Here is a 288358-nt window from a genome sequence, read left to right on the forward strand (position 1 = left end):
CGAAAGATACCTCATTTGACATTTTTCATTCGAGTGCGTATGTACTATCAGATTTCCCTGAATAATTTTCGCGAATTACACTCAAACCTGTTTTTGTGCGGTCTTTTTTTGTGCGATTTGTTTTGTGCGCGGTATATGAATTTTAATCAAATTGGTATACTGCACAAAAATAATTGCACAAAACACATTGCACAGATAAAAAAAAAAAAATCGCACAAAAAAAAAGACCGCACAAAAACAGGTTCGAGTGGTTTTTGTATTAGTACTTAAGTACAGTATGCAAATTTTCTTTTCCAGCCTTCTGTCCATACACGTTGTTCTCTTGAAACTTATTTCAGTGTTGCCAGATCTCGACGCTTCTGCTTTTGAAGTTGCCAGATGTTTTTCCCTTATTTCATACTTGCTTTATTCAGTCACCGGTTTTTAGGCATTGAACTGCGCCTCCGACTGTTGGGACAATCCACACCGTTACAAGTATACTTTAAGACTCTCTCTCATTTTTGGCTACATAGATTAGAAATTTTCAGTTAATAGTGCTTAGTGATGACGAAGAAACATATTAATATAAATTAAACAATGTTATCACTTCTTAAGAAAATTTTAATAAAGATATTTATCTTATTTATGATAATATAATAGCATGTTTCTTAATTTTTGGAACCTAATCCCTCTTTTCGTACTAGTTCTTTGTTTCGTATAACACGGCAATTTTTTGGAACATAACTCCTGTGTTATACAGGGGTTACCTGTATATACCTAGAAAACCCATGATCTGTAGTCCTCCATGAAGGACTGCTTCTGATTATAATTCATATTAATCTTCCTGTTGTCAAAGCAAATTCTAAGGAGAGTTAGCAAATCATGCATCTATTGCACTTTATAACAATGATGATGACCACTGGGTAATCCTAATTACAAACAATGGTTGACCTTTGAACATCAATCCAATGTATTCCCGTCTCCTGACTCAAACATACTGGTAATTGATCAGTTTTCATCTTACCAATGACTCGCCACCTGATTCAAATGGCATTGTGAAGACAATTAAAATGTTTATATATAGCAATCACTTACCAAATTTCAAACTAACAGGAAACGGTTAAAGAACTGCTTTTAAAGTTGTCCCTAACTTACGTAAGCAACTTCCTTATTTATTTATGAGAAACAGTAGGATAATCCCATAGAAGCTCTATTAATTAAAAAGGTCTAGGAAAGCAGTTGCTTTCTTTATTTATGCACATCAATGTAAAAAACTTTATTGGAGAAAAGTAGTTTTATAGTTATTTTCTGTTATAATCATATTTCAAAAGAAACTGAGTCAGGAAAAAAATAAAATCACAAAATAGTGTTTCTTTATATTAGAAAGTCATCATCAGATGAAATTTTGTTCATGGATTTGTTTAATTATGTTTCCATAAATATGTAAATTAAAGTTAATAATTTAAATATATACAGGGTTTGACTGACAGGGTTTTTAAATTTTTAATTGATTTAAACGTTATATAATCATAATAAAAAGCGATTTCAACTAAGGTAGATTGTGCTATTTAACATATTTGAAATATTGCAGTATGATTTTACTATGTGGATAATATTGTTGATTCATCTTTTGAAAAATCTTTTATCAAATTATATACTGTATTTTATTCTTCAATGTGGGATTACAATATTTATCAAAAAGACAATAACTGCACTATTGCATTAATTAAAAACACATTAACAGTAACTAAAATTGTTTGTAAATAAAAATTGTATAAGAATCAACAACAAATACTATTGCTACACTTAAGATGGTTGCTTTATAGTTAGTGATTTAATTCACATTGAATATTCAAGCAAATAGATTAACATAGATTATTACATATAGTATTTTTTTACAACTATATAGATAAATTGAAAAAACAAACTAAATACAAAATAATTGGCTTTATTAATGTCTCTTAATATTTAAGATGTTAGTTACAATTTCAATAAAACATTTTATCACAATTCCTTTGTGATAGTCAAAATAATTTAATTTCATATTTTCAGTTATGAAAATTGGTATCTAACAAATTCAAAAATATCTAAATAAATATTTAAATACTAAATATTAGAAAAAGGCATATTATATTAGAATTTAGTAATACTGAAATTCAAATTTATTAGAAAACTTAAAATACTATATTGTTATTAATGTTGATAAAAAATTGGACAAATGAATACTGTTAGTATATGATGCATGTAAGAAATATAAAATTTTTCTACAATAAAGTTGTAAAATCTCTGTATGAAAAGATTTTAACACACATTTTGAAGGACAGCAGTGTGTTCAATTTCTTTACATTTATTGATCTCAAACTACATAAATAAATAAATAGCTCATTACCATAAATTTATTTATGGTAATGAACTAGCAACGTATGAAGGTGACGAGATTACAGTTTGTGGTGTACTGACTGTTGGTAAAGATGAATAAAAAATGGCATGAGCTGACACAGAAGGTGGACTGCCAACAATGACTGGCTGAGGGGAAAGCATCTGTGTATTCACGGATCCTGAAAAGATTTAATATAAATATTTAACTACAAGTTTAAATAATAAGCTTAAATAATTTAAATTTCAAAAAGATTATATAAGTAATTGAAACAGGTAGTAAGCAGAGAAATTTTTCAGGAGATCAGACACAAATCTACTCCCCTACTTATCCTCCCTAATGAGAATGTAATATACAAAAAAAACTGTTATACAGGAAATCATTAGTTTGAATTTGGAAAATTTGAAGTCTTGTTAGTTCATACTGTATTTTTGTCCTGGCAGCAGGTATAGAGATTTAAGTGTTAAGAAATTTGGTTAGTTCAAAATATGGCTACTTTAAAATTTAAAGTGAAAATTAACAGAGACATATCACAGTTCAGACAACTCGTTCTTTTATAGTATGGAGGCACTTTGATCTAAACGAACAATGGACCAACAACTCCTCTAATCTGGTCAATGTGGCTTTGCTTTTACAGTAACGCATTTTTGGATGTCACATGGACTTCCCTTTCTCTCTTATCTCATAAAGTACAGCTGGTTTTTGGGATTGCAAGATTGGGCTACAAGTAGATTGAGATATTTGTAGAGTTCTAGGTTACTAGATTTGGACAACTTACTACCTTTTGGGCCACTTAAAAAATTATTTGGGCTACATTTTGAGGAATTCTGCTTTACATTTTATAAAATCTCTCTGGTACCCTGCAAGGTTCTCAGATGTGCTGTTTACTTGCAGTTAATAATTAATTATAATAATATAAATAAAGTAATAATACTAATTATAAGAAAAAGTTTGTCATTTAGTAATAAAGTAGTTAAAAGTTTTCAGTACTTCATAACATGTATATTTAGAAAACATGGTTTTATTTTGCCTATAGTCCCTCAACCAACATTAAGAAGAGTATTGTGCAATGATAGAGACTCTTTCATGTTGAATGAGAAATCGGGAGTTTACGAGATTCCATTAAAACATGCATTATCAGGGGAAGAAATTATCTACATAGAAGCAACCACCAGAATGCTATGCTCCCACATCTTTGAATGCCAGGAAGATATTAAAAACAGCAGACCAACAATGGAATTAGCTAAAAAAGTGCTAAATCAGGATTATCTACTGCTCTAGGGCCATACCAAATTGCTCAAACATTGCGACAATAGAAGAGAGGTATTCATATGGGAGAACCTTTACATATCTACTTTAACACTGTGCAATGCACAGACATCCACCACAGCTACAGGATTTCTAATATCATTATTTAAACAATCTATGTTATAATTTTCCATTCTCAGTTATACTGCAGCCAAACATGGCACCATTATTTGTGTTTTAAGTATTTTGGGGTTATTACGTCATCACAGCATGTTTCTACAAATATCATAATTATTGCAATTTTAATAAGTATTCTGAATTCCATCTACACCTTACGTAATTTTAAATAGTCCGTTAAAAAGCTAATTGTTCAAAAATTTATAGTATTCGATTTTTGCCTGAAGATGACAGCTGTAAGCTGTTGAAAGTACTTGCGAGTACATGTGAATTTTTACAAATCATTGCCTGTAATGCCTCAACACTGATGTGTTAATCATTTAGTCTAACACTTTATCCCCATTCTTATTTTCCTTTTTGAAAGAGATAGTTTATTTTTATGTCACAGGAGATTATATATATATATATAATGATTGATTAAAATATATTTAATATATATATTTTTTAATTGATCTCCCATGATGTGAATTACTTGAAGTGCTTGTACTTGAATTATTAAGAGAATAAAAGTTACAGAAACTTTTGCATCAACCCAATACTTTAAACTGTAGCAAAGACTCAGTCTCCACTTTTAACACATTATCAAACACAATATACCATTAAAATTTCTTTGAGTAATATCTTCTCTTCTTTGATCATAACATTCTGACATAGGTACAGGAACTGAAGGACAAGGGGTACCAATAGCATAACCAATGCTACTATTACATGGTGTCCAAGCAGGATAAGGTGATGGAGTTGTTACATGCATCATTGATGTCATTCGAAAATACTAAAGTGTAAAAATATTTTAGAGTACTTATACAATAAAATACTATGTTAACATCCAGAAAAATTCAATTCATAAAATAAATAATCTATCTAAATTATACTTACATCACATCCAAGGTTATAGAAAAACGCACAGTTGGAAGGTCTAGAAAACAAATTTACATTTTATTAATAAAGTGACAGTTTTGAGCAAACAACCTAAATTTTAGAAATATAATTTTCAAATTGTGAATAAATACTAACTTAAATAATATAATTTAAAATATTGTTGGAATGCAATTGAGTTATAGGATTGAATTAGCAGAAACTATCTTCTAACCAGTCACATATCAACCAACATGGCATCATAGTTGCCAAGCTAGTGGTACAGATGCTGCATTAACAATTATACTTGTTTGGAAATTTTGCATGGAATGTTTAATCAGGGAAAACACACACAAACACTATGTATATATTATCATTAAATACGTCTCTAGAGATACCAGATAATCCAGACAAAAGGATGAAAATGTGATTTCATCACTTGTACACCGATCAGTTTACATATTAAATGACAAAATCTTGTACATTTGGAACAAAATAATTGCTAAACAAACATAGGGCAGACTATGCATTATACACAAAAGCTGCAAGTAAGTTGTTCCTACTTAAAGCTGTATAACATGAAGTTGATTGAAAAAAAGGAAACACTAAAAATGGTGTGTATATATATATATATTGAGTTTTTATCAACAACTCAAAATGCATATGTAATAATGTGAATAAACAAGTCCCAGAAGATATCCAGTATCAAATGAATACAGACCATTTTAAATTCATTACCAAAATTTTCAAGAAATGTCTAAGTGAAGAAAACCAGTTCCTATTTCACAATTTTTTTCAATGAATTACATGAGGATCATAGCCTAAACATTATTGCTAATAGGAAACACACTATGCCAAAGACCAGACAAAGATTATATAAATGTAAAAATGAAGGCAACATTAATAAAGCTGGAAGATGTAAAATATGCCATAATGAAATCTGATCAGTTTTAATAATGTATTAATGGGATTATTGACAACATTCTTAGCCAACATTTTAACTTTCATTACTTTTAGATACCAAAAAAAAATTACAATTCTGCTGTTTTGCTTTACTACTTTACAGAATAATGAAAAGCATGTTAAAAATGACATTTGTTCAATTAAAACAAAAACAGTAATGTAATTTTCTTCACATAACTAACAAGAGTGACAAAAGGTGGAAACTGACCAGAAAAATCCTATTGAAATCTCATTCATACATCAAACAAACTGATCAAATTTCACTGCTGTACATTGTACTAGCCATTCTCAAAATAGTTGAATTTCTGTTTAATTAATTTGAAGAGTAATTTTAATCTATTACTTTAAATAGTAATATTAAACTTTACTGAATATTGTGAAGTTTGGAAGAAATCAAAGTCGATATAAAATAGAAGATCCCAATGCATAACTCAAGATGATTACAAGATTCAAAATACTTCTCAGTAACTAGTCACTAGAGAACTTTCACTCAAATATAATAAAATTAAATTTAGAAAAGGAAAAAAAACTAGCTAATAACACATGTCAAATATTAGGAATAAATTAAATTTCAAATGTGGAATTATTTATTGTGACATTGTCACAATGCTGGGCTGCAATTTTTTAAATTTATTGAATATAAAATAGATGATCTCCATCTCAAATTAGTAGTGTCTTGCCCCTGTATATCATACTTTTCCTGTCGGTAATAGTGTCATGCTGGTCATCTAACTCCTTTCAGAAATTTTTGAATTAAAATAATGTAACTTCCAGTCCAAATTGAAAGTTTGTATAGATAATTGGGGCCTCCTGCCCCAAGCTTTTCATATCCAGTCTCAAATTTCATCTACAGTAGAGTCCCATACAACGCGCAAATAAAGCAAGCAATAACCTTCGAATTTTGTCGATCAGAGGTATACATTTTTTTTTCAACTTACAGGCCAAGGTTTAAGCTTTCATAAATCGTGTGATGATGCAGGTTTTGATAACACGATTTCCTATAAAGTATAACGAATCCCCCACGTTGTATGAGACTGTACTGTATCTAATTGCATTCTCAAAATTAAGGAAGGGCATTGGAAATTTATAGGGTCTACAATTTTTTCAAATTGCAACCCAATAAATTTTAAATATTTTTTGACTGTTGAAATCATTAGACATTTTTAAAGAAAGTAGATTAATATACATCTACATTATTGGTGCATTATTTATAACAATTCCATTCACTATATTTTTTTAATTAATTACCTGCTAATGGAAGGTCACTACCAGTAGGATCTTGTGATCGCCAGGCATTAAGATTAACAGAAAAAGATTCACTGTATGGAAACAGCATACCAGAATATACAGGACAAGGATAAACTGTTATAGGTTGACTTACAGCAGAAATAGAAGAATGAAGAGGTTGGGTTGGAGGAGAAGCAGGTGTTAATACTTGCTCAGAAGACTGCAAAAAAGGTTGATTAGAAGATAACGAGCAGTCAGATGGACTTGTAGAATGATTACACTGATTAATTTCAGAGTGGTTTTTATTAATTTCAGAAGGATTAGAATTAGGTTGAAAGTATGTAGTAGAAACATAATTAACTTGATTATTACTGTTGGTTGATTCTTCTACAGGTAAGTCATTTGTTTCACATTGATTCTGAAAGCATTAGGTTTAAATCTAATGTAATTAAAAAAAAATTTCTTTTAATACTTTTATACATACCTTTGTATTAGGATACTGCACTACTTTAACTGGTGCTTAGGAAAATAAATATTTTTCATTAAAAAATATATTTACATATAACTATTTGGAAAAATTTCTAATCAATCTTTATATAGCAAATTTTAATAATTTTACATAGCATACTATTGTTTTTCTTGTAATTTACTAACCTAACATAGAAAGAATAAGAAGATATATTTGTAAACATGGGAAACATACAGCAAAACTTTACATTAATAATCTAAAACAACTGAATGTGTTTATCATCAGTTTGCTCACCAAACTAGAAAATCTAGCAGTAAAATGTTAAATTTAAGCAATGCTTGATAAAAACATTTTTAATCCCTTTCAGCCATTACTTTAGATTTACATTAACTATATATAACAATGCATGAAATAAACTTTACGAATTCATATTAAATGGAACATACATGGCCACAACCAATTGGAAAGCATGTGTTACAGTCTATTCCCAAAGCCAATAAGATTTTATATATATATATATATATATAATTTCTTTTATATACTAATTTATATATACAAATAAATTTTATTATTATAATAAATTACAACAATTTTCATGCAGACAATGCACTGAATTCTTTGTAATTGAGGGATCTGCTGTTTTTATTATTTATTTATTTATTAGCTTTGTCTCTTCCTTCTCTCAAGATATTTTAAGTGTGCTATCTCACGTATTATGTGTTATTTGCACTTCTAGGTGCACTTGCACTTGATTATTTGTATAGGCTGCTAAGGATGTTGTAAGTTCTTTTCTAATTGATTCTGTGTGTTCTTTTTTTTTTTTTGCATATTTAGAAAATATTAAGTGGCCTCCAATGTATTCTAATTTCTTTCAATTTCAGTTATCAGTCAGTGAAATAAAATACATTCCTGGCATATTTTGGGAATCCTTGGAATTCCTTAGTAATGTATATATATGTTTCTTTTATGCACTATTTTTCAGTTACTAATCTTAGCTATTTCTCTATGGACAGGAATAAATTGTTTTACATAGTTAACTGCTTTGAAATATTTCTCCTAGTTTTTGCTTTTGTTCCTGATCAGTGATTGTAGTCGATGAATTAAGCCCTTGATAAATTTCGTGGAGGTAACCATTCTGCACTGCAATTCATTTAATGTGGTTTAATTTCTTCTTCCTGTCTTCTGTAGCTGTATGCTACATATTTTTGTTGTAAATATAAGTTTAGTTTAGTATCTTTTTTTTCTATTCTTTGTCTCATCTCCTTCTAGAACTTTCTTGCTTTGTCTTTCTGGTTCATTATCCCTTGGGTGGGATTACCAATTCCAAGAAAGGTGTACGTAAACAAAAGGTGAGGCAAGGCCCTGGGGCCGATGAACAAAGGGAAGAGACACTTTTGGTCGGAACTCTCAATGAGGATAGACAGAGAGAAGGAAGGCACCAGATAGCTAGTACGACAATTGGAGACCACTAGGTTTCGAAAAAGAGACTTGGACTCGAATTCCGAAGAATAAGGGCAGAATTAGGGTAGCCACCCGATCGAATTTTAGACGATTGAAGGTTACGTTCACCCCAAGGAAGCTAGTGAAAGAAATTGAAAGGAGTGCCGACAGATAACACGAGGAGCAACATCCCAAGAAAAGCATCAAACTAGTATCTCACCCACGTCTTTGAAAAAACAGGAAAGTTCCGGGTATTTCTACCTTTTTTCTTTTTCTATTTTCCATCTTCTCTTCTTTCCTTAGTTATAATTAGCATAAGAATTAGTTTGTAAGTTTCGGCCCACGTATAGTTGTCGTGCTCATTGATCTTTTGAACTAAAAGCAATTATATAACACGGATACTATTGTGGAAGACTAACAGTTTTTAATGCTTTGTAGACGCCGTAGCCTATAAAGACAGGTCGGCGCCGAAGATCATTTTTAATTGTGTTGTATGTCGTCTAATAGTGTTTTGTTCGTTAATTTTAGAAGTTTTTTTGACTTCAAGTTGCAAGTTGCATGGTGGTTCCTGATCGGAATAAAGGGAAGAAAATAAAGAAATAAGGACTCGAACTTATGTTTGTATAACCTTTGTAATTCAAATTTGAATTTAACTTTAATTCCCGAGTTTTGTACGAAAAGATCTTTTGTTTGTTAGGATAGATTGTAACGTGTGTGTATAGAAATCACTTGTAGTTTTGGGATCCAAAAAACCTGTTTAGAGTGAAAATAAATTACTTTGTTACGAGAGTAAAATCTAGTTATTTATTTGTACTATCCCTCTTGCTGGACCTCGTACTTGTCGCCCTAAATTTCACACCTCCATGCTGAAGAATGCTTGAAAGATTTTTAAAATAACCAACACCTAAATGTGATTTCCAGCAAACAAATAACAATCTTACTGCTCAAATGTTTTCAGCTATTATTTAAAGGCCCACATCAGGAATGAATACAAACAATTCTATCATTCGAATCTCACCCTATTCCAATTTTTTAAACATTTAAAATGACATTTGATAATGATGGTGATGCATCATTTACAACACAAAATTAAATAAATTTTTTTAAGGTATAATAATAATAATAATAATTTTATTTTGTATCATCATCACCATCACATTCTGTGGCAATCTAAATATTTCGACGATTGAACAAGTCAAAACAGGCTTTAGTATATTTTAAACAAATATCGTTAGTTAACCCAGTATGTAAATGCAATTTTGATTATATGGAGAACTAAATGTGATATAGGGAAAGTGTTAAAAATTTTTAACAACAACTACAGACTAACACTAGAATTAAATCAGGAAAGTTACACACAAGTTAATTACTTGGACATCAAGATTCAAATGACAAATAGAAATATAACCATGATGATTTACCAAAAACCCACATACATTCCCCTCTTTATACCTGCTAACTCAGAGGACCCTTGGCCTTTTAAGTTAGCCGCAATCCAAGCCCTAGTTACAAAGGCTTACTCGCATTGCTCTGAGACATCCAATACCAACGACGAACTTGAATGCATTAAAAAGCATGGCTTCCACCCAAGGGTGGAAACCATACTTTTAACTATTATTGATCTGTTACTGTTATTATACTATTATTGATTTGTTAATCAACACACTCACTTCCACACAGCAATCTAAGTTAGCTAACACCAGCATGAGGGTTAACAAAGTCAGAGTGTAATCATGTAGTTATATAATATGAATCGTCCCTACATCAAATTTACAATAGGATTTCTAGTGATTTAAATTTGTGCATAACTTGGATGAAGAAAGGGTTGTAAGATTAAAGATTGCAGATAACTTCCATGCAAGGGGGAAGGAATCTACATCTCAGAAGTATATAGCAGCATTTTTTGTGCTGGAAATTGGTTTTGTTTATTAAGTATACCCAGTTTGAGTAGTTGATTATAATGGATATTGAATTAATCCATTTGTTTAAAATTATCTTTTGTTTTTATGCCTGCATACTTTGACTTAATAATACTCTATGTATAATATTGCCTATTATATTAATACTGCAGGATATTTCTTTAGCAATTGTGCCTTAAACTTTATGAGATGAAGAAAGGTTATATTATTGGAATCAGCACATTGAAACCATTCTGGTTTACGTATTTTTGTCCAAATCTCAGAAAAAAAGAACTTTTTACAAATATCACCTATAATCTATTCCTGAAAGCAGTTTTTTTTAGTAAATTGTAAAATTTACTGTAAATATTTATACTGAACTTATGGAAATTGTGTAAATCTAAGAAATTAAAGATTCTAAAAAGCAATATTTCTATTTTTACTTAAATAAATTTAGATGATATACATACAAGGTATTTGTATTTGTGAATAAGTTGGTGGTGATCCATTCCAAAATGGTGTTATAGATGAATCTGATAAAGAAGTCTATAAAAATATACAAAATTAAGTAATTAATATATAAAAACTAATGGTGCTTAAAACAGAATTTTTACCAATTGTAATGTTGATATTCCGGGTACTATAGCAGTGGCTCCATTTACAAACTTTGTTGATGATCTAGGAGAAATTGAATTTTCTTCTTGAGAAAGGCAATAATTTCTGAAGTATAAATTTAATGTTATATAGAGAAGCTATGGCTAAATATTAAAGTATTAATAAAAAAATAGATCATCTTAAATATAACTGAAGCAATTTAAATACATAAATATAATTAAACCAACCCCACAGGAGTACTACTGGAAGACAATCGGTAAGCAGTTGTTGGTGTTCCCTGTAAAGCAAATGTCGGTGTTGTTGAGAGTTTAATGTGCGAAGTAGAAGTATAAGAATAAGGTAAAATTACAGGAACTTCCTGAAAAAATGTGTGTAACTATAATTGAAAATATTCATATGAATAAAGCACAATTAACTAACCTTTGTATTATCTTTTCTGGATAATTTTTGTTTATTCTTCAATTTTCCTAATAAATACAAAGAACTCATTAAATTGGATCAGAATTTTAAAGAAATCAAAATCTATGAACATTTTTGATAAATCAGAATTTTGTAGCAAAGTACATTTCATTTTTCTATTAATGTTTAATTTTCTTTTCAATTAATAAGGAAAAACTCTGATGATATCAATAAAACAAATAAAGGCATCTCAAAACCAATGTTTCAATTAAAACTTATATATCAATTTTTATTGCCATTAATGTTTCCATGTTACATTAAAAATGTTTGTGATTATTAAAAAATTTTTCTAGTAGAAATGTCAACATAACCATACATATCCAAAAAAGTTACAAAATTAGAACACACTTGTAAAGGTCGCTTTTAGCGTCCTGAATCGAAAAGCCGCACGACAGGATAATTAGTCCCACCTGGAGCTGGGGCCATAAACGGCCGGAAGGATCAAAGGAGTAGCGTCTCCGCTTAAGGGTCATGTGTTGGCCACGTGCCGGCCGGCTTGGGAAAAAAATGTAAATAAAGCACGGACGCAAATGTAAGCTACTTCGGCGGGAAATAGGGCGGACGTCTTTGAAAGCTCTAAGAAAGGGAAGGAACTGATTGGTCGCAGGAGGTAGTAGCAGGATCCCTTAAATTGGTAGGGTGGCGAGCAAAACGGGGAGAAAGGGCAAGAGACTGGATACGTGGTGATCTCTGACACTAGGTAAGCCTTTGAGGTGTATAGAGAGAGCGTTCTCCTCTTGGAAAGTCCTCCGGAAAAAGGTTAGTGTAGAGACGGACGGCCACGCGGTTGAGCCATCTCCGGAAAAGCGACTTGAGTTCCCCAGACAGACAAGCCGACGTGCGGCATCACAGCTTTGTTACAGTAGCGTATGTAATGTTGTTGAACATTATACAGACTGTGTAAATATTTGTAGTGTAAATAAACTGTATATAACTACTTGTTGAGTGTGGAGGTGTAGCTTTCCTCGAACCATCTAACGGACACTCTCGAGTCGTAAGGAACAACTCAAGACGGAACATTCGTAAAGATCTTGACGGATAATAAGGATCTTCACTACACTGGTCAAAATAATTGAGAGCTAACACAATACTAGAAATCTTATACTGTTTTTGTTCCTAAGGCTGTGAATCCAGGTTTTGCCATCTACGCATCCGACCCAGAATCCGAGTAATTTCCACGAGATGCAGCTCTTACATAACAAATATAAACACTGTCTTTAAACATCTGGAACAAGTGAAAATTTACAAGGCCCCCAGCCATAACTCAGCCATAAACTATCACAACGTTGACTCCTTCCCCCATGGCCTGGAAGTCTTAATATGAAATCTAAAACCTCATCTTTCGTCTCAGTCATACACCCCTTCCCCTACACACATGTTCAACAATCACCAGTGTTCTCTCAACAGTTTGTTGCCTGATGATACCCATTTGACATAGGCAAAAACATTTGCACTTTGTTTAAAATTTTGATGCTAGTTTATTAGTTAATACTCTAATATATAATGAGATATTTCCGTTTATAAATGGAAATATAACATAGTTAATAACTAAATTTAGATTAAATTAGTTAACTTTTAAAAATAAGGCTAATATAGCCTTAATTTTTAAGTTTAACGGTTAGAAAATGTAAGAAACTTGTATGTTACAACTAACAATTTTTATATAAATATTGTATTATGCCTGAAGTAATGGGAAACTAATCCTATATGTAATAAAAGCTAGTTGATTGATCAATCTTGTTCAAAACTTAGCTAGAGTTTTAGGATTTTGTTGTGCATTTGATTTTAAAGTTTTATGCTGTTGCTGTTACTGTACCTGTAAAAATAAAAAAAGTTGACATCATGGAAGACATTACAATAGCACAGAGAAATAATCAATAGAGTTAAAGAGCATGTTAGGGACATGAGTAAAAAAGATTATAGTTTCACTGTGCAGTAAGTCCTGGTTAAGAACATTCATATGTTGTAGAACAAAATCAAGATATTAAAATCATCAGGACTAGGAGAAGCTAACTGAATAAGTCCATTTGGATATACAGAAGACATTTCAACTATAATCTAACATAACTGTAGAGATTCAGATTATCTTTGAATTTCTTTCATATTAATACCACTACACCTGCAGCAATTTTTAAAAGTGATCAATGATAGCCCTTAAGGATTATTCCTACAATTAGACCAGAAGAGTAAAACTGTGCCTTATGTCTTTTCCTGCCCTTCCTTCGCCATGTGGTGGGTCTCACTCGGTGGAGAGGAGTTGTTTAAGTCAGGTATGTAACCAAGGGTAAGAGATTTATTGGAGGGTGTGTCTCGGGGAGAAGATAGGATGGAAGTGGAGAGAGGAGGAAGGAGGAGAAGCGAAGTAGTGGTGGTGTGTGAAAGTGCATGTGGAAATAATCGGGAAGCCAGAAAGTAAAGACTGTGCAACCAGGTCAGCGGGAAGATTTTGTTTTTCGAACTGTTTCCTGTCTGATGAGAAGAAAAAGAGGTACACTTTAAACTCATTGTTGGTATGTTTTATGTCTACGTGTTATGGGAATTCTGTAGCATATTATTTGTCGGAAGAATTATGTGTTAACACTATTCAGTAGATTGGATTGTTGGGCTCCGTACATTCCTGTGTGTTTCCCTGGATGTATTGTATGTTCCAAGGAAAAATTAAAGCGTTATCTTGTTAATTTGGATAGTTGTCTTTGTCTAGTCCCTACTGAGATAAACGTATTCCCTCTTCTAAGCATCTGCTCTATCAAGCATGCTTGTTATCAATTTGTCCCATCAAAGAAATCACTAAAATTCTCTATGTCGACTCATTAGTATTTTCTATAATCTCACAAAACAATGGTAAACTTTTTGGACATTTCCATTTTTTTGCAAATATGGTAAAATTTGGACCAAGGAATACAGGAAAAAATTGTTGTCAACCCATTTTAATTCCACATAACTCTGTGGATCCTCTCCACATCAGATTGGCAGCCTTTAGGTCCTTGATAAGAAGGGCATATACACATTGTACCAGCATAAGTGACACCGTAACAGAACTGAATTCTCTCAAAGATCGCAGAACAACAGGGCTATCCAATATAAATGATTCAAAAGTTCATTGCAACTTTTCAAACAGCAAAACCTCAGAATGCATCAGGGGTCCAGAAACAGAATGGTTTTAAATTATATCCCTTTTTTAAGAGAAATACATAAGAAAGTGGCCAGAGCTAATAATCAAGGTTGTATATCGACAACCCAATGATATTCAGAATTTTAAGGAGCAACAAAAAAAAAAACTATATAATTATAATTTGGCCACAGGGATTTATTCCATACCATTAATTGACCAATGTTTCAAATCAAAACTGGTCTACGTGGGTGCCACTACATGCAACTTACAGCAATGGCTCAAAGAACATAAGTATACAATTGATAAGAATCTCGATAACACGACACTGGCAGCTTACGCACATCATCAAAACATTCAGGTGCAATGGGAACAGGCATTGATCATCAAACCAACATCAAATATAAATACTATGAGATATCTGAAAAGATTTGAAATTTTTAAAGCACCAAAAAAAAAAAAAAACTGGTTGCATCAACCATAGACACACTGACAGCTTGGCTACCACATGGCAGTCTTTTTATGAAAGTTAATATTAAAAAACGTTTATTCGTCTATTTTTACTTTTTATTGTTTATTTTATTTCTGTAGTTATTTTATTATTTGCAACTACGATTTCATTTATTTATGTATTTATTTTAGAATTCTGGTTATCGTTTATTTTTAAATTTACGATCTATTTTCACATTCTATTTTATTGTAACTAAGAAACGTTTTTGATTGTTTAAACTGATCAAAAACGTTTTATTAGTAAATTTATTTGCTGGATTTTTAAAGGTGTGTTTTTCTTATTAACACCACTTCTACAAACACAAGACCTCACTTAATTTACTTCATTACATTATTATTGAGAAAAGATACAAGTACATTTGTAATCATTTACAATTATTATCATCAAATTGTCTTTATAAACAGTAAAATTGATTTATGAGGAAGAAAATGTTAGTCTTGTTAAGCTTCTTGGAGATTGTGGTATAACTGGGTAAACCTGTAGAACTGATTACGTGAACAAAAACAGACAAATTGTGTAATCTTTTGTGCAAACCTAAGTTCAATTCTAGAAAGGAGAGAGTAAAACAAGATCACTGTGACTAATAGTGTGGGCTCCAGAAGTGGGCTGGAACCACACTAAAAATAAAAAAAAATTTTTTTTGGTAGAAAAGTTTTTTATAAAACCATTTAAGAAAAGGGTATAAACTTTGTGCCCATATAAGGACATGTTTGATGAAATTGTTAGAAAAGAGGGTCTCAGGTTAAAACCATAGATGAATGTAAGTCCTAAGATCAAACGTCTTTGATAGGGATCGAATTGTCAGTCGGTGTTGACTCATCTTGCAATCTGGGTTCTGATCTTGTTTCATTTTGTAATGAGAGAGAACCAATTGGAGAGTCAGCATCAACCTATTGGAATGCTTGGTCTGGGGAAAACTTATAAAATGGGCATTTTCAAGGACGCAGAGAGCTGCTCCCCGTCTTCCTATTGTGTGGCACCATACGCTGAAAAAGAAATCACCTTTACATCTCGGTACTGAACTGGATTGCACCTCAACCTTGTTACAGACTTTCTCCTTACAATGCCCCAGGGCCAGCAACCTTCTGAAAGGGATCTGAAAGAACAGTTCTAGTGGGATTCACCCTTTGAGGGAAGAAACAAATTAGAAGACCTGACTTTGTCTACTGTCAACTGTTGTAGCTGTAAGCTTATTCTTTTGGTTATAATAAACCAGGTTACAATTTGTAACTGTGGAGTTTGTCTCTGTGCCAAATGCTCCCACTCACACTTTGGAGTGACTTGGACATTCCGATGTCACACGCAGTTCAGTGAATTCACAATAGCTCAGAGAGGTTGACACCAGCACCACTAGTCTTTTATTACATAACAGAAAAACTTTACAAAATTGCCATGACAGTATGATGTACACATCGACATTACAAAATGATTGAAGTTGTTGAAGTTTAACAGGATATGCTGAAACTTGCAAACAATCAAAGTAGAATATTATTAACCAAATTATATCTTGATTACATCAACTAACCTGTGGTAAAATTAGTTTTGTTATACATTTTCACTTAATGTCACAGCTTCTAAGAACCTATTGACAAAATTAAATGAAGACTTGCTGTTGTCTGCTCAAAACTACTCAAACAACTGTTTGTATTTTAAGCTCCATCGCAGTAAATGATTATTGTAATAAGCAAAACTAAACACACTGATCTTATTTCACGAGTTTTGAAATTTCAACTTACCTTGAAATGATGATCTTAAATGTTCTCCCAACATTCTATATGGTTTTGATCCAATACCTTGCCAAGGTAATACTATAACAATAATAAACAAAAATTGTGATATCTTCACAATGCCAGGCTGAAATTTTTTAATTTATTTAATTTAAAATGTATCCTCTCAATCTCAAATTAGTCATGTCTTGCTCCTGTACATCACACTTTTCCTGATAACAACAGACATGCCTGTCATCTAACTCCTTTCAGGGGAAAATTTTTGAAACATGACTTCTGGTCTAAACAGGAAGTCCATGTACAGTTAATAAGGACCTCCTGCTCTTAAGCTTTCCACATCTGGGCTCGACTTTCATCTAAGGCAAAGACTCCATTAGTATAAAAACCTTTGCCATGATTAATTTTAATCATGTCACCTATTTGTGTTTGGATTGTAATGGGGATCCAACTTCCACTATCAAAGTTTTTACGGCAATGGTACTGCACAATTGTTGAAAGTAAACACTTCTTTGTGTATAAACTGATCAAAATAAAGCATTGTAGCTTTGATTGTTCATAACTGTCAGTGTGCTCAAAACATTTTAAATGGATCAGATACAAGCTAACATGATGTTTCAGCTTTTTGCAGGACATTTTTTTTACTTTCTCCACTCAAGAAATGAAAGAAACTCAAACATCATTTTTGGATGAGTCCTCTCTTTTGTATTAGAAGTTCCTTAGGTTATTACAATACACTTATGTATGAATTTCATTTTAAAGATCAGGATTATTATTATTATGAGTAAGTAATAAATCCAGATTATTCAAAATGTTAAAATGGATAAAAGTTAATATCCAATATGCAAAATGCACATTGGATATTAATGAATTAAAATTTACAATATTGTAAAGAAAAAAATTATCTGAAATATCCCAAGTGATTAAACCCAGATTCTTATGAAGTTAAATGGGAAAATTATTATTATAAGTAAAAACTGTTTTTATACAATTTTATATTATCCATGTGATACATCTTTAAAAATAATGGTTATATTCTTCGACTTTACTATAATTACAAATATAGTAAAAATAATATCTTTACTTTCATATATTAACCTTTCATCATTATATTATTAAGATACTATACTGCCTGATAAAATATTACACTTAGCATGTTATGCTTAGCTTTATTACATACTCACCAAAATTAAAGAATTTTCCTACGGCCATCCATATCAGTTGTTTTAGGCATCAATTCTTATAATCAGGATGCCTCGTCATGGATACTTTGAATGTTTTTGATAGATCTTTCCAGATCTATTCTGTGCCTTTTTGAAGTAGCCATAAGAGAGCATGCATAAAAGCTCATTTCCTACCAATTTTTCCACAATGTTCATATTTATGTAAAATTCCACTTCTGATTGATACAGTTTTATGGACATATTTGTGTTGAAAGTTGGACAATGTTCAACTTGTTTTATGCCCTATTTCAGTGTAAAATATCATGGCCACATGATTAAAAGTAATTATGGCAAGGGTTTTTATGCTAGTGGAGCCTTGGTGTAACACCATTTGAGATTAATAAAGGATAGACAAACAACAGACAGACCTATAAATTCCCACTGTTGTCTATCTACAATGTTTTCAAACTGCAGCCCAATTATGAATAAAATATAAGGTAAATTATCATTTTCAAAATAATTTAGTTATTTCTTACTTGCATACCTTTATATGCTGGAATTGGAAGGGCTTCCAAATTTTCATATGGTACGGTACATCTACATAAAAAAATTATTTGCTTGATTAATATTAATAAATTTAACTTAATAATGAAATATTACCATCAAATTTTGTGTCTGTAAAATGTTATTTCTCACAAAAACAAAAAATAAATCATCATTTTTAAATTTCTGAAATTTATAAATTCAAATTTAGTAATATTCTTTGTTTAGCCTTCCAGATTTATGAAAATAATTGCTTGCTTAAATCAGCTTACCATGTATGTAGAAATAAAATTTTATTCATTGCAATATAACATATTGAAAAATAATTACAAAATCAGAAAAAAAATGTTTATCATTGTCTAGCAAAGGTTCAAAAAAATTTGAGGTTGGTTGAAGATGTCCTTATTTTGGGGTCACACAATATGGTAATCACTCATTTAGCCAAAATGGGATACATTTCGGATAAACTATTCTGCTATTTTATGACTGCAAAAGCTATGCATTTAACTTTGAATATTTTGTTGTAACATGCTAAACAAAACTGATAAACCAAGTTCAGATTTATCAGTTACTAAATATCAACAATTTATATATTTACTATATATTTAACTCCAAAAAAAAAACATACAATAATTAATAGAAAGTAGCAGCAACTCAATTTTACTAGTTTGTTTATTTTTCAATACTTCAGTATTAAAAAATTAGTTCTTACTTTTCACCAAGTTCTTCTACAAAAACAGTGACTGGACCTTGATTAGAATCCATCTCTTGAATATGAGCATGAAAAGGTTCTGTTTGGTCTTTTTCAATGCGAACCTAGAAATTAACATTTTAAATTAGAGTTTATATTTAAATTTCAATGCTAATATAAGTTTCAACAAGAATGCTTTATAAATGGATTTATATCTCAAAGTACTGAAAAAAATTTTAATTTTTTTGAATTCAAATTTCAGTATAATTTTCTGGAATACCACAAAGTTATTTATATTGATAAATAAAATGTTTAAATACAATTATAATAGATTATAGGTGCTAGCAATAAATTACATCTGCATTTTGTTTAAAATTTTTAATCCCCCTCCTGTCCAAGTTTGTCTAAGTTTCTGTAATCCCCTTCCCCTCTTCAGACTGTGAGGCTTGTCAATGGGATGGATATTGGGACTTAAAAATCCCACTCCACTGACACCATTGTGAGGCTGGTTAATTAGGTGTGTTAATTAGTACAGTCGAGAGGTCACGACTATTGTATGAGAGTGTAAAAGACCCCCTAAGACAGGTTTCCATTATATTTTAATAAACAGGTTAACAAAAGTTTTCAGGTTAACAGCTCAAGGAGCAAGAAACAAATCCAAATGTTCTGGTCATTTTTCTTTGGTTTTACGAGGACAACTTTAAGATTGATGGTCCCAGCTGGGGCATGGCTTCGAGGGAGATTCTGGATTAAACAGGGCAACACAGCACAGAAGAGGGAAGTTTATTCCAACAATGTCGGGAAATCTTCCGTTGATCTTCTATGGAATCACAAAAGTTTGAGATGAGAAAACTACAAACCAAAAACGTTGCATCCTTGAATCCCACATCTTTATGTTTCTGCCTTTTGATTGGCCTCCCCTCATCACCTGGTGACAATTCGAAACCTTACGGAGGACATGAGAGGGGTCAACTTTGCAACTAAACACAATTCCTCTCTAACTACATTTCCCTCGATTTGTCTTTTTCACACAATTCATCTTTTGTTTTTCGTTTCATATAAAAAAAACTTTCTTTGTTCAAACAAAATCTTACTTTATTCTTTTTCTGAAAGCTAAGATCTTTATTATCTCATTTGATTGCCAACATTCAGATCACAAAATCAATTTCTGTCCGGCTCTCACAAGATGTCCAACAGAAATCAATCCCCTCTTAAAATCTTTATGGATGCGAGAACTAGGGCTAGCATAAATTTGACGATTTCAATCTTATTTTTTTCAGTCAAAAAAATAAAGGGGAAAAGTATTCAATCTCACAAATGCAGTCAAGGAACTTCACAAAATTTTCCCATGGACAGTGCTTCTTCCATGAGTGACACATCTTCCGAAAATATACTCATTGAGGAAAATGGGGGGGGGGGAAATATCGCAGATTGGAGCAACCATCAATGTTACCAAAAGAGGTCATTAGAACAGCAGGAGAAGGACCCTGAATAAAAGGCAAGAGGACAGATGACAGCAGAGTTCGCCTGCCTAAAATTGTGTGTGTTAACCTCATTGCTGTAATTGATGACTGCTCTTCCTGAAATCCCGTCAATTTTTCCACTGAACTTTCATCACTCCCTTTGACAACCAAGTACCTGAACATTACCAATGAAACAAGACCCTTCTTGACCTGGACCAAGCCTTCTCTTCTTGAGATGTCATAATCATCACAACTAACCATCCAGGTAGTTATCAACTCACGTCCGAAATTCTAAACACACACACTCAGTTTGGCAGCATGTTTGTAGGAATAGACACTTCCACTAATTCTATGCCTTGTATAATAGTGCTAACTTTAAACAAATAAATAGTTGTTATTTGATGTTTAAATGTGTACTGGAGTTCTTTATTTCCTGTATGCTGTCTCAACTCATTCTTCCATCCTGAATCCAACCATTCACATATGTGACCGCTTGCATGGGACTTGCATACTAATGTAATGGTCACAGTAGTGTCAGTCCTGACTAGTGCATTGCCGACGTAAGAGTCATGTCAATGATAGATACAATAAATATAAACAAAACATACAAGAAATTCTGAAATACAGTCAAACTTCTATATAACAAATTCACTAAATCCTGGAAAAAAAAATTTGCTATTCTATAGCAAATTTTTTTTCATTTCAATTGTTGATACTACCTTCCTCCTCTTCTCTTAAGCTTTATTGCTTCCACTCTTCTTGGATGCCATGGCTAATAGGTAAGATATATATATATTATATGTGGTGTCTATAATGGCTGGGCTGGGTGTTAAGAAGCATATGCAGAATGCAGTTTAAGAAAGAATACGAAGAGCTTCTTATGACACATAATGACGTACATTTTAATATGATACAGAAAACATTACAAAACAAAGAACACTAAACAAATCATCTTGATACTAATTATTAAATGGATATTAATTGTCTTGAAGCAGATACATCGTTCGTGCTACGTCGTTGCTTCTTTTTTTCTCTAACTCTAATGGTTCATCTTTTTTCCGCCTGCACACGACATCAGACTTGACCAAGTCATGTCAGCATGGGGGATGGGCACCATATATACACATACACACAGTTTTACCCCAAACTTACGCAATAGGTGGGACCGAGCGATAATTGTGTAAGTCAGGGTATAATTTCGCATATAAATACATACAAATTATTTTTAATTGGGGCCAGAGACTAAAGAAAACGATAATTTAGAAAAAAATGTTTAATAAAATCTTAGATAATACATATGTATAACAAATTATATTATTAAAATCATAAACCGAAGTTATTTTGATGTAGAAGGCTTCATAAAATCTAACAAATTCGTCTGACAGCTCAAAGATTTTTCTTCTCCCGCAAAATTTCCTCTTAGCATGCTAATAATTTTTTATTTCTCGTTTTTGTAGAAGAAATGCACTCTTTGTTGGAGTCTATATTTTCTAAAATTTGTAACCCCTTTTCAATTGAACTGAGGCCTTCTGTCAAGTTTTCACAGCTTCGAGAATTTTTTCTTTACCTTTTATAATTGTTCTGATCGTCGATTCTGGCAGATCAAACTTCTTTGCCAATTCACAAATTTTCATTTTTGTATCGAAGTCTTTAATAATGTTAACTTTACATTCCAAAGATAAAGTTTTTCTTTTCTTGTTTGATGCAGAAGAATCAGTTCTTCTTCGTTTGGATGACATAGTAGAGTCTCTAAAGTCTCTGTAGATATAACAAACAGAAATAAATAACAAAATAAATTGTAGCTATGTGTTGATTCCGCGCAACATGTCCAAACATGTAAGCTGAACAATAGTGTGGGGGGAGTGAGTAATCAAGAGTTGAGTGGTGCTCAAACAAAAAAACGAATTGACGAGATTTGAAAATCGCGTAACTCCGGGTTCGTGTAAGTTGGGGTAGCATAAGTCGAGGTATTACTGTATAACCAAAAACAGTAAAAAATGCACTGAGAAACCATAAGCAAATGCAAAAGATGCTTTCATAGTGAGTGTAGTGTGCAATTGAGTGTACAACATAATATTTATGCAGCTGAAGCATTTTTGCACTGCATGCACAGTTTGAATATAGATGCATTATTCAAGCTCCAGATTGAATCTCTACTCTGGAATGTTTGAAATTAAAATCAAAGTACAAAGTACCACTGTACTTTATTATGTTTACTGAGTCACATTTAGAATATTAATTCATTCTAATGAAATCATTATTTGCCTAACAAAAATATTAACACAGTGAAATTCAGTTAATCCAGCATTGTCGGGACCAACGTAGCGCTGGTTTATCAAATATGCTGCCTTATCAGACAGAAGAAATTTTTCTGATGTTTTTGTACAATTTCTGATATCTTTGCATGTAAAACTGTACAAATCCACCAGTACATCTCAGACATTTAGAGCAAGTTGAAATTCATAAGGCCACTGAAAAATATACTGCTATTAACTTTGTGATGTAGATTCCTTCCCCCAGTGTGGAAGTCATTCTACAAATTATAAACTTCCTATCCTCTTCCCCTCCTCTGTCTCTTACCTCACCTTCTGTCTTCACACATGTAAGGCAATCCTCCATTGTTTCAACAGCTGTGAGGTCATTTAGCCTGATGATGTGTGTTCAACACGGGTAAAAATGTCGGCTCTATCCCCTTTTTTTCTACTGGTTATTTGGTTTCAATGACATTTTTATATCTAGTTTACCCAGTTGCAAGTGGTTGTGTAAAGTTTTATTTTTTTAGTTGTAGTTTAACATGCTATAACCCTGGGGTTTCTGGTCTAATTCGTTGATAACCCCTCAAGATATGCTCTGAATGCTGGCTTATCAGTTTGCTGGCATACAAGATGCAGAGTTAATGGAGTTTCACTGTATATATAAAAACAAAAAAAGTTCCACACACAATGATAATTAAAAAACATTAAAAATTAGAATGTAACAACTTACCAAACATTTTACCCCTGGAGCAAAATCAGGTATAATCATTTGTTCACATCTCATTTGTTCTAATAATTAGGAATAAAAACCTTGAATTTAAACTATATTTCATAATTTTTTTTTATTATATCAGGTTGTAAAGGTAAAAGTTAGAGATTTTGATTTTTTCTAGAAACAACTAGAAAAAATGTTCTAGAATATTCAATGTAGGTTTATAAGTAGAATAACCAAAGGGCATTTCATCACATATCATTGGAAATAGAAGCAGCAATGTCTGACAATATGAAACTTTCAAAAGAACACATTCCTATGCTGTCACTATCACTTCAAAAGTGGCACAACACATGAAGGCACACAATCTTATCTGCAAAATGCTTGTTCACCTGTGATCAGCATAACAAAAGCCAACCAACTATTGCAAATGTCAAGGGCTGATAGTAAAGAAGGAGGCAATCTGCATTTGTTTGACGTAATGGAGCCGTTACCATCATCATCACTGTTGTGAAAGAACTGTACTATAAACAACTAGATTATTTGAACACCAAGATCAAAGAACTTTGTCCAAAAAACTGAGTCAGATACTGCCATGACAACATGGCAGCACACTGAGCAAAGATAACCTTAGAGAAGCTGGCCAGTCTACGCTGTGAGATTCTCACATCTACCTTACAGCCCCAACTTGCCATCTAATGACTAGCACCTACTTCGCACCCTGCAAAACCATATTGTCAATATAAGTCTAATGATGATACCCAACACTTGAAACTTTCTTCAAAAGAAAACCTGTTATTCTATGCTCATGGGATTGAAAGTTTGGGGTAAAGATAGAAATTAATATTAATAGTGATTACCTACCAGGCTGAACAGTAGTCGTTAATTGTCAATAAAATTTTTTGTCAAAATATCTAGATTTTAAAACCTTTTACAACCTGATATTTAAAACTGCTTTATAATAATAATATGCACAAAGTACAAAAACAATACCATAATTTTGTGCAGATAACCCATGATGGCATACACTCCACAGAAACTCGTTAAATCAAAAATAAAGCCTTCATATAACCTGCATTTTCAGGCCATTGAAAGCAAAATAATTACTGTATTTTTACAGACTGACTGGCATGCACAACTGGGAGAGATCAATATACCATTTAAACTAATGTGGCTACACACCATATTTCTAATGTATATTTTATATTACTTTAAAATTGTAAATTTATATTCCCTGTTCCCCTTCTATCTTTCCTATTGCCTATTCTTTCTGGAATGTTCTTGTTTAACCCTCCTTCTTTGGTATGTGGACGACTAATCCCTTAGAACAATACAGTGGAATGTGACCCTGATGGTGAGAAGGGTAGCATGTGGGCCATTCTGGAGCAGGAATCTGAACAGGTCAGACGATGAAATTGGGTTCTCCAGTGCATTTTGGCCTTGCATGGTAGAGATAAGAACTTTGAGAAAAGAGAGAGAATAACCTTTGGCCCTTCAAACTGATTATAAAAGTAGTGAGAGAAGCAAAATCATCCGTCATCCCAGGAAAGAATCTCTTCCCATCATACCAATGCAGCTAGAACATCGCAACATATTTTGGGTACCTTCTTTTCTATATCCTATTCTCATTCTTCCTTTTTTCAATTAATCGTCTTCTTAAACTAGTCATAAGTAGTTGCAAGCACCTAGCTGTAAGTTTTGTATAATTTTAGACTATTAGACTATCGATTCAGGTAAAGATCGTCACTCAAAGTTAATGTCAGGAATCGGTCTTGTATCATCTTTTGTCTGGTTATTGGAGTGTATCAATTCGTGGGAGAGGTATTAGTTGATATCCTCAAAGAATCCTGTATTGCATTGAGTGAATAATAAATTTGATTTTTATGTTATTCCTTTGTCTACTTATTTTGCTCATTCATCTCACACTGCAATAATAAAAAAATACTCTAATATTTAGCCTGCTATATATTTCATCTTGCTCTTGACCTATATCCTACAACTGTGCATACATGAAGAATGCAGTTGTTGCGGTTTGTTTACAGGTTAAACAAACAGTTAGTGGTTAATTGAAATTAACAGTAGGGATGATGTGGGGCTGCACTGACAATCTTCTGTAAAAGTATAAAGTTTTACTAAACTGACTTTGAAGACAACCTACCAATTTCCAATTACAAACAAATCCAATGCCAATCCTTGAAACTTGAGATAATTTAGAGTTGAAAATTTGTACAATACAATAAAATAAATGCTTTTTCAACAAGCCATAAGTATTTTACATCATTAGGAAGAAGTCAAAGACAATCATACTTTTTGATACTGTTGATATTTTCACAATTTTAGAATAAAATTTGTCATCTGAGATACCATGCAACCTAATTCTTGTGTTTTTTCATATGCTCTCTGGAGGGATGTATAACCTTAACAGACACACTGGCATTTATTCTGGGATAAACAGGCATACTAATTTTTACCATAAAAGAAATATCTGATTTTATGATCTCCCCAGATTGACCAGCATGCTGATTTATCTGCAAAAATAAGGTATTGTTATGTTGTATAGACGTTATCATATCAAGCATTAAAATATTACTTTTTGTTTCATTTCTGTTATCAAATCATTGTAGATATAACTACACAACCAAGTCCAAATATTCTATGATTATATTAATTTCATGATTATTTGGGCTATAGTTTGCCTAACTATAAATCAATGTAGTATCAGTTTAGGGCAAGAAAAACTCTCCATTAAATTGCCATCATCATTTGATATTAATGTTACTTAATGTCAATGTTGTTGTAACAGCAATGTATAACATTTGTAGCATCTGCTATTTATTAATGATTATCTGATACATTTTGAAAACTAAAATTTTTAGTTAGTTAAAACTGTTGATTAGAAAAAAAAACCATTTAAAATCAATTAAGTAATATTTAAAATAAATTACTTCTACATAATAAAATCTCTTAAAAAACAAATGTCAAGCAATGGGATCGGTTATTGTATACGTTAAAAACAATAATCTTTAAAAAATTGTAAATTTTCTAAAAATAAACGAGTTTTAAAAAAACAACTCTTTTTTTATCCGATTTCGAAATGAGCGAAGAACTGAGATGGACACCTTAAAAATTAACAAATATTTCTTACTTTATTGTTCATTATCCATACGTTATTATATTCCATACGGTCATTATCCATACGTGGATAATTTGGATAATAACATATGGACAATGAACAATAAAGTAAGAAATATTTGTTAATTTTTAAGGTGTCCATCTCAGTTCTTTGCTCATTTCGAAATCGGATAAAAAAAAGAGTTGTTTTTTTAAAACTCGTTTATTTTTAGAAAATTTATAATTTTTTTAAAGATTATTGTTTTTAACGTAATAAAATCTCATATCTTTAATTAATCCAACAATACTTTGTAAATTTAGTAGACCTAAATATCATATTTGTCTATTCCCGACGTAATTAGTCAACACCTCTTCTGAATGACAAAGACCAAGAAGATGAGGATAGCATCCAATATATTTTATTAAAATCCTTAATGTATGTTCATTTTGAACTTTAGCCTTTCTTCAGAATAAGTTTCAGATAACATATGTTTTACAATTTTTATATTCATATTACAAAAAGTTTTTTTTAAAACATGTTAAAATACACCCAAACATTTTGTTTTTTAAAAATCAGTGTTAATGTTTACTTGTATCATATCCCAGGTTTTCTCAGTGGGATTGGTATTGACCCATTAGGGCAGAGGTGGCAAACCTGTGGCACGTAAGAGAAATCATCTGGTACGTGACGTATTATATGATTTTTGTCTTTTTCAATCATCCTTTCTGTTTATCACCTGATCATTTTTTTTTCAATCAGATTTTTTACATTTATTCGAATTAAAGCGTATTCGTTTAATTTCTTTAAATATTATTCGAAGTTTAAAACTTTGGCACACATTAACATCTTTAAAGCTAAGTATGCTTACAATATGGCACGCAGACTCAAAAAGGTTCGCCATTCCTGCATTAGGGGATCAATAAAACTTTGCAAATACTGGACAAAAAAAATTCATTTAAATATATTAAAAATTATACAGAATTTTTGCTCTTAAATAAATGTAGGAAGATGTCTTAAAAATTATGTAAGAGGCTATGACATATTTACCTGTATATATATATATATATATATATATATATATAATACCTGTATATCGTATTTACTTGCATATAAGACGAAGTTTTCATTCATTTTTCACTGCTTCAAAAATCTAGGTTGTCCTATACACACGAGTGAAGGATTCTTAGTGTTGTGGCCAACCTGGCAACACTCAACGTGTCACCACAGTCTTTGTTTCCCTCTTGAGTTCATTTTTACCACGTGCGTTGTACTAGTGCCAGTGTGGTTGTTCGTACTGAGAGATAGTAATGCCCGCAAACAAACGTTATAAGAGGGATACATAAAACAGATGTATGTACAAACAATCTCTTCGAACCAGTACTTTTAGTACAGATCCCAACTTTACAGATATTAATATTACTAATTAACAAAAGGGTGGTCTATTGTCCTCATAAGAATATAGGTAACGTGCATGCGTGCATACAGTATCAACCCGACTGACTTACAACTAAGCTTATACCTATCTTAAACCTAAGAAAAAAGAAAAGGAAGAAACAGACTTAGGGAAGTATGTCAGATAGACAGAGGAAGATAGAAAATACCCAGGTCTTCTTAAGTGTAGGTACCAATGTGAAAGGTGTCTCTTTAATATTGTGCTTTTGGATGCTTCCCTCCTTCAAAACAAAAAAAAATGGTGCCTCATAGATCTCCAGTCATACTCACTGTCTTTACGACTCTTCTCTTTGTTCTTTTCGACCTCTACGATCTTCCTCGGCTTCGCAGTTCCCTTTGTCTGGTTTGGAGCACTGCATTGTCCTGTCGTTCACTCTGAGATCTTGAACAAGAATGACTCTTCCATTGGCAGTTTTGCCTCCGGTCCTTGCCTTCCTTTTGTTTCCCCCCGAAAATTTGGAGAAACGATAATTCCCCTACCCTTTTGTTCTACCAAGAGTTCTGAGAAGGGGTAATCCCTCCTTAAGGCAATGAGATTTAAGACACAAGCTTCTAGAAGAAAGTTATGACTGTAGTATAAAGAGACAAAGACGTTACCTTAACAAAAGGTTTTATTTGTGTCTAAAACGCACGACTGTTACAATTCAAATGCAGCGAGAAACAGTGCTGCCAGTCCAAGAGACTAGCTACTGTGGGAGAAGTGTTGCCACACTGTGACCCTACTACATTCTCCCCCACTTACATTACGTAATATAGTCCTTCAAATAACCGGGCTGACGGCGCTGCCTTGCAGGACGAGGCGACCCGATTACTTCTGTTGGGGTTGAGAAAATATCTTTTTCTTCGACTTGGGAAGGATACGAATCGCTCTCGCAAGGTGGAAGGGGCGTTGCCTGAACATCAGAGCTAGCTTGATCAGGAATCTGAGCTGAAATATTAGGAAAGACAGTGTCATCTTTCGAGGATTCAGGCAAAGGTTCACCTCTAGGCGCTATGTGCCTTAGGGACACTGTTGATGTCCGCCCATCTGGGTACTGAATGTGAGCATACTTAGGATTAACCTCCAATAACTGAACTTCCTCTACTAGAGGGGTATATTTATTGGTGCGGTTATGTGAACGTAGCAGGACAGGTCCCGGTGATAGCAACCAAGTGGGAAGGCCAATACCTGTTCCTGTCTTCCGGGGGTGTCTGAAAAATCTTTCATGCGGCGTAGAATTTGTAGCAGTGCATAGGAGAGATCAAACAGCATGTAATGCATTGCCTACTACATCTTCCCACTGATCAATACTTCGATTAGTCGAGCGAAGAGCTAAGGAAATTGTCTTCCAAATAATACCATTGTAACGCTCGACGAGACCATTACCCTGAAGATTATAAGGTGTGGAGAAACTAGAAGCAACATCAATAGAGGTGAGGAAGGAATGAAGTTCACGAGATAAGAATGCAGCTCCTCTATCTGAATGTATATGTGAGGACCCAAACGGGGGTCGACTAGAGGGGATGAAATTGGAGATTTCTATTGTTTAATGAAAGTTTTTTTTCTGTATTAGAACAATGAAAGCTGCGAATTCGAGAAACGCGCACCGCGAAAGGAATCAAGTTCTGTCGCGACAATGACCTCTCCTGCGCCCTCCATCGGGTTTCGAATTGGCACCAGGTGACAATGAGAGACCAATGGAGAGGCGATTTGGGGGAGAAGGATTATAAAACCATCGTTTCAAGGACAAAAAGGAGTTCTTGGTTGGTCTTGTTTGGATACGTGAGTTTCCTCTCTTGCCGTGTGTGTTCACGAAATATTTGGGATACGAACCTTTCGGACTTTGTGGAGGCATTATCAACTGTGGTGTTTCCTAGCAATCTCCCGATTCGTCGGTTCATCCAGGGATCGCCATCGAGCCGTGTTCTACGCCCCGGGGCATACGGATTGTTCACCGACACATTGAACTGCCAGCAACGAAGACACAGAATTCTCGAACTTTATTGAACTTTATTCTCCGCGATTCGGATTGTGAATCTCTTCACACAAGAAAGATTCGTAAGGATCATTATATTTTTATTAAACGGTTTTCGATGGTAACCAGTCTCAGTGAGTCATCCACCCTCACATGACCGTCTGACCGCTCGACGCCGAAACATTCTTTCTCTCCCATCGGCTAACCTTACATATATATGATGGGACTCCAAAGATTTGAACAACAGCTGATGAAGGCACTTAATAACAGTACTACTGCTGACGTCTGGACAGGGGAACACAAATGGAAATCTTGAATATTCATCTATTATTGTCAGAAGGTAACGGTTCCTCGACTTGGAAGGAAGAGGACCTTTAAAGTCGATGTCTAAACGTTCAAAGGGGGACGTGGCTTTAATAAGGTGGTTTGAAGGAGCAAGAAATTTTGGTTTTAATTCGGCACAGATAGGACAAGAAGCAGTTAATTTCTTTATTTCCTCCAAAGAAAATGGTAAGTTCCTACTACGCACCCAATGATAAAAACGAGTTACTCCTGGATGGCAGAGAGAGTTGTGGAGAACAGAGAGTCTCTTCAAATCAGGAAGAGCACAGCAAATTCTTGATAGAGCATCAGCAACGGTATTTCGACTACCAGGACGGTAAATAATATCAAACTTGTAACACGACAGTTCCAATCTCCATCTTAGAATCTTATCATTTTTAATTTTACTATTAGATTTAGAATGAAACATGAAAACTACCGAACGTTGGTCAGTAATTAATATAAAATGACGTCCAATTAAGAAATGTCTCCACTTCTTTAATGCCTCAACTATAGCATATGCTTCCTTCTCTATGCTAGTGTGTTTTCTCTCACTACCATTCAAGGATCGTGAGAAGAAAGCCACAGGTTTACCTTCCTGAGACAGCGTAGCACCAATAGCGAAATCAGAAGCATCTGTTTCGACAACAAAGGGCACATTGTCAGTAACAGGAGTCAGGGTAGAACGAGATATTTCAGCTTTCAAATCTGAAAAGATCATGGCAGCCTCAGTTGGGAGTGGAAATGACTTACTCTGGGCTATAGGTTGAATTTTCTCACTAAATCCCTTTATCCACAGGGCATAATGGGCCAGCATTCCTACTGTTCGGCAGAGAGATGTAATATCTGTAGGTAGAGGTAATTGTAGCAAGGGCTTTAGACGCTCGGGATCTGGACGTATAGCTCCCCCTTCAATTAGGTAACCTAGTATACAAATAGATCTAGAAGAGAATGAACATTTCGCTTCATTGAGTGTTAAGTTATACTTAAGAGCCATGTCCATAAAACGAGTGAGATTACGATCATGTTCTTCCTGAGTTCTTCCGCAGACAGTAACATCGTCCAAATAAGCAAATGTGTCGACTAAACCTTCTTTAGTAATCAACTGAGAAATAGAACGTTGAAATCCAGCAACACCATTTGTGAGACCAAAACTAATCACCTTAAACTGCCACAATTTGTTACAAGCTTCAAATGCCGTATAATGTCTATCTTCTTTCGGAATGGGAATTTGATGGTAGGCTCTACGTAAATCTATCGTACTGAAAACTTTATAAGAGGCTATTTTTTGAATCAAGTCATCAATTCTAGGGAGAGGGAATGCATCCAACTCAGTATACTTATTAATAGTGCGAGAGTAGTCTATAACTAACCTTTTCTTTGGACCAGGTACAATCACCACCTGAGCCCTCCATGGTGAATTGCTTTCCTCAATTATACCCTCAGCCGTCAACCTCTTAATTTCTGCGTCAATGAAATCCTGATCTGGTTTAGAGAACCGCCTAGATTTAGTAGCGATAGGCCTTATGTCTTTAGACAAATGTTTGAAGAGATGGGCCGGTGGCACGTTTGCGAGCACTGCAGAACAGATCAACAATGATGTATGAGAGCCACCAAATTTGAAGGACACATCAGTATGCAAAGCCAGGAAATCATGCCCTAAAATTACATCAGCACATAAACCAGATAAAGCCGACAGCGAAACGTTCGGATAAGTATGGCCCTTTAAGTTAATAGAAACTATGCATCGACCCCTCACAGTCGAACTTAAAGCAGTTGTAGCCATAGAAACTTGAGCGGAATGTGGAATAATTTGGAGGCGATGACACAATGCAAAATTATAATCTATGAAACTTTTGGAACCGCCAGTATCAACCAGGGCCCGAGCTAAGATGTTGTTTAACTGTATATTAACCGTAGCTCTAGACAAAGGACTATGAGCAACAGTTGCCAAGGTTACAGCAGCCGCAGTCGGCTTACTCCCTTTGCTTTTACAGACTCTAGAAAAGTGTCCCCTTTTTCCGCATCTGTTGCAATCTTCGTTTCTGGCAGGGCATCTGTTGCGAAGGTGCTTCATGTAGCCACAATAAGGACACCTACGCTCAGTAGCGGCCAACACGTGTGAGGGTAAGGCATTAACTTCGGTATTATTTAAATTCTCTTCCGCCAACTCCTTTTCATTGGAGATATGGATAGCACTTACTGTACTAGTATTAGAGACAAAACTTTCAGACTGAACACAGGCGGATTCTAAAGCACGGGCTTGAGATAAGGCATCTACGAGTTTTAAAGTATGGCTTTCTAAAAGGCGCTGTCGTATCTGAGGCGATAACAATCCTGCAATAAAAGCGTCACGTACATATTCACTTTTATACTCTTCCGCCGAAACAGAGGTAAAGTTGCAGTCCTGACTTAATGTCCTAAGATTCTGATAGTACTGGTCAATGGACTCACCGGGTTGTTGGCGACGATTAATTAGGCAATGACGAACGAAAATTACATTTATAGGCTTCTCATATAAGGCAGTCAAAGTCTTAATGGCATCCTGAAATCCAGAGCACTCTGATATATAAGTGTAGACTAAGGGACCAACGAAATTAACAAGAAGACTGAACTTCCTCACATCGTCCATTTCTGTTGATGATACGAAGTTCTCGAATGTTCTGTACCAATGGGACCACTGTTAAGAGGAACCACTAACATTCGGATCGACATTAAAATGTTCAGGTTTAAGTAGGCTATCCATCTAAGTAGTTATAGACACGAATAAATTGTAGTATAAAGAGACAAAGACGTTACCTTAACAAAAGGTTTTATTCGTGTCTAAAACGCACGACTGTTACAATTCAAATGCAGCGAGAAACAGTGCTGCCAGTCCAAGAGACTAGCTACTGTGGGAGAAGTGTTGCCATACTGTGACACTACTACAATGACAAAAGGGAAGAATCGAATATAAAGATGATAAGATATAACTAAAATACATATAACAATATGGCGGATGGCCACACCTGTCCTTGTACTGCAGTTCCAAATAAAATTATTTTATTTTTTTTAAGATCTATGATTATTTGGTCTAAAACACAAAGCATTTTTGCAATAATTTCTGTTAACTGTGTATAGTTCATGCTCCATTATAGGTCTACAGTCTATTTATGGTAAGTTGGCACCTACCATAAACATTAAGACACACCCCCTTTGTCTACTTGGTTTAATTCTACATCCATCAATTAAAACTACATTGCATCTCATTCATCCACAGAAAATAGTTCTTCCTTATTTATAAAATCATTAGTGAAATATAGGTCACTTAGCAATAATTATAAATGTAGTTATTTCATATTAGTTAAATTGTTATTTTTAATGAATATTAGCATATTCTGAATTATTAAAAATAAACTTTTTCTAGTCATGCACATTAAAATGTATAAGGCAAACAACCATGTTTGCCTTATGCACGATGAATGGAAAACAAATATTATCAAATGTGCATTTGATAATATTTTATTTGTGATTAAACAAAATAAAATTAGAATTGTATTAATAAATTTAATTTTCTTTATTTTGATTCCTAAAGTCACACCTCATCCTATATGCGAGATTGTCTTATACATGAGTACATATGGTAACCTTGATAATATATAGTATATAATATTGAAGGAAATCAAAAAAATTTTCTTAGAAGGGGCAATGCATGAAAAAGGTTAAGAACCTGACATATCATGTATGATATCATTCATAGTTTGTACAATTTCATGGTTATTGATTAAAATTATTAAACTATTATATGACTTCCAAAGGAGGAAAAAAAGTTCAGTTATTTTTAATTACTATTCATTAATAAACCTTGCAATCTGTTATAAAAAATAGAAGTTTGTTAAATTTGTTCCATAATGAATTTCTCAAATTTTATATTAATAAACTAGAAGAAAAGTTTGTGAGGTGCACGAATACCGTACACAAAGAAACTGGAATTTTTAAAATCAAAATCTTTAATTCGCATAACAGGATACAGGAATTTTTGTGGGATGCCAGCAAAAAAAAATTTCTTTTCCCGACAGGTATATATATTAGTATAGTTACCGACACTATGGCGAGAATACCAACATATGTTAAATCTCGTGACGATTCCTTTCTTTTTTTACAAAATAAGCAGTCTACTAAGAATAATTAAAATATATGTATATCTTACAACTAAACTTATAACTAATTATAATTAATGTAGGACGATAGATAAATGTAGAAGAATAAAGTAAAGAATAGAATGAAAGAGAAAGGGGTACCCAAATATTTCGGCGTTATTACGGTGCGATATACACACATATATATATATATATATATTGGATGGATCTCTACTTAATCACAAATAATGTTAATTTCTTCTCTAAAACGTAAATTCCTTGACAGATGTGGACAAAAAAATACTCTCGAACGTTTTTTCGATCGAGATTTTCCTTCTTTCTCTCGTACCTCTTTGTCATCTCCACGTGGTCCCAAAAACGTGGTGGAGAGCTACCTTTGGTGGATCTTTCCTTGTCCAGTTCTAGCCAAAGAATGACCACTTGGTCCCCGTTCTACCCTGACGGCCACATACCGTCCCACTGTCCTTAAGAGACCACCTGCTGTTGCGCCGTTAAGCACCAGTTGGGAGAAAATTCCAGGAAGGGAAGATAATAGTAATAGGAAGAAGAAATAAAGAAAAATATATATTCTAATATAAAATAGAATACAACTGTACAGTACAATAATAGCATTTAGCCACAAGTTAAACAAAAATTAACTATTGTTACACAATCAAAATTAAAGATAAAATATAAATAAACAAAGCTTACTGGAATTATTTATCCGATAAATGACAACCTTTTTTTACGTTCCAGCAATATTCTATTTCGTAAAAACGTTTTCAACTGCCTTCAGCAGCCATCTTCAGTTAACCAGTACAAAAGAACTTAGAACTCTAAAAATACGCACGTGGAGTTCTAAACGTATGAAAATTAAATGAAATTCGAATGCGCTCATGCAGATCGTTGGTAATGCGCGTACACGGTAAAAAATGGCGTTTCTTAAGATGTTCCGTCGGTAACGTGCTTACACGCTAAAAAACATCAAAACACGCCGTTTTTAGCGTGTAAGCGCGTTACCGACGATCTGCATGAGCGCATTCGAATTTCATTTAATTTTCATACGTTTAGAACTCCACGTGCGTATTTTTAGAGTTCTAAGTTCTTTTGTACTGGTTAACTGAAGATGGCTGCTGAAGGCAGTTGAAAACGTTTTTACGAAATAGAATATTGCTGGAACGTAAAAAAAGGTTGTCATTTATCAAATAAAGATAAAATATTTCAATAATATATTTTATTGCTATTACATTATTAGAAATTCTCTCAAATTTATAATTTTACTTAACTAAAACAGCTTTTTTAAAAATAGCAGAATGTTTCAGAATTTAAATAGGTCAATTGATACTATAATAGGGGATTGGTCTAATCTACTTTATGTTTCGTGATGTAACAGTGATGATTAACAATGAATCAACAACATTGACATTGACATTCACATTAGATAATTATGGTTAATTAATAGAGAAAGTTTTTCTTGTGCCAAAACAATTATTCAGACTTACTAATTAATATAAAATAATTTTCTAAAAACACAGGCAGTTAGACTGCTATCTTTAATAATTACAATAAAGTTAATTTAATTCTAAATAATAAAATCAAAATTAAAAATGATATTTTTACGTTTTAAATTCTAATGTAAAAAATCCATTTTACATGACTTAAAACTAACATTATTTGATATTTTAAATTTTATACAACTTTTTTAAAACCACAATGAAATGTGAAGACACTTCATTTGTGATTTTAAAAAAATTATACAGAAAGAATCTAAATAAAGTTTCAAATAATGAAAAATATTAAATAACTTAATCCCAGCACCAGTTAGCAAACTACTCGCTGGTCACCCCCCTAATTTATAGAACACCTGCAATCAAACTGTCCCAATTATGTAAACTAAGTAAAAAAAAATACATTTTTTAATTTTTTTATTTTTAATTACTTATTCAGGAGAAAGGAAATTAAAAACTGAAAAAAATTAAACAGAAAATTTTAATATTGATAAACTTATTTTCTGTTTAACTTCAAAAGATTACAACATTTTGAACAAACTATTTCATCAAGAGGTTTTCTTGTTTTAATATATTAATTTTGTAATGCATCAAATTATTTTTAGAATTTTCTCACTGATGGAGTTTAATATTTGTTGAAACCATTAACAACTTATTCTTTTGTTTTAACTCATGACAAACTTATAAAAAAACGAAATTTATTTTCTTTGTATCTCAATCTCCAGTTAATTACATTAATAAAGTGTGATAGCTTTTTCTTTTAAGTTATTAAATATTCTGAGATGAAAACACACCTTTTCTCACTTCATTCCATAAATCATATTCCACATTTCTGTATATTTCTGGATCAAGTGCTTTTGCAACTTTATAAGGAAATGGAGGTATTCCTTGTGCAAGAGCCTTTCTTATTTCAGTACTTGCATCTTCCTAAATATTAAATATTTTAATAATTTTAAAATTTTGTAAGTATTAAAAATAAATTACATCATTAAATCTTTAATAACTTTAACATATTAATAAAACTGATCCAATTTCTATTTTTATTACTAGTTAATACAACTTAGAACATTTCAACCTTCCTAAAATATGCAAACAATATTCTCACTAACAAATTTTCTTGCAATATAACTTATTGAACTAAATAACCAATAAAGTTTATGGAATATAAACTTCATTGACCTAATAGAAATATTGTTTTTTTCTGTTCCGAGAATTTCTATTAAATAACTGGATGATAATCTTTTTGTTGTATATTAAATAACAGTGTTTTTCTCAAAAAGTAAAAATATTCTTTTTTTTTTTTAAAAATCTTTCTTCTATAATTAATAGTTTGAACAAATACAGTCAAACCTGTTTTTATGCGGTGGATAGGGACCGCATAAAAAAGTCTCACATAGAAAATAACTCAAAACCGTACGAAATAGAATTTATTGACAACAGATGTCAGCACTTGACTGCATCGTCTCATCAATCGTCTGTTTTACATATTTTTGTCCAGGTGGTGTTTTGTTGACTTAAAAAATAAATTATTTCATTTGTCGCGTATTTGTGCAATAATATTACTATAATAAGTTTATTTAGCTATAATAAGTCAACGTGAAACATGACAAATCGCACGAGACTAGTCGCCGACTATACTGCACAAATAAAAAAAAATCGCATAAAAAAAAATCGCACAAAAACAGGTTTGACTGTATATTGACTTTACATCAAAAATTTCAAATAGGAAAATAATTCATTAATAGCAGCAGAACTACAGCATCCCAAAAAAAATAGAATCATGAAATAATGTCAATTTTTCATGTAATTATATAATAAAATCATAGTAATTATACATATATTATTACACAAGTTAATTTTTTTTAATCAAAATCAGCACTGATCAAAACATTATATGGAAAAAAACAAAGTGGTTGTGTACAATGTACTGTCTTGTGACAGCACTCTTAAATAATAGTGTCATCTCCTACTCAGAACAGTCCTACAGATCAGCCATTCCATCTCATGACACAGTTAAATGCTTGAAATGGCACAGCAGTGCAGTGCCATTTGTGTAGCAATGCTGTGTTACTGTAAACATATGGCCTCATGGCAAAAATCAGTTACTGGGTCTAGTATCAGAGTGGCAACAAATTTTGGCCCAAAAATATGAAATCAAGGCCCATTTTATATATATAGTTGATTCCGCTTGATAAAACAGCATTGAGACCAGAGCTTTTTGGGACTAAAAACAGCAGGGCTACTAAATGAACATCCCAATAAATTATGATATAATGAGTTATGTTAAAGAGTTATGTTAAAGAGCTACGTCAATGTGTGTTCTCACCAATAAAACAAACATCTGAGTGCAATAAAACCATTCTAATGATGAGAAGATATTTCTGTACAAAAAAAATCATTGCAATACAATCTAGAAAATGGGAAGATTCTCTTACTAATCTTTAATTTCACATGCATTGTCCTTATGCTGTGTTGTACAGAATGATTACCAGATTTATTGTAGGAATCTGTCTAGTGTGACGTGACATCTTTTGATTGACTGCACCAAAAGAAAATCTGCACAGATAACCAGTGTGGACATAACACTGTCTTCATTGCCTTCCAGTATGATGTAGCACCGTAGTCCATTAATGAATTTTCTGGCAGTGTGGCTTGTTACTGGCTCAGGCTCAGGAATGTCATGTTATATTTGTCACTTTCTTAGTCTTCTGAGATCTTTCGATGTTTTGCCATGATTTCTGCCACAATACTGTCTTTCAGATCTTCACTTTCTTCGTGGCATTCATGATTGTTGCCAACTCTTAAAAACTAATTGTATTGATAGATTTGTTTCACTTCTACATTAACATCACTCTCATTGTTGTTTGCATTGTCGAGTCTGAGTGCATGAAACCACAGTGACCAAAGCAGTTTTGAATTGTCTTGCTGCTTATCTTCTGCCAACTGTCACTTAGAAACTGGATTGCTTGTAAAACATTGACCTTTGCTTACTTTGATGGCAGTCGAAGATGACATTAGTAGATCTTCAATTGCTTAGAGAATAAAATTTACCAGTTATCTACAGAATCTTCAAGTTCTTTATGATCACAATGTCCATTGGGGCTGCATCAAAGAAGTGGTCTGGGGAGGCAAAAAAATTCAATCTGGATGTTTTCCAGTCAATCACAACAAGGACAGTTGTCCAACAGCAAGATGACTTTTTTTTCAGCTTTGTTCTAGCTCTTGATCCCACATTTTAAGCCATTCCTTAAAATGTTCAGAATTCATCCATGCATTTTTGTTTGAACAGTAAACCACCGTGGTCCATTCAAAGAACTTTAAAACATTGGGACTTTGCACTTTTCTAATGACCAATAACTTTCGTTTGTCACCACCTGACAAGTTCAAGCAGCACAGCAGTTATATGATCCATTGCTTTCTTGGAACAGATAAAGCAATGTGTTTGTAGCACAACAAGCCATCTGGCACAGCATGATAATAAAGTCCAGTCTCATCTGCATTGTAGATGTCATCTGGAAAAAATGTCTCCAGAAGTTTGGGCAATTTGATATTTTTTTCATTCATCTGCATTTGCAACGTTGGCACTTCTCACCATGAGTTTTCTTAAATTTGATTTCATGTTTCAATTTCCATCGAGACAACCAACCATTTGTAGCTTTGAAATCATGGTGATTCAGCTTCTTAGCAAGGACCTCTGCTTGACATTTGAGCATTGGAACACCTTTCACCAGTTACAGCAGCAAACCATTGAGAGCAACGTTGACTTCTGGATCCTTGTCCTCACATTTCTGTTTAATTCCTTGGCTTCCTTTGCAGGATGTCCAGTCTTCTCGAAGTTTGTCTTCATGCTTCATCAAGTGTGAGATTGTGTTTCTGGACACACCTGTCATCTCCACCAGTTGCTGGTAGCTGGTGCAAGGAGTTTCTTTTCTGATTTGATCTAGTAGATCAATTTTCTTAGAAAGCATTAATTCAATCTGTGGCATCATGAATTGAACACCGAAGAACTGAAGGACAAGTACTCAATCTGCCCTCCAGACTGTTAATGGCCAGAAAGACAAAAGTGGGGTGGGGACGTGAGGTAGGGAATGAAGAATTTCCAAGAATTTCTGTCTCATCATTTTGTATGGCTGCAGTACACACCTTGTTGAAACATGTGGTCAAGTCAATCTAACACAATTCAGTGAGAAAGGGAAAGACAAGAACTGCACTCTTGAAAGGTTTCTTCTTTCTTAATCACAATTGACAGCTGATAAAGGAAACAAGACTGAGGTCACATATGGAAAAGCACAAAATATCCAAATTTGTGTCTTGTTTATTTTTCAAGAAAAATACTGTGCAACAGGGCACTAAAAGCAGGGCTAGTAGGTGAAGTAAATTATGCTTGGGTTATAGGATCTGATTCTGTTCTTGAATGTTTTGTCATAATATGTGGCATGTCCTACTAACTGACCAGGCTAATAACTGGAATAGACTGTATATATGAAATGGGCCTAAATATATATGGGACACATGCACATATCAGCTGGATGACTGAGGAAGTTAATGTGTCAGTTTTCTACTTTGGGGACCCAGGATCAGATCCAGACAGTACTAAGTATATAATAATTAAAAACACTGTCTTTTGGCAGTGTTTTCAATGATTATGTACTTTGTACTGTACACATTTATAAAAAGTCTTCTTCAGGAAATATAGAACATACTTAAAATGCAGGTATGATGTAAATGATGCATATTCCAAATAAAATTTGTAATTTAAATCTGTATTCTTAAGATCAAATGTAAAAATTTTATCATCATACAATGTTGTAATAAGAGATGCAATTATTTTTGTTAATTTAAAGGTAAAGTTTTTGTTTCAAAATATTTTTTACCAAACAAACAATGTCAACAAGGCATTATAGAGCTTTTAAAACTTTAAAGAGCAAGACTCATGGTTCTGAGAGTTCAAATGTAGGTTTAAACAAGGAACAATGTCTAAGTACTAGCATAGCTTTTTTGTTAATTTTAATATTAAAATACTTTAATGCTGAAAGATTCTTTTTAATGATTATAAGTGCTAAGTATTAGTCAAATATGGGCACTATCATATCAGTCTTCAGGTCAAAGCTAATGATGCATATTGTGGCAAGCTGAATATTGATTCACATGGGCTACACCACAGTGATTTAAGGCCTGAATTAGAATAAGACATTTAAAATTTAATGCAATAAATGAATAGATAATGCTTGTATTTTGATTATTAATTTATTTTTCTTGAGTGAAACAATATATTGAAGTAAGAAGTGGCCACCAGGCAAATGGTCTTTTGCAATTTTCTGGTAGGCCAGAAAATTGCACCAGTGACTTGGTCAGAACAGAGGTGTAGAGTACTGAGATGTTTTAACATTAACATTGAAAAAACAAAAATTTTGAATCTTTAGTTTATATATATATATATATATATATATATAATTATAATTTATTTATTAATTATAATTTATTTTAAATAAATTGTTACATATAATAATAATAATGGTTACTCAGTACCCTCTCAAATTAGACCACCAAAACCAACCACTGATCATTAATCAAACACAATGTTAACAAATTAAAACTATTGAATAGCAAATTTGATCTCCCTACCTTTGGACATTTAAATATGTACATTTTAGAATTTGAAAAAGCCTGTATGTATTTTTTATCATATTGTAAAATATTAATAATTTAATCAGGTATTTTTCACATAAATTTAAAACTAATTTTTGGATATGTTATTTAATATTACAAATTCACAACAACAGTTAATTATAATGGTTATACTGTTGAGATTTATTTTTAGGCTGCATGGGAACCCAATAAGGTACATAACTGTTGTTTTACATTTATATCTTTCTCAATTCTTATTACAAATTATATTAACTGCGACAAATGTATAATGCCTTAATCTATCCTAAAATTAAGACAGTGGACATAACAGGCAGATGAAATGAAGACTGTTAATATGGGAAGACGTCTGGTATCCCTCTCTCATTGGAGATAAATACTGCTATTGGAAACAGTTTTGACCTGGCAATCTTCCACATTCTCCTCCTCATTGAAAGTAATTTCCTTTGTACTTCTACATATCAAGAAAAATTGTCCCATATTTTCTTATCCACCTGCATATATCCTTTTTCTCCACCCTTCCCCGATTTATTGCTCCTCTAGGCAACATACCATCAAGACAAAAGAGAAAGATCAAAGAAAGTAAAAATCCATATAAAAAGGAATATATATATATTTCTACAATATACTGTCAAACAATTAACTATAACTAATCATTTAAATATAATTCATGGCAGTTGACTGTCATACTGTATGACTTCTTAGTTTTAAATTTACATAAACTACATTAAAAATTTTTACTAATCTAATACAAAAACAGATTAATACAAACAGGTGATTAAATATTGCATTGTAATTGAAAAGTCTGATCAAAAATGTTATCTTCAGGGCCAGATTTTATGGGGAGAGCATCCTAGAATGTGTCCAGGAGAAAAAAAAAGAAAGAAAAAACAAGAAATAAAAATGATTCAGGAGATGAAATATAGACTATATTTATAATTATTATATGAAATCAAAATAGAGAACACCATAGTAGAATAGGCACAGGCATTAGTTGCTGCAAGGGTTCCAACAAATCTATTCTTGGTTATCTTTAGTTTATGATATAATCAAATAATGATAATGATATCATATTGAGTATCAATCATTTCAGAAGTTGCTACATTCTAATAAATCCATTTTGACATTGATTACTGTTTATTTGCATTGCCAACAATAACATACTATTAAATAAAAGCATTTCGCATTTGATTAACATTCGAATATTTCTAAGGGTTACAAGATAAAAATAATTTGCTACCACATATACACAATAGAATCATCTTAATGTAATCACTTTTGTACAGTACTTGCCTATAGTGATAATGCACATCCATATGCTGAGGGTAATATGAAAAAAGTAAAAAAAAAAGTACACTTATCCAAATAAAGTAACAATCCAAATACTGATCACAATAAACAAAGTTTTATAAGTGTATTTTAACTTGTTTTAGGACCTGTTAATTTTAACAACATTAAATGACCATCCGTGATCCATGGATGGTCATTTATCAAGATCCATGATTACAATATAGTCTAATGTCCAATGTAGTAAATATCAAATATAAAAAAAATGATAAAAAGAAAAATTACATACTAGCAAACAACAGTATTTAAAATAATGCACTAGTAGTTCAATTTGTATGTATTTTTATGTAGTTTATCAATAATTAGTATCTTAATACTTTAAAATTTTTAAATGAAAATACTTTAATTATTCTAAAAGTTAAAGTTAAATTTATAAAAACCTTTTCATCTTCATTTGTTTCTCCCAATTCTTCTTTTGATATGGAATTTGAACTATAAAATTAAACAGAAAAACCATCAATAAAATACACATTATGTTGATTATGTCATTTAATACATTTAAATAAATAATGGTGATATTTTTTAAATTTTATTTTTAGTTTTTATTCTGTATTCAAAGCAACTATATACAGTCTCTCTCTAAAAGAATCATTGTATTTCAAATGATCATTCTATGATGATTTTATAAACTTTCTAAATTCATAAAAAAAATTTTCTAAATAAAAATTTCCTCTCTATATTTAACTTTGTTTTTTGTTTAAAATGCTTTTGTATACAACAAATTCTGTCTTACTTATGTTTTAAGTTTAATTTGTGCTAAACTGAACTATTTGTTCAGTTTAGCACAAATATTAAAAAGACAAGATGGATGTAAGCAAGACGTCTGATTTATGTCACCAGTTCCTTTTTACAAATTTTTATAATTTTAATTGGAAATGTTTGTGTGTTTTTAAAAGGACTTTTTAATAACCTTCCGGCGACAAGTAACCTAAAAAGGAAGGTCAGTTGCCGAAAAGTGTTGTGTCTTGGAGCACACAAAATAAATGGTGATCCCTTCTGGGCAATTTTGTCTTTATTTTAATTGTACAAATATTAGACTCAAATCATACCTATACTCTATATATAAATTAAAAATAAATATATAAATATAAATTTAAAACTAATTTTTATAATTTTACAAGTATTTATAATTAAATATCTATATATTTAATAAATCAATTTTAAAATTTTATGTATATTATCATTATTATTTCTGTGACAAAATACAAACACTAAATAAATACTAATGTCTAATAGATTAGATTAAGACAGAAAATTATGGCAATCTAATCGTGTCTGTGTAATCAATTTCAATAAAATTCTCCAAATTAAACAACTAAGTAATTAAAGTAAATGTAATGTGTCTTGACAACAATTCTTCTATTTACCTTTCTCTGTGAGATTCTCTGTTTAAAATATTGTTTCTTCTTTGCTTAGAATATGCTTTATCATGTAGCATTTTCTCAACTGCCAAATCAACTTCATCTCCCAATTTAAAAACAAATTTATACAACACTTCATACACCAGAGCTTAATAAAAAAAAAAATTCAATTATTACTTTAAAATATACAAAAAAATTGTAATCATTTATTTTATATTAATAGAGCCATTCCCCAATGTACACTACATAAATTCAACTTTATAATTGTTTGCTAGCCAGTGGAAACTTAAAACCACAAACATATTTTACATCCCATAGGAGATAAGTATAGTACAATAGTAAACATATTTAGATGGCATAACTCCATAAGCTGAGTGTCTTAAAATATATACAATATTTAGTATGCTGTATCTTTTCCTGTATATAAGATAAAAATTGAAAAAATGATTCTACTTATATGGTCATCAAATGCTTTTTTTGTTTCAATCAAATTCAGTGCACATAGTTGTGAGTGCTACATAAACATTTAAGGAAATTCTGAATTAAAATTTGACTTGCATAAGTACCATTTAGTATATCACCTAGGAATTGACTATGTATAATTTATTATTATTATTTTTATATATTAAATTAAATAATTCTAAATATAAATTATAAATTTAAATGTATCCACATGTAACAAGCCATTTTTTAAATTCCTACTATTAGTTCACTCTCTCCCTACATGATATATATATATATATATATATATATATATATATATATATATTGTTCAAATTTTCAATCGTTAATAAAATACTTTTTATTTATCCACTCAAGTTCAAATACATTTTTTTAAACTTGTAGTGGATGACACTTGATGTTAATACAGTTTTTTCAAATATTAATTCATTAAATTAAATTTAAACTGTGACGCCCGTCAGCAATATGCCGATTCGGACCGATAGAGGGCACGAGGAGAAAAAAAGCGAACTTTGTAATTATTTAATAAAAAGTAACTAAAATAAAATTTTTCTTTGTTGACCTAAGTAGGAATTTACTTTAAAAAATTTATTTTTATATTACTTGTTATGTATAATTTTTCTACCACCAACCAAAGCCGAAATCATCGGGCTGGAAACGGCTATATTAATTATAAATTACAAGATAATTTGCTATTAGAGTGTGGCGTTAGGCGCCATCTCTAGCTAAATTTAATAATTATAATTTCATTAAATAATTTAGACCGAACTAGAAGAAAAGAATCGGTCCGAAGCGGGACTCGAACCCGCAACTCCTGCTTACCGTGCAGACACGTTACCAGTTACGCTACCTGGACCTTCGGTCCAATCTTTCCTTCCAGTATATCCAAGCATAAACTACGACCATCACAACACCGGCTGGGGACACATCAAGTGCCCACGTCCTCCCAAAGGCACTTAACTGGCCATCGCAAGCCCGGCAAGGCATATATATACAAATAATCAACAGCAGCCAACCTGTAACATATAAAGCTACCACCAACCAAAGCCGAAATCATCGGGCTGGAAACTGCTGTATTAATTATAAATTACAAGATAATTTGCTATTAGCTTATGCTATTGTTTTCTAGAGCAGTCATAAGCTTACAACTAGCCATTTTAATACACAGTATATAACAAAAATTATGTAAATAAATTAATAAGTTTTTGAAATTTCATTTTACATAGTATTTCCAAACTCAAAAGTTTGGGAAGTCTTCCACCTAAACACTTAATAAAAACAAATATTTCTTTTAGCCCCAAAGCTTTTCATATGTGGTTTCATTGAAATGTCTAATAATAATTTTTACAAAACTAATTTGTATGTAATTTTCAATGAAACCATATATGAAAAGCTTCGGGGCTAAAAGAACAATCAACTGTATACAAACTTCTGATCTGGACTTTCAAAATTTTTACATTATATAGAACAATAAATTTTGTATAGAACTGATCTTACAATAAACAGATCAAAAATTTATCACTTGATCCTCTTAAGGCAGGAGGAGTTCTTAACCCGTTTTTATTCCATGGATCCCTTTTCCAGTGAGGTGAAGATCATAGACTTCTCCTTTGAATAATGTTTTTAAATGTTTACAGCAAATAATGCAAATAAAAATACAAAAAGAAACCAGTTTTATTTTAATATATGTATTTCTATATAAAATCATGATATAGTAACATATGGGTTTCTTGTGATAGAGCAGTGGGTCTAATAACTAACAAAATTTCAAAGTACTAATAAGCATAAATAATTTTCAGATATACAATTAACGTGGTATGAAAATGTCTGTCACTTCTATTGTTGAAGATGATCTAGCTAATACTAGCATTTTTGTAAGTGAAATGATGCTTGATTAGAGAACAGTAAAAATTAAAATAATTTGATTCTTACCATTCTAAGCCTGCAGACACCTGACAACTTTCTAGATTTCTTAATTAAGAACAATTGCTCTACAGTGTATGATATTCAAGGGATCTCACATTTTAAAAATTTAAATAACTTATATTTTGATTCATTCTAAAAGTAATTTTTTAAATTAAAATATGAAAAAATATTGTAGCTTGACATTATGACAATGTCACAATTTGTCTTGTTGAAATGCCTATTCTAATATTCTGCTTTTAACGTTTCAGAATCTGGTCACTTTACACCACTGGTTCTCAAACTTATTTCGACCACCGCCCACTTTGAGATTAAAAAAAATCCTAGTGCCTCCATATTTTTTAACTTGCCTTTTTACGATACCATCTGTTGCATATCTTAAAAACAGTTGCAAATATAATGTTTAAACATGCATTATTATATGGATAGGATAGATAGGGTGTGATCTATATCCTATTTCTGAGATCAAAGAATGTTTCAATGAGAGGAAATAAAACTCATACTTAATCATATTTAGAAGTATTTTTATTAACATTAAAAGAAGGCTTTGAATTTAAAACTTATCTAATGTGAAGGATGAATCTGATGTATTTCGACCAGTTTGTTAATATCAGGGTCGAATTCACTTAAAATCAGCCGTAAGTCGTTGCGTTCGGTAACTTGCAGCCGATTTCTGTTTTTAGTTAGCAACGTTGCTACAGCACTAAATCCACGTTCACACAAATACGACGATGGAAATGCTATCAGAAATCGTTGAACAACTGACCATAACTCAGGGTACAGTTGAGAGATTTGCTTCTGCAGCCAAAATTCTTGGTAGCCATTCTTGAACTTTCATTTTTAGCATATTTATGCAATAATGTTACTATAATAAGTTCATTCATACCATAATATAATGTAGTGTGTTCGTAACAAGAGGTACACGATCCCGCGAGCGAAATGGTACAAAATAAAACTTAATACAAAGTAGTTTTATTCTCTCTGAACAGGTTCTTTACATAGGATCCCAACTTTACAACTTCCAGAATTTAATATATATAGGCATTAAATGTTTGTCCTCAAAAACAGTTATCTTGCACACACGCGACAATCTGACGAGGACCGTATTCACTTACACTAACTTATACTAACTTAAAACTAAAAGAAATTGGAAGAATAGAAGAAATAAGGAAAGATAAGAAAAGTAGTAGAAATACCCGGGTTTCTTTGCGATGTGTCTTTTGGTGGGGAACAACTTCGGATCTCTCTCTTTTGTTACGTTTGTAGCCCTTTTCCTTATAGATCTTTCGTCTATAATCTTTTTCTTTCAGACTGAGTCGTCTTTCCTCGATGATCTCTCTCTGCACTTTATCCTCTTAGATCACCCTTCTCCCTTTCTGGAGCACTCCTTTTCAGCTCCTACCTCTTCGGGATTCCAACCCAGACTGGCACTCTTTCTGTCTGTTTTGCTTCAGGGCCTCACTCCCTCTTTTGTTCTTACTATTGAGGGAAAGATAATCCTCCCCCAAGGGCAAAGAGTTAGACAAAGAGAGTTCTAGGAAGAGTTAGACAAAGGAACAAAGAAAATCTAAGACTAATTCAATATAAAATATACAATATCATGGCCGACGGCCACAATAAGTCAACGTGTTAGAAATATTCAGGTTGTGATCTTCAATAAAAATTAAAAAATATATAGATTATCAGCATTTTATATATATTATAGTCAGATTTTTATAGATAGAATTTGTCTGCCATCACCCCTCTAGATTTCCTTAATGCTTCCCTAATTTCCTTTGAGCCTTCTACTGCCCCCCTGAAAGCCTCCAGTACCCACAAGGGGGCGTTATCGTCCACTTTGAGAAACGCTGCTTTAGACTAACTTACGTCTTTCCCTCTTCTGTTCTTTCATTACTGGTGTTACAAAAACAAATCATTCACATCTTTGAGAAAGTGAAATTAGTACAGCATTTAAACATTTTCAATCATTTTAAAATGCCCTGCCTCAAGATAAAAACTTGCAATTTAAAAATAAGAACAAAAGCTGTCCTCGAACAGTTTATTTCAAAATTTTAATGCTTTAGAATCCCAATCATTTGACTGCACATGTTGGACTTCCACATAGATTAAAAATAAATCGACAAAGATGATATAATCTATGTGGAAGTCCAACATGTGCAGTCAAATAATTGGGATGTGGTTGTTCGTATCTAGAGATTTGTATGTACACAAACAGACGTTATAAATAGGAACACAAAAACTTATAATACAATTAAATATTCCTTTAATTCTCTCGGAACACAGTTCTTTTCTTTATTATTTACAATTGATCCCAACTTCAGTAGCCTCACTGGGGAAGGGGTTGCCACTTATTCGTGTAGAAGCAATAATACACACGCGCGTAACATGAAAACTTTACAACCGACTTAAAAACTAAACTTATAACTACCTTAAAACTAATGTAATAGGGAAACGGATAGACTCAGGAAAGATAGAAATAGACAGAAAGTACCCGGGTTCACAATCGATCGATACACTCGGGGAAGTACCCTTCCACAATGGTGGTCTTTCCTCCTCCTCCTTATTTGGCTGTTTGTCCCCTATGTTCTCCTATTCTCTCAGCGCTCTCTGGCCCTTGTGCCTATTTTTCTCTGGCCTTGACGATCCTGCAGCCTTTCTTTCTCTCTTTCGAGTCTCGAACGCTGCCTTGCACCTCCGTTCCTCTCGAGGTCTAGCCAAAAAGTGCCCGTTCTTCTGCCATTTAGCCCTCGGGGCTTCTTTTCTTTTGTTCTCACTCCCCAAATTCGTGGCAGTCTTAATACCCTCTTCTTTGTTTATCCCTTGGTTCTTAGAAGGAGTAATCCTCCCCCTCCAGCGATAACGGTTGATATACGAATTGTTGAGACAAAGGAACGAATATAAGAAAGTAGAAATGAAGGAAGAAGAAAGAAAGGAAAAATATACATATATGTACATGTATTTCAAACTATAAAAGAAAAACAAAAAAACAAAAAAAAAAAAAAAAACACAATATGGCTGACAGCCACAGAGATTCTAAAACATTAAAATTTTGAAGTGAAAACTGTTCGAGGACAGCTTTTGTTCTTATTTTTAAATTACAAGTTTTTATCTTGAGGCAGGGCATTTTAAAATGACTGAAAATGTTTGATAAAGTGAAATTGGCACTGTATTTAAAGGTGTGAATGGTCATGTTTTTGTAGTTTATGACAAATGCAGTTTTACTGAATAGTTTATACTGGTGGTTTAACTTATTATTAAGTAGGTACATACATACATACATACAAGAAAGACACTGGCCGTACACAAGGTGTTTAGCTGGCAGAAAAGAGGGTAAGAGAAAGGTGAGGAGGAGGAGGGAGAGGAGATAAACAGTAGAGAAAGGTAGGATCCCTCCAAACAACTATGTTTGATGTTGGTGTGCAGTTTTTAGGCTACAAGGCCTTAGTCCCCTGAAGGGTCTAAAAGAAAACCTGAGTGTAGCAAACACCAATAACTGAGTGCCGCCACAAATAGCAAGTGTAGAAGTTAGTGCCAAGTGGTTGTTAGTAGGAAGATTTATGATTTTTGTGAAACCGTGTTGTATTATTCTTCGAAGTATCAAACACAAATTCGTGTTAATAACAACCACTTGGCTTTTTTCCACCTTTATTTAGTTGATACGGTACACGTTTCGGGCCTTATGCCCCTCATCAGTCAACTAAAAAATATAAAATAATGTATACAGCGTTTTTACCGACAAGTTATATAAACATTTAAACGTATATAACATACCAGTTCTTCCCCCAGTATGGCACTTGTACACGGTAAGTTTGGACATTACAAACTCGAGGATAAAAGTTATAAAATTCTTTTACATCTGTTTTGAGTTAAAAAGTACAACTATTTAGTATAACAATAAATTTACATTAACTGTGAATAAAACTGGGACAAGTTCTTACTTTGTTGTTCTCTTGTACTTCTTAGTAGATGGTTAATACACAGTACATTTTCAAAGGTCGTTCGAGCACTTTTGGCTCGTTTATGTTGAGACAGAATCCAGAAAATTTTTTAAACGACAAATTTGTAGACCAACTTTTAAATGTCGCAACCTAACAACGTTCAACAGGGGAAAGTTCAGACTAAAACTTATACCCAAAGTTGGTCTACAAATTTGTCTTTTAAAAAATTTTCTGGATTCTGTCTCAACATAAACGAGCCAAAAGTGCTCGAACGACCTTTGAAAATGTACTGTGTATTAACCATCTACTAAGAAGTACAAGAGAACAACAAAGTAAGAACTTGTCCCAGTTTTATTCACAGTTAATGTAAATTTATTGTTATACTAAATAGTTGTACTTTTTAACTCAAAACAGATGTAAAAGAATTTTATAACTTTTATCCTCGAGTTTGTAATGTCCAAACTTACCGTGTACAAGTGCCATACTGGGGGAAGAACTGGTATGTTATATACGTTTAAATGTTTATATAACTTGTCGGTAAAAACGCTGTATACATTATTTTATATTTTTTAGTTGACTGATGAGGGGCATAAGGCCCGAAACGTGTACCGTATCAACTAAATAAAGGTGGAAAAAAGCCAAGTGGTTGTTATTAACACGAATTTGTGTTTGATACTTCGAGGAAGATTTATATCTACTTAATACTAATAAAACTAAGTGCGATCGCAAATCTTAATACTATGTAACAGCTAGACAGACAGCAACATAGGATCCACAGACAAATACAAAAGCAAAGTCAAAATTATTGTACAATCAACATTTTAACAGATTTTATGACTGTGTATACCAGAATTTTTAAGAAATTCCAGATACATAGTATCATATTTAAAATGTATATCAATAAAATTAAAAATAGGACTAGTAAGTTAGAAATCAAGAAATAGAAATCGAACAATTATAAAAATGTTTTTGCATAACAGTTATCCTAATAAAAATACTTGAAAAATGGTTAAACTTGATAGACAGTAATGTTAACAAAAATAGAGTTTTGATAAAAATAAAAATGTATAAATTTAATACGCATACCAAAGATGTTTGAAAGAATTAAAAACCTTTTTAAAAGAAAAAGTAAACTTAATACCAGAAAAAATGATTTAATTAAAAGATATTTATACCATAGGTCTGGCAAAAAACTATCATCATGGAAAAAAGAGAAACAGTTTATTCATTTAATTGTAATTGCAAACCAGCCAAAACTTATATTGGAGAAACATACAGAAAACTTGGAATAAGAATAAAACCATATACATGCTATACAAAGTAATTATGCAAATTCTGCTGTAGCAGAACATTGCAATAATAATCAATGTGAAATAATTGCAAATACAATAAAAATAAAGAAAAAGGAATCTAATAATTATAAAAGACAATTATTTGAACATTATAAATATGAGAAAAAGAAACAATAATCTACCAATCATGCATAATCCACTAATCATGGAATGCCATAATAGACGCATTCAAATAATAAAAAAATACAAATAGAAGAAAACAGTATGAGACTGTTAATTTATTAATTTAATCTGAGCAACTATTAGAGTAAGTCCTTTTAAACAAATGTTAAATCTGTATATTCATAAATATTTAATCTTTACTTATTCTTATTTAATACAGAAAAATGATATTGTATAATTCTTCAACATAATAATATTTCAATTTCTTCGAAATATTATTGTGTTGTACTGTAAGTTTTTTGAAGATTTTTATTGTCGGGTAATTTTTGTATTTCTTAAATTTTAACATCTTATTTATTTGTTTGTTATTTTAGTGCCGTAGTAATACTGCTGATGAGGGGTATGTTAGCCCAAAACCCATGTAACATGTGTACAGGAAAAAATTACTACAGGTGATATAATAAAGGAATTGTTTTTTTATGAATCAGATCTCATCTGTGTGTCAATATCAAAAACACCAGTATAAGGTCCTAATAATAAGTTGTGTCCGAGTAGACAATGATAAATCAGAATTAACCTTTCTACAGTGGGTTAGTCAGATATGGAGCTACCACAATGTAGTGGAGAATAAAGGTGGGAAATTTTTTAAGAGTTTTCCCATGCATTTTTCTCGTCTTTCACATCTTTTAAAAAAAATTTTTTAAAACAGTTATGTCTAGTAAAGAAAAATCTTTTTGTCATCATATAATTCCTTTATGTGAATTTTTTACGGTAATTTTTGGCTAGTTTTTGGCGATGTGTGCAAAATTTCTTTGTGGATATAGACATCATTCACCACTGCCACATGATCGCCCTTGACAGATATATTTGTCGATCACTGCAGAGTGGTTAAGGACTATAAGGCAACAATATTACAATATTTGGATATGTATAATGTTTATACCAACAACATAATACAACAAAAAAATTGTGATTATTTTGATCATGTCTGCACACACATCTTCAAATATTGGCAATACTTCAACTAACAAGTTTTTTTTTCATTCCAATGAGGTTCAATTGAAGTTCTTCCAATGTGTTTGCAGATGCCATGCCAGCATCTTCATTGGTATTTCTTTCTGGACATTGAATAAAGTCTCTATGAGTTCAACTGTTGCTAATTGTGTCAGGTGCCATTTCATCCCATGTTCTGAATCAAAGAATATCTGAGAAAAAAGAATAATTGGTTGGTCACTTTTGATCAACTCTATAGTGTTTAACTTGATCTTGAAATACATGATGCCAGGTTCAGGAAAACGAGGCTGGATGGATGACTTTAAATACTGGACAGGACTAGATACTGAAGAAATTATTCATAAGACTCACAATAGAGATTCATGGTATTTGCTGGCCACCAACCTCCCCTAGGAGAAGGCACAGGCAGAAGAAGTTATATAACCAGTTATGCGAGTCTAACAAAGAATACACAAAGATTACACTGTCTTGACTCACAGGTCAGTGCTGGAAAGGAGAATGTGAAATGAGGTCACCATCCCTGAGGGGTCAACAGCACCACCAACCTTTTATTACATAATGGAAGAACTATAAGGCAACAATATTACAATATTTGGATATGTATAATGTTTATACCAACAACATAATACAACAAACGGATTTGCTGAGCAGAGTGAAGAGCAAATGACATGAACAAGACTGGATTAAGTTAACTTTGTACCTGATTCTAATGTATACCCCAATTTGAGACCAAGGGGAGGGAATAGTGTGCATTAGAATTGAGGAAAAAAACAGTAATATACATCAGAATATTCATTGTTAGAATAAAGATTTATTATTTTTGTTTCACTTTTTACTCATGTTTTATAGTTTAGTTTAAATTGGTAATAAGAGCAATAGAAAACCACACTGTATTGATAGCTAACAGTAAAAAAAAGTGCACACTGAGAGTTGCATGCAGATTACTTCTTTATAATTTTGCTAACAAAACTATCTTACCCTATTACATATAAATTTTGAAATTTTGTGATAAAAAAACAATACATTGATATGTAACATATTAATGTTACATCATTATTGTATATTGTTTTTGAAAAAATTGGATAAATTATATAACAAGTTAAAAACATTTCTTAAAACATTTCATAGCCATTACATGTCATCAAATATATTGAATTTATTAAATAAGGAAAGGCTTAAACTTAAATTTTTTTGCTAAAGAAAATGTTTTAATTAAACTTGTATTAAGATGTATAACTTAAAAGTTATGGCAATTAATAAAAAAATTATTATGAATATTCATAAAAAAGAACTTACACTGACAAATAGCAGCAGACTCCAAAAAACATTTTGGATACACACAATCATAATGGTTACCATGACTATAACACAATGTAATCTGAAATTAATTATAAGAACAGGAATATAATCTACTATCATTATTACAAAATCAGTATAAAGCTTTTTTTTTTAATAAATAATAATTTATTATTATTAAACAAATTATAAATAAAAATCAAGCAACTTATTTCTTGATTATAATTATTAATTTAATTATATACTGCTATGGATATTATGTATAAAGGAACTTTGACCAATAAAAGCATTTTTTTTCTGTTTTTCAAGATTGAAGGTGTATATGATGGAGTGGAGCCATCACCACAATGCATTAAAACTGACAACCAAATATATAATTTAATTTGTATATTTATTGAATTTCAGGGTGGGGAGGACAAAGTGGATGGAATCATCCTCTAAGTCTTAAGATATTTTAATGATGATTCAGATATGCCCTCAAAGTTTCAGTCTTCTTAATCTTAAATGGGTAAAGTTTGAGTTGCAAGATTTGAAGATAATAGTTAGTTAAATAAAAGCATTAATAAAAAAAACCTTAATTAATCTTTACAATATGACCATACTTTGATTACATTTTTGTTATTATATATTGAATTCCACATACAATCAACCAGTTTTTATCATCATCAAAATTAAATTTTGGCACTAAAAACAAGGATGGCACCAAATCAAACTTTTTAAAACTATTTTGGAGTATTATGAGTTAAATTGGAAAAATCGATGAGAAAAAGAATTGGTAGATATTTCTTCATGACTTTAAGCAACAGAATTAAAAGTACAGTACTGTATACTCATTCTACAGATTGAGTAAAAGTACTTTAGCTACAGTGCAATGAGTATACAGTACCGTACTTTTAATTCTGTTGCTTAAAGTCATGAAGAAATATCTACCAATTCTTTTTCTCACCAGTTTTTCCAATTTAACTTATGCTCTGCAACCTTTTCTCATTCATGGCACACCTAGGTACCAGTACTTCCCAGAATTTTGCAGCATGCCACAATGAAATAATACAGCAGTTACAAAGTACATACTAAAAATGACTGATTTACTGATTTTTTTAAATTTGTGATTATAAACTAATTTCAAATATTTTTATATTATCAATTTTCTTATTTCAATTTTATTTCTTAACAACCTGGAAACCATTCTTGGCAAATTATCACAGTTGTAACATGTGACTAGGGTCATGTGATCACAGGTGGATGCAACAGACATCTACTTGTCACTTCACAAAAATTGAGATGGCAACTGTGCAACTCAGTTTTACATGTGCAAATATTGTGAAATATGATTGAAAAGATGTGATAGTTTGAAGCTTTTACAATTCCTTCTATTGCAATCATCAGTGGCAATAAACAATAATTCAAAGAGGACAATGTTTGCCTAACATCTTCAGGTACTCCTCACTTTACAACCAAGTTCTGTTCAGATGACTACATTGTTAAGTGAATTGGTTGATAAGCAAGGAGCTTGCATCAGGAATATGGGATTGTTGTAAAATTATACAAATTATGCAACAAACTTCAAATTTATTCATTAAAAGGCTATTATAATACGCGCAAGCCTATTATAGTATGCTTATTGCGCATGTCACCATTCACCACGGATCGACACTCAAGCTGAGAAAGAGGACTCCCCGAAATGCAGGTCGAAACTCAATTGGTCGTAAGTGCGAGTGGTCATTAAGCAGATAGGTCGTAAAGTGAGGAGTACCTGTGTTTATATCATATTCAAATGCCCACCATAAACTGTTCTTTTCCTCCTCTTGGAGGCATTGTGCCACAGCACACTGGCTGCAGAGCTCTGGTCTGTCAATTGCAACACTCAACAATTTTACGGGAATTTGCTGAAATTTTTCATGTTGTTCGTAGATTGTATTAGGGTAGGTATGGGTTCATCTTTTTCAATGCTGTTTTTCTCTTCTAAATCCAAACCAGCAGGGCTGATTATTTTGATCATGTCTGCACACACATCTTCAAATATTGGCAATACTTCAACTAACAAGTTTTTTTTTCATTCCAATGAGGTTCAATTGAAGTTCTTCCAATGTGTTTGCAGATGCCATGCCAGCATCTTCATTGGTATTTCTTTCTGGACATTGAATAAAGTCTCTATGAGTTCAACTGTTGCTAATTGTGTCAGGTGCCATTTCATCCCATGTTCTGAATCAAAGAATATCTGAGAAAAAAGAATAATTGGTTGGTCACTTTTGATCAACTCTATAGTGTTTAACTTGATCTTGAAATACATGATGCCAGGTTCAGGAAAACGAGGCTGGATGGATGACCTTAAATACTGGACAGGACTAGATACTGAAGAAATTATTCATAAGACTCACAATAGAGATTCATGGTATTTGCTGGCCACCAACCTCCCCTAGGAGAAGGCACAGGCAGAAGAAGTTATATAACCAGTTATGCGAGTCTAACAAAGAATACACAAAGATTACACTGTCTTGACTCACAGGTCAGTGCTGGAAAGGAGAATGTGAAATGAGGTCACCATCCCTGAGGGGTCAACAGCACCACCAACCTTTTATTACGTAATGGAAGAACGTTTACAAAACATTGCGACACAATGCGTTGTACATAACGATGTCGTATGACATTTGACAATAATTTCAATCATTGATTCGAACAAGTAAAACTAGGTCACCACCAAGAGGCTCCCCGAGGGGTCAACAGTGCCAACAAACTTGTATTTATGTAACAGAAAAAAAATATTTAAAAACATCACCACAACACAGTGTGTTGTATGTATCAATGTCATATAATATTTAACAATAACTTCAATTGTTGATTCCAACATTTAGGCTCAAGTGAGCAATACTACTCTCATAAGCTTCTACAACTCTCAATTCACTTCCACAGTTTCACTGCATCATACTTAAGACCATGTTGCTGTTTAATTTTTTGGACCATTATTTTTCAAATATATCCCCTCCTAGGATGGTAATTATTTGATATTGAGTGGTGTTGATGTTGGAATCAATGATCGCGATGTTTTGTAGATGTTCTGACATAATAAAAGGTTGGTGGTGTTGTTGACCCCTCGGGGAAGGTGACCTCATTTCACTCTCCCCTTTCCAGCGCTGACCTTCCGTGAGTCAAGACTGTGTGCACTCTTTGTTCTTTTGTTACATAACCGGTTATGCTAGTCCAACTGCCTTTTTGCAAAAATAACTTTTGAGCAAATTCCTTTTCTGAGTTACTGGGCGTGCTCCCACTTTAAATGCTTTATCCGCTTCACATTCTTCATTTGATGAGGTCTTCTTGAGTGTTCTTCGATTAATTTATTATGTACTAACTCCTGAGTTATATCATCTTCTGGACGAGTCTATAGTGCTGTTATTAAAGCTATAGCTGTCTGGCAAGCTACTAAGTAATAATGCTATCTTTAATTTCTCAGCTAGAGTTTCTCCCAGTGCCATAAGATGATCAACCATTTCCTCCATGTTGGCCAAGTATATCTCCATGTTGCTGTTTTCTTCTAGTTTTAAATTGCAAATTTTCTTCAATAGGTAAACTTTATTTGATAGTGTAGACTTAACATGGTGTTTCCTTATGGCTTCCCAAGTTCCTTTAGCTGTAGTTTCCTTTCTTACTAATGGCAGTCGATTGTCTTCCATCAGGAGGCCTATCATGGTGCACGCCTTTCCGTTCTTTGTTAACCAAGATGAGTCAGGATCCGAGGGTATTTCCTTTTGTATTACGTCCCATAACTTGTCTTTTATCAACAGTAATTCCATGTTATATTTCCAAATGTGATAATTGTTGTTGTTCAATTTAGTGATGGCAACGTAAGTTTTATCCGCCATTGTGAAGTCTCTTGTTCTCACCGAATATTCTTCTTACGTAAATCTATTTAGTTTATATTATTCCTTGAATTTACTTTTATCTTTTCCTTATGCTTAATTATTTGTTGCCGTAACTGGGCCCATAACCTGTTAGACTTGGTGCTTATCAGAAAGATTGGTAAAAAGGCAGTTGGACTAGCGTAACCAGTTAGTGATGAACAACACCCAGTAAAGGAATCGTATGTATTGTATCTGTAAATCTTCGTCCGATGGCGATAATTATAATTAATTAATTCTTGAAGACAAAGTCCTTCCCAAATTAAGGGATCACCATTTATTGTGTTCCGGACATTACATTTTTGGCGACTGACCTTTCCTTTCAGGCTACTAGCCGCCAAGCATTCCTTTAAAAACACAAACATATAGCTAATTAAAAATATAAACATTTTTAACAAACAGTTACTAGTGATGTACGGACATCATCTATTCTCCATCATACCTTCTTGGGGTTGTTTCGGCTTTTATCTACAACGAAATAGGCGCTGGTAAAATGTAGATGAGGAAAGCTGCCCCCTGGTGACAATACTTCAAAATTATGTCTGTAAATCTTCGTCCGATGGCGATAATTATAATTAATTAATTCTTGAAGACAAAGTCCTTCCCAAATTAAGGGATCACCATTTATTGTGTTCCGGACATTATTAAAAATGTTTATATTTTTAATTAGCTATATGTTTGTGTTTTTAAAGGAATGCTTGGCGGCTAGTAGCCTAAAAGGAAAGGTCAGTCGCCAAAAATGTAATGTCCGGAACACAATAAATGGTGATCCCTTAATTTGGGAAGGAATCATATGTGTGTTTTAAGACAGGAACACAAAACAAGATTCATCAATGGCACATAGACTCGGGAGCTTCGTCACATGTGTTGTGAGAAGTATTTATTCACAACCATTAATAGTAAACATATAGAGAGAGTAATACTAGCTAATGGTCAAGCCCTATACACTGAAGGTAAAGGCAATGTAATGATAACCTGCATGGATGAAAATAACAAACAACATCAAATATATATGAAAGACACGCTATATGTGCCACAACTTAAAGGAAATTTAATCTCAGTCAGAAGACTAACGACACTAGAGTTTACCATAAAATTTGAAGGGAACATTTGCTCTATCCAGAAAAACGGAGTAACAGTAGCATCGGCAACAGCAAACATGTTTGTATGAGCTTGATAAATCACATAAAGCGCTTACAGTGGTTAATGATATGAAGGAATGAATCCATTTATGGCATAGAAGATTAGGGCACCATGACATGAACTCCATAATTTTGATGCAGAATAAACAATTGGCTACAGGAATAAATATTCAGAAATGTCGCATATTCAAACCTTGTGAATATTGCATCGAGGCCAAGATGACTACTAAAAGTTTTCCAAGGAAATTGGAAACCAAAACCTATCAATTACTTAAATTAATACACACTGATGTATGCGGACCAATGCAAACAGCAACACCAAGAGGCAACAAATACATTTTAACCATGATAGATGATTACAGTAGGTACACTGAAATATATCTTCTTAAACATAAAAGTGAAGTACCCAATAAAATAAAGGAATATGTTGAATATGTTAAATATGTACAAACAAAATTTGAAAGAACTCCTCAACGAATCAGATCGGACAGAGGAGGTGAATTTTCAAGTACCAACTTAAAGATGTTCTTTAAAAATGAAAGCATTCTATGGGAAACTACGGCACCTTATTCCCTGCAACAAAATGGAGTAGCAGAAAGGAAGAATAGATATCTGACAGAAATGACAAGATGCATGTTAATTGATGCTCGATTACCGAACAAATACTGGGGAGAAGCGGTGAATAGTGCAAATTACCTACAGAATAGATTAATTACTAAAGCGAGCAAAACAACTCCATACGAAAAATGGCATGGAAAGAAGCCAAACCTCTCACATATAAGAATTTTTGGATGCTCAGCCTATATTATTAAACCTAAAGATCGAAAGAAACTAGAACCTAAAGCCACAAAACTAATTTTTGTAGAATACGAGAGAGCGTCGAAAGCTTATCGATTAATTGACACAAAAACTGATAAGATAACAATAAGCAGAAATGTTCACTTTCTGGAAAACGTCAAGCACAGAGACTCCGAAATCAATATACACGATGATAATGAAAATTCAAAACAAGTTACAACAGTTGATAATACGAATTTAAAAGAAGAATGCAACACGAAAACAAGGGAACAAGAAATGGAAGAATCTGGCATACATTTAAGGAGATCGGAAAGAACTACTAAGGGAGTACCTCCTATAAGGTTAATTGAAACAATAAATTTATCAGTGACAGAGGATGCAGTAGAACTGAGAGAATATAGCGAGGCAATCGCAGGCAAACATTCCAAAGAATGGAGCGAAGCCATGAATCAGGAAATAGCAGCCATTAAAAATAACGGCACATGGAAAATTACAAAATTACCTCCAGGTAAAACTGCAGTAGGAAGCAGATGGGTATATAAAATTAAGAGAGACGAAAACAATAAACTTAACTGTTTTAAGGCTCGTTTAGTCGCTCAAGGATATGCACAAAAGTATGGCTTCGACTACAATGACATATATGCCCCGATGATCAAAACTGCCACCCTTCAAACACTCCTAACTATAGCCGGAATTAAGAACATAAAAGTTAAGCATTATGACATCGAAATGGCTTATTTAAATGGAGACTTATCACATGAGGTATACATGAAACAACCTGAAGGATATGAAGAAGGATCACCGGACATGGTTTGCAAATTATTGAAAAATATATATGGCTTGAAACAAGAAGAAAATGAATGGAATAAAAAATTCAATGCAACATTGCTATCTAAGGGATTTAGAAGAAGCATGGCCGATCCCTGTCTTTACACCAGAGGCCATAAAAGATGTTTGTATTTAGCAATTCATGTAGATGACGTAATAGCAATGGCCACAGATGAACATACGTTAACCTAATTTGAAACTGAAATGAAAGATATGTTCAAAATCAAGAATTTAGGTGACTTAAAATATTATCTGGGAATACAATTTGAAAGAGACGAGAACGGAATATTTTCACTCCACCACGAAAGATATATCAAAAATAAATTGCGAGAATTTAACTTATCCGATTCAAGACCATCTAATATTCCTATGGATACAGGATACTTAAGTAGAAATGAAATGCCTGATACAGTCAAAAACAACAATGTATACAGAAGGGCTACTGGATCTTTATTATATCTAGAGACTAACTCGCGTCCAGATATTGTGATAAGTACATTGATATTAGCGAGAAAAGTAACAAAACCTTTGGGAAGTGATTGGGTGGAAGTAAAAAAAAATCTTTCGTTATCTGAATTCGACAAAAAGAAGAAACTTAAATTAGAAAATATCGACAGAGAATTAGAACTTAAATGTTATGTAGACGCCGACTGGGGAGGCGATCGTATAGACTGCAAATCGAACACAGGATATTTGCTCTTGCTAAAAGGAAGTCCTATCCATTGGGTCAGTAAAAAGCAACAGTGTGTAGCACTTTCGTCCACCGAAGCAGAGTATGTAGCCTTGGCAGAAGCTACTCAAGAAACTGTATGGATAAAATGACTTCTAGAAGAAATAAATCTACCGATCACAACACTTATCAAAATATTCGAGGACAATCAAAGTTGTATACGACTTTTAGAATTAGGAAAAGCACAACAATGCACGAAACATATCGACACAAAATACCATTTTGTACGCGATTTAAAGAATTTGGGAGAAATTACTGTAATTTATTGTCCGAGTGAACGGATGACAGCTGCCTTGTTAACAAAGCCGCTAGATGCAAATAAGGTTAATAAATTTACTCGCAATATCGAATTGTATTAACAATCAATCGTTGAGGGGGTGTGTTGGAATCAACGATCGCGATGTTTTGTAGATGTTCTAACGTAATAAAAGGTTGGTGGCATTGTTGACCCCTCGGGGAAGGTGACCTCATTTCACTCCCCTTTCCAGTGCTGACCTTCCGTGAGTCAAGACTGTGTGTAATCTTTGTGCACTTTTTGTTCTTTTGTTACATTGTGGCCGTCAGCCATATTTTATTTATATGTATATATATAGTTCATAAGTTGTAAATACACATATATTTTCTATCTTCCTTCTTCCTTCATTTCCATTCTCTTATTTCCGTTCCTTTATTTTTTGTCTAAACAATCTAACCGTTATCGCTGGAGGGCAGGATTACCCCTTCTAAGAACTAAGGGGGAGTGTGAACAAAAGAAAAGAGGAAGCCCTGAGGACTAAAGGGTAGAAGAACGACCACTTTTTGGCTGGACCTCGGAGGGAACAGACGTCGTAAGCAGTGCTCCAGATTCGAGAGAGAGTGGAAGAAAGGAGACTGCGGCCGAGAGAGAGGACCTGCCAAGACCAGAGAAAGGAAGAGGTACGAGGGTCTATAGGACACTGGGAGAATTGGAGATCCTAGACATCGAACTGCTGGTTCAGTAGAGACAGAAAGGAGATCACGATTGTGAGAACACAAATCATTAAGGATATTGACTAAACCACTTGGACCCTGGGTACTGTGAAGATCGCGAATGTGGTACACAAAGAAACTGGTATAAATATTTACAACAGGATCTTTTATTCGCGTATATAGATACAGGAAGGGTTGTGGGATGCCAGCTATAATATCTCTATCTCCAACACAGGTAGTATTAGTACGGAACCCGACAAAAATATAATGATATAAGCCTCAGGTCTCGTGACGACTATTCCGATACATAGATAATTATTTTACAAAGGGCGATTACAAACGTATATAGACCTTAATTCTAAACTTATAATTAATTACAACTAATGAAGAATGATAGAAGAATTTATGACAATAAAATAACTGATAGGAGAAGAAAAAAAAAAGAATGGGTACCCAACTATTTTGGTGCTAATGCAATGAGGTGCACATAACGGTACATATAACGGTGTAGATGACGAATCTCTTCTTAATCACGAGAAAAAAAAACAGTCAACACTTTCACTACACATAAAGTTCTCTTTGTCTTCACCCACGTGGTCTCGAAGACGTATTCGGGAGCTTTCTCGTTCTCGTCTTTCCTCCTTCAGCTCTGACTCAAAAGTGACTCTTTGTCTTGGTTCTACCCCTCAGGGCTGCGTACAGTCCTATTGTCCATAATGGGGTCAATTATTGTTAAGCCGTTAAGCACCGGTCAGGGAAGGGTTCCAGGAAGTAAAGATAATATGAATAGGAAAGAGAAGGAAAAATATATTCTAAGTTAAAATAAAATATAACTATATATTATACAAATGGCATTTAGCCACATATGCCCCCCACGAAACAGTCAGTTACCGTAGTGTAACCTCCGGTAATCGACTTTTTTGTTACGAAGATGGTAACTGTGGGTGGGGCCAGGCTTGTCACTACCTCCCTTACAAAGGTGTTGATAATCGTCCAAAGTTGTATCTTCAGATTGTTCTTTTTGCTGGTGATCTTGAACTGGAGCGGTTGGAGTATACCGGAGGTAGGCCAAAGGAACATCGTAGTCCTCTGTCTCACTATCCTCTACGTCACTAACAAGAGGGGTTGTCTTGTCATTTCTTTTCAAATTATGTGACTTTACAGGAAAAAAACATGGTTTCAACCTGTCCGAATGGACAGCAAACTTTTCACGGCGCGCGTTACCCTCTAGTTCAACTGTGACGGGTCCTAAGATACGAGAAATTCTAAAAGGTCCCAAGTATTTGGGAGAGAACTTTCCATGTTTCTTTGTAGTGCTTTTTCTCAACAACCATACCCTCTGTCCTGCTGCCCAGGTGCTATAACTACGGCCATAATTTATGCGTTCTCTATTAAGGGAATTCTTTTGCTTGCCATACGCGAAAGCGTTGTCACGTATAATATTCAAACGGTCAATCCATTTGTTTTTCTGGTTTTCATCCCCATTGATCATAGTATCATTACTAGGGAAGGTCCAAGGTAACCGGGGGTCGTAGCCATATAAGAGGAAGGACGGAGCCTCTCTAGTGGAAGCGTGAGTTGTATTATTATAGGCAAAGGTCGCAGGGTTAACGAATAAGTCCCAATCCTTATTGTTGCCGCCCGATATGCGGGAGATGACGCTACAAATGGACTTGTTGAACCTCTCACACACCGAATTTGAGCATGGACGATAAGCAGTCGTCATGTTATGCTTGGTGTGCAAAAGCTCACAAGTCTCACGGAAAATCCTAGAAGTGAAATTACTGCCCCTATCGGATATGATGACCTCTGGGCAACCGTAACGGCACACAATGTGATTGAATATAGCGTCACTAATAGATTGGGCTGATTGATCCTTTATAGGGACCACCTCTGCGTACCTAGTAAATATGTCGATGATAGTGAAGAGGTACCTATTCCCCTGTGGAGTCACACGAAGGGGGCCAACGATATCAATGGCTACTTTTTGGAAGGGAAACTCTGCCGTTTCAGTCTGTTGAAAAGGGGCACGATGCCGATGCAAATTAAATTTTTGACAGGTTATACACTCTTGAATAAAATGGCGGACTAAAGTGCGAACATTACGGATATAATAATGGCGATCAATTAGGTTGGCAGTTCGCTCTACACCAAAATGACCTGCGACATCCGAGTTATGAAAGGCCTTAATAACTTCGCTAACCATATTAGGGCCGACACAAGGTCGCCTCCAATGACGTAACCTGTATTGATCAGGCTTAACGTGAACCAATACGTTGCCTTCTAACTGAAATTCAGGTTGGATGCCATCGAAAGAATCCACGGGTTCGAGTGTACAAATTTTTTTTAGATTCTCCTTCATTTTAGAGAAAAACTTATCCTGATCCTGAGACTCGACGACCCTCTCCCAGAAACTACGATCCTTAGCGCTCACATTACAATCTTGTGTATATCCAAACTCTCCAATGGGAATCTCAGGGCGCGAAAGCCAGTCAGCAACCGGGTTTAAATTTCCCTTGATATGACATATATTATAACTATAATCAGATAATTCGATTGACCAACGCATCAATCTCTTGTTGTGATTTTGCATTGTTTTGATATAAGTTAACGGCTTGTGGTCGGAATAAATATTTACTTCATGGCCTAGGATGATTGGTTTAAAATGTCGTAGGGCTAGTATAATGGACAGACACTCCTTTTCAATTGTCGAATATCTGAGCTCTGCCCCATGAAACTTTTTGCCGAAGTAACCGATCGGGGCAAATTTTTTTATTCTCATCTGTCCCAGAACAGCGCCAGCACATAGCTCCGAGGCGTCGGTATATATATGGAAGGGTTCAGAGAAATCAGGGTGAACAAGAACAGGGGGTTGAGTTAATAAAAGTTTGAATTTTTGAAAGCTATTGTCACAATGATCATCCCATTTGAACTTTATACCCTTCTTAGTTAAATTGGTAAGGGGTGTTGCGATCTCTGCGAAATTTGGAATGAAGGCGCGGAAAAACCCAACCATCCCCAGGAAACTCCTAACTCCCTTTACATTTACAGGTGGGTTGACATTAAGAATGGCACTTACATTTTTTTTGTCAGGGAGGATGCCGTCACGTCTAATTATGTGACCTAAGTACGAGACCTCTTCTAATATGAATTTGCTTTTACTGGGGTGTAATTTCAAATTAGCGCAGTCCAAGATGCTTAATATCTTATCAATAAGGGTAAGGTGTTCTTCAATAGTTTTTGAAAAAAGGACGACGTCATCTTGAAAGACGAAGCAATTTATTCCAATAAATTGGCCGAGGAGCTTAGTCATAACATACTGAAAATACCGGCCGCTGTTTTTTGCTCCCTGGGGTAAACGGCACATTTGATACTTTCCCCAGGGAGTGGAAAAAGCAAATATAGGCCTCGCAGAGGGGTGAAGGGGGATCTGAAAGTAACCAGATTTTAGGTCGAGGACAGAGAAGTATTGGTTGCCATGAAGCTTGCTAAGAATTTCATCCACTCTGGACAGGGGAAATTCCTGGGGGCGAGTTACTTCATTGATACGTCTCAAATCTAGAGTCATACGCAATTCCCCGTTATCTTTCTCCACGACATGGATTGGGGAGTTCCATTCTGAAGTGCTTTCCTCAATGATCCCTGCTTCGACATAAGAGGATATTAACCTTTTGAGCTCCTTTAAATAGCATTCTGGGATCCTATATTGACGGACGTTTATGGGGACTGGGGTCTCGATAATGGGTAGATGTTCAAAATCTTTCGTGCCTTTTAACTCAGATATATCGGAAGCGAAGCAGTGGGGATGTTTCTTAAATATGTCAATAATTTTGGTTCTAACATCTTCGGTAAGCCCTTCTAAATTTGGTAATTTAACAGATACAGAGTTGGAACAGTTCAGTGAGTTACTAGAGGTGTTTAATCGTTGGGAGGACTCCTTCCTAAAAGCATCGTTAACCCTTTCCAGTAGTTCAGGGAGTTTAGATATAATGTCAACCCCCAATATGCCTTCATACTCCAAGTTCTCAGGAAACCTTATATAAGCGATATCTATAGGGCAAGTAATACACAAGAATTTTATTTTAGTATGAAGGAGGTATTCGCAACTATTCACCGCACCGCTAATACCCCTAACCCCGAAATTAGCGCTCTCAATGCTCAGGCCCTCTAATATTCTTCTAGGAATGGCCTCAACTATAGTCAGATCACATAAAGAATTTTCGGCACCAGTATCGACTAAGAACCTTACCTTCCTTCCGAGACTGGAGCCCTCAATTATGGGTAAACCCTTTTTGGAAATTATGACATCAGGGGTCAGATTAATTTCGGAATAGAGAGTATGGTCCTGACCTTCACCATACTCCTTGTTCAGTTTAAATAAATTACGCTTATTTCGGGTAGGACAATTCCGGGCGATATGGTCATGTTCACCACATATGAAGCAAGCACGGCGCTCGCTACGATTAGTATTTCCTTTTTGCGTTTGAATTAATCGGTTTACAGAATCAGCTAACAACTTAACTTCCTCTTCCAGGTTCCTTATACGATCTATTTCGTGCCCTTTTTCCTCTCCCGGTATATCTTCTTCACTACCTTGATTGTTAGGAGGATGTTGGGAAGCGATGTTGATGTTCCTCTTGTCAGCTGAATTACTACACTCAGCCTCGATCTGCTCCTCGTTTTCTGCGAAGTCAAACGCTTCCTCTAATGTTTTAGGATTGCGCCTCAAAACATTGGGTTTGATTCGATTACTCAGTCCTTTCACGAATCTTTCCAAGATAACATTGTCCCTCAAAGTTGCCATATTGTTATTTACTTTAATTGTCCTGGAGAACAACGTTTTAACGCGAATTACATAGTCCGTAACTGACTCGTTAACACCTTGTCTAATGCTCATAATTTGATCGATTACATTCCTTTCTTTAGGGGCCTTCCTTTCGAAACATTTTACAAGATCGCGTTTAATATCGTTAAATGAACCTGGGTATTGTTCGAGGAGGCAAAAAAATGTATTTAGGGGTTCCCCTTTCAGTTTTGCCTGGAGGACAGCTATCTTAACGTCGTCGTTCCACTCGGCCAGACGTGATATGTTTTCCACTGTCTGAAAGAATTGTTGGATGTTAACGGAGTCATTCTGGGAGTTCGAGAACGTGGGGATCATCCCCAGAAACCCAGTAACCACAAGAGGAGGATTGGATGTGGTCATATTGTTTGATGTAGTTGTCTCGACAGGACAGTTGGTCGCCATAATACCACAGACCTTTTTACAATAGCAAAAAATAATACAAAGTCACAGATCGGGCTACTGACCGAATAAATCACCGTCAGGATAGAGATAAGTTCACAGTCGAATTGGACCATTAATACTGGCATCCTGTCGCGGACGCCATTGTGAAGATCGCGAATGTGGTATACAAAGAAACTGGTATAAATATTTACAACAGGATCTTTTATTCGCGTATATAGATACAGGAAGGGTTGTGGGATGCCAGCTATAATATCTCTATCTCTAACACAGGTAGTATTAGTACGGAACCCGACAAAAATATAATGATATAAGCCTCAGGTCTCGTGACGACTATTCCGATACATAGATAATTATTTTACAAAGGGCGATTACAAACGTATATAGACCTTAATTCTAAACTTATAATTAATTACAACTAATGAAGAATGATAGAAGAATTTATGACAATAAAATAACTGATAGGAGAAGAAAAAAAAAAGGAATGGGTACCCAACTATTTTGGTGCTAATGCAATGAGGTGCACATAACGGTACATATAACGGTGTAGATGACGAATCTCTTCTTAATCACGAGAAAAAAAAACAGTCAACACTTTCACTACACATAAAGTTCTCTTTGTCTTCACCCACGTGGTCTCGAAGACGTATTCGGGAGCTTTCTCGTTCTCGTCTTTCCTCCTTCAGCTCTGACTCAAAAGTGACTCTTTGTCTTGGTTCTACCCCTCAGGGCTGCGTACAGTCCTATTGTCCATAATGGGGTCAATTATTGTTAAGCCGTTAAGCACCGGTCAGGGAAGGGTTCCAGGAAGTAAAGATAATATGAATAGGAAAGAGAAGGAAAAATATATTCTAAGTTAAAATAAAATATAACTATATATTATACAAATGGCATTTAGCCACAGTACTTTCTATCTGCCTTTCCATCTTTTCTTTACTTTCCTAGGTCTATCTGTTTCCTTTCCTTATTAGTTTTAAGATAGCTATAAGGTTAGTTTTAAATTAGTCATTAAGTTTAGTTTTTAAGTCGGGTATAGAAGTTATGTTACGCGCACGTGTATCATCGCTTGTACGCGAATAAGTGGCGACCCCCCTTTCCCCAGCGGGAATACTCACATTGGGATCTTATTGTAAATACAAAAGAAAAGAACAGTGTTCCGGGAGTAATAAAGGATTATTTAATTGTGTACAGAAGTCGTTTTTTGTTCATATTTGTAACGTTTATTCGCGGACTTACAATTCTCTCGGTACGAACAACCACAACATAACCGGTTACACTAGTCCAACTGCCTTTTTACCAATCTTTCCAATAAACGCCAAGTCTAACAGTTGAAACAAGTTTTCTAATTGACCCAAGTTAATCTGCCATTGCTAAAGTTGTCATACGTTTGAGGCCTTTACACAAAGAACCTTATAACAAAATTGTGCATGTGTGTTTTTACGATGACAATAATATCCTTAAATAATAAAACATTTTTCTTTATAAATACATTTTTTAAATATTCACTAATTTTTAAAAGCATATTATCTCTTTGCTATGTAATTTTTGAAAACCCATGTTCACACTAGAATAAATTTCTTTAGGAACAGTTCAATCTGTATTTGTGTATATGGAGGCTTTACACCTGCATCTTGTTGGTTCTTCCTCTCCTTTAGTAGAGGGTTCCCAAAGTAGTGGAGAAAACTGCAAGAAAAGGAGAGAAAGCCTTTATGACAGATATGGTTTTCAGCATCTGTCAAATTTGTTCTAGCAATTTTCTGCAATATATATGCAAGCAGAGGTTATCTAGATAAAATTAATTACAGTACATGGGAAAGAAGATATTTGATATGAGTGAGTTCCAATGAAGCAAATTTGAGTTTTAAAGATAAAGTAATGAACAGAACTCCAAATTGAAAAAATAAATATCCTACATTAAAATAGTTTATTATTAAAAAACTAAAAAACAAATTCAGATTTTAACTTACAAAATCAGAAAAACCATTATTTGTTGATTTACATGGAGGTTTTCCAACTTCCTGATATATTAAAAAATCTCTCCTAAATAAGAAAGAATACATTAGTATTTATAAAATTGATTTTATTAAAAGCTAGAATTATCATTACCTATATATATGAGAGAGAGCATTTATTTCTACATGTCCTGCACATTCCTAAATTATAATTATATATTGTATATTTAAGTTTTATGTAAAATCTAATTATTTATTTAGACCTACCTTAGGATTCTTTAAATTTTCTAAATATTGATCAAAAGGACCATAAATAAACTGCAAAAAGTCAAATCATTGTTAATAAATTTTGTTGTTTAAAATCTTATCTGATGTATTTTATATACAGTATGTAGTACATTTATATTGCCTTTTTACATTATTTAATGTGTATAAAAAAAGTGATAAAATGTGTGATTTTACAATTAAAAATATATTATTAAAAATTTCACAGAACAAAATATTTATGTATATACTTATTGTTTTCAAAAATCTTCCCTAGTAGCTCAATCTAATGCCTTAGTTTTATAACATTATTTAGTTAGTTTTAAAGAATTTGCTGAAGGTTTTAAATAATAATGTGAAAAAAATAAAAATAAAAAAAGCATAAGTAGTCTGTTGTCTTATTTTTGATATTGGTACAGTACAATAATTATATTTTTTTAGTTCAAAAAATGTTTATTTGTTATTGACAACAAACAGAATTGATACAACTAAAAGTTCTTGAATTTATCATTCAAGAACTTTTAAGTCAGAATTAAATTATTCTATTTAATTCTGACTTAAACTACTTAGACCAAAAGATCGAAATCCCTTCCAGGACTCCGGCCGTGGACTTTTCTTATTTTGACCATTTTCTGACTTGTACTCTTTTTCCCTGGCAGCCTAGATATATATACTATTATAAATCTTTAAAAAACTGTTTATTCTTTCAGATATTTCTCAGTTGAGTGAATTTTTTTTTAGTAGATTGCTGTCTTTTAAAATGTCATAAAATTTTTCACAAGAATTTGTTAAATTATATTTTACACACAATATGGCTTTTACAGTCTCGACACTTAATTGTAATTTATCAGAAGTCCACACTTTATTTATGGTAGGAAAAACATATTCAGTTGCAGCATTAGTTCCTGGTAAGGCCTGTGCTTATTCTACAATTTTCAATGCATTACTGTTTGGAACATAGAAATATTTCATCAATTTGAAACAAACTAACCATTTGCTCTCTGTTGAGACTTTTGCCAATGCCCAAGATTTAACCTTTTGCTTATCAATATATTTTATTAATAATGATACCTCATTAAAAATATCATTTTCAGAAACATTACTATCTGGAAAATGTTGACTAATGTGATCAAAGGATTTTTGCACATCTTCCCAATTAAGTTCTTGTTTTAATATAACTCAATGAAAATGTACAATTTTATTGTAAATCCACTCTTCTAAATAATCTAAGCAGTTACTATAGGACTTTTTGATGTGATTCATGAAATCTGCAGGATTTATTCCACCTTGTTCTCCTAACTGACATACTATTATGGATGGTTAATGGAAGAAATTATTTTCTAACTGCTCTTGATACTGAAATTTTAAGACAAGATGCGACAGAGGAGAGCTCTGTGCCATGTAACATGCAATGAACAAAATGTTCGCTTGTTTGGGACAACCTGTGATCACACGCTGTTCCATTGCTGCAGCTGTGTATCCCAAACCATTTTCTGTTGGTCTTTGCAACGAACACAAAGGGTTTTGTCAGCGCAGCATTATTTCCGATATTTGTGCACACCTTGGTACTGATACATGTGATACAAAATGATCTTTACAGATCTTAAATATAAGTTTATGACACACAATTGACAAAAATTTAATCTTTCCAAAACTCAGCACTTTTTTAAAAATGCAGTGGGACGTGAGACAAATTGTTAAGAATCGAGACTGTCCCACTGAAAGCAGGACAGTCTCGATTCTTAACAATTTGTCGATTCTTTCAATGTCATAAATCCAATTTAATGTAAGGTGACCAGTGTCTGGTCACCTTACATTAAATTGGATTTATATGACTTTTGTATTACCACTGGCATGTTTTGACAATTGAATTGTTGATGACCTGGTCATTGGCAAGGGGTAGATACAATAAAATTGCTGACCATAAGGTAAATTACTTCCAAATATGTACTGTACAACCCACTTCCAAACAGTTTGGGTATTTTGTTAGGATTTTTGAGTATCATGAACAATTAACTTTATAAAATCTTGACATTTTAGTTGTCTTACTGTTATTTCTGAGAATAAATTAAAACTTAGTTATAATACTCAAATAATGAGTTTATTTTTTAACTTTGGTATAAAAATCATTAAATCTTTTTTTTTTGAGTAAGGCTAATGCCTCCATATCTTGGCACCCCTAGATGATTGCCTAGGTTCAACTAATGGTAAAAGTAGCATTTATAGTCATTATCAGTTTGAAATGTTTGAAATTATTATTTAAATTACATTAACAGAATTTAAAAAATTATTTTTATGAAATAAGCATTAGAATAAAAACAATTACAATCAAAATTCAATATTGAATCAAATAATTTTTTTCAATTTTTGGATAAACATAAAAAAAGTTAACAGTTTAAATTCAATTAAAATCTAAAGGTTACATTAAGAATTTCAGATTAGTGTTTTAACTTACATCTTCATATATTTTACGATTTTTATCCAAATACTGTACACAGATTTTCCTCACTTCAAAATGGCAACTCTGAGTGTGAAAAACCTAAAAAGAAAAATTTTTCTGAACTTTGCAATTGATATATCACAATTTATATAATTACTGATTAGTGATCACACAGTAGATAAACTATAATAGCACTTACAATTGAACCAGGAACATATTTAAGAATAAATGAAAATAGTGGTCTAAAACTCATTTAACTTCAATAAATAAACACACACTGGTCTAAAGACCACGTGATTTAGTTCATCAACAACCATTTGTTAATCAAAGTGGACTTCTCACGATTGGGAAAGTCAATGTGTAGAATCCAAGCACCAGGGCTTGATGTCAGAGGGACCTGGATCTAGAGGAACCCTTGTGCAGGCCTACAGGAGAAAGGGCACTTTTTTGCTTTGTGAGCAAGAAAAAAAAATGAGGAAAGAAATAGATCCCAAAAAGTGGCAAGGTGTTATTATGAGGTTTGTTGCAAAATGTATGTAGATTGACAAATGAAAAATGTAACAATAACTAAGTGACAGTATGATCAAACCAGTGTGGGTAATGTCACCCTCCACATCTTAACAGTCGTAACGAACCCCAGGTGGTAAGAGTTATTACTTCCTGGAACGGGACTGGACTCACCCCGTGGGACCTTTTGGACAGTCAGTTGCCTTTTGTTAGCCACATCGTCGAGTCATTTAACTGTTACGTGAGCAGAAAATAAACTTAGTTTTTATTACTGTTCGTCTCATTCGTTTTAATCGTGCGCAGCAACAAAAAGCAAAAGTAGTAGCAGCAAAAACACTACACCAGGTATTTTATTTCACATATATTAACAGGTTCTTTTGGATTCCAACTCTGCAGTAATTTCTTACAACATGACACCAAACAATAATTCAGGGTACAATGACAAATATACAGTGACCAAAAACTATAACTAATAGTACTTACGTACTAACTTAAGAAATAGTATAAAAAGCCACGTCCCCAAGGACACGTTGTCTTTTTCCAGGGTGTGAAAGAAGATCTTTCAGTAGGAAAAGAAAGACACAGTTCTTAGTCGTTCTGAGGTATAACAAAGTCTTTCCACCAAAGAGACTGTTTTCCCTCAGTGAAAATCAATGGCCACTTCCTACCAAACACTGATTGCCTTCCCTGAGATTAACCCTGACATTGCCTTTCCCTGAGGTTACATTGGTCTCTTCACTTGGAGAAAGCTCAACAAACCAGACTGATTCTGCCTACTGCCAAAACCACTGAATTCTCCAACAATAGATCCCTGCATCACATAGGACATCATCCAAATAGGACAGCAGAAAACTGAGCTCTTATACACATTCCCTTCAGGAGCATCATCGATTGGACTCTCTTCAGAACAAATGGATGTTATATAGATTACTCCTGGTGAAATTTTGGGACTGAGTGTATATCTGAACTGAGGGCACAGAGACAAGTTCAATGGTACCCTACTTTCAAACCAGAAACGAAAAATAAAGTTATCATATTTAGGATTTCTTGCCTTTAAAATGGCATAGAATGCATTGTGAGAGTTTTTCACTAGGTGGCACTTTCTGATTCTTTATGCATATTGTCCCTATTAAAAAAGTATTTCTTTATCTTTTGGTGTATTAGTCACTGATGAGAATTGTTCGATGCGGATGAAGAAAATCCAGCCGGAATATCAATACCCTTTCTTTTATTTACGGATATATACAGTAATGTGTAATACAGTATAATTACAACTTGACGTCGATCGAGGTTGGAGGTTGTTCGTGTTGATTGCCTGTTCAAAACATCCGCTTTCAGTAGTTGCTGGTCAGGAAGTGAGTGACCAGTTCAAAGTTCACTTTTTCCTCTTTTCTGCGCCCTCTATCGGTCCGAATCGACACATTGCCGACGGGCGCCACAATCTCATCATGTTTAGTGATAATCAAACTTTAACAACTTACATCATGATTGGGAGTTGCATTGCTCTCTCTGCTAAGCCTATTGCATGTTTAACAGGCAGTCCAACAAGCTGGCCATATATTTTAAAGACACATTGGCAAAGACTAAAGAAAACTGCCCACGTAAAAGGCCAAGAAAACAGACTGTACACTCACCTTCAACAGAGGCAGATGTTGATCCATGGGCACATTGATCGTCTGCATTTGGAGTAAGTTCTTTTCACATGCCCCGCACTCCTCGACCTCGGGGCCTAAGGCCCCTCAGCCATCGACATGCTTGCAGTCGGCTAGAACTGCACACCGCTTTTGCGGCTTGTCCAAAAAACTTAACCTACCCCTACAGGAGGTGACCGTCCCTAGCTAGGCTAATAGAAAACCTTTTATTTCACCTCAATCGATATTCAAGGCTGCAAGTCCACATGTGGTTGGATTAAGTTAAATACACTACCATGGAAAACTCTAAAATGTTATAGAATGCATTGTGAAAGGAAAGAAATTGTAAATATGATAACTTATTTTTTCTCTCTGGTCCAAAAGCAGGGTACAATTGAACTAGTCTTGGTCCCCTCAGTTCAGATATACAGTAAGGCCCCGCTTAACGTGGGGCATGCGTTCCTAGACGACAAAGCGCTAAGCGAAATAGCATTAAATGAGACCATTTTAACAGAGTAAATAGGGATAGGGGAACACACAACCAAAAAATAAGCAAATTTTACTATAATTTTAAGTTATTTTTATATAAACTTTTGCATAATAACATATGTTAAATAACACAAACATATAGGCACAGAAATGTAATTTTTTGCAAAATAAAGTTAAGAGCTCACACCAAGTTTAACTGGGTTCTGGTAGAAAATTCCACTGAGTTCGGCGTTAAACTAGTTCCTTTTTTTAACACTAGCACTTTCGACGAGTTTATAATCGTCGTCTTCAGGTGAAAAGAATGATTTTCAATTAAACCACGCATGCACCGCTCGCACCGTAGATTTAAGAATTCGAACATGTCAACATCTTTTTGCATGTTCCTAACGGAATTACCGGATGCCTGTTTTGAATTCAAAAATTCTGTTCTCTTTAGAACATTCTGCACGTTTGTTTTTAAAATCATTCTTTTCACCTGAAGACGACGATTATAAACTCGTCGAAAGTGCTAGTGTTAAAAAAAGGAACTAGTTTAACGCCGAACTCAGTGGAATTTTCTACCAGAACCCAATGTAATTTTTTGTGACAAAAGGTCCTGGCTCTTCTGAAATTCTCATTTTTTGTGATGAAGTCATGTAGTTTCATTGGCCGCTTTCTTTTTCTTTCCTTAAGCAAATGTCAGTAGCACGAGATTGCATCCAAAACACCTCATTTTGCTTTCGCATTCTATCAAAATCTGGATCATTCAGTACAATTTGATCAATAATTTCGGTTATTGTTGTCAAATTTTTACTAAGGAAATCCGTAGATAAATTTTTTGGGTTCTTTGTCTTCAGAATCTCTATTTTCCAGTTCAACACGAATTCCTTGTTTTACCAGTTCTTGAAGGTCGTCGTTGGTAAGGCTCTTACCAGAAACCTGCAGTAACTCCCCAATATCCTGCTTGTCTACATCTCCTGTATTGATTAAGTTGACAATTTTGTCAACCTAATGATGCAGCAATAGGCTCTTCGATGAGAATTCTTGGATACCTTCTGCCATAACTTCTTCCAAACTCTGTTCATGCATTTATCAGTTAATTCTTGCCAAGCAAAGTCGACATTTCTTATGGCATCCATGATGTTATATTTTTTCCAAAATTGCACAAAACAAACATAGATTTAAGGGAAGTACAGTGCTACGACAAATTGCCATCTTTCGCTGATTGGTTCGTGTTTGGGAATAATTGTATTATATACAAATCGATGAAATACTGCGTTAATTTGAATCAGTGTATATTTTGAGCGTTTTTTAGGCATCAAGCAGACCGTGTTATATTGAATCAGCGTTAAGTGGGGTCTTACTTTACTCCCGGTGGAATTTCGGGACTTTGAGTATAATCTATACAACAGCCGAACAGATAATTATAAATGATTCTGATTTTAAATAAATGCAATTGTCTTTGTGAATATGTAAATTTGTGTCAGCCACCACTATCTGCATAAGGCTCCATCCTCTCACATCATCCTGACAGAAATTTAAGAGCATTGACTAACTAGCAAAATAAAAATTTTTCTCCATTTTTTGAAAATCAAAAATCTTTAGTGCTCTAATAAAAAAAATCCGATTCTACGTAAAAATTTCAACCTTTGCATTAAAATGTTAGAGAGATGACAACCTTAATTAAATTTTTAAAACACTTCCAGAAAAATTATAAATTTGAGAAACCTAATAATCTAATAGAGATTAAAATTGTTTTTTTCGAAGTACGGTACTTTCCTTTCAAACCCCTCACGATTACCCTTCTCACCCTGAACTTCAGGTGTCAATGAACTAGTCCTAAAACTTTTAAAAAATTAAAAATAATTGTAATTTAATTGTCAGAGTCGATAGACATACTAGTCCAGGGGTGGCCAACAGTTTTTGCCCCCGGGCCGAATTGGAAAGAAAAATTTTTTCACGGACCGAATGAAATATTAAAATTAAATCATGTTAAATACAAAAAACCTGACCCGGGCGGCAGGTCAGGTTTGTTCGAACAGAAGTTCCTGACGCATGCGCAATGTCATTTTACAATGCGAAGAATCAAGTAAAAAAAAAGGGTCGACGGCAGGTGGCGCTGTGCGTCACACGTCAGCATAAACAGAGTGACATGGCGGAATGGCAGATGAGTTTCAGTGAGTATGGGGTCTTTCGTTCTTCAAATAGTGTAAATTTATAACAGACGAATACAAAAGTTGTAAATCTCTACAATGGAATTTTTTTAAAAAAATGAAGTAGTATCTCAAATCATCCATTCGACCAATTATTGGAAAGTTAAGTAACTAATATTGAAAAATTAATCGCAGGCCGCATAAACCCATTACGCGGGCCGTATGTTGACTATCCCTATAAAAGTCTCTGAGCTACCAATAGCGCTAATGCTACAGAAGTGGCGTAATAAATATTTCTGCCACTTAGAGAGCTGCAATCGCTTTGCGGCGCAAGTTTGGCTTGAGCATAGGAGGCGTCAGCTATAAACGTTTGAAATTCTTTTAATATACAAAATTTTCTTGTTTTTAACCAGATATTGTTGCTTTTCTCTTTTTTAAAGGACTGCTTATAAATACTATTTTAATTTGGTTTTGAATATTAATTCGATGGTGGATAGATCGCGCTTTTTACACATACTTCTTTCAAAATTTTACCTATTAGCTAATCTGATTCAAAGCAAAATTTATAAAATGAGCTATTTCCATTCCACTAAAAAACTTAAAACACACTTTAGTTTTTGGAAGCAGCTGTTGTTTTCAAATCAGCTTTCTGATTTCCGGAAATGAAAATATTCTGGTAGAGATATGAAATTAACTATCAATTCCATGCACCTTTCTTTTTACTTTTACAGGACGAATTTAAAAATTATTTTGGGACTAACTGTGAAAGACTAAGTATTTTTGTATTCACAATACTCATTTGTATACAAATATTTTTATAATATTGAGATAAGGAAGAGTAAAGAGAGTGTTTATAATGTATATGTATTAATCATAAAAAGTTACATAGTCTTACTTAATCATGCAGTTTATTTATATGTACACATATAGACAAACTGCATGATTACACGCTAATTGTTTAGCTTTACGAAACTAGCTATGTCGTATCCAGTTGTATTATTAAAGCCTCACACTTAGGCGAACAGACTTCTGCGCCAACGCCGAAGAAGAAAAAATCCGCCTGCATTATAAGTTATGGACGTGCGCACAGTAAGCAGCCGAGTGGCAGAAGCAGAGTTGCACGGGAGGAAACCCATGCTTCTCGTCTTCCACCTCGAACCAACAAAATTACTGACTGAGATGTCCAGCTGTTAAAAAGGCCACGTTTTTTTTATGCAGCGCTCGAGAAGAGCTTTACAGCGAACACACTGTAACCAGTTTTTAAATGCAGCGCTGCAATGTAGTGAACCGTTTCTAAATGTTTGCTGCAAGAAATCGCTGTAGCAAAGATAAAGCAGCTTTTACGTCAGCCGCGTTTCTTTATGCAGCGAGAGTGTAGCGAAAATGACGTCACAAGCAGCTATCGCTACACATCGCTGCATCATAGTTTAGAAACACTTTCTGCTAGAGCTAAACATGGATGCCGTAATCTATCCTTTAATTCCACAGTTACAGCCAAAAGTAGCGTTTTAGATAAAGAACTACAATATTTAAATAAAGAGAGATAAAGAATTGAGCATCTCCCTTTCCGAAAATGTGAACGAAGTAAAGAAATAGAAGACGTATAATTATATTTAAAATATAGTATTTTCTTATTCTTTAGATAAATTTTATAAAATGACTCTGAAAGTTAATTCTTTTTAATCTTTACATACTATTTTTATCAACAGTCACTTCGACTTTTTTATTTTTACAGCAGAATATCATATTATACACACAAGCGTCCATTTTGTTTTACACGTGTAGCGGACATAAAAGTTGCTTTATCTTTGCTGCAGCGACCTCTTGCAGCAAACGTTTAGAAACGGTTCGCTTCATTGCAGCGCTGCATTTAGAAACGGGTTTCAGTGTTTGCTGTAAAGCGTTTCTCGAGCGCTGCATGAAGAAACGCGGCCGTCCGCTAAACGTGTAAAGCAAAATGGACGCTTGTGTGTAAATACGATATTATGCTGTAAAAATAAAAAAGTCGAAGTGACTGTTGATAAAAATAGTATGTAAAGGTTAAGAATTAAATTTTATAAAATGACTGAAAGTTATATTTAAAATATAGTATTTTCTTTAGATAATTAAATATTGCAGTGAACTAGTTTTAAATTCGTTGTCATTGATAATTCTATATCACCTTTTTTAAAATTATTATTTTATATATTCGAAATGATTTTTTTATAGAAAATTAAATATTCCACTTTTAAATCATATCTAACTAATAAATTTAAACAGTATATACTGTATTACTTTATTATTTGTTTTTACGTTTTATTTTATTTATGAAAACATTTTTAAAATTTAAATACTATCTTAACAAGAAATAAAATGCGAGATAACAATCGAAATAAATTTTTTTTTCTACGAAAAAAGTATCGTCTGCTTACAAAATAGCGAAACTGAGCATGCGCGAAGTGACGTATTTGCTTTACCAGACGATACTGAGTAAGTTCAAACTTTTATATTTATTTATTCGGAAAATAATAAATGTAGCCGTTGTGATAAATGGGCACACTGTTCTTGTGCCAATATTGAAGAATACGACAGTTTAACCATTTTAATTCGTCCTTCTTGTATATAAAAATAATATGCCCATCTTACCCCATGGGTTGGGCAAGATGGTGTATTTACATATAATTTTAAAATATTAAATTTTCTTGTTTAAAAACAAGAAAATTTAATATTTTAATTTAAAAAAAAAATCTAAAAAATTTTTAAAAACGATTTTCAAAAATTAAATTTTGTATTATATATTACACCAAATGTTGTAGTTGCTGAGAATAAAAACATTATTGTTCTCATTAAAGTGGTTGCCATGTTACGACTTTTCAAACAACGTCCTCATCCTGCCCCACCTTTCCCTAATTACTTTTCATTTTTAAGTAACTTAATACGTCCTGCAACCTCCAAAATAATAATAATAATAATGCTGTGTAAAATGTGTATAAAAAAATTACTTTTGAGTTACGTAGAAAATTTCACAAAGAAAAAGTTTATTAGTTTGTTGGAAACTACTTAATTCAAAGGCATTTTTGTTGTAAGTTAAAAATTTGAAGAGAAAAATGAACTCAGATCAAACTTCTAAGTTAGATGGTAATTTTTGTTATTTAAATAAAACATAATACAAAATATTATTGTAAATTTTTATAATAGTATTTTAAAAAGCAAAAATGGTCAATACTCCGATCACTCAATTTAATTTTTATTTTAGTAATGAAAAGTCCTGCTACCGAGAATGCCCTTTTTGATTCAATGGATGTGGGTGGAATCGCCTTTAATGCATTTAAGAGAAAACGGATGTTGTGTTTTTTCACCTGTAGCCTGGTAGATTTCTAGTTCGTTTTCGAGATGTGTTGCAGTACTTCTTTTGCTGTCTAGTATTTTTCATTTGTCTACTTCGGCTACTTTAACAGCGGCATCAAGCTTATAGCCCGATAATTCGACAGTTCGTTTAGCTTTAATAATCAGGTTTATGAAGAAAAACTTCGTACTTGTTTAAGTTATGGCAACGCAACACTTGGGCGATCTGCCTAGAGGGAATGCCTTCCGGGAGGTTTTTAAGGGAAACTGACCCCCCCATTTATGTGAAGAAAACCCGGAAAACCACGCGGCCAGCGCGTCCGAGCGAAGCGGGAACCCACGACCGAACTCCCAGTGTTCAAGGTACGAAGACAGATTAGTTACTAGTAGGCTCAGTTGCATACTTCGTACTCGTTTGTATCATTGTCCAATTTGCACAACCTAGAATAATGCAGTTATTGAAGCTACTGGGAATGGTTAAAAATTAAGACAGCATAAGCACAATTATTCCAGATATTACAGCTTCTGACAAGTAAGGAATTTTCAGTCCTGTCACAAATAGGCTACATATTGATTATTGACAGTCTGGAACATGCCATAATAAGCAAAAATTTAAAAAAGACTAATAAGCATGTTTAAAATTAAACTGTCAGAATACATTTGTATTTATTATGGGTTAATAATTATACTTTCTATTTGCAAAATTTTCTCAACTTTAACACGAAATAAGAAAAAAGTGATTTTTTATAAGAAATTTGCGGGATAAAGAATTTCCCGGGTTAAAAAACAGCCGGGATTCCGTTGGAGAAACCCTACACAACAAAATGTAGAATTTAATCGTGCGCGTGATGTCTTTTCGAAATCACGGAAGAGTTTTGAATAAAAAAAAAATTTGCGGAACACCGAAATCACTAAGGTTATAAAATAATAATAATAATAAGCACGAACATATCTTTTTATTAAAAATTATAGATTACTGATTATATAACAGTAAAAAATATATTGTTTCTTTGTTTTAAAATTAATGTTATTATTTTATAAAATCGGTAAATAAAGTATCTTATAAAAATGGAAGTTTTTAAAATCAATTTTAATGCGATACCTGTGCAAAATTTTCCGTGGCTTCGTAGAGAGGGCTGGGTTAACAGCTTGGACAAAAGTCCTCAACACTTTATAAATGAAATTTTCTGAAATAACTATGATCTGTTGACAAGGTAATCAATTGTATTTCTTGTAAGTAAAATTCACAACTCGATGTATCAATTGTGTCAAATGCATTTCGTACCTAGTCATAATTTTCTATATTTCAGGAAGGAAAGGAACTTGCAATCTTTTCTTCCAACAGTGCTAAATGTTCTGTTTTAAAGGGAAATAATTCCCTCGATATTATTATTATGGAGCGAAGGAAACATATCTACTGCATTTTTTTGTCTGCTTTGTAAACTGCACACTTCGAACTTTACAACGCTAACGTTTCTTAAATTATAGTTTCCTGTTGTTGGATTGGACGGAAAGTTTAGCGTATTTTTAAAAGTTGTCGTTACTTTAAAAGAAATTTTATTTAAAACAACACAAAAGTTGATATTCATTAATTTTCCACTCGAATATGATATCCTCTTATTCATTAAAATAAAATATTTTAAAATAATTTATTTTATAGAATTTTCTTAAAAAGAAGATTAACGTAGATGTGCTATTTATTTATAACAGTTGTGAAATTTAACACTTTGTTGCTAATGTGAGATTATATTCTTTATTAGACGGGTGTTTTAACAATTTTACTTCAGATTTTGTTTGAATAAAATAAATTCGAAATGTCTTTTAATAAAAAGCATATTGGGCATTTATGAGTTTCGGAAAGGATATAACACCGTACAAACAGTAAATAATATTCGTAATGTGCACGAAACAGTCCGGCGCTTTCGTACTTTCTCGAAGCACTTGAAACAAGTTCGCGGAACATTAACGTTCCGAGGAACACCGCACACCGGTTAAGAACTATTGAATTATTATATTAAAACTTAATAGCACAACGTTTTTAAATATTAAAATTATTCTTTTGCTGTAAGTTCCGCTCCACCCGCCCTACACTTAACTTTACTACACAACGCGCATACTAGACTCTCCACCCGCACAAACTCTTATTTTATCGTTACGCAGATCATTGCCGTTATCTAGCAGTTATCGTATACATCTATACACCTGTTGATTCTGCTGAAAACAGTCCAACGCTCATTGTCGAGAAAGAATGTATTGGCAAGCGCCAAATCCGACAGAGGGCGCTCAAGATGGCTGCCGAAACAGGTAAGAAACCGACCATGTGTTTGTTCAATGCTGAGCCTAGGGTTTCTTATTTCCCGGTCTTTTGCTTGTCCCGGGATTCCGGGATAAAAGTGAACTGTTTCCCGGGATCCCGGGAAATCCCGGGATATAATAAATTATTTTTAAAATATAAAAAATATCTTGAAATCGAATGATAAATTACTTTAAAAAATGAAAAATAATGATAAGTGTTCTACAACCTCCAAAATCGTATTAATAATGATGTGTAAAATATGTATTAAAAATACCTTTGAATTACGTAGAAAATTCACAAATAAAAAAAAATTTGTTAAAGTTTGTTCGAAACTGCTTATAACAAAAATTGCCTACGAATTGAGTTAAAAATTTAAAGAAAAAAACTGAACTTTGATCAAACTTCTAACTTAGAAAATGATATTTTTTATTTAAATAAAACATAATACAAATATTACTGTAAATTTTTATAATGAGATTTTAAGAAACAAAGATGGTCGATACTCCGATCACTCAATCTGGTTCTTAATTTGGTAATAAAAAGTCCTGCTGCCGAGAATGCCCTTTCTGATTCAATCGATGTGGGTGGAATCGTTTTTAACGCATTTAACAGAAGACAGATGTTGTGTGTTTTTTCACCTGTAGCCTCAAAGATTTCTATTTCGTTCTCGAGACGCGTTTCAGTACTGCTTTTGTTGTCCACTTTTCTTGATCTGTCTATCTCAGCTTCTTTGATAGCAGCATCAAGCTTTTCAGCTAAAGTCATTGCAGATGAGCTTGCGACATCTGGTAGTTGATCTGTATCACCGGAAGTAGAATCAGTAGATACTTCAAAAAGACGATCTAACATCTGTTTTGCTGATAAAATTAACATAGTCTTGGTTGGTAAGGCTGGCAAACTTTTTTCACTTGGGAAAGTTGAAACTTTTCCATAATTCTTTCCACTATTGAGATATTGTATGAGGCCAGTCAGTTTTACATTTCTTCTCTCTGCTATGCGTCGAATAAACGACTCTTTTAGTCTTCTTGAAAAAGGCGTGTTTAGTTGATTTAACTCATTTATAATAAAAGAAAAAATACCTTCCGATGAAAGTAAAGTCGATCCTCTGTTGCCAAGCTTTTCTGCTCCAGCTTTTAATGGCTGCAGTGATGCCACGATGTCACGAATTACAGTAACTTCTTGTTTGTCAAGATCAAAATTGTCCGTATCTTTATTACAGTCAATGATTGCTTTCGATATGGATGATCTTATTTTAATAAATCGCTCTAACATGGCTAAAAGGCTATTCCATCGGGTTTTGGAATCCAGAAATAAGTGCAAATTTTTCCCATGTTCCTGTTCAACGTATTTTTGTAAGATGTTATTCTTTAAAAGTGATTTGCGAAAAAATTTTGCTATTTTTCTAACCTTATTAATGATTTGAGAACAGACGATTTCATTACCTAGTGTGTCATGTAATTCAAATGAATATACAGTGGTACCTCGACATACGAGTTTAATTCGTTCCGTAACCTTGCTCGTATCTCAAATTGCTCGTATCTCAAAGCAATTTTCCCTATTGAAATTAATTGAAATGCCATTAATCCGTTCCAGCTCCCAAAACACCACCTCAGTTGTTTTTGTTAAGTGTTTTTGAATAAGAAAAATGTATTTACAAGAAGAAACATTTGTTTATAAATAACAAATACATATTCTATAAAAACATAATAAAAGAAAAAGTGAAGTGCTTACAGAAGCGCTTAATTTTTGTCACTGGTCTTCGCTTTTTTCGTCACGCTTTGCTCATTTTCACTTGCAGATCGTTTAAAAAAACTGTCCAAGGAGGTTTGTTTCTTCCTCCCTTTCAGGATATTGCGGAAATGAGTTAGGCAAGTTTCGTTGAACAACTCCGATGCACGACCAGTTGCAACTTTTTCGGGGTGATTTTTATCCACGAACTCCACAACTTTCTCCCACATTTCCAAGATCTCCTTTATATCTCTTGTAGAGATAACCTCCTCCATCTCTGGCTTCTCTTCAGAACTAATTTTTCGTTGAACCACCGTATGCTGCTGCGAATGTAGATCGTGTAACTCCTCGGTTGTCAGCTCCTGAGACTGTTCCTCGACGAGTTCGTTCACATCTCTCTTATCCACCTCCAGACCCATAGATTTTCCCAGAGAAACAATCTCCTCTACCACTGACACTTCGGGTTCCAATCCTTCGAAGGCTCTTTCAGCTACAGCCTCAGGTCACAGCTTCTTCCATGCAGAGGTTAAGGTCCTCGTTGTAACACCCAGCCAGGCCTGATCAATAATTCTTAGGCATATCACGATGTTAAAGTGGTCCTTCCAGAACTCTCGAAGGGTAAGGTTTGTGTTCTCCGTCACCTCAAAGCAGCGCCGAAAAATGTGCTTGGTGTACAACTTCTTAAAATTAGAAATCACCTGCTGATCCATGGGCTGCAGGATAGGAATGGTGTTGGGTGGTAGGTAGAGAACCTTTATAAACTTGAACTCTTCGAGTAAATCATCTTCGAGATTTGGTGGATGAGCAGGGGCATTGTCGAGGACGAGAAGGGCTTGCATGGGTAGGTTGTTTTCCTGTAGATATTTTTTAACAAAGGCCAAACACCAGGTTTATCCACTCCACAAAGAATTTCCTGGTGACCTACGCCTTCGGATTTGCCCTCCACATAACTTGCAGTTTTTCTTTTAAAATCTTATGTGACTTAAAGGCTCTGGGATTTTCCGAATGGTATACTAGCAGAGGCTTAATTTTGCAGTCGCCACTCGCATTGGCGCAAAGTGCTAGAGTTAATCCATCCTTCATGGGTTTGTGACCTGGCATCGTCTTCTCCTCTGCCGTTATGTAAGTCCTATTTGGCATCCTTTTCCAGAAAAGCCCTGTCTCGTCACAGTTAAAGACTTGCTGGGGGATGTATCCTTTGGCTTCTATCAGTTCGGAAAACGTTTTGATTTAAACCTCAGCTGCCTTCACATCCGAACTTGCTCCCTCACCATGCTTGACGACGGAGTGAATGCCGGTCCTTTTCCTAAAGTTGTCAAACCAGCCCTGACTGGCTTTAAACGAGTCCTCCGATTCCTCGTTTGTGGAAGTGTGTGGGATCTGCTTCAGCAAATCACCGTAAATCGCTCGTGCCTTCTCACGTATGATGCTTTGTGTTAAGGTTCTCCTTGAAGCTGCTTCTCTGTCACCCACACCATCAGTAGTTTCTCCATCTTTTCATGGAGAGACGTCCGGAGCTTAGAAATTATTGTAACGCCCTTAGCTGGCATTATACGCTTTATCAACTCCTTCTGTTTAAGCACATTGATGTGCTACGCCCGTACATCCTCGCCAAGTCAATTACTTGCACACCTTGCTCATGTTTTTCTATGATTTCACGCTTTAATTCAATAGACATCATCATCTTCTTCGGACCCATGGTTATAAAAATAAATGTGATAATGTTTTGTAAATGTACAAAAAGCGTAAAACGCGAACCCAATTTATCAAAAATTCTTCGAAAACGAGGGAAACAAGCACACAGACTGAGGTCTAGTCTGAGGTGGGAGAAACCGTTAGACGCTGCACACGACCCCAACATGCGGCGCGCATGTTGGGGTCGTGTGCAGTGGTGTAGTGTGCGATTCCTCGTATCTCAAATCTTGCTCTCATCTCAAAGCAAAATATCGCTCGCTCGGCGGCTCGTATCTCAAAACACTCGTATATTAGGGCACTCGTATGTCGAGGTACCACTGTATCTATATCGAAAGGATCTTCAGCCAAACGCTCACACAAAACACTTTCAGAATCAATACTATTAAAGTCTTCTTCATCTTTCTCAATATCGTCATTGCGCTCTTCATCTTCAGTTTGAATTTCTTCAGAAAGAGGGACTGCTACTGAAGTGGTTGACTTTTGGTACAAAACATCACATACCGCTAAATGAATTCCGTGTGCATAACATAACTGATGCTCACATTCAATTAACCTTCCAAATTTCACCATTACAGCTGCACCATCAGTAACACAAGCCACCACGTGTTTTTCTAAAGATATGTGAAATTCTTTTAACTTTTCTTTGATTACTTGGACAGCAGTTTCTGCAGGTAGAACATTGGAAATCTTCACCATTCCTAAGTTCCAAAATGTTCCGTCACTTTTGTGTATGTTTATATTTAAATACCGGCGATTGTTTAGTGAAGTATATTCATCCAAGGATAAACTAAACCTTGATCCTCCATTTATTTGGCTATCAATTTCAGAACATAATCGTTGTTTGATTTGTTTGTAATGCGAATGGATGAGATCCATTACATCTGATGGATTTTTTGGTAAAGTGTATCCTCTGTCTGTCAATGATTTTCTGATGAACTCACTTTTTGTAATAGAGTTGATAGAGATGCCATCTAAAGTCGCATGTTTTGTTACTATTTCTTCACACGTTTCTTTTTTAATAAAAAGCGATGGTAAGGTTTGTTGAGAGGCTAATCGCTTACTGCTAGTTTCTCCAGTTTCCTCGGCTGTACGCTTAGTACTAGTGACAGATAATTTGTCAATATTATGCTTGTTACGCAGATGTCTGATAAGGCCGCTTGTTGAAAAACCTTTACACTTTATCTGTGTTTTACATTCATTACAGGTTGCAAATTCTTGTTTCAAATCCTTAACGAAATATTTCCAAACAAATGATTCTGACATTCTTGATTAAAGGGATTGGTTACGAACAAAATAAATTATAAATTATAACGTAGTATAAATGTAGATAATAGGCGATTACAGGAAAATCCTTGAGTTAACTCGCAGCTCACAAATTCACAAAAGGAAGTGTGACATATGCACAATTTATAAATAATTTTAATTTCAGTTATTCACATCAGATTTGTTAAATTTTACAGGATTGTATTATCTTTCAACTTTAGGGGAGTAAAGCTTTTTTTATTTTCTCCCGCGAAAGTAATAGATTCTACTAGTCCCCCACTTTGAACGACAACAAAGTGCTAATCGTTTTATTACTTTGTTTTCAAAAACTCCCTTATCTGTCAGTAGTGAGTTAAATGACTAACAAATTGTTTTTGCACTCGGGGGAATGTTTTCTTTTAAATTTAACAACTAGTATTGACAGTAATGAAGTCTATAATTTTGTTTTTAATAATTAAAAAAATATTGATAAAATAGCCAAATAAATGTTCGGGTCACAATTACTAAATGGTATTGCTACGTAATAAACATAGATTTTAATTGTTGCAAAATTGAAAGTATTAAATTTGTAAATAGCGTCCCAACTGAATAAAGTAATGAATAATCTGCCAAGTATTGAATAATGTCACCGTAGTGTGTCTGTAAAAAAGCAAAGTAAACTACAACACGGTTTCATCAGAATCAAAAGTATTAAATTTCTTATCGTGTTATGATCGCGAGACAGCACAGCGATAACACCGAGCGAGAAAATCGCGTTGTCAAAAAAGCTGCAATAACTTATTTGAAATTAATTGGGATTTGGCCGGTCATTGAAACCAGGAGAAAAAGATAGAATGTGTAGTATTATGGTAAAGGTTAAACGTTCCACATTGTTATTTTATTCAATTGCAATTGTACTCATAATAATCGCGAGAATACAGAGCTCTCACTCTGCCAGATAATTCACTGCAGGTGGTAGTAAGGAATTGTTTTTCGCAAAATTTCTGTAAATATATATATATATTACAGAATATATATAATTATATTAAAATATATTATCTATATATATATATATATATTTACAAATTTTAAACCTCTGTTGGAATCACTTCAGAACGTATCAATTGAGGATTACTACAAAGCCCGCAGTTCAACAATTATTTATTTTTGAGACATATAAACAAAAAAAAACTAATAAGCAGGCTTAAATTAATAAATATAAATGCATTCCGGCATTCTGACAGTTTATGAGTTAATTATACTTTCTATTTGTAAAATTTCTTCAATCTTAACACAAAATAAGAAAAAAGTGAACTTTTAAAAAAATTGCGGGATTTCCCGGGATGAGAAAAATTTCCCGGGGTAAAAAAACAGCCGGGATCCCGGATCGTTCAGAAACCCTAGCTGAGCCGATTCAGTCTCCATCAGTGATGACTACTGCGATGACCAAATGGAGAACAAATCATTGAATTTATGTCAAATTCTAGACTGTATCGGCGACAGGAAACGTTGTCTTGTAGAAGGTGAAGCCGTTTTGGATGCTGGACACATCATATTTTGTGGATTAAACTCTAACAACAACACCGAAAGTTCATATTGTTGCTTTAGTGTTGCAATCTCAGATATTGTGTTTTCATACATCTCAATTACGGGGAGAATGCACGTGCAAAGCGGGGCTGTCTGGTTTTCGTAAACATGTGATAGCCGAGCATAATACTAAAATGAAAACAAAAAACGTAAATTAACTTACATTTTCAATTAAGAATATTTTTATTCTTAATTGAAAATTTCAGGAGATTTTTGACGAAAAGCACGAGTTATTAAGCTTTAAAGTGGGTGAACAAAATCATATTCCCACGTACACGTAGAAAAAACTTCGAATTTTTGCATTTCTCGACGTTTCAAGGTCCTGAATCCAAAAATGTAAAAATCTTGGATTTATTAATTGATTTAAATAGTGCTAAGGAGGAGATAGATATCTTGGAGTTATTTTTTTGACGTAAAATTCACCAGACTGTTCCTTCCCACTTTTGCATAAACGCAACCAGAGAGAAACAAAATCTCCTGTAGATGCGTGAACTTAATTCGCTTGGTTTTCTCCATAAATTCAGCCTTATCAGAGCAGCTATGGACCATGCCCATAGAATAAAAATATTTTAAAAATGTCAATGGAACATGTAACACTTCACGAGATATATCCCCCAAAATCGGTCGATTTGAAATGTGAACACACTCAAAAACTATTTCTAAAAACAATGCTAACAACCAACTGTTTTCCACTTTACTAAATAAGACTGAAAGCTCGTAAACACGAGAAACGCTACTGTACCGACTACTCCCTGAGCGCCGCGCACTCCGTTAAAATCGTACTTACACTAGAAGCAAATGGCGCGAAAGCAAAGAGAAAACGAAACTAATTTCATTCATATTGCAAGCTGTGGTAAATGTGATCGTGAGTTGTAATTTCGAACTTCTCTTCAAGCCTTTTTAAGCCTATAACTCCCTTACAGCCATTTTATACAAAATAGGTCTTTTCTGAATTTCTAAAAACTTATGCCGTTTTCCCAGCTTGTCTCATTCGTCTTCCTCCTGCTGAGAATCGACAATTATATTTCTCACCAAGATTCACACTTAAACCATCGGTTCCTTTCACGTATAGGAGTAAAAAGAAAACAGCTTGATTCACAGCTACAATTGTACACCTAAATGAAAACGATTAGTTCATTCTCAATTTCATTCACGAATATTTGAATACCTCGTGGGTATTAAACGAATATAGCAAATATAATAACTTACGAAACCTATTTTTAAGAACTAAAATTTACGAATTGCGTGTTAATTTTACTCCAAACGAATTTATTACAAGATTTAAACAACATTCAAAATTTCTGCCAAATTGATTCTTTATATTAGAATTACGAATAAATATTCATACGATTCTAAAATCAAGAACGAATTTCTTAACCAATTTCAATTCCTCCACGTAATTACGAACACTCCGTATCAGACTCGATTTTATGCAAATGAGTTAGCCAAAATGACGTAACAGTACTTAATTATTAATCGATTCGCCACTTTAACAAAACGTAACAATTAAAAATGTTCTTTATTTAATTCTCAATTTAAACAATTTTCAAATCAATTTCAATACGGTAAGAATTCAAACATTTAAATTCGTATTTATCCACTTAAAATGACTTAAACTCGAGATTTAAATACATTTTTAAGAATTTTAAAATTGTATTAAGATTAGACCGCTTTTAATTATTAATGTGATGTAAAATAATAATAATGTTTCCTACCTGCTCGGAAACAGCTCTAAAGAGACAAGATCCATCTCTTGCTACTTGCTTTCTAAAATATCCCAAACTGTCCAAATATTCATCCATTTTCAGACTTAAAACTTAAATTATTTTCTGTACTTTGAAGATGACAAGCTAGATTAATCTAGTGCGCATGCTCCGTTTAAACTTTCCTTATTGGTTAACCAAAACAACAATTACCAGATTTGAATATTTAAAAATTTGTATTGTTTTTTCTCGTTACGTTTATACAATTGGAGTGTATTGTTTTAAATGCCTTTACTATTGAAAAACTTGCGACAGATTGTGTATATAAATAAGTATCTGATTATTATTAAAGTTGATGTCTTTGTTGATTAATATATATTTAGAAGTTCCAGTCTTTTGTGGATGACCGAATTATCGATAAGCATTAAAATTTAAAGATCGACGAACGTAATTCGAATCCTACAACGTGATTTTTTTGTGATTTAATATTATTTATCGTTACATGGGCAATTTTATTTTATTCGGTGTTAATATAATCCTGAAAGGATTTGATGATATCTCGAGTTGATCATAAAATGTCGGCAATTGAAGGTTTAATATATGGTCTAGAAATTTATTAATTAGAAGTATTATGTCATAATAATTTCGTGAGAAAATGTATCGGGATATATTTGCATAAGCAATGAGGTATGATTTCCAGAGTCGTTCAGACTCAAGAGAGGGGAGTTAGATATTTTTTCCGGTTCCGGAGAAAACTTACGGGCCGTTTAGTTTCCACCCTCTATAAATTAATATCATTTTTACTAGAAAAAAAGTTTTCAAGACTGCTATTCATTAATAAGGAAACATTCTCGTATTTCAGTTGTTCGAGAGAGCAGTAGTGGCCAAGTGGATAAAAAAACTGAACTCTAGTAGTTGGTCGTTGGTACGCGCCTCGGATTTTCTTTACTTTTGTAACACCAAAATAGAGGTTGGTTTCCCATAGAAAATCCTTCCGGGAGACATTCCCCTTGGCAGATCGCCTGTGTCACGTTGCCGTACCAATGAATGACACACACACTTGAGTTGAACACATGAAGGAGATATAGCTTTTAGTCTTGACCAAATAGTTATTGCATCCAACCATGTTGGATGCGCCATCTGATGAAAATCCCATACAATTCGTAAGGCTCTGGCCACATCTCTTGATTTCTTCATCAATCAGATTGAACAGGTTTTCACCTGTAGCTTCTTGAACTGGGATTAACCCTAAAAATTCAGTTACAATTTCCTTTCTCCTATCACTAAGAAATCGTATTAACACAGACAAATGATTTTGGGTAGAAATGTCAATCGACTTATCGACGATGACAGCATATTTCTTATTTTTTAAATCGGCAAAAAGCTGTTTTTAACGTAGACGAAATCACATTTTTTTATCAAGCAAGCACACTTACTTCGGTGCAATTTTATATGTTACAATATACTTCCAAGCCCATGTGCTTTCATTATTTCAGTTATGTGGTCAACAGAACGTAGAGCATAATGGCCACTGTTGCCACGTCTACCGAATTTTCGGTAGATCTACTGATTTTGGGTCCGGTCTGCCGATCTATCGATTGAAGCACCAACCGAATCTACCGAAAAGTTGACGATAATTCGTAAAAGAAATTTTTTATTTTCCATGTATCTAAAAATTATCAATAAAACATTTCTTTGTACAGTACCTTCGTTTCTTATATATTGTAAAAGACTTTATTGCAATACAAAGTTATTTCTGCTGATCTGTTTAGCGCCCTCTACTATGTAGTAACATAATCACTGGTTACATAATAATAGAAATCGCCAGAAATGTATTCTTTTTAAACGCGCAATATTTAAAAGAAGATTTTTTTTAATGATAACCGTGAACGAATTAAAAGACGAGATAAAATTAACGAGAATATTTATTAACTTACATACGTCCGACTTGGATTCTACACAAAAAACATCTGCTATCGGGAACAATTGACGAAATAAAAGTATACATTTATCAGATAATAAACCATTTACTTTTTAATAATAAACAACGCTTTTAGCCCACGACTATAAATTGGATAGAGTTAGATAACCTAAATAAATAGGACTTAACAATTGGAGGGCTTATCACGCCAAGGCCGACAGAAAGAAGGACTAGATCTTTAATAAAAAAGTTAGTCTTTAATAATCATATTCAAATTTAGGTAAGTATGCATTTCGGGTACAGGACCCCTCATCAGCTTACAAACACATGACACAAACATAATTCAATTGTTAAGTCCTATTTATTTAGGTTATCTAACTCTATCCAATTTACTTTTTGTATATACAACTGACAAGATTATGTTTCAAGTTATAAACAAGCGGTCTTTCGATGGTCGGACATAAAAAAAAAAAAAATAAACAGATAGCACCTAACTAAAGCGCGGTTTACAATAACGAATATGATTAATCTTAACAGAACCAGACAAAACTCTGTAAATCTCCGAAAAATTTCAGCACCCGAGGCTATAAATACGAGCAGTACAGATTATTTTGACGTCATTCTATAATTCGTTGAGTAAACTGTTGCAAGAGTTGGTGTGAATAATTAAAAAAATATTAGAAATCCAAAAATGAGTGATCAAGAGTACGATAGTGGTGAAGGCTCTAGTACAGGCCTGGCCAACCCAAATTATTTCGCGGGCCACTTCAATCACGTGTAATATTACGGTGAGCCACAATTTAGGCAAACATGCTTTTAAAAAAGTAAAACAAATACAAAATGAATAAGATTTTATTGTTATACCAAGAGTTCGTACTTGTACTTGCGCATTATAACGATGACACATGCAAATTTTCATTTATTTAATTGTTTTGGTATACACATAACGGGAAACAAAAGTTTTAATAAATATATAATATCGCTTAGCGGGCCACACAATTTAACGTGACGGGCCGCGGGTTGGCCAGGCCTGCTCTAGTACTACCGATGTTACTAAAAAAAAGAAATATGAACAATTCTACAAACACAAGTGGGAAGCTCTGTCAGAGTTCAAAGGGTGGTTAACCCAAAGTAAAAAAGGGCAACAATTTGCACTTTGCAAGCCTTGTGGTAAAGACATAAAAATTTCAAGTGGAAAAGACGCTTTATTTAAATACAGTGTTAGAAATTTCATTTAAAAAAAAAGTGGAGACAATCTCAAGAAAACAAGTCTCAATGATGAAAACTTTTGCTATATCCAGATCAAGGCAAAAACAATCGGAGGCAATAATTAAAGAAGGTACTGTACGTTTTTGTGACAGTTTAAATATATAAAAATAAAACTAGTCGATTCATTACTGTTTTATATTTAGTATTATTAATGTTATTTGTTATTCAGGGGAAATACGCCTTTCAGCATTCGTAGCAGAGCACAACCTGCCTTTCTTGGTCATGGAGCATCTGCCGAAATTAATTATGAACATTTGTCTCGACTCAAAAATTGCTCAAGGATTGGCATGCAGCAGAACCAAAACAACAGCTATTGTGAAGTACGTTACTGGTAACAAGGGTTTTCTTCAGGTTTGTGAAGATTTACGAAATAAGAAATTTTTCCTTATCGTGGATTAATCAACGGATCGAAGCGCAATAAAACAATTATGCTTAGTTGTAAGGTATTTAAAAGATGACGTTATTCAAGATAGTTTTTTTGGTCTTGTTAAATTAAGCGCTTCTAAACCTTATATAATCACATTTCTGAAATGTTTAACCACAATAATATTCCCTACAAAAACAATTTGATAGGGTTTGCATCCGATGGAGCTAATGTTATGATGGGAAGTCACCATTCTTTGATGACACTATTAAAAAATGAATGTACCTAATTTATATATTATAAAATGTATATGCCATTCGTTTCACTACATGCATCATATGCCTGTCACAAATTACCTAGGTATGTCGAAGATCTCTGCCGCGATATTTACAATTATTTTAATTCTAGCCCAAAAAGAGTTTGCGAATTCAGCCAATTTCAACAATTTTGCAATATTAAGACCCACAAAATTCTACATTCATCGCAAACCAGATGGCTTTCAGTTCATGGTGTGGTAATTCGAATCTTAGAACAGTACGCTGCTCTAAAACTGTATTTTACTGATGCTGTCAACAGTAACGATGTCCTTGCTGCAAATAATATACTGCAGAAATTGAATAATCCCGTTTCAAAATTATTTCTAGAATTTTTGGATTTTTGGATTGGCCATCATCTTAACCTGACGATGGCCCATAGAGCGGGCTGAAAACGTTTGTTTAGCCTAATAAACGAACTTTTCTCGGTAATAAGGTGTGTCGGTTTTATAATATTAATAATTTAAATGTAGAAATGCAATCAGAGTCTCCAAAATTGCATGTTTTGTATGATAATGTTTGCCTCTTTTGAAAACAATTTATGATTGCTCCCTTCAAAGAAATTATATAACAACCACTCCAATCGAAAATATTGATTTTAAAAATCCAAGAATTATTTAGCTATAGAAAACATGTATTTTGGAGCAAAAGTCATCGCTTCAATGACGTAACTGAATTTTAAGATGAACATTAAATTTTTTCGACTATGTTGTTTGAATGTTTACATTGAAGGCTGCACCCAAATTACTGTTAGATTTCCTCTTAAAACAACTCTATAAAAAAATTTAGTTTTTTGGACCCAACCGTTGTTAAAAGTGGGACTGTACATACAATTACAGATGTTGCTTTATTTCCTCAGCTCATAACTGATCGCGAGCTTCAAAGTTTAGATTCCGAATGGAGACTACAGTATTAAGAAATAATCAAGAAATACAGTCGTTTAGCAATGATGTTCAAGTTTTTTGGCGAAATATTAAAACTACTACTCTGGGCGATGAAACACTTGTTTTTCCAGTGTTGTCTCGTTTTGTTGAGAATATCTTCAGCTAATGCGGAAAGACTATTTTCGTCAATAAATCTGTTACAAACGAAACAAAGAAATAAGCTGAGCTCTGAAACAATAACTGGCTTACTTCCTACTAAATAATTAATTGGAAAAAATTACTATTATGATTTTCTTGTGACAGATAATTTAATTTCAAAAAGTAAGAAATAGAGTGTTAAATCTTCCGTTTCTATGTTGTAAACAGCATAGAAACGGAAGATATTGAATAATAATCATCATTATTATTAATATCCGAAAAATAAAAGGTAATTTTTTGTTAGAAAAATGAGACAAAATGTACCTGCTTAATTAGTAAATTATTATTTTTTTACGTAAGTGTTTTGTGTTAGATTTTTATTTTTTATTGTTTTATAGTTTATAATAAAGTAAATGACAAAAAAAACACGTTATTGTTTATCTTTCTGCCACAAAAAATCGATATACCGAAAACTGCCTAAGGAATCTACCGATGGCAAGCAAATCGGCGTGGCAACAGTGACTTCAGTTAAGTTTCGAATGCGAAGCGTGCGTCTGGTGCTTTTATTTTAGTGCGCGGTCAACCGTGAAACAATTGTTTTTTTTTAAATTTCTAATGCGAAATGGATAAATTTGTGAAAAAACAAACTGAGCCATCTACATCCAGTGAGTCGGTTGGTAAAAAGACAAGGTTGCAGTGACGTGCCGTGACATTTGATGATAGGGAAGCTGTGTTTCTGTGAGAAGCCGGCTTCCAGAGGCAATCAGTTAATTGCGCGTCAGTGATGATCTTGGTTCCATTCGTATTATTTGTTCGATAAGCCAGTAAAAACTGTAGACTTCTCTAAATATATTTTTTATATCACAATTACATTCTGAATCGCTAGGAACGATATAAGGGCTAAAATTATAAATAAAATAATAAAAACTTACTTGGTAAAATAGAATGTGCGGTGGATATACATACCTGGTACAAAATATTCTTCAATTGTATGAATATACTTTTAAAGAAAATTATAATTAAATATCCCTTTGTAAAGAAACGTACATAAAAGTAATATAAAATCTTTACTTTTTAAATCTTAAAACAATCCACTTAGTCAAATAGCACCCTCCAAGTGACTAATGGATGGAATCAGAGACGGTCCTGGTAAGTGCATATACGCGGGCTGCCAAATCCCGAGGGTGCCGATACCGGTCAATGTCAAATGCCTCTTTTGTCGCATCACTAGTATACCTCGAAGGACGCGACGGGGTTGTTGTACATTTTAAACGTTTCTCGCCATAGCTATAGAAATCTAAATACTGTATGTTAAACTTAATAGATTGTCCGTCGTTTGTTTTCTAACTAATTCGTTTTAGGACCAGGGTCCACGGAAATTTCCAAAATTTACAACTTTTCGGTCACTCTCATTAAACTGGAAAAATTTCTGTCTTTATTATCTAATATTACGAAGAAATCAGTCCCCACTATACTCGGCTAGAGATTGGTTTGGTTAAACTTTTGTTTAAGTAAAATTCCGGCTCCTTCGGCAGAGTTTTATTTGTGTCCCCAATTCCCTAATCTCTTAATTATTTAACTACTTCTTAAGTAGAAATAAGTCGAAACCGGTTACTTTGTATTTGAATATTTGTAGTCTTGGGAAAAAGTGGAAAGACAATTTTTATGACAACGATACATAAATCGTAAATTTAAGGAAAATAAATTCTAGAGCTTTTTTTGTACCTTAAGCATCTTTCATTAAATTTAGTTGTAAATGATGCTGCAATATTTTTTAATATTGTACAAGAATTGTACACGTTCTTTTTCTACATACCCTTATAGACGGGACATACGAAATCGTAATATCATTGGTTTAACATTGAAATCCGTAAGTAATATAAGATGGGAGAGCAGAATAAAAATATCAAATATTTTAATGGATTTTTTAAAAAACTCCTGTCAACTATACAGAATTATCATAAAAACATCATATCAGTAAATTCTTATCGGTTGGGTTGTTATAAATGTACTCGTGATTCACATAATCGTGCGAGGGTGGCCAAATATCTAACAGGCAGGCGGCTAACAGCCTAGGACCGGTCCTGGATAGAATTGGAAGCGTTATATGTGTGTAGCTTCCACCAGCTAAACCGGGTGAGGTTGGTGCTCTATAAAGCGCATGCGCGAATGAGTATAGTCTGGCTGTTTGGAAGCTGACAATACAGCGCTTCCATTCCGCCACTAATATTCGAATATACAATAGCAATCTTATCGTTTTTTTCACATGTAGTATAAAATTTGTAATAAGATACATAATTTGGTTATAATAAAATATTAATTTTAATTATATGAAAATAATCGCACAATATGTATTTATTTTTGAGAAAATACAAGGGAAGTGGCGCATCCATCGCTTCCAATGACGGCACGCCACTGGTATCGGGCATTAACGCTATTGTTTAGTCAATTATGTTATATTTATATTCGCGTATATTTTAATATTTTTTACGATATTTTAAAATGATTTACGAAACGTTTTATTGAAACTTTATCGTATTTAAGAATTATTTATCTATTTCTAGAAGACGAGTAACTAATATATAATTTATTTTATATATAAAGCAAAGAATGAGCATTTCTCGTTATATACAAAAGATAACATTTAAAATCATGTTAATTTTAAAAATATTGACAAAAACAATAGCAACAAAACTTCACAAACACAAAACCCCCAATAATATATTTGAATTGTTCCACAACTGGAAGAAACTAGACCATATGTCCCCACTAAAGTATGTTCTTAGGGTACTATTCAGTCTACAAATACGTAGTAAAAACAAAATTTTAGTGCTTAAAGAGTTAAAAAGATCGATTGCAAATAAGATAATTTATAACTTACATCTAAATACCAACAATCGGGCTATTTACGGCTATTACATAAATTATAAACCAGTTTGGCACTAGAGGTAGACGTTAAGCGCCATCTCATATTAACTTTAATAATTATAATTTAATTAATTAATTTAAATAATTTAGACCTACTGGAAGAAAAAATCGTAGTGACAGCGGGCCGATATAGAGCAGGGTGCGCGATCCTTGCTATAATGCGGTTTGCGCGCCAATTTTCGTACGTGCGTTAATCAAGCCGAATAGTTTGGCCATTCAGCCACGCTCCTGGCCGAATATACTATTCGTTACATCACTAGTATTTACCTTCATCTCATCAAAGTGAAGAACTAACTTTTTCCTCTTCTGAAAGTTCAAAGCCTTTAATTTTCATGTTGTTTATAATATCATTTAATATGCCTTGACAAAGATTTAGTTCTGCAGCCCATCGTTGAAGTGTCGAAACTGCAGGTAACGGGATATTCATTTGATTTCTAAAGTATAAATGATATTATGCTTAAATATATCAAAGTAAATGCCAAATTCGTATCTTCTTTCTTCCATCTAATTTTCTTTCCAGCAGATTAGATATTTGTGTTTCTGTAAAGGTACCTTTCAATATTGATACGGCAATCTTTTTTATTTTTTTTTTCAATTTTTCATGTTCTTTTTGGATGACGAGTTTTACTATTCCAAAATTTCAGATTTTTTTGGATCGCTTGCAGTCTTATCTCGATATGTTTAATCTCATTTTTAAGATAAAATTTTCATGTTTTAATTTAAAATTAAGATCATCTAAAGTTTTACAATCATTACATTTAAGAGATTCTTCTGATTTATCACGTTTATTTACATCTAAAAGTTTTTCTATTTCTTTTTAATAAACGATTCTTTCTTTCATTTGACTGATTAATATTTTCATTTTCTATATTTACTACCGGTAGTGAAGTTTTCTTTAGTTTAGGACTTGCCAATAAACCTAATAACTCAGCTTTTAAATTTCTCTCAAAATCATTTTCTGTGAAATGACCAGAGCGAACAAAACAAGAATCAGCATTCAATTTGTCTTTACTTTTGCAATTATGGACGCATTTTCTTATTATTGGATCTTTAGGAAATCTAAAATAACCAACTTTCCTGTTTAATAACTTTGTGTTATGATCGCTGTTATTACAAGTTCCAACAGCACATGATGCTACTGGCATCCAAAAATAAAATTATTATTATTTAGCTATTTTATTTTATTATTTTTTAATTTTCCCAAATAAATCGAATCAAGATATAATATTCTGAAGTGGAAAAAAGCAGGTTCAATTCAAGCTCCGAATGACGCGTGTGGGACCTTGACAGGGCATGTAGAGCATTTCTATACAATTTATGTAAATATGCATATTTTAAGAAAGTTATATTAATTAATAATAAACAATATTTCTTTTTTTACATCTCAAGTTATTTTAAAAGTGTTATCGGCCAGCTTATTATTTGTGGTCGTCAGTAAATCCCAATCCTAAAAAAATAATAAATAAAAAAAAGTCATTAGTATGCAAGAAAAAAAAGGATCTGTTTTCGTTTAAACAGAATGGGAAAACATTTAATCAGAAACACTGATGACACTACTCTCTTATTCCGATAGTTTTTTTTTCATTCTGTAATAAATTTTACATTTTAGGATTCATTTTTTAAATGTTTACTTATGTGAGATGCACGCAAACTGGCTATAAATGTATCTCAGGTGATGACTTCTCATCACCTGAGATACATTTATAGCCAGTTTGCGAGCATCTCACATAAAGTCTGTCCAGCAAGTCCTAATTTGTATCTCTTCTTGATGTTTTCCTCTTTAGTAGTTCTCTAAACTGTCTATTATGTTCGTTTCTCGCCTCTTGGGTTTCTTCGGAGTATTGCCCAATTCCGAGCTTTGTCATACACTCGTACAGTACAGCATAAAGTACGATCTCGTAAGATATATTTCTATAGAATAAAGGATAATGATCTCGAGACTAATTTCAAAAACAGGTAACTCTTATATGTGGGGGGGGGGGTTAAAAACTGGAAATTTTTTTCGAATGGCGGATATTTTCCTGGATGTGCGGGAAATCCGTTGTCCACGATATAACGGATTCTATTATATATTGCAGCAGTCAGTCAATTATAAATTTAAGCATATTTAAATAATTAATTAATTTAGTGTAAAATTTCGAAAGTATTTCGAGTTAAAATATTTACTTAAGTCTTTAGACGTGATGATGGTACTCTGAATAAGTTACCCTGACGTTAATGATACTTTATTAAACAGCATTAAATCGACTACTATGACATACGCAATGATAACTAATTTTGTCTTAACATCATTTTCGAATGGAAACTTAATGGTAGAGAAAAGGCGGATTTGAAGGGACAATGAAAAACCCTCCTCGCTCACAGCCAATCATAGGTGGAGGGAACATAATCTTTACTAGGAGGATTTTAATTTTAATCAGTGTAACTTTAAAATTCAATACGTACTATATTCCAAATTACAACACAATCTCTAAAATCAGTATGTCTAGTCATTTGTGTAATTGTATTGTATGTATGCATCCGACACACGCGGATTTTACACAAGTTTTGCCACTTCTGTCAGCAATTTTAAATTGTTATCGCCATTTCTTTAAAACTCGCAAATTGCGAAAACGACGATCGACGGCCGTAACATGCATCTAGGATGTATTGACATTTAGATATTCTAAACGGACGTAAAAAAATTGAAACTACCACACCTCAGATAAAATATTCGTAAAAGATCGTGTTTACCAAAAGAAAAACACAGGCTAACAAAAGTTGTTTCGTAAATATCCTGACGAACGGGTCAGGGTTTATTCGACGTTGAATGTTCACATTTAAAAAATTCGACCGCTCCACAATAGTGCGTGAAGGTGTGCTTCTGTCACGTTTAACAATAGTAGCGGGAGGGAAGTAACCTAGAAAGAACTCCGTTTACAAGTTTTTAAAATACGTTTTCCGAACATGTCGCTAGACGAATCTTTGGGTCGAACACATTCGGTATCGAGTGTTTTCTAAGAGGTGTCTCCTTTCTCTGGTTACGCCACGAATTTTTGTTGCTCTCTCGTATTCCATACGAAAGCCTATATCCCAGGATACGAAGTGAACAAAGTGTAACGAAACGTAATTCGCGATTCGCCAAAATCGGTACGGATGCATTTTTCCGTGCCAACGAAATGGGTTCTCAATATCGTCTCATGGAAGAGAGGTATCTGTCGGTTCCGTAGTTATTTCCCAGATTCGAATGCATCATGTTCATGCCCCCTCCTCCGGTGTTAGCGGCGGACGATCCAGTGTTGTACATATTGGACTGGGGCTGCTGGGTCATCATCTGCTGGTTGTTCATCCCCATTCCCATTCTCTGGTTTCTGTTATCATTGGAACCCATACTAGACCACCTATCTCCTACCGTTTCGTTCCCCCTTCCCCAACTCATTCGCGAGTTGTCCATCTTGTTTCTATTGTCCGAATTCCAATCGGATCCGTTGTTGCCCAAGCCCGAATTTTCCATGTTGTAAGATTTGTTCATGTTGTCGTCCATCCCGTACGATTTTCCCATATTCCTGTCGTTCTGTCCAGAAACCCACATGTCTCCTCTCTCAAATGATCTTCCCACTGTGTTGAAAGTGTTCATCTCGTTCATCATGTTTTTGTTGCCATTATCTGAGAAACGGTTGTCGTGGCCCCTTTGATTTACCCGCTCGCGTGATCTCGATCTCCACTCGTCGTGCACCATACCCCGGCGTCCCGATGATGCATCTCTGTCTCTATTGGAAGGTCCTGAATTTCGGTGTTCCCGAGATGAGAAATCGTTTCTGCTATTGTTCTGAAATCTGTCGTTTCTGTCATCGTGATCCCTGGACTCATAGCGCATAACATTGAAATCAGTCTTGGGAGGACTGGTATCTGTCTTATGTGATTCAAACCGATCATTTCTTCTTTCGTACAAAGCACTGTGTTCAAACATAGGTCTCTCTCTCTTTTCAAAATCATTTCTAAATAAAAGAAATTAAGGGTAAATTTCTATGTTAAATTTTTAGTTAGACATTCAGTGTCAATTTTACCTGCTGTCCATAGCAAAGGAAGAAGTTTCATATCGAGGTCTTTTTCTGTCATCCCAAAATTGATCATCCGAAGTGTTCCTCGAAAGGTGATCATATCCACGCTTCATGGAGCGAGTATCATCCAAAGCACTAAGAAATTTAAAAGAAAAACTTTTGGAAAAAATATCGAAATGATTGTGTTGCAGGAACACGAAAGATACTCTTACGAGAGTTCTCTCTGACGACGAAGAGCTTCCCTCTCCTTTTCTATCTTCTCACGTTCCAACCTCTGTTTCACTCGTTCTAATCTCAGTATCTCAATCCTTTCTCTTTCCAATTTTTCACGTTCTAATCTGAAATCAACAAAGTGTATTTCAACCAGTTTTTTCTTGAGAATTTTTCTAAAAAGTAACATCAATAAACTGATAACTAATATTTTAGTTCAAAGACGTAATCGTAATTTCCAGTTTGTCCCAACTTCTTCATCCAGTAAACTTAATTCCTATAGTTCTTTTACTACATTCGTTGGGCTCATTTCACAAAACTCAACGAATGTAGTAAAAGAACTACAGGAATTAAGTTTACTGTATGAAGTTGAGACAATTATGGATTATGAAAATCTATACCCATCTATAAAAATAGAATCCTGCTATGAAGCATCAATGGAATTTATGCTCCACAAAAAGCTAGAAATTGCTGCATTTACAAAAAATATAATAGAATTAGCCAAATTGATATTCTATGAATCCCCCTTCAGTTTTGATAAACAAGCTTACAGACAAAAGAAAGGAGTACCTATGGGAAACTCGATGTCAGGATTATTGTGTAAACTGGTCCTATGCAACTTGGAGAAGAGTATTATCAATGGGTTCAGGATGGATATTGTAGTTTACAAAAGGTATATGGACAATGTGTGCACATTATTTGTAAAAACGACAAGAAATTACAAGAGTTTGTACAGATAATCAACAATAGCAACAACAATGGATTAAAATTTAAACTAGAGCAAAAAAGTCATAAATGGATACATTTTTTAGATATAGACATCCAATCGAAAGGAGATGGTATAACAACAGGTATCTACATAAAACCAACACATAGTCCACTATACATTCCGACTAACTCGAATGACCCCCACAGATACAAACTGTCCGCCTTTCATGCACTCATTAGACAAGCATATTCATATTGCTCTAATGTGGTGGACAGGATCAAAAGAAATTAATAGAATCAAAGAAACAGCTTCAAAGTTGGGATATTTAGAGTACAATAGAAGGACTAATTAAAAGATATGGAAAAAGAATATAATAAGAACCCAAAGAAATCAGTTTAAAAATCTCTAAGTTCACTTATAATCCAAACATCAAGAACATCATGAAACAAGTGTCGAACAAAAAACACTCAAAAATAGTTTTCAAAAGAGAGCCTAATTTATACAGTATTTTAAGAAATGATAGAGACATGATTAAAAACGAATAAAAAATGGGCATATATAAAATTTCATTTGAAAATCAGGAATTAGGAATTAAGAAGGACTATACTGGGGTCACAAGAAGGAATTTAGCTATCAGACATAAGGAGCACAAATATCCTCTGCTTAAATCCAATATAAAAAAGTCCTCTGCTTGTGCCATACAGGATATCGTGTTGCAGTGCCCTTTATTAATGTAAAACACGAATATTATCCTGTCTGGCACAAGCAGAGCACTCTGGTTAAATGGAATGAAGCGATTATCCTCAGGGCTATGCATTCCCCATCATTAGCAATGCACAAAGAAAAAATTGAAATCTATATAAGTAAATTAAAGGATTAACACCAGGGATGCAGATGGACTAGCTTCTGAATGGAAATTTTACATAAAAGAAAAACTAAAACAAAATTTTTAGCCCACACTTGCCTTTGCACTTAGAGGTGTTTTTTGTGTATTTATTTCATTATTATTTTTATTTTATTATATTATTTGCATCGTTATTGTATTAGTTCATTTAGTATATTTATTTGTTAATTTATCTACTATTTCATTTTAAATTTAAATGTAAAAGTGTTTGAACGTTCTGTCGTTTAAATGTTAAGTTAAAATACATTCGAATTTAGGTTGCATCTAAAGATGGCCCATCATATTGGGTCAAAAACGTTAATGTTTGTTTAATAAACATTTCTCAGCATCAGGTGTTGTTGATTCATTAACTAATTCTTGACTATTAGGTAGTGTTTAATATTTACTATTAGAATGATGTTCCTGAAAGTGAGTCATGAAAATCTGAAAGTACTTGGAAACTGAAATAGTAATGTCGATATACAGGGTGGGCCAGCGAAAACGAAACGGCAGAGTGTTCGTGTTCGTCCAAGCAAATCACTCGGACAGGCCGATTTTATTCTCGAGAGGACATCTTTTGCAATAAAGTTTTTGCGATTCTGAATACAACAGACAACAAAAAATTTAAAAAAAACTCATTTATTTTGTATTAACTAAACAAACATTTATTTCAAAAAAAAATGTTTGTTTAGTTAATACTCAGATTCGCAAAAACTTTATTGCATAAGATGTCCCCTCGAGAATAAAATCGACCTGTCCTTGCTTGGACGAACACGAACACTTTGCCGTTTCGTTTTCGCTGGCCCACCCTGTATATTTCAAATAACCAATTAATAGATATTTGATCAAGTGTATTTTTCTTTTGAAATAATAGTATGGAAATCTTTTAAATGAAATTTTATAAAATGTGCATATTGACAATGAAAACAAAAATTTCTGGATTAACTGTATTTTTTTTACTTTTAAAAATTCTTTATTTGTACTGTATATTATAGATCTATTTAAAACTAAATGTATTTTACAAATTATACACATTTCTGCAAAATCTATGAAAGAATGAATATTTAAATATTTTAACAACATGTATTTATGTTAGAAAAAAGACTTACTCAAATTTCTTATTTATGTAATGACTATATTCTTTCAAATTTCAGATACTCATGCTCTTTAAATGCATAACGAGAATTAATAATTCAATTAATAATAATAATGAATAATAATAATAATAATAATAATAACTCTCCCGTGGTCACCACCTGGTCGTGGTGGGAGAGCCCAGTAATTTTACTGATCCATAGGGCAATGCAGGCTGGAGCATAAGCTCCTGGTAGGGACACCCATGCCAGTAAGGTCTATGGGGAGAAATGAAGCTAAGAGTGACCACGCCCACATTCTGTGGAGATATTCATCATGGTAATAACTAGATCAAAGTGTGATACCGGCTCGGACGTCGCCCGGGTTAACAAGGTCCGCGTTCGTGGGTTAGGCAGAGGCTCACGTTCGAAAAATAGGTCCACAGTCTCCCTTGGTTACCGGTGGCGAAAGCAGCACCGGCCCAAGCATGGCTACTGCAATGCCCTCAACAGATGTGAGGAACCAACCCAGCCTTGGTGTTTCTGTGGCAATGCATCCACAGACCACAAAGGCTGGAAAACCACGCCAACGGATGAAATGGACAGTAGAAATGAACGAGTTTATCATCCGTACTTACTACACCATCACAAAACTTGAAACAAACATGACAGCATACAGACAACAGCTACACCATAGATTCACGCAACAGTATCCTCATCTCACTGTCACCGAACAAAGGGTTGTTGATCAAAAAAGAACAATTATACACAACAACCTTATTCCACAAACAACACTTGAACTTATCAAACAACAGGTTGCTGATCAAATACATCAACAGACAGAAACATCTAACATTAATGAAGATCATGTAACCTGTCAGGATAATCCAGCAACAAGCATTGATAATAACACACATACAACAATTACCACTAATGATACTACAGACACTTCCTCATCCATCACTGATAACATAGACTTGGATTTAGTTAATACGCTCTCACTTATATTTCAGGAAACACTCACTAAATATACAGGTACAGATCCCACACAACGACCACGAATACCAAAAATCAACACGTCAAAGAAAGTAGGAAAAACACTAAATTATGTAAACACTCACTTACTACCACACTACATTCATTCAATTTCTACACTCGCAGACATTCATACATTAGTTTATGCTGGGGCAGTCACAGTAGTGACACACCATGGACTGAAAGTACAATCACAGACAAATACACAGAAAACACAATTCTATCACAAGCCTGCCTGGCAGAGAAGAATAGAAACACAAATAAATGACATTAGACAGCAATTAGGCAGGCTGACACAATACACTAAAAACAACATAACACCCAAATTAAGGAAACAGCTCAAAAACATTTTCAAGAAAATAAAAACACACACAAAACATGAACATCACAACACACGCATTACAGAATACATTGATACACTAAAACAAAAACTTGCTGCCAAAGCACGTAGACTCAAACGATACAAAACATGTACACTACGAAAACAACAAAATAAATTATTTACAAACAATGAAAAACTCTTTTACAGACAAATTAATAACAAAGCAAACACTGATACACAGCACAGTGGCACACCAACAGAAGAAGAACTCACAACATATTGGTCTTCTCTTTGGTCCAGTGCTGTCACGCACAATGCTGATGCAGGCTGGATCGAGGAGGAGAACAGAAACTTGCACAACATACCAACTATGCCCTGTGTTGAAATAAACATACATGATTTCCAATACACTGTTAACAGAACACACAACTGGAAGACACCTGGTGTAGACAACATTCACAATTTCTGGTACAAAAAGTTTACATCACTGCACCAGGAACTAGCTAAACATCTAACACACATCATCATCAATCCACAAGACATGCCAAATTTTCTTACTCAGGGCATCACCTACATGAAACCTAAAAACAACAATACCACAGACCCCACACAATACAGACCAATTACATGTCTTCCAACACTCTACAAATTATTGACATCCTGTATTGCAAACAAAATATACAAACATGTTGAAGAACACGACATTCTAACAGAACAACAAAAAGGTTGCCGTAGAAACCACAGGGGATGCAAAGAACAGTTACTCATAGATTCAGTCATTCTACGGCAAGCACACAGACAACACAGAAACATACACATGGCATATATAGACTACAGAAAAGCATTCGACAGTGTTCCACACAGTTGGCTGCTACATATCCTACACATGTACAAAATACATCCATCACTCATTGCATTCTTTCAAAACACTATGCAGCACTGGAGAACAACACTACATCTCAGGGCCCATAACACTTCCATACAAACAAACCAAATTTTTATTAGGCGAGGAATTTTTCAAGGAGATTCCTTGAGTCCTCTCTGGTTCTGCTTAGCCCTGAATCCATTATCCAACATGTTAAACAACACGCAATATGGTTACAATATCAGACACAAAAAAACAACACAGTTTACACTGTCACATCTCATGTACATGGATGACATAAAACTTTATGCATCCACACAAAAACAACTTCATCAACTCCTACAAATCACACATTCATACACCAAGGACATACAAATGGAATTTGGCCTAGATAAATGCAAAACAGTTCACATAGAAAAAGGAATCCTGAAGAAAGAAGATTTTGCACTTGGAAATGGAGACATTATTGAATCCATGGAAGAGGGCGAGTTCTACAAGTATTTAGGATTCCAACAGGCCAAACTAACAGAACATACACAAATAAAGCAAAGATTAATTAAAGAATACCAAAGTAGGTTAAATGCTATTCTCAGAACACAATTAAATGCAAAACACACAGTTAAAGCAATAAACACATATGTCATCCCAGTACTCACATATTCTTTTGGAGTTATACATTGGACTCACACTGATCTTGAGCAACTCCAAAGGAAAACAAGAACAACACTTACTAAGCATAAACAACATCATCCTAAATCCGCCACAGAAAGATTAACCCTTCCACGTAAAGATGGCGGACGTGGCCTGATTGACATAGTTAACCTTCACTACAAACAAATACAGTCACTGCGAGAGTTTTTCTACAAAAAACAAGAAACATCACAATTACATAAAGCAGTAACTCTAGCAGACTCAAATAACACACCATTAAACTTACACTCACATCATACGGACACAACACAACATATAAAAAGCATAGACACCATTAAGCAATCATGGGCTCGAAAGGCACTCCATGGCAGGCATCCTTACGATCTGGCCCAGGATTTTGTTGACAAAACTGCGTCAAACAGCTGGTTAGCTCGGGGATGCCTCTTTGGGGAGACGGAAGGATTCATGATTGCCATACAGGATCAGGTCATAAATACTAAAAACTACAGAAAACACATACTCAAAGATGCAACACTCACAAATGACACATGCAGAAAATGTCACATCATGCCAGAAACTATACAACACATCACCTCTGGTTGCAAGCTCTTGGCACAGACAGATTATTTACACAGACATAACCAAGTAGCAAATATAATACACCAAGAGCTTGCAAAGAAACACAAATTAGCAGACATCCACGAACCATACTACAAATACATTCCGCAGACAGTATTGGAAAACAACACGCACAAAATGTACTACGACAGAGCCATAATCACAGATAAAACAATTTACCACAACAGACCAGACATCACACTCATTGACAAACACAATAAAATCACATACATTATAGACATATCCATTCCAAACACTCACAATATACAAAACGCATGCACTGAAAAAATTAGCAAGTACACAGAACTCACCCAGGAAATAAGGCATCTGTGGAGAATGGATAGGGTGCTTATTGTACCTGTAGTTCTTTCCTCTACAGGTGTCATACCACACACACTACACAAAAGCCTGGGCACATTACAATTGAATAGAAACACATACATCACTCTACAGAAGGCCACTATATTGAATACATGTCATATTGTGAGAAAATTCCTGAATACAGACACACACACTGATACACTTCTTTAATTTCTGTTTTGGTTACTATGCCTTGACTTTGGTCCGGCATAGTACTTAGCCACCGGTGTTAACCGAGTATATCTAACTTAACCCAACATAATAATAATAATAATAATAACAACAACCAAAATCTTAATTTTTTCTTTTTTTTTTGCAATTCCTAAAAACCAAACACGAGTTTATATTAACAAGATATTTAAATCTAAATTTCACTAGTTTCTAGTCAATGCATTAATATATATAAACCTTAATTTCTCTCTCTCTCTTTCTAATCGTAATGTTTCTTCTCTATGCTTTCGTTCTAAACTTCTATTTCTTAAACGTTCTGCAGATCTTTTTTCCATTTCTCTGAACTCTCTCTCTCTTTGACGACGACGTTGAAGTATTCGTTCTTCCTAAGATAAACAAACAAATGATTTACAATATTCTATTATTACAATCATACGTTTAGTCATAAATAATTCTAATTGTTATAATATCACCATATAAGTATGCCAATTAAAACATTGAAAAATTAAATTCTTTTCAATGTATTAAAATATAAAAAGTAACAACAAAAAATGTTAAAATGTAAGTTATAAATCAAAATAATTTAGTTGATTATTATGCTTTATCATCAATTTTAATTTTTATTGTGGTATTTTTTTTCACTTCAATTATACAAAAATCGAATATACAGAAAATTTTTAAACCTGCCACCAACTCTAATCAATATAAGTGATAGAAGTATAGGGTGTACTATAGATTGCACTTTAAGGAATTTTAGGACTGAGTACATATTTGAACTGAGGAGGCTGAGATGAGTTCAATGGTACCTACTTTTGGACCGAAGACAAAAAATAAAAGATCATCATACTTTTTAAATGCTATCATGCAGACGGCACCGTAGTTGCTAGTATCGCCATCTTGCGGTAAAGTCTGCAAACCATGACGTTGGACTACAGTCATCTCTCGGAGGAATAGGTTAGGTTTGTTGGACAAGCCACAATAGTGGCGCGTAGTACTAGCCGACTGCGAGGGTGTGCGAAAAGGACTTAACTCAAACTGCAAACGATCAATGTGCTCGTGGATCAACATCTGCCTCTGTTGAAGGTACAGTATATATGGGTGACTTGCTGGACTGCCTATTAAACACACGATAGGCTTAGTGGAGAGAGTGACACAACTCCCGATCATTGCACAAATGCTGGAAAAAAGTATGATAACTTTCTTATTTTTCGCCTCTGATCGAAAAATAGGGTATCGTTGAACTCATCTCAGTCCTGAGTTCAAATATGTACTCGAAGTCCCGAAATTCCGTAGAGGTGCAATCTATAGGATCCCCAAAGAATATTTAAACTTACAAATTATTACCAGTTATAAATTATAATCTGATAGTTTTTTTTTGTTTTCAATTGTTTATTCAGTAGATTAGTGTTTGTAGTATTTTATAATTGATGGTATTTCACTTTTTATTTTTATAAATTTTAAATAAAAATTTTCCCACAATATACATCATAGTGTAGAATTTGTTTACTTTGCCTAAAATTTATGGTTGATAAATTTTTAGTATTTCTTATTTATTCTTAATGCTATGGAAATGTAAAAATGACAGTATTACTATAATACTTTTAACAAATTGCTTGACAGGCTTAATGCATTAAATTAATAAACATTGTGAAAAAGCTGAATATCTGTTAATAACTTTTTGAAAGATTATCTGGCAACTAAATCTAATATTTATAGTTATATTTATTTATTATGTTCCTTTTGAACAATTTAACTCTTTTTTGATATTATAGTTTAATCATTACATTTAAAACTGTAAGACATATCCAACAAAACTTTGAAACACATTAACAATTTTAAATAAAATCAATGATGAAAAAGCTTAATTATTTTCTTTTATGTTTATTTACCAGTACCAGTTATACTATATATCTCACTGGCCTGATGACTGAGGTAATTAGAGCATCAGCCTACCTAGGATCAAAAATAAGATATCCAGGCAGATAAAAAAAGAAAATGAATGTTTTGGGATGGGATGGTCTGTCCTGGATACAATAGCTCCAGTTCCTCACCACTCAGTTGCCCCAATGGATCTGGCTAAACTCATTATGAGCATAAAAAAATTCTCTTGGTTCCCATAGGGCAGAAAAAAATATATGTATAACAGCAAAACCCTTGCTAATTTGCATTACTATTTTGCATTGTGTATTTCTTAAAACAATGAATCTGTCAATTCTAATCCAGGCTTTAACAACTATTATCTTACTTTTAAATGTGTCAAAATGTGATTAGCTTCTTTTTTTAAAGTTCAAATTAGTAAATATTAGCAATGACAATAATGATGCTACTAGTTTCACATGTAAAATTTCATCAAACCATTAAATTTGTTAATTTTAAATGAACAATACAATTTTATTTTAAATAAAGGGTACTTTTCAGACCATACAATATGCATTTGATTAAACACCTCACCAATTCAGACTTTCACTAATTTGGACTAGGGTTTCCCTCAATTAGTCCAAGGTTCTATTGTATATTTACAGCATAACTATAAAATGAAAAATGAGATTTTATAGAAACATAAGTCTGTCATAATGAATAATAAAAAAACTAGCAAAGATAATACAGTAAAACCTTGGTTTATGAACTTAATTTGTTCCTAAAAGCTGTTTGGAAACCGACTTGTTCTCAAACCAAAACAATTTTCCCATAAGTAACAATGTAAATTGGATTAATCCATTTCCGACCCCAAAACAAAACCATTTTTTACCTTTTTAACCATATTTCATGTGTAAAAACAAAAACAAATACAATGTAATATTATATAACAATATACCAAACTGAATAACAAATAAAATTTATAAATAAGAAAGACAATTTCATTCATCCTTATCCATGCTGAGAAATCTTGATGAGTGGAGGATGGAGCGGAAGTGAATGGGAAGGGATGCTATTTCTTGGAATGGGAGTACCACTCCATAACATCTGGGAACTGCACTTTAGGAGTTTTTTCTTTTACACCTTTTGAATTTTCTGCTTCTCACTAGCAAATTCTGCCTGGGACTCATCAGGTCTCTTTTTCACTAAAAATTTATCTAATGAAATTTGCTTTTGTCTACATTTTACAATGTTACAGATGTGAAACATAGCATTGTCACTGAAAAGGTTAATGACATGGCTTGCTACTACCTTATCACAGTGATACCTTTCAACAAAACTTTGCACTTTACCCCATTTTGCACACATCATTAATAAGAGCACTAGGCATATCCTCCCTTTTCTCCTCTTCCCCCAAGGGCAGCTCCCTCATGCATATCCTTCTGCTATACCTTTTGAAAGAGTTCAAGTTCATAGGTAGACAATTTGGTACCATGTTCCTTCACCGGCTCTTCGTGAGCATTGCCATCTTCCAGACCCATGCTTTTGCTCAGAGATACAATGCCATTGACAACTCTAGCAGGTTCTGTCTTGAATTTTGCAAATCTCTCTCTGCAACACAATCAGCTAGAGGTTCCTCATACTGAGTTCAAGGTCCTGCAAGTCACTTGCTGCCAGTCCTTGACAGTAAAACCTAAGCAATTGAAGATATCGAAGTGGTTCTTCCAAAAGTCTTGGAAGAGTTAACTCCATCTCAGAGGTAACCTCAAAGCACCTTTGGCTTAATACTTTTTAAAGTTAGATATGATGCATTGATCCATTGGCTGAATCAGTGGAGTTGTATCAGGAGGCAGAAACTTCAAGTGAAATCTTCCAGTAACTCTGCCTCCATGACCAGGGGTTGGCAGGAGCAAAGTCCATCAAAAGCAGGCACTTCAGTGGCAAGTTATTTTCAATAAGATATTTCCTTACACTAGGAGCAAAAACTTCATGGACCCATTCCAAGAAAAACTGTCTGGTCACCCAGGCCTTATCGTTAGCTCTCCAAATGGCAGAACAACTTGCTTTTCATAACGTCATTTCTCTTAAATACATGGGGTTCTCCAAATGATACAAAAGCAATGGTTTTGCCTTAAAATTGCCACAAAGTGAAAAAATTAGCCTGTCCTTCATTGGCTTGTACCCAGACAAAACTTTTTCCTCTTGAGTTGTATGTTCTGTTTGGCATTTTTTAACTGAAACAATCCAGTTTCAAAAAAATTAAATATCCAGTTTCATCCTTGGCTTGTACCCAGACAAAACTTTTTCCTCTTGGGTTGTATGTTCTGTTTGGCATTTTTTAACTGAAACAATCCAGTTTCAAAAAAATTAAAAATCCAGTTTCATCACATTTAAATACTTGCTGGGGGATAAAACCCTCAGCAGTGCACAAAATTCTTTCACAAACTTTTCTGCATCTTTTTGTTCACACTTGAAGCTTCTCAATGTCAAACCATACTATGTATGCCACTTTGCTTCTTAAACTTCTCAAACCATCCTCGACTATCATTAAACACATCAGTCTCAGAACTTGAACTTGGGGTTTTCTTGAACAAATTTTAGTGCAAAAGCCTTTCTTGTTTTCCCACAAATGATAGTCTCTGAAATACTGTCGCCAGGCAACTGCTTTTCGTTGATCCAAATCAAGAGCAACTTTTCCATATCTTTTAAAGCCTGTGATCTTTGCTTGGTGATCATAGCCACTCCTTTGGCAACATTAGCATCCTTTATTGCTTCCTTGTTCTTGAGAATGGTAATGAGATTGATAACTTTCCTAAGTCAAACTGCAAAGCCAGATCTGAAACACAAATGCCATTTTCATGCTTCTACACGATCTCTTTCTTCACCTCTGTTGTTATTTTCACTCTTTTCCTGTTTGCCTTTATGTTTACACTAGCTTTCTTAGGTCCCAAAGTGGCTTATGAATTTAAAAAAAAAACAAGAAATAATGCAAAGTGTAATAAAAATCACCAAAGTCAAAGAGCAGTTTGCTGCAAAGTGATGCCATGCTGCTGGATCCATAGATTAGAAACACACAGTTGGACAACTTTGAGAAAATCATGTGACTAAAGATATTCAGTGCACCATCTGCTAAAGCATGACGTGAAAATAATCATATGATTTACATTTTCTGTTTAACGTGAGCAACATCATTAATTTCAATTTCAATTTACAATAGCGTAAGATTTCCTTTGTTTCTAGTACTGTGGTTTATTTATTTTTCATTTTTAAATTAAATTATAGAGTTAAAAGTATAATTTATAGAAGCAATAATTTATTATTGTTCACTTTTCCAGAAAATTCAGAACAGTTATTAGTATTTTTGTATGATAATTAATTTTTTTTTCTTGTTTACAGATATCCATGTATTTCTAAAAGATGCTTATTAAAAGCCCTTGCATTTAATTAATACTGTTAAATATAATGCTGAACATCAATTATTTACTAATGAAAAATAATTTTTTTTAAATATATTTAATAATAAATGTTTTTTGTTATTTAATTTGCGTTCAGCACCTTTAAATACGAATTACTGGATGTCATTTACATTAATAAAAACCGCATTAATGTCAATTAATGCAGTTTTTATTAATTAATTTGATTTCATTTAAATTAAATTGTGATGTGTCCCAAAAAACAGCAGTAGTATCTTACCTGCATGCACATTAAAATCTAATTTGAATAACAATGTTATCAATGATTTGTGTTATGTCGTCTAATGACGAAAGGCAATCTAGAACCTTGACACCACTACTAAATCGGTAGTCCTGTTGTTAATTGGTCAAGCTATCAACTTTCTTGAACATAGAAAGTATAGGAAGTCGACCATTAGCAACTGGTTCTGCCAAATAGTTTGTTTGGAAACTGAGTTATCATACAGCAATCAGATCAAATATGGTGCTCAAAATTTTGTTTGTAAACAGAGACGTTCATAACCCGAGGTTTACTGTATTAGTTATCTTTATTTAAATATCAAATTTATGTCTAACTATATCTTAATTATAAGTATATTCAATATTATTTACTTAACTGCAGAACAAAATAATTAAAAGAATCTAAAGACTTGCTACATTAATGTGTAACAAATCAATATGTACAAAAAACAAAAATAATTAAAATAACTTAAATATAAATATGGACAAAATAATAAATGCAAAAATTAAGAAAACTCATTCTATTTCAGATTACTTTTGATTGTGTTCTATGAGAAGAACCAGAATTCATTTTGTTCTTAATTTTGTTTAGTTACATTTATTTTGGAGATTTTGTTTAGTTTAGAGTTACTCCACTCTCCCTGCCAGAAAAAACGCAAAGCTGACCATTTTCTATCTATCTCTTTGAATACCATAAGTTATATGAAACCAACTTTCAGAAAGAAACCAAACTAACTTTGAGACAAGCCAAAAAAGGTATCATAAATCCTCTTTATTTCCTGATAAAATAATTATTATGGAATTATCAGAACTAGTGTTACTGTCAGCTGGAAACATAAAAAGTAAGGTCTACCAGGATATGTAAATGATGTACACAACTGATGGCAATAATTGTACTATTTACCCTAGCATACCTTATTAGCAGAGGCAGAAGTAATTGAATCAGAAATAATTTTAGTATGATAATATGTATCATTTTGAAAACTGCCAAACAGTTTATATTAAGGTAACTATTAAAGAATATATTTACCTTTATTTTTTGAAATGTAAGGAAGCTTGGTTTTGAATAACTGCGACTTATAGATCTTCTTTCTCCAAAACTCCCATGTCTTCTATGACGAAGACCAATAGATTGACTTCTTGAACTAACTCTCGATCTACTTGATCTACGTCCGCGACTTCGTGATCTGCCCCTCACTCTATCTCTTGATTTCTCTCTTCCTTTAACTTCAACTTTCTCTTTAGATTCAGTTTCTTTTTCTAAATAAAAAAATTATTTAAATAATGATTTCTGACAAACTTATATATTTAAAACAATATTATGTATCTCAAACTAACAGGATCTTATGAGGTTTTATTGAGCAAATGGAGAAGTGTTTTCAAGAAAACCGACACTGAGAAATCCTCAATGACTTATAAGCAAATTTTACAAGCTCCATTTATCCAATGTTTCATAGCTTGGTGTTATCGTTTCTTTCATGTTTGGGAGGGGTGGATTGAATCAAGATGGTAAAATTTCTCCCTCCAAATAAGTATGGAAGCTTTACATACATTAAATAATTAAAATCACAAGAGCTTACACATTTTGTCTATTTATCTACTAATAAAAATGTGTATTTTTTTTTTTTAAACCTCTTGCCTTGAAAATTCTTTTTTCTTTCTCCCCCTAGAACTGCTGTCTACCACAAATACATTTACAGATCTTTATTTCTAAACTTAAAAACATAAAAAACAAAAGAATGTTTTAATAATAATTGGAAACAGATGTACCAGAACATGAAACAGGATGATATTTGTCAGAAAAACATCAAAAACTATAAAAATTATATGACATCTCACACATCAAATAAATGCTGTTTTTCACATTTACAAGATTCTTTTATAACCTCAACACCAAAACATACTTCATTAACATTCATAAAATCTTCATGCCTATTTGGAGAGAATAAAAAGTCTTTTGTCACAATTTGATCTCATAACCTCACAAATGTGAACAAAAAATGATAACACCAAGCCACAAAGCTTTCAATAAATAAAGCTAATAAAACTTGCTTGTAAGTCATTAAGAATATCTTAATGTCAGTTTTCTCAAAAACGCTTGAGAAGTGCATTTTCTTCCTTTGCTTAATAAAGGGTTTATATCAAGATTTATCCACACACACACAATATTATGTGGATCCACAACAGACATCTTGTAAGGTCTCCCCATAAGTCAAAAATTTGTTTTTAACTTCACAGAAATTTCATTTTAAATAACAAAAGTATAAAACCTATTATAATTTGAATAAATATTCTAAAAACAAAACAGTAAATTTATTTTTTCATATTCTTTAAAAACGATTATTTATAAAAAATAAAATACAATGGCATAAATATAAATTGTCCACTTCTCTTTAAAGTAATCTTCTTGAAGTACAGTGTAAATGATTTGCCTTATAAATTTGTATAATTTTATTTTTATTTTTTTCTATCTGCTATTATCAAAATATGCAAAACAATTTAAATAATAGTAAAGTTCAGGCAAAAATTAAATTTTTGGAGAAATCTTTGTTTGTCTTAACAAAACAACATTGCAAAAGACAACTTCAGTAAATGAACTAACAAGTTATGCAATCCAGACCTGTCTGATCCTTTGCTTCCAGACACATTTAATTTAGATATTTATAAAATTAGATATAAAAGAGAAGTTTACATATGTACTGCTGAACTAACAAAGATTACTACACCTATGCTCCCCATCAATTTTGATGAATTTTAGTATAAAAGTAGTGTTTGATATGATAATTCATCCCAAATCTCTTCATTTTATGGGCTATAATGAGTGAGTTATTAAGGTATAACACGTAAAGGCTTTCAGTTTAAAAACTGTTGCTTAGAGGTTATGTGCCACGACACACCATCTACGACTTCTATCAATAAATCATTTATTAAGGACTTGTATTCATTGATATAAATATTCAAATAAGGTTAATTTAAAAATCATATTTTGTCTATAAGAATGTGACTAGTAACTTAATCTGGGAGGGTATAATTTTTGCTACAACATGATGAAATGTGCACAAGCATGGGATAGTTAAATTAACCCATGTTGCTCACATTATGACAACAAAGAGTATTGCTTGCATGGCATTTCAAAGATGTCACACAACTAAACTATTATAGTCAAATTGTCACATTTGCATCAAAAACTATGATTACATTTTCAATTTCCACATTTTATCAACTATACAGCAATATAAAATACTTGTGTATTGAAAAAAAAAATGCAGTAAAATAAACACACCAAATTTCAACTTGCAGTAAATTATATCAAATTTCACTGATTGACATTGGATTTTTTGTAATCAGAGATTTATAGATTTTCTTTCACAATCAGGGTGGTAATTTGCCTGACCTACCCTATTGGTAGGTCAGGCAAATTACCGGTTGGTCAAATTATAATATTTTTGGAAAAATTTGAATTTATTTGATTATGATCATGTCTAGTTATAAATATAAATTAATAAAAATTGTCCAGAATAAGTAATCCATATATAATCAAAGAATACAGTATATTAAATTTCTCATAGCAACAGATTGGTTGATAATGATAAATTGAAACAACATTAAAGAATTACAGTATTTGTATTTGGTTAGGTTGAAGTATTTTGTTGTTCATAATTGAATAATTAAAGTTCTTTTCGATATGAATTCAGTTTAGTCAGTTTTAAATTTAAAATTTTTTTGTTTTTATTTAACAATAAGTTTTTTTTTCTTTTTTATTATTTTTAATATGAAATTAGTTGAAGGATCACTATGCTAAATTTTACAGAAATTTTATTAGTAAAAAATTAAGAAGTTACTTTACCTTTATTTTCAGTTTCTTTTGATACATTTTCATTTTCTTTCTTTTCTTTTAAATCTTCTTTCTTTTCTTTAGAATCTTTTTTAATTTCTTTTTTAATTTCCTCCTTTTTTTCTTTCACATCATCTTTCTTTTCTTTAGTCTGCACTTCTTTTTCTACTTCTGTAAGTGGTTGAAAATTTGAATTTGAAATCATTAAATATAAATTAATTAATGAATTTCCTATTTCATAAGACAGCCTTAATTTAGCAATTATTTCAGATATAAATTTTTTTTGAGGAACTTAAGACAAAATTCTAATTCAGAGTCCAGAAACAAAGTATAGTTAAGATGATCGTTATTAACTTTCTTAATTGAAGTTCTTGAACATTAACAAATGAGAGAACATCAAGAAGTTAGTTACACTCGCACAAAAAAATAAACACATGGCAAATACTAATATTTATTTGAATGTATAATTTAAGAGTTAATTTTCTGCATAATCACTAAGTTTATTTAAACACACAAGTGTTTAAATAAACTTGAGTATGGCATGAGTTTTTCTCTTCCATATCTAAAAAACTTCTCTGAAATGATATATATTGCCATTTTGCAAGATCCTTTTCCATGGAGCCACCCACATGAAAATCATAAGGTACAAGATCTGGACTGTACAGGAGATGTTTCTATAGCACTCACTTGAATTTTCCATTAGGGCCTTTCTGACACTGTAATGCAAAAATACAACCTTTTGATAGTTTTTCAGGTTAGCAATCTTTGGCTGCATTCAGCAGAGTCAACAGTTCCAGAGCTGTTGAGTATTTCTCTGCAGAACAACCTCCTGTAGCACCGTTTAGGAACGTGTTTGATATCTTGACATTGTATTCAGTAGTGTCTTTTATTTACACTACCTATCACTAACCGAAACTGACCAAAGATGACTGCTTTTTGTTCCAACACATATGTCACTCATTGTTCAGCAGATGTAACTATGTAACAGCTATTGATTGAATCACCTTTGCTCAGTTACAACTGTTGACTCTGTTGAACACAACCAGGCCTCGGAGTGCTATTTCCCCTTTGAAAAAGTGAGAAAAGTGAGTTGAAATACAGAAAAAGTGAATAAAAAGTGAGTGCAATAGTGACAAAACAAAGTGAAAACACAGAAGGAAAACTCAGCAAAACAGCAGTAAAAATTGTTATTTCTTTTTATTCTGTTATGGTTAAACACATTTTAAAAATTTCTGTATATACTGTAATATAGTAGCCACTCGTTATATCGCGTTTTTTTGGTCCCCTAAATTTTAAAAGCATTTGAGTCAATTAATTTTAAATTACCAATTACCACTGAATTTCTATTTGCAACGAAATACGAGAAAGAGCTAAATATGCAGAACAGGTGGATAGATCGATTGTCATTTGTTTCCTTTTGATATAAAAGTTGTTTATTTATTAGTTTTAAGTACAGTCTCCTCATTTACAAGTTTCTGTGAATTCGAAATTTCATACATTTATGTGAATTAACGGTATTGCGTCAATTCACATAAAGGTGTGAAATTTCGAATTCACCGCATAACGTGTAAGGAAAAGATCTCTCTGATTCTGAACGAAAACTTCTAAAATTTTTATACAGTAGTAACTTCATTTTGCTTTTTAGAGAATTTTTACTCTGTAATTTTATAAGTTTTGGTGTTCTATTATATATTCAATATTCATTTTTTTTAAATTTTCAATTACAGCATTTATAATTTTTATTGAAAAATATAAACTACACGAATTTCTAATAAGCGATTTATATAGTACTGTATAATAAAATCGCAATTGATGTTTTTATATCGACAGTATTTGTCTTTCAATGTCATTGTTAAAGAAACAATGCTAAATGGGCGTTCATGGTTTCGATGTTTACGTAAACGTCAATTACCGGTAATTCGATATAACCTACGAATAAAATTCAGGATTGAAAAACTAAGCTTATTTTATATCAGAAACACTTGCTGATGAAAGAACAGAGATTCCATAGCATGTATAATCTGTTTAGTAATAGCCCAGAATTTTTATTACTCGGTTATATCGCGTTTTTTTTTTCTGTTTCCCGATAATCAGTGGCTTCTGTATTTCCAGTAAACCATGAATACTTGAAAAGTCTTTGGCTTCTGTAAATAATCAGTCATGAAAGATGATGTTCTTTTATTAAGATTATTCTGCATGTTATCAACTTCCTTCTATTTCGCTTCCTCTTGCTTTTGAACACTTAACACTAATAAGCATCACATGTGCTGCTTGTACTTCATTCATGTTCTTGCTGTTAATAGCCTTCTCCAGTTTTTTTTGTTTGCTGCTTCTAACAAAACTTAGACTGTCGCATGTATTTCATTTTCTTCTACATTTTTCTGGTTTAAACTCAGTTGCCGTTCCATAATCTTCATGTTACGAACAGCTTTCTTTTGTTGTTCTTCAAAACATTTCTGTGCTCTTTTTTCCGTTTCTCTTATTCTTTTAACTTCTTTTCATTTTCCAATCGTTCTTGATAATTTCTATGCACCGAGGAAGCTAATTTCAGTCGTCCTTTGCAATAGGTACAAGGTGTGGGCTTTGGTCATACATGTTTAGTCCCTCATTAACAATCAAAAGTGAATTAAGCATTCTTTCCAACACTGATGCTCTATCAGGAGAAAGTGCCCGGCATAAAATTGATCCTCTCATTCATGGGAACGGGATTTTCGATGCTGATTTCACTAATTTGGCTATTCTCGGATATTTATCATTATCAGAAACTGTTTATTTTTTAATGCTTCGAGATGTGTAAATATTGATTTCCAAATAAAATAATAAATCTGAAATAAATATACTCCAAATAATATAAGTAAAATAATATTTTATTAATGATTTCATAAATAACAAAAAACTTTTTCCTGCAGATGAATAAAAACCAACATCGTTGCAAAGTTGTTAACCTTTGGGAAGCGTGTGAAAATCTTTCTCACAAGCAATTACGTGTTGTACTTTTTACAACACTTCGAATATTTTAATTTATTTGGTAAATTTTATATGTAAATATGAATTTACATTTTCGTTTACTTTTTTAGTCTCTCAATTAATGCACAATTATAATCGGCATAAGAGAAGATTAAAAAATGGATATTTCACAAGCAAAGTAATCACACATTTTATGAAAATAACACTTACTATATGGAATAATTATACTTGTAGTCAATTTAAACATACATTTATGGGAAGATGTAGATGTGATTTAACGTTAACAATATGCTATGAAATCATTAAAGTAATTTTATTAAACTCAAGTTTATGAAATTATTTAAAGATAAATCAAGTAAAAAAATATTTTTGTAAACGACAACTCCATAACCCGATTGTTAATTAAAACCAAATAATCTGCCAAATTATTGGGCTATAACCAGGATAACTAAATGGTCAGAAACGAAATCTTTTTTAGTGGTAGGAGGTTACGCTACTATCTCGTGTTAATTTTAATAATTATATATTTTGAATTTAAAAGCGGCAGCAGTGTTGTCAGCTTGAGAGATTAATCCCTCTGCGTAATGTGCTTTCCCCTGCAAAAGGACTTTAGTGATTTTCTTAGAAAACAGCCAAAACTGCAGGGATGCTTAGAATACTTATTTTTAAACTCTGTAGAAGGAAATGCAATTCGGATAAGGTAGATTTTGGCGAATAATGAAAATATGGCATGAGTACATAACTTTACTCAACACTGGCTTCTGAATTTGTAATGAGAGGGGTTTTTTAAGTGCATAAAAGATTTTTTTAAATACGTTAAATAAATTTTTGTTTTCTATAACCTAACGACACTGAGCGGGCAGTTGCAATTTTGAGTCTGCTCAGGGCCGCGTATTTTCTTCTAAAAAATTCTATTCTGATAGTCCGATAATTCGGCAATTCGTTTGGCTTTAAAATTATTTTTGGTTTGCCCCACATCTTAATTAAGCACGTGAAAATGACCAAAAAAGTGAGAAAAGTGAGAAAATGACCTGAAAAGTGAGAAAAGTGAGGATACTTCAGAAAAGTGAGTACAAGTGAGAAAAGTGAGCGACTCCGAGGCCTGCACAACCATTGTCTTTCTCAGTTTATTCAGTTTCATAATATGATACTGCATTAATCATAGTGCCCTTGGGCATGAATGTTGTGCCAATATGATTTTGAGGATTTTGTCTCAGACTGAATGTCATCAGTTTTATATATAAGAAATTATTTTTATGTTTTAAAATTATTTTCATTCTTGTTAAGATCCATTTCATCTTAAATGTATATAAGGAAATTTTAAAAATATGAAAATGCATATTTTACATAAACAATTTTTAAGTATTATTAGACCAAGATATAAATTTTTTACAATTTATATCTTAGTCTATTAGTACATAGAAATTATAATTATTAAGATAAATTATTTTTATACATACTTTTCTCAGGTGTTTTTTTGGCCTTTTTTAACTCAGTCTTAGGTGGAACTGGTTTCTGGGGAGCTTTTTTGGGTCCTGCAATTTTTGCTTCTGCTTTTCTAACTGCACTACTTGGTTCATGTTTGGTCTTAAATAAAAATAAATAAATATCATATAGTTAAAACATTTTAAAAGTAATCATTAAATTAAACAACAACTAACCCGTTATACATAAAGTAAGACACCAATCAATGCCGAATTATTGGGCTAGAAAACGGCTATAGCAATATTTAATAATATAAGATAATTTGTTAATAATTTAAGACAAATTATCTTATATTATTAAATATTGCTATAGCCGTTTTCTAGCCCAATAATTTGGCATTGGTTGGTGTAATCATTAAATTATTTGAAAACATTATATTGTAAAATAAAAGGTCATACTCTTTCTACAGATATCATTTTCCCATGCAATTCTGTACGATGTAAATGCTGTATACATTTTGCAGCTTCTTCGCTATTTGACATTGTAACAAATCCATAACATCGTGTTCCCAGAGCACGAGTATTTGTGACAATTTTTGCTCCAATGACCTGGAAAAATTACAATGAATAATAATCTTTCTTCTCACAAAAGCCTTAAGAAATATCAAATAAAATATTCAAGAAGTCTAAATATTTAGTAGGATAAAATGTTTTTTGAGCTAAATTCATTTTTTCAGTAGATCACAAAATATTGTTTTATGAAGTGATGAGACGAATTTAGTCTTGAAAAATGTTTTATTATATTAAAAATTTAGATTCTGTACTTGTTCTGAATATTTATTTGTTTAACAATAAATAATATATTACATACTACTTCAAAATTTTAGGAAATAGTTCTTAATATTTTAACAAAAATACTTCTCATAATAAAGACATAGTTATCAGATGTTTATAATTTTGCCTTCTAATTAAAATATAACATATAAATAACTCTATTCCACAACTGGTATTAACTCTTTAAAGATTGAGATTAGCTAAAATTGATTGATTCAAAAAGTACTTTACAACTTTGAAAGCAAATAAAACTTTAATCACAAGATTTACAGAATCAGTTGTAAAAAATTAATTTATAGCAAAATATGTGTAGTGTGTTTTGGTCTCAAATAATGCCATAGCACTAAATTCCATCAGTGAAAAGTGTGCTTTTAAAATGGCTACTTTCACTGAAACAAATCATGCTCACTGCATATTTTGGTTTGTGGACCCAAATCCTGACAACTTAATGAAACTTTTGCAACCAGTATCATATGAATCTTCTAAGTAGACCTACAATTTACTCTTGACTCTAAAATTGAAGAGCTTATTTCCAAAGTGATGTATCTTCATTCTTTATTTTTTTTTAGTTCATACCACCAACACATTGATAATATGCTTCTCTATAGTGCTACAATATTTCTTTCCTGAAACAGGTGTTTTTTCTGTTGAATAAGTATAAAAAAATTGGTTCTCTTTTCAAATGTGACGTTTTTATTTCCAAACTGTCGCATTTCCATAACAGACAATTAAAAAGTGTACATTGGTCACGTAACTATTTCACAGTAACGACTGCTTTCTGAAGTGCAAGTGTTATTGTGTTTGACTGTTTTCTTAATTTTTCTTTAATAATGGCCACATTTTCTGAAAAAGTTCAAAAAGTATTTAGTCAATATGCTACAAAAAGGTCACATCCTTATTTTGTAGAAATTTTTGTAAGAAAAATCCAGTCAAGAAAATTTACTTGTTTTGTGATGGATGCAATGCAGGAAACAAAAATTACACATTATTAGTAATGCTAAGTAAACTTTCAGATATACATAGTGTAATTTTTGAGATTACATATCCAGTGCAGGGTCACAGTTATTTACCCATAGATAAAGCCTTTGAAAGAGTGGAAAAAATGTTAAATACTTCACTGCTTCTTTTACCATAAGACTAAAATAAAATTTTTAAGCATATAGGACAAATACATTGGTAAAGACTGGCAACTTGGTAATGTTCTTGGTAAAGACTAGTAACTTGGTAATTGGAAAGTTGCAATTCATTTGCACATTAAGTCAAAAATGGATTTTAAACTATATGAAATGAAAGTAATCAGAATAAACTCTAAATATGTTTGTTGCAAACAGTACCATTCTGATAGATTGGGAATGTGCAAATATACAATCTTAAGGGTCAATTTACACACAACAGTGACATGCCGGCACAGTGCAGTAAGCATCGATAAATATCACACATAGCCAATCAGAGTTTCATGTATGACACTTGTATGATTGACAAAATACAGATCACGTATCCTAGATGAAACTCTGATTGGCTATGTGTGATAGTTATCGATGTTTATGCACCAAACGGTCACTGTGCCGGCACGTCACTGTTGTGTGTAAATCGACCCTAAAGAGGTAAAAAATGGTCATATCTATTAGTTGATTTGCTACCATTGGAGTTTAAAGTTAAGCTGAAAAAGATAATGATGTGAAAAAACTTTTAAACAAACTGGGAATAAGTGATAGGCATGATGCAATGACATTTTACAAAAAGTGTTTTCTTGTTTAGAAAGTAATTGATTTTAAACAAATATTGTGACAGAACAAGTACAATATGATTTTTATTAATTTTATGTAGTTGTTAACTTTTCTCTTTCTTCTGGAATTAGTATAGTTTTTTAAATACCATTAATATAAATTTAAGTTTAATTTAATTTTAGGTGGGATGTCTGTTGTATCACCAATGGCACTCACATTCAAATCAAAATGATTGTTCAAGGTAATTCATAGCAAAAAACATCAATTTTTACATCTCAATCAATTCTATAAGTCTTAATTTAAATTTTTCGAGTTTTCGAAATTGTAAAATCCTTTTTGAATCACCCTTATAGTTCTTTAACAAAACTGCTCCTAGTATTATATCAAAAAAATTTCTAATTGGAATAAATTGAATAAATGAATTTAATGGTAAATAAGCAAATGATTACTGGAATTTCAGGCTACTTTACCACTACTATTAATAATTAAATATTATGTAATTAGATACTAGAAGTAGGCATAATAATTATGTAATATTTAATTATTAATAATAATGATAAAGAAGCCCAAAAATCCAGCAATTGTTTTGGCTTTTAATGATAAATATCATAATTTTGTTTAGCTTATATTTATCATATCACCGTATATACTTATTTACAAATCTCAAATAAAGAATAAATAAATGTGTATAAAATTTTCTGTAAACTTAAAATAGCACTTTATATTAAAGTTTTGACATATAATTCTGTAATAATGCACATAGTTTAGATTATAAGAATGTCTAGAACAACGTATTCCACAACATTACACTGTTAATGTAATATTCTTTGGAAAGTTTCTAGAGTAAGATTCTTAGAGAAAGTGAAAATTTAAGGTTATTAAGAATTTTAAGTATAATTAACAAATTTTTAGATCTAACCTTGCCATGTTTATTGAATAAATTCTTCAAATCAGTAGCTCTTGTAGATGCAGATAAACCACTAACCCAGAGATTATGTGTACTAGCTAGTGCTCTCTTGACCTTTTCTCCTCCTGCTAAAATTTATTAAAAACATATTAAAGTAAGTAATAAAATGACATATATTAATTCTATAAAATAAAAATCAACAAAATTATTATGACATCACAATGCCAAGCTACAATTTTTAATCACATTTTTAATTTATTTAAAATATATGTCTCAACTTTAGTAATGTCTTGTCCCTGTACATCATACTTTTCCCGATAACAATAGAAATAGTCATCTAACTCTGTTCTGGAAAAAATTTTTTCATTGAAATCACATGATTTCCAGTCCAAACCAAAGTTCATATATATAGTTAATCAGGGACTACTGATCCCAAGCTTTTCATATCTGGTCTAGACTTTCACCTATCTAACTCTGTTTATAGTTGTTTAATTTAACATTAAAATGAAGTTTCCAATCATTCAAAATATTAAGCTAATAATTTTAATCAGACTTGTCATAATTTTATTAATGATATTTAATCTCTTATAATACAAGCAAAATAATGATTGTTGGCCTTCTTCAGGAAAACAATGGAAAAAAAACCATTCTATAAATAGAACGCCGCCGCATTGTAAATTTCAAAAGATTGTAAATGGCTGTGACGTATTTTATGAGTCTAGGTAGTGTTTCCAAGCCGTTGAAACAGGAATGACATCGGTGTTGATGCAGGTTCCACTCCTGCTAGCCTTGTAGATCTCCACCGCCTCTAAAATTTTAATATCTTGCCGGTCAAAGACCTTGTGAATTAGCTTGGCCTGGTCCCAACAGGGAGAAATTTGTTTATGCTTATTTGCTGGAAAATTAGTGCTTAGGTATATGTTCGAATCTATATGTACTGTTCCAGTTTTTTGAAGAAGTTATATTCAGTATAATGATTGTCGTCATTATATTTTTGATCAATAACAAAAACTAATCCATTTTCAGTTTTATCCTCAGAAATCATATAAACTTATTAACTCCTAATAAAAGTAATAGAATAAGAAACCAGACAAATATTTAATAATAAAGAAAATTTGTAAGAAAGTGCACATATCAAGAAAATGATGATAAAGTGACTAAATAACCTTGCTTTGCTTCAATAATGTTGATGCTACAAAAATTATGTTTGTTGCTAATATGATGCTGAAGAATTATGATAGTTAAAATTTCTATTTTATTATAAAATTTAAATCTGATATTGTTTTAGAAAATAAACTGTTCATTCTGCTGATTAAATTTGTTATTCTGAAATAAAATTTAAAATAATTCAAAAATGTTTAGGTGTTGATTTTATTTGATTTCTGAAAATAAGACTAATACAGTCAAATCTGTTTAAAATTCAACCAATATGTAGCAAAAACCTGTCATTAAGATATCTTCAGTCCCTTGAAATTTTTGCAAAGATTAATGTAAATTAACCTGCATATAGCAGAACCTGTCTAACGCAAAATGGAAAGGAAAAATCAGGCTGTTTAACAGAAAAATCTGTATCTTTATCTGATTTAACACAAATTTAACAAGAAGTTTACAAGCTCAGCATGTATAAATCATGGAAAAGTCAAAAAGTACACATACACAATAGCAAAATACGAGTATTGTATGACAATAATTTTATTGGGATTTGAACAGAAAGTTTTTGCATATTTTTATTAACAGTTGTTTTTACTTAATATAAATATGTGATGTAATTACTAGTTGTAAGATTGTATTCTTTGTTTTGAAGCTTACTTTAAACTTTTTTATGTCACATTTCGTTTGAATAAAATCAAGTCAAAATGTCTGCAGATAAAACGCATATCAGGCATATTATGCACGCCTTTTGAATTCTGTGAAGGATATCACGCTATACAAACAGTAAAAAATACTGTGTGTGGAGAAGATGCTTCTAAACTCTGAATGTGTCAAAATATGATTTTGAAAGTTTCATTCAAGAAATTTTGAACTAAAGAATACAAAATGTACAGGTCCCAAAAGCTGTTGAAGAGAAACTGCGGGAAGAAATTGTTAAAGATTGATGAATAACAACTTGTAAATTTGCAACAAATCTTAGTGCATCACAGACATGTATTGTTGAAACATTTCATCCACTTGAAATGGTTGTAAAACAAACTGAATTGAGTGTAATAACAACAAAAAATTCACTACTTTATATATGTAGTATCAATACAAATAGGTTTGAAAATAGGTCTGTTCTCTTCCAACCTTAAAAGTATTCATACAGTAATAAAACTGGTTATCACTTCATGCCGACTTTATAATTATCATAAACTACACTCACGTGTTGTGGTAACGCCACAACACATGAGTGTAGTTTATGATATTCATACAGTAATATAATCTATACAATAATAAAATTTTATTAAAGCAAATAGGACTATAATATATTGATCCTTTTATTGTTGTGTTTTACTACTTACGAAGTAATAATTTAAAGTATTCTAACCAATTTCAATTAATTCTCAAATATTTATTTGAGAAAAAGAATTTTTAGATTAAGATATAAAGTCATTGCCACTTGAGTTTGTATTTTTTATTATATCTATTCTATAACTTTTCTCTAAATAAAACATTTAAGAATTGATTTTAGTAATTTTGAATTAGTTATTGTAGCAATTTAAATATTAATATACTAAATTTATCCTTAATTTATTTAATAATTAAAAAAAATTAAAAATTACCTTTCTCATCCTTTCCAGCTGTTTTGGCATCTTTAGCAGTAATGCTATCAAAAAATTACTATAATAAGTGGTTTAATTAATAGTATAATTAAATTTTAACTGTGAATTATTAATACTGTAAAGAATCATTGTATTAAGAAATAAATAATTTTATTAAAACTCTACAAATTCTCATTTATAAGTTTTTTTTTAATAATTTATAAAATTTTTATTAATCAAATCTTGCTAAAAAAAATCATAATTTTTGTTTCATTGGTGTTATCAAGTAAGTAAACTTTAAACTAAAAAATATCCAATAATGGAAGTTTCTGTAAGCAAAATAGAGTTCAAAATATTGTAGATATATCTAGTATACTAATAAGTTATATATTTAAAATCAATATATAACTGTTTGTATAATAATAATCCTTTCCAGAAAAGTGTGTGTCTAGAAAATCCCATTATACAGACATGAGATTGACTAATACCAACTGCTTATATTGAAGATTAATTTTAGTCAATTGTAAAAGTTTACAGTAATTTAATTGTCTTTCTATACAGCAAACATAATGCTAGTAATAAATTGGTAATACCAAATAAAAGTATTAGTTAATTTTTAACATTAAATTTTTTAGTTAAAAAAATTATATAAATAATAACAATGAAACCCCAAAGAAATTTCAATAATACTCCTGATTTACTTTAAATGGAGTTTGAAATTATAAGAACAATTCAAATGGTTCTGAGTGTCAAAAATGTTTGAATCACTGTTTTTGCAATTTTAAACTCCAAGTAAAACAAGCTACTATTATTTTTATAGTTAAAAGTTGAGTAGACTATGTCAGCACTAACATACATTATGAATTCATAGTTTTTTAAAATCTTAATCTTTGTTTAAGTTTCATTTTTGTAAAATAAACAAAACACTTCTACTTCCATTTTTGAAGTTAGTAAATAGTTTTTATGAAATAGAATGTTTTCAGCAAAACCTAAAATAGAGGTGTTTTTCTTTATTAAAAGGGGGCTGCCAAGACAATGTTTTTCAGATTAAAGTTTTTTAAGTTTTATATAGGTCATTTGTTTAAAATGAATAAGCAGCAACTAATTGGGTAATTTCTTAAAATTATGTATATAATATATTGTATGGTTAATCTCATTTTATATCAATATTAGAACTAACTGATCATAAAACACACATTTGTAAATTTGTAATTTAATATAAAATTACATGGGATGAACTTTAAGTTTGCTAAGATTAATTTAAAAGGATTCCAAAATATGCATTTTGAACTTTCAGATACTGTTATCTGAAAATTTCCAAATAAATATGAAAAAAATCAAAACTTTTCTATAAAACTTATTATAGTATGTCTAATTGAAAATATCTCACAATAATAATAATGAATAAAAGAGCTTATTCTCATGATTTAAATAATATAAATTATTCATTCCATTTAAATGTATAAAGAACAAATGAAAATTGTTAAAGAAACCCAATTTATCAATATTATACTAAACCATTTCAAAGAAAACATTTTCCCTGTTGTATTTCTAATAATATATATGTGACTCGTTCCAATATTCGAACAAGTCACCTAAGCTACTGGTACTGGTCAAAAGCCTGATGAAGACCATGAGTATGGTCAAAAATGTTAGTTTTAACTAAAATTTCTTCTTACTGGGATATAAAAAAAGTTCTAGTGTGTTGATTATCCTCCCAATGATTATCCAAGAAGTGGTTTTATTTTATATAGGTAACTATTAAATTTTCCAGATTTGAAAAATACTAAGAAATGGGATCATTTTCTCTTAGTATCAAAGAAAATGAGCCTTATTTGTAATGACAATGCTAAATGACATTCAGTTCACACATGGACAATCAATCATTCAACATGTAAGATTCTTTCTATGTTGAGCAAGTAGAAAAATGGCATAAAACAAATATTTTCATGCCATGACTTTATGACTAAGTATACTTTTATTCAATATGAATGCCTAGAACAATTGTAAAAAGCTTTCCCTGAATCATCTCTTTCTTGTTCAATACTCTACAAGTTATCTGTTACATTTAAAATTTCAGCATAGCAGAACATCCCTGAAAGATAGTGTCCAGGCTACCTGTCAATAGCTTTCATCAAAGAAAACATTGTCAATTTGGTTAAATTAGCAAGAAACAATTTGCAAATGACTTACAAATAAATTGAGTTGACTGTAAGCATTCATGCACACAGGTTTGTGAAATTCTGTATATTCAGAAACTTCTTTCTGGATAGTTTGCCATCTCACAGAAACACTGAAGATGGCCCAGAGGAACAGTGTGAAGAAATGATACAGTACTTCAACAATGGAAATTCTTGGTTTATCCACAACATTGTGACTGAAGATGAAAATTGAATCTATCAGTATAATCCTACAACAAAATGCTAGCCAGCAGTCTTGATACTTCCAAATAAAGATCCTCCTGTCAAGATCAAGTGATCTAGGAGTGTGGATCAAAAAATGGTGGCCTCTTTCTTCTCTGCAGATAGACATGATAACAATTGTACTGGGAAAACAGTCATTGCACATTGACATACCATCAGATGGCTGCCCAAGTTCTTTCAAGTACCCTTATGGGGACGATCAAAATGTGGACTCCAAGGAATCTTGCTGCTCCAGGATAATGTATTCACTTGCACTGTGATACAAACAATGGTTTCCTGCAGAACTCTGGTGTCAAACCATTCAGTCGTTCATTATATAACCCAAATCCAGCTCCCATTTGTTTGTTTTTTTTTTTTTTGTTATTCTCAAACGTCATGGAAAAACTGCATTAATACTGTTTTTGAGAGTCTTAAGAGACTGCATAACATGACTATAAAGAGCATAACAAAAATTTTCCAAAAAACATGATACCAATGTTTTCATGACTTGTTTCAGTAGATGAATCTCTGTATTGATAATGGAGACTAATTTGAAAAGATATAAGCAGAATAGATAAATTATATTTATTTCTGAGAATCCAGAAAATTTAATAGTAACCTATGTATTTCTTTTCTAATTACATTTTTGAGGTGACAATTTTTCAAACTGTATATTATGCATAAATTTATAATGATAATAAAAAACTTATAAATGTATAGTTAAAATTTACTTCTTTTTATTTCCATATTAGTAACTGGATTGCATAGATTGATAATGCAGTCCAATTAAAAATACAAATTAATTAAAATTTTTATGTTAAATATACCTGAAAAAATAATAATTTAATAATATTGACATCTTAATGTTCTTTACAGTATTTTACTAATGTAATTCTATATTATATTAAAACCATAGTCTGTTTGATAATAGAAATTTGATAATACCTCTTCATTAAAATAAAACTTAAAAATTGATTATTCTAAAACAATTAATTTTCAATTTAAGGATACAATTAAAATTATTAAATCTTTTTTACTGTTTACAAATTATGGATTTTCTTCTTTGTTTCTTAATTGCCAAGAGTTAAAATTTGAAATGAAATAATAATTAAAGCAATAAAATATCAAAATTAATATACTATTATATACTATATAAAATCAAACAATTTATTTTTTACATTATAGAAGTATTTTCAGAGATAAAGTTTGCAATTAAAAAAAATTCTTATGGCTTTATTTTAAAACAATGCTAAAGAAATGGAATGAGCAAAACTTTTGTAATTACTCTGTATGTAATTTTTGTGAAATCAAACAAGATAATATAACTGCGGTATATTCAGTCAGAGAAGTTTTCACAATACTTCTTAAAATATTTATGAATATTATTTTAATAAAAAAAATAAGGTAAACTATATTTAATTTAATTGATTTAATGGTTTTTGTAGTGCCCACATTTCTAATTATACAATCCAATACTTATATTCTAGATACTTAACTGATAAAAATCTCAAGTTTTAAAAGTAAGGATATAATAATTTTATACTAAACAATAGCAATTTATTCTGGTAAATATTACAGTTTTTAACTTAAACTTGGATTTAAATGCACAAAAACTAAATTCATAAAACAATCTGTATCCTTAAAATTATTCCAGTTCAAACAATTTAACGAACAAATGCAAATAGATTTTACACAATACATCCAAATGTATTTATTCAGTCACAATTTTGTTTTAAAATTTATTAAATGCATTAAAATTTGAATTTTTTACTTCTTGTTTTAAATGTCAAATTTTATGTTCTTATATAAATGATGCTAAAATTCTAAGGATTCTAAGTTGCATTATTGCTATGTTCTAGAATTACATAAAGTTGAAAAATTGTGTTGAAATGAAATAAGCTTTTATTATTACTCTAATTTCTTTGAGGCGCTAAATACTTTTGCATTCAGTCACAGAGCTGCAAAAATGATAGTTTGAAGTCATTTAAATTTATCATTGATTTTTTCATCACATTGTGTTTAATGTTCTCTATATTAAATTATTTTGTTTTGAGAATTAGTTTAATTTCAGATAAAAAGACTTAATTTATGAGAGATAAATAAAGTGAATCCAAGAAACAATTTACTTCTATAATCATTTTACTAAAACTTCTAGATTATTATTATAGAATAGTTAAACACTATCACCTGATACATCTATTTTTTCCTTTTTTTTTTTTTGACTTTGAATGTCTTGATATCTTATATGACATTCTTTTGACCAATTAATCCAAAATTTGTATATAACAGTTTTTATTCATTGCTAGATTTCAAAAAATAAATTTCTCATAAATGCCTTCTTTGTTTTCAAAGTATGTCATCACATTGATTTAGACTTTTGAATGCAAAATATTTTTTTGAAGAGCCATTTGACCAATGTTCCATATTATGTTTCTTGTTTTTAAATCATATTGAAAACACCACATTTTATCAACTACAGAATCTGCACAGGTGATTCCACCTGTGTTTCCCTGAACAATTATGACATTTTTTCCCTGACTTATTACGGGCTATGTCTATTTATTAAAATATTCGACCAAGTTTATTTAAGCCCATTTTGTACACAATTATATAAATTTTTTTTTATTAAAAAACACTTTATTCATTTACAAAAAACAAAATAACCTTGTGTAAAATTGATTACATAATTAGCTCTGTCATTTTCTATGTCATATTAAAAATTTCATGATTTAATTTAATTTGTATATTTTATTTAAATAAGAAAAGCCTCTCATTGCAAAAAAGGAAGGATAAGATGTAAATGAATAAATTCTTGGTGGTTATCACATTCCAAGTCAATATCTTTAGTTCAGGCAGCAGTGCATTCAAAATATTCACATCAAAGTTGATGTGCTCAGTTTTCTTACACACACTATACAATCTACATTGTTTGGATTAGTCATTTTGGGCTTTCTGGTACCTTTTCAATTTTTATTTCCAATAATATATGTTTCTTACATTTCTATTCATATTTCCTTTGTAATTTCTTTGACATTAAAAAAAATTTTCTTCAACTGACACAGTTATCAGCTTATAACTTTACAAATTCTATTTTATCAGTTATTATTGCTAAATAATATTGTAGATCCTGCTATTCTGTACAAATCAATACCAATTTCAATGTCCTATCTCTTCACAATTCAAAGTTTCACTGCACTGCACTGCATCACCATTTTCAGTGTTCATGTGCAACCACTACCCCTCTCCCGCACAGCTGCACATCCCACTACCCATCATTTTAAATACAGACATAAACCTTCTATCCAAAAAAATTTAAACAGTTAGATTATCATTTATAGTCTAAAAGATATAAGTGTGACAAATCTTGCCATTTGTTTGGTTTCTCCAGTTTTTGTAGACTTCCCTACACTGAACTGAATTTAAAGACATGTTCAGATCAAAAAAGAGAGAGAGAAACAGACGGATTCAAAGTATTTGCAGATTCCCTGACTTTTCCTGCTAAAAATCTTATTTCCTGACTTTTCCGGTCTGTATGTGCACTGCAACTATTATAATCAAATCAAAGTGAAAAAAAATCACTATCAATAGTGCAATTTTCATTTTAAAAATCATGCGAGTTATTGCAAGCAACAGAAAATATTGGTATTGAACACTTGTTTCATCTATTTAAAGTTCATTTCACTTTTACCCAACAATATGAAATTTAATGTTTTCCCTCTGCTTCACAACAAAACTAATTTGCAGAACTATGAATAATGAAAAATTGCGAACTAGATGTATTTAAAAAAAAAAAAAACAACAAATGTTTTAGATGTCCAGCTCAAAACTCTACTAATGATTTCAACCTAGATTTCAATTCTTCAAGTTTAAACAGAACTGTGAACAAAATATGATGTGACTGAACTTTTTAAAAGAAAGCAATCAAACTGATTGGCTATTATAGACATACTTATTATTATAAGCATATATAAGTAAATTAATAATAATAGATTCATTCATGAACTTAACTGCCAAATCCTGAAACACAGCAATTTAAACTAAAAATAATTTTAAGCTATGAAGTAAAGCATAAGAATATGTGTAGCTACTTGTTTGAACTGTTGTAAACTACAAATTATTTAAGTTCAAAGAAATAACTTAGAAAAAAAACTTTTAAATTTTAGTGGCTATCACTAAACTGTCAGCATTCAAATTTGAAAGATTTGGACATAAAACTAAAAATCAGTTCATGTTGAATTATCTAAAATTAATATGAATATAATAAATATTTCATGAAACTCAGTATAAAGCGATCCATCAGAATATGGCCAATGTATGTTATATTTGCTTTTGTAGTTCTTAAAATTATTTTTTTTACAACAAAACTGCTAATGTTTAGTTTCCTGATGTTCATTTATCTAACTCCGTTCTTGAGGAAGGACAGACAGAACGATGACAATGGGAATTTATAGGTCTACAATTCTTTCAAATTGCAGCCCAATTATCTGAACAATAGAGAAAAATATTTTTTCTATATTTATGTAATCTCAAAGAAAAGATGAATATGAATAAGTACAATTTTTTGTATTAGTGATATTTGAGCTAATCTAATAGAATTTGTCATCTGAATTCATTTCTAAATTCAAGGATAATTATCACTAAAAACAAAATTATTATATATTTCCATGAAATAGTTAATTGTTATTCAATAAATTTGTAATTCCTTTATAACAAATATAACCACCACCAACTTCTCTCATTTCCTCCACTTGGTGATATAATGTTTAATGAATATCAAAAATTTTGGATGTTTATCATCATAAATTTAAAATTATTAGTAGAATAAATGCACATTTGAAAACAATATTTTGTGTATATAAATAAAATTTTATATTAAATTATTTTGTAAGATAGTTTAAAATATGTAAAGTGAAAACAGTTTTCTTTGACTGAATATTGAGTTTCATATATCACATTCACAGTAACAATCATAAAAGTGTTTATTTTGAAAAAAAAGTTAATTTAACATTGCACAAAAATTTTTATAAATCTCTTGGGTATCAAAAATATTCTTTCATCAAACAGACTATTTAATTAAAATTCTTTTAATTTAAAATTTTGAGTTTTATCATTGGAAAAACAAGCAGTTAAAAAACTAATAGTTGATAACATTTCAACATTCAGCCGTAAGACTGCAGTGCAAATCAAAAAATTTTGCCATTATAAAAACACACATGCACAATTAAATGCATTTATGTTTGTTAACCCTTTGACACAAAGTTCATCCAACTGCATTTTATTGTTTTCAAAAATTTATTTTAAACATAGAAAGAATAATGAATTTCAAAACATCATGAATACCAATTTTCTTAGCAGTTTGATTAAAGCATCTAAAATCTATATGTTATTTTTATTCCCATTTAAGTTTGCTGTTAATTTTTCAAGATCTTTCAGTTTATAATGAATATTTACTGAATAACAAAAATCTCTATAAACTAAAAGATAATGAAAATTAAAGCACTACTTGTAAATAACATTCTTAAATTTTACTCAAATGAAACATGAATAAAATGCAGTTCTTATAACATTTATTCACTCAAAGGGTTAATCTTCACAGCTAAAATCCATTTTGTGAATGTGCCTGATCTTCAATTCCTATGACTAACACAGAAACCTCACTGATAAAAAGCTAATCTGTGCCTGGAAACCTCACATCAGTGGGAACCAGGATCACAAAGATCTGAATGTATATACAAGTAATCTTACTGGTACTTGTTACCATATGGTGAACAAACCTCTTTGCCTTGGTTGTTGTGTTGACAGCTGGACGGCTAGTAGCAGTTGGTTTCACAGAAGAATCTGTAGAAACTTGTTTCGCACTTTCATCCTCTTTATTTTTCTTATCCTTTTCTGAAGTTTCCTGATCAGACTTTGCATCATCATCATCATCCCTTTCGGAAGTCTTCTCTTCGTTCGCCAACTGCTGATTATTGTTTCCTTTATCATCTATTTTTGATTCCTCATTTCCATTTTCCTCTCCAACCTTCTCATTTGAATCGCAATTCATTTTTTCTTGATCAGTTGATTTATCATCCATTTCCTTCTCTGTAGCTTCTTGAATTTTGTTGTCCGAACGCCCAAGGTCCTTAGCAATAGTTTTTGAAGTATTACTGCTTTTCTTCAAGTTGACATTGGAATTTGTAGACTGCAGTGTATCAGTCTCCAATTTGGAATCTGTCTCAGCATTATCTTCCCCAACATCAGCTTCTCCAGGTTTCTTTTCTTCATCAAATTTTGTATCTGGAGTTTTTATAGTTTCTCCACATTCTTTTTTCATGTTTGTACTTTTCTGCTTTTCAGTTTTCTCGCCTTTATTTTCTTCCACAGTTGTTTCTGTTTGTTAACAAAATTTTTAATTGGTCATATTATTGGGCATATTGAGTTTCATTTAGACCGGCTGAGTAAAGGAAGACATACATCTTCCCATTCATTAAAATACTTAAGGCACAGGCCTGAAACAAACCCGTTCTATTTAAAAAAAGCCCGAACAGAATATTGTGATAACACATCCAAATTTCAAGTAAAAAACCAAAACTATATTAAATATCTGTGAAAGAAAAACCAATACAGAAATTCATACTATCATAATATATTTAGATTTAAATAAAATAATTTATTAAGAACTTCCTGTAACTGTTATAACTATACTTCACAAATCACGAATAATCAATCCTATGCAAACTATATTGGAAATCATAAAAAAACAAATTTCCAAGATTTTGTTTCAATTATTTTTAATGATTATTTTTAAAAATTTCACTACCATTAGAAAACAAATTTCCATATCTGTTTTCAAAAACCAATCTGACAAATTAATACTTTAAACATATTGAATAAAACATTAGATTTTGTTTAAAAAATTAGTATGAAATATATTTGATATAACTGTTATATTGAAATTCACTTTATAGAAAATATAGATCATCAGAAAACTTCATTTTCTATAATCATTTCTGATATCTTTTACTTCTTAGGAATAAAAGTAAATATGTATATTTATAGTAATTTTATAGTAATTTCATAGCAACATATAAACACATTTATATGTGATCTCGAATTCCAAATCACCATGTATTTTTTATATAGTATTTGCCATGAGCATAACTGGTGAATACAAAAAGTGAGAAATTATTCAAACAAATTTTAGTAATTTCAAAACATTATAAAATAACAACATACTGAACCATGAAATAGAAGATTATTTAAATGTAGAGCTTTGCAAATACATACTTTATAAATGTTAATCTTATTATTCTAAACCCAAAACATAAGAGTAATATATTTATTCAAATAAATGAAATATAAATTTTCAGAATCCATGAATGTCAATTCGATAAATAAAATACAGTAAACCCCAGCTAACTCAGACGCTGCCAATTTGGACAATTTTTTCAAAAAATTGTACAGTAATTTATAATTTTCTTGACAATAAAAAACTGTAATTAACAAGTGTTCTTTATATCCAGAAGTCTTTGCAATACTGTGCATTATATTACTGTAGCTCTACACTGTGTACAGTATTGACATTAAACTCTAAGCTGATTTCCTGTAGTAATAAATTCAATAGTAACCTACAAAAGCATAGAAACTTTGTAAAACTTCTGTGTAGAACATAGCATAATAAATTTCTGTATTGTATATCCACCTTCTCATTTTCCTGGTCATCAGAGAAAACATCCTGCTGACTTGGACTTTCATAAACTTGGCTGACCTTTACCCTGTATTAGCCTGAGTTAACATGGATTTACTGTAATTCCATTTGATGACTAATATAGCAATGACAATTCATTTCTAATTGGAATGGTTGCTTTAGAAACTAATTATTATTATTAAGCATAGAAAACACACAATTTTTGATTAGAAAATAATTTTATTTTTCAATGTAGCCTCCTGATAGCTCAACACACTTATAACAAGTGATACTGCAAAGCAGCAATTTCCTCTTTATATGTCATGAATCCAATTCCTTGAAATAGCCATTTGCTGCAGTGATTACCTTGGAATCTGACAAAAATCTTTTCCCAAGCCATTCTTGAGGTCAAGGAACAACAACAACAAATAAAAAAATTACTACTAGCCAAATCAAACAATAATTAGAAACTGAATTCATAAATTTTGGCCATGGAAACTGTGGAAGTATGTGCTGATGCAACATCCTGATAGAAAGCATGGTCTTTTTTTTTCAGATGAGACTGTTTCTCTGATTTGTTGCCCTTCTGTTGCAATAAACCCCAAACACAGTTGCCATAATCCCTCCAGCTGACAAAACCATTTTTGCCTTCTTTATGGCAGAGAATCTGTGTTATCCATTGTTTGGACTGTTCTTTGGTTTCTTGAGTATATTGGCACTCAAGTTTTGTCCATGGTTATAAATCAGTTTATAAGTCCTTTGGATTACAACAAAAACATTCCAAAAGATTGTGAGAAACAATCACAAGATCCAGTTTTTGCTCTGGTGTGAGAAAATGTTTGATAGCATGGTATTGAAATGGAAAAATGTGTCTTAAGTAAGGAAAACTGGTGCAAAGATTAAAAAGTCCATTTGTTCATCTTGATAGTACAGTAGAGCGTCGTAAAGTGGAACCGATTGGGGACTGGGGTCCTTCCAGTTAATGATTTATTCCAGTTTCCGACTTTGTACGAAAAAATACATTAACCTGTCCGATGTTCAAATTTTTCTCCGTTGCGTATCGCTTCCTGTTGAATTTTTCTCCGTTGCGTGTCGCTTCGTGTTGAATTTTCGTCGATTTTAAGCCTAACGAAAATTTTTATAATAATCATTGAGGCTATCGTATCGTTAAAAATTATTTCTGCATTTTGTACAAACAAAATAAATATATTAAAGAATATAAAAAACATGAAAATTATACTTTAGAAGTAAATTTAGTATCAAAAACATTCGATTCAGCACGACACAGTCCAACTGAAAATCGTTCCACTTTCCGGCCATTCCACTTATCGACGCTCTACTGTACTTATCAACTTGTAGTAGGGCTTGATACTAAAAATGATAAAAATTTAATATTTAATTTTAATTCTATTATATCAAAAAAAAAAAAAAAAAAAAAAGGTTACTTTCAAATGAGATATGAAATTGAAGCTGATTTTAGTGGATGATGTTATCACTTTCTTGGTTGAACATAGATTGCTCAATGTAAATACTTTGTCAGCATCGTCAATTTTAATAAATCTGTAATAGGTATTTTCATTTTAATCACCAGTTCAGTATTTAAGAGAAGCACACAGTTCATCCATGCTGTCTGTAAACATACTAGTTGGCACACTATTTTCAATGCACTCATCTAGTCTACCTTACTCCCCTCAACATGGACTGCATCCAGTTAACATTATTCAAACTCACAAATTGAATAACATTTTAAAAATACTTTTAATGAGGATTTTCAACAAATGAAACTTAAATTAAATAGTTTTATTCAATTAAAAGTATTGTCTCATCTCAAATTGATCTGATTATTTTGATTATTATTATTATTCAAGAATTTGAATACTTTCAATTTAATTAAGAGTATTCAAAGTGGATTTTATCTAGCAGCTATCTAAATAAAACTAATCAGAATGAACCAAGAGTAGAATGAAACAATTTCAATAGTTCTATTTTTGATTGCCAGTTTCAGCATAATACTTTTAATGGTTATTTAAATAAAATGACTGCTTTTGGGATTGGTGGAACTTGCTTCAAACAACACTGTTCAAAAGAAACCATGAGAATTGAGACATTTGTCTCAATGTTTAACAAGCTGACAACTATCATCCTTGAAGAACTGGACTGGTTGCTATGAGAACCAGGTACTGACTGCCTCTTGAACCTTGTTGTCCAATGCAAATCAACATTCCTTGAGATGTTTCGAAGATGTCCAAAAACGAGCTCGTGTCTTCCACAGTGTTGTCAGGTAAACCTTGGAGAAATTACATCATGTCATAAAGTCTGAATGCCCTCAATCTGGTTTGATTTTAGTTCATGACAAAGCATAACTGCATACTGCCCCCTCCTCTACAGACACATTGCACCATTTCGGATAAGAAGCTCTGATTTTAGCCCTTATCACTTCCACATTTTTTTGACTTCTTAAAAAACATCTCAAGGGATGTCAATTCTTGATGGATGGTGAGGTTCAAGAGTCAGTGAGAATCGGATTCTCCAAGCAGCCACCAAAGGATGGTACTTTCTGACTTGTTATATGTTGGGATAAATGTCTCAATGTTTATGGAAACCTTTTGAATAAACACATTTATTACTGTTTCATAGCCGAGTTCTCAATTTCATTTGAATGTTTGTTATACCAACACTCATGATATTAACAGGTTTATTCAAATTTATGTACACTCTCTCTATTCTATATTTTATGTTGACCATAGAGGTGAAGATATTCTGCAGGATGTCTGATAAGTAACTAGTAAATTTTTTAATGATATAAAATCCTTAAATTTGAATCAAATTTGATGAAAACAGAATCAATAGCAAGAGTATTTTACGGGAGATAACATCAAATAATCAAATTTTCAACATATGCTTCTGCTATTTTCTGCAAAAGTGTAGGTACTACTTCTATGTCTACCTGCAGGAATGGAAGTAGAATATTTTGTACTATCTCCTGAATTATTTCCTCCAGTTGATTTACAGTATCTGGTTTAGTACAATACATTTCTTCTTTGATCCATCTCTGTAAGTCATCACAGGAAGTTAAATCTGGACTCCTAGCTGATATTTCATATAATCCTGTTCTGTAAATCCACTTTCCTGGGAATCTTTCATCAAGCCACTTGCACACTAGACAAAATGTGGTAGAACACTATCATGCATAAAGTGAAGATCTTCAATGTAGTTCTATTGTGAAGTGATGGACCACCACACCTTAATCTCCAGCATATCAAAGTAGTGTTCTGTTTTCATTGTATTTTGCAAAATAAAAGGTCCAAAATATGTCAATATAATACCAGCCTACACTGTTAAACTGAAGTCTAAGCTTTCTCAACTGAAATTTTTGGATCCTCTGTGAACAAATATTGACAGTTATGTCTGTGACAAAGCCACCAATATGAAACACTGCTTCATCACTAAAATATTCTGAAACAAGCAATTATCTATTGTGAAATCATCATAATGTTTTGCTGCAATTTTTAACCATATTTTTAATTTAAAATGAGCCTTGATTTTAGTAGTGTCTTGCCTCTGAACATCATACTTTTCCTGTTAATAATAGAATCATACCAGTTGTCTAGCTCTGTTTAAGGGAAAATATTTGAATTGAAATAACATGACTTCCGATGCAAACTGGAAGTCCATATATAGTTAACCGGGACCTCCTGCCCCTAAGCTTTCCATATCTGGTTTCAATTTTCATTTATCTAACACTGTTCTTGAGATTAAAGAAAGAGGGGCAGACAGATGGCCAACAGTGGGAATTTATAGGTCCACAATCCACAACTTTATCAAATTGCAGCCCAACATCTGGCCAATCTCCCTGCCAGCTGATCATCATCCCTCCAAACTCAATTTGTCAATTGCAGTCTTTGAAACTTTATTTCCAGATGCAAAACTGCAAGTTATTTTTCAGAATCCTGAAATGTATATGTCAGTCCAGTGTCATATGCTACCAACTGGATGGACTTACCAGGATCCTGCTGGAGATTTCCTTCATTTCCTCTACATTACTTAAAGTGTATGATGTTGATGATCTGCTTTGACCTTGGTTTGCTGGCAACTGAGCCAATGGTCATCAGTTTTGAATGGCAATTCTTGTTGGTTTCAACTTAGAAATGCATAATGTCCACTCAAGGATCTGCACTAGGATGGAGAATCTCCAAACTTCATAACATGCAGTAATTCTAGTGCAATCAAGCTTTGATCTGACATGGTTTTGTTAATGATGCTGCTCATGTTGTCAGATCCAGAAATACAGCTTCTGTTGTATTTGCCCAAATTATCCAGAAATAAGCTATCTGCTGATGTTTGTTTCTTTAAGACAGCTTCATATTTACAGACCTTACAAAATTTTTAAAATTACTAGTTACTTATCAGACACTACTTATTCATCATCCCTCTTCACAAATTGTGAAACCTTTAAAGTACACTGACTTGATAGGGTGATTTGTTTACATACAATTTTTTACTTAGCTATTAAAAAATTGGTATAGTAGACAGAACTTCAGAATTATGTTGATACAACTAATTGTTTTATTTGAAATTTACTTGAATTATGTTGCAGATAGAACAAACAATTATGCAAATAGTAGTACCATTACCTAAAATTCCAAAAACAGTCTGCAACAGTAAAGACTGCCTTCAAATACTTCAGCTGGAACATGTTGACATTCTTCAAGAATGACAGCTACCAGTGCATCTAAGTTGCAAAGTTTTTGTTGGTATACCATGAGATAGCTCTAGCAAAAGAAATCCACAGGCATGAATATGGGCTCCTTGCTGGCCACTTAGCATTTCCTCTGCATCTGGATCACACATCCAGGAAGCAATGTATCAAGTCATTCTTTTATGGTTACTTCAAAATGGGAAAATGTCCTATCCTGAATGTTTGCATCCTCCCAAGTACTTACAATAGTGTACATGAATGCCTTTAACATGTTCAGTAACATTCCAAATTCACTGTTTCTCCAATGCAGGGACAAGGTGAATGAAATCCCTGATTCCATATCACATGCACTATGATAGTCTTGACTGTAACGTTCAGTAACAAACTGTGTGGATCTTCATCACTGGGAGCCCAATAATGGCAGTTACGCTGATCTACAAACCTGCCCATGTAAAACATGGCTTTATTATACCAGGTGACTTTCTGGAGGGTAGCTGACTCATCCTCAATCCAATCAATTATGGATTCTGAAAATTTCATGTTGCAGTCTTTGCACAAAAAACTTTGAGTGTAATGTAGCTCCAAGGAAGCCATTTCATTCAGAAATCTTTGCACAGAGGGAAATGACTTATCATTTTCATATTGACACATCAATTTGCTGGACTTTTCTGCAACTCAGCTGCAATAATTTCATTTGCCTTTAGCATTCAAACTAATTTTGACAAGCTAACTCCCTTATGCTGATTAAATTATTGAATCATGTTTCCTTTCTACCTTTCTCTTTCCATCACAAACATTGTACTGTTATTTTTGAATGCCACACTTCCATACCAGCTGCATTATGACCTTAATTATAAGGTGACAATCTCAACAATACCATTTTGTCACACTTGATAAGAGGCCACTGCATGTTAAATCCACATGCTAAAACATTGTACATGTGCATCATATAATGCTAGTAAATGCTCTACACGATAAGTTGTCCTAGTGACCACATGGAGAAGACTTATCCTGCAGAAGCTGAATAACAAAAAAATTGTGCTTAAATATAAATCACCTGTAAATTGGTATTAAAAGCTAAGTGCAAAGTAATATTATATAATGTCTGTTGATTATTAAAAAGTTTTATGTCATTAATATACCTATATTAATATTACCCATATAACATGATTTTGTTGTTCTTAAAATAGTTTGAAATAATTCACAGAAAATAAATTAATTCTTAATAAAAAAAATGGAGTTTTGTTTTTAAATCATATTGTCAAATTCATAATGTCTGATCAATTTAATAAATTAATCAATATTTATCAGGCTGTGCAGTCATTTTAGTCATTATTGATAATGGCTGGGCATTATAAATGTTCATAACATTAGATAATTTTATTCCTTTTACTGGTTTTCGGTGTATTTATTTGTGTGTTTTTATATGAGAATGATTAAAACCCTGGGTGGACTTCCAAATGAGTGCCAAATTTGTAAGCAAAGTCATCTTATTTTTGTTGTCATATCATCAGAGCTTGAAATTATTGAAACACACAAATCTTGTAGGGAAACATAGAGAGATCTTAACAAATTATATGCCACATTGTCATCAATCATATCCCACTCTCAAAGACAAAATAACACAAAGATTTTTTTGTTGCAAATCAGCAACTCTAGCACAAATACTAAAAATGTTCACTTCTGTTTTCACCAATCTTTGTTTTCACCTTTAAGCCTACCAATTATGCTTCTTGTAATAAACAACTTGGTTCACATATCTAATTATTGACTTCTTATCTGATGCTTGGCTATATACATATTGCTTTTCAAATGTCCTTTGCCCAATTTTTGATATTTAGATTCCAAATACAATTTAACAATTATGAATATTCTGTTCTTTTGTCAATGATAATGCCATTTTTAGTAGATTAACTTTTTACAGTGTTACCAGACATGTTAAGAAACTTTACACTTAAAAGTTAACAGCATTCTCATCAATTGTGTTCCTGCATGATCCATTTGGCTTTCATGCTTTAACAAAATGGTGGCTAATTGAGTGAAACATCCTCTATTATCTTCAAATTACATTAGGCCTATTAAAAATTAAAGAAGATTAACCTTGATAAATCAGTTGTATATTTCACTAGTTCCATAATTCTAATCTTCCATCCTTTCTATTAATGGACACTCCATTAACTATGTTCATTCTGTTAGTAATCTTGGGCTATCTTTAATAATAATAAGAAAAATCTTACCTCCTATTGCCACACATTACCTTTTTTTTTTATTAAAAAACTGACAATCTGAAAAAGGAAACTCTGGCACCATTAATGCCTCATTTCCTTTGTGTACCAATAAATAAGAATGCATTGCCATATCTAACTTTTATCTTATTACTTAGACATTCATTTTTCTTCTGTACAATTAACACAATGCTTCTAGTAGAAGATTATCTTCTTTACAGTAAATATAAATAATTATGCTTAAAAATGTTACACGAATTTAAGATTTTAATTTTATCCAGTTTTATTCCTTTTTTTTATTTTTATTTGTTTTTGTAGTTTTAGTTTGTATTTTATTCTTATTAAGTTTATATTGTTGTGATTTCACCAGGAAAACTTATTATTTGAAGCAGTCATCACTTGCCTTTCATTACTTAAATATGTAAAAATAAATGACAAATAAATATAAACAGTAAAAAAGTTGTTTGTTAACTAACAGTTTTATTCATTTCCACATAATAATCAATTAGAATAGATTCCTTTCAGTATCTTAATATGACAATCTTCTTGTTCTTTATATTTTTACAAAAAATAAAAAAATTCTAAATCATTGCAAAGTGAAAAAAAAACACCATCACGAAACAAAAATTTTATTTTAAATTGCATAGTCCTACTTTGTATTCTAGTCAATTTAATTTCTAATTCATATTTTAATAATGTATTTGTTGATACCAATCACTTATTTTGCAATTAAGAAACTAACAATTTCTAATTGTATCTCAACATCTCATCAATATATAAATTTTTAATTAAATAAACTTTAAAATCTTAATTATAGTAACTGCCTAATTAAAAAAAAATGATTTTAAATATTAAATAATAAGACAACATTCAAAGCAGATAACAATTCAAATTATACAATAAGTTAATTATAATATTAAACAAAAGTAAAAATATAAGAATAGATTAAATTAAGCATATTACTCTTATGTTTCAGGTATATGTTTTAATTAAATTTTAAAGTACTTTTACATTTAAACATTAATTGTCTTTAACTGTTAAATGCTTAAAATATTATTATATGCAAATAGTACCAAATAAAACAATTTTAAAAATGGAAGACTATCAGCTGGAAAACACAAAGCTAACCAATTACCAACACACAAACCTTATAATAGAAACAGATATTATAAAAGTTTGGATTTATATCAATATTTTTTGTAAAAATTTATCATTATAATATATATATTAAAGGAAAAAAAAGCTTTGTATCTATTAGATGTCTTGTAAGTACTGATTTAAATCAATATAAATTTTACAGAACAATTAAAGATATTTTTCTTCCAAAAATAATGAAAATATTCATCTTATGAATAGTAATATCAATTTATTTCTTCTTATGAATGATTAGAACAATTTTAGAGAGGTTTCTGAATGAAATTCCATCTCTCAACACTTTACAAGTAATAAGTATTTCAATCAATTTAATGAAATATTACTATTTTTTAAGTCTAATACTACCAATAATATACAACAGATTGGAGTTCAAAATGAAATGTATACCCAATTAAAATAAAACTATAGTACTTTATAGATCTATAAAATCTCATTAATAAGAACAAAAAGTTTCTTCAATTAACAATACAAGTGAAATAACATTTAATAACAAAAAGGAAAAAAATCTTTGAAAAAATCCAAATTTATCATATCTAAGAAATGAAGTTTCAAAACAAAACTTTTATTGAATGCCACGTACTCTAATTTCATTAATATATCATCAACCTTACAGTAAAAGTTCCATTACCTAGCACTATTCTTGTACGGAAAATACTTATTCTTGACCAGATATCTTCTAAAACTTAAGGACTTATCACAAAAATCATCTGCATAATTCCATTCAAAATGTTCATCAGCCAATAATCATTTTTTCAAAAATACATCATGCTGTCAGACAGTATTGATGAAACTGCTATATTTATTAACTTCACAGAATATATTGCAAGAATCCATCAAAGTTGTTTTGAACCTGTAATAGGTACTTCTTCATGTCACAAATATGAATATATCATCAATAATTCATTACTGTTCATACCACATCTGAATTGCTTATTTTTCATTTAGCACTGTCTATCACATGGAGTTACGCACATCCATAAACACCAGATAATAAAGCTTTTACTGTATTTTAAAACACACTTTTATTTCTAAGAAAGTTAACAACTTTCTTCCGAATGAAATGAATACGTATTGATTAATACCAGATATGTGTATCATGGTACAAAAACAGAAAAAAGATATATTATAAATCTGTTTGTATGGATATATTAATATAATATTCACAACAAAATATTATGGGCTTCATACTTTAGATAATTTTGGCAATATTTCACTTGTATTGATATTCAGATTATCGATCTATTCTTTTAGGATCAAATAATAAACATGAAAAAAATATTCAAATATTTTTATAAACTATCAAGAAGATATTCTTTATTAATAAGAAAATTAACCAGATTTTAATTTTTAATTATTTTACCTTTACTTTTATTTTCATTAGTTAGTTCCTCCTGTAAAAAAATTTAAAAATTTTAATAACTACTGTATAATTTTATATTAAAAATAAATATAAACAAAGTTAATCATTATACAATTTACTATATTTTATTTTTAAAAAGTTTTAATTAAAAAGATTTGCTTTCTTAATTAAAAAAAAAAAATTTTGAGCATTTAGGAATTAAAATCAAAATTTTAAAGTTAACTGAATATTATTATTGTAGATCTGACATTTCAATATTTTAAAAACTGTGTATGCAAATAAAATGTGACTACTATTTACAAGTACTTGAGATAAAAAAAATTAATACAATAAGCTATTCTCTCCCCTTATTTAAAAATATAAACACCAACAGAAACCCGATACTAAGCAAATATACACCCACAACTGCTGGAAATGATCCAGCTATAATTTTGAAATAATGATTGTAGATTAGGAATGAATTTCACACTAGAGGGAGGCGTTAGGCGCCATCTCGTATTAAAATTAATAATTATGATTTTTAATTAAATAAATTAATCTAAATTATTTAATTAAAATTATAATTATTAATTTTAATACGAGATGGCACCTAACGCCTCCCTCTAGTGTGAAATTCATTCCTAATCTACAATCATTATTTCAAAATTATAGCCCGATCATTTACGGCAGTTGTGGGTGTATATTCCCCCTCATTTATGAAATATAATACTCGATACAAGAATAAAATATTCTAATAACAAGTGTAATGAGATTGAAATTCTCATATGCTTATATTAGAAGGTTCATAAATTCCAATTTCCATACTCTTTATTTAATTCATGTTATAATTTCATTTGCTAATATAAGTGCTATTCATTTCAAAATGGTTGTATAGTTTAATGAACTTTATCCTATATTGTAAAGCCTTCTTTTGTCAATTACAATTTTAATTAAATAGCAATTTTATTTTACCCTATTTTCCTTGTTATCTTAATTGATTTGTTTTCTTACCATTAAATAGAGAAAGGTCTGATAACTTATATATCATTGCTTCACTTCTGTTGTATTCACATCTCTCATATTAGCTCCTTTTATATTGGTGAATAATCTAATCAACACTTTATTTAGAATCATTGGTTGAAAGATAAATACATATTTTTTACCACTTTAATGTTATTTTGGAATATAGGTAGGGTGGTTGGGCTGTGTGGAACAAGGTAAAAATTTTGTCCATAAGAAATAATGGAAAAGTTCGTTCATATTTATGAAAAGTTTTCAAGATTAAGTGGGTTCATAAATGCAATTACAATGTATGTCATTAGTTGATGCATGTAGAAAAATCCAATAAGTAAACTATATATTTTTGAAAAATCTGCTGTATATCAATAATATATAACAGATTTTTAAGAGTATATTATCATTTTTTAAACTCATTAAAATAAATTCTTGTAATTTAATTTTCCAAATTCATTCTAATAAACTCTCTTTAATACTGAATTTTAACTCATTTTGATTATTAACATAAATAATAATATATAATACTTTTATAACTTATAATAATAATAATAATAATAATAGTTATTTAACAAGTTATAAATTTTGATCTGCTTTGGTATTATCAGATATATTTTAACTAATTCTTCCAAATCTTATACTATAGATGCAGATATAGTATCTGAAATTACTGATACAAATATCTAATATAATATGAAGCATTGCAGTTGATGTTGCCATTGATGTTGAGTTGATTTTGAGATTATCATGAAAATTATGTCTTGTAACACAATCATGGAGGTAACACTATTGAAAGAAACAATGTGTCATTGATGTATTTAGGTATAAATCTTAAAACAATTTTTATACTTAAATATATTAGTAATTTATGTTTTTGGCAATACTACTATATCCATGCTTCTGGAAGTTAGAGGATTTACTCTTCATGATAACATGAAACAGATTAAAATAATAATAAAATTTAGAGAAATCTAATAAACATTTCTGTTGCTTAAAACACAAAAACAAAAAAGATTTTTTTCAAAATATTAAATCTTAAATATAAAATAAAATGTTTTGAACTTTCTGAAAACTTGATATAACTTAATTTTTATAGAAGTTTTAATATAACTCTCTCAAAGCCTTATTAGATTAATCAATAGTAAAAAGTAAAATATATGTAACTAATTTAAAATAATAGTTTGTTAAAATTGTAACTGATTTCATAAAGTTTAATTTTTTAGTAAGCTGTTAAAATCTTTTCAAAGATTATTATATATTTATTATTCAAAGGATTATACACCAATATAAGCTTGTAGCCAATCACTCAATATCTCCCATCTAAATTTAATTAGAGGATCATAAATTAGAAAAACTTTTAAAAAATAAAAATTACAATTTAATTTATCTGTAATCCAAATTTACACACAAAAAGAATCTTAATTACCACATTTTTGCGCACACTACCCAAAGGTTATCTGTATTTAAAATGACATGTTAAAGGAGTGAGGATTACGCATTTGGTAGACTACATGCCAATTTTAAATTGTAATTATAAAACTTACAGCTATGAAGTAATAGCTGTTCCATAAACATGGGGTATTTGATGGGCAAGTTAAGTGAAAAGATTTTATTTTTGTTCTAGCAATTTTCTGTGGGTTATACACCACCATAGGTTATATGCATGATAATACAATATTTAAAAAATTCAGAAATTATTGCTAATTTACAACTAGTTCTATAATTTAAAGTTAAAATAAAAACCAAATTTTTACAATTAAAAAATAAAACAAAATTCTAATGATCACGGTAACATTGTTTAATTATAGTTAACTGCAGATAGTTCCATCTTGTTTAACAATAATGATGATATTTTGTAATATCCAATGAGTCAGTCTTACAAAATAGAATCCGATTTTAGGACTTTGTAAATAAATCACTTGTAGAATGAAAAATTTTGCTAATTTTAAATTTACATTTTAAATCTTTACAACATATATATTTAAATCATTAATATCTTAATAAGTTTCATTTCAGTAAACTAACACTTACGTACTGTAGCACTATAGAACAGTCATATTTATATAATGTTTTCACATGTTGAAGATAGCAACTCAAATAGAATTCTCAGGAATTTTTATAATAAATTTCTAGAAAAATCTTGTAAAGATTTATAAAGTGAGAAACAAAAGCCTGGTAAACTAAGAAAACTAAAAGAAAAGACAATACTGAGGAAAATTTCTGTGTACAAAAATTTAGAATAATAAAAATAATAAACAACTGCTAAAATTTTGGTTACCAAACAGATTATTTAACCAGAAACATTTTCAACCATGTCTTTAATCATCTTCAGCTTACAGAATAAATGGAATAAAATTGTTTTAAATTTAAAATGTACCAATTGAATTAGGAAAAATAGAAACAAATAAAGTAAAAGAAAAAAAAAATCAAAAGTACTACTAGAAATTAAAATTTTAAAAAAACCTATATAATAAACCTATATATAATAAACATGTAATTTAGAAAAACCTTCATATCTATCCATGCATATGTTGATAAATGTATTTGTGCATTTTTAGCTCACAAAATTATGAATTATTCACATCTTAATTTTAATGGAATATATTAAGAAATGATCCATTGCTGTATGAGTTTTAATTCCAGTAATGTTTCTATACATGTTAGTTAGTTTAAATTTAAATTAGTAGTGGTTTTTTGGATAGTTTTCAGTGTAATTTTTATATATTTATTGTTTATCACTAATTATGTTTTTGCTAAATTAAGAAAAATAAGTTATTCAAGTTAAGAAGCAGTCCTATGTCAAAAAACAAAAAAAATCATCCAATATGAAAATGAAAAGATGTGCAAACTTGAACACAAAAGAATCCATCTCCATTTCTTAAACCACTGATCAGCCAAGTTACTGCAATATCTTGCCAGCAACTTTCTTAAACATAAAATGCATTGTTTTAATATTTTAAGGAACAAAAAAAGGGAGAAGAATCCCTCAAGTAGAAATGAAGTTTACAAGATTCTGTCAAGACACAGTAGAATTAATGTACACTCACTGATAAAAAACAACACACCAAGGAGTTGCTGAAATTGAATGAAACTATACATGTGTGAATGTAATGTAGATATATGTAAGTGATGATTATAATATTAGAGGAGAAATTTATTGGAGAAAACTGTACACTTCCAAGAAGGCTCTAGTACTCTTTTGAGATGTCTCTAGCCTGGATATAGGATGAGATACAGTCAGGCATGTAGGCATACGGGTTTCATATGGTCCCAGTTGCAACACATTTGTCCACAGATGTTGCAACTGGGACTCTAGATCCTGTGCACTCGTGGGCTGATCCGATATATGCTCAATTGACAATAAATGTGAAGATCAGGCAGGCCAAGGAAGTCTGTCAATCTGATAAAGATATTCCTGGAAGATCATTGCTGTGTGTGGACAAGCATTATCCTGCTGAAAAATGCCTGTTAGAAGCCCTGCCATGAGAGACAACACATGTGGTTACAAGATGTTAGTCTCTCTCATATCACCACCAAGAGTTACTGACTGTCATACATGATGGCTCCCCAGATCATCCCACCAAAAATTGGGGCAGTCTGTTGCTCCACTGCAAAGACAGGATTGAAGTACTCACCAAAAGACCTCCATACAAGAACATAACTGTTGTTGGGTCCCAAACAGAACCTGGATTCATCACTAAAGACAACAGTTCCAGGTTTCCAGCAATCCAGGTTGGCTGCCCACAATACCACTTGAAAACAAAGATAACATGACTGGCTATCAATGGCAGGACACATAATGGGTGCAACAATACTAAATGCCCTTCTGCTAAGTGCTCTGTTCATGCTAAGAAGGATTCTGATGAAGGTGTCAGTGGTCTGTGCGGTGGAGACAACAAAATTGTTGAATCTATTTGTGTTTGTTGGTAGATCAAATGATCTCTCTACTGGTGGTCTATCTGGGCCATCTGAAGCCTGTTTATGGTGTGTGCATGCCCTCATATAACCAATGCTCCCAACACCACCTAACAGCTAGATCAGAACATCTAGATCAGGGGTCACCAAATTACAGCCCACTGCCACAGTGTGTCACAAATGAGCTAAAAATATAATTATTTATATGGAAATATCATATATAGTAGATAAACCTTACTATATAGAAAAAATTAAAATAAGTGTAAGTAAAAATGACAAAATTGGTCCAATCTGATTTTTGCATTTGACAGTAATATAATTTTTAGGAAAATCAGTGAAATGAAAAATTTGGTGACTTTTTGTAACTTTAGATATCAGAGTGCATTTTGTGTAAGTACAGTGGAACCTCAGTATACAACCTTAATCAGTTCCTGATGTTTAGACTTATACCGAATAGGGCATATACCAAACAAACCTTTCCCATAAGAAGTAATGTAAAAATGATTAATCCGTTCTCATGTTAAGAAAACTCCTCTTGATATGGTATGTTAATGGAGTTGTAAAATAACTGAAACACTGTTTGAGCACATTAATAAAAAAAATAAATTTTATTATAGATTTTTAAAGTTATTACAGTAATAATCGCAAATAATTGCTTCTGATACGCTGTCACCAGCACACTGTTTTTCAGTTATTGAAAGCAAAAGCAATTTCTCAACATGATCTAATGTCTCCGATCGCTGTTTAGAAATTGATTTAACGCCTTTCGCAATGTTAGCAGATTTAATAATGTCTTTATTTTTCACAATTGTCAATATCGTCGTTCTCGGAATACAGTATGCAACAGTTAAATCTCAAACATGCATGCCACCTTCATATTTCTCAATAATCTCTTTTTTCAGTTCCATTGTGATTCTAGTCATTTTTTTAGTTTTCATTTGCCTTTTTGCACTCATGATTAATAAAAATAATAAAGTTTTATTTACAAATTAAAATCAGAAGAAATTTAACAAAGTTATAGACCGTGGCACCACGAACATCTAGTCTGGTCTAGTACACAAATAGTGCCACTTGTTCATAGATGGTACGTATAATTGAATTAAGTCGTATACCGAACAAAAGTCGTATACTGAGCAAAATTTGTTTTGTCCAAACAGGACATATTCTGAATTGGACGTATTCTAAAGCAGACGTATACCAAGGTACCACTGTACCTGCAATGAAGTTTCTAACAAAAGTGATTACAAGCTTGCTGCACCAATTGCGTTTGTGTATTGGTAAATAAATATGTTGGTTTTCTTTAGTATTTTTTTTTTTTTTTTTTGCTATTTCCACCCTGTGGCACTAAGAGGGTCTCTTATAACAAGCCTGTTATAGGTTCAGCCAGGCCCACAATGGGGCCACTGGGTGTCCAGTCAGATCACTCTCTAAAAAATTCCTGGAAATTTTTCAACCCATGTGGATTCGATGTTGGTAGTGTGGTAGGCTGCCCCCTTGACCACTCGGCCATCCGGCTGTCAAACAAAATGGTTATGCAGCCTGCACTTGTCATTCTCTGTTATCTGGCTCACTGTGAAAAAGTTTGGTGACCCCTGATCAGATCTAGATGGGCCATTCTTTGAAACATCCATTCCACTTCTCTCAGTCCAATGATACACCCTCCTTCTCAAAATGTCTTCATATCACAGAGGAATATCTAGCAGTCAACAATCTCTCAACGAATGAAAAAACGACAACACCTACAAAAAGTAGTTTGTGAGAATCTTTTATAGTAGAATGAAAGTAGCACTGTTATGCCGTCGGGTAGCAAGATCCAATGTCCAATCACATCACAAGACCTACTGTAATCATTTACATATTTGCCTGAGATACTGTACACAAGAGTTTTTCAGCCATTGACGTTTTATCTTCATTTTTTTGTTTTTTTCAATGAGTGTATCTTGCTGGAAATACATAAAAATGCTGAATCAGTGTTTGTTAAAAATTCAAAGAAAATTAGATATTAGATCTGAAACAGAGTACTTCCCTAGCACAAGGCTGTTTCATGAAACAATGTAGTTTTGAAGATGCAGCATTAGGTTGACCAATGACCACATAAAGAAAGCAGATGGAAACTTCATAAAATCATCCAGTGAATGCCTACAGAGATGGAAGAACTTCTTTCAAGAACTATTTAATCGTGATCCACCACATTCATTCAATATCTTTATTATGTACCAAATTTGTACATATCACAGGGAACTCTGGTGGAACCACAATCTGTTGACCTTCCAGAGATTCCACTCTCCAATGATGATTCAATGATCAATGAAGTGAAAACTGCCATTCGATCACTAAAGAATGGAAAAGCATCTGGAATAGATTGAGTCACCACTGATGTAATCAAAGCTGAAGGAGATATCTTATTACATTGACGGCATGTGCTCCTGACATTGATCTGGCAGTCAGAACGTACCAATGACATAGAAGAAAAGCTGTCAATAGCTATCATTGTACCAATTTTGAAGAAAGACAATAGTCGCAAATGCAAGAATTACCGTGGTATTAGCCTCCTTTCCATCATCAGTAAAATTTTTATGATCATTCACAACTCAGGCTGTAGAAATACCGTGAACAGACCAGCAGAGAAAAACAGGCAGGCTTCAGGCCAGAGACTGTTATGATCAAATTTTTTTACTCCCAGCCAACTTATCCCGTCCCATATTATTCCTGACATATCTTGGGGTTGTGACTTGCTGACTTTGACTGGTTGACCCGAGATATCTCGTTTCAGCATTGGAATATTTTTGAAACTAGATGTCACTAGTCATTATAATTTTTATATTAAAACTAACCTTTGAAATATAATTTCAGATGATACAATAGCCATGATTATTTTTTCAAAAATGTGAAATTTTCGTTAAGCTTAACACTGACAAAAATTCAACATGGTGCACCATGCAACAGGGAAAAATTTCAACATCAGATAGGTTATAGAAAAAAAAATTAGAAGTGGACACTGGACAGTCATTGTCTTCATTGACTTCAAATCTGAGTTTGACTGCATCCATGGCCAGCCCTATGGAAAGCACTAGATGCTGAACAAGTCCCGCAGAAGAACATTTGACTGCTCCAGGCTTCATATTGTGACTTGACAAGCTTAGTGCAATCTGAACCGAGCTTTCAGAGGAATTTTCCATCCATTCTGGTGTCTGCCCCCTACTCTTTCAACACAGTGATCAATGCAGTTATGAAAAAAGCATCTGAGGGCAGAAATGGGGTACGGTATGCTGAAAACAGTTTCATGACTGACTTGATGTTTGTCAATGACAGTGCTCTGTTTCCTGACACTGACATTGAGGCCACCAATGCTCTCTCTGCATATTACCCAGTCATATGACTTAAAATCAATGTAGTTAAAACCAAAGTTTCGGTCACAGATGGATTGCAAGCCAATGTTCACATAAATGAAGTCTTAATTGAATAAGTGGAAGAATTCAAACAAATACTTGGGATCATTGATCCAAGAGAAGAAAGTGTCATCTACCTATGATGTCAATAGTTGTATAGGTCAGGCAACCTCAGCATTTGCCTCACTAAAATAATGTTTATAACGGAAAACTAACATCACACTTAAAACTAAAAATCACTTATTTCAGGAATTAATCATACCAATTCTTCTCTATGGATATGAAATGTGGACTTTACTCAAATTAAACCTAAAAAAACTCTAGGTTTTCCAAATGCAATGTTTGCAACAGATCCTAGGTGTTATCTTTCATGATTGCCTACAAAATGAAATTATTCAGACCTATTGCAACAATCAGCCAACTGTCAAAGAGACCATTCAACTGAAAACATTGAGATGGTTTGCCTATGTCTGTAGAATGGCCGCCAGCCAGATACCGTGTAAGATGCTCTGGCAAAAACACACCGCGGGCTGGAAAGTACAGAGAGAAGCACCTAAAAAGACATGGTCCAACCAAATTGAGAAAGATCTGCAAAATCAGCAACTAAGCCTCAATGATGCCAAAACTATAGCCATGAACCAAAAAGCATGGAACACCATTATTAGTGCTATCCAAATTCATGCAGCACCTATAGCTGCATATGGGCTCTAGAGGAAACCCCCATACCTATGCTAGATAAAGGATAAAAGAAAGAAAGAACAAGTTTTGTAAATCTTGAAAATCTTTAAAAGCTAGAGGAACCACTGTACGGTACTAGAATATGAATCTATCAAAAAAGTTTAAGGAGTAATGTTATTAATTATGAGATCTGGACTTAGTTGTACCATGGAAATAGCTCAAATACTTTTTTATTGTTGGTAGAATCATCTATTGTTACTAAACGTTTTTGGTTTTTATTTATATTTTGATATATTCATCTCCATGATGAGGCAATTCTTTTTTAAGCATCCCCGATGATAATTGGTTAAGCTTAAAAGCACTTGGACATATTTTTAGTTTAGTCTGGTTTGCTACATGACTATCTTATAAATCTTATTTTTTTTGAATGGACACACTAAGTTATACTGTATTCCAAATTATTTAAAAAAAGTAAAAATTCTAAGCAACATTTCATTTGTCAAAATATTCAATTAATGGACACAAAATACTGTTATCCTGAAATGTACAGTACTTTATCAGGAAAGAAAAAGTTTATTCCCTTGAGAAGTATACATGTGAACAATATATACACTAATATTTATTAAAAAAATTAGATAAGTCATTTATCTAACTGGATTCTAATAATATAGAGTTCATACACTTATTAGATGAAATTTTTTCTTATACAAGTCTTTGTCTAATAAGTCAATGTCTATCTTGCAAAGTGAACATAAATTTTAACAGTAAATAATTACTATGTATTTAAAGATTTTCTCAAAACAAAATAAAAAAATTTGTGAACTTTTCATAATTTATAGTTTCTGGTTTCCTCAATAATAATTTAAAAAAAAAAGATAAAATTTTTATGTAAACTGTAAGTTGATTTTTGTGTATGAAATTAATTAAAAAGTAATCTTGTTAAAGAAAAAAGGAAAACACAATAACATCATTTTGATCTTACTTCTTCATTTAAAAGTTTCTCTTCATCTTCAACCGATAGCTGAAGAGAATCATCAATTATTTCCATACCATTATCATTCTGAAAAAAATTTTTCTATAATTATTAAATATAAAAATAACATTAATACTACATATACTTGTGTTCATATTTTAATCCAACTTTTCAGAACACACAAACAATTTTTATGTATTAATTAATTTTTCAATCTTGACAGCATTCGGTCTCCACATTAAATAAAAACTATATTATCAACAGTAATTGAAATGTATTACTTCTAATATTGCTAAGCTAGTTTTGATAAAATCAAAATATGAATATATTTTAGAACGTACTAAATACATTTTAAAATAATTTCAAAGTTAAGAAACAAACAAAATTTTGAAATTATAACTGGAGTATTAACAATTTTAATATTTATATTTCACATGTTTTCTTAATAGTGTAATTAATAATGTTTGAATATAAAACCGACATTACATACAGTAAAATAAATTTAAAACATATTCAAGATAAGTTGTAAAAAACTATTTTAAATAAGATTTCAAAAAACATATTTTTATTTCAGACAATTATTAACAAATCTTGGCAAAATGAATGAAATATCTAAATTTGTTATGTATACAGGGTGGCTATAATTAAAGATTCTTTATTCAGAGAACTCTGTAACAGTAACCAATAAGCAAATTAATACCAAAATCTATATACAAACTATGCAAAAGACGAGGAAAAGAATTTTTACAAAGTAAAAAAATTATTTTAGTTCAAATACTTATGATAAGAGATGCTTTGGCATGTGCAGTTTTGAAATATGATTTATCATGGAAATGTTGCAACTTTGGCAGACTTAAAGGATCATATTACACTGCATGTAAGAAGCATCACTAGAGAGTAGTTGCAATCAGCTGTAAACACACTGTTCATTGCTTTCATATTTTACACCTGAATAATGGGGCACACATTGAATAACATTCCTTACATCAATAAACAGCCTCTTCAGAAGGTATGTGTCTCTTGCAAAATGAATGTGTTTTCATTATGTTTTTGTTGTTCTGTTTCATGTATTTTCCTGTAAAGTGCAATCTAGCTGAAGGCTTTGAACTAAGATTTTTTTTGGAAAATCCTTTTCTGCATTGCAATTGGTTATAACTACAGAGTGCTCTTAATAAAGAAACTAATTATAACTAACCTTTAATAATACTAAGTAGAGATAAAAATTATAAATCTTCCCAACTGTAATTTTAAATCTGATTTACTTTCCAGTAAAATAAAATAAAAACAGAAAAAACAAAAATGCTATAAATAATTTTGTGAATCATAAATACTTAAATACTTATAATTCAGAAAATTAGAAACCTTTATTATAAACAGCAAAAACATTACTTTAGCATAAACTCTTTTTTTTGTTATATATACACTCTCCTCCAAAAAATAAGAACAAAAAATGAAAATCAGATAAATCAGAAACTATTCTAGCAGTTTATTTCAAATTTTACAGTAACATAGAATAGGACTTTTTTTTTTATATGAGTTTTGAATGTATAGTGTTATATATTAGACCTGTGCTTGTTTGAATCATTTATTCACTTCAGGACCTAACAAATACTTTACCTAGCTTATCAAACTATTGTGATCAAAAAGTATCACAAATGGTTCATTTAAACTGCATGCATGGAAGAAGCTTTTTCATTGTTTTTTGTTGTTTGGTACGACGACTTTCATTGACATCCAATAACAATCTGTACGTCCTCGTCCAATTTTTGTTTGCAAATAAATGCTTATTTTGTGTGTAAAAAATTTTTGTGCTGGCAATTTTTTGAAACACTGAATGTAATTGAGCAAAGAACATGCATTAAATTTTGTTTTTGAAACAGAATTACTTCTACAAAACATTAGAAATGTTGCAAGAAGTCTTTGGTGATGATAGTCTATCAAAAACAAGAGTTGTCAAATGTATAAAATTTGATCATTTTGTACTACTTCAAGGAAGACAAAGAACATGTCGAAGATGAACCATGCTCTGGCAGACTATCCACTTCAACTGATGAACACACCACACCACTCAAGTCAGAGATATGGTGCTCTGTGATCACTGTTTAACAATTAAAGACATTACTGAATATGTTCCAGTATGATTTGTACCTTATCAAGTAATTTTAAAAGATCACTTGTGCTTGCAATGCATTACATCTTGAATCATCCCAAAAACATTGAATTTTTACCAAAAAACAGTGTTCAAGTGGCCGAGGAAATGCTTTCTTGAGGCAAATTGTTCTATCATTCTAAAAAGCACCATTACAATAATGAAACACGAATCACTGAAACAGCTCATCAATCAAGTGAATAACACTGAAAAGGCGAAGCAAGACTGACAAAACCACATCAGTGTCAAAATTCAGGTCATGTTGACTGTTTTCTTTGTTGTGCATCACCAATTCCTTCCATCTAGTCAAACTGTCAACAAAGAATATTATTTAGGAATTTTGCATTGTTTGCATGAAACAATTTGTAGAAAACAACCTGATAAGTGGGAGAAAACTAATGGATTTTGCATCATGATAATGCACCTGTGTTCACAATGTTCTTGTTATTCATATATTTTTGGCCAAAATTTCAACAAATACAATTCTGCAAAAACCATAAATATGGTATCATGTGACTTTTTCTTGTTTCCTCAATTAAAATTTCTGCTTAGTGATCACCATTTTGTTGAATGATGCCATAAAACAAAATTTGGTGAAAGTGCTAAAGGGATGTCACAAAAACAACTTTAAAGCATGTTTCAAGGATTGGAAAAAAAAAAAAAAAAAACATTGGAATAAGTTAAATTCAACTGCCTTCAAAAATCTGGAATTTTTGGTTAAATTATAGAAATATACTTTTCACACATTTCCAGCACTAACTTTACACACTAAAACATTTTTGGCCCAATTTACAGGTCTGAATCAGATTAGAAGCTGTCCAAAGATGAAGCAGTTATGTTGCATTCTGAAGTGGAATAATTCAAAGATTCCATGACATTATTTAAAATTCTTAGGTGTTGTAATTTGGTATTTTTAGATTTAAATACAATGTAAGAATTTTAAAAAATGTCATGTAATCTTCAAATTATTCCACTTTAGAACATAACATAACTCCTCCTTTAGACAGCTTCTAACCTGAGGAAAGTCTAAATCAGGCCAAAACATTTTTTTCAGCATGTAAAGTTAATACTGGAAATGTACAAAAAGTGTTTTTCTGTAATTTAATTGACATTAAGTATATTGCAGTAGGAGGGAATTAGTTTGAAAAGGATGAAATAAATTTTGATGAATAAACTCAAATCTTGCATTTTATTGAACCATTCCTGACACTTTCTGATCACAGGGTATAAGGTTTTAACCATAATGATATAGCAAAGTAGATCTTGCTTTTTCAAAGTTTGTCCTGAATGTATAGAGAATACTGATTTGTCCTAATTTATTTTTTCAATGTCATTTTTTGTTTTTTATTTTTATTCATACATTATAATTATTTTGTCTATGATTCCCATAATATTGATTTTAATTAAATATTTATCTAAATTTAATTCAAAGTTTTATGTGAACTGTTCTACTTTTTAAAACAAAAATGGCTCCATAGAAATGTTACTTCTAAATAAAAATTTTGGCTTCGATAAATAAGCAGCATACTTCTGATTAATTTAAACATGGTGCCAAGTTTTCAAAATTTGTAATTTTCAGTTACAAATTTTGAAATTAATATTAATTGTAAATTAATAATAATCAAACTATTGATAAAACACAATGAAAGTGGGTTTTTTAAAAATCTGTTTTATTACCTAAATTAAATTTAGTTTTTTCAAGGAACAAATTTTATTACACAAATGTTATTAGCCAATGCTAAACTGTCACAGACAATTTATTCATCTAAAAAATCCATATACAGTGAACCTCCATACAACATGAAATACATTCAATAAATGAAGTCTCAAATTTAATCTCATGATCACTAGATATGAAGAAAACCATAAAAATTTCAATATATTTTGACTTGACTGAATCATTAATGATTTTAGCAATTTTTTGTTAGTCAAATGACTAGTAGTACTATCATAGTCTATTATTAGCATCTTTGCATTGTATAACACTTTGTAACTCAAATTAGACAACTTAACATGCATACTTTATTAAAAAAAATAGAAACAGAATAGAAAATAAAAATGTACATGTATTTATATTTTCTATTTTGTTTCTATATGTACTGTATTTGTGTTTTCATATTTATAAAAACTTTTACATTTTGTTATGTGATTATTTGTGTTATCACATGCTTCACTTTGACCATCTTATAAACTTCAAGAGATGTGTATATATATACACACATACATATAATACACAAAAGGTGTGACTTTTTTGTATTTCAATCCCAATTTTTAGTGTATGTTTATCAGAATCCATTCAAAATTTAAAGAAATGTGCATTCTTTCCAACAAATCAATTAAAACCTCTACCTGAATATATCTAGAAATTAGTCTTTCAGGAGTGACCTTTGTTAACCTTTTTTAAAATTGTGATATTTGAAAAGGAATAATTTTATGGTTTTTATCACGTGTGTTAAAGATTGTTTTTTCTTCTTTTAGTTAATATATAATAAATAAGGATTTGTTGCTATAAGTTTGATTATAGATAATTTGAATTTAAAGTAAACAAACACAAAAATCAATATTTTTAAATTTTTTTTTATAATTACAACATTTTAAAAAAATCTATACTTGATTCTGGTTCAGTAATGGTTTATTTTCATTCTATTGACTGTTTTTTTTAACCATCTGACAAAGATTTGTGATGATGTGTGCAACAGAATTTCAGTTTTGTTTATACACCATCCCAGTCAATATACAAATTACTCCATAAAAAATGCAATTAAGTGCAATAACTGTGATGTTTCTGCTTATTTGTATTTAAACTTTAAAAACAACTTCATAAATTTATAAAATTAATTTACTAATTTTGTAGCTCTATATTTTCATAATTTCCATTTATAAAGATGGAAATAATCTTTTGCATATTGAATTAAAAATTGTTTGATAAAATATGTAAACTGAATTAAAAGCAAATTTAATTAATATTACATATGTAATATATAATTTGTTCCAAATATGCATTTATATCACTTTTTAATAATATTTTATTTCAAAATCATTTTGAAACTCAAATAAAAATAAATACAATCAAAGTAAATGACAAAAAGCTGAAGCCAAAGCAATCTGGATAAGTCCAACAATTTTTCACTTGCAGATTCAAGCAAAATTTAGTAACAAACTGAATTAAATATAAAAATATTTACAATAGTCAATAAAAATTATATTTATATATATAGTAGACAACTTACCTTATCATCATCATCATCTTCTCTTCCTTCTAAACTATCCACATTGCTATAAGTTTCTTCTTCATTACCAGTTAATGACCTCTCTAATAATAATAATAACAAACTTTCTTCACAAATCAATTTTTCAATTGAAAAAAAATCATTAACTTACAACTATATTCAAATTCCTAAGTTTTCAAAAATGTATGACATTAGGACAATTTAGCATCCAGGATTTATGTCTGTCTACATAATTCAAGCAAAAATGACATTTCAGTCCATACAAAAATTGTCATTTCAATCCTTCAGAGGTTGTGCATGCAGAAAATTGCCACAGAATGTTGATTATGTCTTGTTGAAGATGTTGTATGTAGGTTGTACAGAAGTGCATTTCAGTATTCACTATTCATGGCATGTCATCACTTGTGTCAAGTGACCTTCCTGTTTCTAACCATTTAGTTGTTTCTGAGCTTTCAATTGGGTAGTATCATATCTGTGATGTACGTACTTACCACCACTTGTCTTGCAATGTTAGTATAATTTGTGTTTACTTTTTTATTCATTTTTTTCATATATTTGATAGAGTAGCTTACATTTTGCATACTTGTTACACAAATATCTTTATTTAACAATGTTGTACATTCTTAAACTTATATTAGTTTAAAAATACACTAAATAGCTTTCAGGATGCCTACATTTTTGGAATGTTTCTGGCTTTCCATACAGCTTTGATCCAGGAAGAGTTGAATGAAACTTTAGAACAAGTTGTGAGGGAACTGATGAAAGAGAAGGGCCAGAAGAGACTAAGATATTAAAACTGAGTCAGAGGCACAGAAGATTTTAAAAAACAATCAAGACAGTGACCCTGAACAATCAGCTGATGGGATGGATGACTTTTAGAAGAAAAGAATAGTAGAACAAAATTGGTCTGTCAAAAATATGGTAAAAATGTCTGCAATAAACAGTCTTATAATCACTAAATATGCCTGTGTAAAAGTGAGCAACAGATGGGGTGGACTGATCTATTTTTAATTATCTAGATGCTTTATAACTGCAATTGTTCAATAAAAAGTTTATTTTATTCATATTTTTAAAAAAAATCAAATATTGGAAGATATAAAGTAGTGATGGGACGATTAATCAAAATCAGAAAATTCGGACATTTTCCAGGTATCAGAATAAAAAAAATCTTTTTACAATTACTCCACATTTTATAAGAAAATTATTTGTTTTGGTTGAAGATTAAGCATTTTAAAATTTATGATAATAATTAAATATTTAAAAAGAATACATAAAAAAAAAACTAAAATGTCTTCATTTTCATCATGTTGAATCACCAGGAACAACAGTCTTTCAATGGAGAGACAATCTTTTATTAGAGGCTATGCCTCTGTAAATATATGCAAAACAGTTTTAAAAGTTCATAGGTGACAAGCAAACAATTAAAAAAATACATAATTTCTTTTTAAAAAACAACTGACAAATTTAACAGAAATTAGTAGCAAAAATGATCAATTAAAAATGTTTTTGTGTTGTTTCACACAGAATATTACTAAAAAATTAAAATAAATTTAAATTTGATTATTTCATTAATTTTTGTTTCATAAATCTGCCTGATTTTGAAAAATTTTAATTATAAGTGAGTTAACATTAATTTAACTATCAAGCTATCTAGTTTCAAATCAACCCAGTAGTTGGCAAAATAGTATAACATGTAAACAAAATTATATTTTAATTAAAAAATACAATATAAAATTATTTTTAATGTTTACTATGTTTACTTATAATGACAAAACAACTTTATTATAATTATGAAAGTTTTTGTTATGATTCACAGATGATGCTATAATACATTATACTTTCAAATGTGATTTGATCGATTCTGAGTAAAAATCTTTGCCAAGTTTAATGCCGTTTTGAGTTTTAAAAATTTATTTTTCAAGATAAGTCAGTCTAGATATTTGTGGCTCAAATGAATTCAAAAATTGGTTAACTCATGACAATGATATTTGTTCAGCTCGTTGCATCATTTGCCAAACCTCATTTAGTATTAAATATGATGTAGTTAAATCATTTATATGACATGCCCATTGCAAGATGTGTGAAAAAAGTGCATCTTTCCCTTCCCTAGTCATTGTGTTGGCCAACGAAGCAGTTTTCAAAGATGGCAACCCTGGATGACATAATGGGATAGTTCATTGAGTAAAAGGAAATTAGCTGTAATTTCTTTGGGAATAATGTTGCAATATTAACTTTATCTGAAATCAGATTATAAATTGATTTTATAGTACACAATAAAAGCATGTGTTTCCATGTATAAATGGAGAATTTTTGGCTTTCTTTCAAAAGATTGATTCTGGATTTCCCAATCATTTTCCATTCATAAGCTTGATGTTTATTAATTTGTATGTATCACGCTCATAATGTAAACTGTTAATTTTTCTAAACTAAAATAAACTTTAGAAAGTATTCAAAAGAATCAAAATTGGGAAAAATTTTATCATCTCATCACTAATATGAAGTAATATTGTATATGCATTGTAATAGTTACGTGTCCTCTCACAAAACACTAAAGCAAAGATGGGCAAGCTTTTTCTAGATAAGACCACAGATGCAGGCCACACACAAGAGAGAGTAAAAAAAAAAAAAAGCTAGTAAATCACAATTATTTATTCACATATGATTATAAATTAATGTAAGTATGCTAATTTGACTTCTGTCACTTCTTTTTCTTCTTGGATATACAAGTAACCCCCGTATAACACGGCACTTCTATAGCACAGATTCACTCTAACATGGTTTGAGAATTGGGAACATTCCCTGTATAACATGGTGCTTTTATAGCACGGGTTCACTCTAACATGGTTTGGAATTAGGTAAAACCCTCATACAACATGAAATGTAATAAATTGATGATGCTCATGCTCAGATCATCATATAGGATGAATATTTTCTGGTAAAATATTTACTTAAATAATAAACAAGTATTTTACCCACGAAAAAAATCTACTACATAAAGCTGAAAAACCGGATTCTATCACCGTATGCTAAAAATGGCCACTAGGGGCACCCCTAGCTAGTATTTAAATTAATAATATAAATTATTTTATATTTTTACAGTATAATATTCAGTATATTATTATTTTTATTTGTAATTTTGTATGTTATTTCAACTTGTGAATAATAAATCCAATTTAAAGAAGGATTTAACAGCATGTTTTTTAATTCTTGGAACCTAACCCCCCATTTTGCACTAGTTCTTTGTTTCATATAACACGGCAATGTTTTGGAACACAACTCCCGTGTTATACAGGGGTTACCTGTATTATGTTCTGTCACTGACATGAACATAATATATTCAAGATATTTGGTTGAATATTAGTCACTGCTAGTTTTAAATCAGTTTTGATGTGTCTGTTAGCCAATTTCTTGTTTTAATTTATACTAAATTTTTACTAGCTTGTAGAAAATGATGATAGAGTTTTTGCTGAGTATTTTAAGTTAAGAAATTGATATATTTATTAATATTTTGTGTGATGTGGGTCGTGGGTTGCCCACCTCTACTCTAAAAACACATTCATCAAAGGTTAACTTTTTCATGTCATATTACTGATAAAAGCAATTAATATGAAGTTCTCTCTTTTTCTTTATAATTTTACATTGCTTACATCAATCCTTTTAGAGAGATAACCAGATAAACAGATATAGTATTCCTTCATTTTTGTGGGGAATAGGTTCAAAAACCCCAGATGTTTGAAACCTTGAATAATACTGAACTTATATAATACAATAGCCCCTCATTATATTGCAGATTTGGATATATCACACTTTTTTTCTTTTTGCAATGAAATACTGTATTTTATTCCTACCATTGTCCTTGAAACTGCAGGTGAAACAATAAATTTGTCAAGATCTAAATAAGCAAAACAAGTGGACAAATCAATTATCAATTTCCTATCAATATTTATATCAATTTCCACCTTTTACAGCATACCTTAAGTATGCTGTAAAAATTCAGTCATTATGTTTCCTTTTGATATAAAAAGTTGTTTATTTATTAGTTTTAAGTACTGTTTCCATATTTACAAGTTTCTGTGAAATTTCAAATTCACTGCATTATTGTGTAAGGAAAAGATTTTTATTTCTGAATGGAAAGTTTGAAAATTTTTATACAATACTAACTTTATTTTGCTTTTTAGAGAATTTTTACTCTGTAATTTTATAAGTTTTGATGTTCTGTTATATATGTGCTATTAAATATGTTCAAAATTTATTTTTTAAATTTTCAATTACTGTATTTATAATTTTTATTGAAAAATATAAATTACTCAAATTTTTAATAAGCAATTTATTATGAAATATAGTACTGTATAATAAAATTGTTGTTTTTATATCGACAGTATTTGTCTTTAAATGTCATTATTAAAAAAACAATAGTGCTAAATTGGTATTCATGGTATTGATATGTAAACATCAATTAATACAATATAACCAAAAATAAAATTTAGTATTGAGAAATTAAGCTTATTTTATATCAGAAATATTTGCTGATGAAGGAATAGAGGATAGAGATTCTATAGCATGCATAATCTAATTAGTATAAGCCCAGAATTTTTAGTTCTTGGTTATATTGCACCACCAGATATATTGCACTTTTTCTTTGTTCCCCTGACAAGCATGATGTAACGAGGGGCTACTGTATATATTTTAAAATATACACATATCTGTGATACAATTTAAAAATTAAACAGTCATATTAAGCAAAATAAATTGTAGAAAGCACAGTACAGTAGAGCAATACTATAAGCACAGATATTGTTTATTCCAGGGAGTGGGAAACCTGAGGACCACATTACTGTATTTTGTACAGCTCGCATAGCACAAAATATTAATAAATAGCTTATATCAATTTTCACCTTTTACAGCATACCTTAAGTATGCTGTAAAAATTCTGTCATTATTTTCTACGACTTATGTATATGAACAGTTTTTTCTGCAATAAATAGTAAAAACAAAAACAAGAAATCGGCCAACAGACTCACAGTAAAACTAATTTAAAACTAGCAGTGACTAATATTCAACCAAATATTCCAGATATATTACGTTCACATCAGTTCCAGAAGTCAAATTAAGTATACTTATGTTAATTTATAATCATACATGAATTAATAATTGTTAATTTTTGTAATTTTTTTTTTCTCTTGTGTGTGGCCTGCATCAGTTCAAAAGTTTTAAATGTGGCCCTTATTTAGAAAATGGTTGGCCATTCCTGGCTTACACCATGGATACTATAGTGCAGCAACAGTAAACCTGAAACCTATGTAACAATTTCAATGAATCCACACTGAATGTTCAGAAAATATTAGGTTTTTATAAATTATAAACTATTCCCTTTTGGGATATTATATGTTCAATTATATTTTCATGAGTTATGGCCTGAGGAAGACATATCAAAACCTAGACCTACAATATTTTGTTACACTTTACACAAAACCTAGTTTTGTGTAAAGTGTTAGTTTAATTCTTTGGACAAATAAAATCTTTTTATTCTTTTGCCTTAAGTAACCTCTCTGTCGATGATGATAATAATAATAATAATAATAATAATAATATATAATAACTCTCCCGTGGTCACCACCTGGTCGTGGTGGGAGAGCCCAGTAATTTTACTGATCCATAGGGCAATGCAGGCTGGAGCATAAGCTCCTGGTAGGGACACCCATGCCAGTAAGGTCTATGGGGAGAAATGAAGCTAAGAGTGACCACGCCCACATTCTGTGGAGATATTCATCATGGTAATAACTAGATCAAAGTGTGATACCGGCTCGGACGTCGCCCGGGTTAACAAGGTCCGCGTTCGTGGGTTAGGCAGAGGCTCACGTTCGAAAAATAGGTCACAGTCTCCCTTGGTTACCGGTGGCGAAAGCAGCACCGGCCCAAGCATGGCTACTGCAATGCCCTCAACAGATGTGAGGAACCAACCCAGCCTTGGTGTTTCTGTGGCAATGCATCCACAGACCACAAAGGCTGGAAAACCACGCCAACGGATGAAATGGACAGTAGAAATGAACGAGTTTATCATCCGTACTTATTACACCATCACAGAACTCGAAACAAACATGACAGCATACAGACAACAACTACACCATAGATTCACACAACAGTATCCTCACCTCACTGTCACCGAACAAAGGGTTGTTGATCAAAAAAGAACAATTATACACAACAACCTTATTCCACAAACAACACTTGAACTTATCAAACAACAGGTTGCTGATCAAATACATCAACAGACAGAAACATCTAACATTAATGAAGATCATGTAACCTGTCAGGATAATCCAGCAACAAGCATTGATAATAACACACATACAACAATTACCACTAATGATACTACAGACACTTCCTCATCCATCACTGATAACATAGACATGGATTTAGTTAATACGCTCTCACTTATATTTCAGGAAACACTCACTAAATATACAGGTACAGATCCCACACAACGACCACGAATACCAAAAATCAACACGTCAAAGGAAGTAGGAAAAACACTAAATTATGTAAACACTCACTTACTACCACACTACATTCATTCAATTTCTACACTCGCAGACATTCATACATTAGTTTATGCTGGAGCAGTCACAGTAGTGACACACCATGGACTGAAAGTACAATCACAGACAAATACACAGAAAACACAATTCTATCACAAGCCTGCCTGGCAGAGAAGAATAGAAACACAAATAAATGACATTAGACAGCAATTAGGCAGGCTAACACAATACACTAAAAACAACATAACACCCAAATTAAGGAAACAGCTCAAAAACATTTTCAAGAAAATAAAAACACACACAAAACATGAACATCACAACACACGCATTACAGAATACATTGATACACTAAAACAAAAACTTGCTGCCAAAGCACGTAGACTCAAACGATACAAAACATGTACACTACGAAAACAACAAAATAAATTATTTACAAACAATGAAAAACTCTTTTACAGACAAATTAATAACAAAGCAAACACTGATACACAGCACAGTGGCACACCAACAGAAGAAGAACTCACAACATATTGGTCTTCTCTTTGGTCCAGTGCTGTCACGCACAATGCTGATGCAGGCTGGATCGAGGAGGAGAACAGAAACTTGCACAACATACCAACTATGCCCTGTGTTGAAATAAACATACATGATTTCCAATACACTGTTAACAGAACACACAACTGGAAGACACCTGGTGTAGACAACATTCACAATTTCTGGTACAAAAAGTTTACATCACTGCACCAGGAACTAGCTAAACATCTAACACACATCATCATCAATCCACAAGACATGCCAAATTTTCTTACTCAGGGCATCACCTACATGAAACCTAAAAACAACAATACCACAGACCCCACACAATACAGACCAATTACATGTCTTCCAACACTCTACAAATTATTGACATCCTGTATTGCAAACAAAATATACAAACATGTTGAAGAACACGACATTCTAACAGAACAACAAAAAGGTTGTCGTAGAAACCACAGGGGATGCAAAGAACAGTTACTCATAGATTCAGTCATTCTACGGCAAGCACACAGACAACACAGAAACATACACATGGCATATATAGACTACAGAAAAGCATTCGACAGTGTTCCACACAGTTGGCTGCTACATATTCTACACATGTACAAAATACATCCATCACTCATTGCATTCTTTCAAAACACTATGCAGCACTGGAGAACAACACTACATCTCAGGGTTAGTAACACTTCCATACAAACAAACCAAATTTTTATTAGGCGAGGAATTTTTCAAGGAGATTCCTTGAGTCCTCTCTGGTTCTGCTTAGCCCTGAACCCATTATCCAACATGTTAAACAACACGCAATATGGTTACAATATCAGACACGAAAAAACAACACAGTTTACACTGTCACATCTCATGTACATGGATGACATAAAACTTTATGCATCCACACAAAAACAACTTCATCAACTCCTACAAATCACACATTCATACACCAAGGACATACAAATGGAATTTGGCCTAGATAAATGCAAAACACTTCACATAGAAAAAGGAATCCTGAAGAAAGAAGATTTTGCACTTGGAAATGGAGACGTTATTGAATCCATGGAAGAGGGCGAGTTCTACAAGTATTTAGGATTCCAACAGGCCAAACTAACAGAACATACACAAATAAAGCAAAGATTAATTAAAGAATACCAAAGTAGGTTAAATGCTATTCTCAGAACACAGTTAAATGCAAAACACACAGTTAAAGCAATAAACACATATGTCATCCCAGTACTCACATATTCTTTTGGAGTTATACATTGGACTCACACAGATCTTGAGCAACTCCAAAGGAAAACAAGAACTACACTTACTAAGCATAAACAACATCATCCTAAATCCGCCACAGAAAGATTAACCCTTCCACGTAAAGATGGCGGACGTGGCCTGATTGACATAGTTAACCTTCACTACAAACAAATACAGTCACTGCGAGAGTTTTTCTACAAAAAACAAGAAACATCACAATTACATAAAGCAGTAACTCTAGCAGACTCGAATAACACACCATTAAACTTACACTCACATCATATGGACACAACACAACATATAAAAAGCATAGACACCATTAAGCAATCGTGGGCTCGAAAGGCACTCCATGGCAGGCATCCTTACGATCTGGCCCAGGATTTTGTTGACAAAACTGCGTCAAACAGCTGGTTAGCTCGGGGATGCCTCTTTGGGGAGACGGAAGGATTCATGATTGCCATACAGGATCAGGTCATAAATACTAAAAACTACAGAAAACACATACTCAAAGATGCAACACTCACAAATGACACTTGCAGAAAATGTCACATTATGCCAGAAACTATACAACACATCACTTCTGGTTGCAAGCTCTTGGCACAGACAGATTATTTACACAGACATAATCAAGTAGCAAATATAATACACCAAGAGCTTGCAAAGAAACACAAATTAGTAGACATCCACAAACCATACTACAAATACATTCCACAGACAGTATTGGAAAACAACACGCACAAAATGTACTACGACAGAGCCATAATCACAGATAAAACAATTTACCACAACAGACCAGACATCACACTCATTGACAAACACAATAAAATCACATACATTATAGACATATCCATTCCAAACACTCACAATATACAAAACGCATGCACTGAAAAAATTAGCAAGTACACAGAACTCGCTCAGGAAATAAGGCATCTGTGGAGGATGGATAAGGTGCTTATTGTACCTGTTGTTCTCTCTTCTACAGGTGTCATACCACACACACTACACAAAAGCCTGGGCACATTACAATTGAATAGAAACACATACATCACACTACAGAAGGCCACTATATTGAATACATGTCATATTGTGAGAAAATTCCTGAATACAGACACACACACTGATACACTTCTTTAATTTCTGTTTTGGTTACTATGCCTTGACTTTGGTCCGGCATAGTACACAGCCACCGGTGTTAACCGAGTATATCTCACTTAACCCAACATAATAATAATGTACTATGCCGGACTTTGGTCCGGCATAGTACACAGCCACCGGTGTTAACCGAGTATATCTCACTTAACCCAACATAATAATAATAATAATAACTCTCCCGTGGTCACCACCTGGTCGTGGTGGGAGAGCCCAGTAATTTTACTGATCCATAGGGCAATGCAGGCTGGAGCATAAGCTCCTGGTAGGGACACCCATGCCAGTAAGGTCTATGGGGAGAAATGAAGCTAAGAGTGACCACGCCCACATTCTGTGGAGATATTCATCATGGTAATAACTAGATCAAAGTGTGATACCGGCTCGGACGTCGCCCGGGTTAACAAGGTCCGCGTTCGTGGGTTAGGCAGAGGCTCACGTTCGAAAAATAGGTCACAGTCTCCCTTGGTTACCGGTGGCGAAAGCAGCACCGGCCCAAGCATGGCTACTGCAATGCCCTCAACAGATGTGAGGAACCAACCCAGCCTTGGTGTTTCTGTGGCAATGCATCCACAGACCACAAAGGCTGGAAAACCACGCCAACGGATGAAATGGACAGTAGAAATGAACGAGTTTATCATCCGTACTTATTACACCATCACAAAACTCGAAACAAACATGACAGCATACAGACAACAACTACACCATAGATTCACACAACAGTATCCTCATCTCACTGTCACCGAACAAAGGGTTGTTGATCAAAAAAGAACAATTATACACAACAACCTTATTCCACAAACAACACTTGAACTTATCAAACAACAGGTTGCTGATCAAATACATCAACAGACAGAAACATCTAACATTAATGAAGATCATGTAACCTGTCAGGATAATCCAGCAACAAGCATTGATAATAACACACATACAACAATTACCACTAATGATACTACAGACACTTCCTCATCCATCACTGATAACATAGACTTGGATTTAGTTAATACGCTCTCACTTATATTTCAGGAAACACTCACTAAATATACAGGTACAGATCCCACACAACGACCACGAATACCAAAAATCAACACGTCAAAGGAAGTAGGAAAAACACTAAATTATGTAAACACTCACTTACTACCACACTACATTCATTCAATTTCTACACTCGCAGACATTCATACATTAGTTTATGCTGGGGCAGTCACAGTAGTGACACACCATGGACTGAAAGTACAATCACAGACAAATACACAGAAAACACAATTCTATCACAAGCCTGCCTGGCAGAGAAGAATAGAAACACAAATAAATGACATTAGACAGCAATTAGGCAGACTAACACAATACACTAAAAACAACATAACACCCAAATTAAGGAAACAGCTCAAAAACATTTTCAAGAAAATAAAAACACACACAAAACATGAACATCACAACACACACATTACAGAATACATTGATACACTAAAACAAAAACTTGCTGCCAAAGCACGTAGACTCAAACGATACAAAACATGTACACTACGAAAACAACAAAATAAATTATTTACAAACAATGAAAAACTCTTTTACAGACAAATTAATAACAAAGCAAACACTGATACACAGCACAGTGGCACACCAACAGAAGAAGAACTTACAACATATTGGTCTTCTCTTTGGTCCAGTGCTGTCACGCACAATGCTGATGCAGGCTGGATCGAGGAGGAGAACAGAAACTTGCACAACATACCAACTATGCCCTGTGTTGAAATAAGCATACATGATTTCCAATACACTGTTAACAGAACACACAACTGGAAGACACCTGGTGTAGACAACATTCACAATTTCTGGTACAAAAAGTTTACATCACTGCACCAGGAACTAGCTAAACATCTAACACACATCATCATCAATCCACAAGACATGCCAAATTTTCTTACCCAGGGCATCACCTACATGAAACCTAAAAACAACAATACCACAGACCCCACACAATACAGACCAATTACATGTCTTCCAACACTCTACAAATTATTGACATCCTGTATTGCAAACAAAATATACAAACATGTTGAAGAACACAACATTCTAACAGAACAGCAAAAAGGTTGTCGTAGAAACCACAGGGGATGCAAAGAACAGTTACTCATAGATTCAGTCATTCTACGGCAAGCACACAAACAACACAGAAACATACACATGGCATATATAGACTACAGAAAAGCATTCGACAGTGTTCCACACAGTTGGCTGCTACATATTCTACACATGTACAAAATACATCCATCACTCATTGCATTTTTTCAAAACACTATGCAGCACTGGAGAACAACACTACATCTCAGGGTTAGTAACACTTCCATACAAACAAACCAAATTTTTATTAGGCGAGGAATTTTTCAAGGAGATTCCTTGAGTCCTCTCTGGTTCTGCCTAGCCCTGAACCCATTATCCAACATGTTAAACAACACACAATATGGTTACAATATCAGACACGAAAAAACAACACAGTTTACACTGTCACATCTCATGTACATGGATGACATAAAACTTTATGCATCCACACAAAAACAACTTCATCAACTCCTACAAATCACACATTCATACACCAAGGACATACAAATGGAATTTGGCCTAGATAAATGCAAAACACTTCACATAGAAAAAGGAATCCTGAAGAAAGAAGATTTTGCACTTGGAAATGGAGACGTTATTGAATCCATGGAAGAGGGTGAGTTCTACAAGTATTTAGGATTCCAACAGGCCAAACTAACAGAACATGCACAAATAAAGCAAAGATTAATTAAAGAATACCAAAGTAGGTTAAATGCTATTCTCAGAACAGAGTTAAATGCAAAACATACAGTTAAAGCAATAAACACGTATGTCATCCCAGTACTCACATATTCTTTTGGAGTTATACATTGGACTCACACAGATCTTGAGCAACTCCAAAGGAAAACAAGAACAACACTTACTAAGCATAAACAACATCATCCTAAATCCGCCACAGAAAGATTAACCCTTCCACGTAAAGATGGCGGACGTGGCCTGATTGACATAGTTAACCTTCACTACAAACAAATACAGTCTCTGCGAGAGTTTTTCTACATTAAACAAGAAACATCACAATTACATAAAGCAGTAACTCTAGCAGACTCAAATAACACACCATTAAACTTACACTCACATCATATGGACACAACGCAACATATAAAAAGCATAGACACCATTAAGCAATCGTGGGCTCGAAAGGCACTCCATGGCAGGCATCCTTACGATCTGGCCCAGGATTTTGTTGACAAAACTGCGTCAAACAGCTGGTTAGCTCGGGGATGCCTCTTTGGGGAGACGGAAGGATTCATGATTGCCATACAGGATCAGGTCATAAATACTAAAAACTACAGAAAACACATACTCAAAGATGCAACACTCACAAATGACACATGCAGAAAATGTCACATCATGCCAGAAACTATACAACACATCACCTCTGGTTGCAAGCTCTTGGCACAGACAGATTATTTACACAGACATAACCAAGTAGCAAATATAATACACCAAGAGCTTGCAAAGAAACACAAATTAGTAGACATCCACGAACCATACTACAAATACATTCCACAGACAGTATTGGAAAACAACACGCACAAAATGTACTACGACAGAGCCATAATCACAGATAAAACAATTTACCACAACAGACCAGACATCACACTCATCGACAAACACAATAAAATCACATACATTATAGACATATCCATTCCAAACACTCACAATATACAAAACGCATGCACTGAAAAAATTAGCAAGTACACAGAACTCGCCCAGGAAATAAGGCATCTGTGGAGGATGGATAGGGTGCTTATTGTACCTGTTGTTCTCTCCTCTACAGGTGTCATACCACACACACTACACAAAAGCCTGGGCACATTAGAATTGAATAGAAACACATATATCACTCTACAGAAGGCCACTATATTGAATACATGTCATATTGTGAGAAAATTCCTGAATACAGACACACACACTGATACACTTCTTTAATTTCTGTTTTGGTTACTATGCCTTGACTTTGGTCCGGCATAGTACTTAGCCACCGGTGTTAACCGAGTATATCTAACTTAACCAATAATAATAATAATAATACAGGTATACCTTGTCTTACGTCCGTAATTGGTTCCAGGAGAGGCGATGTAAGTTGTAGTTTCGACTTACGTCGTAACTAAACAACAATAATGGAGGAAACGCCAATAATGAGCACTTAAAGACTGCTAAATAAGACGACAACACAGAAACACAGATGTTTTCATGTTTTGTTCTCTAGGATTTATGATGATTATATTAACATTTACTGTAAATGTACATATTTTAATATGACTTTATGTTCTTTCAATGCTTTTCTAGTGATATTACGACTTCAATGTTTGTGGCAAATGGATTTAAAGTCGAATAAACTGACTTAAACTTGATTTTTATTTTTCCATATACTTTTTTGACAAACGACGTAACTCGAGGTATACCTGTACTAATAAACTAATATTTTGAACTGGGTGACACTGTTAATTTATTTAAATACTTCTTTTTAGCAATTTTGAATTTATAATGCAATATTCCTATATTTTTGTTCCAATGATCTGATGAATAGAATGTAATTATCATCAAAAATTTTTGCAATTATATCTTTAAATTATACAACTTTTTCTTGTTATAACTGCTGAAATAAACAACCATCATAAAACAGCTTAATATTTATTGATGGCTTTTGAAGATGAGGAAAAGTGTTTTTATATGCTTAAAGTTGTTACATCTTTAAAATTTAAAGTTTATAATAACATTAAATTTGAAATCAAAATTTAACTTACTTGAACTTCTTTTTGGTGTTCTCTTTGGTGTAGTGTCAACATCAATTTCAAAAGAATATTTTTCTGGATCTTTTCCTTCTTCTATCAATGCCTATTTGAAAAGAACTCATTTACCAAAAAGTTCTAATGTATTATTTTTCTACAGTATATATATATAAAAAAAAAAAACAAAAGAAATACAAATATACAGTATTTACTCGCATATAGGATAAGGTAGCTTTAAAGATCAATATAAAGAAAATTAGATTTATTAATACAATTCTAATTTTATTTTGTTTAATCACAAGTAAAATATCAAATGCACACATTGTCTCACAAAAATTACTGGCATTTTAAACTTTGTGTAAAAATCTTGTAAAATCGACAACATAATTTCTTTATGTAAAGCTGTACAATCGCAAACCTTTTTTGCCAATTCTTAACAGTTGAATCCACTCTCCATCAATTACAACGAGTTTCTCCAAATTTGAATTTCCGAATAATCATGTTTTCATGTGGGAATGGATTAAAACTTATATTGGGCTCTCGTGTGATTTTGGAATTTCAATTCAAAAGCTTTGCTTTTCCTATTGCTATTCATCTTTACTCCTGATAATATACAAGAACGATTCAAACAACCCAGATAAAATACTTATGTTTTTAAATACAAGAGGGTATGCATCTGGTAAAAAATGCAAATACACAGTTCACAAAAGTTACCGTATTTTACGGACTATAAGACGCACTTTTTTCTTCGAAAAATTGCCTCCAAAATTCAGGTGCGTCTTATAGTCCATAGCGTCTTATAGGTATTTTTTTTAAAAAATTGCTTAAAAATTAAGGTGCGTCTTATAGTCTGTAAAATACGGTATTTGCAAAAATGCAAAGAATCTTTTGCTCGCGTGTGTAGGATGACAACATAATAATATAATAATAATAATAAAAGTTTTTCAATGAAATGACAACAAATAATCAATCAGAAACTACAAATAGATAGGTCTGTAAAGTCAAAAGAATTAAACAAGAACGATATCATTGCTATTTTCACTTTCTCTGCTTTAATTTGTTTATGAAATGATGTTTCTAAATCCAAATATTTTTCACCAGATTTTTTCACATGGACAGTTATTTGTTTCATTTCACCTTTTAATCCACAATTTGTATACTCAAGTGAATTTAGAAATATCAATATTCTCAAATGCAACTTTTTTTAGAAAATGAACTAACTCTTTCATTTGTGAATTTTGCTAGAGTTTCATATAAAATGCCATCATTATAAAGCATGCACAATAAATAAAACTAGTAATTTATTATCATCTCACTAATCACTCATTTAACTTGTTCAAGTTGATGAACATATCATACAAGGGCTATTTTTTAAATAAGGTCCATTTGTGAATGAGAGTGAGAATAATGAGCAATCACGGCAGTACGCATGTGCTTCTGCTCCAAGCAAGCTTGGCGCGCGTTTTGACTCCATTTGCAGCCATATCGTCTGTCTGTATGCCAAGCCGTAGAAGTTTAAAATGTTTAAGAAAATTGAGTCTTCCGCCGACTGTGAGATACGATGTTATTCGATTCTTGAGTGCAAGAAACTTGGCAGCAGCAGAAATTCACTGTCAGATTTGTGAAGTTTACAGTGATAATGCTATGAGTGACAGTAAAGTTCAAAAATGGGTAAGAATGTTCAAGGACGGGCGAGTTAATGTGCATAATGAGCCACGCCCTGGCCCACCTTCTCTGATTTCTGAAGATTTGGTTCGTGATGTGGATAACAAAATTCGAGAGGGCCGACAATTCATGATTTCAACGTTATCAATTGAATTTCCACAGATTTCAAGATCAGTTTTGTATACCATTGTTTTGGAGAAACTGAATTATTGAAAATTGTGTTCTCGGTGGGTTCCAAGACTGCTTTCTGACGATTACAAAACAAAAAGATGGGACAGTGCTTTATCGTTTTTGACTCGATACGATCATCCACAAAGTCTGGACCTTGCACTCAGTGATTTTCACTTGTTTCAATACTTAAAGGAGTTCCTTGGGGGTCAACAGTTCAACGACGATGAAGAAGTGAAAACTGCAGTCGTGGATTGGGCTTCTTCACAGGCGGCAGATTTCTTTGACGTCGGAATTCAAAAATTCTTGAGCGGTATGACAAATGTTTAAACAAAAATGGAAATTATGTAGAAAAGTAGATAAAAGTATGTAGAATATGAAAAAAATATATTTTAATGATATTTACAGTATTTTTCTTTTTATTGAAAAACGAACCTTATTTAAAAAATAGCCTTTGTATATTGTTTCAACTAATTCTAATTTTACGAGTTTAAACAGTGTATTGTGATACTAAAAATAATCATTTTTTTAATAAAAAATATATCATATCAGGAAATAATGGTTAATGGTAATAATGGTAATGGTATTATGATAATTTAACAAGTAATGGATATGACAAAATTTCCAAATCAAAAAAATTCCGAGTCTTGATTTCCTAGGAAAGAAATACAAATTCACATAAATATAAATAATTAGGAAAAAAAAAAAAAAAAACAAACTAGTACTATATTTTGTACTAGTTTTTCTCTTTCTCAGAGTATAACCCGAAGCATAAAATTTCCAGTATTTTGGCTCATTCAGATAAGAAAATTTGGCTAAAATATTTTGAAGTCATAAATCCATCTGTCATTCTTTATGTAGAGGGAAAACATACTAATATAGACAAAAAGAAAAAAAAAAAAGAAGAAATATTCAGCTATTAATGCTAGACACTTAATTTTTTCAATGATCTCTAAAGTATTAATAGTACTTTTCCCTGTACATAATAATGACCAGAGGGATAATCCTTCCAGCTTCTAAGATGAAAACATTTATTTATTTCACTATTTAAATGCAGAAAAACTTGATAATTATAATTTATTTTAATATAGCTCTGCACTCTTTCTTCTGATACCAACAACTGATTGCTAGTCAATTTGAAGTCAAATTCCTTCTGAAGAGGATCAACTTTATGTTAAAATTCTGAATTATGGCAAATAAATTTATTCTATCAGACAGCATTTAAAATATAATAATAATGGCACAACTAGCAATTCTGTTGAAGCAATGCATGATGTTGAACATATTTACTGTCATTGAAAATTAAGTCATGCTGATTTTCTTCTTGGTTCATACTGCCAACAATGGAATCAATCTCCTAAATATAAAATGTATATTTTCTCATTATTTCCAAAGTAAACAAGTGGGGATTTGGACTACAATGACAGCAATTGATGTGAGAGAGGAGACATTGCCAGACAAGGAAAGAGATGCCTCACACCCATTATTTATGAACATCTACATATTGGTAACAGATTGGTTATAAATTTCACCCCCTCCATGATGCTGGCTTGGGAGGAGGTGAAACAGTTTAGATGATCTGGCTGCCTACTAACCTACCCCATATTGGAAAGTTGTGTGTAGAAAGACAAAACTCTAGTATTCTCTCTTCTTTTAACATCATCTTTATGCTTGAAGCCTTGATTGAGCCTTGAAGCATTGAGCCTCTGATTGAGAATTCCAAATCTTTCCCCTTCCAGGCAAGCTGCCATTAGAGTTTAAAATTATGTTTTAATTTTTACGACACTACATATGTTTGCAGAGAAAGTCTAAAACAAAATTGTAAAACAACTTAGTCATATACATTAACTTCAATTTTAACTTCCAGGCAATTTTAAAAATAGAAATATCACTTAAGACTGCTATATGGGAGTAACAGTTATCTAATTATGCATTATTGTCATTTTATAGTTTATCACTTTTTAAAAACAGTACTTTTAAAATTGAAAATGTTGGTGCTTATAGCATGTCATGCCAATGTTTGTTGCCAATAACTTTTAACCAGCACACATCTCCATGGAATGTTGACTATTAAGTATGGATGTTATTTTGTTGCCAAATTGAATTTATGAAAAATAAGAGTACCAGGAAGTTATAATACTAGAATGCATAGTTCTTGAATAACAGATGATTGTCTTTTGGTGAAATGATGGGAGGAATTTCTTATGCATTTAAAATATCAACTTTTGGTGATTTGACTAGTGGTTTTATTTTTTTTGCTCTTTCTGCCCTGTGGGCACTAAGAGGGCCTCTTATAGCAAGCCCATTATGGGTTCAGCCAGGTCTACAATGGGGTGGCAGGGTGGTGAGGGATGGGGCTGATATATCTGGTTGGATCACCTCATGGGAATTTTTCGACCCATCCGGATTCAATCTGAGGTCCCTCAGAGCAGTAGGTGCCACCTTGATTGCTCTGGCCTTCAAAACTAACTAGTGGCTGGTTAATTCCTATTTTGTTATATTAATTCAAGACATATAAAGTTATGCAATGGTTACATATTGGGTTGTTCAGAAAGTAATTTGGTTTTTTATTACTAGAGGAATTAGTTGTATTTTTACCAGCCAATTTCATTGTAAACTACATTTGCATTATATATTTTGACAGCTGACATTTTAAGGCTTATTTGTAAAAAATTTTGTTTGATTCTGTACAACTGTTTTTTTGTTTTTGGTGTCCCATCAAATATGGAAAATTGAAAGCATCATTTTTGACATATTTTGCTTTTTTATTACCAAAAAATCAAAATGCTGCTCATACAAGAAAAAATTTGTGGTACATGTATGGATAAGATGTGTTGAGAGAAAGACAATGCTAAAACTGGTTCACAACATTTCATTCTGGCAATTTCAATATTGAAGATGCATCATGTTCTGGATGGCCAGTTGAAGCCAATGAAAACAAAATAAAGGTACTGATTGAAACAAACTGCCAAATAACAACACATGAAATCACTAAGAAATTAAATTTGTTGAATTGAACCATTTATGATTACTTGAAACGAATTGGTTTTGTTTCAAAGCTCAATATATGGGTTCCACATGTTCTTAAAGAGAGATGCTCTCTTTGGTGGGATTTTAAGGAAATTTTTTTTTTTAGCTTTCACCAGACAATTTAACAATCGATTCGAAAATGTACTACCATCGAGTAAACAAATTAAGTAATATCATCAAACAGAAAAAGCCAGAATTGATCAACAAAAAAGGTGTAGTGTTTTACCATGATAATGGCAAATTTCACACAAGTTTGATAACTTGTCAGAAATTGTTACAGCTTGGATGGGATGTACTGTACTACCACACCCACCATATTTGCAGATCTGGAACCCTCCGATTATTACTTGTTCCGGTCTTTACACAATTTTTTAAACAGTAAAACATTTACTTCAAATGAGGATGTCAAAAATCACTTGGATCAATTTTTTGTAAGCAAAAATTAAAACTTTTATGAATGTCGAATCATGCTACTACCAAAAAGATGGCAACAGGTATTTGACCAAAATGGTAAATATATAATCCAATAAAATATTTATATATTATAAGAAAATTGTTTTCTTCTCCATGGGAAAAAAAGAAACAAAGTACAGAAACAAAGAAAGAAACAAAGTACAGGCAGTAATTAACTTTTGGATAATTCTATCTTTTGTATGTACAGTACATAACATTTTTATACACAAATCACTTTCCTTACACCAAATTCACATATACATTTTCAGCTAAAAAAACCAAAATGTCAAGATATAAATTTCTCTCCAATAATTTTTTTCCTGCAGATTTTGAAAATATATCTTTCTTATATTTAAAAATGTTCTTATTTAACAGTTTTGAAAACAAGGTGAAATAATAAAATTTTTTGTACTGATAAAGATTAAAATTGGTTAAGATGTTGACCAATTTCTGTATCTAAAGCCAGATGCCTGACTTAAGTTATGAACAACTACATGTTTCAGAGGAAGCAGACATTTTAATACCAACAGTCGTCTTCATTGTTGACGTCAGTGATTATACATGTTCGTGTTATCTGCCCGCACAATACGGTATAGAATTTTAACCAATAAAATTGTAAAATTTTCGAAAATGCAAAGTACGTAATTATAGATCACTTGTTCAAATAAAGCAGGTAATTTAGACAAAGATATGTTTTTTGTTTGATAATATTTTTACAGATTGTAATGTCAATTTCTCTCTTAACAAATAAAAATTTTAATAACCTAAGTTAGAAAAGCATGCATACTTAGATATTTTTCAAAATATTATCATCTAATTTCTCCTTAACTATCTAAGTAAAATTAACATCATATTCAATAGTTCAGTAATTGATGTAGGATAATTTAAAAATCAGTGGCATTTCCAAGTAGGCACTGGAAAAAAATCTGAAGCATTTTCTTTCTTGAAATATTGTTTTCTGAGATAGAGAACGTTCTCTAATACGATTGTACAGTGCGAGTAGCATCCAGTCGCCCATTTTGGATATAATAAAATCGAGGCAAAAGACGAAAGACCGGTTGAAAGACAACTAGCCGCTCGTCTCTGCAAAACAAGAGAATATTTGAGAAAAAAAGAATTCTCCAGAATCGCATTTGGAGAGACACAAGCAAATGTTTAGCCAATCAGTGACCGGCTTGTGAGAGACAAGAGATCAGAGACTGTGGCCAGAATACGACTCCAGGTCTTCTTGAAACAACTCATCTCTGAACTGCTGCCAGTCATAAAACCATTCTAAGATAAATATTAGATTCCTCATAACCAGTTTCTGGTCATCGTCCTATGGTTCTCTACTATATTAAGTTGGGTGCATGTAACAGAGCTTTTCACACTTGTTGAAACCAAGAAATGCCTATTGCATTGTTACATAGGCAACATAATTCACTTATTTCCCAGGTATCTGCTTTCCAATATAAAAATTTCACTTTGAATAAATTTTTTTTCAAGTAAATTTGAACACAATAGATATATTGTTATACTTTATTCTATTGTTTTGATAAAATAGTCAACTAATGCCATCTGGTGTTATAAATACACTAAATTGGCACAATTGAATTAGACCTTCAAACTTAATCTGCACTCATCAGCAAATTGAAGCAATGCATCGATGTTATGAAACTACAAATAATTTGGATTAAAAACATTCCGACATACCACGTGATCAACGCCATATTACATAAACGTTAATCTATGATTTTATCGTTTTCTTTACGGTTTTTAAATTTTCTTAAATGCACGATCGATATTATTTGCTAAAATAATTTTATGAATTTTCCGAAACATCGCAATGTATAAATAACGAACGTTCATCGATAATGCTAAATAAACAATCAATAAGCCGCCATTAACGTGCATCTTCTCATAACGAAAACTACAGAATTTCAGTTCATACCTTTGTTAATTTATCGATTAGAACAGCTTTATTTCCTGATCTATCGATTCCTCGCTTTTCTAATTCTGATTTTAGATCAATAACACGTAAATCGTTAATTTTCTTTCTCTCCGACATTTTCCTTTCGGCACTGCGTTGATAACGAAATCTCGCTCCCATATCTTGTTGGTTGGTGGTAACGAGATTGCGACTACTTCGTACACAAACAGACGACTAAATGGTTAAATGTTATTTGTATTTCGTATATTATTTTATCATTAAATTGTTTTCATATTATTTATTATTTCATGATAATTTTGAAAATTAAATAATTTATTTATATGAATAATCATGGTGTAATATTATTATTATTTTTTTAATTCGTTATATGATGTACTGTAAGCACTAAGAAGTAGTGATGGATTTCTAAAAAAACAATAACAAATTATTATTTACAAAAAAATAGCAGCCGGTGTGAAGTACTGAAAATATACTGTATGTTACAACTAAAGAACAGTATCGTTAAAGACGGTAGCCTACTGCTCTGGGGGACCCGGGATCGAATCCAGACGGGTCGAAAAATCCCTGGAATGCTTCGGTGGGTGGTTCGTTCTGATATGTCGTGCCCCGTCCCTCACCACCCGACCGCCCCATTGTGGACATGGCCGTGGACAAGCCATTGTGGAATTGGCTTGCTAAAAAAGAGGACCTCTTAGAGGCCCTCTGGCCCCTTACTAGTGCCAAAGGGCAGAAAGAGAGAGAGAGAGAGAGAGAGAGAGAGAGAGAGAAAGAGAGAGAGAGAGAAAAAAAAGAAGCGTATCGTAGAAAATGAACTTGATAACACATTAGGCTTCTAACATGCCAGCTTGAAATTGTTCAGAGACGAAAAACAGTATTTTTATTGGGCGATTTGTCCTGGACATGTTAACACTTCCTTACTACCAGGCCCCATTGGAACCTAGACGAACCAACAATGGACATGATTTAAAGAATCTCTTCACTAAATTCCTAATTTGATCGGTTAATTAATTTGACACTTCCGTTGGATTTGGTCGGCAAGTGCTGATCTAACTTTGAAACTTTCGCACGATATTTTTTCTTCTAATGGCTAAGAATTTTTTTGTCTTCATTACTTACAATGCGAAAATTTTGCTTTCGAAGCAATGCTACATTCATTTCCAAATTTTTTTATCTTTCAATTTAGTAGCTTAGTATGACCCTTCGGACAAACCAAAAATACCTTAACTTAAGTTGTACAATACAACAACAAACCGAACGCGTTGACATATCGAAAGTTCATTGAGTAACATAAACAATATGCTCTGTACATAGAATTCGAATACCGTATCAAAAATTGAGTAAAATGGAGTATTATAAACGACATGAATAACGCCGACAATTTGAGAGGGGAATGATTAATGTAAACAAAATAATTAATACCGACAATTTGAACAAAAATGATCAACGTATACATAAACAATACCGACAATTTGTACCACTGAGGTATTTATGAGCCATGCATTGGTTCCCGGACCTTAATGCACATTAACGTGAAATAAATGAAACCCGAATAGATGATCATTAGATTGAGCCTCGCATTTTATTTTATAGTTTTCCGTTACTCGCAGGGAAGGAAAAAAAAATATTATGGTCGTGTTCTTCGCGTTTACCTGCCAAAAGGAAAAGATCATCATTACTTCCGTTTGATGCGCCGACGGCTGGGAAGTAGGTCAACCGATTCTTTAGGTCCGTTGACCGTTCCGCGCCGGATTCACCCCTGCGAAGATCTAGTGGAGAGCCCACCGGCGGGTAAGAAAATTTGTCACCGACCCCTATTTCGGATAGTCGCGTGCCTATCCCCCGCGATCGTTTGCTCCCTTCGTTACGCTCAAGACTCAATGTCTGCCCTCTTTTCCGGGCAATTAGTCGTCCCACGTTGAGCTATCCTTTTTGTCTACCCCGTCGAAACACGATCTGGTGGGGTTCGGCGCACATCAAATCGGGAAAGACGAAGTTAAGTTAGAATTATTGAGTGCATTATAACCGGGAGATGACGAAAAATCAAAATATTTGCATGTGGGTCGTAACCTCTCGACGACTACACCCAACTTGATAGCAGCGACCACCGACATTGAAAGTTCATCTTCCGGCGAGTCTGCTATCCGCGCAGGAAACTCTCTCACTCTACCGCTCTACCGTAACTGGCGATCAACGTGCGACTCAATCTCGCCACTTCGATGAGGGAGCTCGCCATCCGTGGCCACAGGGATAAAAATTCGCCGAAAGAGATCCATCGGCATTAAAACGTGCGTTTCATCCATTCTGTTCGTGGTCGACGCACTCTTTATCACCATTCTCCTCTGCCGTCATCTGGCTGGATTCTTTGCAATGAGAAGGGTTTGTCCTGAATTTTCCGGAATCTCATGAATTACGCTCGTCTCTGGTTATCGTGCGAGCGAAAGTTCTTGGACTTTCCCGGACCTCAGAAAGAGAAAATTCCCGCGCTTGCAGCTTTGCCGGCTTTTCGATTTGATAAAGGAACCCGCATTCCCATGAGCAATTTAGTCATCTTTTCCATTTTTCACGACCATTTTCTAACGATTTTTAAATATGTCTATGCTGCGCTCAATCTTTACATCCTTTGTTCGATACTCAAGAGACCCACCCCTTTCTGTGACCTAATTTTCGTTTGGTTCATAGGGTGATTATATCGGGAGAGTCATACGCGACAATTCCCCGAGTTTCTTTTACGCGAAAAAAAAAAAAAAAAAAACATTATGTACAGGAAAAATGTCACGGTCTCTTCGATACCTCTTCTCAAGGGGAAGAGACCATCATTCACATCGAGTGAATAGACCAAGAGGAATTGATGGCAATTGAGGATCTGTCTGGCTTTGTTCTGCCATTCCCGATCCGTTGACCACCCCTTCCACGCTCGAATTGATACCCGTATTAGTTATACTTTCGGAGTCCGTCGCGGCGTCTACTTGTCTAGTTCGACTAGTTGTCGGCAACACCCAGAGCTGCTCTGTCACTGGACCTTGACTTTCCAACGCGTAGCCGTGCGACGCACGCGCACCAATCGCCTGAGGATCGGACTCTTCGGGAGTCGGTCCCCCCTCCGGATTCGGGACGATCGAAGTTAAAATAACCTCGTCCCACGGATCCAAAGGCTCCGCGGTTGTGGTCGGCTACCTGTTAGCGATTCACTTTGGTCATCGGCGCGGGAACTCGAGTTCCTCGGCGCCGTTTCCGAGGTCTCCAAACGTACAACCGCCGGTTTTAATCGGTTCGCACGCACACGCAATTTCTTTCCGGTATGTACAGTACATGCTGTACCTCGAAATTGACCGGCTTGTTTCAGCAACGATTCTAAAAGGACCGGACCAGCGCGGAGCTAATTTGCGCTTCAATCCGGGGGCAATTACTGTCTCTTTTACAAATACTCCATCTCCACTGCAAACTGATACGGTTTATTTCTCTGCTGGTGATACCGTTTTCTATCACCAGCGGCTTTCTATCACCGCATGCTCTTGAGCTAACCGATACGCGGTGGCCAGTCGTAATCTTAACTCACTCGCGTAATTCTCATTGCTATCGTAAAGTGGTTTATTTGGCACGGTTACCACATCGAAAGGATACACTGGATCTCTTTGATATAGCAAGAAAAAGGAAACGTCATCGGCACTGGCATGTATCGTTGTGTTGTAAGCGAAAAGCGCGTACTGGATCATTTCGTCCCAGTTCCGCTGATCCCGATGCGACGTAATGTATTAATATGTCGATAAGGGTTTTGTTTAGACGTTCTACCATACCGTTACATTCTGGGTGGTACGCGGGAGTAAGAAGGCGATCTATGCGCAATAATTTGCATATTTTCCTGCATTAATTTCTAGGTAAAATTTGTTCCCTCGATCAGTAAGCAATTTTTTTGGTACCGAGTGACGTAAAATAATTTGGGTCACGAAAGCCTTGGCGACCGTCTCCGCCGTAGCGTTTGGGATAAGAACTGCCTCCGCCCAGCGGGAAAAGTAGTCTACAAACACTAGCAAGTATTTATTACCTTTGTGTGTTGTTGGAAACGGGCCCTGTATATTCATCGCGGTCATCTCAAGCTGTTCAGTGAGCCTCTTAACTACCAAACAAAACTCTGTCTATCAACATTTACAGTGATTCTCAGTCTGTCCTAAAAGCTCTGTTAAATCCCAATTGCAATAGCAATAAAATCACATATATCCAGCACCATATTAAAAATCTTGTTAATAAGATAACTTTTATATTCGTTTCTGGCCATACTGGCATACTAGGAAATGAAAAAGCCGACTTTGAGGCTAAGTCAGCTGCAAAGGAAACTGACTTGGACTATACTCACATCCCTCTCTCACGTAGCAGCCTTAAAAATTATATTTATGACAACGTTATGCAAAAGTGGAATCAACACTGATAGAATAACAAGACTATTTTCCTAGTGTTGAATGCAGGTTCTCATCACTACTTAGAGATTTAACGTTTGCTACTGCTCAACTACTTACTGAGCATGGTAATTTCAGAAGCTACCTGGCGTTGTATAACGGCCAGAAACTGCCTGTTGCTTTTGCTCTACAGAAAACCTAGACACCGACGACCATATGATCTATCATTGTCCAATTTATGATCAAGATAGTCTTATTCTGAAATTAGAAATCTTTACGCTTGGTTTCAGGTGGCGATGTCCACTCGATATGCTTGTTCAGAAGCCACTGTTTGATGCTTTTTACAATTATGTTCAAAAAATATGGAAGAAAAGACTATTTACAATTTCTAATATCTAGTTTTACATTTTAGTTTTCACTAAAAGCCGAATACTAATTTTATGTTTACATTGTATCATGTATTTTGGTTTATATATTCTTAATGTTATACATCCATAGGAGTAGAGCACTTATTCTAATAAAAAAAAAAAAAAAAAAAAAAAAAAGCGAGAAACATGAGATGGCGTTAGTACAACGAATGTTCTTAATAGAAACCGCCAAATTGAAGCCAAATTCAAAACTCAACCACTCAACGAGATCAAAAAATAAAAATAAGAATATTACGTAAGATGAGATCTATTACCACCTACCCCTGAGTAAGAAATCGTAAGATATCCTTGATCCCCACCCACTCCAAAATACCTTACGTAATTTATGGATGGCCCCTTATCTTCGCTTTTTTCATGGAAATCGTCAGATCATTCCTAGCGATAGCATCACGACCGAGAAGGCCGTCTTTTGATCCGGTAACGTCTGGATCGACCAGATAGCAATCGTGAGCAAACATCAGATTTCCGATTTTGAAAACCAACTTATACTTCCCATAAATTTTGAATGCATGTCCCGAAGCGCTATACAACTCTACTGGTCCGGGCGCTAATCGAGGTAGCGTATTCCAATCCGAAAGGAATACCTTTGATATCAACTTAACCGCCGCGCCTGTGTCTACCAACACTAGAGCTCGATTTTCGTTAATCTCGCAGACCAAATTACCGACAGGCACTGTTTCTCGCTACACCCGTTATCGGAGTAGTCTCTTGCGGCTCATTTTCCGAACAAACAAAGGAGCAAGTTGGCACTCTAATATTTATCCATTCGAGTCTCTTTCCGCTCGATCTCGATTTCCGGATCCTGATTGGCATTTTTCGTTCGTTACCGCGAGTCGTTTTCCGTCCTCTCGGACGAGCTTTCTGGCGCAGGTAGCGCGGGATAGTGAGCACTCAGTCACCGTTACATTAGGTGACGAGAGCTCACTATTGAACCGTTCACCGGACCATTCCTGTCCATAACGCGTTGCATAAAAAGGCGCCGCCTCCTCCCACGAATATCGTAACTCGAAGATCGGGGAAAACGTGAGTCCCTGCCATTCTGGCATCTTGCTTGCGCATAATATATAAATGCGAACCAACTTGGAAAAAATGGCGGGGCACTGCATGGGTGTCCTCCATTTTCCTGAATCGTAAGGAAAGTAATTTAGCCCGCCAGGTCGCCCGTAACTCACTTGTTTTTGCTGTCTCCCAAGTATCGGCCGAATATTATTAAAAGATGAGATCGAAAGGTAATTTAAAAATATTGAGTAACGCGGACTCTGAAAATAATTTCAAAAAGGCGCGGATGTCTAGTCTGCCTTATTTCTAAACGGCGGCATGTGTCTATTTTGCGCATTTCCCTCTCTCGAAAGCCTATCTTTCGGTCTAGGTCCCAAAGTTGACCGAGGCTCGAATATCTTTTCTAAATTAACCAACTACCCTGCAATCTAGTTTATTTTTGCCTCTTGCTCAAACTCGGACTGCCCATTTTTCACCTCCGAAACAGCCGCGTCGGTTGCCGTATCCAACTCGCAACACAATTTCGCGTTTTTCCCACTAATTGTTCGATTTTTTCTTCTCGCGTTCGCAGTTTTTAATGCATCCGAAAAAATCCGGAAGTCGTAAATCAAGACGTTCCGTTTTATACGGTCGTTAAAACCAAATAAAAACTAAAACCGAAGCTTTTCGTCTAGCTCCTTTTCCTGGCACCGCTTGATGATCTCAGTTTCCCGCTCGTTTTCTCCGGCCTACGCAATCACTGTGTCGCTGCCTACAATTCGTGACCAAACTGCAAATTCCTCTAGTCCCAATTTTGCATGCACGAGTAAAATTTCTGTACGCAAATAAATAAAATTTTCACCAAAGCGTTCAACCATTAAACTTTATCGTCCCAACAAGGTCTCCAAAATACGAAAAAATGCCTGTGAAATATAAATTAATTAGTAAAAGTTTTCGCTGTTCAAATGATCAAAAAAACACCCACTTTTGATCTGCTCCGCTTAAACACAATTAATCTTTACAGTTTCAACGAGGCCGCGAGAAAGCGAAGAAATGCCTGTAAAATAGAAAAAAAATTAATAAAAGTTTTCGCTGTTCAAATGATCAGAAAGACACCCACATCTGATCTGCTCCGCTTGGACTCCATTAATCGTTATCGTTTCAACGAGTCCGCAAGAAAGCAAAGAAATGCCTGTAAAATAGAAAAAAAATTAATAAAAGTTTTCGCTGTTCAAATGATCAGAAAGACACCCACTTCTGATCTGCTCCGCTTGGACTCCATTAATCGTTATCGTTTGAACGAGGCCGCAAGAAAGCGAAGAAATGCCTGTAAAATAGAAAAAAAATTAATAAAAGTTTTCGCTGTTCAAATGATCAGAAAGACACCCACTTCTGATCTGCTCCGCTTGGACTCCATTAATCGTTATCGTTTCAACGAGGCCGCAAGAAAGCGAAGAAATGCCTGTAAAATAGAAAAAAAATTAATAAAAGTTTTCGCTGTTCAAATGATCAGAAAAGACACCCACTTCTGATCTGCTCCGCTTGGACTCCATTAATCGTTATCGTTTCAACGAGGCCGCAAGAAAGCGAAGAAATGCCTGTAAAATAGAAAAAAAATTAATAAAAGTTTTCGCTGTTCAAATGATCAGAAAGACACCCACTTTTGATCTGCTCCGCTTGGACTCCATTAATCGTTATCGTTTCAACGAGGCCGCAAGAAAGCGAAGAAATGCCTGTAAAATAGAAAAAAAATTAATAAAAGTTTTCGCTGTTCAAATGATCAGAAAGACACCCACTTCTGATCTGCTCCGCTTGGACTCCATTAATCGTTATCGTTTCAACGAGGCCGCAAGAAAGCGAAGAAATGCCTGTAAAATAGAAAAAAAATTAATAAAAGTTTTCGCTGTTCAAATGATCAGAAAGACACCCACTTTTGATCTGCTCCGCTTGGACTCCATTAATCGTTATCGTTTCAACGAGGCCGCAAGAAAGCGAAGAAATGCCTGTAAAATAGAAAAAAAATTAATAAAAGTTTTCGCTGTTCAAATGATCAGAAAGACACCCACTTCTGATCTGCTCCGCTTGGACTCCATTAATCGTTATCGTTTCAACGAGGCCGCAAGAAAGCGAAGAAATGCCTGTAAAATAGAAAAAAAATTAATAAAAGTTTTCGCTGTTCAAATGATCAGAAAGACACCCACTTCTGATCTGCTCCGCTTGGACTCCATTAATCGTTATCGTTTCAACGAGGCCGCAAGAAAGCGAAGAAATGCCTGTAAAATAGAAAAAAAATTAATAAAAGTTTTCGCTGTTCAAATGATCAGAAAGACACCCACTTCTGATCTGCTCCGCTTGGACTCCATTAATCGTTATCGTTTCAACGAGGCCGCAAGAAAGCGAAGAAATGCCTGTAAAATAGAAAAAAAATTAATAAAAGTTTTCGCTGTTCAAATGATCAGAAAGACACCCACTTCTGATCTGCTCCGCTTGGACTCCATTAATCGTTATCGTTTCAACGAGGCCGCAAGAAAGCGAAGAAATGCCTGTAAAATAGAAAAAAAATTAATAAAAGTTTTCGCTGTTCAAATGATCAGAAAGACACCCACTTCTGATCTGCTCCGCTTGGACTCCATTAATCGTTATCGTTTCAACGAGGCCGCAAGAAAGCGAAGAAATGCCTGTAAAATAGAAAAAAAATTAATAAAAGTTTTCGCTGTTCAAATGATCAGAAAGACACCCACTTCTGATCTGCTCCGCTTGGACTCCATTAATCGTTATCGTTTCAACGAGGCCGCAAGAAAGCGAAGAAATGCCTGTAAAATAGAAAAAAAATTAATAAAAGTTTTCGCTGTTCAAATGATCAGAAAGACACCCACTTCTGATCTGCTCCGCTTGGACTCCATTAATCGTTATCGTTTCAACGAGGCCGCAAGAAAGCGAAGAAATGCCTGTAAAATAGAAAAAAAATTAATAAAAGTTTTCGCTGTTCAAATGATCAGAAAGACACCCACTTCTGATCTGCTCCGCTTGGACTCCATTAATCGTTATCGTTTCAACGAGGCCGCAAGAAAGCGAAGAAATGCCTGTAAAATAGAAAAAAAATTAATAAAAGTTTTCGCTGTTCAAATGATCAGAAAGACACCCACTTCTGATCTGCTCCGCTTGGACTCCATTAATCGTTATCGTTTCAACGAGGCCGCAAGAAAGCGAAGAAATGCCTGTAAAATAGAAAAAAAATTAATAAAAGTTTTCGCTGTTCAAATGATCAGAAAGACACCCACTTCTGATCTGCTCCGCTTGGACTCCATTAATCGTTATCGTTTCAACGAGGCCGCAAGAAAGCGAAGAAATGCCTGTAAAATAGAAAAAAAATTAATAAAAGTTTTCGCTGTTCAAATGATCAGAAAGACACCCACTTCTGATCTGCTCCGCTTGGACTCCATTAATCGTTATCGTTTCAACGAGGCCGCAAGAAAGCGAAGAAATGCCTGTAAAATAGAAAAAAAATTAATAAAAGTTTTCGCTGTTCAAATGATCAGAAAGACACCCACTTCTGATCTGCTCCGCTTGGACTCCATTAATCGTTATCGTTTCAACGAGGCCGCAAGAAAGCGAAGAAATGCCTGTAAAATAGAAAAAAAATTAATAAAAGTTTTCGCTGTTCAAATGATCAGAAAGACACCCACTTCTGATCTGCTCCGCTTGGACTCCATTAATCGTTATCGTTTCAACGAGGCCGCAAAAAAGCGAAGAAATGCCTGTAAAATAGAAAAAGAATTAATAAAAGTTTTCGCTGTTCAAATGATCAGAAAGACACCCACATGTGATCTGCTCCGCTTGGACTCCATTAATCGTTATCGTTTCAACGAGGCCGCAAGAAAGCGAAGAAATGCCTGTAAAATAGAAAAAAAATTAATAAAAGTTTTCGCTGTTCAAATGATCACAAAGACATCCACTTTTGATCTGCTCCGCTTGAACTCCATTAATCGTTATCGTTTCAACGAGGCCGCAAGAAAGCGAAAAAATGCCTGTAGAATAGAAATAAAAATTAATAAAAGTTTTCGCTGTTCAAATGATCAGAAAGACATCCACTTCTGATCTGCTCCGCTTGGACTCCATTAATCGTTATCGTTTCAACGAGGCCGCAAGAAAGCGAAGAAATGCCTGTAAAATAGAAAAAGAATTAATAAAAGTTTTCGCTGTTCAAATGATCAAAAAGACACCCACATTTGATCTGCTCCGCTTGGACTCCATTAATCGTTATCGTTTCAACGAGGCCGCAAGAAAGCGAAGAAATGCCTGTAAAATAGAAAAAAAATTAATAAAAGTTTTCGCTGTTCAAATGATCAGAAAGACACCCACTTCTGATCTGCTCCGCTTGGACTCCATTAATCGTTATCCTTTGAACGAGGCCGCAAGAAAGCGAAGAAATGCCTGTAAAATAGAAAAAAAATTAATAAAAGTTTTCGCTGTTCAAATGATCAGAAAGACATCCACTTTTGATCTGCTCCGCTTGAACTCCATTAATCGTTATCGTTTCAACGAGGCCGCAAGAAAGCGAAGAAATGCCTGTAAAATAGAAAAAAAATTAATAAAAGTTTTCGCTGTTCAAATGATCAGAAAGACACCCACTTCTGATCTGCTCCGCTTGGACTCCATTAATCGTTATCGTTTCAACGAGGCCGCAAGAAAGCGAAGAAATGCCTGTAAAATAGAAAAAAAATTAATAAAAGTTTTCGCTGTTCAAATGATCAGAAAGACACCCACTTCTGATCTGCTCCGCTTGGACTCCATTAATCGTTATCGTTTCAACGAGGCCGCAAGAAAGCGAAGAAATGCCTGTAAAATAGAAAAAAAATTAATAAAAGTTTTCGCTGTTCAAATGATCAGAAAAACACCCACTTCTGATCTGCTCCGCTTGGACTCCATTAATCGTTATCGTTTCAACGAGGCCGCAAGAAAGCGAAGAAATGCCTGTAAAATAGAAAAAGAATTAATAAAAGTTTTCGCTGTTCAAATGATCAGAAAGACACCCACTTCTGATCTGCTCCGCTTGGACTCCATTAATCGTTATCGTTTCAACGAGGCCGCAAGAAAGCGAAGAAATGCCTGTAAAATAGAAAAAAAATTAATAAAAGTTTTCGCTGTTCAAATGATCAGAAAGACATCCACTTTTGATCTGCTCCGCTTGGACTCCATTAATCGTTATCGTTTCAACGAGGCCGCAAGAAAGCGAAGAAATGCCTGTAAAATAGAAAAAAAATTAATAAAAGTTTTCGCTGTTCAAATGATCAGAAAGACATCCACTTCTGATCTGCTCCGCTTGGACTCCATTAATCGTTATCGTTTCAACGAGGCCGCAAGAAAGCGAAGAAATGCCTGTAAAATAGAAAAAGAATTAATAAAAGTTTTCGCTGTTCAAATGATCAGAAAGACACCCACTTCTGATCTGCTCCGCTTGGACTCCATTAATCGTTATCGTTTCAACGAGGCCGCAAGAAAGCGAAGAAATGCCTGTAAAATAGAAAAAAAATTAATAAAAGTTTTCGCTGTTCAAATGATCAGAAAGACACCCACTTCTGATCTGCTCCGCTTGGACTCCATTAATCGTTATCCTTTGAACGAGGCCGCAAGAAAGCGAAGAAATGCCTGTAAAATAGAAAAAAAATTAATAAAAGTTTTCGCTGTTCAAATGATCAGAAAGACATCCACTTTTGATCTGCTCCGCTTGAACTCCATTAATCGTTATCGTTTCAACGAGGCCGCAAGAAAGCGAAGAAATGCCTGTAAAATAGAAAAAAAATTAATAAAAGTTTTCGCTGTTCAAATGATCAGAAAGACACCCACTTCTGATCTGCTCCGCTTGGACTCCATTAATCGTTATCGTTTCAACGAGGCCGCAAGAAAGCGAAGAAATGCCTGTAAAATAGAAAAAAAATTAATAAAAGTTTTCGCTGTTCAAATGATCAGAAAGACACCCACTTCTGATCTGCTCCGCTTGGACTCCATTAATCGTTATCGTTTCAACGAGGCCGCAAAAAAGCGAAGAAATGCCTGTAAAATAGAAAAAGAATTAATAAAAGTTTTCGCTGTTCAAATGATCAGAAAGACACCCACTTGTGATCTGCTCCGCTTGGACTCCATTAATCGTTATCGTTTCAACGAGGCCGCAAGAAAGCGAAGAAATGCCTGTAAAATAGAAAAAAAATTAATAAAAGTTTTCGCTGTTCAAATGATCAGAAAGACATCCACTTTTGATCTGCTCCGCTTGAACTCCATTAATCGTTATCGTTTCAACGAGGCCGCAAGAAAGCGAAGAAATGCCTGTAAAATAGAAAAAAAATTAATAAAAGTTTTCGCTGTTCAAATGATCAGAAAGACATCCACTTCTGATCTGCTCCGCTTGGACTCCATTAATCGTTATCGTTTCAACGAGGCCGCAAGAAAGCGAAGAAATGCCTGTAAAATAGAAAAAAAATTAATAAAAGTTTTCGCTGTTCAAATGATCAGAAAGACACCCACTTTGATCTGCTCCGCTTGGACTCCATTAATCGTTATCGTTTCAACGAGGCCGCAAGAAAGCGAAGAAATGCCTGTAAAATAGAAAAAAAATTAATAAAAGTTTTCGCTGTTCAAATGATCAGAAAGACACCCACTTCTGATCTGCTCCGCTTGGACTCCATTAATCGTTATCGTTTGAACGAGGCCGCAAGAAAGCGAAGAAATGCCTGTAAAATAGAAAAAAAATTAATAAAAGTTTTCGCTGTTCAAATGATCAGAAAGACATCCACTTTTGATCTGCTCCGCTTGAACTCCATTAATCGTTATCGTTTCAACGAGGCCGCAAGAAAGCGAAGAAATGCCTGTAAAATAGAAAAAAAATTAATAAAAGTTTTCGCTGTTCAAATGATCAGAAAGACACCCACTTCTGATCTGCTCCGCTTGGACTCCATTAATCGTCATCGTTTCAACGAGGCCGCAAGAAAGCGAAGAAATGCCTGTAAAATAGAAAAAAAATTAATAAAAGTTTTCGCTGTTCAAATGATCAGAAAGACACCCACTTCTGATCTGCTCCGCTTGGACTCCATTAATCGTTATCGTTTCAACGAGGCCGCAAGAAAGCGAAGAAATGCCTGTAAAATAGAAAAAAAATTAATAAAAGTTTTCGCTGTTCAAATGATCAGAAAGACACCCACTTTTGATCTGCTCCGCTTGGACTCCATTAATCGTTATCGTTTCAACGAGGCCGCAAGAAAGCGAAGAAATGCCTGTAAAATAGAAAAAAAATTAATAAAAGTTTTCGCTGTTCAAATGATCAGAAAGACACTCACTTCTGATCTGCTCCGCTTGGACTCCATTAATCGTCATCGTTTCAACGAGGCCGCAAGAAAGCGAAGAAATGCCTGTAAAATAGAAAAAAAATTAATAAAAGTTTTCGCTGTTCAAATGATCAGAAAGACACCCACTTTTGATCTGCTCCGCTTGGACTCCATTAATCGTCATCGTTTCAACGAGGTTGCGAGAAAGCGAAGAAATGCCTGTGAAATAGAAAAAAAATTTAGTAAAAATTTTTTCTGTTGAAATCGCTAGAAAGATATCAACTTATTCGCTATCCGGCTTGGGCTTTATTAATATTTATAATTTTAACGAGGCCGTCAGAAAGCAAGGGAGTGCCTGTAAAAACGAAGGACATTTAGAAAAAATCGGTTTGTAAGTTGGTTAAAGTTTGAATTATTGAAATTCTTATAAATATTAATTTTGTCGTTGAGTAAAATAAGCGACTAGAAACAGTCGAAGGATTATATTATAGTTATTTATTGAAACATTATTATTATCGAAATTATAAGTGATAAGTTATTTGAAGCTATTGTATCTGGAAAATACTTTGTCTAACTTAAATATTGTTATGTTTAATTTTTTGTTTTGTAGCATAAATGTTTTTGTGATTAACTCAATATTTATTAAGAATTATTTCGACATGACATTGTAATTGCTAAATCATTGAACTTTATGCACATTTTCTAAATATTTTTGCCTTCGTTGTTTTGTAAATAATACTTATATTATTTCAAACTTTTTTTTTTACTTACCTGATAGTTATACGTTAAGTAGAATCTAAGTTTCTATCGGAAAATAGTTTCTGTAGCAAAGTATTCAATATCCGTAAACAGTAGTTTTATATTTATTAAATGTAGTTAATGGCTGTCGGTCATTTTCTGCTTTTAATCAACTGATTGGAATGAAAAAAATATTAGAGATATTCATCGTAGTTTATAAGAGAATATTTTTATTTATATTAGCTGCCTCCGGTCATCTATTGAATATAATCATAATTACACTATATATAATGAAATAAGGTAAACTTACTTATTGTATTCATATTTAAACAAATATTTTGCATTACATGAAATCGCATCGAATAAACTTTTCGACAATTTTTAAAATTCGCTTTGACAATGGCCAAAAAGTAGAAGCATTTATTGTTAACGCAACAATAGATAATAAGTATTGTTGCGCGGCGCGTCCGAAGCGCGTGACGCGCGCCATAGTCAGTTTATTTCAATATGGAAAACCTAATATAAAAAATCGGATAGTTATCGCTATTTAACATAACTCTATTTTCTGCATTTTACTGGTTTTGCTATTATTGGTTCGTCGGAAACCTGGCTACGAATTCCGATTTAAAATTTATTTTCGGCGTGTCGCGTGGCGTTGCGTATTTTTATTAGTTTTTATTTATTACAGCTTTGTGTCCACGGGGCGGAAAAAGTAAAAGAAATTGCAGGCAGTAAGAAAAATTGAAGTAATGATGTCAGAAAAGAATTTCCAAACCATATTCCTTTGGCTTACTGCGTAATATCTCGTATGTTGAATTCGTATGAGACGTATAGTATCTGTCTCTTTACTTAGAATCGTAGTTTTTTCTGCCTGTTTTTAATTAATAAAAAAAATTAACTAATGTCATAAAATCTTTTTTAATAAAACGGACTGAGAAGTAACAGTTTTGAGTATAGAGGATCAGTTAAATATATTATTAGGTGCATTTATTAGGCACTACTATTTCAACTACTTTTTGAAATTGTATAAATATAAAATTGCAACGTTTTAACAAAAATACTTGTTTACGTTATTCATCCGTCGTCGCTCCAGTTGACAGTCCCCAATTTCACAAACACGGAGGCGACCTTTCTTTAGAGGCTACTGCTTCCCCAATAAAATGTAAATATGCTAAAAACGTCCTCTGGTGCTATTGCCATTTTCACATAAAATACACTTTCAAGTAAAAATAATAAATATAAAATTTCATATAAAATACTTTTTGAAATTTCTCTCAAGGCTACTTCTTCAGCTTGTAAATTGAGAGTTTCTTTAGTTATAATTTTTAATATAATTTTATTTGACAAATAATTGAATACATCAAAGGGGAAACAAAACAGAAAAAAATTCCTTTAGATCAAACTACAGTAGAGCATCGATTATCCGACTCAATTGGGGACTGGGGTTGGTCGGATAACTGAAAAGTCGGATAACCAAAAAGTATGAAAAAATACATTATTAGTATAGTGTATTAGGCCTAGTTTAAATACTAGCCTCCCTTTCATGGTCGAGCCAGTGCTGCCAGTTAAAACATGCAAAAATTTAACAAAAATAATATTAAAGTAGCCAAGACATAACCAAATATTGTAGCGCCACACACTAGCGGACATTTGAATTTGCCAACTAGAACGCGGTCGGTTAACCGATAAGTCGGTTAATCGGGGATCGGATAATCGATGCTCTCCTGTATTATCATCTTGTTGAATTTTAACAAATCAGATAAATCTAAGATTGAATTACCGCGCAACATTCTTATGTTCTCTCCGTACATATCATTTCCATAGTTAGAAAACATATGAAAACACCAGTTACTGGTTACAGATTGTACGGGCGGGAGGACCACTCCTTAATAGGACGCAATTTAGCCTAAGCTTCGTTATCTGTTTTTTTGCCACAGTCGATTATCCACTATCCCTTAGATAACCTGCCATACCAAAATCAGGCTTAACAACATTATAATAACGTAACAACCCTGAATTATTTAACACATCTGCTATAATTCCAATTCTGTACGTCTCAGTACTATAGGGATGCGGGAGCGTACTGTCGCCGCGGCTATTGAAATCGCATTTACTGTAATTAAGGCCAGGAACACACATGCGTAAAATTCGGCGTAAAATCTAGCATAAAACGGAAAACGTAAAAAATTTTCTGAAACAGAACTGAAAAAAGAGTAGAGCATGTCTCTACTTTTTATGCCGTAAAATTTTTACGCCAAAATTCTTCCAATAAAGAGAAGTCTTTTCTGTGACGTCAAAGTAGACACCTGGTTTTTTATTCAAAAACAATGGCGGAAATGAGGGTTAACCCTACAATTGTGACGGTCTCGAAAAAACGAAAAATAAATGAAATAGAGGAGGTTATCGAATCCGTTCGACCACATCAGTGTCATGTATAGTCATCTATATGGTTAGACAATGTAATGACACATAGGCTTCGGATCACCCTAGTGTCATGTATAAAGACACTGTATTTAAACAACGTTCATGGATGCTTATAGGTGCAAAATTTCAAATAACAGGTAGGTCTAGTAGAATCGATATATAAGCCTAGTATTTAAATCACACGTTCTTTATTTGAATTCGGAATACAAGTCTATTAATTTAAATTTTTTATATTATAGCAGAGGAAGCGAAGAAAAAATGGAAAGTACAGTACAGAGACAGATGAGAGAAAAAAATTAATAAAATTAGAACTGTTAGTGGCAGTGGTGTTTCCTATCCAACGAGAATTTTTACGTATGTGTGTTCTGGCATAAAACCTGATTTCAGATTCAGTTTTCTGCCACACAATTTTACGCAAAAATAGCAGAAATAATACGATGGTTTTGGTTACCTGCGTTTTTCGGAAGCGAAAAGAGAAATATTGAAAAGTTGGAAGAGTAATTGTGATAAACTTGATATCTCGGATTTAGCGAAGGCAGTGCGCGTAAGGAAGGATCTTTCCGTGAAATGTAGAAAGAAGAGAAAAAGACAGATGAATAATTTAAGATAGGTCAGAAAAATGTCAGAAAAGAAGAAAAAAATGCATAGTTCAAAGATGACAAATTCTTGATAAGTGAAAACTTTAGCAAGGTAGGCAAGGATAAAGATGAGGATGGTTGTGTTATTAGGAATTCTTTTTTAGGAGTAAGCACGATACTTAAAAAGTTCTCAGCTGGAATATAAACGGATGGAAGCAGGAATATGAAATGGAGTATTGAAATATTGTGAGAAAGTTCTATATATCAAACTTGGTTAGGCGAATTTAATTCAAGGAAGCCACCGACAGATGTAAGTAATGCATATGACTTTTATAAGATTAACGCTTTCAGTATTTTTGATAAAGGACAAAAAAGAGATGAGATGGCATTACTGATTGATAAATACTAGCTAAGATATTATAAAATATAGGAAATGATACGAACCTCCGCGCGGCCCGACTTTCTGTCCACTAATCTTCGGCTTCTCTTCACGAGTCCGCCGGAAAGCGAGCGAATGCCTGTAGAAACGAAAGGTATAATATCTCATTATAACACCGCTACAGTTAACATTTGCGAATGAAAGTTTTCAAAATATCGTATTGGCAGTGGGATATTTAGAAGAGAAGCGTAGGCTGATACCTTGACCGCTCAGGCCATCCGGCCGTCTAATATGTCTTGTTAATAGATACGTACTAGTGGACGAAATAAGATTATAGTAAGTTAACGACATTGAGGCATATTAATTTAAACTTATGTCTTGTTGTATCGAACAGTGCACAGTCGCCCCTGATTGAAATGAAAATATTGTCGACAACGTACTGATAAGGACTTGTTCGAATAGTGAACGTCTACTATTTCCTGAAGTCTGCTTTCAAGAGCAGTGGCTAAGTATCGGACTCACAGGTTTTCGCCCCACTTTCTGTTTACAAATGCCGCGCGCCGAAGCGTTAGTTTTTTACACGAGACTAGCCAGTTCCATGCATGGAAAATCGATGAACGAACATCTCCACAGATCCGCCGATAAGCTTAATCCAAACCGTGAAAGCTATAACTATTTTTTTAAAAACTATTATATCAAATAAATAGTCGCGTTATTTTTTTTAAAAAAATTCTATTTGTTTGGTGCGCTATCGGCCGCCAAAGAATTTGGATTCCGTCGATCATGCAGGCACTGCATAGGTACCGAAACCGGTTCTGATTCCAGACACTTTCATTTATTCTTTCCTTTCTCAAATGTCACCACAATTCGAAAATTTCCAAGCTTCACACCAAAACCGCATCGCTCAGCCGAAAACACGAAGATAATCGATTGCAACTGTAGAAACGTTACTTGACAGTAGATAATGAAAACATGCAAACGAACCGTAAAGGCCTTCTAAACGTCGGGGGCGTAGCTCAGGTGGTAGTGCTCGCTTTGCATGCGAGAGGTACCGAGATCGATACTCGGCGCTTCCATTTAATGGAATTTTTTTTTCTTTGCGCTTCGTCACACCTGGAGACTTGGTAGTCAAGTGCATCGCTGCTACCGACTTTATAGTGACGGTGTACTTGCAGTTTGCTTCCGAAACGATAAGAATTTTGTCCAACCGAAAAGTTTTAAAGTTGCAAGACAAAAATTTTTCCAGCCGCATGTATGACAGAGTGAAGACTCGTTTTAAATTTCAGACAGAAATATTTGCTAACTTTAGAAAAAATTTCAAAAGTATTTCGAGAATTCGATCATTTATACAGTCGATATGATGGAATTCTAAACGGATTTTAAATACTAAAAAAAACGAGCTTGCAGACGCCGAGTATCAATCTCGGTACCTCTCGCATGCTAAGCGAGCGCTCTATCATCTGAGCTACGTCCCCGGCGTCTAGCTGGCTGATATACCATCTGTAAATTGTTCATTCGATTCGCGTTTGTTACGCAGTTGCGAACGAAGAACGTCACAGGTACTAAAAGTAGGCTACGCGCCCTTTGCCATCCGCTGCAAGCGTCAATGAGAAACGCTTCGCCAACCGTTTTTCCTGAACACTTGAACTACAGCTTACAGAGACAAATCAGATGTTTATAAAATTGGCAGGAGTCAATTTGCAGATAATAAGTACCGTACACGACTCCCACTGTAATGAAGCGAAGTGTAAACCGATGCACAGATACGCGCGCGGTACTCGTCGTTAGCGTTTTTCAGAAGTATGAAACGGAAAGACGAACCACTTTATGTGGTGCCGAAAAATTTATTCATTGCAGACGTTTGTAAAAATAACAGCGGCAGACGGAGAGACGCCGAGCATCGATGTCTCGTGCGAAGCGAGTGCTCTACCGATTGAGCTACGTTCCCGCTTCCCTGGGCCACATGAAATTTCTTCCACATTCGAATTCACTGAAATACAAAAGTGAAAACTGACAACCAAAATGAACGAATTATTTTAAAACGACAATCGAAAATTGTCGGTGTAATAAAATTCGGAGATGTACTATAGATTACCCCCTATGGAATTTCAGGACTTTGATTATATATTGGAACTCAGAAGACCGAGACGAGTTCAACGGTACCCTATTTTTGGACCGGAGACGAAAAATAAAAAAGTTATCATACTTTTTAAGTTACCATACATTTTTAATGCTCTCATGCAGACGGCACCGTAGTTGCTAGTATTGCCATCTTGCGGTAAAGTCTGCAAACCATGACGTCTGACTACGGTCATCTCCCGGAGGGTTAAACACGCGATACGAGAGCGGAGAGAGCGACGCGACTTCTGATCATCGCGCGATCGCCATTTCGGTTAATGTTACTTATGGCAGCGAACGTGGTGGCCCGACTGACCTCTCGTATGGGCGCCACCACACGCCGCCATGTACTAAACTAGTGATCGATTCACGGTAGTTCTTGAACAAAGTAAAAAAAGGGGGAAACGTCTACTAAAGGCAATTTTAACGGCAAGCGACGGGACTCCCGATCGCGATAGCGAGGCCGACTTAGAGGAGAGCGACGCGACTCCCTATCATCGTGCGATCGCCAAAAAAAGTATGATAATTTTTTTATTTTTCGTCTCCGGTCCAAAAGTAGGGTATAGTTGGACTCGTCTCGGTCCTCTCAGTTAAGATATATACTCAAAGTCCCGAAATTCCATAGGGGGTAATCTATAGTATCCCCAAATTTGGCGCCTACGGTTAAGTAAAAACTACTTTTGATGGGTTTAGCTCTAAATCTGTCTTTTTGTTTAAGTTAATATTGAAATAAAAAGCGTCTCGGCAAACAAACAATAGGCGAAAAGCCCGCAATGATAGTTACAGTGACAGTTTGGAACGTTCCCAAACACATTTATTGGTAAATCCAGGTTCAAAAAGTAAAACTCGACAAAAATATACAAGTAAAAAAATCTATTGAAAGTTGTGGCATAATGCTGATTTGACAGTAGGACTAAACATGAGAATAAAGTGCACATTACATTACAGTACTACAACTACCGGAAATTTTGAATGAAGCAAAATCGCTATGAAAATAAATAGGAGAAATAATAAAGATTATTAATTCAAAGCAAAAGAATTTTCCATATTTTAAACTGATTTCGAATCGAACACTATATTCAACTGATTGGAACATGCCAAATAAGTTGAAAATATTGAAATTTATTTTAAAATGAATATTTTATTCTAATTAATTAAGTCGAAGAACCTTATGATTACCCAGTGAGAAATTTCTAGATCAGTAATTCTACCTTTATTAGAATATCTGTACAGTATATTGTGTAGTCTGTCAAAATATTACTCACATTTATATCCGAAGCAATTATTTCGAAAAAACGAAGCAAAAAATCGCAAAAGTTTCTTTCTCATCCGAAAATCGTTCACTTACAACAAAGAAAGTAAAACAATGGAAAAATGTATTGTTGCCGATAATGTTGCGTTTCCGCGTGACGATAGTAAAATAAATATTTGATGATTTTTTTTAATTTAATGCATATTTATTAATTTATTTCTGTTTTAATGATCCTTATTTTTAAAAATCTCTTTCTACCGTTGGGAAACTAAAAGAGGCTTCTTAAGAAAGTCCATTATAAATTCAGCTAGGCTCAGAATAAAGCGCCGTTAGTGGGCGTTCTAAGAATTCCGTTACAGATTTCAAATTATATACAAACAGTTGGATCAATAATATATATTATATATATATATTAATATAACACATACGTATGTGCATATAAAAATTTATTTATATATGGATATTAAAATTAATAATGTCAGTGCGCGTCTTTTCGTTTATTTAAATGGAGCTGCAATTTAAAAAAATTGTAGACGTATAAATTTCCACTGTAGTCCGTCCTTTATAAATCTCGATCACGGAGTTCGACACATAGGATTAAAAAACAAATATAGAAAGCGCAACAGCAGGTTACACGTAATTCGAAAAATTGTCCTTTTTCCGAAAGCAGTTAGATAATGAACGGCAGGAATCTGTTGATCACTATATTTACAGTATTAAATCATTTTCCTAACTAACTACGTATAGATTCTACCGCTACGAATAACTCAGTTGAATCAAAAATTAACAGGCAATGTACTGTACGACAAATCGCTAAGCGGGAAGATTCCAACGCTGCATAGCAGAATTGCTTGAACGTATTTTTCGTAATTGCGCGATTTCGACAAATCAGCGTAAAGAACGTCTTTCAATCTCACAGAAATATTTAACGAACAGATTTTCGTTTGTACGAATGTCATAAAACAACTTCCCTATATTATTCGTCATTGGCGCGAACAAAGAGCATTGAATTTGTAACAAGAGTGATTTCTTGCGTTCAAAACTGTCACTGTAACTATTGTTGCAAATTTTTCGCCTATTATTTGTTTGCCAAGCCGCTTTTTATTTTAATATTAACTTAAACGAAAAGACAGATTCAAAGATAAAACTACCAAAAGTACATTTTATTCAACCGCTGTAACCGTTGTCAGTTTTCACTTTTGTATTTCAGTGATTTGTATTTCACTTTTGTAATTCAAATCGGCCAGGGCAGCGAGACGTAGCTCAATCGGTAGAGCACTCGCTTCGCACGAGACATCGATGCTCGGCGTCTCTCCGTCTGCCGCTGTTATTTTTACAAACGTCTGCAATGAATAAATTTTTCGGCACCACATAAAGTGGTTCGTCTTTCCGTTTCACACTTCTGAAAAACGCTAACGACGAGTACCGCGCGCGTATCTGTGCATCGGTTTACACTTTGCTTCATTACAGTGGGAGTCGTGTACGGTACTTATTATCTGCAAATTGACTCCTGCCAATTTTATAAACATCTGATTTGTCTCTGTAAGCTGTAGTTCAAGTGTTCAGGAAAAACGGTTGGCGAAGCGTTTCTCATTGACGCTTGCAGCGGATGGCAAAGGGCGCGTAGCCTACTTTTAGTACCTGTGACGTTCTTCGTTCGCAACTGCGTAACAAACGCGAATCGAATAAACAATTTATAGATGGTATATCAGCCAGCTAGACGCCGGGGACGTAGCTCAGATGGTAAAGCGCTCGCTTAGCGTGCGAGAGGTACCGAGATCGATACTCGGCATCTCCAAGCTCGTTTTTTTTTTAGTATTTAAAATCCGTTTAGAATTCTATCATATCGACTGTATAAATGATCGAATTCTCGAAATACTTTTGAAATTTTTTCTAAAGTTAGCAAATATTTCTGTCTGAAATTTAAAACGAGTCTTCACTCTGTCATACATGAGGCTGGAAAAATTTTTGTCTTGCAACTTTAAAACTTTTCGGTTGGCCAAAATTCTTATCTTTTCGGAAGCAAACTGCAAGCACACCGTCACTATAAAGTCGGTAGCAGCGATGCACTTGACTACCAAGTCTCCAGGTGTGACGAAGCGCAAAGAAAAAAAAATTTCATTAAATGAAGGCGCCGAGTATTGATCTCGGTACCTCTCGCATGCAAAGCGAGCGGTCTACCATCTGAGCTACGCCCCCGACGTTCAGAACGCCTTTACGGTTCATTTTCATGTTTTCATTATCTATTGCCAAGTAACGTTTTCACAGTTGCAATGGATTATCTTCGTGTTTTCGGCTGAGCGATGCGGTTTTGGTGTGAAGCTTGGAAATTTTCGAATTGTGGTGACATTTGAGAAAGGAAAGAATAAATGAAAGTGTCCGGTTTCGGTACGTATGCAGTGCGTGCATGATCGACGGAATCCAAATTCTTTGGCGGCCGATAGTGCACCAAACAAATAGAATTTTTAATACTGTAAATATAGTGATCAACAGATTCCTGCCGTTATTATCTAACTGCTTTCGGAAAGAGGGCAATTTTTCGAGTTACGTGTAACCTGCTGCTGCGCTTTCTATATTTGTTTTTGAATGCTATGTGTCGAACTCCGTGATCGAGATTTATAAAGGACGGACTACAGTGGAAATTTATACGTCTACAATTTTTTCAAATTGCAGCTCCATTTAAATCAGTGGTTCTTAACCGGTGGTCCGTGGACCACTGGTGGTCCCTGAAAGCACCCGAAGTGGTCTGTGAAGTCATCCTAAAATTATTAAATAAATGACGACGAGTTCTGTCAGTTCAAATTTCAAATACATTTTGCTTATTTAGTGGATTTTTTTGCACAACTAAATAAATTGAACCTTCAACTGCAAGGTTCAGGAAATATGGAATTGGAAGGCACTAGCAATATATTTGCATTTGAAGATAAAATCAGTGCGTTTATCGCTAAAATCGACTTATTGATCAGCAAAGTTGAAAGAGAGAATTTTTCTGCGTTTGATACATTGAACCCTATTATTGACAGACAGTGTGCTGAGATGCCCACCAGTGGCCGAGCGGTTCTGTTGCTAAACGCTGGGAGTTTGGTCGCGGGTTCCCGCCGCGTTTGGACAGGGTGGCCACGTGGAGTTTTCCGGGTTTTCTCCACATTTGTAACACCTGAATAGGGGCCAGTTTCCTTTAAAAGACCTCCCGGAAGGCATTATTCCCACTCATAACATCGCGTCCCAGAGACGGCAACGGGAAACTTCTCTGGGTTTAACTTTCCCTAGTAAATACCTTGGCGCGTTATTAACCTTACTAACCTGTGCCAGGTGTCGCCGTAGTCCGGTAACGGATATAGAAGACACAGAGAAGAAGTGTGCTGAGATTAAAGGACAAATACAAAAGAACATTACATTCCATTTGCAAAACTTGAAAAATGAATTCAATCGCTATTTTCCTTACTGCAAGGACAAAGGTATTCGAAAACTGATCCGCAATCCTTTCATGGTCAATATTTTTGAGGTGCCGGATGAAATACAAGAAGAGTTAATTGAAATGCAACACGATAGTAACTGCAAGGATACTTTCGAGACAGGAATTAAGCTTGAAGATTTTTGGAGCCAAAAAGCTATTGCTTCCTCTAAAATTCAATAAATTGCTTTACGGTACCTAACTTTATTTTTAACTACATATTTATGCGAGCAAGGATTCTCAGTGCTTTTGATAATTAAAAATAAACATCGAAATCAGTTGGATGCCAGTGCCGACATGCGCTTGGCTTTGAGTAGCACTGAACAAAGAATCCAGCAGTTGGTAAACACTATGCAGTTACAAAAATTGCACTAAAATAATATAATTAATGTAACATTTTCGCAAATAATATAATACGCTTGGTTCCGAATAATTTTGTACGTGTTTAATTTATAGAACAACCTTATAAGCACTTATATTACTGCCAAACAGCTCATGGTTCCATGGCAAGAGAAAAATTTTGATAAATGGTCCCTCATCACTAAAAGGTTAAGAACCACTGACATAAATAAACGAAAAGACGCGCACTAACATTATTAATTTTAATATCCATATATAAATAACTTTTTATATGCACATACGTATGTGTTATATTAATATATATATATATATATATATTATTGATCCAACTGTTTGTATATAATTTGAAATCTGTAACGGAATTCCTAGAACGCCCACTAACGGCGCTTTATTCTGAGCCTAGCTGAATCCATAATGGACTTCCTTAACAAGCCTCTTTTAGTTTTCCAACGGTAGAAAGAGATTTTTAAAAAATAAGGATCATTAAAACAGAAATAAATTAATAAATATGCATTAAATTTAAAAAAATCATCAAATATTTATTTTACTATCGTCACGTGGAAACGCAACATTATCGGCAACAATACATTTTTCCATTGTTTTACTTTCTTTGTTGTAAGTGAACGATTTTCGGATGAGAAAGAAACTTTTGCGATTTTATGCTTCGTTTTTTTCAGAATAATTGCTTCGAATATAAATGTGAGTAATATTTTGACAGACTACGCAATATACTGTACAGATATTCTAATAAAGATAGAATTACTGATCTAGAATTTTCTCACTGGGTAATCATAAGGTTCTTCGACTTAATTAATTAAAATAAAAAATTGTTTTGCAGGAAAAACATTTTTTATTCAGATATAATTACGAATTTTATTTTATTACTTGCTTTTACAGAGTCAATAATTGTATGTTGTTGTTATGTGTAATTACAGTGTATTTATTACCTTAATCGTTATTTACGTTACTTGTACACCTCCAATTTTTACTAATCTACTCGGTCACGCAACATGACATTTCGTTATATTGTAATTTTATTTGATATATTTTGTGATCGTTGTTTTTTGTCTTTGATAAAATATTTTGCAATCGACAATAAATTATATACAACGAAGGTGGTAATATTCCTGTGTTTTCAAGTTACCATGGGGCAAAAGGAGTATTGACAAATGTTTGCGATGAAAAAAAAAGATCGTCAGTTTATCCTTTTTTTTCTCAGAAATATACAGCTTCAATAGCTGTTTGAAATAAATACTGTCTATCCAAAATCGCCAAAATGTTTAGTTGCCTAGTTTGTAATTCCGAATGTTCATCAACTAACGAGTTCTCATGCAAGTTATCGAGTAATGCTTTTTTACACTTTTATCGCCTATCTCTCTTAAAATAAATGCATGCTGTTAAGTCAATGTTGCAAGTAATCCACGGATGATTAATCGTATGCAATTTTTCTGCATAGAGTGATCTTACAATACTTGGAATGTCCTATCACCAAAATAGTTTCATGTTCGTCATCTCGGTAGGACATTTCACTGACATTTGCTTTATCTCTGCTTTTCTCTCGAAATAAATTTTCATGTTCTACTCTCAATGGTACGAATAATTCTTTAATGAAAAGTCGTTCCTCTTTTCTTCCCACAAGAAAGATCTCATGTAAGTGCAGTTTGTCTTGTATTTGTTCTTCAACTTCTTGCAATAGTGGATGTAAATTTTTCTCTTTTTAGTTAGTTTTTAAAAAAATTTCATTTAGTGGAAATTAGAAGAGAGTTATTTCATGTTTTAAGGTATTTCAAAAAATCGAAGGCACTGTAGATGATAAGTCATCTCACCCTCAGAGAATTACAGATGGATGTAATCGCAGTTTTGCTCAAATTAATTCAAAACTCTTCAAATGAAGACGAGGAGTGGATAGCATTGGATTAATGGAAAACATGTACGGTACACATGGAGAATCTGCCATGCAGTCTGCGCTCGCGACGAATTTCTATAGAGAAATTGCTCTAGTTAAATTTACACACGTAAAGAAACTCACAATTAATAGAGCAATCCTTCGTTCCTGGTGCCTGTCAGCCTCAGGAGATTTGGGCGCTCTACTTTATTTCAATATCCTGCTACGCCACGCTATGCAGGAATTTACAATTTATTGGTGCGGTCGCAGCCGCATTACAGATTTTTCTCGACATAAAATTTTATATTATAGCATTTGTACAGTTTTAAAGTTTGAATGATTAGTAAACAAACAATAAAATGTAAGATACATTGAAAGGGATTTGTCAGATTGTATAGTCTATGCACAGATTTCGTATAGACAGTCCTCACACAATTTCTGAAGTTCCAGTTCATATACACAGATAATATACAATTTATTATCGTATGGATATTTAATTGTGAATGATCGCTGGAAATGAAGCGCACTACAATCTTGTGATTTTTGTATATAATATAGTTGATTTTTGTACATGATACTTTGTTATTGCAGTTTATAATCACCGAATAGCAGATCGCACATTGTCAAATATGTTTGAAATCTATCAAACCAGATGAATGAAAATTTGCAGATTATATAAGATGTGCATGAACTTTACAGAGAGTCCGCACACAACTGTCGAAGTTCCGGATTTCAGTATATGCACAGACAATAAACGGTCTACCATCATGTGGATCTACATCTGTGCTTACTCGCTGAATATCTTCTCGCATTGCAATCTTGTATATAATGTTTTGCCATTACGGTATTAGAATAAATTATTAATTGGTGGTTGCAAACGGAAACAATATTTATTGCACCAAATACTAGTGTGGCACAATGTAAGTGATTGCTATTTAACCATAGAATGATGTAGTGAAGCTATAACTATAACATAGGAAAAGTATGGCAATCTGTCAAAAAATTTGATTTTTGTTGTGACGTACAAGATACTCCTAATTCGCATATTGATAAGTTTTTGATGTACTGTACACTATTTCATTTACGAATGGTAGTTGATCATTCTAATTTAATGCTTTTAGAAAGGTGATTTTAATATTGACGTTTGGCAGTTTACTTTTCGTTAAAGGAAACTACTGCAAATTTGCTATGCAACAGGTCTGTGATTAGATACTGATTCACGATATCCAACAAAAATAAGCTATACAGCCTGGAGTTTGTTAGACTTCGCGATAATAATATAACTCAGGTTACTTTAGCTCATTGTTATTTCAAATTATAGTTGAAATATGTTGAAAAGTATCTTCCAGCTGTTCACTACAAAGTCTTTAATAAGAAGAATAGGAGTACGAAAGAAACCAAATTATCCCATGAAACACAGAGGATTTCGAAACAAAGAATAATCGATTGAGGAATAAGCACTTTGCTTTAAAATAATAATAATAATTATTATTATTATTTTTACTTTTAAAGGGTATACTATAGATTACTCCCTATGGAATTTCGTATGTTTGGGTATATATCTGAACTCAGTGGACCGAGACGAGTTCAACGATACTCTACTTTTGGACCGGAGACGAAAAATAAAAAAGTTATCATACTTTTTTCCGGCGATCGCGCGATGATAGGGAGTCGCGTCGCTCTCCGCTAAGTCGGCCTCGCTATCGCGATCGGGAGTCCCGTCGCTTGCCGTTAAAATTGCCTTTAGTAGACGTTTCCCCCTTTTTTTACTTTGTTCAAGAACTACCGTGAATCGATCACTAGTTTAGTACATGGCGGCGTGTGGTGGCGCCCGTACGAGAGGTCAGTCGGGCCGCCATGTTCGCTGCCATAAGTAACATTAACCGAAATGGCGATCGCGCGATAATCGGAAGTCGCGTCGCTCTCTCCGCTCTCGTATCGCGTGTTTAACCCTCCGGAAGATGACCGTAGTCAGACGTCATGGTTTGCAGACTTTACCGCAAGATGGCAATACTAGCAACTACGGTGCCGTCTGCATGAGAGCATTAAAAAATTATGGTAACTTAAAAAGTATGATAACTTTTTTATTTTTCGTCTTCGGTCCAAAATAGGGTACCGTTGAACTCGTCTCGGTCCCCTGAGTTCAAATATATAATCAAAGTCCTGAAATTCCATAGGGAGTAATCTATAGTACACCCAACTAAACTAATGTACAAATACAATTCATAAGTTATTACAGAGAAAAATAAAATATACATAAATAAAACAAACCTAATATACAAAGCGATATAAAAATTATATATATATATTTAAACAAAATATCCATAGAAAAGAAACACAAAATTGTGGGGAAAACTATCCGAACAAAAAAAGAACAACATTATATAAAAGAAATTAATTACACCCACCTATAAAACAAAAAAAAAATTAAGATGTCACGTAAGAAAGTGGATAGTCTCTCAAAAATTCTTTGCCACGAACACACTTTTAAAGGAAGAAAGCAAATGCCACCTTTGGGCAAAATCGAATATTCCAAAATGCAAAATGAAACAAAATGCACATCACACTCCGTACACGGTCACTGAAACAATAAGACGACAAAAAATTGTTCAGAAAATTAAATTATTTTTAGGTAAAATTAATTAAATCAAAATTGCGTGAATTACCAGTAAGGTCCAAAAAATTATCAAACGGAATAATAGGTATACCGAAAATACTTTCATGAATTTTTTCGAAGTTAGTACACCTAGCTATCACATGAAAAGCATTCAATAGCTGATCACCTTGACAATATATGCAAATTTCTCTGGAATGATTCTGTAAAAAATTAAGAGAGTTACTGTACATCTAATTTGCATTATCGTAGAGCTAATATTGAAAGAGAAATTGTTGTTACAAATCGAACAGTCAAAAAAAGATTTGTTTAAGTGCTTATACCAAACATTATAAGAGCTTACATTAATACGTCGATTCAAATCAAGAATGAAATTAAACTATTTTGATAATTTTAAAGTAGAGCAACAGTAATAATTATTTAATAATTCATCAAAATTAATAACATTATTAACACAAATTTTCCTTAAAGTTTTAGACCACAGAAAATCCCTTTTATTTAACAGATAACATAAACACGTTCTACTCCATCGCTTTTCATCCAATTCAATAGTCCTAAAAATCCAAATTCAAACACTTATTTAGTATTGTGAAAGACAAAGGTAATAGTGAGCACTCCATAAAAATCAAATATCTTGGGGTACAACGAGACAAACCAAATAACTTTTTAATAAAATTAGCCAAGACCGGATCTAACTCGTCAGATTGATATCCCCAAACCTCGGCAGCATATAACAAAGATGATGTGACAATTGAATTAAAAATCCTTAAACAATCTTTCAAATTACGTAATTTAGCCGATTTACACATCTGAATAACTATCAGTTTTAATAAAAGCATTCCTTTTAGCAGTCTGAATATGGGATTAATATTTTCCATTATATTTAAATATGACACCCAGATATTTATATTGGGAAACTACCTGAATTACATCGTTTCTAAACCACCACTTGTCCAATTTAGCAAGTTTACCACCATTACGGAAGGCAACGACTTTAGATTTCATAAGATTCAAGCTCATGTTATTTTCTAATAAATATTTATCCAAAATGTTAATAAATCCTTGTAAGCCTCTAACAGAGTCGGCAATCAAAACTATGTCATCTGCATAAGTCAATATTTTGATACTAATGCCGTTCACCTCTATACCTTCATAGTCAGAATTAGTTATTTGTTCAATTAAATCATTTAAATATACACTAAACAACACAGGACTTAAAAGACAGCCCTGTCTAACCCCAGTAGCAGTGAAAAAAGACCTAGAACAAAGACGACCCCATTTAATCTTTACATTAGACTCTATATAATTCTGTGAGTAGAGAAACAAATTTAAAACTAATGCCATAAATTCCTATCTACAGTATCAAAAGCTGAGGACAAATCAACAAAGAATGCATAAACTTTTTTTCATTAAGGTCTTAGCGATAAGGGTATGCAGAATAAATACATTATCTATCGTAGAATATTTTTCACGAAAACCGGCCTGATTCTCAAATAAAATATTGTTTAAATTTAACCAAGTAACCAACCTGTGATACAGTATTTTACAAAAAATCTTTGACAGCCGTGAAGACAAGTTCAGCAGTGAAATTCCTCTAATTACTAGGAATCGATTTAGAGCCATTTTTATATACCGGACATTAAATAGCACTGCCCAAATCTTTTGGGACTACCCCAGTTCTCAAGATTCTATCAAAACTTCTAAGCAGTATCGGAAAAACAGAATCCATCCTCCAAAATTCAGAAGGTATACCATCAACCCCAGGCGCAGAACCAACTTTAACTTTACTTAAAACATAGCTCAATTCAGAGTCCATAATGTCTACATCCAAAATTTCATCAGACCAAATTAAACACTCATTGAAGACAGACAAATCCACACTATAAGGAAGTGAAGAACCATATAAAGAATAAAAATAAGTAAACCATCCCTCCAAAGAATTGTTCACTCTACTATTATATTTTCTAATTTTACACAAATTCCAAAACCATTTGTTATTCTTACGGAAAATACCCGAATTCTGAACCGTATACAAGAACTTTTTTTTTCTTAGCTAAACAAATTTTTTTAACCAAACCACGAAATAACACAAATAATTTACGATACGATTCAAAACCATTTTTCTTAAAGGCTCGCCAAGCTCTATTTCTGTTACGGATCATTAGGCGACAATCCAGATCAAACCAATTGTTAATATTAATATAATCCTTTGGTTTAAAGTTCATATTATGGGAATTAGCCATTTCGACAATTAATTTACTAACACTTGATAAAGAATCAGAATCACAATCTAACAAATATTTCTCAAAATCAAGCACAAATCTGTTCAAAGTCTCACAATTTCAAAAAATTCTTTCGTAAAAACTGCCCTTATTAGTCACCTTAAGTTGAACAGGATTGTCCAAACATAATACTATAGGAAAATGATCCGATAAACAACAATCATCAACAAAAAAAAATTTAACACAATCCCACACACGGGAAGTTGTTAGACCAAAATCAATAACCGATGAACCCAAACTGGACACAAATGTATATTCACCGGCTTCATCACCCGACATTCTACCATTTAATATTATTAGGTTTTTATCTATACAAAACTGAAGCATCTGTTGACCCTTGCTATTCACGATAGCATCCTTAGATGTTCTGCTTCTTGTAGCAAAATCAATACCGAAAATATCACCGATGTAACCAGGGATAAAATTTTCCGCACCCATCCGAGCATTAAAATCACCCAAAATAATTAAGTTAGAGTCTTCATTGAAATGAAAATTAATTAAAATCTCAAAAATATCGTGCCAACTATGCTCTTGCATATAAACAAAACATAACAAGAATTCACCCGCAGGGAATATAATATTAGGCCTAATCAAAACCAAAAAATCATCTCTATAAATTACTTTATAACAAAAACATACTTTAATAAACAGCAGCCATCCAGCCTTGAATCTCTCTCTACTACCATCTCGAAAAAGCATCTCCAATGATACAATTATAATCCGATAAAACCTCTAAATTACTTTTATTACATTTAGATAAATGCCAAGTTTCAGATTAAAAAAAATTATATCAAATTGCGATATATACTTCCAAAATGAATTCGGCTTATTTTTAATACCGGCGCAATTCCACGCCACTATAGAAGTAGCTTGGATTAGTGGTTGCTATGACGAAACAACAATTTTATCCGAATTCTCATCATATACATATTTCACTCCATCAATAAATATTTTATCATAGGATAAACGAATTCTATGAGCACCTTCTGATTTCTTCTGCTTTCCAAACATACGTAACTTATACCTAATGTCTCTTAGTCGTTGAGAGAAGTCATCGTTAACAAATACATTTAAGTTAAGAGACTCAAAAACTGCTTTTTTAAAGGATAATTTATCACTAAGAGAACTAAACTGGCAAATTATTATTCTAGGCCTATCATCAAATTTTTTACCAACTCACCTAGCATCGACATATCGCAACAGAGGCAAATTCAACTTATTCACAGCAAAAGATTTAACTGCCTCCAATGTATCCATTGCAGATTCTCCAGCTCCTTCCTCCAAACAGTGTATCACTAAGTTATTAATTCTCCGCTGATTGTCCATATAATCCATCTCTCGTTCCATTTTCGACACTTTCATACTGATATTATCAATAAGGGAGGAGCTCATCGTCTCCGACCCACCCGAACCAATCCTGGTCTAAATGTTAACTAATCTAACCTCAAAATCAACAACCTCATCCACATTCTTAAGCCATTCCGTAAGATGGTCGAGTCGCTTTATAAAACCATTAAGAGCAGCATGCATACGCAGTAATAAACGAACACCTTCCGATACATCAAAACTCGGATTTTGTAGTAATTCAGAAACCTCCTCATCCTAACCGGAACTACTCCTTCTAGGTCTACTTGGTGTTCTCTCCGAAACAGTTGGCGAAAAAGTCTTCCTCTTTACTCCTTGAGACATGATAAAAGAAGAAGAACTTACCTATAAAACAAAAAAGGATTAAGTTGTCACATCAGAAAGTGGATAGTCTCCCCTTGCTTTAAAATTAAAGTTGAAGTGATATCAATGGCGTAGCGTGGGTGTCAGCCGCCCGGGGCGGAGGAAAATTTCGCCGCCCCCTTATTTAGGTACCTCAATTTAAAAGATTAAAATATACAGTAATTCTAAAAAACTCTTCGGCAAGAACATTCATCATTATTGAGTATTGTACAGGTTACAAATAAAAAAGTCATGTATATATGCTTTACAATATAATAATCACATTTATTATAAAAATTTTTACACGTTTGCCCCTTATCCGTACTGTAATGTAATTTGCAGGTGTTATTAGGCTATACAATATTGAACACTATTCTTTATATGATAGAAGTCATTCTCGCTAAATATTGGTCATAAACAATCCAAGCACAAAATAAAATAAATGAATCCCTACAAGTCAGTACAGACGTGTGGCCAGTCGCTACAATGAGCAAGATGTCATTATTATACATTCATTTAAAGAAAGGGGATTCCCCAGTTTCGTCACAGAATAAGTAATTAAAAATTCCGTGCTCATTTCAATCGGTCCGAATCGTAGATGCGACAAAAATATGAAATGAAATGGTTCAAATTTTTACAAAATATTATTATTATTTATTGTGAAATTTTGCCGCCCCCTAAAAGTGCCGCCCCCACTACGCTACGCCACTGAGTGATATGGCAAAGTGTATCATGGTGAACTTTATATTGTAAAGTATATCCGATTTTCTATCATAAATTTTATATTCCAGACAGTATTAATCCCTTCTATCTGATACTGTTTATATTTAACTCTCTCCCTCTCCCGCGCAGGAGAAATTTCGAAAAATCCCTTTTTAGCGTGCATTTTAATGACGTACCATAACTGCGTACCAAATTTCAATTCTTCGGGCTCAGCGCTTATTATTATTATTATTAACCCATCTCGGTTATATATATACTAGCAGGTAGGCCCGACGTTGCTCGGGCAAAAGTAACGTTAGCGAAGATTAAGATTCTTACTTTATAGTCAACCGTACCCGTTTACACAGAATGCAAGAATTAGGTCCCCCTGTTTCCGGACTAATTAGAAAATTTTTAGATGGGTCTAAAAATATGTTCGATTTCCCGCAAAAACGAAAAAAACTGCATCTGCGTCTTGCACGTCTCTTTCTCTTAACAATTTCATTGTTACGTAACACTTCAATTGTTGATGGAAGTGTTAATCTTAATCCCGTCCCTCTCCCCCGTGGGGAGGAATTTCGAAAAATTCCTTCTTAGTGTGCGTCCTCGTGACGTACCCTAACTGTGCACCAAATTTCAACTTTCAACTCCTAACCGTTTGGGCTCTGCACTGATTATTATTATTATTAACAACTCGTCTCGATTATATATATAGATAGATATGAAATTTAAAAGGTTTAAATATATTCATTAATGTTGATTATTCAAAAATATTAAAGTGTGGTAAAGAAATGCGTTCAAAAGGAGCTAGAAATGTTAAATCACGATATAACAGATTAATTATAGACGATAAGATATTTGCCTGTAGTTCACAAAGGTGAAATTTTCCGGACAGATGGAGAGCAATCTTTTTTAGAAATATAGTTTACAATGATAAACAACACGATGACATAATGGACGAGGTTGATAAATATAAAGCCCTGTATTTGGATAACAACATTAATATGAACCTTTTTTATATTTTCCGGGCTGTTATATATAACAGAGGAAAAGTATGGCCATCGGTCAGAAAATGACTCCCCAAGATTTTTACATTTTTGAACTCAGGGCACCTAGAAACGTCGAAACACACAAAACATCAAGGTTTTTTCCCCCCTGTATGTTTAAATGCGGGTATGAGACGCACGATTTTCTTCACCCTCTTTAAAGCGTAATAACTCCTGTTCTTTTAGTCGAAATTTTCTGAAAAATACCATGTTTTCTCCTAACAAGCAAACCTCCCTTTGCAGGAAGATTTGCTGGTTAGGAGGAAACATGGTATTAAATTTTGGTTGTGTAAGGTCGAGGGATGGGGAGGTAGAGAAAGACACGTCATACCTCGAGTAGGGTCTGATTTAATGACGATTTTACTCGTTATTAGCATTTACAATTATTTTAAAAAACTCACCCCTACGAACTAACTTATAAAAACACGTCTGTACATTGCTACTCGTATTGTTTTTCATACACAATTTCGTGCGTAAGAAAATTTTAAATAAATCGAAAAAACAGTATTTATTTTAATTAATTTTATAAGAAAAAATTGCGAAGACTCGAAACAATGTTGTGGATGGAACAATTTCCAATTGTTTCAATTGTTCAAGAGAAAAATGAGTTTTATTAAAAGATTTCGTTTGCAAACTTCGAATACGAATATGAGAAAACAGAGGTGAGTTTAATGAAAAGTAACGTCCATAAATGACATTAACATATGTATTTCATAAATAAGTTCAATGTGTATTTAAAATTTCATAAATTTCGTTATAACAGAAACGGCGGAGCTGAACCGGACGGTCAGCAACTCGAAAATTACCCATGTAATGTAAGTTATTAATTTATATTTATGATATTACACATTCATTATATGATTGAAAGTGAGTTAATAGTTTTTTACTCAAGTTTGAAATATGCATACAAACAACAAAAATTATCATTCTGATTTCTTTAGAATGTCAATGATTTTCCTGTGAATGAGTGTTCCTCCGATAACCAAAGAGATTCACAAATGCTGGTGAATAAACCGAAGAAAGAAAAAAGATTTAAACAGATTTTCAGGAATATATTTTCTAAATTGTTGCGTTGTTGTTGTATTAGAGGCGAATCTTTCGATTCACAGGTAACACTTCAGTTTCTCGGCTTATCATTTACCGAACTGCGGCGGTCGGCAACACTGCGACTGACCACCGTCCCCGACCAACGTGACGTCAGAGTCGAGGCTAACCACTTTTTGGGCTCGACGTGCTTCGGTTCGGACGTCCACCTCGTGTGCTCCGACCTGTGTCTCCACGACCGACGTTGTTATACTTTCTGTATATATAGTTATATTTAGTTGTAAATAAACACGTAATAACGGCATTTAGCCTCTTTCTTCAATCCGAGAATACACCGCTCAACGTCACGACGACCCTGTTCGTGGATGCGATCAGATTGACCGATCTGGCCAACTTCGACTATAGAGAGGTACCCATAACGGTCCCCTCACTGGTGACCCGAACGTGATCGACAACGTGGGAGCAACACCGAACTTTCCCAAGCCCGAAGCCCGAAGCCCGAAGCCCAGACGACATTTACGGAAATTCAGGTAGGCCTCTTTTTCCCTTCCACGCCGGTCAAGCAGCCGAACAAAGATGACGGAGCCCGAACCCACCGCAGAAGTGAACAGAGTGGCTCTCAAACTACCTCCATTTTGGGACAAGACCCCAGAGTTGTGGTTCGCCAATATAGAGGCCCAGTTCGCCATTTCGGGCATTACCAAAGACAGTACCAAGTACTACTCTGTCGTTTCGGCTCTCAACTCCGACATTTTGAACTACGTAAGCGACATCGTCCTCAACCCACCGGCCGAAAACCGTTATAATACTCTTAAGTCCAGACTGCTCGCCGATTTTTCAGACTCGGAACAAAGGCGAATCAAAGCGCTACTCTCCGATATCGCGTTGGGAGATGAAAAACCTTCACATTTACTAAGAAAAATGAGGCAGTTAGCCAACAATAAATTAGGGGAAGATTTTCTTAAAACCTTATGGCTACAACGACTGCCGCAACAGACCCAGGCGATCCTGGCAGCCTCCGACGACGGATTAGAAAACTTGGCCACCATGGCCGACAAAATAGGCGAAGTAACGCACGCGAACGTAAACGAAGTCCAAAAAGTCCCCGATAACACTCAAATTCAGCTAAGCGAGCTTCAGATGCAAATAGAATCCCTGAGTCAGAGAATCGAACGATTAGCTCGACCCCGAGACAGGTCTAGGCAAGGAAGATCACATTGGCGGCGGCGTTCAAAGACGCCCAAGGGGGATGCTAGCCACCCTTGCTGGTATCACCAGAAATACGGGAGCGAGGCAAAACGCTGCCGCTCCCCGTGCTCTTTCCGCCAGTCGGGAAACCCTTAAGGAAATCGCACGAAACGGCCCGCTGCGATTTCAGCCCCAATAACAAGAGCCGTTTATTTATTTTCGACCCCATTTCTAACCGCGAGTACCTGGTGGATAGCGGAAGCGACGTGTGCGTTTTACCCTTCTCAGGAAATGGCTCGCGGGACGACCCCCATGCTGTAAAGCTGTACGCGGCAAATGGTACACCGATACGAACGTACGGCACCAAGCTAGTTACGCTCGGGCTGAACCTCCGCCGCCGTTTTCAGTGGCCTTTTGTACTAGCCGACGTCAGTAAGCCAATCATAGGCGCCGACTTTCTGCGGCAATACGGATTGTTAATCGACCTAAAGGGCGCTCGTCTCCGGGACTCAATTACTAACCTAGCCACCACGGGTAAAAAAATCGAAACAGAGATTACTCAAGTAACGCTGATAGCCAGCTCGTCGACATACCGCAGTATCCTGGAGAAGTATCCCGACATTTTCCATCCTTATCCCGCAGGGACGGCCAGGGCACCCAAACACCACACCGTGCATCGCATTATAACAAAGGGACAGCCGGTATTCGCAAAACCCCGCCGACTGCACCCAGCCAAACTCGCGGCAGCTCGGAAAGAGTTCCAACATATGATGGAGCAAGGAATTTGCAGACCCAGCACCTCCAACTGGGCCAGCCCCTTGCACATGGTGCCCAAGTCAAACGGCGACTTCAGACCAACGGGCGATTATCGAGCGTTGAATCGACTTACGATTCCCGACCGCTACCCGTTACCACATCTGCAAGATTTCTCCTCTTCCCTATTCGGTAAAATTATATTCTCCAAGGTCGATTTAGTCCGCGCGTACAATCAGGTTCCTGTTCATCAGGACGACATTCCAAAGACGGCAATCACAACCCCTTTTGGCCTATTCGAATTCATGTTCATGCCTTTCGGGTTGTCCAATGCCGGGCAGACCTTCCAACGGTTCATAAATGAGGTACTCCAAGGGCTCGACTTTACCTTCGCATACCTCGACGACATTCTAATCGCTAGCGAATCGAGGGAGCAGCATGAGATTCACCTAGAGGCGGTTTTCCATCGCCTCTCAGAGTACGGCGTCAAGGTAAATCTGAGCAAATGTATATTGGGTGCACCAGAACTACCGTTTTTGGGGTACTTAGTCAACAAGGAGGGCATTAAACCTCTACCCGAACGCGTAAACCCCATACTGGAATATAAAATTCCAACAACGGTTCGCGAGCTCAGGCGTTTTCTGGGGCTACTCAACTACTATCGTAGGAATGTCCCAAACGCAGCCCATGCACAAGCCCCACTAAACGAGTTACTAAAAGGACCAAACCTTAAGTCCAACAGCAAAATTCAGTGGACCGAGAAAACAACCAAAGCCTTCCACCACTGCAAGGAGGAATTAGCCAACGCGACGCTCTTGACCCATCCGAACCCAAACGCGCAACTGGCACTTTTTACCGACGCAAGCGACATAGCTATCGGCGGCTCACTAAATCAAGTTGACTCCTCCAACGGCACACCGAAGATGCAGCCACTAGCTTTCTTCTCTGCCAAATTAACAGAGTCACAACGAAAATGGTCGGTTTTCGATAGAGAGCTTTATGCCATATACGCATCAATAAGGCACTTCAAGCACATGCTCGAAGGCAGGGAGTTTACGGTTTTCACAGACCATCGCCCACTGACGTACGCTTTTAGTCAGAAGCCAGAGAAATGCACCCCTAGGCAATTAAGGCATCTTGACCTTATAGGTCAATTCAGCACGGACATCCGCTACATTAAAGGCAGCGACAACACACCAGCGGACGTATTGTCGCGGATCGAAACTATCGAAGTGCCAAACGCAATAGACTACGCGAACATCGCGCAAGCCCAGATCAGCGACCCCGAATTACAACAGTTACTGTCTTCGAGTACAGCCTTGCAGCTGAAGAAAATGCCCTTCACGAATGCAGGTCCCGAATTATTCTGTGATATATCTACGAACAAAATTCGCCCATATATCCCGGTTAATTTCCGCAGGCAAGTCTTCGACGCCGTACACAATCTGGCTCATCCCGGAATAAGAGCTACCGCCAAATTAATAACTAGTCGTTTTGTTTGGCCTTCCATTAGAAAGGACTCACGTATGTGGGCCAAAACCTGTATTCCATGTCAACGAGCGAAAATTCATAGGCACACGTGGAGCCCTGTCCAAAATCTTCAGGTCCCTAACGCACGTTTCGAACATGTGCATATGGATATTGTAGGTCCCCTTCCGCCGTCGCAAGGTAACATATATTGTCTCACGCTCATCGACAGGTTCACCCGTTGGGTGGAGGCTTTCCCGATCGCCGATTGTACGGCAGAGACAGTGGCAAAGTTTTTCTACGGTCAGTGGGTCGCGCGTTACGGTGTACCGAAGACGGTCACTACCGACCAGGGTAGGCAATTCGAATCGCACTTGTTCCGAGCTCTGACTAAATTATTGGGTAGCAGCCATATACACACGACTGCCTTTCACCCAATGGCAAACGGCCTGGTGGAGAACAGCCACCGCAGACTTAAATCGGCTCTCAAGGCTTGCTTGACCGACCGCTGGACAGAGGTCTTACCGTCAGTGCTGTTAGGGATGCGAGCCGCCTTTAAAGAAGACATCAAGGCAACAACCGCCGAACTCGTCTACGGGACGACCTTACGACTACCCGGCGAGTTTCTCGCCCCTACACCATCAGACTCAAATGCAGCAGTTTTCGTTCAACAGCTCAAGGAGCAAATGCACCAACTGACACCAACCCCAACGAGATGTCACGGAGCCAAGAAGATATTCGTCCCTCAGGACCTACAGCGCTGCACACACGTTTTCGTGCGGCACGACGCCGTACGGCCACCTCTGCAGCCGCCGTACGACGGACCATTTCCCGTACTGCAGCGTGCAGACAAATTCTTCAAAGTCCGCGTACGGCAAAAAGAGACAGTTATCTCTATAGACAGACTTAAGCCAGCTTACTGTCTGGCAGAACATCTTTCACCAAGCGAGAGACCACCAACAGACGACAAGCAAGAGACCGACACAGAACAAGTTCCCAGTTCAACAGAAGTACAAGACCCTAAATCATCGAGCACCACACATTCGAAGCAAGAAGCCGAAACCAAAACTACGACGCGCTCCGGAAGACGCGTCCGATTTCCGGCACGTTTTCGTTAGCCACACGATCGTTACACTAGGAAGGGGGTACTGCGGCGGTCGGCAACACTGCGACTGACCACCGTCCCCGACCAACGTGACGTCAGAGTCGAGGCTAACCACTTTTTGGGCTCGACGTGCTTCGGTTCGGACGTCCACCTCGTGTGCTCCGACCTGTGTCTCCACGACCGACGTTGTTATACTTTCTGTATATATAGTTATATTTAGTTGTAAATAAACACGTAATAACGGCATTTAGCCTCTTTCTTCAATCCGAGAATACACCGCTCAACGTCACGACGACCCTGTTCGTGGATGCGATCAGATTGACCGATCTGGCCAACTTCGACTATAGAGAGGTACCCATAACGGTCCCCTCACTGGTGACCCGAACGTTTGCAATTAAAATATTTCATGATGATAGAAATGCCAATCGGAAGAATATGGACTTGTATTTAAATGTATAACAGAAACAAAGCAGCGCATTGAAGAGGTTTACGAATTGCAAGAAATTGGAGAAGGAACTTATGGAAAAGTTTATTTGGCTCGGTCTAAAAGTTCCGACAAAACTTTCGCTCTGAAAGCAATCGAGAAAAAACGCAGTTTTTCAGATCAGGTATTTATTGGGCCTTGTTTTCGATATTGTTCGTCTTCGTGCGGCTAAAAAAAACACAATGTCTGTACTGATGTTGATACAATCGGACAATGCACTATTTTATTGTCTTTGGCACATGAAGTGTGTATATCTTATTGCTGATATACAGTTTATTTATATAATAATATTGTTGTTAATACTTTTAAGAAACATTTTATAAACGCATATTGTAACGAGTACATACAGGGTGACAATAATTAACCCGTACAAGTTTTTTGTATCATAAATTTATTAAAGAAATGAAAATTAGCAAAACAACAGCATATAACAGTGACAATACTTTACGTATTAATCGGATATTCAGCCAGTTTTAAAGTGGCCTACTTTTGCTTTGATGCAGAGCCCCAAACGCGTTTTGAAATTCTCAGCGATGGGCCGCGCTCTTCTGGAGACAGTTTGTCTCACTCTCAGCGCAAAGATTGCTTCAGCGACTCCAAACTTTCATGGCGCTTAGAACAGACCCTGGCCTCCAAAATGGACCACACACTGTAGTCCATTGGGTTCAGATTCGGCGAGTACGGTGGCCATTCCGCAGACGAGATGAAATCGGGAAAATGAGCCTTGCACACTCCTGAGTCTTCTTCGCCCTGTGTGTCGGCGCCGAGTCCTGCTGAAACGTCCATTTCGCACTGCCAAAATGCTGCTGAGCCCACAGAAGTACCACAGCCTCGAGAATGTCATGGTGGTACACATCTTGATTGATTTTGGCCCCTTGATCGACGAAAACAAGGGGTGTCTTGCCGCTCGCACAAATTCCGCCCCAAACCATGACTGACATTGGATTTTGTGATGTTCGATGACGGCTGAGCGTCCAGGAGCCCCCGCGGACCAGTTCCTGTCGTTTTGATGGTTGTACGGAGAAAAGCTTCTCGTCTGTGAAGAGAATGCACTCCCATTGTCGACCTGCGGCCCGACGCTTGAGTTAACGGGATCTTTGGAGTCTCGCGCACTTGTTTTCATCGGTGAGGAGCTGAATCTTTTGGAACTTGTAGGGCTTGAGTACGAGTTCCTTTTTCGCCATTAACCGCACCGATTTGCGATTGATTCTGATCTCACGAGCAATTTTTCTCATGGAGACCTTCGCATGTCAGTCAACTCACTTTGTGATGATCTTGCGGTTCCTAGACGTGTTGACAGTGCGCTTTCTTCCACGTCCGGGACGGTCACCATTGTGGCCAAGCTCCTTGAATCGCCGAACTGCATCTGAGACTGTCATTTTTGGAACACCGAGCAGACGAACAATTTCACATTGATGCTTTCCTTGCCGGAATAGCTCCAAAATTGCACAACATTTGTTCGACACCATTAAAAAAATAAAGAACTAACCCTTATTACATCGAAAGTATATCTACACGGGCAGGAAATCATGGAGAATTAAACAATATTATGTAAATTGGTGACAGTAAAAAAGTTCAGGTGCAGCATTGCTACAAACTTTGTACGGGTTAATTATTGTCACCCTGTAATATATTAAGTTCATATTTTTCATATATTAATTATTCTTTGTTATTTATAGCAGTGCGACGTAAACAGAGAAGAAACTGCTTGGCGTGCCGTCTCTAATCATGCTCACATTGTGAGTTTCTTAGGCAGCTTCCAAATTGATAATAGGTAAATTTTAACTTTTCTAACATTAGTTATTGCTAATGTTTATGTCCTTTGGAAATAATAAACTATTTGTACTCTTTAGTTTCTGTCTCCTGTCTGATTATGTGAATGGACAGAATTTGACCGACTTTCTGGGAATTAATGGGCCATTAAATGAAACCGAAGCTAAAACGTTTGGTGCACAAGTGGCTTCGGCCATCCTTTATATTCACAAAAAAGGTTCATTATCTAAATATATTTATGTTTAAATTTCCTTACGTATACACTGTGTGACAAATTTACTGTCTTCGATAGGTATTATTCATAGAGATATAAGCTCTAGCAACATCCAATAGACAATACAAAAAGAGCTTATTTGATTGACTTTGGCCTGTGCACTGTAAGTACTGTACGCCTCTTACTTTTCTTCAATTGTGCTTTTCTTATGACGTCACGATTTTATTTATTTTCAGTACGAATGTCATCCAGAAGAATTTTGCGGCACTCTGTCTTATTTATGTCCCGAAATTCTCAATCATAAGAAATACGGTAAGAAATGTTATTTAAAATTAATAATTCTGTCGTTTGTTTTCCTTTACTCGAGTAATAAATATATGATTTACAGATGCTTACTGCGATTGGTGGGCATTCGGAATTCTTTTATACCAGATGTTAGTCGGACAAACACCGCTGGAAATGTATTTAGAAAAAGTCCCGAATCTGGAGAATATGTCCTTTGTGGATATAATAAAAAGTAAGCCATGATTATTTTTAGTTTATTAACGGCAAGAAGAGAAAACGTGTGATTAATGTAACAATGTCTTTTCAGTTGCTCAAAAAGTCCGAGTGCAATATTTATTCAATCTATCGGTAAATGCCATGGACGTAATCGACGACTTTCTGGAAAAAGTAAGATTATAATTGGCGTATTTTCTTATATGATGCATTCGTTCACATAATTCATTTTCGTTAAACCTCAAAGTACTAAATATTAGTGTATCATGTTGTTTTATGCGAGAAATTCATAACTTTTTGTAGTTAATAACAGAAATACATTTTCTACACAATTCGCTGATTATTTGTATAACTAATTTAGTTGGTTTTAATCGAGAGTGGTCAATGTTTTTATGCTAATTCAATTTCAGTTAGTAACTTACTGCAATACAAGTTTACTATAGTTTACAAAGAAGAATTAAATTAAGACAGTGTCCACTATTGCAATTAATTATCATTGTTTGTCATTTCAGGATCCAGACAAACGTCTTCGAGAATCGGACATCAGAAGACACACGTTCTTCCAAGACGTCCCTTGGCCCTAAATAAAATGACTTGTTAATATATTTATTAATATTCAAAAAGAATTTTTTTCAAACAATAATTTCTTGTTTGGATCTCATAATTATAAAGAATTTATCTTTAAAATTGTATATTTAAATGATTTAATCTAATCGTTCCGAATAAAAAGTATTTTATTCAATTGTGTTTGGTATTTTGCTTTTCGTACAATATTTAACACACATTTATATTCTTTGGTGAATATTAAAAATAATGATGTAGGATTTGCATGGTGAATTGTCTGAACGAGATAAAGTCTTGTATTAATAACATACCTAATACAAAAGACGTATAGGCCTATATAAGCAATTGATATATGTTTTTCGGTTTATTTAGATATTCAATAGTAGTTTATTAATCTCCTTATGTTGATGGAAAGAGAACGAACTGATTGTCTTTATAAGATATTATACATCACGTTAATGTACTAGCTGCCAATATATTTACGTTACTTACATATAAACACATCATAAATACACTGGGTCTGTTATTAAATTAAATAATTGTTTTATCGAATGGCCACTCGAGTTCTAAAGATAGTTCGAGATATATTTGAGCATCAGGTTGGGTTTAAGATATTCAATTAATTCTGAAACAGAAGCCATTTCACTTCCGATCCATATAAATTTCTATGTTTGTGACAGGGCCAATAACAAGATGCGTACCAACGATGAGATCATTTCAAAGTCAAAATTAATTTTCAAAATAAGTGCTTTGAAGTTTTGAATTTGCTTTCGGCGAACGTATCTAAAATACGATGAAAAGTAATTTATTAAACGAATGTTCCTTCGTTGTTTTAAGTTCGGAGAAAAAGAACTCTGCCAAACAGTTGGTGGCTGTAATGCAAAGAAATATCGTCATCGCTATATCGAGGTTTTCACACAGAATGTACACCCATAGATCTTTCCTTTTCAAGATTTCTGCTAATTTTAAGTCTTGTATTCCAGTCTTCATCTTTACTGTTGCTGATTACGCGATCGCATTGATGTCATTTTCTGATTGGTCCCACTAGCTATACAATTATGTTAAATTAACCTTCTATACACCTATTCAGGCGGCTACTATGGGAGCTTGGTGCCTTCAAAATCGAGATCCAAAAGTTTTAGGTAGGGATCCTGCCAGCAGGCATGTATTATCGGACACACCTCCGATTTAAACTATATAAAAGACTAAGATATGTAAGGCGCGAGGGGATGAGTCACTCCGGGCCTGTCAAGAGGATGAATACAGAATTAATTAAACCGACACGAGTAAAAAGGAATTTTTTTTTAACAAAACTAATCATTAAAATTAAAATTGATATTAAAGACAGTCTCTGTCTATAACACTATGCTGGTATATGGATAGACAATGTCTATGCTCGAAAGTTAACCTATTTCTATACTATTAAATTTGGGGGTACCTTGCAAGAGATATCCAAACTTCGCGACTCATAACATACCAGGAAAAGAGTTTTTATCTTTCTTCAATGACCTGATTTCTCTTCCAGTCGTTTTCTTCGTTTTTCACCTTATTCTTTTCCTCCCTTATTTCTCTCTCTTTTTCCTGACTATATTCAGCGGAGGATCTACATAGAAACTAATAGGGCTTAAGCCCTGGGCCTTCAAGTGTCAAAGGCCCACAGAAATTAAATTATTATCATAAATTTTTAATACTTTTTCATTAACAATGAGCACTTCTCGTATATTAAAAATTAGTTAATATTAATAATATAATAATAATAACAATGATAATTTATAGTATTATTTATATTAACAAAAATAGGGCCCCATTAGTGTAGCAGCCCTATTGAAAAAGGGGAAAACGACGGTCATCGCCTTCGACTTTTAAAATCGGAACAATAGGCGAAATTTCTTTACAATATTACTTGATATAATAAACCATCTCACTGTGAATTCACACATCTACAAGGTAAAAAAGGGGGTCTTGTCCGACAGCTAAAAATTGTATTATTAACTTTACACTGCTGGCAATTTATAATACAAGCACTATCACCGTATCCAAATTGATCAAAATTGATGGGGTGCCAACTGTGTCTTTTTTTCTTGTAAGCAAATTACCAGTGGCGTGCCGTCATTGGAAGCGATGGAAGCGGCGCTTCCACCTTCCAATGACCTTCCCTTGTATTTTATAAAATATAAATTTTCATATTTTAACGTACTTTGAATTAATTAAAATTAATATTTTATTATAACTGCATTATGTATCTTTTACAAATTTCTATACTACGTGTGAAAAAACGATAAGATTGCTATTGTATATTCGAATAATTCAGTGGCGGAAGGAATGTCGAAACCAGGTCAGCTTCCAAGCAGCCAGCTTACAGGCATTGGCGCAAGCCCTTTACAGAGCACCAACCTCACCCGGTTTAGCTGGTGGATGCTTCACGCATAAAGCTTCTAATTTTATATCCCGGACTGGTTCTAGGCTGTTAGCCGCCTGTCTGCAAGATATTCGGCCGCCCTCGCCCTATTATGTGAATCATGAGTAGACTAGAACAACGGTGGGCAACTCCCGGTCCGCGAGATCTTTAATAGATTATTAAATTGGAAAAATAACTAATTAATTCTTTGTAATTTTTCGAAAACGATAAGAGAAATAAATGTAGTAATTAACCTTTTTAAATATTTATTTGATATTTGCAGACTAAAAAATTACAGGTCACAAGAAGGCGTCAATTAACTACTACGGCCTGCGGAAAAAAAGTAAAATTTATTCTGGCCTCATGTTATAAAAAAGTTGCCCACCCTTGGACTAGATTTATAACTTAACCCAACCGATAGGAGTTTACTGGCATGTTTTTATGATAGTTCTGTATAGTTGACAGGAGTTAAAAAAAAAAATCCATTCAAATATTTGATATATTTATTCTGCGTTTATTCTTCTCTCCCATCTTATATTACTTACAGATTTCAATGTTAAACCGGTGATATTACGATTTAGTGTGTCCCATCTGTAAGGGGATGCAGAAAAAACGTGTACAATTCTTGTATAATGTTAAAAAATAAATTCTTAAATTTAAACTTTACAAATGACAGACGTATCGGATTAATTCTTTTAAAAAAAATCTTTTCATAGTCACCCCCATGACGTTCTATTATCCAATCGGAACTAACGTCTAACGAGTCCGTGATTTAGAAAGTGTTATCGCTCATCTAATTAACGTACTGTACGTACAATTAATCTTTGCGCTAAATTATCAATGTGGAATTAATATGACTCGCTATTTTGTCAAAAAAGAAGAAGAAAAAGCCCAGGGGAAAGCGTAAATGTAAAATTGGTCGAGCAAATTCTAGGTCTAAAAGAATAAGAACGACCGAGACCCCCCGAAGGCCGCGAAGTTCGACTTGAGCAACAGCCAGTAAGAATGGCTTTGTCGAGGGCTGCAGAAACAGCATCACAACGTCAAGCTCGAGTATAAACTACTTAAATAACTTTGATGACTTTTATTTCTTAATTTATCTTGTTTAAAATTAAAATTTAAAAACGCGTTATACAATGTTTAATTTTATTCAATTGTTTCTTTCCTTTATTTGTTATATTTATGTTTGTATAATTGTTAATTCGAGGGGAGATAGAAATTGTCCTTCGGGCTTTTCTGCTTATTTATGAAAATAAATAAATAAACTTTCGTTAAGGCATAAAGCAAAAAGAGAACAGGTAATATAAGGCTAGAATGATTAGTTATTTATCAAATTATCGTACATTGTTGCATATTAATTTTATCAATATTTTATTAAAAACTTTTATGTTTTTAACTATTACAAAGTGACAAATAGCATTATTTTGAGGGTAAGGATGAGTTTTATAAAAAGTTGTAAATGCTAATAACGAGTAAAAGCGTCATTAAGTCCGACCCTACTGGAGATACACACGATCCCCATTATTTCCCCATTCCTCCACCTTTAAATGAATTCCCCAAATAAAACCTACCTGCAGAATTTCAGAAATTTTCGACAAAAACACGAAACTTATTAAATAGAACACAAAAATGCCCTCTAAACTTCCGTTTTCGGTAGAAAATGAACATCATAATTCGTTCCTTCAAAACCACGTGACTACCGATCGACTCATGAAATCACGTGTCTCGACGTTAAGTAGCTGAGCTCCGTGTACTAAGTAGAAACACGTTTATGCTTCCAAGCCAACGTTATAAAATTATTTTAAGAATGCTTAGAAATATTTAAACTACTGTGAATTAACAAGTTGCTACAAGGACAATTTTATATTTTGTATTGAGTGTTATCTTATTTCCACTTCTTTGTTCCATTGTTACCTATTATCTGTCTAACATCTCATTTGAAAATGACTCTCAGGGGACCGGGCACAGAGATGGGAAATTCGGATCGCGTTTTCTTCTCGTGCCTATCAAAAACTTTCCCAGATCGCCAGATATTTCTCTCCCAAAGGAAAATTCGGTTTTTTTTCTAGTTTCTTCGACTACACAAAACAAGTGCTGAAGTGAGCTTGCTCTGAAGTCGACTGTTCAAAAAGGACACTGCCAAACGTTCGACTTTCCGAATCGAACAAGACTTAACAAGCAAGTAGCCCTAAATACAAATAGTTCTTTGTCCAAATAAATGAACCAACTTCTAAAGCGTTTCCGAAAAACGTGTTTCTGAAAATCGAGTGTTTAGCTTACAAGACTGGAAGTAAACCTGTCTTCAGCGCTACGATAGCGGTGCGGATAAGGTGCCAGGCATTGAAGTTGTGGAATGTCCAGTGCAATTTTATTTTATTTTTTTTACGTGTAACATAATTATTTTATTATTTTGCCGTATCATTAACATTATTATAATAAATAACGCTTCTCACCAACGACTTTAATTTAGATTGAATTAGTTATCGTAATAAATATGGTTATAATAAATTGGGGACCTATCGACTGGAATAAATAGACAAGATTTTACAAAAAATAGTCTTTAATAGCCGTAATAAAATTTTGGTAAGAATGCATTATTGGTACTTTCTGTAAAATCTATTTTATTTATTCCAGTCGACCATGATGTGATAATTCCCCCAATTTATAACAATCCTATTTATCAGGATAACTAATCCAATCTAAATTAACATCATTATTACCATTATTATTCTTCGCGTTTAAAGCTTATAGAACAATAGATTTTATAATAATGAGTCATTTCCAGTTTTGCAGAAAAGAAGTATCTTTAGATTTAACTCTTTTATGTCGTAAAATAAAATTTTTATTCTACATATTTTCGCTGTTTGTTACATATTATGACTCCACATTCGAATAATCTTCATACGTTACTTGCGCATGGAGGAATAAGACAAGTCTGATATGAAAATTGAGTAGCATAGTTGCAGCTTATTTTTTAATCGTTAATTTTATGTACAGTTTCCTCGTGCGCTCATTTTCGCAAACAAGGAAAGGGCCAGACCGAACGTCTGGCCGTCTCCTTGCTAGCGAACATGCGAAATAGCAAAATTGTCTTTTTGTTAGCGAATCAGTGTATCAGAAGCAGATGCACGAGCCGAATACAGTCGATTTTTCTCTATATGTAAATTAACATAGCACACTCTTGGCCATCAGTGGCGTGCCGTCATTGGAAGCGATGGAAGCGCCGATTCCACCTTCCAATGACCTTCCCTTAAATTTTATAAAATATAAATTTTCATATTTTAACGTACTTTGAATTAATTAAAATTAATATTTTATTATAACTGCATTATGTATCTTTTACAAATTTCTATACTACATGTGAAAAAAAACGATAAGATTGCTATTGTATATTCGAATAATTCGGTGGCGGAAAAAATGTCGAAACCGGGTCAGTCTCCAATCAGCCAGATTATATAGGCATTAGCACATGCAGTTTACAGTGCACCAACCTCACCCGGTTTAGCTGGTAGAAGCGACACACTCGTAAAGAGTACAGCTTTATATCCCAGAGCGGTTGTGGGCTGTTATCCGCCTGCCTGTCAACTTCCAAGCAGCCAGATTATAGGCATTGGCGCATGCGCTTTACATAGCACAAACGTCACGGTTTAGCTGGTAGAAGCGACACACGCGTAAAGAGTACGCGACTTTATATCCCGGAGCGGTTGTGGGCTGTTAGCCGCCTGCTAGATATTCGGCCACCCTCGCCCGATTATGTGAATCACGAGCAGACTAGATCAACGGCGGGCAACCCGCGGGCCAGCTACGGCTGGCAAAAAGTTTCTATCCGGCCCGCGAGATCTTTAATAGATTATTAAATTGGAAAAATAACTAATTAATAGTTATTTTTCCAATTCTTTGTAATTTTCGAAAACGATAAGAAAAATAAATGTAGTAATTAACTTTTTATTTATTTATTTCATATTTGCAGACTAAAAAAATTACGAGTCACAAGAAGGCGTCAATTAACTACTACGGCGCGGAAAAAAACGTAAAATTTATTCTGGCCCATGTTATAAAAAGAGTTGCCCACCCTAGACTAGATTTATAACAACCCAACCGATAGGAGTTTACTGTCACGTTTTTATGATAGTTCTGTATAGTTGACAGGAGTTTAAAAAAACTCCATTAAAATATTTGATATATTTATTCTGCGTTTATTCCGCTCTCCCATCTTATATTACTTACGGATTTCGATGTTAAACCGGTGATATTACGATTTAGTATGTCCCATCTGTAAGGGGATGCAGAAAAAACGTGTACAATTCTAGTACAGTGTTAAAAATTAACTGTTACTTTGGCAGCATCATTTACAACCAAATTTAATGAATGAGACGTACAGTACATACAATGGTACAAAAAAAAGCTCTAGAATTTATTTTCCTTAAATTTACGATTTATATATCCGTTGTCATAAAAATTTGTCTTTCCACTGTTTTCCCAAGACTACAGATATTCAGGTACAAAGTAACTGGTTTCCACTTATTTCTACTTAAGAAGTGACTAAATAATTAAGAGATTAGGGAATGGGGACATAAATAAAACCCTGTTGAAAGAGCCAGAATTTTACTTCAACAAAAGCTTAACAGAACCAATCACTCGCTCAGTACAGTGGGAAACTGATTTCCGTGTACACCTGGTATTAAAACGAATTAGTTAGAAAACGAATGACTATTAAGTTTAACATAGTTAGATTTTTACAGCTACGGTGAGAAACGTTTAAAATTTACAACAGCCCTGTGGCGTCCTTTGAGATATACTAGTGATGCGACAAAAGAGGCATTTGACATTGACCGGTATCGGCACCCTCGGGATTTGGCACGCACACACTCACTACACACCTACCTGGACCGCACTAGTTCCATCCATTAGCTACTCGTATCAAGATATTTGACTAAGTGGATTGTTTTAAGATTTAAAAAGTAAAGACTATTTTATGTTATTTTTATGTACGTTTCTTTACAAAGCTATATTTTAATTATAATTTTCTTTAAAAGTATATTAATACAATCGAACAATACATTGTACCAGGTATGTATATCCATCGCACATTTTATTTCACCGAGTAAGTTTTTATAATTTATTTTTAATTTTAGCCCTTATATCGTGGCTAGCGATTCAGAATGTAATTGTGATATTAAAAATACATTTAGAGAAGTCTACAGTTTTTACTGGCTTATCGAACAAATGAATACGAATGGACCCTAGACCAGTGATTCTTAACAGGGGGCCGCGGCCCCTGGGGGTCCATAAGAAGTTTGCCGGGGGCCGCCAAATTATGCAAAATTTCCTTCAGAATATAATAAAAAGAAAATTGATGTATAATCCGAATATCGTATTGAAAAGTGAAATAAGAAAGATAAAGTTTTCCTATTTAGTTTTTATTTATTTATTTTGTATTTCTTCCTACATACAACTTTGTTAGTACAGAAGAAATAAATGTAAATATGCTACTTACACCGCAGTATTTACTTCTTTTATTCCAAAGCAATTTTAAGAAACTATTAATGCTTGGAATTTTAAAAATAATTAGGAAAAATAGTAGGCTTTGAAAATTTAAATATTTTTGCAAAAGATATGCAAAATCCTTACGACAAGTGGGCGTTTTAGTTTTAGTTTAGTTTTAGCATCGACATTGGATCGATTTATCGACATGTTTCTTATTTTATTTTCTGTTAAAAATTAATGAGTTTTCATGTTTAATTGTGAAGTTTGAATGTTATTTAAATAGATAATGAAATAATAAAGTTATGATTTACATTTATTATATAAAAAATAAAGCAATAATAAAAAAATCAATTTATTATAGATAAATTATCAAATATAAATTATTATTAAAAAAATGGGGGTCACAAAAAAATTATGAAATATTTGGTGGGCGGCGAGTATAAAAAGGTTAAGAACCACTGCCCTAGACCATCACTGACGCGCAATTAACTGATTGCCCCTGGAAGTCGGCTTCTTACAGAAACACAGCTTCCCTGTCATCAAATGTCACGGCACGCCACTGAAATTAACATAGCACACTCTTGGCCATAGATGAAATTTGTGTAAATTTCTTGAATTACCACAACTTTTTGATTAAAATTTCCTTACAAATCTTGCCCAATCTTCTAAAAGCAGACATTATTCCCTATGTTTAGAGAAATTACCTTAATTAGGGTTCCCATCGCTGAGGGGTTTCCTTTCTGTTATTTATTCCTGGAAAGGATTTAGACCACGTGCAACATGAAAACAAAAGAAACAGGAAGTAGACGAAGAGATTAGTGTAGTGACTAAGGCACTCGCCTTGTATAGACGAATAGTAATTTTCTTTCTTGTTTTAGGTTGAACAAGACTCAGGAATAAAGAATAATGAAATTTATCTTTTCTAATAAATAAAAGTCAAGAAAAAAGGAGGAACTTCGGAATGAAGTGAGCACAATTACAGTGAAAGGATCTCCAAAATCAAGGTAAAAAACAACAAACTCGAAACCCCTTTTCTGAGTAGTAGCGATTTCCTTAATTTTTACGTCCATAATTCTTGTCCTTATCTCTAACGGTTAGACTCAGTCGTAAAAAATAAGTTTACTTAAAGATTTGTAATGTAAAAATAAACGTTTCATTACAATAATGGATATTTTATAGATTTAATATTTACTTAATCAACAAAAATACTGAAATAATGGCCCATAATTCTGTTAGGTATTTATATTTCATTCAGACTTAATTGAATTTATTTATTATTTTATGGTGTGATTAATTAATTTACATTAACTTCTTACGAGTTTTGACAATAAGAAAAGAATTAAATGTCACATTATTCAACGTAATTCTTATATAAACGAATACCTCGTAATTTATATTTTAAGGCTTCTCACACAGCAATCGAGTATACATTTAATTACATTTGTAATAAATTGTGTAATTAGGACAATTTATCACACTTTGCTGAGATACTTGACTGTTGTTAGTAAGCCATAAAATATAAATCGAAAATACTTTGAATAATAATAATAATGTAAGGCTAAGAAGCAGAGTTATTAATATTAAATATCATATTGTTCATTTAAAATGATCGACTATAAACAAATTAAATAAGCTTATTTTTATGTAATAAATTTAAGTAATATAAATACGTGAAATTCCCCCGTCAAGCTTGACTGGGTAGATTTTACGAGAAGTTAGAGATTGAAGCTAACGGGTTCGTTAGATCGTTACTTTCTATTGTATAATAGAACGTCACGTGGTCATGACAAAGGAGTTTGCTGTGTTAGTAACACGATGAGGCTCTGCTTTCTGAAGTTTAAATTTAAAATTTAATTAAGTAAGAATTAGAACAATTTTTTAAAAAATTCACGAATGACACTAACACAAAATTTCAAATTACCAGAATAAATTTCTGAAAAATTTATTGGTATATCAGTTAATGTGTACACTGTTTGTCTGTAAATATCAATTTAGAAAGAGAATCTATATACAATATTTTAAAAGATTTAGCGTAGTAAATAAAGAAATTTTAATCACTATATAATATACAAGGTCATTATAATTAAAGTTCCACTTTGAAATGGCCATAAAAGAAAAATACTGGACAGAATGTCATCAAACTTAGTCATAGTTTACAGGAAGTCATGGGATCTTATTTTTCGCAAAAAAAGTAGTTCAAAAACTCACCACCAGCGGGGAATGGCGCTGTATGCAACATTGTTTAACGACAACGGTTGAAAATGTTTTTAATCGTTTCTAAAACGGGTTAGAAAGCATGTTCAATGTGGCGTCCACCATCTTCTGAAAGCGAGTTAAATTCCTCCTGATATGCTAAGAGCTACTGTTGAGAACACAGTAATGCGATTTAACTGGCCATTTCAAAGTGGAACTTTAATTATAATCACCCTGTTCATTGAATGTGAATTTGTCTGATATCTAAGATCGCTTTATTTTTTCCATTTAGCTAATTTTTACCCAGAAAGTACAGAAAGCAGAAACAAACCTAAAATTTGTTTTACAGAATTGAACGGTTTGAGTTTGTCTTATAGAAACCAGTTATGAGGGAAGTAACATAAGTCTTTTAAAAATACAATATTCTTTTTATGTGAATGCAACCTATTATACAAATTTATATTTAACAATACTAATAAATAAGAATATGAATATATATTAAAAGTCATGTAAAATTAAATTTTATACAATTTATCTCATGTATGTTCTTATTACTTTCAGTTGTTCTTTGGATGAAACCCAAAGTTTAGAAGAAAATATTTTCCAAGATTAAAGAAAAAATTGAATATTAGCTTTACTTACGTCAGTGCTCTTCATTTAAAAATATAAAAGATGCAAAAGGTCTACTGCAAGGATATAAAAAGAAAATTCATGAAGATATAAATACACTTGAAAACTGTTTTACAGAAATTACTTACTTTAATATGTTGTGAATGATCAGCTGTGGTTTAATATATTAGTGGCATGAAACATACACTCGAACTTTATTATTTATAAAATTAGTTTTTGTGTTTTGATGCAGAAATTTGCTTCTAGATATAAAAATTATTACTGTATTTAAATATTATTATTGATTTAATTATCGTTTTTATCTAAACAAACTTTTCATTATACATCGGTAACATATTATTTAAAACAATTTTTTTAATTGCAGAGAAAAGGAACCAACATAAATTTTCATGTAAACACTGTAAGAAGAATTTCGTAACTAAACAAAGTTTGCAAATGCATGAAAGAATCCATACTGGAGAAAAGCCGTACAGTTGTGACGAGTGTAAACAGAAGTTTACACAAAAGGGAACCTTAATTAAACACCTTCGGATCCACACCGGAGAAAAGCCTTACACTTGTGACGAGTGTAAGCAGAAGTTTACACAAAAGGGAAACTTAATTACACACCTTCGGATCCACACCGGAGAAAAACCTTACACTTGTGGCGAATGTAAACAGAAGTTTACACAAAAGGGAACCTTAATTAAACCCCTTCGGATCCACACTGGAGAAAAACCTTACACTTGTGACGAGTGTAAACAGAAGTTTACACAAAAGGGACATTTAATTAAACACCTTCGGATCCACACCGGAGAAAAACCTTACACTTGTGACGAGTGTAAACAGAAGTTTACACAAAAGGGACATTTAATTACACACCTTCGGATCCACACTAGAAAAAACTATATGAATGTGAGTTATGTCCAGCAAAATTCATTCGAAACCGAGATCTAAAAAACATTACAATATTGACACTTAGTTATAAGTTTTCTTCGAAACACATAATCTCTATTCGTGCATAATGATCAAAAGATTTAAGCAAAACTGCTTTTTAAACAAATATTTTGAATTTGCTGAAATTTTCTAATTGCAATTTTCTGTTTTTATATACATAAACTTTGTATAACCAAAGTTTGTTGGAAACGCAGTTTTTTAATGAATTTCGTATTATAACTTCATATTAATACGTGAATTTTTCTATGTAATTACAATGTCGATATGTAAAACTTTCCTCAATAAATAATTGTTGCATCGATAGTTTCTTGTATCAATTATAGTTAAAATTAATTTATTCGATTAGTAATAAAGACAATGCACATTTTGCTTTACTTTTTATACAACCAATCAGGTAACCTGTGTAGTTCTCACCGGACACGTGCTGCTTACCGGAAATCCTCACTCTGGTTGTCGGCAAGGAAGAAACGTACATTTTCATTCTCTGGCTCCTCATTAAGCCGTATCAGGAATATTTCATCATGTTTTATAATAGTAAGTATAAACAATATCACTTGGAAATTACAATCGTGCTAGATCAAATGTGAGAAAAAAATATTTAATTTTTAATTATTTCCAAATAAAAATTAAACCCCCAAATCTCTCTTGTTACATGAAAGCACCCTTATTAAACTAGTAAATAAAGCAAGTGTTAAAGTTTGCTTAGTTGTATTAAAGAATATTTATATTATCATATTATGGAATCAATTTTGCTAGTAAAATTTAAAACTAAATCAGTTTAAAAATGTATTTAGAAGTCATTTATTTAATGTTTCAATAAATTTTCTATCTAAAATATAAGATTTTTATTTGATTCGTCTAGAAAATATTACATTTACAATGTAATATTTTTTAAACGAATTAAATAAAATAAAAAGTTTGTACTTGTTTACTTGAGGGAAAAAAACAAAAATGCGTCTAGAGCCCTAAAATAGAAATTTGGCGGTTTCTATCGATAGAAAAGGAAACAATTTATAGTTGTTGGCATAAATGTTCTAATGTTAATTGTACCATTAGCATTGTTTAAATATATCTCACGCCGTTATCTAAATATATAAAATTACTTGTCCTGACTGATTGATTCATCACTTGTCCAGAGCTAACCATTGAACCTAAAGAGGTGAAATTTGGTACACAGGGTAAGTCATGAAAACGCACACGAAGAAAGGATTTTTCGAAATTTCCCCGCGGGGCTGAGAGGGAGAGCATTAATGCTTAACCGGAAGAACGGCTTCTACTGTACTATTTTAGATGCGATTTTTTGTTTTCAACTACGTTTAGTCTTCATTGAGTACCCAGGTGTATTAAATTGATAACATTTCAGACATTGTTATAAATATGTTTATATATTTCAATTTTTTAACCAAAAGTTCGAACCGTTTTAAATTCGAATTTGTTATTGCATATTGGTTCGGTTATAGAACGATTGTAAACGTTCGAGAAAATTAATCAAATTGAAAACAGTTCGTTTGAATCTCAGTAATTCTCTTCATTCTCTGAGGTAGGTGTTATATAACAATTACTATGGTTGTCGAAATACTGAATATAAATGGTGTTTGCTTGCATATGCTTGCAATCCGCACGGGCGAAGTCGCGGGTAACAGCTAGTAGAGTTATATATTCCGATAACGGTCCCTGTAGAATCTTTTAACTTTACAAGACAATTCCTTGATATTATACATTCAATATTACAATTTTTTTATGAATCTGGCTTCGGCCAATAACTGCCTGATTATAAAATTTATTCGATTCATTCTAGGTTTGTAAGTAACTTTTTAATGATTGTTAAAATGATATCAAACATTACTCCATTTTTAATATTGACCGAAATTAATAACAACTAGAAATTTCTCCATCTAGCATGACGGAATATTTTTTATGGAAAAGTAGAGATTGAAGAATTGGGATCAGAGATGCAGCCCTTGACAAAACAATTCTTACTGAATGTTGCTCAAGTCGGACTTCACAGCCTACACGGGTCTCAGTTGTTCTTATTCTTTTAGATCTTGAATTTACTTGACCAATTGTACTCTTACGTTTACTTCAAGGCATTTTTTGACAAATAGCGAGTCTTTTTAATATCGAAAATTCATGTTTACCACATAAAGCGCGTTGTTCCCACTGAATCTACCCTACATGTAGGCCGACATTTAAAAACCCTGACGATGTAATAGTGTTATACTTGTACTTGGTTCATGTAAGTGTCGATAAATTATAGATATTAATTTTATTCGCTTAAGGCTCTTCTACGCGATCACTTCGCATTGTCATTGCTGTGCAGTGATAATCCGACAAGGCACAGAACGTGTAGAAAGAACACTACGATCTACACAAGGGGCACTCAGGGATTTGTATTGGGTTTACGACTATAAATTTGAGGACCACATTGCTACAAAAGTCATGAAATACTGAATTAATTTTAACCAAAAAATGAAAATACACTGTATTTATATATATTTTGTTACAGTTTTCATGAAGGAATTTCAAATTCAATAGCAGTTGGAATAACGTTGAATTGTGATAAAGCATATATACAGATTTAAAATAGTAAATAACAACTTGATTTTAGACAGAGCAATGACATTTAAGCGAATTTTAAAAAATCCAGCAACGCGTTGCGTATCATTCCCAGCCGTTAAAATATTTTATTTAAAATATAGGGGAGACCGGGGCTAATTGTCGCAGTTTTTAGTCATTTCTAGTTTTAGAGTCTATAATATCAATTTATTTAGGTTTAAGTAAAAATGTATACACCTACACATCTTTTGATTTGGTTTATAATAAATATATGAACATTCAATAATTTTTGTCATAGTTATTAATTATTTTAGAAACTGTGGTCACAGGGTATATGTAGTCTGTTCTCAAATTTCCTGAGTTTATTTTGGTTGTTAAATTATGCGTAATATGACATTTACTCATGCTAATTCTATAAAGAAAATAGATTACTAATTTACTATTATTTATTCTGTGAAAGACAAGTAACTCGAATCTTTACATATTGTCTTCAGAGTCACAGTTGTGACAAACAATATGGATTTACATCCGTACATAGCTCGTGTGACCAAACTCTCACCACAAACCAAACAAAACGTCTTTCCTTTCTCTTCTGATGAGTCAGTCTTACAAGTTAGTGACAAGTTGCCCCGTTCGATGTGTGACAATTTCCCCCAAATGAACTTCCTTAACAAACCGGTTCATAGTTTCTAATTTCAAAATAGAAAATTCGGTTGCTCATAACGTATATATACATTAAGGACCCATCTAATAGGAAATACAGTTGTTACTCACCTTTTACTGGTTGCAAGTTTTCAAACGGCACAAGACGTGACGCATCAAAATTTACGCGACTTGCTGTAAATCTTTTAACCGCTGATTAACGGAAAAGAATGCAACGGATATTACTCGAATTTTGTAATGACGTAGACGAGCGGTAAATGAACCTACTTCTAGATGACGTGACCATTCAGTTATGATTATATAGGCGATATTTGCACTGTGACAACTAGCCCGATCTCCCCTAACTTTTATATATTTACAGAGCTGTAACTAGGGTATGGTCAATGTAGCCCTCCGCCATAGGCGCCAACGAGAAGGTTTCGGAATAATATATACTCGAAATTAATAACACAAAAAACTTTTATATTTATGTTGTGTCTGTAAAATAAACGATTACTGTTAACGTATATAAATAACTTTATTAGAATAGAACGTAACGTTTGTGCCTCCAGGTCTAATAAGTGTTACAACAGCTAACGCACGACTGCCCGAAGACAAAGAAACACGACAAAGGTCAGAGGTGCAGGGTCGCATAACTAGGTCAAGGGGCAATTCGGTGTGGGTTATCCTCTGGAGGTTTACATACATAACAATTTATATTTATATACTATTTATGATCTGTAATTTCTACGAACATATATTTCAAAAATAAACCGCCATTTTTATTATTATTGAAATATATAAATTCTTTCTTTCTTTATCCTCGCCTTTTTCCATGTTTATATGGGGTCGGCGTTTCCTTCTCTAATGCGTTTCTTCCATTTTTCTCTATCAAGGGCTTCTTCTCTCTTAAGTCCCCTCTGGTTTAAGTCTTCTTCCACCTTATCTTTCCAACGCATATTTGTTTTAACGCATATATTTTATTGTTAATTGTTAATAAAAGGAAAGAGGAAAAAAAGAAGAACAAATATGCGTTGGAAAGATAAGGTGGAAGAAGACTTAAACCAGAGGGGACTTAAGAGAGAAGAAGCCCTTGATAGAGAAAAATGGAAGAAACGCATTAGAGAAGGAAATGCCGATCCCATATAAACACGGAAAAAGGCGAGGATAAAGAAAGAAAGAATTTATATATTTCAATAATAATAAAAATAGCGGTTTATTTTTGAAATATATGTTCGTAGAAATTACAGATCATAAATAATATATAAATATAAATATAAAAGTTTTTTGTGTTATTGATTTCGAATATATATTATTCCGAAACCTTCTCGTTGGCGCCTATGGCAGGGCCACATTGGCCATACCCTTGTTACGGCTCTGCCAACTGCCGACTGCCCATTGCTGACCAGGAGTAAAAAGACGAATCTTCTAAACTTACCTGAAGAAAAAGAAGAATCCTGTAAACTTACCTGAAGAAAAAATCTGGTCAAACCCGACCGCACAGCGCGGCAGAAAGGAGACACCCCGGGGGGGCACCACGAGGAGGTAAGACTCGGAGGATTTTCGTTTCCGCCCCCATTTAGTTCGCATTAAATGAAGTCAAACAAATAAGACGCCCGATTGTTATATTTAATTCTAATTATTTGTATTGTCGATTGTTTATTGTTTCGTCAATAGGTATATTGATATTTTTGCAATTTATAAATCAAATTAATGCATAATTAATGAATTAAATTATTGCAGACAATTTGTAAATTCGTTCTAGCAACAACATTCTCCATTGCAACTTTTTACTTATTCTGCTTTAAATTTACATAAATTCATAATTTAATAACTGATACTATAAATATTACACAAATACAAAGATTATTAAATAATATAAGACTGAAAACGTGATCTGCCTTTTCGTTTAAGATTGTTTATTAAATATTTTTTCAGGCTCTCTGTAACGAACCGAGGAAGGATGTGTTTGATGAATTTGGCAGTCTTATAGCTACCAAACTAAGAACACTTCCTCAGAAAAATGCATTAGATTTGCAGATGAAGATATTTTCGTTTATTGTAGAAGAAGAAAGTATTATGAATAATAATCTTATATATAAAATTCTCGTGTCACAATGTTAGTTACCTTACTCCTCCGAAACGGCTTTACCGATTTTTACCAAATTTTATATGCATACTCAGTAGGTCTGAGAATCGGCTACTATCTATTTTTCATACCCCCTACACCATTTCCTTCCTTTCAAAAATATATTTATATATGGATTAAGTCTTTTATGTCCAACAGATGGCGCTAACTTCCGACGACCTAAGTTTGCTTTTCTGTGAGGCATTATGCTTTTCTGTGAGAATGGACTAAAGCAGATCATTTTCTATCTATATAAATAAAATATAACGTTAGTTTGTTCCTACCGATTCCTTTGAAATTTTGACACAACGTTGCATTCGAATACGCACGTGTTTTTATATAATATACATGTCGAAATTCCCCCCAGTGGGGGGAGATGGACGGGATTAAGGCTTACCGTGAAGAACTCGGCTTTTATTATACTATTTTACATGCGGTTTTTTGCGTTTTTAATTGCGTTTTAATAGGTTACGTAAACAGAATATACACTAAAAAGGGATTTTTCGATATTCCCCAGCGGGAAAAGTGACGGGATTAAGGCTTACTGTGAAGAACTTGGCTTTTATTATACTATTTTAGATGCGTTTTTGATTGCGTTTTAATAGGGTACGTCAAGAGAATGTACACTAAGAAGGGATTTTTTGAAATTCCCCCATGGGGGAAGTGTTATACATTTATAATAGATACATTTTGAGCCACAACAACGCGTGGCTGGGTCAGCTAGTTAATTAATAAAAATCTTTCACTTATTGTATCAAAATTGTATTTCTTAACTCAAAATAGTTTATCATTTATAATGACATAATTATAATTCCAAACTTTTTAAATATTTTTACATTTCACATTTATAATTTAATAATTTTATAAACAAATTTCATCTTATTGCCATTCTACTTGGCGTACAGTATTAAAATATGTTTTGAATTCATCACGGATTGCTTTTGCCACTGCTGTTAATGGATTTAAATTACGACTGCTTTCCAAGGGTGTAAACTGCTGACGTTGCTCTCCAATGTTGTTTCTGTTGATGTTGCTCTCCAACTACTACCTTTGTAGTTATAATAAGCAGATCCAGATTGCTTAGGACATATGATTTGTACGTTTTCCATCTATTGCACCAAGGCAATGAGGAAATTGCCACATTTTATCAAATTCCCTAGCAATATCTTCCCATTCACATGCTGTAGATGGTACCTTAGAAAAATAAATAATTTTAAATTAATATAACCAATATAAAAATAAAGTTAAAAATAAAAATAATATGAAGTTATTTAAGAGCAGTTAAAATAAATTTTTTCTGCATAATTTTTTTTCAAATTAACAATATTGAGATATACTTTGTGTTGTATATTTGTCAACATATCTTGATTATAACATTTGTATTAACTCAGTTTCAGTACATTTAAATGCTATATTTCAGGGGTGGCCAACTTTTGTGTACTTGAGATCTACTTTTTATCTGAAAAATGTGTCGCGATCGACTTGTTGTCATAGGCATAGTTTAAGTGGGGCGGGGAGGTGTGAAATACTATACTATGTTTATACAATGTGTTTCAGTACGAGGTGCACTCCCGCGAGCTATGGGCAGATAAGCAAAATATATGTTCAAAACTATTTTTTAGTTTTTAAATCACTTACTAAGTTTTCGAGATATAGGCTCATAAAGAAAATAAATTTCCAGACCCAACTTTTGATATTTGCAGCTGCGAGTTCATTCCGTACAGGCGGAACCTAAAAAAATCGATTTTTGGATACTTTTTTAAGATAGATTTTTAGTAACTTAAAATATAATTTAATTTTTTTATCAATTGCAATGTATAAGTTGTGGTACTATTTGTTCGTAAATATGAAAAAGTTGTTATAAAAATGCACAGTATGGCTGATAATTTGATTACAAGATTTCACTTTCGAGATTTTTTTGGGCCAGGATAATTTATCATGGAAGAAAAGATTTTTAGACTTATTTTTTGCTAATCTGTCAATAATTCACTGGAGTCCACCTCGTACTGGAACACCCTGTATATCTACCTACGTAAAAAGCAACATAATTGTTTAATGAGCCAAAAAACTCACGTCCAAGGGAATTAAAACAACATGAGTAATTATTAACAATATTTATTCATTCAGATTAGCTACAGATAAAGACAGATTTAGAATTTATTTTATTACCTTAACATTAATGGGAGGACTGAGTTCACATGTCTCTAACCAAAAAATCATAATTAGGTGTATATCCTGACAAAGATGATGATAATAAGTCTTCAGTATAGGAATCAGTCAGGACAGAATGTTGTTTAGTCTTCGTTAACTTTAAGTATGAAAATGCCAATTCACACAGGTATGAAGATCCAGAACAAGAATAAAATTAATATATTCGCTACATTTGGTGATACTGGGATATTTTTCTCGGTTGACGTATTTCCAAAAATCCAAAAATATAGAGGTCTGTTGTCGAAAACGCTCACTTATCAAGTAAATAGATAGGTAAGAAACGCCACAATTTAATTTAAAACATAAATAAAAGGTACTTACATTTTAAACAGAAGAAAAATTGAAACTCAACGTTGTCACCATGGATAAATAATATTGATTAATAATAATAATAATATTGTTAATACTAAAGAAAAGAAGTTACCGTATGACAGTACCAAATATTCAAGCTAAATGGCTATGTTTTCTACGAGTCCAGACAACTGCATGCAGCGCCGGATTAAGCCTCTAGCGGGCCCTAGATTGCTTCTAAACAAATCTTATATAATGTGACATTAGCGTAGCTAGCATGGGTGACACCCGGTGCAAATATCGTGGTGTCACCCTTTTTAACTCTTTTATAAAACACTATTGAATTGTAATATCTTCGCACTCGAGCAACTTGAACGCTATATCGAATATGCGATGTCACGACGTATAAGTCTAGATTTAGAAAATAAATCATAACCATAAATTAGTACTACCGCGAGAGGCGGCCCTAGGAATATTTCTAGATGGTGAGATATCTCGTGGCGTACAGTACATTACTTCTGACGCACGGGTGACTGTTGATTTTTTTTTTTTTCTTTTAGGCAACGGCTAGTCGAGCGGAGCTTAGTAGGTATTGTTAAATACAGCCTTTTCTGTCCTATCGAATTTCTTACATAATTTTTAACTCGTTTTGAAACAGAGAAATCTTCTGCACTGAAGCCGAGACCCCTCCGAATTACGGGCCCTAGACATTTGCCTACTTTGCCTTTTCGATAATCCGGCCCTGACTGCATGCATATTGTTTTTGCGGGTTACGTTCAGTTACAAGTTACAGGTTGCGTTCAGTTACAAGTGTAACACATTAAGTCAAGACATCGCGAGCGATCGACCGAAATTGGCTTCGCGATCGACCGGTCGATCGCGATCGACTTGTTGGCCACCCCTGCTATATTTGATATGAATCAAATCTGAATTTATAAAAGTTATTGTTAGATTTATTTTAAAAAGTTTGATTACTTTTAATAATATACAATTGAATAAAATAAATGCTTATGTTAAAGAAAAAATATACTGTATCGATTAAAAATGAATTAAATCATTCAAGCTTTTCTCTAAATAACACTTACTCTCAAATATTTACTTTTATAAGATTGATTAACAGCATCCAAAACTTCTGGGATAATGGCTGATATCGGGCCACTCTAAATTGGTATGCCAAACTACGAAACGTTTCGCCTAAATTGTATATGACCATTTTAGTCTTAAAGGACCATTTTAGTCTTAAAAATTGCATAAAATATAAATTAAATACAAAATATATATTATTCTTACCGGTAGCTAAATAACGAAGTGTCAACGAAAGACGTTCTCCGGGTGAAATAAAACTTCGAAGATGTGTATCTTCTTTAGCTATTATGGGTGTTATCTTCCTTAAAATACAGTGGCGTGCCGTCATTGGAAGCGATGGAAGCGCCGATTCCACCTTCCAATGACCTTCCCTTGTATTTTATAAAATATAAATTTTCACATTTTAATTAACGTACAGCATTAATTAAAATTAATTTTTTATTATAACTGCATTATGTATCTATTACAAATTTCTATACTACATGTGAAAAAACGAGAAGATTGCTATTGTATATTCGAATAATTCAGTGGCGGAAAGAATGTCGAAACCGGGTCAGTTTTCAATCAGCCAGATTATATAGGCATTGGCACATGCGCTTTACAGAGCACCAACCTCACCCGGTTTAGCTGGTAAAAGCAACACACGCGTAAAGCGTCTAATTTTATATCCCGGAGCGGTTGTGGGCTGTTAGATATTCGGCCAGCCTCGCCTGATTATGTAAATCATGAGCAGACTAGATCAACGGCGGGCAACTCCCGGCCCGCGGGCCAGCTACGGCTCGCGCGAAAAGTTTCTATCTGGCCCGCGAGATCTTTAATAGATTATTAATTTGGAAAAACAACTAATTAATAATTATTTTTCCAATTCTTTGTGATTTTCGAAAACGATAAGAAAAATAAATATAGTAATTAACTTTTTATTTATTTATTTCATTTTTGCAGACTAAAAAAATTACGAGTCACAAGTAGGCGTCAATTAACTACTACGGCCGGCGGAAATAACGTAAAATTTATTCTGGCCCATGTTATAAAAAAGGTTGCCCACCCTGAACTAGATTTATAACTTAACCCAACCGATAGGAATTTACTGGTATGATAGTTCTGTATAGTTGACAGGAGTTTTAAAAAAATCCATTAAAACATTTGGAATATTTATTCTGCATTTGTTCTGCTTTCCCATCTTATATTACTTACGGATTTCAATGTTAAGCCGGACGATTTAGTGTCCCATCTGTAAGAAGATGCAGAAAAAACGTGTACAATTTTAGTAGTGTTAAAAAATTAACTGTTATTTTGGCAGCATCATTTACAACCAAATTTAATGAATAAGACGTACAATGGTACAAAAAAGCTCTAGAATTTATTTTCCTTAAATTTACGATTTATGTATCGGTTGTCATAAAAATTTCTTTCCACTTCTTTCCCACAACTACAGATATTCAAGTACAAAGTAACCGGTTTCGACTTATTTCTACTTAACTACTAGTTAAATAATTAAACGATTAGGGAATTAGAAACATATATAAAACTCCGATGAAAGAGCCGAAATTTTACTTTAACCAATCTCTTGCCGAGTACAGTGGGGTCTGATCTCTTCGTAATATTAGATGTAATAAAGACAGAAATTTTTCCAGTTCAACGAGAGTGACCGAAAAGTTGTAAATTTTGGAAATTTTCGTGAACACTTGGTCCTAAAACGAATTAGTTAGAAAACAAACGACGGACAATCTGTTAAGTTTAACATATTTAGATTTTTACAGCTATGGTGAGAAACGTTTAAAATCTACAACAACCCTGTCGCGTCCTTTGAGATATACTAGTGATGCGACAAAAGAGGCATTTTACATTGACCGGTATCGGCACCCTCGGGATTTGGCACGCACACACCTACCTAGACCGTCTCTGATTCCATTCATTAGCCACTCGTAGGGAGCTATTTCACTAAGTGGACTGTTTTAAGATTTAAAAAGTAAAGAATATTTTCAATAATAAATTTTCCAAGGTATACAAACAAAAAGTTTGAGTCCTTTTTTTCTATTTTCTTCCTTTATTCCGGTCAGGAACCACTTTGCAGCTAGCGACATGAAGTCAAAAAAACTTCTAAAAGAACGAACAAAATACCATTAGACGATTCACAACACAATTAAAAAATTTTTTTAATTGTGTTGTGATATAAAATAATATAAAATAAATATTGAAAATTATAACGAGATAATTACGATTAACAGATATATCTAAATTAATAGATGTTATGTTTTTTTTCAAAGCGAGAATTGGCATTTAGAGGGCGTAGGGAATTTATTGAATCTAATAACGGAGGTAATTATATTGAACTTTCTTATTTATTAAGTACGTCAGATAATCTATTAAAAATACATTTAAAGAAGTGTACGGTTTTTACTGGCTTATCGAACAAACAAATACGAACGGGCCCTGACGCGCAATTAATTGATTGCCCCTGTAAGTCGGCTCCTTACAGAAACACAGCTTCCCTATCATCAAATGTCACGGCACGCCACTGTTAAAATACTTTCCAAAGTGTATATCCCCTATAATCTTCGGCATCCGAAAGCCTTAATTCATTCATCAGCTGGTGAAAGCAAGATTGTTTATCCCGTTGACTTTTATTTCGCCAAGTTTTAACCCAGCATGAACGTTCTCTCTTATTTTTCTCTTCGTATATTCTCGCCAGCTCTAACAAAATTATCGCCTTTTTCTTTTACTCATTCCAGAAAAGGAGCTGCTTGCCATTTTAATAAGAAAAGTGGCTAAAATTCCGTAAATACTCTGAAGTGGAACGTAAAATGTCGATAAACTCACGAAAGTAGTCAAAAACAAGCTACTGTAATTTTATTGGTTTATTATAGAGTCACGTGTTTCCGAGTTGCAACGCCAGCTAAAATGTGTGACCAAGAGAAGACGCGCGCGACTCGCAGTCGCGGTCGCCTGCGTGGCTGGAAGTCGCATGGTATGACCAAGGCTTAAGGCGAACTTTTGATGATGATGGATTCTCGGACGAATGAACTGCCCCCTTTTTCGGCGGATGAACTCCTTGTAGGACAGAATGAATCGAATAAATATTAACTTATAATCACGCAGTTATTCGCCTAAGCCAGATTCCTAAAGAAAATTGTAATATTGAATGAATAATATTAAACCAAACAATTCAAGGAATTGTCTTGTAAAATAAAAAGATTCCACAGGGACCATTATCGCAATATATAACTATATAACGGCGTGAGACATATTTAAACAATGCTAATGGTATTACCATTAGGACATTTATGCCAACAACTGTAAATTGTTTCCTCTTCTATCGATAGAAACCGCCAAATTTCTATTTTAGAGCTCTAAACGCATTTTTGTTTTTTCCTCGCGTAAACAAGTACAAATTTATTTTTATTTCATTTAATTCGTTTAGAAAATATTACATTTACAGCAAAAAGAAAAATCTTATATTTCAGATAGAAAATTTATTGAAACATCGAATAAATGACTTCTAAATACATTTTTGTGGGAACGCCGAGAGGTAGGACGGAGTCGTACCTCTTTTTTGTCGGCGAACAGGTCGGCAAGACCCACCCCACTGTCAAGGATGGCTAAATTTTTGTGATATCCCGATTTGTCGGGATCGGGTAATTATTTGTCAGGTCGAGTGGAGGAAGTGTGTGGGGTCGTCGATAAGAAAAGGCAATATCCGTAGTAACAGGACAACACAGATAAAGATTTATTGGAATATAGAACCTACTACAGCAAAGCAACGCATCCCGTCCCTAATCGCGGGAGAGAGAGAGTTCACAATGGTTGGGGGAATCATACCTCGTCGATGTATCGATAGCGATCGCCGGTTGATCTTCGGCTCGGGCGGTGGGCGGAGGGGTGGTCAGGCTCGTCTTCGGCGGCGTCGGCGTCTTCGGATTGGCCCTCGCTTTCGACTCCGTTTCGACGGGACGTTTGTCGTCGTCCTATGTTCAGCCACCCCGTTCTCAGATATCTCCCCCTATTTATACTCCCGGTCTCGTCCGCTACGATCACCAATCGCGACGGAGGGTGATGAGTCGAGCTTCGTGACTCAGAGATGGGATCCGGAGAGGAGGGAAGCGGGTTTGACGGCGAAAGACTGTACATCCTTCGAAGCTTGATCGCTATCTCTTGATCTTGATCGTTATCTCTCGAGGGAATTCGAACAATAAAAGTTTAAAATCAGACTGGCCGGTTTAATTCGGTCCTCACATTTTTAAACTGATTTAATTTTTCATTTTACTAGCAAAATTGGATTCCATAATATAATAATAATATAAATATTAGTGATGTAACGAATATTCGGTTACTACTCGGTATTCGGCCTATTCGGCCTGTTTTTGCTATTCGGCCTAATACCGAATATTTAATCACTATTCGGCCGATTACCGAATACCTAAAAACAGAAGTAATAAATAACAAAAATACAGTAAATTAAAAAGATCGATTGCAAATAAAATAACTTATAAGTTATAACTTACATCTAAATACCAACAACTGCCTAATCATATCGCGCTATTTACGGCTATTACATAAATTATAAAGCAATTTGGCACTAGAGGTAGACATCAGGCACCATCTCATATTAACTTTAATAATTATAATTTAATTAATTAATTTAAATATTTTAGATCTACTGGAAGAAAAACTCGTAGTGACAGCGGGCCAATAGAGAGTGGGGTATGCGATCCTTGCCATAATGCAGTTTGCAGGCCAATTTTCGTACGTGCGTTAATCAAGCCAAATAGTTTGGCCGAATATTCGGCTATTCGGCAACGCTCCTGGCCGAATATTCGGTATTCGGCCTGAGCCAAATATACTATTCGTTACATCACTAATAAATATCCTTTAATACAACTAAGCAAAACTTTAGATTCTAAAGTTTAGATTAACACTTGTTTTATTTACTAGTTTAATAAGGAGCTTTCATGCAACAAAAGAGGTTTGGGGGTTTAATTTTTATTTGGAAATAATTAAAAATTAAATATTTTTTTCTCACATTTGATCTAGCACGATTGTAATTTCCAAGTGATATTGTTTATACTTACTATTATAAAACATGATGAAATGTTCCTGATACGACTTAATGAGGAGCCAGAGAATGAAAATGTACGTTTCTTCTTTGCCGACAACCAGAGTGAGGATTTCCGGTAAGCAGCACGTGTCCGGTGAGAACTACACAGGTTACCTGATTGGTTGTATAAAAAGTAAAGCAAAATGTGCATTGTCTTTATTACTAATCGAATAAATTAATTTTAACTATAATTGATACAAGAAACTATCGATGCAACAATTATTTATTGAGGAAAGTTTTACATATCGACATTGTAATTACATAGAAAAATTCACGTATTAATATGAAGTTATAATACGAAATTCATTAAAAAACTGCGTTTCCAACAAACTTTGGTTATACAAAGTTTATGTATATAAAAACAGAAAATTGCAATTAGAAAATTTCAGCAAATTCAAAATATTTGTTTAAAAAGCAGTTTTGCTTAAATCTTTTGATCATTATGTACCAATAGAGATTATGTGTTTCGAAGAAAACTTATAACTAAGTGTCAATATTGTAATGTTTTTTAGATCTCGGTTTCGAATGAATTTTGCTGGACATAACTCACATTCATATAGTTTTTTCCCGAACTATAATTTCCCGAGAATGGGCTATAAAAATAGGCTGAAAGCGTTTGAATATTAAATTGCAGTAAGTTCAGCAAGTGTTCTGGTGTTTAATTTAGTTGTAAGTAAACCGCTGTGGAAGTGAAGATCATACTATTTTATTTTTACGTTAATTATGTGGGAAAATATTTTAGCCGAAATAAATGTTGTAAATAATCAGTTACAGAATAAATCACAAGACATTTTTCGCTCTTCTAAATTATTAAATGGACTAGTATTTTTTTTCAACATTTTAGAAATAATCGGTATGATATTATCATGTTGGAATACAAACAAAAATGTAGAGTTGGGAATTGATTCAACACCCAAGATGAAGCGAAAACGCAAAAGAAACTATTACCTGGAGAAACAGAAGAAGGAGCTATACTTTCAAGTCAGGATGAATTAAAACATTTGTTTTATGAAGTTGTTGACAATATTATATCCCAACTAGGTGATCGATTTAAAAATATGCGTTCATCATCGATTTTTGATTTTTTAAATGGAAAAAATTTGGTTACCGTGCCATTCGTAGACTTAAAAATGCTGCAGCCGACTGTTGCATTGTATATAGTGCAATTGGATGCTTTTAAAGTCAAGCAAAAATAATATTTAAAAATTTGATATCTTTACATTATTTACAAAATATTAGAGGGAATGGTTAAGTGAGATCTCTGTCAGCCAATTGCAGAGACAAAGTTTACGTTAAACGACGTTTAACAGCCGAACGGCATCTAGACGTTGGTTGGATTAACCCGCGGATTAAAAAGACGACGGTCGTCTATTTCTGAACATCATCTACCGTATCTTACGGACTATAAGACGCACTTTTTTCTTCGAAAAATTGCCTCCAAAATTCAGGTGCGTCTTATAGTTCGTAGCGTCTTATAGTCCGTAAAATACAGTAAACGAATCTCGGCAAAACGTTGGCTCTTACTTTCTTCGCTGTTACTTTCCTCTCTCAGGTGTCGTTTAACAAATCAGGTCATTTGTTTATAACGTCAAAAAAATGGCGACAAACAACGTGTTCAAATCATGCCGGAATTTTTCCGAAGCAGAAAAAAGTGTCCTCGCGGAAGTTATAAAAAATTATCCTGCAGTTGAGGAGAAAGGTTATTCTGGGAATAAAAAATATCGCATAGGAGATGATACAGAACATAAACTCCGATAAGATCACCGGCTACCCTCTGGAAGCTTCCGGTGGCATAAAATCGTAATTTCTTCAACAACTGTTCAGTAGTTAACGGCAATCTTCTTCGACCTATATGCTTTAATTTCGTCGTCAATACGTTTTAAAATACGAACAAATCCAGATTTAGAAAATCTATACCAAATTCGAAATTCTTCTTCGGAACAGATTTCTAAAGGATTATTCTGATCTCATATTTTCCTTTCTGTCTTCGTAATTGTCAATATGAATAATTTTCTTGATTCGTCTCGTTTACAAGATTTATTAAATGAACAATATCCATTATGACATAAACTTTGCGACCAACAAATGAATATGGCGACTTCTACTCAAATAAAATGGTGTTTAAACCTGCTATCGAGGGAGTCTAGGAAGTAGGTCGAATAACTTGCTTCTAATTGCTGTTGAAACTGGGGCAAGCGAGAAACGCCGTCTCTGCAATGAAATTTTTTCTGAACCACGGTCTATACGATCTCTAAACTGCTGTCGGCGTTTAAACCTTGTCTCTGCAATCGGCTGTGTGAGTCTTATCCCGACATCAGTACTGCATTAAGGATAATGCTTACTCTGCCCGTGACTGCTGCTTAAGGTGAGAGAAGTTTCAGTAAATTAAAAATCATTAAGAACTATTTACGTTCTACAATGTCCCAAGGCAGATTGAGTAGTTTAACAATGCATTCTACGAGGGTACCGTTGAACTCGTCTCGGCCCCGAGCTCAGATATATACTCAATGTCCCGAAATTCCATGGGGAGTAATCTATACAACTTCCATCTACTGAACGTGATTTAGAGCACTATCTCGTGTCGCTATGTCCTTTAAGTGTTGTCTTTAGTAATGTAATTTTTTCCCATCTTCGGGTAAAAGAAGCAAAAAATTAAACAATTTCTAGATTATTCCAAAAAATGAAACCATTTCCACGGTTATGCTTGCTGCGTGCACTCCAATTAAACTAAGCCAGGGATCCCCAACCCTATGCCCGCGGGCACCATAGCGCCCGCCGATCGTTTTGTGTGCGCCCGCCGCTGTGCGACCACAATAAAAATAAAAATATTTCAGTTTTCAATAAAATGCTATGTAAAAGTTTTTTCATTTTTAATGATTAACCACACAAAAGTAGAAATGGCATCCAACACAGATAAAAGCACAAAGCGAAATGCGACCGATCTCTTTTTCCTCTCGCGCCAAATTTTCGCCAACCAAATTTCCCATACCTAAAATGAAATTAATCGGTCCGTTTCTATGGTTGCTGTGACAATGCAGACATTTGTCTGGAGCTCATTCAGCGTTGCCATATTTGGCCACTTTGCGCCAAATTTGGCTACCCTTTTTTTAGTTTGGCGTAAAAAATATCATTTGGCGCATTGGCTACTTTTTGGGTTACATAAATTTGACATGGCTACATTTTTGGCTACATATTATTTATAAATATATTACTTGAATAAAAATCACTTTAAAATGGTGTTTTGTCGTTTTTGATTAATTACAGACCCACATAAAACAAGTATTTGTTTTATTATGTTTTTCAAATTATGCTTTTTTTCGAATACATTTTTGTTTGTCTCCTTTATAATAAATGAATATATCTATTTTTTAAGTAAAAATTGAAAGTGTCTGTAGAATGTATTTTTTTAAATATCCTTTTTCGTGACAAAGTTTTAATACTTATTATTATAATCTAGACATGTTAATCCTTAAATAATAAAAGTAGAACAAAAATAATAATTTTCCTATTTCAAAGAACTTCTCAAACCATAGTTATTTAATTTGAAAGTTGACTGACATTTCTTTATTAAACTAATATGTGCATTTTGCATATATCATGACCCTTCATCAATTTGGTTTTAGGTTTTTCTGTTTTAAAAGATATTTTAAGCAATTTTAACTTTTCCTTTTTTAAACTCCCCCCCCCTGTAGGCACTAAGGCCTTTTTAAGCAAGCCCATTATGTATTCGGCCACCATACAATTGGGCGGCCAGGTGATGAGGGACAGGGCCCGACATATCCGCTTGGACCATCCTGAAAAATTCCTGGGGATTTTTCAACCCGATCGGATTCGATCCCGGGTCTCTCCAGAGGGGGTAGTTTGGAGGGGTTGAGATAGAAATTTTGGATCTTCAGAACGACATTATCCTAAAATCCATTTTATCAGATGAGAATTTCTGGAATATAGTTGAAAGAAACAAATTTCCATTCTTGAAAAAAGCAGCATATAAAATAAAATCGTTTTCGGTTCCACATACTTGTGTGAATCATTGTTTTCGACAATGAACATTATAAAATCAAAGTACAGATCACGACTTACAGATGAACACCTTGACGATTGCTTACGAGCAGGAATAACATCATACTCTTCTAATTACAAAGCTATGGCCAATGAAATGCAATGCCAAAAATCACATTGACTTTGAGATTTATATTTTTTTATAAAGAATTTTTATACTTTGTAGATTTTGTATGCATTGTTTAGTAATTACTTGTTTTATAAAAATTATTGTTAATATTCTTGTGTATGTTAAATTACATTTTTGGAATTAAATGTTTTTTGTATATCATGTGTATGTATTATTAACTATGTCCAATTCTAAATTCACCTTGAAAAAATAAATGGTGCCCGCCGTCCGACCGGTATTCTAAAATGTGCTCTTAGGTACAAAAAGGTTGGGGACCCCTGAACTAAGCGAATGCACGGCACAAGAAACAAATTTGGCAAGATTGTTTAATCGTGCTGTATGCGCTTGCATGCCATTATATCAATGTATTCCGGCCATGTGTGCTCCGTTATCGTACCCTTGTCCTCTTATGTTTTTAAAATCTAAACCATCATTTTTTAACTTATCCAAAACTTCAATTGCAAGTCCTTGTCCTGTTTTACATTTTGATAGTACAAAATCAACAAATCTCTCTTCGATAGTTACCATTTCATTTTCAATTTTGACATATCTGATAATCTGGTATACTTGTTCTTTATGAGATATATCAGGAGTACTATCAATTATTATGCAAAAATATTTTGCTATCTTTATATTATATATAATTTTGTTTCGAACTTTAGATGCTAGTAAAGAAATAAATTCGTTTTGGATTTTTGGACTTAAATATTTTGGCCTTTTGTTCTTTCGTTAATAGTGCAATGCACATGCAATGTAAACACGTAACCTATCGTAACAATGTAGATAAATACGTGCGGTCGTATTTACTGCAAAGAGGTTCTCGGAAGTAAACTATTGTTGATAAAATATCATATCCATATTTATATATTTCAATTTGTTATAATTGTTAACAAATTGAAATGTGTACGTTTTCCTCTTTCCTTTTATTAACAATAAAATTGTTAATAAAAAGAAAGAGGAAAAAAAAAAGAAAAAATATGCGTTGGAAAGATAAGGTGGAAGAAGACTTAAACCAGAGGGGACTTAAGAGAGAAGAAGCCCTTGATAGAGAAAAATGGAAGAAACGCATTAGAGAAGGAAACGCCGACCCCATATAAACATGGAAAAAGGCGAGGATAAAGAAAGAAAGAATTTATATATTTCAATAATAATAAAAATGGCGGTTTATTTTTGAAATATATGTTCGTAGAAATTACAGATCATAAATAGTATATAAATATAAATTGTTATGTATGTAAACCTCCAGAGGATAACCCACACCGAATTGCCCCTTGACCTAGTTATGCGACCCTGCACCTCTGACCTTTGTCGTGTTTCTTTGTCTTCGGGCAGTCGTGCGTTAGCTGTTGTAACACTTATTAGACCTGGAGGCACAAACGTTACGTTGTATTCCACGCCGTTACGTTCTATTCTAATAAAGTTATTTATATACGTTAACAGTAATCGTTTATTTTACAAACACAACATAAATATAAAAGTTTTTTGTGTTATTAATTTCGAGTATATATTATTCCGAAACCTTCTCGTTGGCGCCTATGGCGGAGGGCTACATTGACCATACCCTAGTTACAGCTCTGTAAATATATAAAAGTTAGGGGAGATCGGGCTAGTTGTCACAGTGCAAATATCGCCTATATAATCATAACTGAATGGTCACGTCATCTAGAAGTAGGTTCATTTACCGCTCGTCTACGTCATTACAAAATTCGAGTAATATCCGTTGCATTCTTTTCCGTTAATCAGCGGTTAAAAGATTTACAGCAAGTCGCGTAAATTTTGATGCGTCACGTCTTGTGCCGTTTGAAAACTTGCAACCAGTAAAAGGTGAGTAACAACTGTATTTCCTATTAGATGGGTCCTTAATGTATATATACGTTATGAGCAACCGAATTTTCTATTTTGAAATTAGAAACTATGAACCGGTTTGTTAAGGAAGTTCATTTGGGGGAAATTGTCACACATCGAACGGGGCAACTTGTCACTAACTTGTAAGACTGACTCATCAGAAGAGAAAGGAAAGACGTTTTGTTTGGTTTGTGGTGAGAGTTTGGTCACACGAGCTATGTACGGATGTAAATCCATATTGTTTGTCACAACTGTGACTCTGAAGACAATATGTAAAGATTCGAGTTACTTGTCTTTCACAGAATAAATAATAGTAAATTAGTAATCTATTTTCTTTATAGAATTAGCATGAGTAAATGTCATATTACGCATAATTTAACAACCAAAATAAACTCAGGAAATTTGAGAACAGACTACATATACCCTGTGACCACAGTTTCTAAAATAATTAATAACTATGACAAAAATTATTGAATGTTCATATATTTATTATAAACCAAATCAAAAGATGTGTAGGTGTATACATTTTTACTTAAACCTAAATAAATTGATATTATAGACTCTAAAACTAGAAATGACTAAAAACTGCGACAATTAGCCCCGGTCTCCCCTATATTTTAAATAAAATATTTTAACGGCTGGGAATGATACGCAACGCGTTGCTGGATTTTTTAAAATTCGCTTAAATGTCATTGCTCTGTCTAAAATCAAGTTGTTATTTACTATTTTAAATCTGTATATATGCTTTATCACAATTCAACGTTATTCCAACTGCTATTGAATTTGAAATTCCTTCATGAAAACTGTAACAAAATATATATAAATACAGTGTATTTTCATTTTTTGGTTAAAATTAATTCAGTATTTCATGACTTTTGTAGCAATGTGGTCCTCAAATTTATAGTCGTAAACCCAATACAAATCCCTGAGTGCCCCTTGTGTAGATCGTAGTGTTCTTTCTACACGTTCTGTGCCTTGTCGGATTATCACTGCACAGCAATGACAATGCGAAGTGATCGCGTAGAAGAGCCTTAAGCGAATAAAATTAATATCTATAATTTATCGACACTTACATGAACCAAGTACAAGTATAACACTATTACATCGTCAGGGTTTTTAAATGTCGGCCTACATGTAGGGTAGATTCAGTGGGAACAACGCGCTTTATGTGGTAAACATGAATTTTCGATATTAAAAAGACTCGCTATTTGTCAAAAAATGCCTTGAAGTAAACGTAAGAGTACAATTGGTCAAGTAAATTCAAGATCTAAAAGAATAAGAACAACTGAGACCCGTGTAGGCTGTGAAGTCCGACTTGAGCAACATTCAGTAAGAATTGTTTTGTCAAGGGCTGCATCTCTGATCCCAATTCTTCAATCTCTACTTTTCCATAAAAAATATTCCGTCATGCTAGATGGAGAAATTTCTAGTTGTTATTAATTTCGGTCAATATTAAAAATGGAGTAATGTTTGATATCATTTTAACAATCATTAAAAAGTTACTTACAAACCTAGAATGAATCGAATAAATTTTATAATCAGGCAGTTATTGGCCGAAGCCAGATTCATAAAAAAATTGTAATATTGAATGTATAATATCAAGGAATTGTCTTGTAAAATAAAAAGATTCTACAGGGACCGTTATCGGAATATATAACTCTACTAGCTGTTACCCGCGACTTCGCCCGTGCGGATTGCAAGCATATGCAAGCAAACACCATTTATATTCAGTATTTCGACAACCATAGTAATTGTTATATAACACCTACCTCAGAGAATGAAGAGAATTACTGAGATTCAAACGAACTGTTTTCAATTTGATTAATTTTCTCGAACGTTTACAATCGTTCTATAACCGAACCAATATGCAATAACAAATTCGAATTTAAAACGGTTCGAACTTTTGGTTAACAAATTGAAATATATAAACATATTTATAACAATGTCTGAAATGTTATCAATTTAATACACCTGGGTACTCAATGAAGACTAAACGTAGTTGAAAACAAAAAATCGCATCTAAAATAGTACAGTAGAAGCCGTTCTTCCGGTTAAGCATTAATGCTCTCCCTCTCACCCCCGCGGGGAAATTTCGAAAAATCCCTTCTTCGTGTGCGTTTTCATGACTTACCCTGTGTACCAAATTTCACCTCTTTAGGTTCAGTGGTTAGCTCTGGGCAATGATGAATCAATCAGTCAGGACAAGTAATTTTATATATTTAGATAACGGCGTGAGATATATTTAAACAATGCTAATGGTACAATTAACATTAGAACATTTATGCCAACAACTGTAAATTGTTTCCTTTTCTATCGATAGAAACCGCCAAATTTCTATTTTAGGGCTCTAGACGCATTTTTGTTTTTTTCCCTCAAGTAAACAAGTACAAACTTTTTATTTTATTTAATTCGTTTAAAAAATATTACATTGTAAATGTAATATTTTCTAGACGAATCAAATAAAAATCTTATATTTTAGATAGAAAATTTATTGAAACATTAAATAAATGACTTCTAAATACATTTTTAAACTGATTTAGTTTTAAATTTTACTAGCAAAATTGATTCCATAATATGATAATATAAATATTCTTTAATACAACTAAGCAAACTTTAACACTTGCTTTATTTACTAGTTTAATAAGGGTGCTTTCATGTAACAAGAGAGATTTGGGGGTTTAATTTTTATTTGGAAATAATTAAAAATTAAATATTTTTTTCTCACATTTGATCTAGCACGATTGTAATTTCCAAGTGATATTGTTTATACTTACTATTATAAAACATGATGAAATATTCCTGATACGGCTTAATGAGGAGCCAGAGAATGAAAATGTACGTTTCTTCCTTGCCGACAACCAGAGTGAGGATTTCCGGTAAGCAGCACGTGTCCGGTGAGAACTACACAGGTTACCTGATTGGTTGTATAAAAAGTAAAGCAAAATGTGCATTGTCTTTATTACTAATCGAATAAATTAATTTTAACTATAATTGATACAAGAAACTATCGATGCAACAATTATTTATTGAGGAAAGTTTTACATATCGACATTGTAATTACATAGAAAAATTCACGTATTAATATGAAGTTATAATACGAAATTCATTAAAAAACTGCGTTTCCAACAAACTTTGGTTATACAAAGTTTATGTATATAAAAACAGAAAATTGCAATTAGAAAATTTCAGCAAATTCAAAATATTTGTTTAAAAAGCAGTTTTGCTTAAATCTTTTGATCATTATGCACCAATAGAGATTATGTGTTTCGAAGAAAACTTATAACTAAGTGTCAATATTGTAATGTTTTTTAGATCTCGGTTTCGAATGAATTTTGCTGGACATAACTCACATTCATATAGTTTTTTCTAGTGTGGATCCGAAGGTGTTTGTTTAAGCTTCTCTTTCGCGTAAACTTCTGTTTACACTCGTCACAAGTGTAAGGTTTTTCTCTGGTGTGGATCCGAAGGTGTTCAATTAAATGTCCCTTTTCTGTAAACTTCTGTTTACATTCGTCACAAGTGTAAGGTTTTTCTCCAGTGTGGATCCGAAGGTGTTTAATTAAGGTTCCCTTTTGTGTAAACTTCTGTTTACATTCGCCACAAGTGTAAGGTTTTTCTCCGGTGTGGATCCGAAGGTGTGTAATTAAGTTTCCCTTTTGCGTAAACTTCTGCTTACACTCGTCACAACTGTAAGGTTTTTCTCCAGTGTGGATCCGAAGGTGTTTAATTAAGGTTTCCTTTTGCGTAAACTTCTGCTTACACTCGTCACAAGTGTAAGGCTTTTCTCCGGTGTGGATCCGAAGGTGTTTAATTAAGGTTCCCTTTTGCGTAAACTTCTGCTTACACTCGTCACAACTGTACGGCTTTTCTCCAGTATGGATTCTTTCATGCATTTGCAAACTTTGTTTAGTTACGAAATTCTTCTTACAGTGTTTACATGAAAATTTATGTTGGTTCCTTTTCTCTGCAATTAAAAAAATTGTTTTAAATAATATGTTACCGATGTATAATGAAAAGTTTTTTTAGATAAAAACGATAATTAAATCAATAATAATATTTAAATACAGTAATAATTTTTATATCTAGAAGCAAATTTCTGCATCAAAACACAAAAACTAATTTTATAAATAATAAAGTTCGAGTGTATGTTTCATGCCACTAATATATTAAACCACAGCTGATCATTCACAACATATTAAAGTAAGTAATTTCTGTAAAACAGTTTTCAAGTGTATTTATATCTTCATGAATTTTCTTTTTATATCCTTGCAGTAGACCTTTTGCATCTTTTATATTTTTAAATGAAGAGCACTGACGTAAGTAAAGCTAATATTCAATTTTTTCTTTAATCTTGGAAAATATTTTCTTCTAAACTTTGGGTTTCATCCAAAGAACAACTGAAAGTAATAAGAACATACATGAGATAAATTGTATAAAATTTAATTTTACATGACTTTTAATATATATTCATATTCTTATTTATTAGTATTGTTAAATATAAATTTGTATAATAGGTTGCATTCACATAAAAAGAATATTGTATTTTTAAAAGACTTATGTTACTTCCCTCATAACTGGTTTCTATAAGACAAACTCAAACCGTTCAATTCTGTAAAACAAATTTTAGGTTTGTTTCTGCTTTCTGTACTTTCTGGGTAAAAATTAGCTAAATGGAAAAAATAAAGCGATCTTAGATATCAGACAAATTCACATTCAATGAACAGGGTGATTATAATTAAAGTTCCACTTTGAAATGGCCAGTTAAATCGCATTACTGTGTTCTCAACAGTAGCTCTTAGCATATCAGGAGGAATTTAACTCGCTTTCAGAAGATGGTGGACGCCACATTGAACATGCTTTCTAACCCGTTTTAGAAACGATTAAAAACATTTTCAACCGTTGTCGTTAAACAATGTTGCATACAGCGCCATTCCCCGCTGGTGGTGAGTTTTTGAACTACTTTTTTTGCGAAAAATAAGATCCCATGACTTCCTGTAAACTATGACTAAGTTTGATGACATTCTGTCCAGTATTTTTCTTTTATGGCCATTTCAAAGTGGAACTTTAATTATAATGACCTTGTATATTATATAGTGATTAAAATTTCTTTATTTACTACGCTAAATCTTTTAAAATATTGTATATAGATTCTCTTTCTAAATTGATATTTACAGACAAACAGTGTACACATTAACTGATATACCAATAAATTTTTCAGAAATTTATTCTGGTAATTTGAAATTTTGTGTTAGTGTCATTCGTGAATTTTTTAAAAAATTGTTCTAATTCTTACTTAATTAAATTTTAAATTTAAACTTCAGAAAGCAGAGCCTCATCGTGTTACTAACACAGCAAACTCCTTTGTCATGACCACGTGACGTTCTATTATACAATAGAAAGTAACGATCTAACGAACCCGTTAGCTTCAATCTCTAACTTCTCGTAAAATCTACCCAGTCAAGCTTGACGGGGGAATTTCACGTATTTATATTACTTAAATTTATTACATAAAAATAAGCTTATTTAATTTGTTTATAGTCGATCATTTTAAATGAACAATATGATATTTAATATTAATAACTCTGCTTCTTAGCCTTACATTATTATTATTATTCAAAGTATTTTCGATTTATATTTTATGGCTTACTAACAACAGTCAAGTATCTCAGCAAAGTGTGATAAATTGTCCTAATTACACAATTTATTACAAATGTAATTAAATGTATACTCGATTGCTGTGTGAGAAGCCTTAAAATATAAATTACGAGGTATTCGTTTATATAAGAATTACGTTGAATAATGTGACATTTAATTCTTTTCTTATTGTCAAAACTCGTAAGAAGTTAATGTAAATTAATTAATCACACCATAAAATAATAAATAAATTCAATTAAGTCTGAATGAAATATAAATACCTAACAGAATTATGGGCCATTATTTCAGTATTTTTGTTGATTAAGTAAATATTAAATCTATAGAATATCCATTATTGTAATGAAACGTTTATTTTTACATTACAAATCTTTAAGTAAACTTATTTTTTATGACTGAGTCTAACCGTTAGAGATAAGGACAAGAATTATGGACGTAAAAATTAAGGAAATCGCTACTACTCAGAAAAGGGGTTTCGAGTTTGTTGTTTTTTACCTTGATTTTGGAGATCCTTTCACTGTAATTGTGCTCACTTCATTCCGAAGTTCCTCCTTTTTTCTTGACTTTTATTTATTAGAAAAGATAAATTTCATTATTCTTTATTCCTGAGTCTTGTTCAACCTAAAACAAGAAAGAAAATTACTATTCGTCTATACAAGGCGAGTGCCTTAGTCACTACACTAATCTCTTCGTCTACTTCCTGTTTCTTTTGTTTTCATGTTGCACGTGGTCTAAATCCTTTCCAGGAATAAATAACAGAAAGGAAACCCCTCAGCGATGGGAACCCTAATTAAGGTAATTTCTCTAAACATAGGGAATAATGTCTGCTTTTAGAAGATTGGGCAAGATTTGTAAGGAAATTTTAATCAAAAAGTTGTGGTAATTCAAGAAATTTACACAAATTTCATCTATGGCCAAGAGTGTGCTATGTTAATTTACATATAGAGAAAATCGACTGTATTCGGCTCGTGCATCTGCTTCTGATACACTGATTCGCTAACAAAAAGACAATTTTGCTATTTCGCATGTTCGCTAGCAAGGAGACGGCCAGACGTTCGGTCTGGTCCTTTCCTTGTTTGCGAAAATGAGCGCACGAGGAAACTGTACATAAAATTAACGATTAAAAAATAAGCTGCAACTATGCTACTCAATTTTCATATCAGACTTGTCTTATTCCTCCATGCGCAAGTAACGTATGAAGATTATTCGAATGTGGAGTCATAATATGTAACAAACAGCGAAAATATGAAGAATAAAAATTTTATTTTACGACATAAAAGAGTTAAATCTAAAGATACTTCTTTTCTGCAAAACTGGAAATGACTCATTATTATAAAATCTATTGTTCTATAAGCTTTAAACGCGAAGAATAATAATGGTAATAATGATGTTAATTTAGATTGGATTAGTTATCCTGATAAATAGGATTGTTATAAATTGGGGGAATTATCACATCATGGTCGACTGGAATAAATAAACTAGATTTTACAGAAAGTACCAATAATGCATTCTTACCAAAATTTTATTACGGCTATTAAAGGCTATTTTTTCTAAAATCTTGTCTATTTCTTCCAGTCGATAAGTCCCCAATTTATTATAACCATATTTATTAGGATAACTAATTCAATCTAAATTAAAGTCGTTGGTGAGAAGCGTTAATGAACGGCAAAATAATAAAATAATTATCAGAGCCGTAACTAGGGTATGGCCAACGTTGCACCCGCCGTAGGCGCGGATTTAATAAAGGCGCCAACGAGAAGGTTTCGGAATAATATGTATTCGAAATAAATAACACAAAAAAGTCTATATTTATATAGTATTTATGATCTGTAATTTCTACAAACATATATTTCAAAAATAAACCACCATCTTTATTTTTGTTTAATAACAAAAATTAAAAAGGCGCCATTGTTTTTCTTTGCCATACGCGTCCAAAATCCTAGTTACGGCATTGATAATTATGTTACACGTAAAAAAAATAAAATAAAATTGCACTGGACATTCCACAACTTCAATGCCTGGCACCTTATCCGCACCGCTATCGTAGCGCTGAAGACAGGTTTACTTCCAGTCTTGTAAGCTAAACACTCGATTTTCAGAAACACGTTTTTCGGAAACGCTTTAGAAGTTGGTTCATTTATTTGGACAAAGAACTATTTTGTATTTAGGTCTACTTGCTCGTTAAGTTTCGTTCGATTCGGAGAGTCGAACGTTTGGCAGTGTCCTTTTTGAACAGTCGACTTCAGAGCAAGCTCACTTCAGCAGTTGTTTTGTGTAGTCGTAGAAACTAGGGAAAAAAAACCGAATTTTCCTTTGGGAGAAATATCTGGCGATTTGGGAAAGTTTTTGATAGGCACGAGAAGATAACGCGATCCGAATTTCCCATCTCTGTGCCCGGTCCCCTGAGAGTCATTTTCAAATGAGATGTTAGACAGATAATAGGTAACAATGGAACAAAGAAGGGCAAATAAGATAATACTCAATGCAAAATATAATAAAATCGTCCTCGTAGCGACTTGTTAATTCACGGTAGTTTTAAATATTTCTAAGCATTCTTAAAATAATTTTATAAACGTTGGCTTGGAAGCATAAACGTGTTTCTACTTAGTACATGGAGCTCAGGTACTTTACGTCGAGACATGTGATTTATTGAGTCGATCGGTAGTCACGTGGTTTTGAAGGAACGAATTATGATGATCATTTTCTACCGAAAACGGAAGTTTAGAGGGCATTTTTGTGTTCTATTTAATAAGTTTTGTGTTTTTGTCGAAAATTTCTGAAATTCTGCAGGTAGGTTTTATTTAGGGAATTCATTTAAAGGTGGAGAAATGGGGAAATAATGGGGATCGTGTGTATCTCCAGTAGGGTCGGACTTAATGACGCTTTTACTCGTTATTAGCATTTACAACTTTTTATAAAACTTATCCCTACCCTCTAAATAATGCTATTTGTCATTTTGTAATAGTTAAAAACATAAAAGTTTTTAATAAAATATTGATAAAATTAATATGCAACAATGTATGATAATTTGATAAATAACTAATCATTCTAGTCTTTTAAATGACCTGTTCTCTTTTTCCTTTATGCCTTAACGAAAGTTTATTTATTTATTTTCATAAATAAGCAGAAAAGCCCCGAAGGACAACTGCTATCTCCCCTCGGATTAACAATTATACAAACATAAATATAACAAATAAAGGAAAGAAACAATTCAGTGGCGTAGCGAATATAACTGGCGCCCGGTGCACGACACTTTATTGGCGCCCCCTCCCCTCCAGAAACACAGTTTGTCTTGGAGACCATTTGGGCGCCCCTCTGCGAGTGGCGCCCGGTGCATGATACATCCCCTTGCACCCCCGTCGCTACGCCACTGAAACAATTGAATAAAATTAATTGAATTATACTGAAATTTAAATTAAAATTGAATAACATTGTATAACGCGTTTTTACATTTTAATTTTAAGCAAGATAAATTAAGAAATAAAAATCATCGGAGTTATTTAAGTAGTTTATACTCGAGCTTGACGTTGTGATGCTGTTTCTGCAGCCCTCGACAAAGCCATTCTTACTGGCCGTTGCTCAAGTCGAACTTCGCAGCCTTCGGGGAATCTCGGTCGTTCTTATTCTTTTAAATCTAGAATTTGCTCGACCAATTTTACTCTTACGCCTCCCCCTAGGGTTTTTTTTTCCTTTTCTTCTTTGACAAAATAGCGAGTCATATTAATTCCACGTTGATAATTTAGTGCAAAGATTAATTGTACGTACGTTAATTAGATGAGCGATAACACTTTAAATCACGGGCTCGTTAAATCGTTACTTCCGATTGGATAATAGAACGTCACGGGGGTGACTATGCAAAGATTAAAAAAAAAAAATTAATCCGATGCGGCTGTCATTTGTAAAGTTTAAATTTAATGAAGTTTAAAATATGCCATTTGCCTAAACATTTAAAAATGCAACCTGCACGTGCCTCTTTTGCTAGTCTCTAGCTTATTCCTTTAACGTGTTACGTGAATAAAAAATAAAATTCAAGAAAAAAGTTTCACTAAGATATATAAATGTTTTGCTGTATATTTAGATAATATGACGAATTTAGCCTCTGTAATCCAAATTATTATTGGTAGACCAATCTCACAGCAATATCATTGGCAAATTGGTTTTATTTTTTAAAGGTTACATCATATGCATTTCGGGCTGGTGTAATATCTTCCAACCCCTCCTCAGTGCTAAAAACAAAAAGGTTTTATGTTTAACTATCTAGAGACGACATCCATGTATGACAATAACAATTTTACAAAGGGAGAGGAACTTACAATATACGTTGGTGGGAATTACAACTATATTTCCATGGGTAAACCTTCCTCACATATGCTGATATCCTAAAATTACAATTTTTTTGTACACAACTTATTGATATACGGCTAATATAAGTAAAATTGTAAACAACACTTATACTCACAAGTTTAAAAAATTGTTTCCACCACAATGTATAATAAAATCACTAAAATATCCAATAATTAAATAAGCTGACGAACAAATGCATAGATATTCCCCAAAGCATGGGTTACACCACAAATTTATACCATTATTAGTTCCAGTAAACTTCATCCGACACTTTTACAACAGTAATCATGTGATGACTTCTTATTACTATTAATTTACTTTAGCGCTATCTATTAAATTGTACCAGCGGTAATTAATTTCCATACCTTTCGAATGATTAATTTAATTATTATTTTTTTGTTTTCTTATTTCTATATGTTCCTTAAATTTCCTTTTATACATGTCTTTTTCAATATGCAAAATTTTTATATTGTTTCGATTAATGTTACAATTATTATTATTAGTGTGGTTAAACCACAGAGAATTATTGTACTTAAGCCGAATGGCCGCTTCATGTTCTTTGACTCTTACTTCTAACACACGCTCGGTTTCTCCTTAGCACACGAATAACGAGGGCGCACGATAGCTACGCCTCTGCCCTGAACACAAAAGGACAAAAAACTGATACAGTAGTCGGGACTAGCGGCCGGATGGCCGAGCGGTCAAGTGGCAGCCTACCGCTCTGGGGGACCCGGGATCGAATCCGAACGGGTCGAAAAATCCCCAGGAATTTTTCGGGGGGTGGTCCGTTCGGATATGTCGGGCCCCGTCCCTCACCACCCGGTCGCCCCATTGTGGGCCTGGCCGAACCCATAATGGGCCTACTAAAAGAGGCCCTCTTAGTGCCCACTGGGCGGAGAGTTAGGAAAAAAAAAAAAAGTACTCGGGACAATGTATGTTATGTATGTTTATGATACCGTTATTTCATTTAATATCTCAGGATGAGATAAAGATTAAGAAACAAAATTTGGCATGATATCTTGTATATAAGGGACATTAATGTTATGTAATTATAAGGGTGGTTTAAGGTCAAGAGGGTGAAAAGATAGAGGGGTCTCGAGTGCAGTCGGACTTAATGAAAATTTTACTTGTTATGGGAATTTACAATTCTTTTAGAAACTTTACCTTCAAAATTAAACGGCCGGATGGCCGAGCGGTCTGCCACCCTGGGGGACCCGGGATCGAATCCGGACGAGTCGAAAAATCCCCAGGAATTTTTTCGGGAAGTGGTCCGTCCGGATATGTCGGTTCCCGTCCCTCACCACCCGGCCGCCCCATTGTGGGCCTGGCCGAACCCATAATGGGCTTGCTGTAAGAGGCCCTCTTAATGAAAATTTTACTTGTTATGGGAATTTACAATTCTTTTAGAAACTCTACCTTCAAAATTAAGCTATTTTTTGCATTTTTATAATAATTAATAATATATAAAAGTTATTTTTTAATAACATCTCATAACAATGGCGCCACACATAATTCACTGTTGTCCTTGACTATTCTGTCTGTGTTTCTGAAACATAAATGTTTTTCGCCGGGAAGTTACGTGCAATTCGTTGCTGAATTTTTGTTGTACTGTGGTCAGGATTGTGGCTAATAAATTTAACTCTTTAATTACGAATTTCCTATAATTTTTTAATGGTGCTTGTAACCCCTACATTGTAAACATTTTATTTTATTTTATTATTAGAGTTTATTTAATATTTTCAAATTTTTATTACTGTATTTAAAATTGGTACGCTAATTTTGGAATTGAATGATACTTTATTAATTCGAACATGATGACCATGAAAATAAGTTATTACAATTTTATAGCAAAGAAACAATTTCTGTGGAACAACAATATAACTTAAGAGAGCTTACTAAGACCTCCTATTGCCCAACTGGATGGTTGAAGCAATTCGCTTGTGCCAACGATAGATTTGACACCTAGCGGTATTAGCGCGAACTACATAATGGCGGCTGCTATGGGTATAAAGTAGTTTGTTAGAATAGAAAGTGTTCACCCTATCTAATATAGGCCATCGTCAGGTTTAATATTATAAATGTTCCAAAATGGAACGTACTGTTTTCCAATATTTTACATATTTAAAATTCAAAAAAATAATTTAACTTTAAAATAATTTGAAAGAAGTGTGTATATTAAATAAATAAATAAACAAATAAAACATAGAAAACAAAGCTAAGTAGAAAGAAATGATTTAAGGGTTTTTAAATGCCATTCTTTTTTTCTATTATATATTTCCACGCTGTTGGAAGCGCCTTAGCATCCATAGCATTCAGGAAACGGTTTTTCATTTTACTTTTATAAATTTCCACCTTTTCCATCTCCAACGCAATGAATGGAGAGTGCACCGTTTAAATGACTTTAGCCTTTTCTCATTTTACAATCGTTCCTTCAGTCTGTGCTATAATTGATAATATTGTGTTGTGTCGTTTGTCAACGTTGTATCAAATGCTCTTTTTTTTAATAAAAATCGAGAATGATCTATAAAAGAGCACCTAATATCTGCAGCTTGCTACGGAACGATAAAGACAGCGTAAAAAAAGAAAGGTAAAGCTGGGGTATATAAAATTCCATTTGAAAATCAACAGTTAGGAATCGAAAAAGATTATGTGGGTGTGACTAGAAGAAACCTGGCGGTACGTCTGCGAGAACATACATACAATTTTGACAAACGACACAACACTATTAGTAATTATGGCACAAACTGAAGGAGCGATTGTAAAATGGGAAGAGGCTACAGTCATTTAAACGGTGCACTCTCCATTCATTGCGTTGGAGATGGAAAAGGTGGAAATTTATAAAAGTAAAATGAAAAACCGTTGCCTGAATGCTATGGATGCTAAGGCGCTTCCAACAGCGTGGAAATATATAATAGAAAAAAAGAATGGCATTTAAAAACCCTTAAATCATTTCTTTCTACTTAGCTTTGTTTTCTATGTTTTATTTGTTTATTTATTTATTTAATATACACACTTCTTTCAATTTATTTTAAAGTTAAATTATTTTTTTGAATTTTAAATATGTAAAATATTGGAAAACGGTACGTTCCATTTTGGAACATTTATAATATTAAACCTGACGATGGCCTATATTAGACAGAGTGAAAACATTTGTATAAAAGAATTTTAAGCTCAGCAAAATTAGCTGTGGTGAAACTGAAGTGAATTGTTTGCTGAGAAAGAGCTGGATAGATGTGAAGTTATCAGTTTTAGTATTTCCTCTCCTTCTGTAAGACATCTTTTTCGATCAGCCACATATTTTAAAATATCACAAAGTGTAATCATCGTGACTTAAACAACTACGAAATCAACTAGGATTAATGTCGGATACAAATGCGAATAAAACGTTTTGACTACAGAGAGAAAAGTTATTAAAAAGACAACACACAAGTAACTCTCGTACGTTGTCAAGCACGTTATACCCTTTGTGGCAGCCATTTTGGTCGACTCATACGCCACCTATATTTACTGGCACAAGCGAATAGGCTATTGCTTCCTCGGATCGAATTCAGACGGGTCGAAGTAAACCCAGAAATTTTTTGATCAGGTCCGTCCCAGATATGTCCATCCCGTCTCTCACGACGGACACATTGTGAACTTGGCCGAAGCTACGATGGGCATAAGGAAAGATTCTTTACATTTGTTTAGTTTACAGGGATATAGCAACGTAACACATGGGTGGTCTGCCAAGAAGAGTGTCCCCTGGGAAGTCTTTCTATGGAAGACTAGCTCCTATTTAGGTGGTGTTAGAGACATGAAGAAAACACGAAAAACTACTTGCGGTCAGCCGCACAAACTGGCGGCAAACAACAATGTTTACTAGTTTTGTCTACTTGACCACTGATGGGCACGGCCTGTTCACAAGCCGGAAAGATTGAAAAAATTTCTCTTGCTTCGGCAACACGTACAGCATAAAGAGTCACTCTATGCTATGATGCGATAGATTTGCTTACAAATGTTGCAACTATAACTCCAGATCTTTCACACTCGTAGATACCCGAAGCTGGCATCTCGTTTCGTCCTACAAAAACTTGAAGACTGATAAATTTAAACATCTGGCAGGCTAAAAAAGTATGACAACGTGAGAGAAATGTACCGGGAAATCCTATTTGTGTAGCGCGGCTGACCATTATCTCCATGAAAAAATAAGTGCTTTCATAAGCGTACCACTGTGCCGTCAACGTTCCTCTCACCACGGCTAAAAAAACCGAGTATCATAAGAGATGGCTTCACTGACCAGCATATCTATGAAAACGTGCTGATCAGGAAACATAAAAGTGTTCCGACACTCCAAATTTTCGTCATATCCGGTGTTTTTTGTCTTGTCCTGTCGTTTGAACCCACCACTTTTTCGCCGGACCACATAAGAGCACTCCGGCAATCCAAATTTTGTCATAATCGTTGTGTAAATAGTTTTGTTTGTTTTTACTTTTCACTGATTTGTTTCCGATATTGTTGCGGTACTTGTGAGAATTATATTGTTTTAATTGGCGTGTTGTTTTTTTATTATTTATACTAGTAAATTTTTTCAATTGTTTGATTATACTGTATGTATACTTTGTTCGTATTATTGAAGTTTGTATTGATATTTGTGGCCTTTTTTCCAAAATGGTTTTTTTGATATGACAGCACTTTTCTATGATATTGCCCACCAAAAATGTGTATTTATCATCGTTATAAAATATGAAACATTATTATTTCATTTATTTGAAATAATACAATTAAAATTATATTATCGAAAATCAGATAATAAGTATATATCCTGTATTAATATTTATGAAGCTTGTATACTTAAATTTAATTGGAAAACTAAATTAGCACTTACCTGAGATTATGTTAATGTCTCGCTCTAATTATAATTAAATTTGAATGTTTTATATATTTAAACTGTTTTGAAATTTGTTATATTAATTAAAAATTGAATATTCTTATATTTTAGGATATTGCCTAACGGTTTAATTAGATATGAGTGCGATCAATTACTGAGGGTCCCAGAATTTAAAAGATAATACTATAAAAATAAGATGGGAAAGTATGTGACGTAGAATATGTATACAGTAGACCCACCTATAACACGGTAGATATGTTCCGTGTTATACGAATCCGTGTTGTACGAGTCACTTGAATACATGAGCCCCTCACGTGTGCAGTTAGGGGCTACGGCTATTTGAAAGGTTTTCTTCCGTAAAATTAATCGATTCTAGACTAATTTGACGCAACATTTCCAAATTACGTATAATTTTTTGGGAATAATCCATATAAACTATGCTATAAACAAAAAATTGCAGGATTACTTGCCGAGTGTGCACCATTCAACGACGCCATTGCTTAAGCTTCTTTCGTCGCGTAGCGGCTCATCGAAGGGCGTATTGTATTGTATTGTATTGTTGGTTTATTGACGTAAAGATTTATTTTACATGCCCTGTACCTTCCAGTGGCACAACCAGGGCGTAGGAAACAATATAATCGGCGCTACAGAATGCTACATTGAAGAGACAAGATGAAAATATAGAGTGGATAAAACAATAAAATAAAACAGTTTCACGAATCACCGCGTTACAGCTTGTATCGCGTGGAGAAAGAACAAGATGACATCCCCTGTACCTAAAGAGAAGGGCGGCATTGCCGCCCAGCAGGGGATAGGAAAACCCGAAAGCGCAGCCCCTCAGGAGCTATTTGGTCCCCCAACTGCCCCATCTTGGAGCAGCTGATTGTTAGTAAGAATCGTCTTTTTTGCGAGCCTTTTGAAGGCGTGGAAGATCTCTTGACTTTTCCAAATGTCGGTAAGGTCGCAGGGCCAGTCTATGTTAATTTCATTCAGGAGAAGACTCATTTCAGTTCTCTCTTTGGCAGTTATAGTACAGTCGTATAGGTAATGGTTAGCTCCGTCTCTAACCCCACAGGTGGGGCACTCGTCAGACGTTCTATTGACAAACCTCGCCAAGTAGTGAGCAAATTTCCCGTGGTTACTCAAAAACTGAGTAGTATAATGGTCAGGGGTAAACCACTTTATTTTGTTGTGTTGCCGGAGGTCAGGAATGAATTGCTTAATGATGTGGTGCCTAAGTTCGTTCCAGTGAGATTGCCATGTATCTATGGCCTCCTCCCACAGAAGCCGTTTAAGAGTCCCTTGGCTGATTTTGCCGTAGTCGTAAGAGATGTTTGGGTCGAGGGCAGCTTCTTTTGCAAGGGCGTCCGCCCGCTCATTCCCCTCCATACCCTGATGTGATCTGACCCAGAATATTTGAATGTTATTATTGGATACGCAGATGTTGTTCCGTATCTCCACTGCAAGTGGATGGAGCTTGATGCTGTAGATCATGTTAAGGGCAGATAACGAGTCAGTGTAGATGTCGATCTTGAAATTCGAGTAGGTGTTGTTAATCCAGTTCGTGGCCTTGCTGATTGCCAGAAGCTCCGCTTGGAATACATTGCATTGCGGATGTAGTCTGAATTTTTGGTTGTGAATTTCCTCACTGTTGTCATAAACAACATAAGCGCAACCTACACCACCGTCAATACCTGAGCCATCGGTGTATATTTGGATACTGGCATTGTTAAGGTTATTCCAGCTACTTGAGAAGTTGTAAGTGGGGGTAATGGTATCACCGAATGGGTGATGCTTTTCAATATCCGCAGATTCAATTGTGATGTCGCCTATCTGAATATTCGTTCCCCATTTGGCTTGTTGCATCTTCGTTTTCATAGAGATCTCAATGTCTATGGGTAATTTCCGTGCGATCGCTTGTAGGCTAACATTACTAGTGGTGCGATAGGCCTTAGTTAATAACAGAAGAGCTCGCCTCTGTGCGGAAACTAGTTTTCTTCTGATGTGAACCTTTGCTCATCGAAGGGCGGACGAGTGTTTCCCGATCAGCGAAATTTTTCGCAGAAAAATAACTTAACTTTGGAGACATCATTAATAAAAATATAATTTTTATGGCCGTTGAATAATAAATGTTTTTTAGTAGGTCCAGTGCTCGTTTAAACTCAACGGTTTGTACAATATCTGCTATTGGTCCAGATTCGACCAATCCTGCTGCGACGCGACACGAGTCGGCGATGGCCTTTTACCGTGTTATAAGAGTCTTTTCAGCGTGTTATACGAATACGATCGCAATTTTTTCGCCGTGTTATACGAATCCGTGTTATATGAACCCGTGTTATAGGGGGGTCTACTGTACTGCATTATTTTCCTTTACATTGTTTTTTTTAATGGATCTGAGAGTTTAAGTATAATAAAAAAATATTCTAAACTGTTTTTCTCAATTTAGGAACAAAAATCCTGTCACTGATAAAAATATATATATATATATATATTTTTTTTCATAGCATAGCTATAGACACCAACTTTTAAATATCGTCTGATACACACAAACAACTTTTAAGCTCTATCTACTACCGATTTCGAAAACTTTTGGAAAATAAGTTCCCATAAAAAACATTACGTATTTAACGCCTTCTGCTGAATATTGCATGCGAAACCAAAAAGGTCATAATCTGCCTTAAGCAAAGCAGCAACTTTTGAAAAAGTATAATAAGTGAATTCATATGTTTGTGAAGAATTATAAACAAGTTCATAATGTATTAGATTTCTTGAAATGTTCATACAGTATTTAAACGTAAACGAGAAACAGTAAATTTATTAAAAATCGATTTTTACGTTTCTTGACAAGGTTGACAGTTAATACAATGAACATAAACAGATAAATGTGATGTTAATATTCAGTATTTCATTGAGTATTTCAACGTATTATCTATTTTGTTATTATTAATACAGTTGTAAATTCATTCTGAATGACGTTGAAAAATTTCAGATTGGCTTTGAAATTTTGTAAGCATTTCTTTATAACGCTTAACGGAATTTTCTTGTACTCATTTTTTACATTTTCATACAACAATGAAAACTGCTTCTTTAACATTTCACAGAACGGAACAATAAAGAATATAACTGCAATATTAATCATACCTGTATAAATACTATTTATATTTAATGCAATTACACATAAGTAACTTCGAATCGTCCAGGTAGTGTCCACCACTAACAAAAAGAAATAACTATTTGACGTTATTGTGGCAATGCTTACAATTGCAATAATAATTATCCACGAACTGACAAGTAGCTTTTGGATTTTTAAAAGTTTTGGAAGTTTTCGGTCTCTGAACATTGGTTCATTTATGATGTCTTGCAATATTAAACGATATTTTTCAAAGAGGTTTTTGAAACTTTTCAAATTCCACACTCGAAAGTAATACAAATTGAAAAGATTTGTTACAAAAAATAGTAATCTTACATCCTTAGCTTTTTCCTTGTATACTCCAGTATTATCACACAAGGTTAATGCTATATCTTCTCTTCTTTTATATCAGCGGTTCCCAACCAGTGGTCCGCAGGAGCTAAAATATGGTCCGCGAAAGATTTAAAACATTTATTCATTTTAAATTATTATTCCTACATTGATACAAACTGAATTTAATTTTTACTAAAAATGTTGTTTTCTCTTATAATAGTATTGTTAAAGCATGTTACTCTTGAGTTTAACGATTACTTACGTTAAAAGTTTTGATTAAAGTTTATTTTTAGATTGACATAGTTTATTTTTTTTAAACCTTGTGGTCCCTGCTAACAACAATGAAATCAAAGTGGTCCCTGGTCAAAAAAAGGTTGGGAACCGCTGCTTTATGTAGAATGACGCCGTAGGTTATAGTTTTAATCAGAGAAAAGTTTTAACGCCGTGGCATATCCATATATAAATCTCTTATTCTTTGTTGAGACGAAAAAAAATCTGTACAAGTGCATTTCAGAAGTATTTAAAAAGTTGAGAAAACTACTTCCGTTAAAATTAAATTGTTCGTTCCTTTCATGTTCTCTTTGTTTTCTCTTTTCAGTTAATTCATATTATTTTTGGCTTTTCTAGAAGAATTAATAAAAGTGAAAATAACAGATTATGATGCTAAGGATCATGGCATACTTCATTATATAATAAAAACCCATTTACGATGTTCGTTTCAATTAGGACAGTAGTGTTTGGTCTCGATTTCGCGTTCTTTCTACGGGCTTCTTCGTGTATCTAACGCATAAATTGAAATTAGTTACGCATGGAAAACAGCCCATTGATTGGTTGCGTTTTCTTATACGATTAATCTAATCCAATCCAATTTCTTTTAATTAGGTTACTTAAACGTAAAAGGATGAAGACGCTTCTCTTCCCTGTATCCACTTAATGCCAAACATCCGCCGAAGAAAGTTAACTGAAAGAAATAACTTAAGATTATTACGTTGCAAATTAGATAGATTACGTGTATATATATGTGTAATTATATATTTAAACTGTTTTGAAATTTGTTATATTAATTAAAAATTGAATATTCTTATATTTTAGGATATTGCCTAACGGTTTAATTAGATATGAGTGCGATCAATTACTGAGGGTCCCAGAATTTAAAAGATAATACTTGCAGCATACAAACAGAACGTTCTTACACCCAAAAAAGGTGACGTCTTGGCAATGCATTAGGAGAAATTCGTTAGAGACGTTATGGTGATGGACACTGCTGCGTTGCGATACGTCTGTTCCATTCGTTTTTCTACACGGTCATTGCAATCTGTTATCTTCCAACAAGCCAATACAACAAACGGTTCTATTGGTATCTTCCTCGACAGATTTACTAGAATTATCCATTTAGGTATTAGCCACTTTTATAAAGAGACGAAACTTTCACAAGATTTAAGATATATTTTTCAAGACGTTTACGAAGAAGTAAACTTTAACAAGGATTAAGTTTTTTACTCGCTAACTGGGTAGAATTCGGTTAGCAATGAAGAGTCATTTCTTCCATTTTAATAGCATTTAACCCAAATCGGTGCAATAAATGGCATCATATGGATTTAGGAAGATCAAGTTATAATCTATTGTGTTATTTTTAACAGAAAATCTCCGTATATTTTGCGAGGAAGACGGAATGTTTTGCAACGAAATTTGATTCGCATCTTCATAATAGAGGGAATTCATTTCTCGGTGAAGGATTCGACTAATAGCTGCATTCTTCGAGACAAGTTTCGTAGAAAACGAGCCACTTCCGTAGCTGTAATATATCAAAGCAATAATAATTAGTAAAACGAAAATAATTTCGCCATGGGACGGAAAAATTAACAAAAAAAAATTTTAAATGTACTGTCGCCAGGGGCAGCTTCAAAATCTACATTTTCCAGCGCCTGTTCCGGTAGATAAAAAGCGGAAACACTTCACTGGCCGGATGGATGGACTTTTTACCTCTGGCGGCATGAAGCCTAAAAAGGAAGGCTTGTCGCCATGAATGTGTATGTGTATAGTCTGGAACGGAAAATAAATAGTGGTCCCTCTTGGGCAGACTTGTCTTCAATTTGGTTAATAATAATCTCGCCATCGGACGGAAAAATTAACAAAAAGAAAATATTGTTATTGGTATATGCAAGTATTTTATGATTTATCTTACCAAGAATAATGAAAAAAAGATTACCATTCCACTAAAGATTTTCTACTCCACAGGCGGATAATAATCCAAACGTTGTGGCCACAGCCAAACCGGCGGATACGACACTAGCTACGCCTAACCAGGGTTTGGATTTCACCCAATTGTTAGTCATGTTCGTCGACATGCAGAAAATGGCCACTACGACCACAGAAACGCTTATAAAAGGCACTAATTTTTGTGAAATGCAGTTTACTTGAAAATCGGTAGCCGAGAATGGGTCGGGAAATATTTTAATATGTTCGAAGCTACAATCTCTCAACGTGTTGTAAACTGCCTTTATCCATTCTTCATTCCACGCTTTTTTATTTGTATTCGATTCGTCTATGGGATACAATAAACGAACGGCTTTTGCATCAATTAGAGGAAGGTCGGGTAGTATGGGACAGCGGCTAGTATGAGAAAAACGTTTTTTCTAACATTTGCTGCAAGTGGCAGAACCTGTGAAAACACCAGCATGTTGGGTGAATAAAGAAAGTTCAGATTCCGCCATATTTAGTCAATCAGCAGAGTTGTTGACACGCGGAAGAAATTTTGTTTTTTTAATAGTCTTTTGAGTGAACGAAGATAATTTCTGGTTGTCATAACTTGTCTGAAAATGAGAATAAGTTGTTTGTTTGTTGTTGAAAACAACATTTATTGTTATTTAACTTGTAGGCCGGAAATCTCCTTAAGCTTACGTGACCTACGTGGTAACCGATGTTTTGTTTCATAATGTTTCAGGTTGTATGGGATAGATATGTTGCGGGTTGTATCGGAAACAGTTGGTTGATAAGAATTATATTCTGACAGAATGTTTTTTTTTTACGAGACAATATGGGTAAACTACGGCAGAGAAAAGAAAAGAAAGAATCTATGCAACTAAGAGAAAACTGCTGGGGGAAACGCTCACGAAAATTGCGCTGATCTTGAAGGAAACAATCTGTTTTATGAATGTGATTGTATTACAAAAACAGAAAAAAAAACGTAAACACAGAATGTATTTGTCATTAAAACGAATTGTTAAATTTCCAGACTGATCATTTTTAAAATTTTTCTCATTTATACCACTTTTTTATCGTATTCACTTAATTTTACGATCTGTAATTTATACTTTTATAAATTTCTCTTTAATAACTCTGCCTAATAATAATAAGTTGTTTGTGAACCAAAAGTAATTCCCTTCTTGCAGATTTTTCTCATCTCTCATACAACCCTCCAAAATTAAACTTGGTAAAAATCTAACGACTGTAAAATGTGTAAAAAGTGATTAATTCTATATATATTGCGAACTTATCATGATGCTTTGAGAGAAGGTCATCTAGGAACACAAAAGCTACAACAGAAACTTCTCTGATTATTCATTTGGCAAAATATGAATAAGGACATAAAGGACTATCGTCAAGCGTGTCAACGATGCTCCTTGCAAAAGCGAAGCAGTAAACGAATGGAAGCAGAACTGCAGTGGTTCTCTCCTTTGACACACCTATTCGATCGAACGGCTATGGATATTGTAGGCCCTTTACCTATCACCACTAACGGAAACAAGTATATATTAGTCTTTTAGCCGATATGTCAAAGCTGTACCTCTACCTAACATTCATAGCAAAACCATCGCCAAAGCCCGGTTACCAATATCGTCTTACGACATTCCACTCCTATCCAACTTCTTACGGACCGAACCCCAAATCTCGTCTCCAAGATGTTTAAGGAATTATGCGAACTGCTTCACATTGTTAAGAGACTCCTTACAACTGCATACCATCTAGCTTGCAACGGGTTAGTCGAAAGATTCAACAAAACTCTCATCGATTTTATATCACACTATGTCGCCAAAGATCAACGAGATTGAGATGAATGGATCCCTTACGCTTTATTTGCATATAATACCGCTGTACATGCTTCTACAACGATAGCCCATTTTTCTTACTCTATACAACAGACCCAACTTACCCATTTGACCTTGTTTCCCGTTATACACGGACCAGGTATGATGTAAACTTGTAAAGGATAACTTTACCGCGGCACTATGTCTTCGAATGGCTAATGTACAGTACATCAGATAGCACAACAACACGCAGAACAAGCTGTTAAAGAACGCCAACGGCAACATCGTCGCACTCACGAACTATCCACCTATCAGGTGGGCGATCGAGTTTACCTTAATTAAGTAGTCCTATCTCAAGGTCTAAAGAAAAAACTAGTACCAAGGTGGTCAGGTCTTTTCCGAATTATAACTGGATTCAGTCCCGTCACCTTTATAATCTCCAAGTTCACGCAAACGTTTGAAACATTGTACTGCTCTGCAGGAATTCGAAAATTCCGACACGTCAATTATACCTCCTACGTCCATTTCGGCGAAACCCAAAATACTATCATCTACCACCGGGATCCACGAGACAAATTCATTTTAACCGAAATTTCCGAAAGATCTGAAATAGAACCTGAATCAAAAGCCAAATCTGAGAGTGATCCGGAAACAGACGAACCCTCACCGAAGAATAAGAGGAAAAATCAATTCCCTCGAATTCTTACGCTCTAAGAAGTCAAGGACAAGTCCAAGAGACACTGACAATGTCTTTACCCGTTAAATATTTAATAGGTAAGGACATTGTCCATTTCGAATGAGTAACAGCAATATGACACTCTCCTAATATCGATTGTGTCAACATTTGATAATACATAAAATACAATGAATTATCCACATTAATTTCAAGTCAGTTGTCGTTTTCTTCTCATGGGTACTTACAAAAGACCGCGAGGGACAATTTTCGAGTAACAGAAAGGAATAGTATTTTATAAGAGTAAATTTATTTCATGAGGCGGGGTGCCATCTGTTATGGTGTTCTAATAAAATACCATAACAGATGGCACCATCCGTCATTTTAAATGTTGTCGCCGGGAAAGTTACGCAACTCGTTGCTACATTTTTTCCACGTCAGACAACGTCATGCATCTGCAAATGTCCATATTACATATTTTTTCTTTCAGTAAGATTTTTATTAAGCTGACACACGTTTTACAAAACTCCATCTATTTATGTACACCATAATATGGTGATAATTACTAGAATATTTACCATAAACACGGAATAATTCCTAATATGCCAATAGTGTAACACTAGTTCTTTTTATTTTATTGGCATATTAGGAATTATTCCGTGTTTATGGTAAATATTCTAGTAATTATCACCATATTATGGTGTACATAAATAGATGGAGTTTTGTAAACGTGTGTCAGCTTAATAAAAATCTTACTGAAAGAAAAAATATGTAATATGGACATTTAATCAAACATTACGTTTGATCAAATGTTTTTCTTTTACTTATACAAATCTCAACAAGAAGTTGAAATACAAATACATCACCGAGTGTTCTTACATGAGATCCTTTTTATGGGAAAAAGAGAGATACGATTATCCATTAGAGGATTATTTCGTAGAATTAACTGTAGAGAAAGCAGATTTATTTGCAACGAAAATCGGATACAACGTAAACTTGAATGAGATATTTTCCATACAAGGAAATGGTCATCAAACTATTCTAGTGACAGGGAATCCCGGTTATGGTAAAACTACTCTTTGCAAGAAAATTGCATACGATTGGGCATCCACAAATTATTTGCAACATTTTGAGTTAACTTTACTTCTGGTCTTAAGAGAATTAAGCAATAAAAGTGTAAAAGATGCATTACTCCATAACATGAATCAGCACTCGTCAACTGATAACGTTCGAAAATTAGAAGATAGACTATTGAATATTCTGGTGATTTTGGATGGATTCAATGAGATTGTAGAGAAAAATAAAATTATAAAATTTATAAGGGACGATTCATTTGACATTTCTCCTAGAATGACCAGTGTGGTAATGAATCGACCACAAACTGCAGAAGCCATCAGATAGAACATGAAGATGAGATTTTCGTTAGAAGGATTTAATTCGGAATACCAAAAAATATATATTCAATTAATTTTTTGGAAAAGACGAAAGTAAAGCCAACGAACTCATTCCTAAATTAGAGAAGGAACAGTTCTATAGAGAGGTAGCAGAATGTCATCTGATGCTGCACATGCTGTGTTGCCTTCATAAGAATGGAGAAATTGAAAAACTTCCAACTATGACTGATTTATACATCCGAATATTCTCTCTCATAACTAAACGTTATGTTTAAAAATCAGTTCAAAAACATAAATTAAAAAAAATATATATTTTGTGAAAGAAAATTTGTTACTGAAATTGAAGTATTAAACAGGAAACCATACTGCATAAAATCAAAGGTCTTAATAAAAATAGTCTCCAAATGAAGATAAATATAAATTTATCACTGAACTGTGCATTCTTACTCTCCATTCCTTTTCAAAATGCAATAATATAACTCGATAAAATTTTGTACATCGTACATTTGGCGAATTTCTTTCAGCTTCATCCATCTACATAATTTATGTTCGATTAACATTTCATATTTATAACGTAAAATTATTATTTCTATTGGGATTCTATATAAATAATCCTTTATATGAACAATTATTAGAAGCTACTAAAAATAAAGTATTTTCGCCCGAATTAACGCTACGAATCTTTCTAGATATTTTAACAGTAAAAATATTTACGCTGTAAATATGCGAAAAAATGCCAATTAAAAATAAATATAAACTTATAATAATTTTCGCTAATAAAATAATCAGTAAAATATCACCTTTGCGATGCTCGGCTTAAGCTCTGCTACACTTTATCCTCAAAACGAAGCCGCCAGAAAGCGAGAAGAAATGCCTGTGAAAACGCAGAAATTTAGTAAAAATTTCCGCTGTTCAAATGATCAGAAAGACACTCACTTTTGATCTGCTCCGCTTGGACTCCATTGATGTTTATCGTCTCAACGAGGCCGCCAGAAAGCGAGAAGAAATGCCTGTGAAAACGCAGAAATTTAGTAAAAATTTCCGCTGTTCAAATGATCAGAAAGACACTCACTTTTGATCTGCTCCGCTTGGACTCCATTGATGTTTATCGTCTCAACGAGGCCGCCAGAAAGCGAGAAGAAATGCCTGTGAAAACGCAGAAATTTAGTAAAAATTTCCGCTGTTCAAATGATCAGAAAGACACTCACTTTTGATCTGCTCCGCTTGGACTCCATTGATGTTTATCGTCTCAACGAGGCCGCCAGAAAGCGAGAAGAAATGCCTGTGAAAACGCAGAAATTTAGTAAAAATTTCCGCTGTTCAAATGATCAGAAAGACACTCACTTTTGATCTGCTCCGCTTGGACTCCATTGATGTTTATCGTCTCAACGAGGCCGCCAGAAAGCGAGAAGAAATGCCTGTGAAAACGCAGAAATTTAGTAAAAATTTCCGCTGTTCAAATGATCAGAAAGACACTCACTTTTGATCTGCTCCGCTTGGACTCCATTGATGTTTATCGTCTCAACGAGGCCGCCAGAAAGCGAGAAGAAATGCCTGTGAAAACGCAGAAATTTAGTAAAAATTTCCGCTGTTCAAATGATCAGAAAGACACTCACTTTTGATCTGCTCCGCTTGGACTCCATTGATGTTTATCGTCTCAACGAGGCCGCCAGAAAGCGAGAAGAAATGCCTGTGAAAACGCAGAAATTTAGTAAAAATTTCCGCTGTTCAAATGATCAGAAAGACACTCACTTTTGATCTGCTCCGCTTGGACTCCATTGATGTTTATCGTCTCAACGAGGCCGCCAGAAAGCGAGAAGAAATGCCTGTGAAAACGCAGAAATTTAGTAAAAATTTCCGCTGTTCAAATGATCAGAAAGACACTCACTTTTGATCTGCTCCGCTTGGACTCCATTGATGTTTATCGTCTCAACGAGGCCGCCAGAAAGCGAGAAGAAATGCCTGTGAAAACGCAGAAATTTAGTAAAAATTTCCGCTGTTCAAATGATCAGAAAGACACTCACTTTTGATCTGCTCCGCTTG

The 288358-nt window shown here is 33.4% G+C and overlaps 2 protein-coding genes and 2 long non-coding RNA genes across 6 annotated transcripts; 1 reads left to right on the forward strand and 3 right to left on the reverse strand.

Annotated features, from left to right (window-relative positions):
- Positions 1–2029: 2029 nt before the first annotated feature.
- On the reverse strand, positions 2030–91506 carry LOC136980496 (OTU domain-containing protein 4-like). Its single transcript, XM_067276626.1, is given in 23 exon segments — positions 2030–2537; positions 4379–4553; positions 4658–4683; positions 4686–4697; positions 6848–7244; positions 7311–7345; positions 11104–11179; positions 11248–11353; positions 11476–11606; positions 11669–11715; positions 17064–17135; positions 18759–18811; positions 19470–19573; positions 23897–23955; positions 37139–37271; positions 43718–43769; positions 44705–44846; positions 54786–54867; positions 70337–70409; positions 70476–70522; positions 70589–70639; positions 73041–73124; positions 91372–91506. Coding segments are annotated over 23 exon segments (2202 nt in total). The 5' UTR covers positions 91459–91506; the 3' UTR covers positions 2030–2379.
- On the reverse strand, positions 50712–51058 carry LOC136980511 (uncharacterized). Its single transcript, XR_010881568.1, has 3 exons — positions 51022–51058; positions 50855–50939; positions 50712–50780 (listed from the first exon to the last, which is right to left on the reverse strand). It is a non-coding gene; the product is annotated as an uncharacterized lncRNA (long non-coding RNA).
- Positions 51361–51663, forward strand: LOC136980512 (uncharacterized). Its single transcript, XR_010881569.1, has 2 exons — positions 51361–51520; positions 51595–51663. It is a non-coding gene; the product is annotated as an uncharacterized lncRNA (long non-coding RNA).
- A 10431-nt stretch (positions 91507–101937) lies between the features above and the next one.
- On the reverse strand, positions 101938–186666 carry LOC136980492 (SAFB-like transcription modulator). Of its 3 annotated transcripts, none has more exons than XM_067276620.1 (16): positions 186484–186666; positions 179253–179343; positions 164933–165015; positions 159563–159640; positions 149606–149636; positions 138272–138869; positions 130117–130160; positions 127370–127482; positions 124349–124498; positions 123926–124052; positions 119511–119669; positions 116694–116923; positions 110352–110500; positions 103430–103555; positions 103224–103352; positions 101938–103154 (listed from the first exon to the last, which is right to left on the reverse strand). In XM_067276620.1, the coding sequence occupies exons 1-16, from the start codon at positions 186640–186642 to the stop codon at positions 102344–102346; spliced, it is 3078 nt and encodes a 1025-aa protein (XP_067132721.1). In that variant the 5' UTR covers positions 186643–186666; the 3' UTR covers positions 101938–102343. The 3 variants fall into 3 exon arrangements, with proteins under 3 accessions (XP_067132721.1, XP_067132720.1, XP_067132723.1); XM_067276619.1 differs by having other exon boundaries at positions 127370–127485; XM_067276622.1 differs by lacking the exon at positions 159563–159640 and having other exon boundaries at positions 127370–127485.
- Between the last annotated feature and the right edge of the window lie 101692 nt (positions 186667–288358).

The sequence above is a fragment of the Centruroides vittatus genome, unplaced genomic scaffold, assembly GCF_030686945.1.
Source record: "Centruroides vittatus isolate TY-2023 unplaced genomic scaffold, ASM3068694v2 contig_7, whole genome shotgun sequence".
Taxonomy (NCBI): domain Eukaryota; kingdom Metazoa; phylum Arthropoda; class Arachnida; order Scorpiones; family Buthidae; genus Centruroides; species Centruroides vittatus.

Excerpts from the sequence above, each read along its gene's own strand:
- LOC136980492 (XM_067276619.1), bottom strand. The coding sequence starts at position 186,642 with ATGGGAGCGAGATTTCGTTATCAACGCAGTGCCGAAAGGAAAATGTCG. Across the intron at positions 165,016-179,252 it reads AACACCAAAAAGAAGTTCAA|AGAGGTCATTAACTGGTAAT; the intron begins GTAAGTTAAATT and ends TATTATTATTAG. Across the intron at positions 124,053-124,348 it reads AAATGATATCTGTAGAAAGA|ACCAAACATGAACCAAGTAG; the intron begins GTATGACCTTTT and ends TTTTTATTTAAG.